The sequence below is a fragment of the Cydia strobilella genome, chromosome 5 (assembly GCF_947568885.1).
Source record: "Cydia strobilella chromosome 5, ilCydStro3.1, whole genome shotgun sequence".
Taxonomy (NCBI): Eukaryota; Metazoa; Arthropoda; class Insecta; order Lepidoptera; family Tortricidae; genus Cydia; species Cydia strobilella.
In genome coordinates, this window is record NC_086045.1 from 15669413 (window position 1) to 15957770 (window position 288358).

Sequence of the window (288358 nt, forward strand, 5' to 3'; positions counted from 1 at the left end):
ATGACAAATGCACTGAAGCTACTACCTTGGTAGAAAGAAAGAAACGACTAGGAAAACGATGCTTCCTATGTTTTAAGTTAAATCACTTTATGAAAGATTGCAAGATCGGTCGTAAGTGTACCGTTTGCCACGGTGAAGTACTGCATAACCGAGCTTTATGTCCTTTAAATTTTCAGAAGGAAGACCCGGTGAAGAAACAGTTGTGACTGTCCTAGAAGAGGGTATTACAACGCTCCAAACAGCAATAGTTTATGCAAACCCCTTAGATGATAAAAATAAACAATATAAATATAGACTTCTTTTAGATCCCGGTTCTCAACGCTCCTATGTCACGTTTCAAACGGCCAAAGAATTAAAGCTTCCCGTCGAAGAAGAAAGTCATTTAGTAGTGTTCACCTTTGGTGATGATCCTCCTAAAGAAATACACAGCCCTATAGTTACTCTACAGTTGCTGTCAAGAACAAATAAGAAGATAGTTATACGGGTTAACTGCGTAGAACGTATTTCAAGAGGGTACATACCTAATGTCAAGATGAAGGACTTACCGGAGACATATGTACTAGCGGATGACGGTTCGTTAAGCGGACCAGTACAGATTCTGGTCGGAAACGAGTACTATTGTAACATAACCTATGAGAAGAAAGTACAATTGGACAGTAACCTGTTTCTGATCGACTCTGCCCTTGGTTGGATAATAAGTGGTAGAACAGAATCACAACTTAGTGACGAACCGTACGTAGTGACTTACACTCAGACTTGCATTGAAACGAAGCTTCATCAACCAGACCCACCTCTTTGTGATGCTGACATAAAGAGCCTTTGGGAACTAGAATGTATAGGTATCAGTGATTCCCCAAGAGCAACTAGAGAAGAAGAAGCGATCAAGTATTTCAACGATACTACAGTTAACCTAAATAATCGTTACACGGTAAGCTGGCCTTGGATAACTTATCCACCTGACTTACCTAACAATTTTGGAATGGCCTTTGGTCGCTTATCAAGCTTATTGAAGCGTATGGATCAAGACACGTTACTAGCGTATAGCGATACTTTTAAACAACAATTAGATAAAGGTATAATAGAAATAGTACCTACTTCAAGAATGTCAATGGGTAACCTCGTGCATTACTTACCTTTCCACGGAGTACATCATCGAGGGAAACCTATGAGGATAGTTTATGATGCTAGCTCTAAGAGTAGCAAGGATACGAAAAGTCTGAACGAATGTTTGTACAGAGGACCACTCATGTTAGAAGACCTCACTGGCTTACTTATAAAATTTAGAACCCATCAAATAGGTTTAACCTCAGATATTGAGAAAGCTTTTTTACAGATGGCGTTGCATGAAAAGGATCGTGATGTTACCAGATTCTTGTGGCTCAAAGATACCTCTAAACCGGTATCTCAGGACAACCTACTATACCTTAGATTTTGTAGAGTACCATTCGGCGTCATTTCTTCACCGTTTTTACTTAATGCAACTATCAAACACCACCTGTCCAAAGCGGAAGACCAACAAGTCAAACAGAAAGCGAATGACATATATGTAGATAACTTTGTATCGGGTTCCAACACTACGGATGAAGCGATGGAGCTCTACAGAAACCTAAAAGGGTCTTTTCAAGATATTTCAATGTCACTCAGGGATTGGAGTTCGAATTCTAAGGAATTCATGAAGAAGGTTTCTGATACATATAAAAAAGATAAAGTAAAGGTACTTGGGTTAGAATGGGACATCAAAAGGGATACTCTTCAGTTGAAGCCTAACTTGCAAGAGGAAGCGGTAACAAAAAGAGGAGTACTGAAGACTATCGCATCAATCTACGATCCATGTGGTTATGCTGCACCCTATACCCTAGCGTCTAAACTTTTTCTACAAAGACTTTGGAAGGCTGGAGTATTATGGGACTCACCGTTATCAAGCGAACTAACGGAAGAATGGAACATAATCCGACAGAATTTGAAAGCCATTGGAGAAGTGTCGGTGGACAGATGCTACATAAAGACACCAATGGAAAGGAACTACCAACTACACTGTTTCACAGATGCCTCTCTACAGGCTTATGCAGCATCAGTTTTTTTAGTTTGCGGTTCAAAGAGAAGTTTCATTATGGGAAAATCCCGTCTGATACCGGTAAAAGACCAGGAGAGTCTCAAGATACCCCGTCTGGAACTTTTAGGAGTACTGATTGGCAGTAGGCTAATAAAGTTCGTTCTTAAGTTTCTTCAGCAGAAGATAGTAAGGCAAGTCTTGTGGACCGACAGCCAGATTGTTGTAGAATGGTGCAAATCTGATAAACTGTTGCCACCCTTCGTTGCCAGGCGGGTAGAAGAGATCAGAAAGAATAAAGATCTGGAGATCAGATACCTTTCAACAGACCTGAATCCAGCAGACGTAGGCACCAGACCCACCTGTTCGAGAGAGGACAGAGAGAAATGGCTGACTGGTCCACAATTTATAGTAGAAGATCCTAAGACGTGGCCAACTACAACTAGCAGTGGACCAACCAGTTCTCTCTTGATTGGGGAGGGTCTTGGAATCCAAGAAGAAGAACCGATGGAAACAGTTGATCCAGACATACCCGATGTTAGTCTGATGGAAACGAGACATAGTGCAACCGCAAAAGAAGTAACCGCACAAGAAAATGATCAGACGCCAGATGATAAGTTTCTAAGGTTGAAAGAAATTCAAGCTGAATACTTTCCTCTAGAGGTAGAAGGAAAAGTAACTAGTTTAAGTTTGAATTTAGGCGTATTTAAAGACATAGATGACTTACTAAGATGTAAAGGTCGTATGAAACATGCAGACTGGTCATTTGATAAACGCTACCCTATACTTATACCGAAAAATTCAGACTTCACCAACGAAACTATAATGAAGATTCATCGAGAAAATATGCATGTTGGCGTGAGTCACACGTTAAGCAAGATAAGGGAAACTTACTGGATACCACAAGGAAGAAGCAAAGTTCAAAATATTTTGAGGAAATGTCCTGAATGTAAGAAACATGACGGAGGGCCATATAAACTACCGGAAACTCCTGCTTTACCGAAAGAGAGGGTTAATTATAGTTCTCCATTTACATACGTTGGCACAGACTACCTGGGACCACTTCTAGTTAACAATGGGAATGGCAGTTGCAAAAGGTGGATTAGCCTCTACACATGTTTAGCTGTAAGAGCCATTCATCTAGAAGTTGTAAAGGACCTAACGGCGGAAGAAGGTTTAATGGCCTTACGTAGAATGATCTCAACAAGAGGAGTACCTTCCTTGATAACGTCTGATAACGCGGCTCACTATAAGTTACTCTCAGAGATTCTTCAGATCCCATACTGCTTAGATAAGGAGATAAGATGGAAATTTATACCACAGTTAGCACCATGGCATGGAGGTTTCTACGAAAGATTGGTCGGTTTAGTTAAGAACTGTATGAAGAAAACTTTACAGAAACATCTATTGAACGACAGCCAGCTCGTTACAGCGGTAAAAGAAATTGAAGCAGTTCTGAACACAAGACCATTAACATACGTGGATTCAGAGCCTGATCATGTACTAAAACCATCAGACTTCCTTACCATGGGAAAGTGTATTACTATGGAAACGTCGAATAAGGATCCTACGTCACAAGGGACGGTGACTAAAGATAACCTAATTAAAGGTTGGAAGAAAGCACAGATAATTCTACGAGAGTTTAAAGAGATGTTTGAGAACAGGTACCTCCTAAATTTGAGAGAAAGATATTCCCACCACCCTAAAGAACCTAGGGTGACTTCAAAGTTAGAACCGAAGATAGGTCAAATCGTGCAGATTAAAGGTGACACGAGGAATAGGATCAACTGGAAAGTCGGGAAAATAGTATTTTTAAGGGAAAGCGCCGATGGATTATGTAGGGTTGCCACGGTACGAGTAGGAGATACCGAATACACAAGATCTATCACGCATCTCTACCCTTTAGAGATCGAAGAGGGAGAAGAACACTGTAAACAAACATCACCTTATAACGAAAACGCAGAAGAACCTCTGCAGCTTCCTGACCTTCCACCTCCATCTTGCGGGAACGTTGACGTCCAAGACGTTACTGAGTCTCCTTCTGAACAAAGATTCACTCCAGTAACAGCTAGAGATGATCCAGAAGAAGAAGTTCTACCCTATGCCTCGCCAGTAGAGGAAAGGAGTTCCTTCAAACAAGTAGTAGAGTCTACATCTAGTAAGTTAAACGAGCCTAAGCCTAAGTCTATGTCCGAACCAGAACCACTCGCAGTCGTCGACCCCGAGTATTACGACCACACTGATCCCGAGCTACACCACTTAAAGGAAATTGCGCCAGAAGGACAAGAAGACGAATCAAGACCTAAAAGAGCCGCAGCTCTTCGGGCCCTTGAAAAGATTAAAGAATGGACCAGCAATCTAGTCGCTGTGCTTCTGCCTGAGGCGGGGAGTGTCGCGACAGACGCGAATTTATAACACCCAAGACGAATTTCCTTGCGGCAACACCTAACAGCGCCCTCTAGGTGGAATTGTGGTAAGTTAATCCGATGTGAAGGTTAAAGCAGTAAAAGACAATATGGCGCGTGTGAATGAGCAAGGCGCGCGAGTTCTCGAAAGTGATATAAAGTGAGGAAGTCTACAGCTGTCCAGAATCATCTAAAGCTAAGTATTTTATCTGCTTAGTGGCTCGCAGTGGTGGTATGGTTTCTCTATACGATTATCTCCTTATTTGTTTCGGCTTGCCACGGTCTCCGCCGTGGAAGCAATAAGTTTGTGTGAGTACAACTTGCTACGGTCTCCGCCGTGGAAGTTGTGTGGAGCCCATCTTAGGTAAGGCGGACTAGGTAATTTATAGATTATGTAGGAGAGGGGTGGCTTCGGCTGCTGACGTCTCCTTTATCAATATGTAAGAGTGACCACAACGGTGGCCGACTCTAGGAGTTCTGTGGCCTTGGCTGCTAGGTTCTCCTTTATCCTGTGCAGGAGTGCAGAGATAACTACGGTCGCTTGGTATTCCATTATCAGCACGTATTATGCATGTACTGAGCACACACTTTGCGAAGGGCGGCTACATTGGTAGCTGATATATCCTACATCCGGCCGGGTAAGATGTGGCTCGCTAGTAAAGATGTTATATTTATGTGTGGGGTTAATTGTTAGGAGAATACCATGTTCATAGAGCAATTTCACCCACAGATCTCGGTGCGATAATACAGCCGCCATAAATTAAGCGAAGCAGAGACTGAGGCTCCTCTGGCCCTGGAGTAGAGCAGAGGTCCAGAGAGAGCGAGGATGAAGAATCCTTCATAGTATATGAAGGTATGTATGCTAAGCATTCTATAACTTTTACACCCATAGTAACATTATATTTGTTGCCGCCTTTCCCCTTTTTACGGTCTCATTTATATACCGTAGGCGGCTAGGGGAGAGGCGGCCACAACTCGATCGTCATCTAAAACAGAATGTCACAAATGTTGACAGGAAGAGTGATAGAATCATAGCGATGAAAGTGATGCTGGAAAACGTCACACTCAATTTAATAAGTGTGTATGCACCCCAGAGTGGATGTGACGATGTAGCGAAAGAGAAGTTTTGGGAGGATTTTGACGCAGTGACCATGACTATACCGCCAAATGAGGAGATATATGTGGGTGGGGATTTTAATGGACATGTTGGAAGAATGAATGTGGGGTATGAAAGAGTGCATGGGGGTTTCGGTTTCGGAACACGTAACACACAGGGTGAAGCATTGCTGCAAGCAGCTACTGCCTTGGACATGGCAATCGCCAATACCTGGTTCCAAAAAAGGGATGAACACCTGATAACCTACAAAAGTGGCAATCACGCCAAGCAGATTGATTATTTCCTTGTGAAGCGAAATAAGATCAACTGTATCAAAGACAGTAAAATAATACCAGGAGAACACCTTACTTCACAGCATAGGTTGCTTGTAATCGATGTAAACATTAAAATCCAGTTTTGTATCAGAACCGAACGGCCCCCTGCAAAGTTAAGATGGCATATGCTAGACAAGAATGAATGTGCTATAAAGTTTAAAGAACGTGTGATAGATAAAATGATAGAAATGAATGGAATGGAAGGATTGAATGCAAACGAATGTTGGAACGAGATGGCAAATTATATACGAAGAGTAGCAAAAGATGTCTTGGGAGTGTCGAAAGGGAAAGGTGTGATAGATAAGGAAACGTGGTGGTGGAATGAGGAGGTACAGGGAGTATTAAAGAAAAAGAAGCAGGCATTTAAAGAATGGCAAAGTGTTGAAACTGGGCAGGAAGTTGAGAAGGAAATAAAGAGGACAGAGTATATAGAATGTAAGAAGAACGCAAAGCGTGCAGTTGCTATAGCCAGAACCGCAGCACAGGACAATTTGTACGAGTCTTTAAATAGCCCTAAAGGCGAAAAGCAGCTGTACCGCCTAGCGAAAGCGAGAGAAAGAAGTTCTCAGGATATGGCTCATATAAAATGTGTGAAAGATGATGCAGGTATGGTGATTACGAAAGATGAAGCGATAAAAGAACGTTGGAAAGTCTACTTCGAAAGGTTGATGAATGAAGAAAATGAATGGGGCAGGGTGCTAGAGCACAGGCTGATAAATATGGGTGCAGTGAAAGAAATATGTATGGATGAAGTAAGAACGGCTGTGAGAAGTATGAAAAATGGAAAATCTGTAGGACCAGATGATATACCAGGAGAGGTATGGAAGTTATTGCGTGAGGATGGATGTATGTGGCTGACTTTATTCTTCAATAAGTTGTTGCATGAAGAAACAATCCCCGACGAATGGTGTGACAGTTTGCTGGTGCCCATTTTTAAAAACAAAGGGGATGTACAGGAATGCAACAACTATAGAGGAATAAAGCTCATGTCACATAGCATGAAAATATGGGAAAAAGTGAGAGAGAGACGCCTGAGAGATGAGAGTGATATAACACAAAACCAGTTCGGGTTTATGCCGGGGAGAGGTACAACAGACGCCATTTTTGCACTTCGCCAAATGTGCGAAAAATACAGACATGCCAAAAAGAACCTGCATATGGTGTTTGTTGACCTCGAAAAAGCATACGATCGAGTACCCCGAGAGGTTTTGTGGTGGGCTCTGAAAGAGAAATGCGTGCCTGGGAAGTATGTGGAGCTAATCCGGTCAATGTACAACCGATGTTGTACACGCGTCCGGTCAGCCGCTGGCACCACCGACAGGTTCAGTGTCACAGTAGGCTTGCACCAGGGATCGGCTTTAAGCCCTTACCTCTTCCTGCTAGTTATGGACGCTCTGTCGTCGGACATACAGGAGGAGGCACCTTGGTGTATGCTGTTTGCTGATGACATTGTGCTTGTAGGTGAAAACGAACTAGAGGTGCAGAGCAGACTTGAGAAATGGCGGCAAAAATTGGAGAATGTTGGCCTAAAGATCAGCAGATCTAAAACAGAACACATGTTCTGCGATTTTGGCGGTCTCTCCAGTTTTGCTGCCATAGAACTCGATAGCGTTACATTGCCGGTCTGCTCCGACTTCAAGTACCTCGGTTCGCTCGTACAGTGCGATGGCGATATTGACCGTGACGTGAAAAACCGGATTAGCACAGGATGGATGAAATGGCGGCAGGTTACGGGAACCATTTGTGACGCCCGTATGCCCCTTCGGTTGAAGGGTAAAATTTATAAAACGATCATAAGACCTGTCGTCATGTATGGATCAGAGTGTTGGGCCCTAAAGATGACGGATGAAAAGAGATTGCATGTAGCGGAGATGAGAATGTTAAGGTGGATGTGTGGCGTGACGAGAATGGATAGGATAAGGAATGAGTATATAAGAGGAAGCCTGAAAGTTGCACCCATAACAGAAAAAGTAAGGGCAAATCGCCTAGCATGGTACGGGCATGTGATGCGGAGGGATGAAAGTCATGTGACGAGAAAGGTATTAAGAATGAATGTGGAGGGAAGTACGAGGAGAGGAAAACCGAGGAAAAGGTGGATGGACTGTGTGAAAGATGATATGAAACTAACGCAAGTGAATGATGAGATGACGGGTGACAGAGATGTATGGAAGAAAAAGACATGCTGCGCCGACCCCAAGTGAATGGGACAAGGGCAAGCGAATGATGGTGCAATTAACTACGATGACGCTTAAAGAATAGCTGAAGTGTGCAAAAGAGAAGCCATTACGTATATGAACATAACATGAGTGCGAAAGAGGCAGACTACAAATGAAAAAAAAGTGACCATTTTTAGGGTTCCGTACCCAAAGGGTAAAAACGGGACCCTATCACTAAGACTCCGCTGTCCGTCTGTCAGTCTGTCTGTCATCAGTAACAGCTTTTATAACGACTAAATTAAGTAAGGTTTTGAGAAGCGTTTTACAGAGGAGAAAAAAACTATATCCATTCTCTCTGACTTCCTATGCATGAATGAAAAAAGATCTTGGCCAAACTATACATTCCAACTTATCCTAATATCCCACATACATATGACTTATGGTCACCCTAATTAGAAAGAGATGCAACCGCCCACTTTGACTTCTCATGTGGACACACTTTTTGGCCCGTGTACTCCATCCGGTTTATTAAAATCTAAATCCGTGGTGCTGTCACCAACAGTGTTGCCAGATCATACCTTTTAGTACGATTTTACGTACTTTTTGAACAGCATGCGTACTTAAAACGTACCCCGCCCAAAATCGTACTTTTTCTAAACCGTAAATTTTAGTAAGATTTTACGTACTTTTCGTATGAGCGGTTAAAAAATATGCCAAAATGGCGTAGAAATAATAGTGACAGACCAAAAAAGTACGATTTATTTGCGTAAAAATTTGTGACTTTTTTGTTTTGATATTTTTGTACCTTACTATCTGTTTATAAAACGCTTTTGCTGTTTATATTGTTTTTTGGAACAAAAAATGAAATTGTACTTTTTTTGGTAAAATCATACCTTTTTTTAGATCGGTGTCGTATTTTATTTTTCAGTGCTCTGGCATCACTGGTCACCAAAGTGTCAGTGCAGTGTCACTGAGTCACTGACGTCACTGTCAATCTGCATAGCGTTGCTTGCTGTCAGTTGCTGTGTTCGCTTATAAAAATTTTTTTACTTACTATTAAAGATAACATCGTATTGCTTATGAATACACCTAAGCGAGTTTAGTCTTAAGCCAAAATGGATTTCCAAAATAGACCTGGCGGAAAAACCGGCGGTGGTGGCGTAGCGTCATGGTCCGAAAGCAACAGGGACCGACGCGAGAGACTCCGGCAGCTTGCCTTGGAGACTATCGATTTAAATAAAGATCCCTATTTTATGAAAAATCACTTGGGTAAGAAATTACAATAATTTGCTATCAAATGTTAAGATTATGTTTCTAGTACAATTAAATGAGCAACAAAAGTGTCTCATAACAATAATATTATTTATTAATAACATGAAGTACCGGTTGTAGATATGCTCAAAAGATTTATCCTATGCCCACTGAAATTAAACTGCACAAAAGATCCCTATGGGTCGAAGTGTATCCGTAAGGGCCCCCGAAACTATAAGATAAGATAACTTAGTTAATCAATGTATTGCACTTGAAACAATAGGGAATATTACGCGAAACTGCGCAGGGGGCGCCACTACCACAATCTGAGGGTCTATCGCGAAGCGAGAAAATCTAAATTTCGTTATTTAACACCTCCGTCACTCTTGCATATTCGAGCAATAAAGAGGCAGATAGTGAAATTTCGGATTCGCGTTTCCCGGTAGGTCCTCTGTAAACAAACCGCCTTGATGCATCAATGTCATATTTTATTAACTCTGAAAACTTGTCAAAAACCTGTTAAAGCTAAAACCTGTTAAAACTAAAGAGGCTAGTGCTGCACTCTGGTGGCAGAACATTGCAGTAAATACCCCCTATTAATGTAATTTATTTACTTTTGTTCACAGGATCATACGAGTGCAAACTTTGTCTGACCCTGCACAACAATGAGGGGAGTTACTTAGCCCATACTCAAGGCAAAAAGCATCAGGCAAATTTAGCCCGAAGAGCGGCCAAAGAGGCTAAAGAAGCTCCTCAGCAGCTGGCACCAGAGAAGCCCAGGATTGAACCAAAGAAGTTTGTGAAGATTGGGCGGCCAGGTTACAGGGTGACCAAGCAGAAGGATCCAGAAAATGGCCAGCAGAGCTTATTGTTCCAAGTGGATTACCCTGGTATGTGAATCAAATGTTTGGCACATATTTTTGACAAATAAATAGATAAAAAATTGCATTGAAATTATACAGAAAGTTTATATGAATGTAAAATTTGAACTGAGATATAACCTAGTTTTGGATAGAGGTTAAGCAAAAGTCTAAATAATTAACTCCCTGCAAATTGAACGTTATTTTATATTTGGCCTTATATTTTGTATTTCAGAAATTGCGGAAGGTGTTCAACCTAGACATCGCTTCATGTCAGCCTATGAACAAAAAATTGAACCTCCAGACCGCAGGTGGCAATACTTACTGTTTGCAGCAGAGCCCTATGAGACCATTGCTTTCAAGGTTCCTAGTCGTGAAGTGGAAAAGCATGATTCCAAGTTCTGGACCCACTGGAACAAAGATACCAAGCAATTCTTTTTGCAGTTTGCATTCAAGATGGAAGCTTTACGCATGCCACCACCTCCTCCTAAAATGTGGGAGAATCATGGGATGCGTCTACCCCCTCCACCAGGAGCACCAATGATGGGAGTGCCTCCACCTCCACCGCTACTACCAGTACCACCACCACCACCTTCCATGTAAAATATGTATGCCTGTTGTGCTTGCAATAAATATTTTGAATATCATTTTAAGAACTTATTTATTTCACATTAATATTTAATAAAAATGGAAATATAACAAAAAACTATTGTGATTAAGCGCGCTCCAGACTACACGGCGCGGAGCCACGAACGCGAGTGTGGAGTCGATTTCGCTGATTAGCGAACTAGGCTCCACACTCGCGTTCGCGGCTTCGCGAAGTGGAGGGCCCTTTACACTAGTACTAGCACCCAAAAGAAAAGGATGAGTATAGTTTTTTTTGTTCTTATTGACTGACAATTTAGTTTGACCAACTAAATTTTAAAAAAAACCGGCCAAGTGCGAGTCGGACTGGCGTTCCAAGGGTTCCGTATATTACACAATATAAACAATGTATTTTTATGTGAAACGTGAGTGTGAAATGTCTTTAAAAAACCCGTAGGGGTCGGATCAAAAACTAAGTAATTAAGTCCGACTCACGCTTGACTGCAATTTCTAATAGGTTTTCCTGTAATCTATAGGTAAAGATCTATAAAAATCTATTTTGTTTATTTTTTTTCTAAATTTTATACCTAGTAGTTTCGGAGATAAAGGGGGAATGGTCATTTTTGCCTATTTTCTTGAATAACTTCTATTGTTTGTTCTAAAATTGTAAAAAATATATATTTGAGATTCTGACAATGAGCTCTTTCATTTGATATATAACACGATATAGTTTGAAAAACTTTATTTTTTAATTTTCTCATTTACCCCCCAAAAGTTGTTTAAAATTCTTTTGTTTGCGTTACATGTCCGTCTTTGGGTCACAAACTTACATATGTATACCAAATTTCAACTTAATTGGTCCAGTAGTTTCGGAGAAAATAGGCTGTGACAGACAGACAGACGCACGAGTGATCCTATAAGGGTTCCGTTTTTTCCTTTTGAGGTACGGAACCCTAAAAACCGGACAAGTGCGAGTCGGACTCGCCCATTGAGAGTTCTGTACAAATTTAACTTTGTTTTTCACAAATTTTGAGATTTTTAGCTGTACTTACTTGTAGTAACGATAGTATGACGATATTACTTGCCAAATTTCATAGTTCAACTGGAAGTATCCTTTAAATTTTCTTTCCCTTGAGCTTGTGTGTCGAAATTATACGGAACCCTAAAAACGAAACGCAATATGGAACGTAGCAATCTTGTAACGGAACGTAATTTAACGGTTTTTGCCAGAATACAGAGGGCCTACCCCGAACCTCGTTCAACGTGTTGCCTCCCTATCACACTTACATACGAATTTACAAGTGCGACATAGAGGCAACACATCGAACGTGGTTCGCGGTAGGCCCTCGAATAATAATAACCGGTTTTTTTCAATGTCATGTCCTCGTCATGTCCATGTCTGTAATTTGGCGCGCGTTTTCTCAACGGACGGATGGAGCGTTGAATTGAGAGCCGTTGAGTGTTGTATTGTGTGCAATTGAGACCGTTGTTATTGTATTTCACTGTTTTGTTTTATTTATTTAATTGATTTTATATTTAAAATAATGTTCTCCAAAGCCAAAAGATTTGAACCATCATGTAAGTAATAATTTATTATAAAATACTTCTTGAAAGATAAATATATCGATTTTTTCTGTAAGTATTGTGTAATTTCATCAAATAATGCATGTTTAAGCATTTCATAAATTAAATAACCTGTTCAATAAATCTATCGAAATTGAGTCAAAATTAAATGGTATAGGTACATTACCTATGAAAATGGTTTTATCTGACAATTAATCATTTGCTCTTACAATAGGTAATTTTCATGAGTGTTACGAATTTATAATCGTTAGAAATTTATGTGAAAAGCTTCACTTGTTTCTAGTTGTAAAGATTTCGGATAGGTAAAGTCCATATTTGAAATAGAAATTAAATGCGTATTATTTAACTTAGCTAAGAAGTTTGATTAAGCATAAAATTTCAAGTTTTTCATTGTAAACTTTACACACAAACAAGCAAGGTGGGCCCTCCAAATAAATAATATTCCTCAATTAGCTAATAATGATATATTTTTTTTGTCTGCTGGAATAAAGTGGAAGCAGACTCATTCCCACTTGTCTCAGTGAGAACAACTGGAAATTTATTTATTTCCAACTGGGTTTTTCATCGAAGTCTAATTAATATTTTCTAGGGCTTAGCAAGAACAAATAAGAATACTTTTCCTATTTGTTCTTGGCTCGGCCTCATGGGATGGGAACAAATGAGAGTACAGTCAAGGTATTAAATATTGACACATACAAAGTGCTAATACCTTAATGTTTGGGCAATAAGGTTGTGTTTACATACATATTTTTGGCACTCCTTTGTCCGTGTAGATATTTAATACCTTGACTGTACATGTATGGTAGGTATTTTTTTATTTCTTTAATAAGGTGTATGGAACTAGAGGTATATTCTGTGCTTGATACTTCCCATTCTATTCCAGCTTTCAAAAACCAGCCAAAAGAAACAAAGCAGCCAGAACTGGAGAAAGTACAGCCAACAACACAGCCAGAGTCCAGTAAAGTGAAGCTAACAAATCAGCCAGAGGCGGACAAAGTAAAACCAACAAAGCAGCCAGAGCCAGAGAAAGTGAAGCCAAAAAAGCAGCTAGACCTTGAGAAATTAAAGCTAACAAAACAGCCAGAGCCTGAGAAAGTAAAGCCAACCAAACTGCCAGAGTCTGAGAAACATAAGCCAACTATGAAGACACTAGCAGTTGTGAGCAAATTTAAGTCTACTGTGACACCAGCAAAGGCAAAAACTAGCAGCGATGTGCAGTCCCAGTGCAGCTCCGTTCTCAGCGTCAAATCTTTTCTTACTGTATGATATTTTATTTTATTTTGAAGTTGATAATAATATATTATTTTTCTAGTTGGTATTGGTAACAACTGGGATTTCATTTCTGGGTTATCATCATCATTATTTATTCAATAATACATTTTCTTTGAAATCTTAAATATAGGCATGTGCATACAAAAAATATTACAAAATCATAGCCACCAATTAAAAATAATTAATAATAGATACTTAATGTTTAAAATATGTCAACAAGTAAAAAGTAGAATAAACAAAAAAAAAACTAATAATATTATTTAGGGTACCCAGCCGCGAATAAGTTTCCAAAATTGTATAAACATGAATTAAACAAAAAATAATAATAAGGAAAAATGTCAACAAGTAAAAAGTAAAATTCATAAAATAATATCAGTTAAGTACATGTCATAATAAGAAAAATAAATTAAGAAAAGAATGTCAACAAGTTAAAAGTAATCAACTTTGGGAACAAATCAAATTATTTTATTAAATATTACATACACAAACCAAAACACAAATCAAAATATTTACTAAAATAATTTGATTTGTTCCCAAAGTTGAGTATAGATGGCAGCACCAGTCTCTCTCGCTATATCGTAATTCCGTAAGGACTTCGTATAGGAGGTGCAAGCGTTACTGCTTGCCCTTAGAGTTGGTCAAAGACGCCTAGTCTTACTAAGATGGCATATAGTCAAGAGATTTGGACGGGCACCGCCGTAGCGGGGTGGCCTAGGGGTTCATGGCGTTAGCCGCGATAGCTAAAGACGCCGGTTCGAATCCCGCCCTCACCACTGGAGGGCTTCGTCACTTTTTCTTTAATAAATTACATCTATTACAGTTTATAAGTTAAAAGTAAATTAAAAAAGAAATAGTTTCCTAAGTTATTTTTTTTTTAATTGAAAATATTTCTTAAGATATTAATACAAAAAGAGTTACCACTGGTGATGGTGAAAGGTGAAAAAAAACCCAGTTGTTACCAGGGACCGGACAACCCTTTCCGCGATAAAACCCTTTCAATGGGCGACACTTAAACACGGCTAACACATTGAAAGACTTTCCCTTTTGAACTGCAAGCCCATTCTTACCCTTACCTTTGACTAACCCTTACCGAAAAGCTAACCAAAAATAAGGCTAGCTCTTAATAAGGGTTACCCTTATCTTTAAGCGCTTTTTCTTTTTATAAAGGTTTCCCTTTGCGAGAAAGAGACAGGATTAGTATATATCTACGGTAGTGTATGAAAAGGAAAGAAAATACGTGCCTAGTCAAAGAACGCCGCCGTCGCCGCCGACGATCGCTCAGATTCGAAGTAATGTGTGCTTTATGAACAAGGTAGACGACATAAATTAGCACGCTTATATGCTAAAAGGGAAGCCCTTTATAAGGCTAACCCTTATAAGCAATATGCAAGGTGTTGGTGAGCGGATGATAAGGGTTTTGTAAGGGTATTTGGGCTACCGATTACTCAAATGTGGTATCTTTATATAAGGGGTTTTAAAAGCAAAACAAAGGGTTTTGTCTGGCAAAGGGTATGGTGAGTTAGGCCTTATGCAATACCCTTATAAAACCCCGATAAGGGATAGCGGGCCGGTCCCTGGTTGTAACCACCAACATTTTTTTAGTGTAACAGTATATAGAGCATGTACTCAGAAGTTGCAAAACAACTAAGTATTCTGCACAGGAATCAAAATTAATTATTATTTTGATTCCTGTGCAGAATAGTTGTGGGATGAGAACATAAACACAGAAGGTAGTTGATTTGTAATTAAATAATATTTCTAACTAATTACCTACTGCCACATTCAATAATTTTCTTACAGCCCAAACCAGTTACAAATAAGAAAATTATCAAGCCCCCGTCTAGCCTCAAAAAGCCGGTGCACTCAGGCCAAAAACTAAGTGGCAACAAAATTCAAAGCTGTAAGGTAGCCACTGAAGATATTATCAAAGCCCAAGAAGCTGAAATAAGGTACTTACTGTTTTATTAATTAGGTATATCTAATGCATTCGCTTATTGGCAATGATCAATGATATAATAATCCACCATCTAGTTTGACTTTATTAATTGTTTGTGTAATTTCAGGAACAAGGACTATACTATTAATGAATATAACAAGCAAATAGAAGAACTCAAAATTGAAATTGCTAATTTACAAAAACAAATGAAGGAAACTACCAAAAATGTTAACACTACTGACAGTTTAAATCAACAGCTATCAGAAATATCTCTGAAAGATGATGAAGAAGAATCTGAAACCAAAGATAATGCTAGTAAAAATATTGCTCAAGATAACTTGGAAATAATTGCTAAATATGAACTTAAAATTGCTGAAATTGAACTTCTCTGTGAAAAATTGGAACAAGAAGTGAGCAGTAAACAAGTAGAATTAACTTCTCTTGAAGAGGTTATTACAATTAGAGATAGTTTGTGTCAGGATCTTCAAGAGAAACTGACCAATATGGAATCTGTATTGGAAGAAACTAGGTCTAGACTTGAAATGGTTAAGGGACATCATGCCTTAGCACTAGAAGCCAATGAAAGCATTCGGCGAGAGTACAAGGCTGAGCTTGAGAGTCTAAAGTCAAAATTTGAAGAAGAAAAACAGGCTATTATAAGTAGATCAACATCCGAACAGGATAGCATTAAAGAACATTACAACATTATCATTGAGTCCATTAAGAATCAGTTGACTAAAGAAAAAGATGAGTTGTTAAATGATTTACAACAACAACTGGCAAATAAGGACAATGAGATGAAAGCAAAACTTGAACAGATTGATGAGGCTACTCATGAAAAGCTGAGGCTTTGCGAGATTCAGTTTGAAGAGCGTAGTCGCTCAATCCAAGAACACTGGACTCAACAACAAGAAAAAATATTCTCTCTAGAAAAAGAAACCAAGGATCTCAAATATAGCATTGGCATTGCGGAACAGAAAAATCAGTATTTACAAAGAGACTTTGATGCCCTAAAAAAAGAATGTGAAATTTTAAATTCTGAAAAAGAAAGTATCTTTGAAGAGACCAATGAACTGAAAGATGAAACAAAGAAGAAATTCATAGATTTCGAAAATGATATCAATAAACTCACAGTAGAGGTGGATAAGACAAGTAAGGAGAAACGTCAGTTTGAAATGTCTCTATCTGTAACTAGAGATATTGTCCAAGTTCTCACAATGCGGCTGCGAGAATCTGATAATGAATTGGAACATTTGGAAGAGAAAGTTAAATCCTTAACTGATACCAAAGAGGCCCTCGAAAATGAACTTAGTACGTACAAAAGCTCTTTAAATAACGCTCTCCTAGAATGCAACGAATATAAGGAAGCTTTGGTCAATATTCTCAAGTCGAAAGCGGCGCTAGCAAAGGAACACACGCGTATAATGGAGCACAACGTTACGCTCATCGAGAGTCTGCAAAACGTTGAAAAGGAGGCATATCGTGAACTCGGCACTATACAGAGTGAACTTATTGAAGACGTGGAAATGATAAAGAAGGAATCTAAATCTCAAATTAAAGTTTTGCAAGATGAGGTGAGTAATATAGACAAGCTATGTTCAAGAAGTACAAGTATATATACAACTAGAGTTAGACCAATCTAAGTCGGCAGCGATCTTGATAGCCCAGACTTTAAACGTCAAAATTTTATAGAGAAGTTATATTTTTTATGATATGTAATGGTAAAATTACTTATTATTATATAGTATCAGGTATCAGTCTAGCTCCTTTCAAAAATATATTAGCATGATTTTTTTTGCGTTTATTTCATGTTTAAATCTAATATCCCATCAAAAACATAAATCTCATCGCACGGTAAAAGCTAGAGCGGGGTCGGTCTGGACTGGTCAAGTATCTCGATCGATAACAGGGAGTGTTGTGTGTCGGTAGGTGGAGAAGAAGCGCGTGCTGTGCGCGCTGGCCACGGAGCAGGCGGCGGCGTGCGCGGCGGGCGCGGAGGCTGCGCGCGCGCTGCTGGCGCACGCGGCCGCCGAGCTCGAGCGCCGCGACGCAGACAACCAGCGCCTGCATGCACAGGTGCGAATGTGAACATTCGTTTTTTTTCATCATTACCTTATACCGACCTCGTACGTAACTATAATCTGCGCGTGAGAACACAAAAATCGTAACACGCCCTCGCCGCCACAACCCTTGTCGGCCTCCTAATCCTCGCCGACGCAAACTTTTTTTATTTATTCGAACGTGACAACGTTCATAGTCGCGAGCCGACTCGGTCTTCTTAAATAGGAGCTCCGGAGCTAGTGACACTGAGCTGTAGACCTCCCAAATTTTCACGAGAATTAGTTGTAAAATCCGACCTGTAGAGAACAGCCGAACATACGAAAGCATTTTTCCCTAAGCTAAAACTGAGACGCTTGTCGCTCGCTCGAACAATAACACGAGTCAAACTTGTAGCCATTATACATTTTCAAAATGTCCACTAACGATATCTATTTACACAGATACAAGACCAACAGTCGCTCGTAGTGGAACTCTCCCTGCTGCGCCAGGAGAACGAGGAGCTGACCATGACAGTGGCGAAGCAGTCCTCGCTCATCGACAAGCTGAAGAAAGACGCCGAAACCCACGTCGCGCCTAAATCCCCCTCGCTCATGCGCAAAACACATAAGATTGGCAAAGAAAACTTGCCCGCTGTTGTCAGCCCCCTTAGGGAACGGAACCACTGAGGCACTGACTTCGTACCGGATAGATATCATGTAGGTACCATTATATTTTTTCATCAAGCGGTAAAAAACCGTTAATTACATGACTAAATTAAATTGATCTGATGACACTGTATGAATATCTAGTAAATATGTAGATCTTCATGATGGATATATTTTTTTCTATAAACTATAAAACTTAAAAGGGACTAATTATTTAATAAGCCTGTTGACTGTGACTAGACATGGTAAAAACGCGTACTTTTTGCCTGACTGACGTCCCTTATACTAAGATTATTTTCTTAACTTATAATTGCGGCAGCTTTCAGTATAAGTTCCACGTTCCACCTGTGTTATTTCCGTTTGTTTGTTTTGAATTTTGCGAAGACTGTTAAAATAAATCGTGTGTTGTTATAATATTTAGAAACATTAAGTTTGCCTGATAGTAATATAAATACCAAAAATCTGTATTTAACTGTTTGTTAACAAATCTGAAAATCTAATCCATTATTATCATATTCCTAACTCATGAGTTAGGATTCGTTTGTATGTTAATTTATTACAAAATTTAAATACTCTTACGTAAGATATTGTCTCGTACTCATAAAATTTGCGTGTGCAAAATAAATTTGTGAGAAATTGTAATGGTTGTTGATTTTTAAGGCTCCATCTCTTGTTGATTCTCAAGGTCTCAATGACCTATAAGAAAACCTTATCGTTTATTTGCAGGGACCGGACAACCCTTTCCGCGATAAAACCCTTTCAATCGGCGTCCCTTAAACACGGCTATCACATTGAAAGACTAACCCTTACCGAAAAGCTAGTCAAAAATAAGGCTAGCCTTAGGATTACCCTTATCATTAAGCGCTTTTTATAATCACTGGAGTGTCGAACGGTCGACTCCCGACCGATTTCAAAAATCCGCGAGTGCCAAGCTGTCGACTCCCGACCGATTTAAAAAGTTCGCAAGTGCTATGGCGTCGGGAGTCGACGGATTGGTCGCAATTGGTCATTGCATATTTTGGCGGAAAATTCAACGTTTGCGCGCGCAGCTAAGCTGCGTAAACTTTATCAATAGCTTATGGAAAACACAAGAAACATTTCTAGCAATAAAAACAAGTGTCTCTAATATAAATATTCGTAGAAACACATTGATTTATAAAGCGTCTGGACACAGGGCAATCATCAAATATTTGGTGCTCAATAAAACATGATTTTAAGTGTGTATCTATTTAAAGAAGTGTATGCGGATTTAATATAATATGCCTGGGTAAGTAATAAACAGTTTACAGTAGTTTTACCGTCCATTTGTTATGTTTTTACTGGTTTTTACATATTACTTTGGTATTTTAATTCTAAGAATCGGGCCATGAACGAGTTTGGTTCTGAGGATTTGGGCGTTTATTTAGGTATATATAATACTAATAACCTAAAGTAAAACTAAAATCGCTGGGTTAACTATTTGGCAACGATAGTCTAAAATATTTTAATTGAAAACTCAATAATATTTCATTTAAAAGTGCCATACTCCACATACCGACACTCAAGATTCAAGGTCGCGAGTGTGGCCATTTTGTTCAGTTTTAAAAGAAGATAGAAAAGTATGGATAATACTTCTGTTTAGTGTTTATTTTTTTATCTCGTTTGATTTGGTTAAAGTTTTTTTTTACGCTAAAGGGATTTGGCTTGTACTAACATGCATTTATGTTTATTTGCTTTGCTTTGATTCTAATGAAGTGCACGCACGCGAGGAGGAAGAAGCAGAAGTAGAGGTGTGCGTACTCGTGGTGGTAGAGGGGGCAGCACATGCTGCATATTGCTGCATATTGTTCAAAGCCAATAACCAAATACCTCATAGAGAATTCCGATGCCACTTGATCAGAGAACTAATAGATTGCCACACCCCACGTCTTCCGATCCATGCACCACCTGCCAGCTCTGCCAGTACAAAGGTGTACAGCGTGCGACAACACCACCTGGCTGAATACCCGTTCATACCGCATAGTAAAGGACGCCACCGACTAGTGTGTGTTGTATGCAAAAAAAGCGCACAACTATGTACTGTGTGGGCTGCAACAAACCTGTTTGTTTCTCCCCTTGCTTTGTAAATATGCACTTATATTTTGTAAGTATCTACTTACACACACTAAAATAAAGTATTTAGCTTATATACATTATTTTAGTGTAAGTATCATTTATGCATATATTACTAGATTTGGCCCGTGACTTCGTCTGCGTGGACTTAGTAACCACAGCTAGAGTAAGAATAGCGCCTGGATATAGTCTAATGGCAATCATTCAATTTGAGCGTATGCTTAATTGTTTAAACGAATTATCAGGCAATTCATTAATTATCTCAATTACACCCCGCTTTTCACCCTCTTCCTCTTATGGGACGATTTTCGGAATAAAAACTATCCTGTGTCCTTCTCCTGGACTCTATGCCAAATTTCAACTAAATCGGTTCAGCGGTTTAAGCGTGAAGAGGTAACACACAGACAGACAGATATACACACTTTCGCATTTATAATATTAGTATGGAATGGAAGTATGGATGGTCGTGTACCATATCTTTGTACGTTTCTTTGTATAATTTGAATCCCTATTAGATACACACATGTAAAAGTTTTGCATGCGTTTGGTTACTTTGATTTAAAGCACTAGCAGATACAAACGTAAAAGCAGAAAGAAGCGGCTGCCACAGCTCTTCGTTTGAAAAATCTAAACCTATGGACATCTTTCAGCTCATCGCACAAGAAGATCTATGAAAATACGATCTCAAAACTGCCCATGCTGTAAGCGCCTATCGACAAAATACCAAAAACTATGATCTCCTGGAGAGATTACGCCATATCGTTAACAGAAGATCCGAAAGAAGGACTAAACCAAATAAACCTAAGAATATTTACAGATGGCTCAAAAACAAATGAAGGGACAGGATGTGGTGTCTTCTCAGAGGACCTGAACATACACATCATAAAATCCCTTGGTGAACACAATACGGTATTCCAAGCTGAATGTGTAGGAATAATAGAAGCTTGCAATGCTATTACAAGACGACAAGTGAAACACGAACCCATACTAATACTGTCAGACAGTAAATCGGTACTACAAGCGCTATGCAGCGACAAACTTACTTCAGAGCTTATACTTGAATGTCATCGGAGTCTCACTGAAGTGAGCAAAGAAGGCAACAAAGTAACAGTACAATGGATAAAGGGGCATAGTGGATCAAGAGGAAACGATGCAGCGGATGAACTGGCCAGGAAAGGTTCAGAAACACATATGGACCCGAGCCAATCATGCCCCTACCAATATCCTACATACACAACCAGCTAGAACAACATCACAGACAACTGCACAACAAGTACTGGAATGAAATGAAGACATGCAGGCAAACCAAAGAAATTCTACCGAAACTGAACCACAAGCTTACCAAAATATTACTGAAAACACCAAGAATTCAACTACGTAAAAAAGTACGATTAATAACAGGACATAACACACTAAACAAACACCTACATAATATGGGTAAAACTGACAGCCCCATGTGCAGAGCGTGCATGGCAGAAGAAGAAACAACAAAACATATTCTCCTAGACTGTAAACAGGTAGAAGTATATAGGAGCAAATACCTAGGGAATCCATGCACACTAAAGGAGGCAACTAGCAACCTGAAGACTTTGCTCGGCTTCGTGGAGGAGCTGGGGTGGTTAGAGTAGCGCTACCTCGTTTCACGCAAAATAGACACATTGGATGTCGAGTTGCGGAAAATGCCCAGCAATACTAACTAACTAATTAACTAAAACGTAAAAGTTTCAGTTTGGCTATATTTGTTTTTAATCTAGCTAACCACTGGTTTTTTTATTAAGCTGGGCTAAAATTTGTACAATTTACCTCTTATTAGTAGTTCACATTCAACATAAAAAAAATATCAGAAGTCGTATCCATACTAATGTAGCCCTGGTAAAAAAGGGTTAGTAATAATTTTTTCGATTTTTGTCACAGTGTTATGCAGTTTTCTAATAAAAAAAGGCATTGTATTTATAAATTTTTGTAATGTTATTTAATGTAGTTGTAAAACCTACAAATTGTAATTTGAACAACTTTAGGAACTTGGTATTATGAAACAATGTACGAAGGTCATCTTTCTACTTTAGCTTTCAAGTGCCATATTAATCGACTCTTTTTTTTTTGAAATCGGAAGTTTTGTTACTAAAGTCGGTGAAAATACATATTTTATGAGGCATTCTGCAAAATAAATATATAATTTGAAACGCTTGATTAATAAATGATAACAAAACAAGATTTGAAAGATTACTCAGTTTTTGACTGATGTTTTACGTGACAGATTTCAGATCCAACTTTGACATGCTTGTAATGTATAAAAGATTTATGCAAAGGTATAATTTTATTACCTTTCCTTGTATATACATGTGTAATACTGTCAATAAAATTATTTTTCTTTGAAATAGTGCTTTTATTTTGTATTTCTAGACTCTTCTATATAAAAATCCGGAAAACTTTTGCTCGGCCTAGGTTAAATGAGGACTAGCGAATTGCACATATATCGAAAATATATGTTTGTCAACGTAATTAATAGCCTATCTCATTCTTATTATAGCGCCATGCGTTTTATGTGTAACCTTCATACAAAAATAAACAATAATCGTCAAATTTGTAACACCCGACAATTTCTTATTGACCACCCGTCAGACTACGTCAGACCCTCTGACACTTAAGCATTTTCGCGCAAAATGGCGCCGCCACTTGACAGCTTTTTGATGTAACAGTGCTGCCACCCGAAGGGATAAAGCTTTCCCTTTAGTAATGTCGTAGTGCGTGAAAGAGACAGCATTAGTATATATATATTAAAGAACGCCGCCGACGATCGCTATACTACAGGCACACTAATAAATCGCTTTCATACCTCTGTGTGGTAATCTCAACTGGACGACCCTGCTGACACGCGAAGGCCACCTTGAGCGCGAACATTGTTGGTGTGAGTATGAAATAGGTATTAACATATTTGTTTTGCCACCAGTCGGACGACATTAACAACCAACCTAAATAGTTTCTTGCAAAGTTATAATAAATAATGGATGAAACAGTTGATTTAATTGTGTTTGGTGCCACAGGTTTCACAGTACGTTTTGCCTCCTCCTTTTTGGTACGGACGGCTAAGGAATGGAATGCGCTCCCGCCATCTGTATTCCCTGATCAATATGACCTCGGTCTCTTTAAAACAAGAGTAAATAGGCTGTTACTGAACCGGTGAGCTCCATCTTAGGCCCTGTCTTCACTTTCCATCAGGTGTGACTAGGGCCAATCGCCGATCAGTTTATAATAAAAAAAAAAAAAAGGACGATACGTTGTTAAACATTTAGCTTCAATTAACAACGAAACTGATTACTCTTATTTGACTTGGGGACGTTCGAAAGAAAAGCTAAATTATTTGTTGGTGGAGCTGGTCGATTAAGGTAGGTTCGTTTTACTACTTAAGTACTTAATCGTGACGTGAAAGCTAAAATAAATTTACCTACATAAATTGTTACACCGGTAGTAACGGTATTAATATTTGACATTTGTGACGTTTTCAACCAAAAGGTACCACATTGTCGGTTGTCGAAGGTTGATTTCTAATTGAAGCTATATGGAAGTAGCGCCTTACTGACAAGCGATCATAAGTACCCTTTTGGTTGAAAATGGCACATTTTATTTTTTTAATTACATAAGTAGGTGACTTTTTCAAATAGAACGACTTGTGAAGGAAGACACCTGTGAGGAGGACTGTTTGGCCCTATGGTTGACTGGTAGAGAATGCCATTTTTGTACATTTGTTGTATATATTTTGTGTAATAAAGTTTAAAACATCAAAACTGTACTTCCCAATAAGGCCTAGCTTATTCCTCTCTGTCAGGTCAGATGGCAGTCGCGTTCGTAAAAACATAGTACCTACGCCAATTCTTGGGATTAGTTTCCAAGCGGAGCCCAGAGTCCCATGAGCCGCCAGGAAGATGAGAACTACTTATCCATCGCACGGCAATAATCACAATAATATTCTACTATTTTAAGTAGTCCTCATTCAAGCCAACGCACTTTCAACCCCTCTGGTGTTGCGGTGTCCATGGGCAACGGTAATCGCTTACCGTCAGGCGACCCGTCTGCTCGCTTGCCTCCTATATATAATTAAAAAAAAAAAACATTAATAACAAGTTCATCGCTAATACTAGGTAGATTTTGTTGCATGTACCTACGAGTATTACACATTTAGCCTGATAATTGATGTCCAGCAATTAAGCTTATGCTCAAATCGAATGATTGTTTATATTGCAATTTATCCAGGCGCTAAACTTACTCTAGCTGCTGTTACTGATTCCACGCAGAAGAAGTCGCGAGCAAAAGCTAGTTATAATAATAAAGTAGAGAGCATTTATAACATTGTGCATTGTAGTATTTATAGTCACGCGCTTGGTTTTAAATTATTTGATCCGTTACTATTTAAGTATTATTTAGGCACTTACCATCATAGACCTGTACCAATAACTTCTGAGGTTATAAGAATATTAATGTTGCTTATTTTTTATATATAGTTTCCTGACCATATACTAAACCTAAAAATAATATTTTGTGTCATCCTAGGTATTTGCTTAGGTAGAAATTTAGGTATTTCTTTTTTCAATCAGCATTCTGTAAAAAAAATATTCGAGACGAAATTCTTTGTTTCCCTGTAAAGGCAAAGTGGCTTCCGACGTACACACGCATTTTGTGTCATTTTCATCCACGGGTATAATGGCATTTAATAAATACCTAATATTGATCCTAAAACGCCTAAAAAAATATTAGAGTCGGTAAGTGAAGTGTTGTACTTTACAGAACATTGTTATATGTTATTCAAACAAATCTGTGTCAAATTCATCCACCGCTTTTATTTAAAAACAATTTTTTTCTAATTAACACCCTGTATCTGCCACAAAAAAAAATTCATGTTATTAAGTTTACGTCTACAATATTATAATACCACATTGAGACATCATTCATAATTTGGGTCATTTTGATCCACGGTTTTTTTTACTATCTGGCAAAATAAAACTCAATTGAGCAAGAAGGGCGTGCGCGGGGAAGGGTACCTACGCGGGTGGGGTGCTTATTATACTTGCCGCAATATCAGCTGGCGACTAAGATCTTAATACTATCTCCTTTACCCTTGTTAAGACCAACCAAGAGATGGCATTATGAGCTGTCTCGCCACTTAGTTTTGCGATACAGTGTATTTATTTCATTCGGAGGCATAATTACATTGTCTTATCAATCTTACCGTAGTAGGTATATAAATATAATTAAAAATAAACTGTAGGCTGCACTCCTCATACTGACCAACATTTGTGACGTTCCTAATCAAAAGGTACCACTTTCTCTGACAGGTTATTTGTATAAAGATATAATCAAATTTCGTCTTTATGGTAAACGACAAAGTGGTACCTACCTTTTGATTGAGAATGTCACAACAGCGACTTAAAAATTACTTTTGTTTCGATTTTTAGTAGACTTTTTAAGTTTATTTTAAGACGCAATTTATTGTGATTTTTGTTATGTTTAAGCGTGGCAAGCAACATTAATTACATTGATGATGATGTTCATTAAATACAATATTTTTTCATACTATACTGAACTGTCACCCTATACATGAGAATGAACAGCGCCCTCTTGACAATGATCATATATTACTGGTCAGGCTTTAATATGTGTCATAATTTAGTAAAGTCCCCTTTGTGGATTCTAAGTTTCCGAGTTACAGCAGTTTAGTGAAAGCGGTTTTTTTTTAAATATAAATTGGACGTAGTTACGCGAAAACGTTCCAACCCACAGCGACCCCATTTTGAGATAAACGCAATTTTGTGTTTTAGCGGTACACTTTTTGCCTGTAATTATTTCAGGCAAATACTATTGGTTTTACTGTGGAATGCCAAACTGGTTATTGAATGATATGCATATTTTTTGTAAATACATAATACAAGGGGCATATAAATAGGTAAAACGAGTTTGAAACATTTTCGCTAAATTTAATTTTGTATGAACCTTGTTAAATAGCAATTATGCATAAACGTTCCAAAACGAATTTAATTGTATTATTTTATAAATATATATCTAAAATAAATTTAATATGTAAAATAATAAATAACAATGAGGAACATACAAAAACAACAAAAAAATATTGAAAATGTATTACAAAAAAAATAGGATGTGATCTTTTGAGCTTAGAACCTATGCCAAAAATTAGCTGAAATGGTTACAAAAGTTATCAAAAACTTATATTAAACATTCAATCATCATCGTATTCTATGATCTCGAAGTCCGGAACTCCACCAAACCCATCAACATCATCAGTAGCTTCTTCAGAACTTTGAAGCGTTCTATAAAATTGAAGGCAATCCTCAGGTATGTTGTGGTACATGGATTGTAAGTCCACTAATTTCGCTGGAGCAATCGGTTTGCCATTATATAATAATAATAAAAAGCCTTTTTATTTTCTTATCAACTACTTACAAACTTGGTAACACTTAATATTGTTAATTTATTTTAATTAATATATATATGTTTGCTTTTTAAAACTTATTTTACTCGGTTAGTATAAATAGTATAATTATTTTACTTATTTTTATGTTTATGTATTTAAAACTAAAAGTTGATAAAAACCCCACTTTATTGGGTAAAGGCCTCCTCCAATTTGTTCCACTCGTCTCTGTTTTTTGCCTTATTTAGCCATCTTAGACCGGCCGTGGCTACTATGTCGTCGCTCCATCGCTTTCGTGGTCGTCCTGCCTTTCTTTTTACGTCGGGACCTTTCCATAGAGTCGCTTCTTTTGTCCACCGTTCATCTGTGTATCTTGCTACATGGCCGGCCCATCGCCATTTTATTTTAAGTGCATATTTTAGTGCATCTGTGATTTTCGTTTTGTTTCTTATGTATTCACTTCTGACTTTATGTATTTTCCTTAGCTTTAGCATGCTCCTTTCCATCGCTCGTTTTGCTATTAGGCCACAATAAACAAAAATCAGATTATTTTATGTATTGCAGTTCTCGCTTTATTCTTTTATCAATTTTCAACTCATTGGTCGACAACGAAGGTGTCGCAAAAGGCACGGTTGGCTGTGCATAGAGGGGTGCTGGTGCCTACACTTATGTATGGTAGCGAAAGTTGGGTATGGCAGAAGAGGCATCAGAGTCAAGTGAATGCAGTGGAAATGAGAGCGTTGAGAAGTGTGTGTGGTGTGAGATTACAAGATAGAATTAGGAACAGTGTGATAAGGGAAAAGTGTGGACTGAGCGAAGATGTAGTGACAAAAATTGAGAAAGGTATGTTGAGATGGTTTGGACACGTGGAAAGAATGAGTGAAAGAAGGCTAACAAAGAGAGTGTACAAGGGAGAGGTAGAAACGGGAGTTGGAAGGGGCAGACCTCGGCGGACTTTCTCTGATCAGATCGGGGAAATCCTGAAGAAAGGCCAGGTCAAGAGCACCCTAAACCGGCGAGCGTGCATGAGGAATATTATGAAAGTGAAGGAAGCGAAAGAGGTATGTCAGGATCGTAGCAAGTGGAAATCCGTGGTCTCTGCCTACCCCTCCGGGAAATAGGCGTGATTATATGTATGTATGTATTTATGTATGAAATCCATCGTAGACCGCATAAAAATAGAAAACATTTTATCTTTATCCAACTTAATTTCTTTTGTATGTAGCCAACTAACTTTAGATGAGTCTGTAAACTTCTTCCTATTGGTAATCTTCTTTTCCAGTTTAGTTGAACTAAAAAAATCAGTCTTTGTCATTTTGTAAACTTGAAGAGGTTTAACTTTTTTACAGGTTTTAATAATATTGATGTTATGAAGAAGCTTCTGATGATGTTGATGGGTTTGGTGGAGTTCCGGACTTCGAGATCATAGAATACGACGATGATTGAATGTTTAATATAAGTTTTTGATAACTTTTGGAACCATATCAGCTAATTTTTGGCATAGGTTCTAAGCTCAAAAGATCACGTCCTATTTTTTTTGTAATACATATTCATTTTTTTTTGTTTTTGTGTGTTCCTCGTTGTTATTTATTATTTTACATATTAAATTTATTTTAGATATATTTATAAAATAATACACTTAAATTCGTTTTGGAACGTTTATGCATAATTGCTATTTAACAAGGTTCATACAAAATTAAATTTAGCAAAAACGTTTCAAACTCGTTTTACCTATTTATATGCCCCTTGTATTATGTATTTACAAAAAATATGCATATCATTCAATAACCAGTTTGGCATTCCACAGTAAAACCAATAGTATTTGCCTGAAATAATTACAGAAAAAAAGTGTACCACTAAAACACAAAATTGCGTTTATCTCAAAATGGGGTCGCTGTGGGTGGGAACGTTTTCGCGTAACGTCCAATTTAACAAAAGAAGACAACACGGCAGCACGTCTTACTTTGTCGGCATTTGTTTTCACACTACGATGACAAGTAGGTCCGCGGCGGCGTTTCGTTTCACATGTGCGTTTCGTTGGTGCTGTCATTTTACGGGAGCAAAGAGTAATAATGTTGCCACCTTTATTGTAAATAGTCCATTGATTCTTTTGACTAAATACATAAACTTAAATATACCATAGTTATTTATTTTGGTAAAAAATATTTTTTTCTCTCGAACATATTTAATAGCAAAAATGGATCAAGTATATGTGGATCGTTTATAGCAAAAAATTAGAAAATAATATATTATAATAAAACGTTCCAATTTATTTAGAACAGTCTTCGCAGCTTAAAAAAACAGTATGGATTAATCTAAAAGGTTTCAAATTACATGGAACATTTTTGCAGGAATAAAAAATGTATAAAGATTTTGCAAAAACGTTCCAACCCACATGGATCATTTAAGAAACAAATTAATGTGCGTTTTATGAATTTAGTATAATGTTCCAAGACAAGTGGAACATTATAACGATATGTTATTCTATTAAGAGTTTTTAACAATATGTTTCAGTATGCATGTAATGTTTTTACTTTATTTTGAGTACACGTCCTTGGCAAAATGGTGGGTTGGAACATTTGGGTCAAACTTTATTGATGAAACTAACCTAAAAATACTTGCATCTTTGTGTGCACATGATGTAATATGTCAAAAATAGTACCCTGGTAATGGTAACTCATTTTCGAGTGACTTGTGGGTTGGAACGTTTTCGCGTAACTACGTCCAATTAAGGGTTGAATAAAGAGGAAAGAAAATTTGATTATTTTTGCGCTACGACGCACGGTTTAGGAGATACAGCCCTATAAAGTTTATTTTATTGTTTTTTTCTTTTTTACATTGTGTTTTTTGTATATTACTTTGGGGTTTCATAAAGGGGAACGAAAATTTTAGTCATACTTGTTATGAACAAAATGCTGCACTTCATGATAAAAGCAAGCCGCTCTGCACAGTGATAGTAGGAACCAAACTGAGCGATTTGACCCGCAGCAGCGGCAGTTTCACCCTTTAGGAACAGAGATGGCGCCACTTCTTTAAAAAATATTTGAAAAAATTCTACAAGCTAAACCAATGAACCGATTTAAATGTTTAATATCTCAAATGAAAGCGCATTAGATACATTACTTTTAAAAAAATACTCAGAAAATATATACTCAATACTTTTGATAAAAACGGGAATTTTAAGTTTGTTTTTTTACTCGAGTGATAGTTTTTACTTGATTTCTCAAAAAAATTGTATGGAATATGAATAGTTTATTACATGTATATATTACTGAATAAATAACAAGTATTATAAAAAAAACCCGACACCGATATCTCTCATACTTCTCGAAATATGAAAGTTTGAATGTGTGTAAATTTCTTCAAGATATATTCCAAATAATTCTACAAGCTAAACTATTCGACCGATTTTAATGTTTAATATCTCAAATAAAAGCTCATTATATGTACTACTTATAAAAAAATATTCAAAAAACATATACTGAATACTTTTGGCAAAAAACGGCATCTTAAGTTTTTTTTCTTACTCGATTGATAGTTTTTACTTGATTTCATAAAAAAAATATTATGGAACATGAATAGTTTAATAAATATATATATAGTACTGAGTATATAAAAGTAATACAAAAAAACTCGACACCGATACCTTTCATTCTTCGCGAAATATTTAAGTTCAATATGCACGTTCTTACAAATAAATTCTTTAAAAGAAATCTTCAACCGCAGTAAGTGCACTAATTTTAATATGAAATGTGTCATATGAAAAGAAATCACCCAATTTATTTTAATAAATAAAAAAATTTAATAAATAAAAACTGAATAAAGCTTTTTCCTGGTGCTGAATTACAAAAAAATATAACAAATCTAAAATTAGGAATTATTTTTATTTAAAGTGACTACATTTGTAAACAAAAAACTTAAATGTCCTCTTCGGGTTCACCGGTAGATGTAGAACTGAAAAAAAAAGTCGTTTTGAGAAGTACTCGTACCATTTCAATACTACAAAATCACCGATCATACATGAACTGGTTGCTGTAGATTACTGTTGGATAATTTTTGTGCCTGTAGATTTACTGTTGAATTATTTTTGTGCCTAGTTGATAACCATTAAACCTATAATTTTGTGCCAGACCTATAATCAGTGGTCAGCATGCAAAATAACTCTGGATTGAAAATTACATTAACTTAGTTTTGATTTGTACAGCCACCTTTGCATGATTTACACTGGGCTGTGCATGGTAAGCTGACGCGACGACACTCACAACGCATAGTTTCGCAGCCAGATTTGCAGCCACAATGGTCCAAGAGGCTTAATAGCGACCAAATCGCTGTAACTGCCGACCATTCCGGAGTCCAACTCTCTTTTTCCTCAGTCCATCCCCAAGAAGATGGTAATGGTATGGAAACTTCTGGTTTCATAGCGTTTCCCCATATATGGCCCGCTTGGTAAGCCGCTCGAAGTGCATGTTTATAGAGAGCAGCTGATGTAGGTGGCAGGCTTGTCACAAGCTTGTTTTTTGAAGCAAACAAATATTTGTGAACTTCATTTACGTTTATGTGTTCCGTTTGGCTAAACAATAACACAAATATAGGGTAACTTTATACTAAAATTAAAATATGTAGTTACACACCTGACAACTGACAAAATCAAAAACTTAAAAGTTGACATACTCCTATTTTCCCGTCTTTTTATAGTGGCCAGAGAAAGGCAGCTTGATCTGAACGATTTCTTTCAGTACGAAAACCAAATTTGTCCACCTTCGTTGTCAGTCAATGGAGGGCGTCGTTCAGGGAACAAATCTGATTTGGCCGAGAAATTAGAACCTGCCAACCCTGCCACCTACATCAGCTGCTCTCGATAAACATGCACTTCGAGCAGCTTACCAAGAGGGCCATATATGGGGAAACGCTCTGAAACTAGAAGTTTCCATACCATGTACATCTTTTCGGGGATGGACTGAGGAAAAAGAGAGTTGAACTCCGGAATGGTCGGCAATTAAAGCGATTTGGTCTCAATTAAGCCTCTTGGACCATTGTGGCTGCAAATCTGGCTGCGAAACTATGCATTGTGGGTGTCGTCGCGTCAGCTGGCCATGCACAGCCCAGTGTAAATCATGCAAATGTGGCTGTATAAATCAAAAGTAAGTTAATGTAATTTTCAATCCAGGGTTATTTTGCATGCTGACCACTAATTATAGGTCTGGCACAAAATTATAGGTTTAATGGTTATCAACTAGGCACAAAAATAATTCAACAGTAATCTACAGCAACCAGTTTATGTATGATCAGTGATTTTGTAGTATTGGAATGGTACGAGTACTTCAAAACGACTTTTCTTTTTCAGTTTTACATCTACCGGTGAACCATATAATTTGACATCACCTAATAATAATTAGTTGGCCGTTTATTTTTGTATTTAATACACTGACAATTATCTGATTCAATTCGGCTTATATGTATAAAACTACTAAATTGACCTACTTTTATATTATACACATAGATTTAAGATTAGATCCTAAGTATGCATGTAATATTGCTATGCCCCCACGGGGTCCATGTGGAACTACCAAGAATTTGTAATACCTATAAAACCATGGTTGCAATAAATAAATATGAAATATGAACCCGAAGAGGACATTTAAGTTTTTTGTTTACAAATGTAGTCACTTTAAATAAAAATAATTCCTAATTTTAGATTTGTTATATATTTTTTGTAATTCACCACCAGGAAAAAACTTTATTCAGTTTTTATTTAAAAAAAAATATTTATTAAAATAAATTGGGTGATCTCTTTTCATATGACACATTTCATATTAAAATCAGTGCACTTACTGCGGTTGAAGATTTCTTTTAAAGGATTTATTTGTAAGAACGTGCATAATTGAACTTAAATATTTCGTGAAGAATGAAAGGTATCGGTGTCGGGTTTTTTTGTAATACTTTTATATACTCAGTACTATATATATATTTATTAAACTATTCATGTTCCATAATAATTTTTTTAAGAAATCAAGTAAAAACTATCAATCGAGTAAGAAAAAAAACTTAAGATGCCGTTTTTTGCCAAAAGGGTTCAGTATATGTTTTATGAGTATTTTTTTATAAGTAATGTATATAATGAGCTTTCATTTGAGATATTAAACATTGAAATCGGTCAAATAGTTAAGCTTGTAGAATTTTTTGAAATATATTTTGTAGAAATTTACACTCACATTCAAACTTTTATATTTCGTGAAGTATGAGAGGTATCGGTGTCGGGTTTTTTTATAATACTTGTTATTTATTCAGTAATATATACATGCATTAAGCTATTCATGTTTCATACATTTTTTTTGAGAAACCAAGTAAAAACTATCAATCAAGTAAAAAAAAAAACTTAAGATGCCGTTTTTTGTCGAAAGTAATCAGTATATATTTTTTGAGTATTTTTTTAAAAGTAATGTATATAATGAGCTTTCATTTGAGATATTAAACATTTAAATTGGTTCATTGGTTTAGCTTGTAGAATTTTTTGAAATATTTTTTAAAAAAAGTGGCGCCATCTCTGTTCCTAAGGGGTGAAACTTGCGCTGCTGCGGGTCAAATCACTCAGTTTGGTCCCTACTAGCACTGTGCAAAGCGGCTTGCTTTTATCATGAAGTGCAGCATCCGGGCAAAAAATGGCCATAACAAGTATGACTATTTAATTATTTTTGCGCTACGACGCATGGTTTAGGAGATCAAGCCCTATAAAAAAAAACTCTTTTTTTTTTGCGTTTTTTTTTTGTATAAATTAATGGTTACATAAAGGGGACCGAAAAGTTGATTATTTTTGCGCTACGACGCACGGTTTAGGAGATACAGCCCTATATAGATTTTTTTCTTTTTCTTTTTTACGTTTCTAAATCTTAATTAAGGGCTTCTTAAGGGGAACGAAAATTTGATTATTTTTCGCTACCATGCACGGTTTAGGAGATACATCCCTAAAGTTTTTTTTGTTGTTTTTTTTTCTTTTTTTTGTCATTGCGTTTTTTGTTATTACTTTGGGGTTTCATAAAAGGGAACGAAAATTTTATTATTTTTGCGCTACGACGCACGGTTTAGGAGATACAGCCCTAAAATGATTTTTTTCTCTTTCTTTTTTGCGTTTTTAAATCTTAATTAGGGGCTTCTTAAAGGGGAACGGATATTGATTATTTTTGCGCTACGATGCACGGTTTAGGAGATACAGCCCTATAAAGTTTTTTTGTTATTATTTTTTTCTTTCTTTTTCTTGTGTTTTTGTATATTATTTAGGGGCTTCATAAAGGGGAACGAAAATTTTATTATTTTTGCGCTACAACGCATGGTTTAGGAGATACAGCCCTATAAAGATTTTTTTTTAAATTTTGCGTTTTTTTTAAATATAAATTATGGGTTGCATAAAGGGGAACGAAAATTTTATTGTTTTTGCGGTACCACGCACGGTTTAGGAGATACAGCTCTATAAAGTTTTTTTTCCTGGTTTTTTTTTGTTTTTATTTAAAGTATTAATTACGGGTTTCTGAAAGGGGTTTTTTAAATTATTTTTGCGCTACGACGCATGGTTTAAGAGATACAGCCCTATAAAGATTTTTTTATTGTTTTTTTTCTTTTTTTCTTTTTTACATTGTGTTTTTTGTATATTACTTTCGGGTTTCATAAAGGGGAACGAAAATTTTATTATTTTTGCGGTACCACGCACGGTTTAGGAGATACAGCTCTATAAAGTTTTTTTTCCTGGTTTTTTTTTGTTTTTTTTTTTTAAAGTATTAATTACGGGTTTCTTAAAGGGGTTTTTTAAATTATTTTTGTGCTACGACGCATGGTTTAAGAGATACAGCCCTATAATGTTTTTTTTTTCAATTTTGCGTTTTTTTTTTTTTAATATAAATTATGGGTTGCATAAAGGGGAAAGAAAATTTTATTATTTTTGCGCTACGACGCATGGTTTAGGAGATACAGCCCTATAAAGATTTTTTTTTTAAATTTTGCGTTTTTTTTTTAAATATAAATTATGGGTTGCATAAAGGGGAACGAAAATTTTATTGTTTTTGCGGTACCACGCACGGTTTAGGAGATACAGCTCTATAAAGTTTTTTTTCCTGGTTTTTTTGTTTTTTTTTTAAGTATTAATTACGGGTTTCTTAAAGGGGTTTTTTAAAATTATTTTTGCGCTACGACGCATGGTTTAAGAGATACAGCCCTATAATGATTTTTTTTTTAAATTTTGCGTTTTTTTTTTAAATATAAATTATGGGTTGCATAAAGGGGAACGAAAATTTTATTATTTTTGCGCCACCACGTACGGTTTAGGAGATATTATATTCGTTCAAAATTTCGCGCCGACCTCGAAATTCGAATAAATATGATGAACAAACCGACCAAAACAAACAATGCGCTGTCGCCATTCCGTGCGCTAGCGACTGGTCGCTGCATGCATCACTCCCGCCCGCTCCACTGACCCCCATCCCCACCGCATCATCTATCCATCACGCCGCGTGAGTGAAGTGAAAGAACGAACGCTGGATCACTCACTTCATTGCAGTGCTTGGCTTGACTAGTTTTTTTATGTGATAGTCAGCAAACGAGCAGACGAGCCGGCTGATGGGAAGCAGTCATCGTCGCCCATGGACATAAGCAACAACACAGGAGCCATTAAGCATTGCCGACCCTTGAGAACCCTAAATACCCGCTTCTTGAAGAATCCCATGTCGAAGCGCAAAGGAAATACCTCAGGAGGCAACTCATTCCACATTTTGCACGTTCTGGGAAGAAACGAGCGAGATGCCCGCTTATTCTTGGTGTGCCATGTGTCTAAGAAGTGAGGATGAGTTTTGCTCCTTTGGCGGGAGGTGCGTGCGGTGATAGAAACGAGACGATGACACCAGATCAAAAAGTTCTTCGGAACATTCCCCATTGTACAGTAAGTTCGGGATCGCCGACAATACGAACTGCCCGCCGTTGGATGGAGTCAAGGGGAAGGAGCTGGTATTGTGGAGCGCCAGACCAGTGATGAGATGAGAACAGTACTCCATATGAGGTCGAACCTGCACTTTATATAACAAAAGTCGGTGACCCGGTGTGAAGTACTGTTTGGCTCTGTTTTTTGGAGGCCAGTTTGGCTTTTTGTTCCAGATGACTACGAAACTGGACTTCGTTCGTAATGTCGACACCAAGTATCGCGATACTTTTAGCGGTGGTAAGGGGAATGCCCTGAAACTTTGGCGCCGTGACAAATGGGGTTTTTTTTGGCGGAAAACGCGCAGACTTGTGTCTTACTAGGGTTGAACTGGACGAGGTTACGTCTACCCCATTCGGAGACCTTTTGAAGGGACGTCTCGATCTCAGACACAAGTCGCATCCTGCACTCCGACACCTGCTCAGGGGGGGGGGGGGGGGCGTTTGCACGACCTGTATAACAGCTATCACCAGTGCTGTCATCCGCATAGCAATGAATATTGTTAGTAAATAACATATCATTGATATGCAGAACGAACAGGGTAGGCGATATTGTATTGGGAACAAAAAAAAATGTTTCCTTAGCTTGCAGGGTTGGCGCGGTCACTTTTAAGCATTCCAGCTACAAGTACACCCAGTGAAAGGGTGTTTTCTGTAGCTGGGATGGTTTTGACTGCTAAGCGATCGCGCTTAAATCCGGCAAAGGTGAACAAAATATTTTTTATTCACGATAATTACAACCACTGTAGCTGTACTGTAAACAATTTTTAGTCAGTGATTGATGGAGATAAGAAATAAATGTTTATTCCTAGCATAGTTATGTTTTTTTTAATTATTCCTCCTAAAAAATGTCCTCACGCCGGCGACGCCGCGCCGCGCCGGGTTCAAAACCCAGCGCGCCGCCGCCGGGTTTTTTGGCTGCGGCGTGGATCTCTAATATATAGCTATAATAGCTCTATAAAGTTTTTTTTCCTGGTTTTTTTTTTAAGTTTTAATTAAGGGTTTCTTAAAGGGGAACGAAAATTTGATTATTTTTGTGCTACGATGCACGGTTTAGGAGCTGCAGCCCTATAAAGATTTTTTTTGTTGTTTTTTTTTTCATTGTGTTTATTGTATATTATTTTGGGGTTCAGTAAAGGGAAACGAAAATTTTGTTCTTTTTGCGCTACCACGCACGGTTTAGGAGATATACTCTATAAAGATTTTTTCCTGTTTTTTTTGTTTTTTTTAAAGTATTAATTAAGGGATCCTTAAAGGGGAACGAAAAATTGATTATTTTTGCGCTACGATGCACGATTTAGGAGATACAGCTCTATAAAGTTTTTTTCCTGGTTTTTTTTTGTTTTTTTTTTAAGTATTAATTACGGGTTTCTTAAAGGGGTTTTTTAAATTATTTTTGCGCTACGACGCATAGTTTAAGAGATACAGCCCTATAATGTTTTTTTTTTAATTTTGCGTTTTTTTTTAAATATAAATTATGGGTTGCATAAAGGGGAAAGAAAATTTTATTATTTTTGCGCTACGACGCATGGTTTAGGAGATACAGCCCTATAAAGATTTTTTTTTTTAATTTTGCGTTTTTTTTTAAATATAAATTATGGGTTGCATAAAGGGGAACGAAAATTTGATTATTTTTGTGCTACGATGCACGGTTTAGGAGATGCAGCCCTATAAAGATTTTTTTTGTTGTTTTTTTTTTCATTGTGTTTTTTGTATATTATTTTGGGGTTCAGTAAAGGGAAACGAAAATTTTGTTCTTTTTGCGCTACCACGCACGGTTTAGGAGATATACTCTATAAAGATTTTTTCCTGTTTTTTTTGTTTTTTTTAAAGTATTAATTAAGGGATCCTTAAAGGGGAACGAAAAATTGATTATTTTTGCGCTACGATGCACGATTTAGGATATGCAGCCCTATAAAGATTTTTTTTTTGTTTTTTTTTTTATTGGGTTTTTTTGTGTATTACTTTGGGGTTCCGTAAAGGGGAACGAAAATTTTATTATTTTTGCGCTACGACGCACGGTTTAGGAGATACAGCCCTAAAATGATTTTTTTTCCACTTTCTTTTTTGCGTTTTTCAATCTTAATTAGGGGTTTCTTAAAGGGATTTTTTTTAATTATTTTTGCGCTACGATGCACGGTGTAGGAGATACAGCCCTATAAAGTTTTTTTGTTATTTTTTTCTTTTTTTTCATTGTGTTTTTAGTATATTACTTTGGGGCTTCATAAAGGGGAACGAAATTTTTATTATTTTTGCGCCACCACGCACGGTTTAGGAGATATTATATCTATATATATAGCTATAATAGCTCTATAAAGTTTTTTTCCTGGTTTTTTTAAAAGTTTTAATTAAGGATTTCTTAAGGGGAACGAAAATTTGATTATTTTTGTGCTACGATGCACGGTTTAGGAGATGCAGCCCTATAAAGATTTTTTCCTCTTTTTTTTTCTTTTTTGCGTTTTTAAATCTTAATTAGGGGCTTCTTAAAGGGGAGCGAAAATTTGATTATTTTTGCGTTACGATGCACGATATAGGAGATACAGCTAATACAGCCCTATAAAGATTTTGTTTCTTTTTTTTTCATTGTATTTTTCATGTATTACTTTTGGGTTACATAAAGGGGAACGAAAATTTTATTATTTTTGCGCTACGACGCATGGTTTAGGAGATACAGTCCTATATATTTTTTTACAATGCATGTGCTCGAAAAGTGCGTTTCCTACGGAGCTATATCGTGCGGAAAGTACTGCTTTTCCGCACTAGTGCTTTTTGTTTTCAGTTTTTTTTTACAGTACATATGGTGCTACTTTCTCGCACTAGTGCGGAAAAGAGCACTTACCGTGCATATGTCGAAAGTTTAAAGGGCCATATGTACTGTAAAACGTACGATACACGTGCGAATAGGTAATTCGCAACTCGTGTCGATTTAAAACACTCCTTTTAATAATTAAACTTATTTGCCATGACATGTTTTTTTATTTACTCGCACAATGCATAGTAAAACATTGTATGATACACGTGCGTAAAGATGATTTCCGCACTTGTTGCATAAATAGCAATTTTTTTTATCAAAGAATGAAAGAAAGTCACGGTATTAATAACCAAATTTTACTTTAGTGGTACCTTTTCCCTATCACTGTCACAAATGTATGTGGCGTTCACGTAAACGCGATATTTTTAAGATTTCCCTGCGCAATGTTGCCAGCTCGCTCGCAAATCAAACATGTACTTACAGTTCTTTTGCATAATGGTGACATTGTACAATATCTATGAGTTTTAAATAGGTAAAAGATAATTCGACGCATTCTTGCTTGTTGCTTGTTGTTGTGTTGTTTGCGTAACTTCTTTGAATAAGTTGCGTTAATTTGGCGCACAGGCGAAGTAAACATGCGTTGCGTACGGCAAGGTCACGCCGCGGCCCCACCCTGCACGGCCTCCGTTGCCCATTCAGACCGCCCGCTAGCTTCGTTTGAACGCAAATAATATTTTTGTAATATTTGTTTATGCAGTGGATGCAAGTGACACAAATTCATACATCTTATTTATCCCGCATTTCAAATTAATAAGATGTAAACTCTAATATCTTTAATATTCTTTTGTAACGGTGACAGCCTGTTACAACAAAATCATCAAATATCTTATAAAGCTATGCCTTAATAAGACACAAAATCATTTAATGGACCTATTTAAACGATTAAATTCGACCTAAGTAATTTTTTTTAACTCTAATTTTTTTTTGTGTCATTTAGAATATTATGACATAGTATCAGATTGCAGTGGACGTAATTGACACAAACTATGTTTTCACACTAAAAACACTATCCTAAATGCAACACAGTTACATGTTTTCTCTCGAATATTTTTTTCTCCAAGATAATTCAAAATAAAAAATAATTACCACAAAATAACAAATTACTAGAAAAGCAAATTATATATATGACACAAAACAAAATGTAAGATTTACATCTTAACAAAGTATTCATAAGCGAAAACAGAATTGACTTTAATATTTTTATACCCTAGGGGTCAAAATATAGCCAGCGGTACAGGTCTATCAGGTGACTGCAGGTGATTGCAGTCAAATGCTTCCCTTTTTGTATTGTAGGTATCAACGTAAAGAATATGCCAGTAATAGAATGCGATATAAAAAACGAAGCCATGTTGTACGAAGTGTGTCGTCGAGCAAAAGTAGTAGTGAACTCAACTGGCCCATACACTACCCTAAGCGAGCTGGTGATCAAGACCTGCATACAAACTAAAACGCATTACGTTGATATTTCTGCCGAGTTACACGTAAAGTAACAATGATTTTTAATTATACATAGATAGGTTATACGCGCTCGTTAAAATGGTCTAAAAAGATAATATTATATTCAATCTTTTGTGAAATTTTGAGTGTCGAGTCGACGGTTGTAAAATGAAAAAAAAAGTTATGTTAGCCATTATTTAGTTAGTGTATTTTGTAGTCTATTGTTAATAAAATAGAGTCGTTAATTTATTGAACTAGGCTCTCTGGAACAGCACAAGTAACTATGAAGTCCCCGATTGGTCCCCGTCTCCCGGAGCCCATAATGGGGGATATTACTGCAATGTTCTGCCACCAGAGTGCAGGACTAGCCTTTTTAGTAAACCATAGACACAGAATAACTAATTCATAGAGTAACTTATACATACTGTACCTTTAACAGGTTTTTGACAGTGACAAGTTTTCAGAAATAATATAATTTTTAAGAAAAAAAAACGACTTTAATGGGGGATGCCGCTGAAAGTTCACTTATTGTTGATGGTGCACTCTTAGATTCCAGATAATGAAATGAAAAAGACAGCATCTTTTGCCTAATTATGTAGAAAAGGAGGTAAAACCACCCACTTTTCTAGTAGCTTCGTACTTCGTACTTAGTGGAATCGCTTTCGAAAAGGAAATGGTGAACCGTTTTTTAATGGCTAACAGTAAAAAACATGTCAGTCTTAAGATTTCATTTATTAATTAATTTACAAAATTACGAAAGCTGTCAACAAGCTGCCTAGTGCAACCAAATTATTTGGCAAGACAATGAGAGTAACAGACATCTTGTCGTTGTGCTAGCAAAGTAGATACGAAACATTCCTGAATGTCGGGCCATCGGTGCATTCCTTCTACCTTCCAAAAACCTGCTCATTGCAGTATTTGCGAGCACAACGACGCATTTCAATCATCATGACTCTTTACACGAATACAAATTCTTACAAATAGTCTATCTATTAAGCATGAACCAAAACATAAATTACCTATAGTGTACAAAAAATCACTCTTTGGAATTATCAGACTTAAAATCAAATCACATTCATTATGTGTAGATACTGTAGCACACCCTTCAATACCAGTTCCAATGTTCGATTTGTATGATCTTTGTTGGTAAGGATGGTATCCCTCACCTGTACAATTTCTTTGTCCAATGTGCATTGCGTTTTAATCTTTCATTAAGTAAAATGTGAGATGCAAACACACATTGGACCAAGATATCAGACAGACGGAATAGCATCTTATGGCTCCTCTACACGATGACCCAACGTAGGCCAATCTAAGGGGCGCATTTATGCGTTAGAGGGAGCAAGTGATATTGCTATCTCATTCCACCGCATAGCTGCGTCCCTTAGATTGGCCTACGTTGGGCCATCGTGTAGAGGACTGAGGAGCCATTAACTAATGATGTAGTCTACCAAAATTTACCGTATACATAAACTATAAACACACAATTTAGTGCATAGTTTATTATGGTGACAAGTTGCCCATAAAATTGACTAGTTATTTGCATTAAGATTGTGTAGTTAAATCAAACTAATTTCTGGAGAACTATGACAACACGTGACTAGGTGCTATTGTACTTTTTGGTCATATTCATATAACAACCACAAAACAAAAGCTAAAATGACTATAATAAATACGTCTTACACTTATACAAAATACTTTGGTTTCATGCAGAATTAGATGGGCGTCCTCGGACCTTACAAAGTAATCTTAGAGCTAATTACATTACATGTAGATTCGTTAAGATCTTTTAATAATTAAGCGAAAGTCATACTTAATACTGTTGAAAAATTACAAATCTCATAATAAATGGTAAATTGTGGAGATCAATATTTTATTTTGAGTATTTTAATGAAAATCATATCAGTCTCATTGGGGTTTGGAATTTCACCATTTTGTATTGTTTTTTTTTAAAAATCCTAATACGGGTAATAGCACAATCGGATTAGGCCTGACCTCGAAATCTCTAGAAGAGTCCTGAAATTTGGTATGTATGTTAATTAAAGGTCTCATTTTCATGTCCACACTATTTGACATTTGGGGACCTCGAAGAACAGCCGCCATCTTGGAAAATGTGTACCATCTTGGACTTCTAGAGAGTTCGAGGTTAGTCCTAATCCGATTGTGCTAAAACTGTTAGCTTCACACATATTAAGCTAGGGGCTTATTTTCATGCGTGCATTAAATTAAAAAATGATTCTTAAAACCAACGCCTGGCTGTGATTTCTAGCTGAGACAACGCAACAAACATAAGGATAATAATTGAGCAGGGTCTCGCAACCCTGTTTACGAGAACCTACGAAGTTTTTTTTTAAATCAAAGGATTGTGAATCCCGATCCACGCGAGGCTAATCGACGTGAGCATACCTCGGCACTATATCCTCCCGGATGAGCAGGTCGCAGAGGGGCAGCCCGTGCAGTGGCAGCACGTCCTGGCCAACCTCCATGAGGCCGGTCTCGGGCGCGGGCAGGCGCCCGTTCCACACGAAGTAGTAGAACAGCTGCTGCATGGCGGCCATGAAGCGCCGCTGCTCCACCACCTCCGAGTCGAAGGTCCCCAGGATGGCCTCCAGGTCGGCGTCCACGCCCGCCAGCCCCGAGCCCGCCCTGCCCGCGCCCGCGCCTACCACCACGTACAGCGCCGCGCCCAGCCGCAGCCGCGCCAGGCTCACCAGCGGGCACAGCGTGCGCACCGCCGACACCAGCTCCACCAGCCCCGTGTACGTCCTGTTCACGTGCGCGTACACCGCGCCGGTCAGGTTCTTGTCGCCGATCACGCTGTCGTTGACGACGCTCTCCACGTGCTCGGCGGTCCAGTTCAGGTGTTTCATACGGAGGAGGTCCGAGTGGCCCGAGTGCGCGGTCGTTCCGAACACCATCGGCTTGAACGCTCGCTCCTTGCCGGTCTCTTTCGACTCCTTCTGGACGTCCCAGGCCTCGAACGCGTGGCGCGTCACGAACACGCCGTCCAGGACCAGCCACGAGTGTTTCATCTCGTTCGTCTTCGGAAGGATGCCGACGTCGGACCCGAGCCACGTGGCCGGCACGGCCGTCATCACCGCCTCCGGCTTCATGCGGCGTAAACAGGCGGCGTCGTTGCATTTGCTGTTCTGTTTGAATTCCTCATTTAGTGGGTATGAATCTTTCAGGTGTTTGCCGGGGAATATGACGGAGCCGGACGAGAGGAAAGCTCTAGAGTACAACTTCTGAGCTTTGGGCACGGTGGTGAGCGCGGCGGCGAGCGTGGCGCCGGCGCGGTGCCCGAGCAGCGTGACGGAGTCGGGGTCGCCGCCGAAGTGATGAATATTCGACTTCACCCAACGTAACGCGACTAGCAGATCGCTCAGGCCGTAATTGCCAGAGGTCTCCGGATATTTGGTTTTGGAGAGAATGTCGAGAGCCAAAAACCCGAAGGGCCCGAGTCTGAAATTGGGTCGCACGAAAACCACCTCCTTGGTGCGGGCGTACAGAGCGGACGGTTGAGCGGGACTGATGCCGCCGGCCAGAGTGTCGGCTCCTATCAGAACGACCACCGGCAGGGGAGAATCGTACCTGACGTGAGGAGTGACCACATCCAGCGTTAAGCAGTCTTCTTCGCCTATGATAGTTCGTTCGTTTTCTTTGAACTGCATGCAGAGCGGCCCAGGCTTGTGGGTTTGAAGAGTGCCGTTCCAGCACAGCGATATATTGTTAAGTGGCTGAGCATACGTGAACCTCAAGTCACCGATGGGCGGCACGGCGTAAGGAATGCTGTAGAACTTGTATACGCCTTCATCCAAGATACTGAAAATACAAAAATATCTTATTCTTACTTATGTACCTAAGTTTTAAATGGTATTTTAATCCTATCCTTTGGCTTAAAATATCAACTAAGACTTCTGCAGACATCTTTACAGGTTAACACTGTAAGAAAAAGTCTCGGACATTTACGAGTATTATTCCCTGCGTTAGTGGCCTAGTAGCGGTAAAGGTAAGTTGTGCGACTTTCAATTCGGAGATCTCGGCAGCCGCGGATTCGTACCTCAGCTTCAGGTTCGTTTCTCTGAACTTATGTATGAATTACCAATTATTTGACGTTTACCAATAGCATTTCGGTGTAGGAAAATGCCGTGAGGAAACCTGCATACATCTGCGAAGAAATTTAAAAGTGTATGCGCAGGTTCCAACCCGCTTTGGGCCAGCGCGGGCAGTTGGACGTATGTAGGCTGAATTATCCCTTCGTCTAGCAAACTACCGCAGCGGGAATGCGAAACTGAATGAATCGACATAAAGTTAAAACTCCGACAAGTTAGTATGTCAGCTGAAGGGTAATGTAATGTAATGAATGGAACTGACCCCTCTAGGGGCCCGCAGGAGGAGAGCGTGGTCATGTAGCGGCCGAGCCGCAGCGGGCGCTGCGCGGGCGGGCCGGCGCTGGCGCCCACGATGACGCCCACCACCACGGCCAGCAGCACCAGCACCACTACCGCACCCACGATCAGGTCGTCTGAACAACAATACCAATGTTACCGTTAGCTCAGACTGACCAAATATATCCTAACACACGTTCGTTACATAGGAATAAAGATCTGTTCCGTGTTCTGTTATATTTGGCCACTTTGGCGGTTGGCGGTCACTATCTATCTACTTTAAATTGACTGTACTCGAAACAATAAATAGTCAATCAGTACCCGGTATAGCCAGCATCAATAGTAGCGAATGAAACAACACACCAAAAGTATCTGCCGGCCTGGAATACTTTTTCAATTGGAGTTAAATAGGCACAGTTCACTTTCAAAAGAATGTGTTACGACTGTTACGAGTACAGTCTAATGTTCGGCATGTAGAGACATATCTCGTTTTGTTAAGCTGTTAGTCGTGTTAAGCTACTGAATTAAACTACGTATCGCTATGTAAATGAATGTGATGGTTAATTTAATGTTTTTTGGGCGCACTGCGCTCAAAGCTGTATCCAATGTCTAACATACAAATTTTGAATCAAATACTTGCCAATTATTAACTTCTTCTGTCGAATTCTTTCTTTGAAAGGCAGTTTCGTGGCCACTTTGCCATCAACAGCTTCCTAAAATGGAAAATGTTTTTTTAATAACCAGTTATTGATAGCAAAATTTAAACAAAAGTAGTTATTTGTTTCACAAGGGGGTTATTGTAACTTCTCGTGCTAATATCTCGTGCCAGCAAGTGAAAGATGCCAAAAGAATAAAGAGAGCCTTTAACAGCTGGCGTGGTGGAAAAGCATTTATAGGAATATTTACTTACTTCTGGATCTAATTTAACATTTTCCATTCCATCATTAGGTGTGTCTAGCTTGTCTTCCAATGTCTCCATGGAAGCAAGGGTTGCCTCAGGGTCTTTGTTGGACCTCTTTTGGAAGTATTTTTGGTAATCCACATTAATTTTTGGTAAGCGAATACCTTTTTTTTCTTCTACAATGGTACCATCTGAAATCCGATTTTAAATATAAGGTTTATTTAGTTGTTCCCCTGAGCGTAGTGCGCCTTTGTGGGGATAACGACATGACCATCCGAAATACTTTTATTTCACTAAAGTATTTAAATATGAAAAAGAATAGCTGATGAGATGCATATTATAAAATAATGCATTTTTACAATACTGTTAGTTTCTCAAAACTTTTTGGTTTTAGTAGATGAGTTAACTTGTATCTAGTATTAAATATTATTATTATTGTTGTACAGCTCAACAACTCAATCGGTTCAATCAATCAATATAGCTATTTATGCCAAAACGCTGAATACTTATTTATTTTTTATTTTTGAATGACAACCAAATCTGTGATAGCCTATTATAGTTTTAAAGAAACTAATAGTACTGCATGTGTAAATGTTACTTATCATTTAACAATTAACACATTCACTGACAGCGACCCGCTAGGCGGGTTGTCTGTTCGTAGGCGCTTTTCGCTACATACGGTTTTTACCGTGTTATCTGCTACGCTCGTAGTGCGTAGCTCGCGCTGGCACTGAATGTGTTTAAGGGTGGTATTACACCTAATTATCCAATTTCTTTCTCCAATGTGTATTGCGTCTCACATTTTGCGCTTAATGCGAGAGTGAGGCGCAATTACATTGGACAAAGAGGTTATGTCAGCAGGCCACGATGGTCGCGATTTTGACTGTTTCAAATCAAATTTAACGCTTATAGTGGAGTCCAGACGGGACTATTTTTCGCCAATCTGATTTAATTGCCCGATCAAATCAGGCCGTTAAATAACAAACGAAACCGCTAACGCCATCTAAAAGAGAATCGGCCAAAGGTTGGTATTGTCGGTAGCGCCATCTGTGCGAGAATCAAATTTTCTTGATTTCCGAAGCACGTTTTTTCCTTAGACTATTCATCTTATACGAAGGTCTTTGGTAGGTATGGAGAAACGATCGTCCCCTTTCCTTTTAAGGTTCAGCCATCGGAGTTTATGAGAAATGAGTAGCGCTTTTTTAGATCACATGCTTGCCAAAGAAATTATTAGTAATCTTGAGTGAGGCCTTTCTCTAGTAACTTCATCGATTCTAAACCTGATTTCTTGCTTTTCGCTCGATAGAAAAAAACTACGAACATAGGTCGCACTTAATTTTTTTTAAATTTTTGTACAAAAACTAAAAATATAAAAATTTATTCTATCTACCCGTAGCACCAAAAAAAGGAGAGGAGTTATGACGTCATCTTTTTTTGTATAAAAAATAAAATGTGTCGTTCAGAAATGTATTGTGTGTGGTATCAAATGAAAGGGCTTTTTAAGCCGATTCTAAAAGTATATCACATTATTACATTTCAGTCACTTTTTTTTAATTAGAATAATAATCGGCAGGATTGATTTTTAGTCTACTTTATTTTTATTCATTGTGGAAAATGCCCAATGTATGGTGAGTGGGGGGATCCAATAACGTTTTTACTCACCTCAGCAACAATGGAAATCCAAAAAAGACACATATATACAGTGATGGGAATTGTATTCTTTTACACCAAATGGATTGTCTTTTGTGTCCTTGATTTTGAACTACTTTGACTAATGACCTCAGTTTAAACAAGTTAAGTAGAATGTATTATTATTCAAGGTGTTCTTATCTGTCACTTACACAGTATATATCTGGTACTTTTACGGTTTACATTTACAAAATTTACATATTTCAACACACATTCATGATATATTTCTGATATAATTATTGACTGTGCTTATACTTTGACAGGCATCTACTTCATGGAATGTCTAACAAATCTTAGTTTGTCTCATTATTTAGTTCCTATGGCCAAATAAAAATTTGTGGGCAAGCTGGGACTAATTTGCGCAACAAGCGCTCTGGTGGCCTAGCAGTAAGAGCGTGCGACTTTCAATCAGGAGGTCGCGGGTTCAAACCCCGGCTCGTACCAATGAGTTTTTCGGAACTTATGTACAAAATATCATTTGATATTTACCAGTTGCTTTTTGATGAAGGAAAACATTGTGAGTAAAACCGGCCTAATCCCAATAAGGCCTAGTTTCCCCTCCAGGTTGGAAGGTCAGATGGTCGCTTCTGTAAAAACTAGTGCCTATGTCAATTCTTGGGATTAGTTGTCAAGCTGACCCCGGCTCCCATGAGCCGTAGCGAAATGCCGGGATAACGCACGGAAGAAGAGAAGCTGGGACTATCTTGTTTGTCCCTTTCCTAGAGCTTTTTTTTATGCCAAATAGCATTGACAGGGCATCGCTAGATGCCCACCACTGCGTTTATGCATGTTTACCAACCTTTATCATTCTGAGTGGGGTGGTGCAGGAACTTGGTGAAGGGGCATGTGTGCAGAAACTGGAAGTGGTTGCGTTTGGGCTTGCTCTCCTCCGTCTTTTCATTTTCTGCATCCTTCTCAATGACTTCATCATCCTGATACAAACAATTGAATGTTTAAAGATTAGGATTTGGTCCAAATTTCTCAATAAAACCGGCCAAGTGCGAGTCGGACTCGCGTTCCAAGGGTTGAGAAACGTAAGTGAAATACGTAATATAATTTACGTAGGTAAGTGAAATGTTTTTAAAAACCCGTAGGGGTCGGATCAAAACTAAGTAATTAAGTCCGACTCACGCTTGACTGCAGATTTCTAATAGGTTTTCCTGTGATCTATAAGTATAGAGGGGGGAATGGTTTTTTCTTCCTATTTTCTTAAATAACTTCTAAACTACAGTGTATATAACTCCTCCCACTCCTCCTCCTCACTCGATATAACGTCGACATGTGTTGCCTATAGTTGCTTTACTTTCATATTAATTTCCCTCTATATAACGAAAACTCTCTATAGCGTCAAAAAACGTCCGGTCCCTTGAGTATCACTATAAAGAGTTTACACTGTATTTAAAATAAAATAAAAAATTGTGATTTTCAACATGAGCTCTTTCATTTGATATGTAACACAATATAGTTTGAAAAACTATTTTAATTTTCTCATTTACCCCCCAAAAGGGGGCCTGTTTAAATGTTCGGGTCACAAACTTACATATGTGTACCAAATTTCAACATAATTGGTCCAGTAGTTTTGGAGAAAATAGGCTGTGACAGACGGACAGACAGACAGACAGACAGACGAACGAGTGATCCTATAAGGGTTCCGTTTTTTTTCCTTTTGTGGTACGGAACCCTAAAAAGTAAGTCTTTTACTCATCTTTCAGATTTGAAAAATGTAAGGTATAATAGTAAATTTAGATGTGTCAGTTAAAACTTATTTAGAATGAATCTAGACAAAAATATCATCCTATTCCTAGTCTTTAAGTCCTAGAATAAGTCTTTATGTATATTATAAAATCGTAAATACTTTAAAATCTTGTAAAACCCAGAAAAGCAATAAATAAATTATGAAATTATTATTAATCATGATGAATAAATATCAATATATTTAAACTTTATTCCTTCTAAAGAAAGAAAAAAATTAATATTGTTGATTAAATTATGCTTATTAAAAACCCTTAAGTATACAAATAAAATAAAATGTACAAACCTTTGCTTTGTCAGAGTTTCTGGTGAAAAACCCGGGCATTTTAATGGCACCAATAGGAATAAACTTGGGTTTCACCTCCCTCCCCTGCTCAATCACCTCCTGTGACAATGCCGCCTTCACCAGCCCTTCGCCCTCTGCCTTTATTTCAGCATTAATTTCATTGTTCTCGCTCTCAGTCTTCAACATCACCTCCTTTTCTTCCACCTCGATTTGTTTCTTATCGGGCGTCTTATTTTCTTCCTCACCCTCCATTTTATTTATATCCAATGTACTCATGACTGAAAATAGGTTCAATAAATACCTTTAAACACGGCTCCCGCACTTCATGATTAATACAAATAATATTCGCGAGAATACAGTGCACGATTTAAAAGTCAACAAGGCTTGCAATAGCAATTAAATTTAATTGTATATAACTCAATAAGGTAAATATTACTGAATGAAACCATACACACAGACTCCTTTAACATATCTCTTCTAGATAAAGCCCTTCGTAATCCGCAATAAAAGTAAATTTTAACCAAATACCTATCACACAAACATCGTTACGGTACAAAGCTTTGCTATTTAAACCCGCTGAACTATGAAACGGCGCTTAACGACAGATTCAAAACAAGAAACCGAAATTTCATAATTATTAATACTTACTACGTTCATATAATGGCTATGGTTGATACAATAACAGCGTACTTTTTTGTGATTTATACAAAATAATTCTGAATTAAATTGCGCTAAAGTAACGCCATGTCACTTAGGCCGGTCGATTTCGCGTTTCGCGTTGCACCACTCACTTGCGCCGTTTGCGCGGCGACCGGCGAGGGCGGCGAGTGAAAAAAAAAGGGTGCGTGTCTCAGAATAATGACTAAAGCAAAGAAGCCGGGCAAAAATAAAAGCTTGGTAAAAGATATCGTATTCACAACACGTTATTACTTTTTGTCTATGAGTGAGTGAGACAACAATCCGCAAGTTCTTTCGTTTTTTTCAGTATTGTCATAAGGATGAACTGAGGGAAATGTCAAATGGTCTTATGTGGTTCTATAATATAATCCAGCCAAATAAAATATATGTTCGTTATTTCACAGGTAGGTGTCAACTGTAACAACTTGACATAGTCGTATTATTTTAGTTGAAATATTTCGGGATGTTTCAGCGGTCATCTTGGTTTATTTTAATTATATTGTTGCTATTCCTGACAGATTGTTGGAAAACGTGCTGAGTTTTTATTTGTAATGGTTTGAAGTTCCCTTTGTGATAATGTCTTGTGTGATCGAGGGCTGTAAATCGCATACAGGAAGAAAAGAAAATACGCACGAACCGATAACCTTTAATCGGTGAGTTTTGTTCAATTTTGAACAAATTAATTTATAGGACCTGACCCTAAACATAGAAATCGATATGTTGTTTATGTAATTATTACTTGCATTCAAGTCTATATAGATTTTTGCATATATTTTCGAACTTTTCTGCTAAGTATGATAGGTTATATTTTTGGCATAGTGATGTATCGACCTCATCAATAACCTATCGACATTTGCAGCTTTCTTATAGTTTGGCCCAGGACTGTCTCATTTTAATTGATGAGTACAGTCAAGGGCATAAATATATATACATTCCCAAAGTCTCAAAAATATGTGTACGCTTAGACAATAAAATCGTGTTCACATATTTTTAAGCCATTTGTCTGGATTGATATTTTTGCCTTCGACTGTACCTATAGCTTTCTTTGTTCTTACTTACTGACAGATTGTGTTTGCCAGACTATAGTTTAATACTAAAAACCGGTCAAGTGCGGGTCGGACGCGCGCACCAAGGGGACCGTACTTTTTAGTATTTGTTGTTATAGCGGCAACAGAAATACATCATCTCATCATCACGGTTCATGAAATACAGCCTGGTGACAGACAGACGGACAGCGAAGTATTAGTAATAGGGTCCCGTTTTTACCCTTTGGGTACGGAACCCTAATAAAAAAGACATTAATGATCATTGATGAATGTTCCTTTTATTAATATTGTTGGTCACAAAACTCAACTTTTTATTTCAGATTTCCAAAGGACGAGGAATAGGGGATATTACTGCAATGTTCTGCCACCAGAGTGCAGCACTAGCTTTTTTAGTGCACAGGTTTTTGACAAGTTTTCAGGGGACCTACCGGAAAACTCGAATCCGAAATTTCGTTATCTAGCTGCCTCTTTATCGCTCGAATTCGCAAGAGTGACAGAGATGTTAGATAACGAAAGTTCGATTTTCTTGTTTCACGATAGACCCTCAGATTGTGATAGTGGCGCCACCTACGCCGAGTTTCGCGTAATATTCCCTATTATTAAATAAAAAAATATATTACACGAACGTTTTTTTTTTCATTTCCTATTTGGTACAGTCAGCTGCAGAGAAAAGGTACCCCACGTCCATACTAATTTACAGAACTTTGTATGCAGGGGGGGTGCCTTTTCTCTGCAGCTGACTGTACATGACTAGAAACTATACTTAGTCTTTTAGCATTAGAAAAAACGGTAAACCATTTCCACGTGTCTTTTTATTGACAAGTTTTTTTATAAATATAGCAATATTTTACTTATGAAAGCAAAAGTATGTAAATTATCGTATATTATATTTGTTGTGACTTATTTTCAAAGTGTTTTTCGATAAAACGACACGTTAAGATCGCTCGCCTTCTTTCTAATGATAAAAAAACGAGAGGTATAGTTAGACGGTTCTGAGTGGTAGACTGCAAATGAGATAAAAGCTATATCCTCATATCAGGCGGCTCTTTGATTCCAAGGATTGCATAATTTTTATACTTTTTAATGATTTTTAGAATATGAAAATTATAAAAAGTATAAAAGTTATGCAATCCTTGTATTCCACGCATTTTATTTCATTTCAACGAGCCGCCTGCTACAGATTTCTTAAAATTGCCGCGTTTTTTCAGGTTCAACTTTCATTAGCCAGACTATTATCAATTTGCCAATTTCGTGATTATTCTTTTACACGGCACATAAACTTATGCATAATTTATCGATATAAAAAGTCGACACAGTTACATCCCTAACAAATTATCAAACTTATGACACCGTACGTAAATGAGAAATAACAAGCATATATGCATCTCTTTTCGGCACATTATCTAATTCGTAAGGAAGTAAAGTACGGGTATACATATTTGCGAAGCATTTTTGCCCTACTTCTATGCTTTAGTCATTATTCTGAGGTGCGTGTGACTGAATGAATGAACGAAACGAACTGGAAAGATAGACCATAGACTAGCTTCCATAGTTTATCTTGACGACTAGGATATGAAAAACCGGTTTTTATAGTGGGTCAAGGGATTATACTACTCTTTGGTCAAGGGTCAAGCAAATCTTGTCAGTAGAAAAAGGCGGCAAATTTGAAAAATCGCGGGTTAGCAACAGTGTTCGAATAATTCCAAAATCGCGTGTCATCTGTGTCTTATCTGTGGAATGTGGATCGCCATCTTGCTTGTTTACATCATGACCATACCATGGAGACTATATAAAGGAGCCAAATCTCTATGATGAAAAGTGTCCATCAAAAAACAGTAATTAGGCGGCGCTACCATACACCGAAATACTACCAAAAATAACCTACGTAATTTGGTCGGGTTATTTGTTTTTCATGTTATACTCATGTCCCAGAGTCTAACTAGCGCCACCGGAGAGATTAGGAACTATTATTTAAAGCTGAAAGCGGTCACTTTTGCAACAATTCTGCCATAAGAGATTGGCATCCTTTCTAGGAGCCAAATCTCTATGTATGAAAAGTGTCCATCAAAAAACAGTAATTAGGCGGCGCCACCATACTACAAAAAACAACCTACGTAATTTTGTCGGGTTATTTGTTGCCTTATATGGTTCATGTTATACTCATGTCCCAGAGCCTAACTAGCGCTACCGGAGAGATTAGTAACTATTATTTAAAGCTGAAAGCGGTCACTTTTGCATCAATTCTGCCATAAGAGATTGGCATCCTTTCTATACCATCCATACCGCGAGCGGCAATTTAAGTTGACGTATTTATATCTTTCTCCCTTGTATCTTTCCAAAGCCCGCTCCAGACCACAGACTACGCGGCGCGAAGCCGCGAACGCGAGTGTGGAGTCGATTTCGCTGATTAGCGAACTAGACTCCACACTCGCGTTCGTATGGAGTGGAGTCCACATGAGTATGGAGGGCCCTCAAGGAAGTGAATAGACCATGGTGCGGACAGATTCAAGCTCTTTTTAAACGCGCGTTGATAAAGGGCTTGTGCTGCTAATGGGGCCTTACATAGAATCGAAAAGTGACAAACCTTCAAATTCCGTACACTGTACTGTACTAGCAAACCCTCTTTATCAGTAGAAAAGGCGCAAAATCAAATTTTCTATGGGAGAACAACCCGTTCGCGACTGTTTTTTAAATTTGCCGTCTTTTTCTACTGACGGAAATGGCTTGACAGACTATATATAAAAGCCAAGCGGCTACGATGGCAGCTGACTTTGGCTTTATCGCAATATACAAAATTTGGGTGTTTGTAAGATAGGAATAATGAAACATGATTAGCGAATATAAATATAATTTTAACATCTAGACTAGAACAACGTAATTAATGTTTCTCTAAAGCTTTAACCAGGAGCTCGTTGATGTGCGTGATCAAATTTCTTGGGTCTATAATGAGGCCAGCAGTGACCATGGCATTAGAGAATAGCTGATTTGCTACCATCTCAGCTAGCTCCTTATCAGTTGAAAGAAGTTTGTGCAACTTCTCGATTATAGGATGCCTGTAAAACAAATATATTATTGTAAAATATTTTACTTTAAAATAAAGTAACATATTGTAGTACATATAATTTTTAATGTGTATAGTCTGTCCGTTTTTCCAAAGAGGATATAATAGGTCAGAGCGGTACTGTCAGCAAATTTTTTAGCCACCATAGACATAGTATATACAAGTAGTTATAGACATGAAACCGAGCGACCAGGGGTAAGAGAAATACATATTCATATATTGACAGTTTCATGTATGGCAGCATAATCCTTTTTCTCTTTCACTCTTATAAATTTCGGTATTTCGCCATCGCCTCCTGGCTATGATGCCATAACCGAACCATGAAAAAATGCCCGGTCGGTGATAAAGACAAAGCATGACACTATTTTTTCTTTCCTCTTATAGGAATCGCAATAAGACTATCTTTCTCTATCAAAGAGTGTCAGGCCCTTGGTAGCCACAGTAAATTTACTGCCATCTATCGACACACGATTAAAACTTAAAATGAAGATGTATAAAAATACGATAAAATGTATTTATATATGGATAAATGATTTTATTATTTGCATTAATTATTTTAATATGATTTTGACCCATGTTCTTTCACTGATATGCGTTAAAATTGTTAAATAACAAACGAAACCGTCAACGCCATCTATCCGAGAGTAGGCCCAAGATAGTGGCGCCATCTGATCGAGAATCAGATTTTCTTGATTTTCGAGGCACGTTTTTTCTTTAGATTAGACTATCCATCTGTCGCTAACGAATGATTATAGTACGGTCCTTGGCGTTTGTTAAGTCGTCCAGACAGGGCCAACGAAAGCCGCGCGGCAGACCCATTAGTTGGCGTTCGTTGGCTTGGTGTGTACGCACCATAAGATTTGAATTTAAATTAATGTCGCTTTTTTAGAGGTAGATGAAAGGCCTGAGAGAATATAATCCACTTTTTTGCATGAAAATCTTTGTAAATCTGCGTCTTTAAAGCACTGCTCCCGCATTTTTGTTATTTCATCAACAGGCTACATTGACATATTCCACTGTCATAATTTGAAAATAACAGCTGTTAAACGGTGTGATGCAGTTTACACACTAGGGAAATTGGTGCGATGTGTACCACTAATAATAATAACTAGAGACCCGTTGCGGCGTCAACACGCCGCTAGAGTATGGTTCTAAAAGTTAGGTTGCCTGTTCACTGGAGCGGAGCGGTAATCGAGGAAAAAATTCAGCAATAGAATTTCATTAAAATTTCAGAGCGGAGATTTTTCCTCGCTCATCGCTCCGCCACCTAGCTCCGCTCCTGTGGACAGGCAGCCTAAGACTGAACGCTTAATGAAATCAGGAAATATGACGTCTTCAGATGAATCACTGGCTGTCACTATCTATTTGATGCTGACTATACCCACAGAATATGAAATCTTATACATAATTATCCATACTATATACTATATTACTATATTATTACTATATATTTTACTATATCCATACTAATATTATAAATGCGAAAGTCTGTCTGTCTGTCTGAGTGTTCCCTCTTCACGCTTAAACCGCTGAATCGATTTAGATGAAATTTGGTATACATAGTTTGAGTCCCGGGAATAGGATACTTTTATCCCAGAATTCACCCCTCAAGGGGGTGAAAAGGGGGGTGGAAATTTGTATGGGGAATCAATAACCGCTGAACCGATTTAGATGAAACTTAATATAGGGATAGTTTGAGCTGTGGGAAAGGATATAGAATAACTTTTATCCACGAAATCATCCCTTAAGGGTGTAAAAAATGGGATGGAAATGTATAGTGTGGACCAATTTGGGGGTAAAAAAAGGATGGATTAAAAAGCAGATAAGAATTAAGGTACCCAAATTACTAATTCCACGCAGACGAAGTCGCGGGCAAAAGCTATAATATTATAAATGCGCAAGTCTGTCTGTCTGTGTGTTACCTCTTCACGCTTAAACCGCTAAACCGATTTAGTTGAAATTTGGTATACAGATAGTTTGAGTCCCGGGGAAGGCCATAGGATACATTTTATCCCAGAAGTCACCCCTCAAGGGGGTGAAAAGGGGGGTGGAAATTTGTATGGGGAATCAATAACCGCTCAACCGATTTAGATGAAACTTGGTATGGGGATGGTTTGAGCTGTGGGAAATGATATAAAATAACTTTTATCCCCGAAATCATCCCTTAAGGGTGTAAAAAATGGGGTGGAAATGTATAGTGTGGACCAATTTGGGGGTGAAAAAAGGACGGATTAAAAAGCAGATTTGTTTAAGAATTAAGATACCCAAATTACTAATTCCACGCAGACGAAGTCGCGGGCAAAAGCTAGTTTCTTATAAAATGGCGACACGTTTGTATAATTTTAGCGTATTATATTTCGGTCGCGTAGCACCTACCAGCATGTTTTGTGATCGTTAGTTTTGATGCAAAAAAGACATAATTAATGTCTATCTTTTCGCATCTTTCTAACCTAAAAATCATGATACGCGACCGCGATATGATACGGTAAATTAAGATTTCGTGGATAGGATGCCTTATTGTCATTTGGCTCTCATGCCTAAAATTTCATAGGGCTAGAGTATAATTTATATTTAATTCTCTTTTTCCTATTATTCATGAGACTGAAGTTTACAAACATTCCGTGACATTCCGTGTCTGGACTATACCGCGAAAATCGAAGTTCAAATTGCGGGCATCTTTCTCTGTCACTCTAATTACGCCTTCATTGGAGTAAAAGAGAAAGATCCCCGCAATTTGCGAATTTCGGTTTTCGCGGTAGACCCTCTGACCTAATAATAGACATAGTATATACACGTAGTTATAGACATGAAACCGAGCGACCAGGGGTAAGAGAAAGACATATTCATGAGAAAGACAGTTTCATGTATGGCAGCATAATATCCTTTTTAGGGTTCCGTACCTAAAGGGTAATAACGGGACGCTATTACTAAGACTCCGCTGTCCGTCTGTCTGTCACCAGACTGTATCTCACGAACCGTGATAGCTAGACAGTTGAATTTTCACAGATGATGTATTTATGTTGCCGCTATAACAACAAATACTAAAAAGTACGGAACCCTCGGTGGGCGAGTCCGACTCGCATTTGGCCGGTTTTTTCAGTTCAGTTCAGTTCAGTTCTTTATTTGCTTTCTTAAGATACAAGTATCATGCAAAATTGTATACAATAAAATAACTTAGGCTAAATCATGCATAACATTCAAAATTAAATTCTGAATAACATAAATGTACAAAAGGCTGATCAATGTCCTAACTAACGTAAAGATGTCACATTTAATAATATTGATTTTCTCTTTCACTCTTATAAATTTCGGTATTTCGCCATCGCCTCCTTCGGCATTTTTTCATGGTCGGGTTATGCCATCATAGCAAACCTGACCATGAAAAAATGCCCGGTCGGTGATAAAGATAAAGCATGGCACTATTTTCTCTTTCCTCTTATAGGAATCGCAATAAGACTATCTTTCTCTATCAAAGAGTGTCAGGCCCTTGAACCTAATTTACTTTTTTTTTAATTTACTTTTTTGAAAGTATGTACAACGACTGGACCGCGACCTTGGTGCGATGCGGCGCACGTATCGATAGTGCGCAAGGTGGTCACCGTACGTACGTTAAGGACGCAGCTATAAGTTAGAGCGAGAAAGAAATATTATAGCCGTATTTAACAGACTATCGTAAAAGCCGTTAGAGACTACCACAACTCACCGCAGCCTTGGTGCGGTGCGGCGCACGTATCGATAGTGTGCAAGGTTGTCACTGTACATACGTTAAGGACGCTGCTATAAGTTAGAGCGAGAAAGAGATATTTTGACCGCACCAGTACGGCTTTTCGAGATATTCTCTTTCTCGCTCTCACTTATGGGTGTGGCGCACCAAGATCGCGGTGCGGTGCGGTAGTCTGTTACGGCTTTTACATACGATCGCACATACGCCGCACCGCACCAAGGGCGCGGACCGATGCGGAAAATGGGGTTGGCCGGTAGACATAATTAGCAGAGGGCGCCAGCATAGCTTGCCCTGTCAATCCCTACAATTGATACAAACTTTGTTTTTTTAATTCCCTGGATGCCAGCCCTTTAAGCCAAATCTCATAGAAAAAGGGGCAAGCTATGATGGCGCCATCTCTGCAAACCTTTGACAGTTGCCAACCCCATTGGCTGACCGTTTACCTTAAAGATCCGGCATCATTTAACATCCTCATAAGAACAAACCTCGCCGTACGTGCTTTTTGAAGTAAATATAGATGCTTTTCCCCACCGATTTGTATGGTTTATGGTGGGCTGGTGGGCTATAAATGTTGTCCCTGACGGGCGCACGCGGTACGCCACTTCTATAGGATCCTACCTTCTATGGGCCAAAGCAACAATAAAATAAACATGTGTCATTTTGATGAGTACTATGTGGATGACACATGGTCTGACATGTTGTCAAACACAATAATTAAATTTTTTAGGGTGTTTTAATATAATTTTTAGTGTGGTGTATGCATACTACAGTCTCAAAACAAATATTTGAATGGATTGGATACCTTACATACACTGGATATAGGTTTGAGTTCAATTCAATCTCAAGTCAGAAAAAAGGTCACGTGGTACATTTTTTCAAATTAACTTTTTAGTACTTTTTCGGGAAAAAATCAAAAAACTAAGAGCTTATTGCAAATCTGTAGCATGAGACGAATCTAATGACATATCATTTATCAAAATCGGACCATAACTGTAGATCTGATGGGATAAACAAAAATCGGCCTCGCGTAATATATATATAGATAGATTATGTGCGGTGGAAGCTTACACACTATCGATTAGAGATGCAACGGATAGTTGTTTGGCTGGATACCGGATGTTCGGCCTGTCCATCAGCTGAATATTCGGTATCCGGCTGCCGAATATTCGGCCAGCCGAACTATAGCTAAATTTCGGTTTTTCATGAGCGCATTGTGCGCTGGTAGCCTAGCGGTATGAACGTGCGACTTTCAATCCGGAGGTCGCGGGTTCAAAACCTGGCTCGTACCAATGAGTTTTTCGGAACTTATGTACGTACCAGTCGCTTTTTGGTGAAGGAAGACATCGTGAGGACACCGGACTAATCCTAACAAGGCCTAGTTCCCCTTCTGGGTTGGAAGGTCAAAGGTCAGATCAGATGGCAGTCGCTTTCGTAAAAACTAGTGCCTACGTCAATTCTTAGGATTAGTTGTCGAGCGGACCCCATGCAGGCTCCCATGAGCCGTGGCAAAATGCCGGGATAACGCGAGGAAGAAGAAGATTGTGCAAGTTTGACCTGTTTCGTAGTGAATGTTCGCGCGGACTCATTTCTAGGTTCGAAATTAGTGCGCGTGCAAGTGAGTGGAATGTTTAAATTGTTTTAAAATAATAAACGAGTACGCTTATGACCGTGACTGTTTCTTAAATCCAATTTAATTACTCCGAAATCAAGCAGTTACTATCCGGGATCCGGCCGGATATTAAAATAAGGGCCGGATACCGGATAGTAACCGAATATCCGGTGCATCTCTACTATCGATACGTGCGCCGCGCGGTGCGGTAGTGTGTTATGACTTTAAATATCAGCTATTAATGTGGAACTTACTTAGCATTAATTTCAAGTTGGGGCCTCAGCAAAGCGTATCTGTTTTCTTCACTTAGGCTCTGCGCTTGGGTCCTGATGAAATGCCTAGCCGCCGCCATTTCTTGTACGATGATCACGCAGGGATGCGAATCCAGTTTTTGTGTAGTTCCCACGTCGAACACTTTCCCATCTAATTTGGACTTTAGGAATTTGATAAGCTCATCGACTTGTGGTTGCTGGAGCCCTTGTGATCCTAGGGACGAAATAGTAGATTGTACAACAAGGGCATAAAGCGATCTATTTTCATCAGATTTATTGGTTCGAGCGCAGCGAGGACCGATATAGTCGAGGATAAAAATGGACATTTATGCCTGAGTTATACGAGTATACTCGGCTTTTCACTTCGATTGTGAGTAAAATATACAAAAATATCCAATATTTTAGGTTATTTTACCGTATTTATTCAAGACTAAAGAAAATTGTACTCGGGCCGGTCTGGGGCGCGAGGCGCGGGGCACGCCGGTCGGGAGCGCGCCGGCAGGGCTGGCAGTTTGTATGGCAGATTTTGGACTTTATTGCTAAGTTAATAAGGGTCGTAATAGATGATTTTACTTTATGCTCTAGAACATAATAAGCAACTTTATGTCGTCTACGCACCAAAATAAATTAGGTATCTGTTTCAGGAATTAAAGCAGTCAGTGTGAAACACAGTGGTATTTTTCTTTCAATTAAAAGGTACAAATGGGACAGTTTCATATGAAAAATATTCAATAATATAAAACTTAGGGTAACCCTGTAGATTACCTACAATTTAAAATATGTCATACGTTTAAAGTATTAGGGTAAACTGTTCTGACTTAAACTATCGGCCACTACAATTACATACTCTGAAATAAAAATAGAAGGGAGGGAAGGTTGCCGTGAATATAGTTCTTATTCCAGCAATGTTTTACCATCAGAATAGATATTATATCCGGGATCCGGGCCAACAAGTCTGTATTGTTTATAGTGTTAGCGGTACGCCAAAAAATTCTGCAAATTGTGTTAAAAGCACGAAAATCGGTACGATTGACCTTTAGGCCATTTGAATCAATTTGACCCGTAGCATAAAAAAACCGGCCAAGTGCGAGTCGGACTCGCGCATGAGGGGTTCCGTACCATTACCACCACGAAAAAAACGGCAAAAAAATCACGTTTGTTGTATGGGAGCCCCACTTAAAACTGTTATAAAGTCGTCGTCAATAGCACTTGCAAATAATGTAAACAAACCATTTTACCTTCATTACTTCGTAATTTCGCTCTTTAAAAGGACAACCATGACCTTATAAACAGTCTATATACTTGAATACTTTATTTATAATATTTTTAGTTAAATTAAATGTTAATTATTTATATTTCAGGGAAAATAACCTTCATAAAAATGTTAGGTTATGTGTCAAACGCTAACAAAATCTGTCATATTTGATTCGACTTTAGTGGCAACAGAAATACATCATCTGTAAAAATGTCATGACGGTTCATGAGATACAGCCTGGTGACAGACAGATAGACAGACAAACAGACGGACGGACAGCGGAGTCTTAGTAATAGGATCCCGTTTTTATCCCTTCGGATCGGAACCCTAAAAAGGAGTTTTGTATGGGAATTTTTTTTTGTCCAGAAACCTATCGTCTGTTTTATTAAATGAAAGGGCTTTTTGAGACGATTCTAAAAATATATCACATCATTACATTTCAGTATTTTTTTTTAATAAGAATAAAAATAATTTTCAAATTTTTATTGTTTCTATATTATTGTAATTGTTTTTTGTAATTTTTGGTTAATTTGATTGCTTGTAAAAATTGACATGTAAGAGTGCCCCTGTTGCCCTGAATAAATGTTTGATGTTGATGTCAAAACATACCAAGTTTGGGCTTCTCCACATACGATACCGTTCATTTGTAAAATATACTTCAAATAATACCTTATATATAGGTATTAAATGTCCCATGAGCCGTGGCAAAATGCCGGGATAACGCGAGGAAGATGATGGTATTGTATCTGGAGGAGCCCAAACTTGGTGTTTTCAAAATTATTTTTATTGTAATTTTAAAAGAACTGACTGTTACCACAAAGCCACACACGATAGGTCTCTAAACATTTTTTTTCTCATAAAAAAAAGATGTTCGGATATTACCCATTTTTATACCCAACAATTTTTTTGCAGGGTACATTAGGTTTTAACTCACTTGAGGCGAAATTATAGACTGTGTAGTTTAGCCAGTAGTAGCCAGCCAGTAGATTCTGACTGCCCCGAACTAGTAGCTCAGTTGCTGCGTCTATATGTTCCCTCACCGACTAGATTTCTGTTTCGACCGAGTTGTCGCCATTTGTTAGCGCTGCCACCAGTACGAACTGTGTCCCGCCGTAAATCACTGCTTGTCAAGCCTTGCTCCTGCTAAACTCGGTCCTCGAATCAGCACCAAACTGTGATGTGTTTGCGAGTGGATGGTTGGACGTGTGTTATGAATGCTTGAGGTTCTGCGAGACGATGAATGAACGGCCTTCTTCTGTGATGTTAATTTTGATTTGTGTACTGTGTGTATAAAATGTCTATTGGTTTCACAGTGCTTTGGATTACTGTTATGCTGTGAAATGTAATAAATAAAAAATAAATAAAATAAAATGTCAACTCCTCTCCATTTTTTTTGTGCTACGGATCAAATTTATTCTAATGTCCTAAAGATCAATCGTACCGATTTTCATACTTTTAACACCATTTGCAGCATTTTACTAACTTTCGGGGTGTCCCTACCGCTAGGACTATTATTAGAACTGCGGAAGAGTGCTTCAGTGTTCCTGTGGCCTCGCCTTATAGCCCTGAGGCGGTCAAGAGGGGTTTTTAGTGGGTAAACCGTGGGTCCCATGAGCCTATACGGGAGTCCCACATAACCATCCCAGGCCCGTCCCCGCGCCTGGGTGGTATGCAAAAAGCATTTTCCCCTCTATTAAAAAAAAAAAGGACTATTATTAGATGTTAGGCTTAGGGTTGTACAATAAGGTATGGATATTTTGAGCAGCATCTTATACTTAGAACTGGTATTAATTCAATAGTGAGCGTAAATACCTATGACCGAGTCTTGCTTGGTGTCCGTGTCTGGCTCCTTCTGCATGTCGCTCTCGACGGACACGAGCTGCCGGCCGCCGAACTCCTTGAGCTCCAGCAACACCAACTCATCGTATGTGTCGTAGCAGAAAAGCACTTCGATGTCACGTTTCTTCAGAGATTCGAAGTACGGCGATGATTCTGCCAACTCACGACTGTAACGTTATGTACACGCCTAGGTATTTAGTTCTCCAGAAATCTTATTGATTTCCATCAAAATTAAAAATGTTGCTTGCGGACTGCAGAGCGCGCATTATGAATTTAGCATTTTTTTTAGGAAACACGCGAAATGTACATGCCCGGTACTGTCGACGTCAAAAATATGTTTAATTTTGTTTTGCCTTATTATAAGGAGCAAAAGTGTAAACATATCTTTCGTCGACTATACTAGGAACGTACTTATAGTATAGCACACGTCCCAAGACTAGGTAGTGATGATCAATATATACAAAGAAGCTGGCAAGAGCACGCTAAAAATGACCTTTGTGAGCCAATTGACTAGAATAATTATAATATCCAATACTGTATAATGTATTTTCTGAAAATGTTTTTCAAAATGTTGTGTATTTACCTAGGAGCGGCTAAATAGTAGATAGTTCTAGATTCATTCTTCTGACGTGCGTTATATTCTGTCATTGATGTTCTGATTCCCTTCTCTAGCTTGGACGATTCAAATCGAAGCAGCTTTGCTACTTCTTCCTATAAAATAGAAAATTTAAGCATTATAATAAAATTATGTAATCACAAGGTGGTTATCATTCTTGCTCATGCTCCATTTCCATAATAGCTTAGCAATGTTTTGTTGGATAAAAGGATGATTCAGCCTAAACATAGACAGAGTCTTACAAGGTTGTAGTATCTAAGTTAAGCATATTATGAACCTACCTTCTCCATCGAACTCTGACTAGTAACAATTCCTTCCTTTAGGAATATAGCATAATCTTTGTAAAACGCATCATACCCCACCGGATCCTTTTGGGCACTATCACACATGAATTTAAGGAACCTGTTTGTCAGGACTGTTCGAAGTTTGCTGAAAAATAAAAAAAAATTCATAATTGTATACAATTTTGCATATTAAACCTTATACCTATAGATATTTGAATTATTTATTAATAACAAAAGTTCAAAACGAATTCTTCTTCTTTTTGAAGGGTTCTTTTATTTATAATTACCTTCTGGTTTTCGAATGAACCATTCTTCTTAGTCTATACTAGATAACTATTTGTGACGTTTTCAACCAAAAGGTACCACATGTCGCTTGTTGATAAGGTTGATTTCTAATTGAAGCTATATGGAAATAGCGCCTTACTGACAAGCGACAATAAGTACCCTTTTGGTTGAAAATGGCACATTTTGAGGCACTTACACAATCAAACTGCTGTTTTGAAGTAGTTCTCTACTTAAATTTAAAGGAATGTCTTCTGAATCCACCACACCTAAAACAATAATCATTAATATTTCTCCTAAAATAGACCGGCCAAGTGCAAGTCGGACTCACCCACCGAGGGTACCGTACTTTTTAGTATTCGTTGTTATAGCGGCACCAGAAATACATGAAATACATCACCGTGAAAATTTCAACTCTCTAGCTATCACGGTTCATGAGATACAGCCTGGTGACAGACAGACAGACGAACAGAGAAGTCTCAGTAATAGGGTCCCGTTTTTATCCTTTGGGTACGGAACCCTAAAAACAAGCATACATAAATCTTAGAATGATGCCTTAAGATTTACACTACCTTTAACAAATCTCATCCACTTGGGTAATATATTTTCTGCTTTGTTATTAATCAAAATTTTTCTGCAATACAAAGCCACACCAACATCCGAGTCTCGGGACAGTTCAAAGAGACCCGGTTTGCCTTCGGGAACATAGAGAATGGACCGTATGCTGACAGGTACATCAGTCTTGTAATGGAGGGTGAAACGTGGTTTATCATATGTGTTGCCAGTAAATCTGTAGAACTCTATGTGTTGCTCCTGTGTCACTTCCTTAGGTTCCATTAACCAAAGAGGCTGCAAAATTACAAAGTCAAATATATTAACAAAAACAAATGAAACTAGGTTGCCTGAGCTCTAGCTAGGTGACTCAACTAATAGCATGTACTTCCTATTAATATTAATATTTGTAAAAAATACAAACCTTAATAGAATTGACTTGCTCATTGTTCAATAAAATGGGGCTGCTGATAAAATTACTGTATTTTTTGATGATGCCTGCGAAAAGAAAATTTGGTCATGATAAGGCCCAAGTCTTGAACCATTGAAATTAAAATCAAAGACTGTGGTGACACAAAAAAGGATATGCACTGTAAGCAGTTTTATTGTATTATAATACACATTTAACTTATTTCACTCGCCGGCGGGTGACACTTACCCTTAACTGTATCATTATCCGAAAATTCTCTGCAATCTGTCTTTAGATAGACTACAATCTTAGTTCCAATTGGAACTCCATCAGCTTCTTGAATCTCATACATCCCAGAGCTGAAATTATGTAAGAACATCCTGGTGATTGTCATGACAGTTAAACTGTGGAATGAACGTTCGCCTGCGGTATTTCCGGGTTCCGGACCGATACGACCCTCAAACCTTCAAGAAAAGAGCGTACTCCCATATTTAAGGCCGGCAACGCACTTACAACCCCTCTGGTGTTGCAGGTGTCCATGGGCGGCGGTAATTGCTTACGATCCGTCTGCTCGTTTGCCTCCTATATCATAAAAAAAAACAAGGCATTTTGTGTCTTGGATCTTTGAATCCATTTACCATGTATGGAACATGTGCATATAGATGGTCTACCAGTAGAGGTAGAAGGCCATTGCCAAAAATGTGACGTTTTCAACCAAAAGGTACCACATTGTCGCTTGTTGATAAGGTTGATTTCTAATTGAAGGTATATGGAAATAGCGCCTTACTGACAAGCGACAATAAGTACTCTTTTGATTGAAAATGGCACAATTATAGCGATCAATAATATAATATTAACACCAATTATTATATAATATTAATGGCCTGTTACAGACGTTACAGTCATTTACAGTGATACATAACATAATTGTGTGAATCAACTTTTAGAACAGTGATTTCGTGTTTTAGACTCCCTAGCAAAGAAAATCTAAAACACGAAATCAAGTGTTCGAAAAGTTGATTGACCCAATTATTAAGACTTGGTTGGTTAAACCAAAAAATATATTTGATTAAACCATAGAGTAACTTATACTAGATCGGTACTGTCATAGTAAATTTTGGAACCCCAGTAAATTCACTGCCATCTGTCGACACACTTTAAAACTAAAAATAAATATTTATAAAAATACGATAAAATGTATTTAAATATGGATAAATGTTTTTTTTTTATTTCCATTAATTATTTTTATGATTTTGACCCATGTTCTTTCACTGATATGCGTTAAAATTGTTAAATAACAAACAAAACCGTCAACGCCATCTATACGACAGTAGGCCAAAGCTAGTAGCGCCCTCTGAACGAGAATCAAATTTTCTTGATTTTCGAGGCACGTTTTTTCCTTAGACTGTATCCATCTATTACGGAGTTATATCTATATTTGATTAAACATAACATTCTGATTACAGACGAAACTTACCCATCAGAACTCCATTTGAATCCTGGTGAGCCTGCAATGCTGCTTCTAGTGAACACTTCAATTTTGTCAGCAACCATGAATGCCGAGTAAAAGCCGACTCCAAACTGGCCAATTATTGAGCTTGCTTGTTCAGCCCCTTGCTTCTTGATTTCCTCAATGAAGGATTTGGAGCCAGAGCGGGCTATAGTACCCAAATTCTGTGTAAGCTCTTCTTTGGTCATTCCAATACCTGAATCCTAATAATAGAAGAGTAAGGAGTTTTGTAATACTAGGTAAATCTCACATCAGTTTCGTAAGATTTTATTTTAAAGGACATATTGCAGTTTGTCAATTAATTATAAATTTTTAATTTATTTTGTTTCAGACAATAATTGAGGTTTTAGCCCAGTATGTAAACCTGTGTTGTGTACAATAAAGTGATTACTTTACTACTACAATTTTAATTAAATTCTTTTTGTAAGTTTATACTAAGGCTAGAGGCTATTTTAGATTTAATTGTATAGTTTTAGGTTAAGTTTGATCTCACTGTGATGCTTTTAGTCAATGTTGTGTACTCCATAATTGTCATATATATCAGTATTTATTACCTTTTAAAATGTTGTTAGTGTAAGTTATAATATGTATGATGTGGATGTTCTTTAATAAAAAAAATAAAAATAAAAAAAAAGGCTAAGATCAATGGGGTTGGCAACTGCCAAAGGTTTGCAGAGATGGCGCCATCATAGCTTGCCCCTTTTTCTATATTTGGCTTAAAGGGCTGGCATCAAGGGCATTAAAAAAACAAAAAAATTACACAATTCTAGGGATTGACAGGGCAAGCTATAAATAAATAATAATAAATAAAAATCATTTATTTCAGACTATATTCCATACATGGTTAGCAAATATTACAATCTTATTACTAGTGTTAGTACCGCATAAAAACTAAAACTAAAAACTAGACGGCGAGTGCATGCAGCACCTGCCAACGGTTGAGCATGGGGCCATTTTCGCGCTCCATGAACACGCCCAGAATGCTGTTGGGGCTGCCGCGCAGGCGACGCATCAGTGAAGCGCACCTCTTGCGCATTATCGCCGCAAAGCTGTCAACTTGTGCCTCCGCAAACATACCAGAGGCACTACAAAATCGCGGCAACCCCATCAACACCCGGAACGCGTTATTATATTGGACGCGTAGGCCGTTGTATGCCCTCTGCGTATAGTTGGTCCACAGGCTGCATGTGTAGAATGACTGACAGTACGCTTTGAAAAGTGTAGTCTTTACTTGTAGTCGGGTAACTTTTTCTACCAGCTTTAAAAATCATCACCTCGCTCTTTTTAACATTATACCTGAGTCCATGGGTCACAGCATAGGACTCACATATTTTTATCAACCTTCTCATTGCGTCGATTGAAAGGCCGAGCAGCACCATGTCATCAGCGTAACTGTAATTGTTGGCGGCGACTCCGTCAATGCGGCATCCGGCATATGTACTGCTCAGCTCCTCGATGAGTTGGTTGACGTACAAATTAAACAGTTTGAGAGAAGACAGCCCACTCTGTCTTACCCCACACATCAGATTATAGTGACTCGAGATTGTGTTACCCCATCTCACAGGATTATTTTGATGTAAATACTAGTGATGTACCGACTACTGATTTGGCCGACTAGCTGACTAATCGGCGCTCCGATGGCCGATTAGTCGGCCAAATTCATAAACCATTATTTCTCTTTAAAGTTATATTCAGATGGTCACTGCGGCAGCTATGTCTAAGTTAGGATGCATATGTAAAACAATTTTCTTGTTCCTTTCGTCGTTTTAGCTTTTTGCGCGTAATTTTAATGCATTTTATTTCACATTTTAAGCAATTAAATGACAATTTAACCAAGGAAATGCATATGCTACAAGATATTACGGCATCAAATATTCGAATAAAAAATATTTCCTTCAAATACAAGCTTTATGCATAAATAAGGCAATTGCCATTTGAGCATTTTGAGCAAAATAGACTTTCCTTAAGAGACCCGCGCGCCTCAAATAATAAAAATTACATAGGCACTGTAATAAAACGTTTGTAATTGCAACCAACTACATAATATTGAATGGACTGCGACGACATATATACTTTTTTCATATTTCGGCAATACCTCTTTTTGTGAGTCACATCATCATGTGCTGTTTCAATTTTAAGTTGAAGATCTTTTCGTGAAAGCATTTTGTTTTATCTCTTTGTATAAAGTACTGTGTCTTTTTCTTTAACCTTTTGACCGCCAAAGACGGTAAGTAAATCACGTCGTCGACATTTTGTGCCACTCACGCCGCCGACGTCATTTGCCGTCCAAACCTAATTTATCAAAGACTCTTTAATAAATAACTATATTTCTTTGTTTGTATTTGCATTATTTTATTTTGCCCTTCTACTTTATTGTATAACTTTATTACAATTCAACTATGAATAGAAGGTTAAAAAAAAACAACATTATGTTATAATACGACTTACCCAGTAAATAGCATAGCTAGCCGCGCCAAAAACGGCACTTGACGTCGCCTAGTGATGTGACCGAGTCATGGAGGAATAATATTATTATATGAAAGTAACAATCTCCTAATAGAAATCGTTTCGCGCAGTTCCGACAAACACGCTAGCGCCATCAATAATAGATATGGCTTAATCCCATACATTTTGTAATAGGAGTTGTTTTTGCTAAAATAACTGCTATTTGTGCTGTTACGGTACTTGTTTTCGTGCTTAATTTAAACAACTTGGTTTGAAAGACGGTACTGACCTTTTGTGATAATGTAACCCCTTATGCATTTATTTTATTGTAACGATACTGCAGTTTGCTAATTAGTAGGTAATAATAATCGACAACGGGTTTGCACATCTCTGAGTAACGCGCGCTTATCAGTGTTCCGTGCGCCCATGACGGCACTTCACGTCCGATGCCTGACGTCACCACCAAGTAGTGATGTGGCATTATTGAGAGATTTGAGTGGAAGTTACAAGTACATTTTGATATTTAAATATGTTATTTAAAGGTTTTTAGTAGAGCTAAAAGCCAGAATTATCTAATATTATATTGTAAAACACCTGTGTAGTGGTTCTTCTAATCTAAGTATGTCAAAAACGAAATCAGTGAAAATATCGATATCCTGTTTTGTAATCACTATTGTTCTCTAAGGTTTTATTTTGCTTCATTGCGGTGTCACGTCGAGTTACGTCAATGCTTGGCGTTCAAAAGGTTAAGAAACAAACAAATCTATCTATTTACTCCCTACACATGAATTTAATATAATAATATGAATAACAATATTCGTATGCACCCTTAACAGGTATAAAGTATAATAAATTTCATTGAATAAAATGGAAATTTTATCAAATGTATTTGCTGTTTATTTTAGTTCGTCCTGTTTTTCTGTAACTAATAAATGGCCGACTAGTCGCCGACTAATCGCCGACTACAAATGTGGCCGGATAGTCGGCTTACCCGACTAGTCGGTACATCCCTAGTAAATACCAATATTTAAACAGAGCTATGCTGGCGCCATCTTCTAATTATTTCGACCGGCCAACCCCATTGAATAATTCATAGTTGACTATTGTTAGTTATAAGATAAATATTATTAAGTTTGTTGTTATTATGTCGAATGACGTCACTTGCTGTTAGTGTTGTCAGAATTAAATAATTCAGATGACGTTAATTATCATTTTCAATTTATAAAACTCGTAATTTAAATAATTAGTAATGTGATTGATGTTTCAAGTGACATCATTCCATCATTCATTCAAACCAGTTATTCATTCTGTAAAGTTATATAAGCAGCGGTCACTTGGGATCACTTCACTGGCTTTTGGCTGTTGACTTGTCAAGGAATAAAGAACTAGTCGTACTCGGAGTGTCATTTTAAATTATACCCAACTAATAAGTCAGAAGTGGTCGTTATTTAAATTTATCTCACGCGTTATTACCGCTTCGTGTGTATTGACGTAGTTAGTGCTAATGAGTAGGCAGTAGATCTGAGCGATCACGGTCCAGACGGCGAAGAAGTTTCGATAGTGAAGGAGAGGCGGAAGGAGTCACAGTTCCACCTACTAAAAAGCCTCGAAAACCACGGGCACCTAACAACAAAGAACGATTGGATCGGTTGGAGCATAGTATGCCAGAGCAATTACTTGAACAAGGGAGCGCGGTGTATTTCAGTGTGGTGCAACCCGAGCCGAGACAACTTACAGAAGCCATTTCGTTCCAATTGTTTATTAGTGAATTTTATTTTTGAGTGTAATGGCTAAGCATAACAACAGTTGACCATAACTCAGAATTAACAGTCAGCTATAATAAACCACATCGTGCATCTCGCCATCAATTTCTGCTGCAGCAACAGCAACTGCAGTTCGCCGCCTTCGTGCTTGAGTTGGTGAACACCTTTGGATTGAACATGTTAAGCTGGTGAGCAGTTCCTATTTCATTGGGATTATTTTGAGATGTTTTACGTCTGTTTTGTAACTCTTGAGCAAGTCAATCTTTTGTTAAAGCTAAAATTAGGAAACGATTTTATGTGATTTTGTTCATTAATGTTCAGTTTCAGTCGGTCAGTAGATAAATAATAAACTGACACAAAATTAACTTTAAAATACAAACTTCCAACCAAATGGAGAACCTCCTACTTCTTTTTTTTGGAGATCGATGGAATGTGGACTGTGAAATTATCGATAAAGTCTGGCAACATAGGTTTAGTTAGATTTTCTTTTATTCTGTCAAAATGCAGTTTATTTAAATTTTATTATGGTTTGTTTGTTTTGGTTGTTTGATAATAATAGCATACCTAGCAATCTTTTTAGGTACTGATGGCACTTGGAAGTATAATAAGAGTACGAGATAAATGCGACTTCATACTTACAAATAGTGTTTCATGTTTATTATTTAAAAATACTTTCAACGTTACACATTCAAATAAGGGTTAAAGCATTAGTATAATATTTTTAAAAAAGTTGTTTTTAATTTTAACATAAAATGAAACTGATAAAAATGATTTTTCATTAAGTTACGTACATTCATTTTATAGGAAATTCGTAGTGAATCTAGGATATTATTTTCTTTCAATTTTGTAGATGACAAAATTGATAATGCCAGAGATCCGAATTGTTTCACTGCTATTTATCATGGGCAGTACGACTACTTATTAAGTTTTTCTTATTTTACTTTTTGTTGGAGCTTTCGACGGACTGAAAGCATGTACGTTAAACCTGTGTTTAGTTTCTAACCTCTTCGGGAGGTATGAAGCAGGTTGACTGTATTTAATTGCCGAATGACTGGCAAGGACAATGATTCCATGAACGAATTTGTAAATTTGATTTTGGTGTTTTACTGAAGGTACTGTGTCGTGGCACTATCAAATTTGTAATAAATTATCTGAAAGATGAGTTGCTATTGGACGCACAAGCGCCTATTTTTATTGCATCTATGCCAGATGAAGTTGATAGTCGAAAATAAAATTGTCAGTTGATCCGACGCACGTTACGTGTTGGTGATGGTCGAAACTGCGATCACTTATCGTGTAGGTCGTTTAGAGCGCGGTGCGTAAGTTTTGCGGTACAATCTAAGTATTTCGAGGGTAATTGATTTAGAAGTTTGAATCGACCAAAGAGTCCGTAAGCTTTTTTTTTTTATTATAATTTTGCAAGATTCATGAAGCGCCTTGTAAACAATTAATGGCAATATTTTTATTGAGAGTAATTAGTACTCTTAAAATAATAACAAACAACAAGACGTGTATTTGGACTATTTGGGTTTTAATTACATCTCGTTATTTCTTGATCAGTGAAAGTTTTATTGGATGCTATTAAAGGTAAAGATAAACAAAGCCTGATCGTAGTAGCATTCAGTTACATTTTTTATGAAGGTAGATTATTGCAAATTGAGAAACGTTACCCTCATTGCGTCATATTTTATGACAGTAGATCAAGGTGGCATAGTGGCAATAGTGTTGTTGTCTTCTTTCTCATCAATTACCCTGCCTGCCTGTGTTAAAACCTGTAATGTACATGTGAAATGCAATAAATAAATACAATACAATACAATTCTTATAATAAATTTATTTTGAACAAGATTAGTTTTAACGGAACATTAAAAAAAATGTGTGGTGTCATTTTAGTAGACCAGTTAATTATTTCGTGGCTCTCATAGGTAGCTTTTGTTGTACTTTGACACGTTTGTTTATTAGTGTATGTCAAGGTTTATCTTGAAATAATGTTTTTTTTTTACATAAATAAAATAAAAATATATCTGTGCGGTGCAGAAACAAAACAATTTATTGTTTTAAATTGCTTGAGTAAGTGGATTAAAGAAAAAAAAATAGGTCCTTGAACATTCAAATGTTTAATTTTTTTATTCCTCTTTTGACACTAATTTGGTACTTACTTAATAGTTGATGATCGAAAATTCAGTTTTTTTTTATGAAAATTATTAGTAGAGCAAGGAAAGTCGGACGTCTTGTCCAATTGTCCAAGTAATGTAAACGTCACTTAAGCAAAGAGTTTGAGAGAAAAAACACGTGTAATTGTGTATCATGTTTTAGTTTAATGAACTATCTGTTGTCAGTTATGTTCATACGAATACTTTTGACTAGAGAAATGAGCATTGTTTAAATACTTATACTTTTTTTAGATTGATGATAAAAAGTTTGATTATAGAAGTAATTGGAGTGAGACCCAAATTGTGGGTCAGTAATGACTGAACGATGAGATACTCTTCTGTGTGTTTTGTTTCAGAGTCAAATGCATACACACTGGGACCGCCGTGTCTACCACAGGACGGTCGTGTGGGAGAATGATAGGAGAAGGACGTATTGCAGCGGTACAGTTCATAGTTTTAGACGCCTGTATACAATATACAATCAATATACCATCTGTATACAATCGATTAGCAATGTTTGGCTACATACTACTTAGTTGTAATTAAATTAATCAAGTTGTATAGAGAGCAACGCCATCTATTGGCGTATTGTTAAACTAAAATGCCAGTTACAAGGCTTTGGAACGTCAAGTGGTTTGACTTAGGTGAAATTCGGTACGAGGTGACAGTTTTGTCGTTATGTTGGTAGACTGGTCAAACAGGTTAGCCAACATTGACTTGGAGGCGCGACAGGATAAGGCGCGGGCATTCTTGATCGGACCGTTCTAGAGATCGGATCATACTAATTAGCTGTGAAGACAATACATCGAGTTACTGCGCCTACCGCCATAGGCCGTCCCTCCGACATATAAATAAGTATTTGTTCATGTGCATGCAGTATTAGGATTATAGAATAAAGGTGTTTATAAAGTAATTATAATTTAATAAAACATAGTAGAATAATAGTAGTATCGTATTTTACAGTTCATTCATTAATTAAATCAACAGTGTATATGTTACCATCCTGGTGTGTCCGTTGGTAAAAAAAACAAAAAAACAAATAATAATAAAAATATAGCATAGGTCGAGCCAGATTCTCGATTATCTATTGGTTATATCATAGTCGGGTGTGTCCCATTACGTAAACATTAACTGTGTGTGTCCTGTAATGGTTACGTAAAAATCAATAATACATATATCTAATGGCATAGGTCGAGCCAGATTCTCGATTATCTATTGGATATATCACATTCGGGTGTGTCCCATTACGTAAACATTAACTGTGTGTGTCCTGTAATGGTTACGTAAAAATCAATAATACATATATCTAATGGCATAGGTCGAGCCAGATTCTCGATTATCTATTGGTTATATCATAGTCGGATGTGTCCCATTACGTAAACATTAACTGTGTGTGTCCTGTAATGGTTACGTAAAAATCAATAATACATATATCTAATGGCATAGGTCGAGCCAGATTCTCGATTATCTATTGGTTATATCATAGTCGGGTGTGTCCCATTACGTAAACATTAACTGTGTGTGTCCTGTAATGGTTACGTAAAAATCAATAATACATATATCTAATGGCATAGGTCGAGCCAGATTCTCGATTATCTATTGGATATATCACATTCGGGTGTGTCCCATTACGTAAACATTAACTGTGTGTGTCCTGTAATGATTACGTAAAAATCAAACCATAATAACATTACGAGGTCGTAAAGTCAGGTCAGGAAAGGCCGGGCAGGATACGTTATGTAACAATCTGTGTAAACATTTCTTAGTCACTTACAGTTTCAACCAGTCATACGTAAACTATTTCCGCATTAATTATGGGCATCATCACTTCATCACGTTGTAAACTAGTTCCTTTTAGTGATGATGACGAAAATATCTTTCAGAAACATTTTTGATAATAAGATCACTTAACGATAAGTTCAAATTGTTATTTTTTTTATAATTACGAGGGCGTAATTTGTATGTCAGGAAAAGCCGAGTGTTAGTTATAAGATAAATATTATTAAGTTTGTTGTTATTATGTCGAATGACGTCACTTGCTGTTAGTGTTGTCAGAATTAAATAATTCAGATGACGTTAATTATCATTTTCAATTTAAAAAACTCGTAATTTAAATAATTAGTAATGTGATTGATGTTTCAAGTGACATCATTCCATCATTCATTCAAACCAGTTATTCATTCTGTAAAGTTATATAAGCAGCGGTCACTTGGGATCACTGGCTTTTGGCTGTTGACTTGTCAAGGAATAAAGAACTAGTCGTACTCGGAGTGTCATTTTAAATTATACCCAACTAATACTATGAAAATCAAATTTTTTATATTTTTGTCACTTAAATATTGGTAGAGTGATAAAAAGAGAATTTTTTTAAATTTAATTGAACTTTAAATATATCTCCTGCATTAGGTAATTTGTCTTGACCTGGAGGAATCTTTGTACTTTCTTGATGCGCAAGAGTGATACACAAAACTGTATGTAATGTGGGACAAGAGAAGATGCTACTCACATTATGATGGAATGTTTCCGAAACGAAGCAGAAAGGCAAGCCTTTGTAATTAAACATAAAATTAACATATCGAATGTGGGTACATGTAAAGATAGTTTAGCACACCCTTTGTCTAAAACAGCTAAAGATTTATATAAATTAGTTAATTTAGGAATTAAGCGATGGTAAATTTGTGATTTTGATTTGTAACAATGGGGGTCCTATCATATGATATGATAAAACCCTTTGATCAAATAGAATTAAAAAATATATATACATATATATATTTATATCCTGCATTAGGTAATTTGTCCTGACCTGGAAAGTGATGGTCCTATTCTGTTTGTCTGTGGTAAGTTTGATTTCGAGTGGCCTGTCGACATGTTCCAATTGCTTGCCCTCTGGCGCAGCACTGACAGTCAGGTATCTAAATTTTTCCAATGCATCACTTGCATTTGAAATAAGTTCTCTAATAAATACCTATAAAAAAGCATACAAAAGTACATTATTAAACTTAGCAGTGCAGGCAGCATGTCAGCCTGTCATCTTGCTAATTGCATGTCATAGCATGTTATTAGATAGATAGTTATCTAGTGGAGAATATTGCAGGTAACAGTGATAGATTTAGTATCAATAAATAAGAGTAACTAAAACTATGTAACACTGTACTTACTTCCTTATCAGAATAAAGTGATCTGGCGACAATATCCAAAAGCATTCGTGTTTCCGCTTGGAATTCTTTCTTTTCTGAAGGTCCTTTCAATACTTCTTTTTCAGCTATGCTTTCTGCTGCTGTGCTGTATGGTCTTTGCGAATATGGCCGAAGGAAATAAGAATCTGAGAATAAGTATAGTTTATTGTACTTACTGTTACTGACAAAACTTGTTTACAGACTATATTTATATTACTAAATTATATATACCTTATCGTCATAAAACATACCGTTTTGTGTTTTAGCAGATATGACCCTTGCCGCGAAATGTTTTGTGTTGTTTGCAGACTGTAGAAGAAATTTTCGTGCACATAATGTTGAGGATCCGAGTCTGGCCCGCAAAGCTGACATATTTATTTGATTAGTTTATTCGCCAAATTAATTAACTAACCTAAATTATCACAACTCCGCAATTGTTTTAAAAACGAGCGAATCAATCAAGCGAATGAACCATGAACTGAACGAAAGAATGAATTTACTCTCTGTCATGTAAAGCACTCCAGACTACGCGGCGCGAAGCCGCGAACGCGAGTGTGGAGGGAACTTTTATATCCTACCGACATGAATCTATTATAACTGGATCGGGCTTGAGGGGTGGGGGGAAATGACCGAACGGGATAGTCTTATGTATGTTTCAGTAAGAGTAGCAGAGAAAGCGCTGTTATTGTTTGTCCTTATCGGTCACATTTTTTTAATTCCCTACCGTAAATTTAGTATGGTTTATGGTGGCCTACAAATCTACTCGAGCAATCATAATCATATTGTCGCATTGCGTATGTTCTGTCCCTCACGGGCGCACGCGTTTAGCTCATCTATGTAATGCTAGGTCTATGATTCTCATAAATATTATAACGACGCAGAGTCCTTGGGTTAAAATGTGGACAATATAAATTAGACAATATAAATCCGCTATTTTTGCACGAATTAGAAATTTAGATTGCTTGTGGACTGTGTATTATTTTGTGTCGAATTATACGGAGTTTAAACATGAAACTCAAACAAATTGAATGAACTATGAATGTATATGGAATGTAATTTCAAAAATGGCTTAATGGTTATATACTCTTTGGCTTCTCCAAGCGTCAGTTCATTGCAGTTCCAGTTCAATTAGTTCAGTCATTTCAGTTCAGTTCAGTTGATGTTTGGCAAAAGGGTCGTTGAAGCAGACGCAAACACTATTGAATCTATAAATTGTGAAATTGTGATGTTTTCAATATTATTTTGGACTAAATATAAAATATAGACATATTTAAAGTTAGCTAATGAATTCATGATCATTGTTGGCGCTTATAAACTCCATTTAAGCATAAAACTCATTACGATGGCTTCGTAAATTGTTTCAAAACATTTTATCATTTTGACATGTTTCTCTGTTGTATTATGTGCAATAACGTTAAAAACGAGTGCAAAAAGTGAACCTCTCGATTTTATATCGTTGGAATTGTGAAAATCAAGGAAGGTGGAAGTGCTTTCGGATTGTTTGTGTCACCATGAAAGACGTGTTCAGGGATTTAAGGACGAACTATAGTTACTTTTTGATAGTGTTAGCGTATTTGCGTTGTAGTACTTGAGCGTTGAGTATCGTAAGAAGGAGGAAGGCGCGGGCGGTGAGAATGGAGCAGAGGTGAAGCGAGAGCCGCCATCACCGTGGAGCACCTGGTGGGCGGCGGCGGCGCCGGCGGGCTGCTGCCCGGCGCCTCGCCCCAGCACCCGCCCAACATGCTCCAGCCCATGGAGGACATGATCCTGCCACCCAAGCGCCAAGCAGTAGTGGATAGGTTGAGGTATGTATGATGAATTGGTTACTTGCTAAAGCATGTGTAATAATTACAAATTCCAGCAGTACCTTTTAAGATTTGTTATGTTTTTAAATTCATAGGTGCAATGTTCTAGGTCTAGGTAGTCTTTGCAACATTCTCTATATAAAATTTTCCATACAGATTCTCCCCATAAATTCGGCACTGGGCAGAATTTACTTATAGCCAAACATCATATCAATTTATGGAAATACACTGATAAACTATTGTTTATCAGTGTATTTCCTAACTGTAGGTATATTTATTTACCTACAGTCAGCAGTAGAAGATGCTAAGCGGGTGAGGTGTTTAAAATTACCTTCTTATTCTCTTAACAATAAAATCGCTTCAAGATCATTTTGAACACCGCACCCTCTTAGCAACTTCTGCTGCTGACTGTACAATATCATCGATGTTTTTCTTCCACTTTCACACAACACTACATATTTCAAGTTAGTACACATACTTGTTTTATTCTCAATCATTTTGATGCTACATGAAGAGTAGATGATTTGACTGGTCAGTACACTACCCCATGCTGTTACCTACAGACGTAGTACATAATTGTTTTCCTTCGTATTTTCTCAGAAACATTCGTATTTGTCATGCTACTTCAGTCAACCTCAGTACTTTTTGTACCGAGACTGAAATAGCAAGACACATTCATACGTTTCTAAGAAAATACGAAGGAAAAGAATTATGCACTACATCTGTACTTTTACCTAATAAGCGCCACTTGCACCATCCCACTAACACGGGGTTAATGGTTTAACCACTTCCTAGGTTTTGTGATTTTAAGGGAAATAATATTTGATAAAACATTTAAAACTTATTACCAGTGATCGGAATAGGCAGAGTATAAATACCTAAACTTATTAGAACAAAGTCATGAAGTGGAGACTTCCTTGCATTAACATTTTTTTCGGGACTTCCCAAATTAAAACAATTCCGGGACTTTCCAGATTAAAATGATAGTAATGTCTGTAGATGTCGAAAGAGTGTTTTCAACTTACAAGTGGATTTAAGCATCAAAAGAAACCAGCATATCATTGAAAATATGGAAAAAAATAGTAATATATCTACAAGAAAATAACAATAGTTTTGAATATGATTATGATTCTCACGATATTGATGATATATAATTTTGTATTTAGATTAAAGAAATATATTTATAGAAAGTTGTTTACAAAAATAGTACATTATTGTCGAGGCTCGGAAGTAGCTGCTTGCTGGCTGAGGATTCGTTTTAAACGGACGACCTTGGGAGTCCGTTAATTGAATCCGAAGCCAGCAAGTAGCCTTCCAGCCGAGTCATATATAGTGCTTTTCTCAAAAATGGCGCAATAAATACAAATATAATAGAAATATTTTACAGAAGCAACGTTCTTACGTATATATTTTCACAGAAAAAAGTAAAAACAATTGATAAGATTTGCTTTGCCGCCTTTTTTTTATTATTGAAAAACGAAGTGTATTTTTCTGCCGAAAATACGCCAACCTATTTGAGACAGCTAATTAGTCGCAGTACCAAGATTATAATAATAAGTACTGATCATCTGTTTGGCTGTTTAATGGACCTATGCCTTCATTTGATATGGCCACTTAAACTTTTAAAAAGTTTGGAACTCGACAAATAATGGAATTTGTATGCAACATTGCAGTCCCGAAATCGAGACTGCAATGTTTTTAACTTTTTAATTTTTGACTGACCATAAACTACGCACTTCGCGACCTAATTTTTAACCGGCAACGTCGACTTTGCCGTCCATTTTTGAGAAAAAATATTTTACGCCTATTCATTGTATTGGACAAAAAAGAGGAATGCATTGTTTTTTACCCTATTTATACGATATTATTTACTTAGTATGTTTCCGGGATTATAGTCAGGCAAAAAATTGTAGTTGTAAGGAAGTTCCAGTTTCCAATTTTTTACTATTATATATTCTACTAAGTTTAATAATAATAAAATTCTTTATTTAAGACCATCGGGGATCATTGGGTTAGTAATTATTCTAAATTTAAATAATTTTATCTAAGTGTTAGAACTATATACATAAGTTTAGGTAAATATACCCTGCCTCACTGCTTATTACACATAAATTCCATAGAAATTTTGAAATGGTCCTCTTATAACAGTAGTAGTAGTCGCTGTAGATAAAGTTTTCAAAATATTTTCAGTAATGTTAATATCCAGATAGGAAAATGAGAACTATGTATGGAAAGGCGATTTCGCGTGGTCATCCATTTTTGTCTTATGCCCGTCACTGACGAAGCGATAATATACCGTATGATACCGAAATATATCATAAGAGCCCTTATTCCCTGGAGCGTTCATCGATTTCACAAAATAACACAATAGATGGCGTTGACGCGCGGTACGCGAGCGCCGGCAACTATAACGCGTTTTGAACGCAGAGAAGAATAATCTTGATCGTTGTCGATTTCAATAGCAAGTAACATTATTTTTATTGTTATAGCCACTCTTTTATTTTATTTTATGTGCATGGTAGTAGTAATTTCAGTTTATTATGTTAAGAAAATATACATACTTGTACCCAGAGATGACCAGGGTGCCTAGCCAAGATGCTAACCGTTTAGGTACTTATAGTTTACATTAAAACCAAATCTGCAGCTGGCCTCTGAAATGGGTAATAGAAACGCGATCCGTATGTCTTTCGCTTTCCAAATGACCAGGGTGCCTAGCCAAGATTCCAACCGTTTACGCTCCGTAGCAAACGAAACGTAACTGTCTCTGTCGCACTAATATTGAAGAGTGATAGAGAGAGATTACGCTATTGTTCGCTTCGGAACGAACGACTGGAATCTTGGCTAGGCTTGGTTTAGTACCTACAGTTTACGTTAAAACCACTTAAATCCAAATCTGTAGCTGGCCACTGAAATGGGTAATAGAAACGCGTTCCGTGTGGGTTTTGCTTTCCAGATAATCAGAGTACCTAGCCGAGATGCCAGTCGTTCGTTCCGTAGCGAACGATAGGGTAATCTCTCTCTATCACTCTTCCATATTAGTGCGACAGAGACGGTTGCGATTCGTTCGCTACAGAGCGTAAACGGTATTCATCTTGGCTAGGCACCCTGGTCATCTGCAAAACGAAACACATACGGAACGCGTTTCTATTACCCATTACAGTGGCCAGCTATAGATTTGGTTTTAATGTAAACTATAATAGGTACCTAAACCTGGGTGCCTAGCCAAGATGCCAGTCGTTCGTTCCGCAGCGAACGATAGGGTAATCTCTCTCTATCAATCTTCCATATTAGTGCGACAGAGACGGTTGCGTTTCGTTCGCTACGGAGCGTAAACGGTTTGCATCTTGGCTAGGCACCCTGGTCATCTGCAAAGCGAAACACATACGGAACGCGTTTCTATTACCCATTACAGTGGCCAGCTATAGATTTGGTTTTAATGTAAACTATAGGTACCTAAACCTGGGTGCCTAGCCAAGATGCCAGTCGTTCGTTCCGCAGCGAACGATAGGGTAATCTCTCTCTATCACTCTTCCATATTAGTGCGACAGAGACGGTTGCGTTTCGTTCGCTACGGAGCGTAAACGGTTGGCATCTTGGCTAGGCACCCTGGTCATCTGCAAAACGAAACACATACGGAACGCGTTTCTATTACCCATTACAGTGGCCAGCTATAGATTTGGTTTTAATGTAAACTATAGGTACCTAAACCTTGGGTGCCTAGCCAAGATGCCAGGCGTTCGTTCCGTAGCGAATGATAGGGTAATCTCTCTCTATCACTCTTACATATTAATGCGACAGAGACAGTTGCGTTTCGTTCGCTACGGAGCGTAAACGGTTGGCATCTTGGCTGGACACTGGCCATCTGGAAAGGGAAAGACATACGGAACGCGTTTCTACTACCCATTCAGAGGCCAGCCACAGATTTGGAATTAATGTAGGCTATAGGTACCTAAACGGTTGGCATTTCGGCTAGGCACCCTGGTCATCTGGAAAGCAAAAGACATAAGGAACGCGTTTCTACTACCCATTTTAGAGGCCAGGTACAGATTTGGTTTTAATGTAAATTATATTATAGATACCTAAACGGTTGGCATTTTGGCTAGGCACCTTGGTCATATGGAAAGGGAAAGACATACGGAACCCGTTTCTACTACCCATCCAGAGGCCAGCTACAGATTTGGTTTCAATGTAAACTGTAATTGGCTTTTTGTATCATATTTATAAAACCTATAGACATGTTAACAGCTGTTGGATCTCCGAATAATAATAAATAATAATAACTATAGTTACCTAAACGGTTGGCACCTTGGCTAGGCACCCTGAACAGACCCGATCACCTAGGCGAAAAAATGTAATATTTGTGCTATAAAATGTACCTATGATCACATTGATCACCTAAGGATCAAGATTTTCTAATCGCAGTATACACCACTTCTCGGAACTAGCTAGCTGGTTACGAACGAAACAAACGCCTGACGATCGAACACAGGTCCGTCCCCTAAGCGCGCTCGGCGGAGACTGAGCGCGCAGCGTCGGTGCAGCGTGATTTATACATCTTTTAAAAATATTTAAATTTACGGGAAAATAGGTCCTATAGTTATGATTTTTTTATGGGTTCACATAAAGTTAGAGTTTGCTATAATATTAATTTGAGGGCAAAATATAAGTACAATTTGCGATAAAAAAAATATAATGCGACCCTGTTTTCACCGAAAAAATGAAGAAAACTCGGAAGGTATTTTATAAAAAAAAATTAATGAATCTTTGATTTTCAATCATTTCAGCCCCTCGTACAAGATATGGTGAATTGAATTGTAATCATTCATGTACCAAATGCTTCTTGTTTACTGCAAAATTGGCAACCGAAACGACACTTCTCACTGCAAATTTTGAAAAATACTCCCAGGAAAACTCATCTATTTTAGGTTTAAAAAGAGAAAATGAAAACTTTAACTATTTCAGCCGCTAGTTTAGGAAATGATTATTTAAGAACGTTAACAGTTTTTGAATAAATACTAATAGTTACGTCGTAATGTTGAATGAAAAAGGAAGCATTATGCAAAATACGCTCGTTTGTAGGAATAAGGCCTCTTCGACAATGATACCAAAATATATATCGCGCTCTGTCTAGTTACATTGCGAGAGAGACGAAATATACCAAAATATATCGTAATATACCGAGCTATAATATCTTAAGGTATGTTAAGATGCCTTGCTATAAGATATCGTAATATACCAAAATATATATTATAGCTTCGTGTGTGGTGTGGACTCTCTCAAATAGTACGTAAAATATATCGTGAGATGCCTTGCCATAAGATATCTTTTGGTATATTACCACCCAGTCTGTGGTGAGCAACTTTGTCTTTAAAACATAATTTTATCAGGTCTATCATGTTTTTTTTTAAATTTAATTTTATATATTTATTTAACTATAAACATACAGTGTAACACCAACATGTTTACATGTGACTGTTACATATATGATACCTATATCTAAGGCATTAATATATTAAGAAACAAAAAAATAAATAAACAATGTTTATTTTGTTATCTTTATTTCTGACATTTCAACACAGGTTACATATTAATCATTGTTAATAGTTTGCCATGCCAACTACATCCAAAGATAATCCCTTTGCTTGAACTATGGATGGTATAGAAAGGATCGCAATCTCTTATGGCAGAATTGTTGTAAAAGTGACCGCGTTAAGCTTTAAATAATAGTTCCTAATCTCTCCGGTGGCGCTAGTTAGGCTCTGGGACATGAGTATAACATGAACCATATAAGGCAACAAATAACCCTACCAAATTACGTAGGCTGTTTTTGGTAGTATTTCGGTGCATGGTGGCGCCGCCTAATTACTGTTTTTTGATGGACACTTTTCATACATAGAGATTTGGCTCCTTTATACAGTCTCCATGGCTTGAACTTCTGGGTCAGGTCCCCAAGTTGCCCTGATAAAATAATGTCTTAATATAATATTTGATAAATCAAAATCCTAAAATAAAATAAAGGACCGGGTTTGTGTTATATGTAAATATATTGCTCTATTCTCACGATCAAGTGCCAGTGCAATGCAACTGTGTAGTAAATCAATCAAACAATATTATTTGATTTAATAATTATTGACTATACTATACAGGCCGTGATTCTTGCTTAGCTTAGCTCTTCATACCTAGAGTTATTTTCTGCCTAGAGTTATGACAATACTTACAACAATTTGCATTTATTTGGCTCAGAATACTGTCGTATGATGTCATCATAATTATTTCAGATCATTACTTGTGGGTGGAGTAATCACAATGCCTATTATGATCATGGTATTCATTCCATCAATGGATTCTTCTGTCAGGTTTTATTACATTATGCCCTATTTTGAGGCGAAGAGGGAAATGCTAAAATAAATTCATAGCTGCCCAACGTACAAGGCGACAGACAAGACGACATAGTGTAAACGAATTGTAATTTAAACATATGGAATTTATGGAGTAGGCACAGGCACGCCTAGGAGGCTACCTCGTTCCTACATTGAAATTCGTTTATCATTTGATTATTATAGCTCTTGCTGTATTGTACTTGTAGAGACAGAGATGGTAGGTAAACTAGCTGAGAAAACTGCCGACCACCTTGTTTAAAGAGAGTAAACCTCTAAACCCGATTGATGCGACTTTCGCACAAAAATAGTTCTAATGCAAATTCGGTTTATCAATTTGTTCAAGCACTACTGACTACGATGCAACAGAACCTCACACTGCTACTCAACGTTGAAACACACAACTCTGTTTGAGTCAGTCTCAGTACTTGAGGTTGACTGAAGTAGCATGACTAATACGAACGTTTCCAAGAAAATACGATGGTAAAGGATTATCCACTATATCTGTACATAGTTACCACATTTTACTTTTGATTAACATAACAAGATACGAGTTGTTTTCAAAGTAGTGATTCTTCAACGATATACAAATATGTAGATTAGGAATTATTCTATTTAGAAAAGGGTTCCTATGGCGGAACGAGTCGCTGAGACCTAACTTAACGGGTTACGTTTCATATCCAGTCGAAGTAAATATGTAGCTCCGTTAGACCAAGTAGTCTGTTCATTCAGATAAACCAAGAATGAGCTACCAACTAGGTCATAAAGGATCATTAACTAGGCTTAATAGATCGGCGCCAAACATCTCAGAATAACAATAAGTACCTAATAATAATAAATACATGACAAACTCGCACTTAAAACTAAGCTCGAGTTTTCTGAAGTTTCGAATAAGTATTGAGATTTTGAGGATTCCAAGTACCTAATATTATTTTCAAGAAATAATCAAAAGTCTAATTTGTCATTCAGTATAAAAAGAGACCTCGGGCGGGGCAGTTGCTGTGCTTACGGCATATTAACAATTACAATAGCTACTCCAATACAAAACTGACTTTATGCATGCCGCGAGTCACTTATGTGCCAAGGCTCGAGGTAGTGTAGCCAGTAGGCACTCTACATATATCCCTTTTTATATGGGACAATATTTTTTTTGGAACAATTTAGATTTGCATATATTACATTGGACTCTTGACATTGTAGGTAGAGGTACGATTCGGAAAATGATGACAGAGTAGCCGGGCGCACCGCACCTGCCAAACGTACCGTAAGCGGGCACACTTGTCACGACATTGACCGTTGGTCTGGCGCTATTGCTTTTACCCGTTTCGTACTGTACGCCACTGTAACGGCGGTTTATGTAACTTACCTATTGAAATGAGAACCATTGTTGTATGGTCGTTGCGCAACCTTTAGTAACAACCTCCATTTAAATCATTAACTGCTTGGATACGAGTATAACTTCGTTTCTAATATTTGCACACCTCTTTTTATTTACAATTATGGCCTGACCAGAGTCCTTTAAGCAAATTTGCAAACCGATCAGAGGCGTACCTATACCTATTAAATCTATTAATATTTGGCGGCCTGGCACAGAAAACCGTCCATTGTTGTTCATTTTAAGCCCGTCACAGACGGAGCAATAATATACCAAAAGATATTTTACAGCAAGGCATCTTACGATATATTTTACGTACTACTTGACAGAGTCCACACACGAAGCTATTTATATACATATTTTGGTATCTTACGGTATGTTAATATATATATTATCTCTCCGTCTGTGACGAGCTTTATTCACGACGCAAAACTGACTGCAAAATTCGACCTGCGCCGACTTTGCATCCCGCCGCCCCGGGCCTTTTGGCCTTAGGCTTAGGGTATTTACGCTCCTAAATCCGATACTGCTATAATGGCGATAGAATTTTATATTTTTTGTATTTATTAAAACTCGACTTTCTCAATTTGCTGAAGTAGTTTTTGCCCCTCGTATCTCGAGAAAACCATTTTAACTTAGCGTTAGTTCTCATCATAGTTTTAGCCTTTGAACTCAAAATATGTCTTGGATTGATTATTAAGTGGTGTGGAATCAGAAAGCTAGATAGACGGAACGGGTTCTTCTAGATTTCATTGTGAATAATTAAGTAAAATACAAAAACATGCCTATCTCTGCACGGAACGATACTTGATCTGACCATCTGTAGTATAATTTGAACTATATAGTGTAATACCCCTCGTTAAACTCGTCACAGACGAAGCGATAATATATATTAACTAGCGACCCGCCCCGGCTTCGCACAGGTGCAATGATGATGATACATATAAACCTTCCTCTTGAATCACTATTTAAAAAGAAAACCGGCCAAGTGCGAGTCGGACTCGCGCACCGAGGGTTCCGTACATTACATAATTTTAACAATGTATTTTTATGTGAAACGTGAGTGAAAGGTAAATTGCGGTTTACGATTTATGACGTATTAAAAAAAACTACTTACTAAATCTCGTTTAAACCAATTTTCGGTGGAAGTGCATGGTAATGTACATTATTATTATTTTTTAGTTTTATCATTCTCTTATTTTAGAAGTTAGCGTGTGTGCATGTTCTTTCACTGATATGCCTTAAAATTGTTAAATAACAAACGAAACTGTCAACGCCATCTATTCGAGAGTAGGCCAAAGGTGGTAAAAGGTGGAACAAGCGAATACCTAATTTTCAGCAACATCAACATAACATAAGCTAAAGATAGCTATTAGAACCCATAGGAATATTCTAGTTACATAAGTTCCGTGAGTTACGTTACCGATACGGTACGGTGCAGTCGACATCATATGTTTATACTTTTGTATTCTACAGTTCCTACACCATTGGTGGCGAAATTATAATACAATACAGGGTGATTATATAAGGTCGTACAGCAATTTTTACTATGCAACCATCCCCGAAATTCCGTATAGAACATTTTTTACAAAGCAATGGATCAATGTGAGTAAGGGCAGGGTTAGTGGTTTTCGCACCGAGTGAAATTATGTTGAGTCTCGGTTGCAGCTAACGGTACTCTAAACGGCCATAGGCGGTGCATTAACGTTCGCCTGGCTCTACATTTCCTATTTGCATTGCGATGCAGTCTTTGAATTTCTTTATATAACACATACGATACCTTTTATGTATATATGTAATTTATGAACTATGTTCGGGTGATAGTTACTATTGACACATATAATCGTGTACTGATTAGTATACATATCACTAGAGTTTTATAGTAAATACAGGTATTTAGGTATAAAGTAGAAATAAATAGTATAAATGTTTCATTATTTAATCCACACGATACTTATGTGTGTGATTGTGACAGTTGCAATCTGTATTTCGTAACTACTTACTGCATTTATGCAAATTCTTGGAATCTACGTTTTTTACTATTGGAAAGCGCATTTTTTACAAACAGTATAAACTCTTAACACGAACTGTTCGAAGTTTACCTTCAGATTCGTGTTTTCGAGTTTCCACGATGACAATTGACTGCTTACTAAACAATATATTAAAAAATAATAATTAAAAAATTAAAATTATTTTCGTATTTATTATATTATTATATAGTATAAAGCGATATTTTGTAAACTAGGGCTATAATTCCCGACAGCCGCAGGTTTTTCATCACACTTGCGAGTTGCGAAGAAAAAACTAAATTTTAAGCGAAATAATTATTAAATACGGTGAGATTTCAAACATACGTCCGCCATATTGTCATTTCTTGACAGGTAACAGGCGTCGAAGGCACAGACCTTCGGCATTCAGCCACGATTGAACATTTTGTGTAAAAATATTTAAAACGGCTATCAAATTAATCTAATTAGATTAATATATAAATATTTTTAAACATAAACAAAAATATTAAATTATGATTGTCAGTATTTTAAAAGTCAAACTCCCTTAAATTAAGTATTTTACTTATAAGTCTTATAACCTTCTTGGTTCGTAAGAATTAGTGACATAATTTAAAAAAAAAAAGATTTTTTTTACAATCCATAAGTCCCGCGGGAACAATATAGGCCTTTTCCGTACTGAAGGGAATGAAACCTGCATGAAATAAGATCTTTTTCGAGCAAGTGTGATGAAAACAAAATAATACAGCCATTTTAGCGCAAACATAACATTACAGCCTACAGCAAAGCGGAGTGGCTGGTATTACAAAATGTGTACGTGTAATACTTATTTAAAATACTGACTCCAGCAACCTCCTAATATATGTAACACGATGTTTGTTTATACCGTTTTTTTTGATAAGGCATTTTATGGCGGAGTCGACGACCATAATATTGCGTAACTGCTACGTTGGATATCTACCTATATAGTTGCACTTACTTGTCGCGTCACCTCATCGAAACATGATAACGATCTTGATAGTCTACCTAGTTCCATAATCCAGTTTGTTCATAACAAAAATTTGAATATTTTTGAATATGTTTTTATTATTTATTAGTTTGTTTTATTATTAATATACTGGAAAATATTCTTATATGTTAAACTATAATAATATCCGTCCCGTCCGTGTGTATGTTGCGCTGCGACATGCTGTGTTATTTATTGCTATTGCTGTTATTGTTGGGCATATGGACATGTTGTTCAAATAATTTTCACTCGTATTCAAAATAGAGTAAACGGACAGTTGCCGGCGTTTTGCTATTTCATGATATTATCGCGTTATCGTATAAATCTTATACGTTTTAAGACGTATACAGGCTGATTCGAGTAAGTTATTCGATCTGTGTCCAATATGATATACTGACCTGTCAATAATAGTACATTATTGTCGAGGCTCGGAAGTAGCTACTTGCTGGCTGAGTTTAATTGAATCCGAAGCCAGCAAGTAGCTCTCCAGCCGAGTCATATATAGTTTTTTTCAAAAATGGCGCAATAAATACAAATATAATAGAAATATTTTACAGAAGCAACGTTCTTATATTTTCACAGAAAAAGTAATAAGATTTGCTTTGCCGCCGTTTTTTTTAATTATTAAAAATAGAAGTGTATTTTTCTGCTGAAAATACGCCAACCTATTTGAGACACCTACATAGTCGCGGTACCAACATTATAATAATAAGTCCTGATTATCTGTTTGGCTGTTTAATGGACCTATGCCTACATTTGATATGGCCACTTCAACTTTTAAAAAGTTTGGAACTCGACAAACAATGGAATTTGAATGCAACATTGCAGTCCCGAAATCGAGACTGCAATGTTTTTAACTTTTAAATTTTTTGACTGACCATAAACAACGCACTTCGCAACTTACTTTTTAACCGGCAACGTCGACTTTGCCGTCCATTTTTGAGAATAATAAATAAATATTTCCTATAGGGACATTCTTCCACAAATTGACTAAGTCAATAATTGAATGAAGTTGAAATTGAATCAATATAATATATACTTGCCCAATATTGATTCAATATAATATATACTTGCCCAATATTGATTCACAGTATTTCAGAGTTAAAATAGTAGATTGTGTCACAAGGGAGCAAAATTTGATCCCTCTTAGCAGGGAAGAAAAGTGCCACTTTGATCCCTCCTAGCAGGGAAGAAAAAGCCGATTTTCGAATTGGTGATGTGAAAAATATATTTAGGTACCTGAATCTACTTAAAATAACGTGTGGCACTGTTTTTGTGCAGGTTTACCTTTATTTAGCGACAGTGACATAGTGTAACGGGCGAGTGTTATCGAATGCGTTGTTTGCTAAGCGCGCCAAGCGCGGCTGACTGGTCAATGAACCAAACAAAACACAGACGACAAGTTTTAGTGTTCCAAAGGCCCCGCGCGTGCCCTACGCCAGGCCTCCTTCACTTGCTCAAAGCCACGCGCTATATGCCTACCGCTCGGCGTATCGTCGACGATATAATCGACAGAGGGCCGCCGAACGCCCGCCTGAGCGCTCGCACCGCACGTTTCCCGCGCTTACGCTTCGAAATACCGAAACCACGTAATTATTGTGCAGTAGATGGGTGTAAAAGTCAAAAAACAAAAGAAAATTTGTCGTTTTTTTAGGGTTCCTTACCCAAAGGGTAAAAACGGCACCCTATTACCAAAGATAGATATAACTCCGTAATAGATGGATACAGTCTAAGGAAAAAACGTGCCTCGAAAATCAAGAAAATTTGATTCTCGTTCAGAGGGCGCTACTAGTTTTGGCCTACAGTCGTATAGATGGCGTTGACGGTTTCGTTTGTTATTTAACAATTTTAACGCATATCAGTGAAAGAACATGGGTCAAAATCATAAAAATAATTAATGCAAATAAAAAAAATCATTTATCTATATTTAAATACATTCTATCGTATTTTTATAAATCTTCATTTTTAGTTTTAAAGTGTGTCGACAGATGGCAGTGAATTTACTGGGGTTACAAAATTTACTATGACAGTACCGCTCTAGTATAAGTTACTCTATGCTATTACTAAGACTCCGCTGCCGATGTCCGTCTGTCACCAGGCTGTATCTCATGAACCGTGATAGCTAGACAGTTGAAATTTACACAGATGATGTATTTCTGTTGCCGCTATAACAACAAATACTAAAAAGTACGGAACCCTCGGTGGGCAAGTCCGACTCGCACTTGGCCGGTTTTTTCATTTCCGAGAGACGAAGAAAGGTGAGTAGTATTTTAAATCTATCTTTATGAATTTTGTCACTATTTATTTATTTGAACATAAGTAGATAAATCGTAAATTAAGGAGTTTTTTGAGTCAGGTATTATAAGTGTTGTTTTTAAATATTTGATTGACTAATATAAAATATAGTTGATTCGCAACATTCGTTTTATTACAATAATAACATAAGTAACAGTACAACCCTAGCGCATTCTTACGATGACGCGTTGGCACGTGGCTCGCACGGCGAGTAAGGCAGTCTCGGCTCTTTGTGCGCATACTTATGGTACATTTCTTCTCGTCCTGAGCAGCAGGTATTATTATTAAGATTTTGTAGGCTATTATAGAGTAGGTATTTTCGCTTTTGTATGGGAATGATGTATCTGTTACGTAGTAACTATTTATTAATCTGTGCCTACGCTAGCCCGCCTAGAGTGTGAGAGTGACGGATGTTTTATCTCTACATAAACTCCACAAAACAAAATCATACGTGCCCGCCACTGGCGCGTCCCCGCGTAGATAAAACAGTTCACGGACGAAATCTTTATTTTTAATACAAATAAAACCCGTCAACAATGATTCACTTCGTAATCTTCGTATCATTTCATATGGACCTATAAAGTTTTGTTTATCATATTAGCACGCCCTATCAGACTATCAGTCTTCCATAATTTGAATTAACTGATGAACTATGTACCTAAGCATGCAGGTACAATTTAAGTAAATTATCGTATTTTTATAAACCTTCATTTTTAGTTTTAAAGTGTGTCGACAGATGGCAGTGAATTTACTGGGGTTACAAAATTTACTATGACAGTACCGCTCTAGTATAAGTTACTCTATGGTTACACCGTACTCAACAAGTGAACTAGTACAATTTTGTGAATTTAAAATTGTATTTTTATTTGGTTGACCGTCTTTTTCTTCTATTACACAACTATCTATATCGATAAAAAAATGTTTCTAACTCTAGCAAGATTGCGACAGTCTTTTGTATTTGCCGCGAAAATTCCGGGCTCTGATAAGGGTTCTTAAAGGCTGGCGTCCACTAGACTCGCCGAGGCGAATCGAATCGAATCGCAATAATTCGCCTTCTATACATTTACCAGAATGGTAAATTGGATTCGACGCGCCGCGGCTCTTCATCAATAGACGCAGTTTCATAGTAAATGTATAGAAGGCGAATTATTGCGATTCGCCTCGGCGAGCCTAGTGGCCGCCAGCCTTAAAATTCAAGAGCCGAAGTTACAAAACGGGACGAAATCGAGTCTATTTTAGTAACCTTTACTCAATCACTTTTACTTAATTGTTTGTTGTTATGGGTCGGTCGGTACGCAATACGCATTTTTTTGTGAAAGCCACTGAAAGCGATTTACTAACCCCAAAATTTCGGCGTTGCAAGGATTTCGGATGGAGTAACAATTGTTTACCAGCTTGAGGTAGCTACCTACCTACCTAAGTATTTAAACTTATAATATATAAACGATTAAATCGTTATTTGAAATACAATGAGCGATTAGTTAGTAATGATTTTTATGAAGCAGGCCTAGTTCGCATTAACATTTGCTCAAGGTGACCGCTCGGCCGTCGTGGCTGAATGAGCATCGGTTAGAAATTACATGCATTTATGTACTAGCGACATACTGGCGTTTTGGATGTACCTAGCTTCATCATCATCATAACTTAAGAGTTTTGCTCTTGTCGGTAGAGTAATTGCCAATTAGTCTAAGATACGTTATATATGGTCGACCTTCACCGATACGTCTGACGGATGAAACTTATATTTTATGAAAGAAAATATGTTCCTGAACATAAATAAATAGGGTTAAAGAAATATGGTCAAGGCTATTTTTAATAAATTTTTGAAAATAATTTTTCTTCTTCAAATTTCACCGATTTGTCTGACGAACGAAATAAATTCCAATGGAAAGTATACAACTTGTACAACATGAATAAATTAGGTTCCCTATGTTTTTCCGGTCACTATTATGAGGTTGCCGTGTTTAAACAGGTGAGTTTAAATCGATAATTGCACCCATCTGTCTGACGCTTGAATTATATATCAAAATAATGGTAATTTTATTGCAAATACAATGGTATAGGGTTGCCTGCAAAAATCCGGTCACAAATAACGGTTGCCAGGCTTTTAAAGAAAATAACAAGGAAAGACTTTTAGCGATAACGCAACTGTATTAAAAAAGTATTTTTTGGTGGTCATTATAATTGTAACCTTTTGTTTCCATCACAGAGCATTGGATTATACTTATATTTTCTGCACGTATAGCCAGCATCAAAAGTAACGTTTCAGACTATGCGTCGCTAGTCGCTACCAACTTAGCTTGGTATAACTCTAATAACCATACGTCGTACTACAGCGGGCATTTTGCGGGCATGTCACTTCGTAAGGTTCACAAATCAATTTTCGAGTTGTCACAATAAAGTATTTGTACTTAGTATTTCGTACCTAGTATTTGTAATGTGCAAATACAAATATCTTAGCAACTAAGGCTGTGCTGTCAATTTTGAATAAAAATAAGACTGAATAATATGTAGTATATTTGTTTTAAGAGGCCGGTGTCGATTTTGGAGCAAAAATTTAAAATTGATAGATTTAGTCGTTGAAATTATACACGTTTTGTTACGTAATATCTAAATAACATGTATTGTTTTCTATTAGCACGTCTGCTCATTTTGCCTTTTAATAATGAGGTCGCGAGCGTACGTCGCCGGTAATATATGAAGAGAAGGGGCAGTTTTTAAAAATTCATCAAAAAATTATGGTGGTAAATTATACAAATTGATGTATAAGAATAGTTTCAGTAATTATTGTAGATTGTTTAAGTATCAAAATTACGTCGAAAATAAGTAGAATTTCGGAGAAATTGTCACATGTTTTGAGGTCCTTTCTGGAGAAAATTGAATTCGTTTCTTTCATTTCATCGATCTCTTAGTCATAAAACAAAAATGTAATCTGATAAAGGTCAAGTACAGAATATGTGTAATACAAATTTACTATATTTAGCAGTGCAAACTTTACGAAATTTACAAATAAGAGCGACAAAATCTCTGCTTTACGCGCGTTTACCTAAACGTCCATCAGAAAAAAAATCATTACTAATTTTGTGTCTGTTTTCAAAAAATTGATCTGATAAAAGGCAAGATAAGAAGACGTGCTAATAGAAACCAGTACTTGTTATTTCAATTAGGTAACAAAAGATGTACAATTTCACAGACTAAATCTATCAATTTTACATTTTTGCGACTAAAATCGACACCGGCCTCTTAACAACTTACTTATTATGCGAATATACTTATTATTAATATTTTTTCCAATATATGTGACCTTTCCGTGACTTAAGTTCGGACTGCTGTCGTAGTATCCTATCCATTTCAATACGTATTTAAGTGTGGAAATTAACAAATAAAGCAAATCTTTCTATTAAATAGACGCCACTGCACCAACAAATACAAGTAAGAACGGCAGTCATAATGACGCATGTCAGCTATTTATTTGTTTTTTAGATGGCCACTTAAATAGGCTTATCAATTTTCACTTCAAACGTGATAACAGGTAACTATGTTACAAATACTAAGTACATGTAATTTTAATAACAAAACTTCAGTGAGACACAGACATATTAAACATATTAATAACGGGTCACTCACGTATTTTAAGTCGAAAACGCTCGACATGTTTCACTCCGTACCGAGGAGCGTCATCAGGAGCTTGCGTCGACGGTGACGGACCGGCGCAGACTTCGGGCCGCAGCCCTCCGCGCCCGATGACGGCGCGGGCGCCGGTGGCGGCAGGGGGGCGAGAAACTACCCTCGTTTACGGCATTATTGTCAAATGATGGGTTGCACACAACACTCACTACGTCATTCGCTATTATTAATATGTTTAATACTAAGTACATGGACTCGTAAGTTAAGATGTTTTTTTGTAAACCTTACCAAATGACTTGCCCGCAAAATGCCCGCTGTAGTGCGACGTATGCTAATAACTTAACCAAAAAGATATGGCTCTATATTATGTATTACCTACAATTAGACAGTGACAGATACTTTACACGCACTGTGGAGATATATCTCTAATTAAAACACTTGTTTCTTCTATTTAGTGTGCATCGCACATTATAAAAAAATTACCATTGTGGTTAATTTTTTACAGACGAAGAATCGACGCATATCGTCGGCGACAGAACGAGTGCGTCCCTCGCTTTGACCAATCATTCACGGGCGCCTGCGAGCAGCAGAACCTCGAGACGAGCGCGCTGCAGAAGCGTTTCCTCGAGGGCAAGGCCAAGAGGCAGGCCAAGAAGAGCGACCGCAAGCCCGACCTGCCCGCTATCAGCGGGAACCTGCACAGTAGCGTGCATGTGGTAAGTGGATTGTAATGTAGTTACAAATATTACTAAGTCCTTCCTGGCTTGACCTCGAGATTCTCGAACCCATAAAAGTTATAGTCTGCATCATTTCAAATGACTTTTTCGTCTAAGACAATATCTGTTAAACAAAAGCCATTGTCTCTTTTATGCGAGCTGTCGGGCTTTGTGTGCCATTGTGTGTTGGCGCGTGCCACGACGCGTGCGGCGCTCACACACAATGGCACACAATGGCCGACCGCTCGCACAAAAGAGACAATGGCTTTTGTTTAACAGATTACCGTCTTAGACGAAAAAGTCATTTGAGAAGATGAATCCTATAACTATTTGTCATTGACGTACCCATATTCAGTTCAACGATAGTGTGTGGGCAGGCCTATGGAACTCTCCGCGCGAGCTCGGATTTATACCTACGAATCGCCTCCCGTTCACGGTAGACAAGCAAGCTAGTTGGTTGCCACACGCGCTCACGAACGCACGTCACCGCGCGCCGCACTGGCAATTTTTACGATAGTTATAAGCTACGTAGGTATTATTTCTTAAATTAAACATGTAGTATTTATTACGAACAATTTATAGTTAGATATCTACCTATTCTTAACTACACCGAAAATTACCTACTCATTTATACTCTGGTTATAATTAATTACCTGTATTCATGGGTTCTTTATTTTATTGTGTAACATTAATCTCTATCTGGTTTAGTTTAGTAGGTTTAGTTATAAAACGCCGTAAACACTGCGGTTACTGCAGGGACATATGACCTTTTAAAATGACTATTTCGCAAACACTAACATATAAACGAAATATTATAATTATTGGAAATTAACTTGCTTATTATGTAGGTATTATAATCACTCAGAAAAGAAAAAAATCATACATTACATTAAAAAAACCAGTTTTAAATAAATGATTAAAATACATAATTTAAGATTCAGATTTTATTTTACTCTGCTGTAAGTAGGTGTATCATTTCTAAGCGTCGGCAACCCTAGCGTTGTGCCGGTGCGCGCGGTGCGGGGAGCGGCGCGCTGAAGGTCACTTCATTGTATTTTTGTGTAGGTATCAAAACGGTAGGTATTTCCGTTTTCTTTGAGAGATAAGTATCTGTTCGTAAGAACTATTATAAAATCTGTGGTGTGGGGCAGTGCAGCCTACTGTTATATAGATGCGTGTAAGTACGCCTTTCTTTCGCCCGTCTCGTACGACCCTAATTTAATTCGACTATAGACTGTACAGTACACGATAAAACCCGGCCATGCATGAACTGGTATATTCAAGCAATTATTTTATTTTAATAGTATGTATATAAAATGTAGTACTAAATAATAAAAATACAATACAATCATATTACAATGTATGGGCGTGTGCGAGTTTTCGCCGAATATATTCTATCATATCTTAAATTTTTTGTCCATGAGTTTTTTGATAATCTTCACTTGCGAAGAAAAAACTAAATTTCATTCGTCCGCCAATTTGAATTTTTTTCGCAATTTAGGCATCGAAGGCACAGACCCATCGGCATTCAGCGACAATTGAAAATTGCGTAAAAATACTTGAAACGGCTATTAAATTAATCAAATTAAATATTTTAAAGCATAAACAAAAAGATAATAATTTATAAACCTACTTGGTTTGTATGAATTAGTGGCATAATTAAAAAAAACTAACTCACGAGTCAGTTATAGCTTTTTTTTCAGAATCCATAACGCCCGCGGGAACAACATAGGCCTTTGTCCTTCAGTACACAGCAGTATTTTTCGAGCAAGTGTGATGAAAAAAGCATTATGCATTGATTTGCGTTACAAGCAAAAAAAATTGTTGCTTTGCAAGCAAAATACCCCGGGTATTTCTACCATATATGACACTGACCGCACGTTGTGTATTGGTCCAGGTTTGACCTCACGTGTTGGTAGGCCATCAATATGAAGATACAAGGCAGAGTGAGGATATTATGCTGCTTCAATAATGCTTGGACTGGATGATCGTAGGGCATACCAGATATAATAGGGATGTTGACATGAATCGCGAATATATAAAATGTTATGTTTTTACCATAGCAGGGAATATTAGAATGCTGAAAATCATATTTTGTAAGTGTAAATTAAATAATTTAATTAAAAATAATTAAATGTATTTGTCATCACACTCGCTCAGTAAATGTGGAATTGCACGCAGGCTTATCGGGAACTATAGAAAAAACGTTTTCCCTAGGGAGTTATGAAGTTTCTAGTATTATAATTAACAGTTTTTTGTCTTTATACCTCATTTTTGTATCGTAGTCGCAAATTGCGTCTATATGGGGTGTGTCCAAATTGCGTCTACTTGTCGCAAAATGCCTTTCATTATGTATTAGCAGTCACATATTGTATGTCTCAATTACGCGAATTATTTGAATGGGTGACGTTCGCCGCCGCATTACTGCCGCGATTATGAAATTTAATCCGTCATTTATTTTATCAAGGAAATTGACACATACAGCGTCCGCTTCAAGGCCGCAGCAGTTATAGTTCTCGAACTTTGTTCCCGGACATAATTTCCTAGAATGTATTTTTGTCTGACGTGATTCTTGTTTTGCATTGTACAAATAATTGCCAGCTTAACCCTACTCTACCTGGCTATGTCATTATCTCTGACGTTCCAAGAATCTTTCCTCGTAAACAACTTCGCGTAGCGTAACTGAAAAGGCTTATGGCATGGCCCTTATGGGCAGTGGGCAGTGGACGGAGAACATACACTGGTTCTTTTGGTTGAGCAGTTGATCCACCGTTGACACATTTAACTGACCCTTCGTGAACCTTACGACAACGAGATTAGGTCTACCAATGGCAAGTTAAGTGTTTTGTTGTTTGTATTGTTTGAGTTCTCGTGCGACACGTGCACGGGCTACCTTAGTAATTAACAATGGCGCAGCACGTGCCGCGTGCCGCGCAGCAGCGGGCGCGACCGCGGTCCCGCCCGGATGCGACAACGTCAATTGACTTGACCCCATGAGGCCAGCCGTCCTGTTCACATCCAATACGTAGTGCTAATGTAATTACATTTGCGTTAAGTCGATAAGAGTTCATTGTAATTTAAGTTATTTGTTTAATTCATTAAAATAAAAATAAAAACTATGAAAAACGCTGGGGTGTCCATCAAATCTGGAGAACGTCGGACGCTTTCTTTTCAAAAAACATTTCCTTTACAACTTAAGGGCATCCCATGCCCCAATGACCTTCGATCTGAATCCCTTAGTTTTCTAATGTTTTTTGTAGCTTATCATATTAACAGCAACGGCTTTAAGCAGCATAGTAGGTATCTCATATTTGCTTCAGTTATGTCTTCGAGATATTTGGCATCAAAGTCTTTTGTGTTAATTGGTTTAAAATTAAAACCTTAGACCAGGTTTTAGAGACGTCAAAGACGAACCCAAATACGTAGATTTCGTATATGTATGATCTTTCACAGCAATCGAGATACGAAAAAAGTGTTTTTTAGACAATGTTTAAAAAAATAATAAAAAAAAGTATTCATTTCTTTCAAAATTCGGTAGACAAAAATGGAGATAAAAGATTGAAGAATCGATTGCCGCTCGTCTTATAATATCTGTAGTGCAAAAGTAGGAGATACGATTCAAAACTTGTAAAAAAGCGATGAAAACCGCTCGGGCAGCCCCTTAACTGGGCTCCTATTTCTGGGCGGTTTGCCCATCGGGCATTTGAAGCTACCTAACGAACCTAACCTACCTACCTATTGATTTACGTGACGTCCGTGAAAACATCTAACCTACTTACCTACCTACGCTTTTTTCCCCAAAGTGTAATGTTTTCACGGACGTCACACTAAATAAATAGGTAGGTAGGTTAGGTTTGTAACGTAGCGTCTTACGCAGGCGAACGACGCGCGAACGCGAAGCGAAGCGGCGCGACGCGGCTAGCGATCTCGTTGCAAACGATGCGATTTGCACGCGAACGTCCAGCGGCTCGGCGCGGAAGAAACAAATTGTTCTTACCTATGTAAGTGTCCTAGGTGACCGATGTTGACGCGATGGCGAAGCGGCGCAGCGCGAAGCGGGCGCGATCAATCCATCTGATTTTTAGACGCGAATACGGCGTGGCGCATGTAAAATACTGGATTTGATTTGATTAGTCGACTCACATTTGTGACGTTTTCAACTAAAAGGTACCACATTGTCGGTTGTCGATAAGGTTGATTTCAAATTGAAGCTTTATGGAAATAGCGTCTTATTGACAACCGACAATAAGTACCCTTTTGGTTAAAACGGCACATGATTTTTTATTGGTTTTTAGAAATAAAAAAACCGGCCAAGTGCGAGTCGGACTCGCGTTCCAAGGGTTCCGTACATTACACAATTTAAACAATGTATTTTTTATGTGAAATCTCTTTAAAAAACCCGTAGGGGTCGGATCAAAAACTGAGTAATTAAGTCCGACTCACGCTTGACTGCACATTTCTAATAGGTTTTCCGGTGATCTATAGGTAAAGATCTATTTTGTGTATTTTTTTCAAAATTTTTGACCTAGTAGTTTCGGAGATAAAGGGGGGGGGAATGGTAATTTTTGCCTATTTTTAACCGACTTCAAGATTTCAAAAGGAGGAGGTTATCAATTCGGTTGTTTTTTTTTTCTTTTTTTTTAATGTTTGTTACTCCATAACTCCGTCATTTCTGGACCGATTTTGAAAATTCTTTTTTTGATTGTAAGTATATACATACAGATTGGTCCCGTTTTTGTCAAAACGCAGTTCTGATGATGGGATCCATGAGGAATCGAGGGAACTCCTCAAATGTTAAGGCATACATATAGTGATTTTAGTATTTTCATCAACAAATCAAGCATTTACATTTAAAAAAGTGACATTTGATGAAGTGGAACTGCTGATGATGATCAGAACGGAACTCTTCAATGAGGCATAGTTCACGTTTGGCGATTTGTCCTCTTCAATCAATCAATCAATCATTTATTTGCATTTCGTTATGATTGTTAAGCAAGTTAGGTTTCAAGATACATTTTTGTAAAGCTCGAGTTCTGATGATGGGATCCATGAGGAATCGAGGGAACTCCTCAAATATGAAAGGCATACATATAGTAATTTTTGTATTTTCATCAACAAATCCAGCATTTCCATTTAAATAAGTGACATTTGATGAAGTGCAGTTGCTGATGATTATCAGAAATATCAGAATAGAACTATTTAACGACGCATAGTTCACGTTTGGCGATTTGTCTTCTTTTTTATGTTTGTTAAGCAATAAGTTACGTTTTTAAGACACATTTTTGTCAAGCTCGAGGTCTGATGATGGGATCCATAAGGAACCGAGGGAACTCCTCAAACGTGAAAGGCACATATAGTGATTTTTAGGGTTCCGTACCCAAAGGGTAAAAACGGGACCCTATTACTAAGACACCGCTGTCCGTCTGCGATCCTCACAGAACCGAACTGCTATCACAAAAGTGGGTTAGGTTAGGTTAGAACTGTGACCCTTACAGAAACGAAATGCTATCAGAACATTAGGTTAGGTTAGGTTAGAACTATGACCCTTACAGAAACGAAATGCTACTAGAAACGTGGGTGGTTTACCTCCTTTTAGTTAGGCAAAAGATGCTGTCTTTTTAATATCATTGTCTGGAGTGCACCATCAACAACAAAGTAACCTTTCAACGGCATCCCCCATTAAAGTCGGTTTTTTTTCTTAAAAAATATTCTCGAAGCGCTTCGTCGTTTTTTCGAACCCCCATAACTTGGGTTTGGATTATACCAATATTAAAATGTTGCCAAGACGAAAGTAACCTTTCAACGGCATCCCCCATTGAAGTCGTTCTTTTTTTCTTAAAAATTATCTTGGATAACTTCTAATCTATTTATCTTAAAATTATAAAAAAAAATATACTTGAGATTCTCAGCTCATAGCTCTTTTATTTGATATGTAACACAATATAGTTTGACAAACTTTATTTTTTAATTTTCTCATTTACCCCCCAAAAGTGGCCCCCGTGTTTAAAATTAATTTGTTTACGGAACATGTCCATCTTTGGGTCACAAACTTACATATGTGTACCAAATCTCAACCTAATTGGTCCAGTAGTTTCGGAGAAAATAGGCTGTGACAGACGGACAGACAGACGCACGAGTGATCCTATAAGGGTTCCGTTTTTTCCTTTTGAGGTACGGAACCCTAAAAATATTCAAATGGACGGAAATTGGCATAAAGGACTTAATCGCCAATAACGTATATGGCACTTACTTACGACTATTGCGTGTTCGCTGTAATAATGACTCGAAAAGTAATTATTTATTATTATTACATTTTTTAGGCTAATTGCGAGGTCTACAGCGCACAGAGCCCCTAGTTTATTTTTATTTTTTATTTCTTAAAATTCTCGACAATAACACACAATACAAAAATCTGTATTAAATAAGAAAAAGATCGATATCTTTCTAGCATCAAACCCGTGCACGTGTATTATAGACGCGCACTTCGGACAAGGCCGTCGCATCGCGCCGCGCCGCGTCGCGCCGCGCCGCTTCGAAGCTCGTGAAGAACGCTCATCTAGGACACTTTCATACGTATCAACGGTTTGTTTCTTCCTCGCCGCGTCGCGCCGCTTTTCGTTCGCGGTTAATTCCCTTGGCCGCCGCGTGGGACGCCGCGTCGCGCCGCTTCGCTTCGCGTTCGTGAGTTGTTCGCCTACGTAAGACGCAGCCTTAGGTAGCTTCAGATGCCCGAAGGGCAAACCGCCCAGAAATAAAAGCCCCGCTTTACGGAGCTCCGTTAAGTTAAGTTGTGGAGTTTAAGTTTTTAACAAGCTTTTATTGGGTCGACCTGTATGTAACTAACTATGTAATGGAATCTAAGGTAACTAATTTAACCATCTTCCCGGTTTCCGGTGAAGCTGAAATTTGCATACGCATGTAAGTCGGGTGACAATGCAATGTTATGGTACCATCGAGCTGATCTGATGATGACGACAGGAGGTGGTCATAGGAACTCTGTGATAAAACAACGCACCCTAATTGTGTTTGGGGTTTTTAGAATTGTCTCGATGACATGATAACGAAAAGTACAGTCAGCGATAAAAGCTTGTACCAAAAATTAAATTTTTGCCAAAAACTTATTTTTAAGCCATGGTCACCCTAACGAAACCCACAACATTTGACGTTGACGCTATTAAGCGCACTAACAAATTGCCGTGCATATTAGGTAATTAGGTACTCGTACTGTACGGGTAGTCGAGCCTAATACCTCTGTTATTAAAAATAAAATAAAAACTGTAACTTTGCAATAAGGTGCGTTGAGGTAAGATGGGATGGATTTTTGATGAGATGAACAGTGTTGCATTTAGGGATTGCAATCCGGTCTGGCGGATCGGGCACTTCTAAGGAGGTACCGGATCCGGTTAAAATCACGCACTTTTCATCACTACAATTACTGTTTATACTTCTACGTTTTATTTTGTTAAATCTACTGTTCAATTACCTTGATAGACTATCGCTAATATTACGAAATATTACCGAAACCGGAACCAGCAATTGGCGCAAATCTAATTAAGAGACCCAGCTAAATCTTCAATACTTAGTCGTTATTCAGTGATACTCCCAAAAGCGACATGGAGTCACTCATGGACAAATTTAGAGGAACGCAAAAAAAAAGTTTAATTACTAATTTTGAATTAATTTAGTAGTAGTAGTAGTAGTAAATCACTTTATTGTACAAAACAAAAATTGTTAACATGAAATTCATATAAATTTAGGTACAAAGGCGAGCTTATCCCTATAAGGGATTTCTTCCAGCTAACCTTAGAGTAAGTGAGTGGAAAATTCGAATTAGATAGATAGACAAACTAAATTAATTTATTAATTTAGGTGCTGTAATCCAGTAATTATAAACCTTTTTTTTTAGCGTTCCTCTAAATTTGTCAATCAGTAACGTAGAGGCTCCAGTGCGCGACACAGCTCCAATAATCGACATTTTCAATCATAATGTCATAGGGATAAAGTTGACAGCAAGGTGTCATATACTGAGTCTTATTAACATGTCGATTATTGGGGTGTTAACGCTATATAACGTCGCCTAATGAAATACGCACTCCCAGCCAGTGCGCAATTTGTCCAGAGTAATGGGCGATTAAGCGCGTCTAGTATTTTATTTATACGGGTAGGGTACAGGGATCTAGTAAACGCAACGTATCGATTACACTCACTAGGTAGGGCCAAGAACTTGCGCGCATCACTTTCAGACGAGTAACATGTTAAAAGTCGTTCTACTGTGTACAGTCAAAGGCATAAATATATATACATTCCAAAATATTCAAAAATATGTGTACGCTCTTACACCTTAGCCTTAGACTATAAAGTCGTGTTCACATATGATAGCACAGTCGGATTAAGTCTCACCTCGAAATCCTTCCAAAGATATGAAATTTGGTATGTATGTTAATTAAAGGTCTCTTTTTCATGTCCACACTATTTGACATTTGGGGACCTCGAGGAATCGCAGCCATCTTGGAAAATGTGTACCATCCTGGAAAAAATTGCGTTTTACTCTAAATATACGTTCTCTATGAAAATATGGTGTAAGGCAACATTAAAGCTTATTAAATTCTACACAAAAAAGTCCTAGATAACTTTGCGGAAAAAATACATCTTGTTATAAAAAATAATACCTGAATCCAGATTTAGCGCTTATACCCTTTCAGGGGATATTCTCTTAATATGAAACTTGGAGGAATATGAATTCCACTTTTGTCTATACATTTGTACACGTTCTAATCCAATATCAACATTTTACTCGACTGCGACTTAAACAGAAAGTAGGGTTATGGGTTTAAATACTGAAAATCAGTACACCCTGTAGCTCAGGATACTGGACGGATTTTTTTAAATGACATATCGGTAGATTCCTCTTGCCCTTCACAACCTGTTTACACCTGTTTTGTTAAAGAAGAATTAATACAGCCGCCTTGAGAGGACGCCGAATAGTAAATCATATTTTTACTTCTAGCGCCTAAACTATTGAGTGGATTTCAATAAAATAGACATCAGTAGATCCATAATTGGTACACGAGTGCTATGCAATACAAATTTACTCAAATAAATGGAGGAAAAATGTGTAAAACTTAAAAATGTGACTACAAAAACAGATTTTAGGTCTTAAATGGGGTTTAAACAATAGTGACAGTAATGAAATTTGACACCTACAATTTCAGGGATCCCTGTTTGCGTGTCATAATATTGGAGCTTCGGGGACCACGGGGATCAAACGCCATATTGAAAAGTATGTCTTTTTTGGTTTTTCTTTTTTTCTCGGAATATCTGGGTTTAATGTGAATACTGTCTATGGCGAAAAGAAAGCTTATTAAATTCCACACTAAAAATTATTAGGCTGTATTATTTTTTCTTTAATGAAACAGGTGTAAACAGGTTGTGAAGGGCAAGAGGAATCTACCGATATGTCATTTAAAAAAATCCGTCCAGTATCCTGAGCTACAAGGGTGTACTGTATTTCAGTATTTAAACCCATAACCCTACTTTCTGTTTAAGTAGCAATCGAGTAAAATGTTGATATTGGAGTAGAACGTGTACAAATATATAGACAAAAGTGGAATTCATATTCCTCCAAGTTTCATATTAAGAGAATATCCCCTAAAAGGGTATAAGCGCTAAATCTGGATTCAGCTATTATTTTCTATAACAAGATGTATTTTTTCCGCAAAGTTATCTAGAACTTTTTTGTGTAAAATTTAATAAGCTTTAATGTTGCCTTACACCATATTTTCATAGAGAACGTATATTTAGAGTAAAACGCAAATTTCTCCAGGATGGTACACATTTTCCAAGATGGCTGCGATCCCTCGAGGTCCCCAAATGTCAAATAGTGTGGACATGAAAAAGAGACCTTTAATTAACATACATACCAAATTTCATATCTTTGGATTTCGAGGTGAGACTTAATCCGATTGTGCTATGAGCCGTCTGGATCGATATTTTTGCCTTCGACTGTACATGTACAATCCACCTGTATCCAAAACGCAACAGAAAGTACTGCTCGCCTTTACGCCCTAGATATTCAGTATCCGTTTAAGAAATGTCAACAAGTTACTTTGTTTAAGGTAGGAACATGTTGCCGACCGCGACTTTTTGTATGCATCTCGTGGCGACTGCAACTTTACCTGGCGAAGGTCGGAATGCTTTTTTCTGCCGCATGACTCGTCAAGTCCGTCTTATCACCGCGTTATCGATCTCTGCTGTCGGCGCTACACATTAGTTAGCAGGGCTTTATTTATTTTATTTATTATTTTTTTATTTTATTATTAGCAGGGTAGCTTATTCTTATACCTTGCTATATAGCTCGGCATATAACGATATATTTTGGTATATTTCATTTCGTCTCTCACAAAGTAGGTGCTACACAGACAGCGATGTATATTTTGGTATCGTTGTTGTGTGTGGTGCTTAGCTATACTATAAGATATATTTCGGCATATTACGGTATCTTGCGGTATATTAATATATATTATCGCTCCGTTTGTGAAGGGCTTAATAGACGTAATTATTGAGTTGCCTGTGCGTCATAAAACTTATAAATAATATCCTAGTTTTATGAAATACATATAACGGAATTTATTAAACGCGGACATAATAGGTACGTTTATGCAACCGCCAGCCTATTTTGTTCCTGTAGGCAAGGGTTAGAATTTAATATTATCAATTTATCACGTATTAGACCGGGTTAGCTAGGATTCAAGTACAGTACTTCTTTATTTATATTTTCGCTCTGGACTATCGAACCGTCGTGCGGTTGTTCAGCTTCTTCCCGTTTCTGCAACACACAATAATAGTTTTAAATCTAGTTGATTATATCTGGATTCGAGTGGAGACTAATTATGGTGGTTACCACTCTGGCTCCGCATCCGTTTGCTGAGTGGAAAGAACGCCTTAATGCAGTAACATATCAGCTGCAGTTAGCCAAGGTATAAAGTGGCTTTGTACCCTAACCACGATTTTTCCATGATCGTTGTCGCTATCATAAGTGCATCCCTCTCTTAAATATATCAGTATCTACGTGTGACTTGCAATTCGTGAGTTTTGCAGTCGGTACGGTCTACGGTAGCTACTACGTCCGCTAAAGTAAAACTAATGGAAGAGTACTAAAGTGTAATCCACTAAGAATCCATACTAATATTATAAATGCGAAACTGTGTCTGTCTGTCTGTCTGTTACCTCTTCACGCTTAAACCGCTGAACCGATTTAGTTGAAATTTGGTATACAGATAGTTTGAGTTCCGGGGAAGGACATAGAATACTTTTTATCCCAGAACTCACCCCTCAAGGGGGTGAAAAGGGAGTGGAAATTTGTATGGGGAATCAATAACCGCTGAACTGATTTAGATGAAACTTAGTATGGGGATAGTTTGAGCTATGGGGAAGGATATAGAATATTTTTACCCCCGAAATCATCCCTGAAGGGTGTAAAAATGGGGTGGAAATTTATAGAGTGGGCCAATTTGGGGATGAAAAAAAAAAGGATGGATTTAAAAGCAGATTTGTTTAAAAATTAAGGTACCCAAATTACTAATTCCACGCAGCCAAAGTCGCGGGCTAAAGCTAGACAGGTATAAATATGACCTCCGACCGTCATTAGTTACGTTACCAATCTGTAATTATACTAGGAACGAGTTTACATTTTAGTTTAGACTGATTGTACGAGACGGTACATGAGAAAATGTATGACATCTGTCAAAAGGTCACAATTCAATGTCAGTACAGAACTTACCTCGTATCTAAGCACAAGCGTTAACGGTATATGAACAAATATTTAAGATGTAGTAGTTAGAAGAGTGGAAATACAGTTTCTTATTTTATATTTAAAATATGTTTCATTAGTGCCTAGCACTGATGGTTTTGCCAATAGACAGTTGTTTTAGACTGGTAGTTGTCTGCGTATGTATACTGAGTTACTGAGGGCCGGTCCGCGGTCCGCGGGTTATGCAAACTTGAGCTGCGCGAGTTTCACAACCGACCGCCTCGTATTGTCTCGCGCCGCTCACCGCGACGACCTCCGCGCCGTTTTCTGAATCTGCTCTCTGACACCATTTTATAAATCTTATTTCAGTGTTTGCTCCAGGTACTTTGATTTTGTTACTCGAACTTTAATTTTAAGATGCTTGTCCTTAAAGCATTTGTAGAACTATTAGCCGTAGTAGCCCCATGCCATTTTTTCATCTTACACACATATGCCACAGGGAAAAAAATGCCAAATTATAAACTAAACTATGTATCGTTCGTACGTTCATTTTTGGTACAAGCTTTTATCGCTGACTGTACTTTTCTTTCCACAGGCAACTAATACTCATTGAGACAATTCTAAAAACCCCACACAATTATTAGGTTTCGTTGTTTTATCACAGAGTTCGTATGGCCACCTCCTGTCTCCATCATGAGATCAGTTCGATGGTACCATAATAGTGCATTGTCACCCGGCTTACATATGTATGAAAATATTCAGCTTCATTGGAAGTCGTGAAGTGGGTCAAATTTGACTTGCAAGATTTGAAACGTACCTACATACATAATTACATACATTGGTAAGTACATTGCAAGTTAATAAAAACAAAACTCTAATAAATTAATAAAAAGCTTATAATTAGTACATAGGTACTTGATAACAATGTCCGGCAACGTAACGTAAACATAATTGTTATCGGAGCGGTACCTCCGTAACGTCCATAACCCAATTGCGTGATGTGATCTAAGTTAGACTATAAAACTGTAAGTTTGAACAGTCGCAGGCAAAAACATCAATCCAGACAAATGGCTCAAAAATATGTGAACACGACTTTATTGTCTAAGGTGTAAGAGCGTACACATATTTTTGAAACTTTGGGAATGTATATATATTGCGCCAGTAGCGCAAACCGGAGGTGGTGAGTTCGACTTCCGGCTCTTTCTTGACACTTCGGAATTTCTCCCCAGGGATGTGGGTCATGGGTGAGATGGGTCGCTTAACGTAAAACCACTGCCTGCGCCAATTCTTGCCAAGAGCTGACATTCGACACTTAGGATGCAAGCGGTAAAACGGTGAGATGACGAATAACGTGCTCAAACTTGACACTGTCAAAAAAATTTAGAAAATCACGTTTGTTCTGTGAGGACTTTAGGAGCCACCATTCATTTATTTCTCACACTACGTAAATTTCTAGCTACATCGATTCCAGACGGCACGGGAAAGTCAGTATCAAATTGCGTCTATCTGTCGGTAGGGTCATAGGGTTCCTGTATCGGATTAAGCTGTACATTTGGTATGTAGGAACATTATTCATCATCACATCATCATCATTAGAACAGCTCCATGCTGTTTTAATGACGCAGTCGTAGGTGGCCATAGGAGGAACTAGACAGCGACAAAATGCAACCACACCACACCTATATGTTTTGGTTCATTAGAAACGTCTGTAGGAGTACAAATGACGAGTACTTGTCACAACAATGTAGTTACGTTCTATATGTTATGTTGTTGACGTAGTGTTTGCAGTTCCAGAAGCATTGCGAATATCAATCACGTGGTGCCGCGTTCCAGTGAAAAAGACACCAACGCGCGACTATTTCAAGAGTAAGACCTATTTTCTATTCATATATTATGCACGCGTTGATGTCTTTTGTACTACTGACATACTTACCTAATTTTCTTTTATTATTTAGGTTTTACAGTAGAAAAAGTATTATTTTAGATGACTCGTAGAAAAAGCTGGAAAAGTATTGTATACAATCATCATCATCTCCTAGCTGATTTCGGCCACAGCGACTGCGTTTTACCGCTGAGAGCGTCGCTGGTTGTATTGTATACATCAATAGTGATATAATCAAGCTTTTCAATCGTACCTTTATTAGGCCCCTCAGCAAGCTACTCAGCTGAAAAGCTCTCTATTATACCACGATTGTATAAAATACTATTTATGTTGTGTATGTAGGTGTAGGTATAGAATACACTTAATACCTACAATGTGTGCGCACGTGATTAATCCGCCAAGGTCCCGCTGCACAGTATTGTTTGCGGTTACTAAGGCCCACATGTAGCGCAGAGGTTGAAAGTACATTCCAGCACAACGACTCTCTAGTGAGACACGTATTTTCGTTATGTTCTTCAGTAGTTACATGTGTTAAACTAAATAACGTGAAATGCGAATTATTAATATTGATTTTGATGTGTATTCCGAATTACGTTTTTAACAGATACGCCTAGTGATGTAATGAGAAATGAGAATTATTTTTCGTTCGGGATAATTCTGTTAACAATCGGGAAATATAGCCAGCGCCATATCTTGGTATTGCACAGACAGACAGACACCGTATTAGGAAGCATTTACGAAGAGCACGAGGTCACAACACGATGTATGTTTACTTACTTGTAAAATGCTACGCCTCGAACAAGTACTACTCTGCTCCATCCTATATCCACCATTATACACTATTCTAGTTCATCCCTGGAACTCAATTGTTAATTTATGTGTCTTATTATGGCATCCACGGCTTCTTTCTTGCGTCTAATGGCAGTAATGACTATTATACTTAGGACCATTTGCACTAACCACAATAAGCAGACTGATCAACGTCACTCAGCAGTGAACTATGTAACTTCCGATACAATAAAATTTAGCGAACGCCTTAACGATGACAATGGTTTGGTGCATGCAACCGACGCTTAGTGTTTGCGTTTGCTTACAGTCAGGATCAGGATCGTGCGCTTGTTTGCTATTGCCATCATCTTAAAAAAACCGGCCAAGTGCGAGTCGGACTCGCGCACGAAGGGTTCTGTACCATTAAGCAATAAAAGGGAACACCCAAATATTCCGAAATATGTTTTTCCGAATTTTATAAGCACGATTTTCATAATCCCGATTTTTTATAAGTCCGAAATATCAAAATTACGATTTTTAAAAACACGATGGAAGAAAATCACGAATGTACTATTTCCGAAAACTTTAAATCCGATTGTCATTTGACCGAAAGCTTAAAGTTCCGATTTAACACTTTTCCGAAAAAATGTTTTTCCGAATTCTTAAATTCCGAAAAACCATTGTCCGATCGGAAATAAAATAATTCGGAATTCAGAAATTTGGTCTTTTGTAAGGAAAAATAAAATTCGTTATATTCAAATGAAGACACGTTTTAGTAATTCGGTATTCAGAAATTCGGTCTTTTGTAAGGTCGGAAAAATGCAATTCGTGATATTCAAATGAAGACTCACGTTTTAGTAATTATTACGGGTGCCTGTCGTGCCACATCGCGTTAAATTCGGCATAAAATATTTTTGGCATAAAAATTCGGCATTAATGAATTCGGCAGAACTGCGACCCTCAAGATAACGAACTGTTGCCAGAAAAATGGGTTAGGTTAGAACTGCTATTCTCAAAAAAACGAACTGTTGCCAGAAAAGTGGGTTAGGTTAGGTTATAACTGTGACCCCCAAGTAAATGAACTGTTGCCAGAAGTGGGTTAGGTTAGGTTAGAACTACGACTGGTAAAATCGGAATAATAAAATTCGGCATTCTGAAATTCGGCATAACATTTTTCGGAATTATGTAGTGTACCCGACAGCTATCACGGTTAATGAGATACAGCCTAGTGACAGATGGACGAACACCGTTTTTACCCTTTGGGTACGGAACCCTAAAAATGCGAAAGAAAAGCTAATTGAAATTATCTAGTTTTCACTGGTGGAAATCGTTACTCACGCATCAATGTATTCCAACGACACTGACTTGTGAAATCCAACATTCGTAGTCTGAAAGCGTTAAGTTTGATAGTGACGAGTTGACGACACAAATCATTAAATCATGCAATTATGTTCACTGGATAAAATTCTAGCATTTGCTTAGTTATCTTTATACAGAACCCATTACAAACTTAACAAAACAACAATATGGCACACTTTATTATTTTCCAGTGGTTAGGATAATTCCGAAAACATCTGTTCTTCATACAGCCGACTCGCAACGACTGCTGGTCTGGTGATTTATTGTTAAATGTTGTGATATAAATATTAAATTCTTATACCTGTTTATCCTGTACCTATGTGTATTTTTTAAATTATTTTTAAAAAATCGGCGGTAAATGTGGTGATAGAGGGTACGTAGAGGGTAATTAGTGCCTATACTGCCAATGATTTATTAACACCTGTCTTTTGTTACAGCAACAAAAATTCGGTTGCGGTGATTACGAACCGCCGGCGAAACTGCAATGCAGCGGTATCGGCGGGGCCGGCGAGGCGCTCACCAAGTTCTCGGTGGAGATCGTGCAGCAGCTCGAGTTCACCACCTCCGCCGCCGACTCGCAGCCGCAGCAGATTTCCACCAACGTGACGGTCAAGGCCCTCGCCAACGCCGTCAAGACGTCCAACTCGCCGCCCCCACCACGCGTGCCCACGCCGCTCGACTGCGACCGCGAGTGCAAAGCCGAGTGCAAATCAGAAGTCGCCGAGGACGAATTCGTCGGCCTGGACGAATGCGCTGCAGCCTTAGAGCGAGATGCCGCCTCCGCGTTCCCGGGGCTGGCCGAGCTGATCGGGGAAGACGACGGCGACGATACTTTCGAAGATCTCATTACTGAAATAGCCGAGTATCCAGAGTTTATGAAAGATTTCGATCTGGACGGAAGCAGATTCAACGGGCTAGGCAGCATGGAGCCTCCGGAAGGCGAGCCCGCGCCGCGGTACGGCGGCACGAGCGGAGAGATGTCGCCCGCCGCGCAGACGCTAAAGCACATGGCGGAGCAGCACCAGCAGGCGGCGGGCGGCGACTGGCGCTACCGCGCGTACAGCGCGGGCGGCGGCCCGAGTGCCGGCCCCGGCGCCGGCGGCTACCGCCCACGCCCTTCGCTCGACCACCTACACATGTCGCAGCATCAGCAGCTGCATCTCTCGCAACCTCATCATAATCTTCAGGTACGTAACAGATATTACCTCGTCATATTCAAAGCGCATATATATAATTCGGGAAATTAAAACTATTACCTATTTCTTGTAATTTATTCAATGTGCGAAAGTTTAGCGACTATCTTGCGAGACTTCAGACATTCCGATTGTGACCTCCCAGTAGCTTGGCTACGCAACCGTGTCAATAATACAATTCATCACCTACTATTAAAAAATGATGGGACGGGATATACTGCTAATTTCTACTCAGACGGTTGCTTTTCAAGGCTATACATACTGACACAACCAAGCAAATATATATATATATTTTCTACAACAATGGCTTTCGTTTCAATTTGAAATGCAGATTAGCAATATGCACAATGACCGAGGAGTAACCGGCGAGAGCGGCCAATTGAAGCCAAATCACTCGGTTCTATAATATTATCGAACTGAATAGCATTCCAGTTTTATGAGCTCATTATGTTGTGTGCGAGACAAGAGAATTATGCCAATTGTTTAAAATACACCGGAAAACGTTTCAAAAGCGTGCCGCTTACGCGCCAAAATTTTTATCCCTTTTTGCGGTAGTAATTTGGCTGGACGTTGTTAATTTAATATTAAACGGCTAATACGAGTAATTTTCCACATGAACCCTGGTCCCTAGGTGGTTAAAGTAATTGGAAGTCTTCTTTATTGGGTATTTCGTGACGTGAAAGGACATAAAAAACATGGGAGTCTGGTGTGGTATCGACCGGGCAGGCGGTGCGCGCGCCACGGCGCGAGGCGCGAGGCAGGCTCCCGCCGTGCCGCCGCCCTAAGCAAGTTTGTAAGCAACGTTTCTCTCTAATGCGATGAACCTAAGGATGATATATTTTTAATTAGTATTTACTATTATATTACATTATATAGTAGAGTTTTTTTTTTACAAATACAGAAGTTAATTCGCACCTTTGCATTAATAACACCTGTAACATTCCAATTGGCGCATTCTATTTGGATTTAATCTAAATTGAATGTTAACTGTAACGTAATAAGAACCAAATTTTATTACTTTTAGCAGGTAAACTAAGCTAAGCAGGCCGCATTCAACAACATGCATACAACCTAATAAATTATAAATCAATTTGTTTGCCAGTGCATCGCGCTCTTTTTAGGCATCGTCCTAATTGTCTCACAATACTACGCGATCTTCCATCACAATGTATAGTCATAGTCGTCATAGTATACTAATACATATGCATGTTCTCGCGATGATTCGCGTGCACTAATTAGGGCACTACGGAGATTAGTGTATTTAATCTTGTCGTCGTCAACTCGCCATGAGACGAAATCGCGTCGTTTGATCGTACGGTCGTAGACGATTGACAACCGCTATATAACATTCGGGTTAACGCAAGTGGGTGTCATACCATTCTATTCTATTATTCTATAAGTAATCATATTATTTAAGTAGGTATAAACATCCTCATGTACTTAAGTATTTTATTTTCGTATTTTGGTTGCTTTCGGATAAGACGGATATATAACAATTGGAAATAACACAATGTGAAAATATTTGTCTGAGGAAATGCCATTTTTTTTAGATTTCAGTTGCAAAACTCTTGATTTAATTGGCAACATTGTCGTTGAATTGCGATTCGCGCACAATAAAACACCAGCAGGTGTAATTGTTATTGTACAGTTGCGTGCGATGTTCTGTTTGTGGGCGCGCAGATGTGTGGCGCCCACATGTTTGTCTTTCGAGCCCCTTCCGACCTAAGTTCAAGTTCCATTACCATTGTCCTATTTACGACCAAAGATAATTCTCGTTTTTACGACTAATACGACTTCAAAAAATAGTTAATAGTAACAAGCATTTTACCAGAGTGCATCATATGAAAATGAAAAATGATTTATTTGTGTATCAAAAATGCAGCTTATTACATAGTAGAATTACATTTTTAGGAGTATTCTATTGTTAGACAGCCTAGGAATAGTGTCCTGAGCCCTAAACTAGGTAAACCTGTCTTATAAGAATCAGGGAATAAACCACCGTCAGTTCTAGCAATGCAGCAAAGGTTGGTTGTGTACACAAGTTAAAAACAGATACAGATGGTCAGATCGCTGTTACGTATACAATTTTTTACGTTTAGCAAGGATGATAGAAATATAACAATTAACATTCATATAAAACAATATGTTTTAGGGTTCCGTACCCAAAGGGTAAAAACGGGTGTTAAGGTCAGTTCAATGAAACAATCCGATGATCCAGCAAGCGTGTATTCACGTACACTCCGACATAATCAAGTAACTTAACCTCAAATCATAACGTTTGGCTATTACAATATGACAACTCGATCTGCACTCGTTCGTAGCCTCCCTCGTTCTGCCTCCCAATCGTAGTGCCAGTTGCCGCCATCTTGCCTCACGGGAAGCGTTACGACTTAAAATGGTGCGACCAATCGGGAGCCAGCTCGAAATGTCAAATACTCACTTCCGTTATTTATAAAATGAATATATTTTGATAAACAGTCTTTTAACACTGTTTATCAAAATATACAGAAATTTCAAATACATATTTTAATAATTAATTGTGACTATGAAATGCTAACACGGGACCATATTACTAAGACTCCGCTGTCCGTCTGTCACCAGGCTGTATCTCATGAACCGTGATAGCTAGACAGTTGAAAATTTCACAGATGATGTATTTCTGTTGCCGCTATAACAGTACTAAAACGTACGGAACCCTTGGCGCGCGAGTCCGACTCGCACTTGGCCGGTTTTTCAAACCGGTTTAGAATTATAATTTTACGGTTTACATAATAATTTTAAATACGTTTTTTTGTTATTGTACCACTAAAGACAATGAGCCTAATAAAGAAGGTTAGATTACAGTGTTTTATTTCGTAGTTCTGTTGATTAATTTACGGTCTACAACTCTACATCAAAGTCGATTTTCGAGAGCAAATGCTGAGATAAACCCAAATTACTGTCGCTGTGCCTATAATATTTAAGAGGGCGCGTACATCCAGGAAATTAGAAAGGAATAAAAAATATGGGTTTTATTTAAGGTTTTTCTTCAATAATTCTAAAAGTATACATAGTTCTGATTTAAATTTCGCTAGTCATGTCCCTCGGCTATATTACTAGCTATTTCATACTAAAATAATACTGCTATGGTATGCAGGGTAACGGTATTCAATCACTACATAGTATAAAACAAAGTCACTTTCCGCTGTCTGTCTGTCCCTATGTATGCTTAGATCTTTAAAACTACGCAACGGATTTTGATGGGATTTTTTTATAGATAGAGTGATTAAAAAGGACGGTTTATATGTATAATTTGTAAAGGTTTTGTGTAAATTAGTTGAACTACCCTTGCGAAGCCGGGGCGGGGCGCTAGTTGAAAATAAATGCAATATAGACATGTTTTCGTGATTTATTTCTATCAAGCCAACTTTAACCTTTTAAGGTTTTACTTAGTCTACCATCGAAAAAATAGTCTAGTTTCCTTGTGATTTTTTTCAATGCATTTATGTCCTTCATTAAAATGTGTATAAATTCATTAGTGTTATACATATATGTATATAATTAATTAATTCGAAGGTAATTGTTTGCATTTATATAAGATTTTTTTCTGTATTTAAAAGTGCATTACACATGTAGTGGCATAATATTTTTTTTTTTTTTTTTTTTTTTTTTTTTTTTTTTTTTTTTTTTTTTTTTTTTTAATTGTTTTTCATCATATTTTCTCGGAAACGTTCGTATTTGACATGCTACTTCAGTCAACCTCAGTACTTTTTGTACCGAGACTTGACTGAAATAGGAAGACACGTTCGTATGTTTCCGTGAAAATACGATGGAAAATAATTATGCACTAGCCACCTATTTTTGATATGTAAATTGAGGAATCTATTTTCTGCTGTTTAATCTACTGTTTAATGTTAATGTAGTATGACTGTTTGTTTCTCTATGAGTTAAAAAGAAACTGCAACTTTGCGGGAGCTACCTCTTAAAGATACTTTAGGATCTCAACATCAAATCCTGATATTATGCGGGTTCAACTGAAAGGTACACGGAAAGAACATGTCTGGTTTCTAGTAACCTTTTGAGTAATCGCGTTTTTAGAGTTTGGAACGATGTAAAAATGTACGTTAATCCCGTGACCGGGTTTTTTAAAAAGTAAATCGTAGTATCGAATCGGAATAATGTTTCGGTGTGTTCCTCTCGACTCGGAATGTGCGTAGAGAACACGTGTTCAATGCAGGAAGCAATGGGGCCGGGAGTACGCACTTTTTGTTCCAGCTCGACTCTCGAGCTAGTGTCTGTCTCCCCGCCGGAGCTCGGCTATATCTCGTCTCCGTACAGTTTTACAGGGTTATTAACATTATACATACAATGTTTCGACAATCTAATTTGAAATCATATCTTAAAAATGTTTTTCTGTCCAACAAATATTTTGGGTATTGCCGTAAAATTGACTTTAATTTACCTTATTTTATATTAAAACAAATTTACCTCTTGCCGAATTTTTATTTCCTACACTTGTCTACGAAATAAGAGGACAAGACTGTTTTATAGTGCGACATAAAATAGTAGAACTTAAATAAAATGGAACAAAAAAAATCCATACTAAATTGTTGCCATAAGCATTTTTATTTTATTATTATTTTAATTTTTATTGTTTGTATATTAACTTTTGTTTTTTCTTTGTACTTAGTTAGTTTAATTATTTGTATGTAACATTTCTATGGGTGTCATTTGCCTGTTAATAATTGAATTTATTTATTATTTATTTACGCCAAAAATGAGACAATTACGTAGGAAGTGGCGCCCTCAATAATTTTCTACAATTTCTTGTCGGACTATACCGTCAAACCGTCATGCATGCTGATTGCTGACATGTCTTAAGCGGCCCACTGATTATCAGTGCGCCGGACGATATCAGCCTGTCAGTTAGAACAAAAAATTGACAGTTCCGAACGACCGTGAATCTTTCTCTAAACATTGGTACAATAAAAAGTACCATAGTGTAGGTACACACACTTCTTTTTTACGATAATATTATTAACCCACACAAACCACACAACCATTGCCTACATTAACTCATGTTATGGACTGCCTCTGCGTACTAACTATACTAGTAAATAATATACATAATTTGGTTTAATCCTTAATTACACGTGACTGAAAAACATCGGCAAAAATTGAATTTGTGGCTCAGTAATAAATTAATATATCATCATTTATTTTAAATGTGTAAGCCGTTTCGTGAAAAGGATAAAAAACTTAATAATTATTTTCGCACGCGTTCAAAATAGGCTGTGGCAGGGATATCTTACCTACGTACATATAGTATAATAACAGAACAGACCAAGACATTATTCAGCCAGAATTAAGAATTTACCAAGGCATAGGTATGTGCAGACATAGAGATTTTTCTAGCACGAACGTCATGTTGTTAGTGCTTGACAAAATAAAAACATCGACAATCCTGTTATCGATAAGCACCCCTTCAACGTAATTCATTTTCCATATTTCTGGTATGCACCCATTACATCAGTGGAAGTTGAAAATCTTTTATTTAAATTATGCGAGTTTTTTTTATTTATTCAAAAAGACGAAGAAGTTTGACAGCCGAAAATATGGGAAAATTATTGGTAGTGTACTTCGAGAATCATGTAAGAAAACCTGTGTGATGGTTTTATTGGCGATGGCAATTTGAAAACCAATCTTGGTGAATGTGTGTCATGGAGTTTTTTTTATTTATTATGTAGGTACTATATAGGTAAAGTATTAATAATATTCTTGTTCATTTATTACCAAACATGCCACATTTGTTTATATTTATAACATTATTATGGCAGTTATAAGATATCGATAATATAAGATAACGATGAACTAAATTTCGGAAGGAAGTCACTAGCGTTGCCTCGTTCGTGCTAGTAAAATTTCTATGTCTACATGTGTAGGACTGAGGTTATACCTAGAAAATAATGCATGAAATCCTTGTAAAAGTCTGTAAATATGGTTTCCAAATAGCGCATTTTACTATACACCGCGCCTTAACGCTTATAAGGAAAATTTATTATTAGTAAAAAATGGAGTGTTAATCTTTGCCTATTACAGTTACAATTAGTATTCTAAGTACAGTAATATAGGCTGAAGTGCAAAATTCAATCTGTTCGATATCCAGGGTTGGCCACGTCACACGTGTAGGGTTCTAAGTAGTGGTGGGGCGTTGGCGTGGTCGAGTCGGTCCTCGCCTGGACTGGGCGTAGCTCGATACACGTGGGCACGTCGCCGCGCCGGTCTAAAGGTTCAAACAATATCAAAATACACTTAACAATTCATTTTACAATTTCCACCGACCTCAAAAGAGGTTCTAATTTCTAATATCTTATAATTTTTAGGGTTCCGTACCCGAACGGTGACAGTCGGGATCGGGACCCTACTACTAAGCGTAAGCTTACTCTGTCCGTCCGTCGATGGTGCATGTCAGTCAGCGGGGCTTACCTCAAGAACCATTACAAGTGGATAGTTGGATCAGAGTCTTCAGTTGCCGCTATAACTACAGGCGGTCTAGCATAAGTTGCGTTCTCGCGCGCGAGTCCATACTTGAAGTCGCGCTAGATGTATGGAGTCGCGCGCGAGAACGCAACTTATGCTAGACCGCCTGATTTGTCATTCAGCGGGCTCGCTCGTGACTAACCATAATGAACCCATAATAGGTAGACTATTGAAACATAAAATTTTTGTTACATAATACATAAACTCTGTGACATATAACAAAGAAAAATATAATAATAACAATTGTTACAAACCAGCTAAGCGTGAACTTGTCTTAAGGAAAAAATTAAAACATTGTAAAACATAGTTTGTGTACGAAACCCCTGGGAGCGTATAGATGACGATAGGGTCCTATAAGTCACATAAATAGCAATAGTTTTGTCGCATAAATAGTGTTTAGTTTTAAGTCTATATAATATATATATGTATGTTAGTCTGTAAGGTATTTGTAATATGGGCCTTGTTGCCTGATTTAATTTTTAAATAAATAAATAAGTGTTCCGTAGCCAAAATGCCAAAAACGTCATGTCCATCTGTCTGGCTGTCCGTATGTCACAGCCATTTTACTCGAAAACTATAAAGTATATTTTAATGAAATTTGGAACATGTGTATTTTGTGCGCTGCTACAAAGTTAAGAAGTCAAAGTTAAAAAAATATATTTATGGAACGCACCCCATACATGTAACTAAATGTGAATAAAAAAAAAACCAGTAAATATCAACGTTTTGCACGTCCTTTGATAGGTCTTTAAAACCGGACAAGTGCGAGTCGGACTCGCCCACCGAGGGTTCCGTACTTTGTAGTATTTGTTGTTATAGCGGCAACAGAATACATCATCTGTGAAAATTTCAACTGTCTGGCTAATCACGGTTTATGAGATACAGCCTGGTGACAGACAGACGGACAGACTGACTGTGGAGTCTTAGTAATAGGGTCCCGTTTTTACCCTTCGGGTACGGAACCTTAATAATGAGGTTAAAGTATATAACAGTTTTTTAATTTGCCAGGTTTTTTAAAAAGTTTAAAATAATGTGCATACGTTTGCTTGTATGGCTTTATATTATATCATATGAAGGTACAGAACTATCCATAATGCCTGGCCCGACACGCACTTGGCCGGTTTTTAAGAGGAAAGGGGTGGACCGCTTCCAAACGTAGTCCCCATTTTCCTCCCTGGATATTAACACTAGAGAAAGTATGTTTACACAATTTGATGTATAACCCCCTCCCCCCCTGACCCTGCTCCTTCGTTTAACTTTATTTTTATTTTTTGATTATTATAAAAGTTAGGAGCGAAAAACAAATTCCATTTCATACGCTTTTTTAAATGCTCCTAATTCTTATGTATGGCTGTGGTTGATTGTATATATCAAATTGTGTCAAAATATTGTCAATAATGTCATCGGAGAGGCAAATGGGGACTACGTTTGTATGGAAAGGCGGTTTCGGGGCGGTTGTCAACTTTCCTTTGAACTGTACATTTCCGTAATTGAATTTATGTGCAGGTAGCAGTGCTCAATGCCAGTAACCATGCGATACGTCCTAAACCGTGGTCTGGTCGATACAGCCGTGGTCTTGCCACACGATTCCATTTAGTTTTGCTACGTTAAATACACATTTAAGTATAGATAAAATAGCACGCTATAAATAGGTTCATTATATGAACGGGTAATGAAATTGTTCCAAGCAATCACGATCAAATGTCATAGGTGGGCGAGAGACGCCTTGAGGGCGATCGATTTCTCACATTGGAAATTGCGATCGTCTTAATTTTTTCTCCAAAAAACCTGTCCCTCAATAATCACCCATATGACCTAAAGCTGCTTGAATAGCCAGTTATAAATAGGCTCAGTAAATGAACACGGTACGGTACGTTAGTCAGTTAACGAGGTCTGAATCAGTTCGCGTTCAAATGTCATGGGCGGGCGGCATCCGAGGGCGGTCGATTTCCTGCGACACCCCATCCTACCGCGTCGACCTTATCTGCTCTAGGTACTCGTATCTGTTTTTTATTTAAAACGATATCAGTACCAAAAGGTTACCTATTAGTTAATTAAATTGAAATGGATACTACATTAGAAAAATGAGAAAAGTACAACGTTAAAGTTATTCCTCAAGTTACTGCACACAATCCTGTTAATGACAAAAATCTGATGGGGCGTCAGAGCACACCGCCGTGCGTGTTTACGTCAGCGATATCAATGAGGATATAATAAGATAGAGCGGTACTGTCATAGTAAATTTTGTAACCACTGTAAATTCACTGCCATCTATCGACATACTTTTAAACTAAAAATGAAGATTTAAAAAAATATGTTAAAATGTATTTAAATATGGATAAATTATTTTTTTATTTGCATTAATTATTTTTATATGGTTTTGACCCATGTTCTTTCACTGGTATGCGTTAAAATTATAAATAACAAACGAAACAGTCAACGCCCTCTATACGAGTGTAGGCCAAAACTAGTGGCGCCATCTGATCGAGAGTCAAATTTTCGTGATTTTCGAGGCACGTTTTTTCCTTAGACTGTATCCATCTATTACGGAGTTATATCTATCTTTGGCGATATTAATATGTCTCCAGGCAAAGGCATCCATCCCGGCATTTTCAATCCTTATACATACATATATCGATTGCTTTGTCCTACGGGTTCGTGAAGGACATTATGTGGCGTAGATACATATATGTATATAGGATAGGATGTATATTAGTAGACTTTTTGCAAAACATACATTCAAACATGAAACATGCAAAAACCAAATTAATACGAAATGTCCTTACATAATTCATTTTTACTTAGTTTTCAAATGGCAACTAAACATAATATAAATTCGACGGCACTGTGGCTAATCGTCTGTACTGTATGTACGTAAGCACATTTGGAAGCGGACCGGTCTCTATCGTTTCACACGGGAGCGATCCTTACCTGCCGAGTGATTGCGATCCTCGGGTCATTTGAAGCGATGTGTGATCAGATAAGGTGCCGTTAGGTTGTCTGGCTTCACAATGCTTCGCTTCTACCTCTCGCCTCAACTTAGAGCGCGCGTCACAAAAATCGCGGGTGCCGCGGGAGCGGGGCGGAGCGCCGGAACAGGTTTCTCGTGTCGCTGGGCGCATCACCGCCACCGCCTGTCGACGGCGAGACAATCTGTCACACCTGTGATCTACAATCCATAATCCATTTATATTTTAACGCATAATTACAGTACTCCACTCATTGTACAATAAGATTTTCTGTATAATGTAAGAAGCCGAACATGTGTCCATTGTTCCAATGTAATTATTACTACGTATTTATTATGCGTCACTGGCGGAATTTATTTGCCGATTCATCGCTATCTCCTACGTCTGTTATCAATAAAAATAGCTGTGTACAGTCTGAACTAAAACATTTTCTAGCTCCGATGCGTCTCATTGCGACCATATATATCTTAATCAATGTAATATTTATAATAATAAAGGAACATTTATCACCACCCCTAAATTTGTACTTGCATTTTAACATAAACTTCAAACAGTTTGTTTATCTTAGTTATACAACTCAATAAAATTACAAAATATCGACCTATCAATTGATAAAAACTGGGGGATCTATTTGTCTCATCGAATAACCGGTCGTAAAACGCTTAAATACTCCAATTCTCCAATACTTACCTACACAATTGGTAATTTGGTACTTAAAGGTTGCACAGTTGCAAAGGTTGTCTTAATTTAAATGAGGACTGATTGTTAATTTTGTTTTGAGAGTATTTCGCGTGCTGTAAGTGTTGTCTGAATTTAATGTTTTTAAATACCTACGCGCAACATCCTTTAACCGAATGGATCAGTCTTTATCTACATTATGTGAAAGAGACATTTTTTCATTAGTGTAACTACTGTAACTAAATCACCACTTTCAGGAACTTTTGGAGCCAACTCGGTGTAAAAAACATTTTTTGATTGAAATGTGGTTAGTGGTAGTGGTGTGTCAGTGTCGTTTGCCGATTTTTTCTCAGAGCAGATGAGGGCATAAGTGACTGATTGCCCATTTAATAATGTTTTTTTTTGTGTCAGGTGTGCCCATTTAATAATGTTTTTTTTTGTGTCAGGTGTCCGCGGCTCAGCACATGCAGGTGAGCGGCGCGGGCAGCGGGCACGTGTCCGTGGCAGCGCAGCAGGGCATGTACGCCAACTTCCAACACCAACATCCCACCTCGCAGCATCACCAAGGTAAGCAGTGTAAGCACATACCTGCTTTATAACAAGATCAATAGAGATATGGGTCAAGATCAAAGCGTTATTGTCCCCCTTATTTCTTTCGTTATTTTTGATTGTCTTGTAGAGATCCCTTGCTACTACTAAACAACCAGATACCTATATCATCAAAATTGACAGTGCCAGTGCCAGTCGACAACTCAAAAAATGCGTATTGTGCCAACAGGATCCTCGTCAGACTCTTCGTGTGGTTTTCACTAACGTAAAGTTTTATTCTCAACGATGGATTTAGTATTCACTTTACGTCGGTAGCCGATTTAAATCCATGCAATAAATTATGTTATTTGTATTACAAACAATATTGATGCAGCTCGTATATTATGCGGCTGTCGTGAATTAACACCCTCGTTTCCAATATTTCACTTTGCACAATACAATGTGGGACCGTGCACGACGATAGCGCCACACAACGGACGGAACTATATGCCCGTATTTTGTCACAACTATTAAGCGAGAAGTAAGTAAATCGTAATAATTTCAGTGAAAATTACTGAACGGATTTTTATGCGGTTTTCACCTATGAATAGAGTGATTCTTGGGGAAGGTTAAGGCGTATAATTTGTTAAGGTTTTGTGTAAATTGATTGAAATATGACGATATTTGCTAATGAAGTCAGGAGAATTTCACGCTGGCTAATTTGCAAAGCTACATTTACACGGATACAGTATTAATAATTATCAAATTAAATACGTTAGTTATATTAAGCATTTCATACAGATAACAATGGTCCCTTACACCATACAATTTAAATGAATATCTCAGGAATAATCGTAAATTCTAACTTCCGTTAGTGCCTATTTTTGCCATCTTATGCGCTGCGATCGCTTTACTTACCCCCACCATGCACTTCGCACGGTGCCAATACAATTCTCATTTTCTCCTGCACTTCGAAACGTGGTGTTTGAATCAAGAGCTGATTTACCTTCCGAGCGCACATTAGGTCATTACTTGGGATAATTAATATAATTAATTATGTATGACACACAAAATGCCTTTGAAAGTAATCGCCGGTATTGGCACGCAGCGCAGCTCAGCCATCTCGCTCTCACTGCGGCGTTGTTAGGTTAATAATAAAAGTAATATTCATTTCAATGAAATGCTAAACTGATGACTCAATTCCGGACCGAGGTAGGGAATGTACGCTTACAGACCTACCTAGAAATAGTTGGTCGCGAGTTAACTCATCTACCTACTTTGTAACCGTCTCATCTTTCTTGTAAAAATTTAAACAAAAATACCTATGCAATAATAAAAACATTGTGTCGGTTTGTTTTTTATAACAAACACTTTGTCAGTGCAGCGCGGATATTGTGCAGCTATATGCGTCTGTCGCTAGGGTGTTCCAAGTACGGTACCATCGGTGGAGTGTGCCATGCCCCTTACGGTCACTTGCTCCATTCCACTAACCCCTGGTAACCATGGTAACTCCAAGCTTAACCGGTTAACCCAGGGTTAGTGGAATGGTGCAAGTGGCGCTTAGAGACGAGGAGTTAAGAGCGAGCGCGTGTAACCAGGGTAGCAGGGTATATATATACACATATCGTTAATCGAACACTTCATAGGCAAACCAGTGTGAGGAGACAGGCTTAGGACTAGGACTCTAGCTCTTTAACAACGACGTGTAATTTTTTTATTATTAAGTATAATGGTTCGCATGCGGCTGGCGCACGCTTAGTAATGGATGTAACAGGCCAGGAGTCGTTTAGCGCAGCGCAGCTTATACATAAGTGTACAGTGCAGAGTGTGCAGCGCCCGAGGTTGACGATCTGCGAGAATGCGCCAACCGCCGCATCGCACCACCAAGCGAGCAGTCATATAGATTGACGCATCTGCTGCATTCGATAAAACCATGCACTTCAGATTGAGAACGACTAAATCGTTGCTCGAGTTTTATATTAATGTGACAGAACGTTTTGGTTGAGATGAACGAACAATCGGCTAATTTGTTTGACTATTAACTGCGACTAACACACTGCGATTTTCATTTAAGTAACTATTATGTTTTTTATTGTTATTCATGAACGCGCTACAAGCCTTAATTAGCTATTAATTTTTTGTCTTATATTATCTCATTGTTGTAAGTATGTATTTTGTAAGCAAGGGACAGGACGTTCGAATTGGCCTGTAAGGGGGTAACTTGTCAAGCCGTGCCGTCATGTCGTGCGTCACCTTGCGATCGCGAACTGAATGATGGAATGGAATGTACAATAGGTATTTCAAATAATCATTGTATACAAAAAGTCTCGAACAGTAACAAACAAACAAAATCGTAAATAGTTTAACCGCATTCGGAGCAATAACGACGTAGCGGCCGATTAGAGTTACTAAACGTTAACATTGGGCCAGGTAATCTTCTGTAATTTAGTTCTGAATTAGTTAGTTATTAGAGAATAACTAAGCCTAACTAAGCTAAGCAGAGACCTATTATAGTACTACTACCTACATTATTACCTGATATGTGGATATTTTGGGATTTTGAAACTATGTATATTAAGTGTTATTACATATTACACATGTAGTTTTATGTAGTACTTGGAAAGAACGGCGATGTATTTCGCCTCAAATCCAATTCACATTCGTTACTAATTGCGAATGACATTGAATTATATGGTTACTTTGAAACACATGATCTCTTTACTCTATTACGTGTATGTGGAAGGCGTGCTCTAATTTCTTGTGACCTAAATTAAACGTAGAACACCGGAATACTCCTCGCGATATAGAGAGGCATAGGTCGAAAGTGTCGAAACTTACGTATAGTGGTTAGTGTTGTGGATTTAAGCTTTGAGGCGTAAACTAGAAGACTTGAGTCGCGACTGCTGAGCCTTGATGCTTCGAACCTTAAAGCCTCGGAACCTTAACGACTCGAACTAAGAGTTCGTGTTGCTGCTTACGAGCAAAGAAACCTCGAGTCTTTTGGCCTCAAGCTTTAAAGCCTCCTAAGCTTTGAAGGTTTAAGTCTGTAACGTTTTTAGCAGTAAAGGTTTGGAGCAAAAAGTAAAAGCTTTTAACAAATAAGATCAACCTATGCTATAGGGTAGGGTGAAATTTAATACGTTTTTGTGAAATAGGGAAAAACAGAAAAAGATAATTATGACTTATCGCGTTTTTAGAGTTCCGTATAGTCAACTAGGAAACCATTATTATTGGTTATAAATGTATGCCGCGGCATTTTTACAGTTCTGCAGAAACCGTTTTGTTTTTTTGTCTCTTAGTAGTTTAGTTTGCGTTCGTGAATTAGTCAATAGCGGAGGCGGTTAAAAGTTAAAACGTTCAAGCGGTTCAAGTAATCACCCAGTCTTAATTAAGTAATAAATATTTTTTTAAATACTTTTATTTTTATTTCTTATGTCTCACTCATATAGGACGGAACGGAACGGGAAAATTTTAAAATATAGTTTCATAGAAAATGTATCTGGATGTACATACGCAACGGAATCACGGTTCTAAATGGCCCACCCTGTATACGATGCAGGCAGTAAATGCGTTAACTGATGTTAAGTTACTCTTCCGATATAGATAGGTATATTATAATATTCGTAAATTCTCTACACAAAAATAATTTCTGCAAAGAGAGCTCAACGTATGAGCTCTAAGCTTGACACAAGCTTTTAAGGTTCGGGGGCTTGAGCTTAAGTTAAAAAGCTAGAGTTCCCTATGAGGCCCGAGTCTTAAAGACTTCATTTTGACAAGTCATAAAAAGTTTGAGTCGTTAAGGTTCTAAACCGCTTTGTGAGCACACCTTTAACGCTCTAGCTTTTAAAGCTTGAGCCTTAAAGGTTCGCGAGTCGTTAAGGTTCAAAAGTCTTAAAGACTAGTGTTTTAACAACACTAATAGTGGTATGTACTACATGGAATTCCCTGGGGAAATGTCCGACGCATTTCGGATTTTCCTTATTGCTTTGCTTGGATTAGGGGTCATCCATTAATTACATCACACGTATAGTGGTTAATGGCTATGTATGATGAACCCTCGTGAACGTCAGCTGCCGCTCCGTTGGTGGGTTAAGGAATGGCAGCCACCGAAACGAAAATTTTTCGCCCGGGAGGTGATGACTGACGAAATTTGCGCCTGGCTCGCGGTCTATAACTTTCAGTTAAACTAAAAATTTAAAATTAACAAGTCTATATCGGCGTCACTGGCCAAAAGACCTTATTTATTGGGTAACCGCGTCAATGTTGCCTGTTAAGATTTGTAAAATGGTTACTTTGTAGTGTTGTGCAGTGAAGGTATGACAAACATATCCGTAACGCAAGCCGGCTCTAACTTGGCCTGCATTTCCTTGGTATCTGTAGGCAGGGGCGTAGCTAGAGGATATGGCGCCCGGGGCAGTCACCAAATTTGCGCCCCCTGACGACTGACAAAAGTTTCCCTGCTGCTGCCTCTTGCCCATTTTGGCGCCCCCCCCTTGGCTGGCGCCCGGGGCTCTTGCCCCCTCTGCGCCCCCCCCCCTAGTCACGCCACTGTCTGTAGGATAAGTTGCTAGTTCGCTAAAATAAAACGAGCCTGTTGGAATCGTGTTCCATGGTGACTACCACTGGATAAATTCTTGTTAGATTTTTAATCAATATAGATGGCAACCCTATTGATCAAGTAAATCCAGTGGTTTGTCTTCGACTTTGTTATTAACATCGTGTACCCAAACGGTCCATTAGAGCAACATTTCTACTCTGTGGTTAATATTTCAAGTGTGATACCTATCGTTGTTTTAATTGCAGGCGGTGGAAACGATTCATACTCGATGTCGCAGTCGCAGAGCATGAACTTCTCGCAGGCGATGCGGCCGCGGCCCGCGCACCCCGCGCAGTCCGCCGCGCAGCCGCAGCAAGGGCAGCAGGCGCCTATGGGTCAGTAGTCAGTACGCGACTACTACAACTATGTACAGTGAGGTTCGAAATTGCATGGATAAATTATGAATGGAATTCATTTATAATTTGTCCATGCAATTTCGAACCTCACTGTAAAGTCGTCGTCAATAGAACTTAAACTTATTTATTTCATTGCTTGTTTGGGAAATCACTATACATACCTCGGCGTGAAACGGGTTGCCGGCCTCATAACTATTCGGCCGGCAACCCCTTAATTCACGGCCTCTGTAGTAATGTACTATTCTTTGACAAACAAAATAACGTAACATTGTCATAACGGTTTGATTGCAGGCGTAGCCGCGGCGGGTATCTCTCGCGAGCAGCAAGCGAAGATGCTGCAGCAACAGCAGCAGCACATGCTGCGCGCGCAGCAGCAGCAGCAGCAGCAGATGCGGCCGCCGCCGCCCGAGTACAAGGCGCGCTTCCCGGGCGGGGGCGGGGGCGGGGGCGCCGGGCCCCTGGCGCCGGGCGGGGGCGGGGGCGGGGGCGCCGCGCGCCGGGTCGCGCCGCCGCCGCGCGCCTACCCGCCGCACCTGCCGCGCCAGTACTCGCCCGAGTGGCGCCACGCCATGCTGCAGCAGCACCAGCGCCAGCAGCTCCACCACCAAGGTCAGTTTCATGTACCGACTCGTCAAATATTACCGGACCAAATATGGCTTTCTCAGCATTTTCCGATTAGTGCTCCGAGGAATTGTTCGGATTGATCCCGGCCCCTTCTTTTCGCCTCGCTCTACGCGACAACATTTCCATCTTCACCATTTACCTAGATGTTTGGCAGACCTCAACTGTGCGTTTCACCAGAATCTTTCTGCCTGGCCCGGCTAAACTGTGGAATGAACTGTCACCTGCGGTATTTCCGGACCGATACGACGTTCAAACTTCTAAGGAAAGAGTGTATTCCCATCTTAAAGGTCGGCAACGCTCTTACAACCCCTCTGGTGTTGCGGGTTTCCATGGGCGACGGTAATCGCTTACCATCACGCGATTTCGCTGCTCGTTTGCCGCCTATGTCATAAAAAAACAGAAGCATTATAAGAATGGCATTTCGTAAACGAAGTTCTCGTCGAATGTCTCCTTAACAAAGCATGCCACTCGATCCTTCCGGATGATGAAATATTAAGTAGGTACTACATTTTAAAAACTGACAACATTTAGACGACAATCCCCTTTGTCTCGCGTGATAATATGTCGCACGTTTAGTTGAAGCTCTGGTGGTTGTAGATCCACGTTCAAAGAAAGTATACAGGGACACAGGGAAGATTTTTAAATGGGGTACTGATTTCAGCTACCAAATCCCGTGCTGCTACGCCAATACGGGCTAAAGAGAGCTTCCCTATCTTTATTAAAATTAAAATGATTGGCATTTAGATGTTGGTAAAAATGTACAATCAGTATTTTTTTTTATGTCAATGTATTTCATTCCCATCCGATATCAAAATAAAAAAAAAAAATTTTTTTTCTTGATATAGGTAATATCGATATTTATTTAATAATGAATGTGAATGATGCCGTAAAGTAATTATTGGTTTCGTTATAACGATATCTAATACATACTCAATGAGTTAGCTCTATCTCGCCCTTGATCGCATATCGTTTTCCTTGTTGCGGATATTGTAATCTGGGGGCACGGCCGTGCCCCCGCCAAGACGAGACAATGGGCAAAAGGCAGTGCATATCTTTTCTCGGCACGTTTCGCCGTATTTTCGAACCCTCGTAGCTTCGTCTTGGACAATGCTAGAGAGCTGTAATTTTTTGTATACCATGTACTCAGTAGACTTATCAAAAACACCAAGTTTTATTAAGCTACCTATTATACTTAAAATTTTATAGTACCTTGAATTTCACTGTCCGAAACACATGAAATTCGCGTCATAGAAAATACAGACTACTTCCTGAAGTCTTAGAAGTCTGAAATTTGGCATGTAGGGATGGGTCTGTATGCAGACACATATGGTGACCAGAAATCTGTAACTTTCGCCCTGCAACCCCTTAAAATGGAGGTACCTAAAAATACCTCTAAACCTGAAAACATTGGTTCCTGAAGTCCTAGAATCGTGAAATTTTGTGTGGTAGTAGTGATCGGAATGCTAATACAAAAACAACAATAAAAAAAGAACAAAAAGTTTTCGAAGTACAGATTTGAACCAGGTTCACGTAAACCAGCCAAATAGCGCCCTCTATATTGGCACTGTTTCTTGTCGTAAACTTTTCAAAACCATACTTCAAACACAAGCGCTGGTGGCCTAGCGGTAAGACGTGCGACTTTCAATCCGGAGGTCGCGGGTTCAAACCCCGGCCCGGCTTAATGTTAACAGAAGGCTGGTTGGAAAAAGTCATTGTATCTACATACATGTAGAAGCTTATATAGCTAAGTGCAGTGCCACACTATGACACTACGGATTGGTTATGAACTATTACATATAATGACATAGCTAAACTAAGCTTAGAGTACTTCTGCAAGTACAGAAGAGTTTCGGTAGATGTCACCTTAATTAGTTTAATTATTATATCATAGAATTAAATAACTCTTTATTTACATACAAGATATAGTACTACGTAAACGAAATTAATAACTAGCTATCTAAAATAGGCCCTTGAGGCATTGTACCAAGGATGCTGGCGGCATTTCCTCGCTGTATCGCAATGCTGATACGTTGTACGAGGAAGCCGCCAGCTCATCTATCTAGATTAGGTAAGTAGGTATTTGCAAAGATAGATAATATAATATAACTCCGTAATAGATGGATACAGTCCAAGGAAAAAACGGTGCCTCGAAAATCACGAAAATTTGATTCTCGATCAGATGACGCCACTACCTTTGGCCTACTCTCGTATAGAGGGCGTTAACAATTTCGTTTGTTATTTAACTATTTTAACGCATATCAGTGAAAGAAATGGGTCAAAATCATACAAAAATAATTAATGCAAGTAAAAAAAAATCATTTATCTATATTTAAATACATTTTATCGTACTTTCATAAATCTACATTTTTAGTCTTAAAGTGTGTCGATAGATGGCAGTGAATTTACTGTGGTTAAAAAATTTAACTTCTTACTTCGGCCAAACCGTCCGCCATGAAGATACTTGGAGACTTTGCGGGTAGCGTGTACCTGTCATACGCTCCGGGCATTCGGCCTTCAGTAGCCAAAATGGCAAAAACGGAATCCTTACAGTTTTGTTTAGTCCGTCTATCCGTCCGGTCTTCCGTCTGTCTGTCCATATGTGACAACCATTTTGGAACATATGTGTATTTTGTGAGCAGGCTTTGATCAGTTGTTTTATAAACTACATTACATACTCGACTGACGACGTTCATGTGACTCGTATTCTCACGTAACAAAATATTGTTAATTAAATTAGATTTGCCGTATTGTGCTGCACAATTTATTTATGCAGTATTCAGCGAAAGGTCATATCATAATAGGAAATTTGCAGGCACATACGACTTTTTTATTTATTTTATTTATTTAGAAACTCGCATGCGTGTAGAGATCTCGAAACACCAGAGTAACGCGACCGTAAGATTCGTAACAATATGTATGCATATTCGGAGAGCTCATTTATATACCGGGTTCTTTACCTCTTGACTCGCGTGTGATAAGTGAGCTATTTTAATATTTTTTAAATAAATTCTGCTCACAAAATTTACCGAAAATAAGTTGAGTAATACGTACGACTTATACAAAAGAACAGCCGGAGACTAGAAAATATTTTTGCCCAACTGTAACGAATACCTACGCTTAGCTCGCACTTCGCACTCGCTAAATTCAAATTTTATTTAAAAAAATACATATCTGGGGATCAAACTCGAATCGTCGCACTACAAAGCCGCGGTTTTCCAACAGCACTGCGATAGCACGTAGGTATGTACCCACACCAAGGTATCTAGATCTCTAGGTGAAATTTAGCTACTTATTCTCCATTAAGAATTAAGTATCTAAATAGATGTAATTTCTGAATTAAGTACATGATTGTCTCTAAAAGAAAAAAATGCCTAATGATATCGAAACCGCTACTTTTTTAGGCGCTGATCTACAATGACTCCGTGATGTTGTATATTCTCCAAATATATGTACTTAGTCGAAAAAAATATGAACACAAAATTCACAAAAATCGGTTGAGTGAGCTGAATCGGAGACCTTAACTAACGCTTAGGTCATTAAAACAATTCCGATTATGATAATAATGCTTTAAAATTTCTAGAAACTTACAATTTATAATACATAAAATTCCTGACTTATAATTTATATAGGCTCTACATAGATGGCGCTAGCAATACGTAATTTTTATAAAATCTAATGTTAAAATATTTTAGAATTATGCCTGCTTATATATGATCCTGTATTATCGTAGATTCTATAAACGAATAAGTCATTTCTAGCTGGTATATCAACTTTTACAAAAATGAATGAGATCCCACCAAAAACATTTCATGTAAAGTGTTGCCAAGACTAGGCGCATAAAGCTTTTACACTCAAAAGCTATCAGATCCCGTAGTAGGTACCAAGACTTTTACTCTGTAAGTCCTAACTTTATTAGCTCTAACTGTATAAAGCCAACATCTTGGTCAAACGTACAGTACGGCTTGGCCGTTTCGTTGCAGTCACATAAACACTCAATCGGTGGACTTGTTGTACCAAGTAGTTACACAAGTCTTTCAAATTCTGAGTGTCATTAAGGGATTGTCCAATTTGTCCATTTGACAGCAACGAAACGGCCAAGCCGTACTGTACGTTTGACCAAGATGTTGGCTTTATACAGTTAGAGCTAATAAAGTTAGGACTTACAGAGTAAAAGTCTTGGTACCTACTACGGGATCTGATAGCTTTTGAGTGTAAAAGCTTTATGCGCCTAGTCTTGGCAACACTTTACATGAAATGTTTTTGGTGGGATTAATATTATGGGTGAAACGATGACGTATGAGTTATACGTCTTCCGGTTTGGACACATCAAATAACTATTTGCTAATTTATTTTGGTGTTGATAGTATACTTATAACGTGCTAGTGATAAGGTAGAGCGCATCTAGGTAATGCAGTGGGTAGAAAACTTCCTATTGCTCTATTTTAGAGTGGCATTTAGTTATTCATGTGTACTGGAATCACTTGGCTCTTAACTGGTTACATGGAGAAGTCGCTTTTGAATTACAAATTGTAATTACAATTTGTAATAGTAAGGAATTGTTTACAGAAGACACATATAATTATATGTGTCTTCTTTAAACGATTCCTTTAAACGGGTGATCCACTTTTCATCTCATTACCATGCCGAATGCTCTAGACGTATTTATACACCAATAATTTATAGGTATATTTATTACATTTACTTAGTTTGCTCGCGGCTCCGTTCGCATGGAAATGTTTCTAAGGCTTGGATTTCAAAAAATAAAGTAGCTTTCAGATTTCTATCTTCATGATAAATGTTATCAAAATCGGTTCAGTGGTTTAGCCGTGACAAAAAGGTTATGGATGGATTGGACCATATACCTATGGTAGTTATATTTCCAGGGTCAATAAAGAGCGTTTTTTGGCGTTGTTTATAAACACACGCTACAAGCCTCAATCAGATAATTATCGTTTATCTTAATCTGTCATTTTAACTTTTAATGTATTTGCAAGAAAGGGAAAAAACATAAATTAACTAATTGAGGCTTGTTAAGTTTTATGAGTAGAGAGTTTATCTTTAGACACATTTTGACGAAGTCTTTAGGCATTAGTTTGACTTTTTTTAGCTGTTTGGTAGAGATCCCTGACTACTACCAACTCATCAATATTTAGAAACACTGTCCAAATAAATTAGGTGTTCGAAACGCCCGTAATAATGATCCTGCATCGCTTGGGTTACATGATTTTGACGTTTATTGTATCATGTTATTGTTGTCATGTTCAGGCGCAGGATTCGGCATGGGCGGCATGGGCGGTGTGGCCGGCATGGGCGGCGTGGCCGGCATGGGCGGCATGGGCGGCGCCGCGGGCGCGGTCCCGGGTAGCGCCGCGCAGCAGCAGCAACTGCAACTGCAGCACTCGCGCATGCAACACCAACTCCTGCAGCAACAGCAGCAGCAGAGGTACGACACGCACACTTCACTGACCATCGGTGAACCTTGTGTCTTTACAGTCATGTTTACGAATTGTAAACACTACTTATATACTAGTATAGATGGTACCGGTACATGGAAGATAGAACTACAGTTGTATGCAATATAATAGCAGTCAATAAGAAAATTAAAATTAGGGGAAAACTATAGCTATAGATCAATTATATTGGATCTTTGTTTATAATTCTTCTACATTACTTGACATTGTTTCAAAATTAACTGTAACCTTTCGTTTCGGTTTTTACTCAGTTTCGGCCAAAACAGAAACTTTTATTCGGAAAAAAACGTTTTACTTTTTTTAGAAAAGTAACAACTTTTGGGTTATTTCGACTCCCGAAGACGACTCCCTTATCACTTTTTATCAATAATAAAGTGTCGCAAGTTTTTCATGCAAAATTTTGTGACGGTCTGTGGTGTAGGCCACAGCCGAATATCACCCTGTACAACTAATACCTATCTCCCATCTTTCCTTTGTTCGTACTCATATGTTACGAACAAAGGAAATGGGAGATAGGTATTAGTCGTACAGGGTGATATTCGGCTGTGGCCTACACCACAGGTCCATATAAAATTTACGGACACGTTTTTTTCTTTTTACATCGATAGTCCTCGTGATTGAGTAGAAATAACCCAAAAGTTGTTAGTATTTCAAATAAAAGTAAATGGTACACTTTTTTTTGAAAATGCACATAGTCGTGTAAAATCGTTGTAAAAATGTCGGTAGCATTTCTTTCTAGATATTATATAAACATTGAACAACGAAACACCTATAATTCGTGCAAGGTATAAAAAATCGGCCCCTTGCGTGTCGGACCACGCCTATTCTAATTAAGAAAGTCTAATTAGAATTCACTTATCAACGCGGACGCGAACGCGATCCAAAAGTACAATGTTATAAGTTTCGATGCGGCATAAAGATTCGGCAGTTTTTGGCCCAATCCGAGCCTTCGGCCGAAACCCGCTGAAACCGAAACTTCGGTCGAACACTACTTATATTTCAAGTTGTTTGATTATTTTTTTATTTACAGAGCGTCGAATCAGCAGGCCCCTATGTCACATCTCATCATGCAGCAGAATCAGATGATGAACGTGCAAGGCCAGGCAAGTTTCACTATCAACCACGTTAAAAACTACTTATTTATCAACACATATTCATAAGACTTGATGCTTATTATATTAAAACAATTGCAAGTTGCAATTCTAGTCGACGTCACCAGTGTCACCACGAAGTTGTATAAAGAAAATGAACTAAAGTTTTACATTAATTTCAGATGTCGAATATACACATGAACCAGAGTCAGAGCATGTCGATGCAGAGCGGCGGCATGGCCGGCATGGGGTCGCACGGTGCGCACAGCTCGCACGGCACGCACGGCTCGCACGGCGCGCACGGCTCGCACGGCGCGCACGCCGGCATGCTGGCGGGCGCGCTGCAGCAGTTCCCGGCGCTGCACGGCTCCGGCTCGTTCTCGGGCGCCACGGCCGACTTCAACCTGGACTTCCTCGACAACATGCCCGCCAGCGAGGCCGGCGGCCTCACCGCGCAGGAGCTGCTCAACTCGCTCGACAACTCCCTCTTCAACGACATCCTATAGGCAGAGTGCCACCGATCGACCGAGCCCGACACCGCTCCGGAGGATCGGACTCAAATTAGTGACGTACGATCAAATACTGTATCTGTATTGTGCCAAGGAACGAAATGGAGAAGTCGAACGCGGAGGCAATAGTGCTATAGTAGAATTTGGAGCGTAGCGGAGGATTCTAAATGCGTGGCGTGCGAATGGAAAGATGACGTAGAGACGAACTCTCGTTACAGAGTGACGCAAAAGGAATATAAGAATCGTAACCCTGCCGGCGCGGCCCGAAGCGATGATGACCAAAGTTTTTAAACGGGAATTTTAAAACAATTTCAGCGGCTAAAGTGATATTTAGAATATTCTTTGCCGCAAAAAAACGGTGTGTTCGAATATTCTCCCGACCTTTTATACGAACTTTGAGCGTTGTTTAAATAGTCTACTATTTATATTCAAAGATATCGATTTCATAGTATTTTATAGTGTTTACGGTTGTTAATACTTCTTTTGTAAATATTTAATCATACTTCCAGGATGCGTAGTAGGTAAATATTCCGATCCGCGTTAAAACCGCGCCACGACGTTACCGCCGGTGGCGCGGTTCCAGTTCCCTTGTAAAATAATAGGTTCCCTCCTACACTCGGAGTAGATAAATGAAAAGGTATTATATTTATTTGGAATGTGTTGTAGATATGAAATGAAGCACAAAAGACATTATATCAGTAATAGAATGAGTTTACCTTCCTTAGTGATTGTATAGTCCCCGAACCCGCAGTCCGCCTGGGGGAAAGCAACCCCACCTACTTTATATCATAGTGCAAATGTAAATTTATGTAATTACGGCTAAAGTAAGATCATTCCTGTACCTAAGATAATTATTTAGTAGATTATACTGTGATGACGGTCTCAATGGTCAATAGGTAACATTATAGTATCAATTATTATAGATAGATAGATACTGTTGACTTAAGTATTGTCAGGTCTAGAATCGTTATTGACTTATTGTTAAGGATCTCATGTATTATTTAGGATGGTTTTGTGGAAATCTGGAATTTACAAAATGTTGGTTTTTATAATAATTTAATGAACTCATGACATTCTTATTATTCCATATATTTTTATTTATATAATTTTGTCACTCGTGAAACTATCATAATATGTTAATATTATGCGGCATCAAAGTATCGATATAAGTTGTATAATAGTAACAATTCCACTTTCATAGGGAGTGGGACGTCTGCTCTCTGCAACTCGACACACGAAATACAGCTATAGAACCAATTTTGAATGATAACAACATTCCAGAGCCATTGTTAACAATGTTTTAACTTTAGGACCAATTTTTGAATGTTCTTTTGAAAATAATATTGCATATTGATACAAGACTTTTATTTTTCTCCGAGAACAGAGGAACCTACTTACTTAAATGGCCAAGGCTCTTATAAAAAGTAATACTTAAATTAACATAAATTATGAGCACGGAGAAAATGCTTTAAGAAGGTAGACAATACAAATATAATCTATGGCACATTGTGTTTGTCGGTTAATAATATTAAAATACAAAATGGCATAAAACTAAATCAAATTTACGAGGATAAAAACAGTCTTCATTTCATTACTATACAGATTAATTTACAAATCCTATTACTTGGTGGACGATGTGACTGTTAGAGTTTTGTTATAAGTCTAGTGATGTGACTGTTGATCGAGACGGCGTACTATTTAGCGACGCCACATCGGTTTAAAATTGCTAGTAATGTAAAAATTTATAAATTTTTCAGAATTCGAAGCGTGTAAGTATGTATTCTCCTTTCTTGTAAAGAAAAATAAAACGGTACTTGAAGGGCACGTCCCAAGTCACCACATAATTGAATCTGCTTCGTGCTTGCACAAGTAGTCTGAGAACTTGTCCAGTTTCCTCTCTAAAGCATTTATCTCCGCGGCTAATTCTCATACCATCTCGTTGGGCTTGCTGTGGAATATCCTCGGGTTTCGCACGCGGGGGCTGTAGAAGTTATTGGGTTGGATGTACTTCGCCATTATTGGCTCGACGCGCATCGAGCCCATCTTCGTGTCGTAGATGTTCTCATTAGTCTTGTTGTCGATGGACTTCATTATAAACGAGTGCATCTCCTGCCTGTGCTTCCGAAGTCTGATGCAGGAGAATATGGTGATGAGCAGGATGGCGAGCTTGAGGAGAGCGACGACGAACAGGCTCAGCATAAATATGATGAACTGCTGCTGATACCAGTCTTCTATTTTTCCCAAGCATCCCTGCAATTAAAAGTGCTACCATGTAAAGTCGATAGTGGCGAGGTATTTCGTATGTCTGCATCGCGATTTATTGGGTCGAGTGATTCCTTGGCGTTATCGGTAATAATTAACTACATTGGTTACGGGACGATAAACAAAGTAGTAACGTAAACCTATCTGTTGCCATTACACCTTAGGCCAGGATTACACTTGTAAGTTTTACTTACGTAAGTAGGGACACAGCTATACTACAGAATGAGATATGAATATCGTTATCTCATTATAGCAAATAGCTTTGTCCCTACTTACGTAAGTAAAACTTACAAGTGTAATCCTGGCCTTAGATGAGGTAGTGAGCATAAACTGGATGCCGACATGGCCACGAGCAATGGTACGTTGGGTTGGGTTACGGTTTATACTCGTACTTTCGTACCACCGAGTGCCTGAACTTTGCGAAACTGCGTTGGGTTGCGACGTGGTCGTGCGACGGAGGCCGCACTTGCACATAGCAGCCCGGCTATGGCCATGCATAGTATTCAGCTATTCACGTACCACCACGTGCAAGCACTTTTTTATGATATAGGAGGCAAACGAGTAGACGAATCGCCAGATTGTAAGCGATAACCGCCGCCCATGGACACCGGCAACACCAGAGGGGTTGTACGCTCTTTTTTGAAGGCGTGATTGTCGTATGAGTCCGGAAATACCACAGGCTACACAGACAGACTGCGGATGTCTGCGCTGGGTTGAGGTGGGACGCGGGCACGTACACGCTACGCGCTCGCTCTACAGATAGGTACAGTACCACCACGTGTCTGAACTGTGCTATGGGCGCGGCCTCCTGGCAGCGCTCGGCGTCGCGTGGCGCGGGGTTGAGGTGGGACGCGGGCACGTACACGCTACGCGCTCGCTCTACAGATAGGTACAGTACCACCACGTGTCTGAACTGTGCTATGGGCGCGGCCTCCTGGCAGCGCTCGGCGTCGCGTGGCGCGGGGTTGAGGTGGGACGCGGGCACGTACACGCTACGCGCTCGCTCTACAGATAGGTACAGTACCACCACGTGTCTGAACTGTGCTATGGGCGCGGCCTCCTGGCAGCGCTCGGCGTCGCGTGGCGCGGGGTTGAGGTGGGACGCGGGCACGTACACGCTACGCGCTCGCTCTACAGATAGGTACAGTACCACCACGTGTCTGAACTGTGCTATGGGCGCGGCCTCCTGGCAGCGCTCGGCGTCGCGTGGCGCGGGGTTGAGGTGGGACGCGGGCACGTACACGCTACGCGCTCGCTCTACAGATAGGTACAGTACCACCACGTGTCTGAACTCTGCTATGGGCGCGGCCTCCTGGCAGCGCTCGGCGTCGCGTGGCGCGGGGTTGAGGTGGGACGCGGGCACGTACACGCTACGCGCTCGCTCTACAGATAGGTACAGTACCACCACGTGTCTGAACTCTGCTATGGGCGCGGCCTCCTGGCAGCGCTCGGCGTCGCGTGGCGCGGGGTTGAGGTGGGACGCGGGCACGTACACGCTACGCGCTCGCTCTACAGATAGGTACAGTACCACCACGTGTCTGAACTGTGCTATGGGCGCGGCCTCCTGGCAGCGCTCGGCGTCGCGTGGCGCGGGGTTGAGGTGGGACGCGGGCACGTACACGCTACGCGCTCGCTCTACAGATAGGTACAGTACCACCACGTGTCTGAACTGTGCTATGGGCGCGGCCTCCTGGCAGCGCTCGGCGTCGCGTGGCGCGGGGTTGAGGTGGGACGCGGGCACGTACACGCTACGCGCGCGCTCTACAGATAGGTACAGTACCACCACGTGTCTGAACTGTGCTATGGGCGCGGCCTCCTGGCAGCGCTCGGCGTCGCGTGGCGCGGGGTTGAGGTGGGACGCGGGCACGTACACGCTACGCGCTCGCTCTACAGATAGGTACAGTACCACCACGTGTCTGAACTGTGCTATGGGCGCGGCCTCCTGGCAGCGCTCGGCGTCGCGTGGCGCGGGGTTGAGGTGGGACGCGGGCACGTACACGCTACGCGCTCGCTCTACAGATAGGTACAGTACCACCACGTGTCTGAACTGTGCTATGGGCGCGGCCTCCTGGCAGCGCTCGGCGTCGCGTGGCGCGGGGTTGAGGTGGGACGCGGGCACGTACACGCTACGCGCTCGCTCTACAGATAGGTACAGTACCACCACGTGTCTGAACTGTGCTATGGGCGCGGCCTCCTGGCAGCGCTCGGCGTCGCGTGGCGCGGGGTTGAGGTGGGACGCGGGCACGTATACGCTACGCGCTCGCTCTACAGATAGGTACAGTACCACCACGTGTCTGAACTGTGCTATGGGCGCGGCCTCCTGGCAGCGCTCGGCGTCGCGTGGCGCGGGGTTGAGGTGGGACGCGGGCACGTACACGCTACGCGCTCGCTCTACAGATAGGTACAGTACCACCACGTGTCTGAACTGTGCTATGGGCGCGGCCTCCTGGCAGCGCTCGGCGTCGCGTGGCGCGGGGTTGAGGTGGGACGCGGGCACGTACACGCTACGCGCTCGCTCTACAGATAGGTACAGTACCACCACGTGTCTGAACTGTGCTATGGGCGCGGCCTCCTGGCAGCGCTCGGCGTCGCGTGGCGCGGGGTTGAGGTGGGACGCGGGCACGTACACGCTACGCGCTCGCTCTACAGATAGGTACAGTACCACCACGTGTCTGAACTGTGCTATGGGCGCGGCCTCCTGGCAGCGCTCGGCGTCGCGTGGCGCGGGGTTGAGGTGGGACGCGGGCACGTACACGCTACGCGCTCGCTCTACAGATAGGTACAGTACCACCACGTGTCTGAACTGTGCTATGGGCGCGGCCTCCTGGCAGCGCTCGGCGTCGCGTGGCGCGGGGTTGAGGTGGGACGCGGGCACGTACACGCTACGCGCTCGCTCTACAGATAGGTACAGTACCACCACGTGTCTGAACTGTGCTATGGGCGCGGCCTCCTGGCAGCGCTCGGCGTCGCGTGGCGCGGGGTTGAGGTGGGACGCGGGCACGTACACGCTACGCGCTCGCTCTACAGATAGGTACAGTACCACCACGTGTCTGAACTGTGCTATAGGCGCGGCCTCCTGGCAGCGCTCGGCGTCGCGTGGCGCGGGGTTGAGGTGGGACGCGGGCACGTACACGCTACGCGCTCGCTCTACAGATAGGTACAGTACCACCACGTGTCTGAACTGTGCTATAGGCGCGGCCTCCTGGCAGCGCTCGGCGTCGCGTGGCGCGGGGTTGAGGTGGGACGCGGGCACGTACACGCTACGCGCTCGCTCTACAGATAGGTACAGTACCACCACGTGTCTGAACTGTGCTATAGGCGCGGCCTCCTGGCAGCGCTCGGCGTCGCGTGGCGCGGGGTTGAGGTGGGACGCGGGCACGTACAAGCTACGCGCTCGCTCTACAGATAGGTACAGTACCACCACGTGTCTGAACTGTGCTATAGGCGCGGCCTCCTGGCAGCGCTCGGCGTCGCGTGGCGCGGGGTTGAGGTGGGACGCGGGCACGTACACGCTACGCGCTCGCTCTACAGATAGGTACAGTACCACCACGTGTCTGAACTGTGCTATAGGCGCGGCCTCCTGGCAGCGCTCGGCGTCGCGTGGCGCGGGGTTGAGGTGGGACGCGGGCACGTACACGCTACGCGCTCGCTCTACAGATAGGTACAGTACCACCACGTGTCTGAACTGTGCTATAGGCGCGGCCTCCTGGCAGCGCTCGGCGTCGCGTGGCGCGGGGTTGAGGTGGGACGCGGGCACGTACACGCTACGCGCTCGCTCTACAGATAGGTACAGTACCACCACGTGTCTGAACTGTGCTATAGGCGCGGCCTCCTGGCAGCGCTCGGCGTCGCGTGGCGCGGGGTTGAGGTGGGACGCGGGCGGTGCCTGCACGCAGCAGCTCGGCGGGACGGCCATGCCGCGCGGGCCCAGCCGCCGCAGCTGCCACACCGACAGGTCGTAGTTCCGCGCGTCCGTCATGCCGCAACACTGCAGCTGGGGATTCAGACAAACTTGCGTGTTACACTAATATCTATGTCCATGCCTATTAAACATGCACTTATCCGATATACAGATTATCGCATTCAGTAGGTATCATATGGATCAAACGAAAGCCAATGATAGAGCTACCAATTTGATCCCCATGTAATTAATTTACTTTCGCTGAACACCATTGATTGTCAATTTGTCACGCTAGTTAACGTTTAGATTACACTATTTCTCGTATACCTTGCCTCTCCCTGTACCTACTCCCTTTGTACCCTAGCTCTTATTAAATCAGCCTATTTGTGAAATGGGGCCCGGAAAATGTAGTCTAAAACGTGTATTACATATAATTTTTTGGACTTCATCGTTTATTTACTGAAAACATATTATTTATTTACATAAATTATTTTATTAAACTTATACGCTAAGCAAGATGCATGAAGATCCCTTCTTCCGGAGGGGATGGGATGGGGGTATATTCTCTTACAACCTCGATTGTACCACACTCTTTGGTAGGTAAAGGAATGCCCACAATTTCATCAAAATCAGTAGGTGCGAGTACCTACAGCCGTTTTTGCGTGATGGGGGGGGGGTTACAAAATTGTACAAGTTAGTACCTATCTTGGTTGCCATACCTACTACCTTTAACGCGTTAATAAAAGACTACCTCGGTCTGAGCGAGGTCGAGCGCCGCAGTGAAGTGCTCGTAGTCGGGCACGGCGTAGTACGTCTGCAGCGCGCCGACGGCGCCGCCGCGCGCGCTCTGCAGCCCGGCGCAGCGCGGCCACGCCGCCGCCGTCACCCCGCCCAGGCACGAGCACACCAGCAGTGCTAGCACCATCAGGAAATACTGCAATAGGGACAAAAAAAATTTGTGTGATTTAGGTTATGCGTCTTTCCTGTGGACATCATAAAATAAACCGACTTTAACCTTCTCGGCGCCGTGTCAAACACCAAAGCTGTCACTCGGACGCCACGCGACCGATGTGTTAAAACTGAAATTGAACTTTATGCGAATGCACGTAGGTTGCTCTGTGGTCTGTGACGGATTAATCGGTCTTTGGCGTTGGACCTACGTTGCCGATATATCCATCATTGGCGTCCAAAAGGTTAAAGCCAAATTTTCTTATAGTCATGTTAAAACCTAGAATATGTGCCTCCTTCTTAAAAGTTGATTGACAAAAGTCTTAGATAGATTTAATATATGTTTCAAATAGTTAACTTCTGCATAGAGTAACTTATCCTAGAGCGGTACTGTCATAGTAAATTTTGTAACCACAGTAAATTCACTGCCATCTGTCGACACACTTTAAAACTAAAAATAAATATTTATAAAAATACGATAAAATGTATTTAAATATGGATAAATGATTTTTTTTATATGCAGTAATTATTTTTATGATTTTGACCTATGTTCTTGCGTTATGCGTTAAAATTGTTAAATAACAAACGAAACCGTCAACGCCATCTATACGACAGTAGGCCAAAGCTAGTAGCGCCCTCTGAACGAGAATCAAATTTTCTTGATTTTCGAGGCACATTTTTTCCTTAGACTGTATCCATCTATTACGGAGTTATATCTATCTTTGACTTCTGTAATGAGCACAGAAATGACGCCAGTTTCCCCGAACGTGTATGCCCCAATAAACAAATATATTTTTTTACGAGCCCATATCTAATACTGCCCCACTGCTGGGCAAAGCTTCCCTTTTCAGTCTTCAAAGTCTCAAAACCATCAAAGTCTCCGATGAGGTCTACCGTAACGCCTCACATTTTGCGGGTAAATAAGTGTAGGTACCTACTGTACTGTGTGTGCCTACTGCACAAACCATAAAATCTAAATCCTGAGGTTGTCTTTCGGGTATGATCACTAAATGTAATGTAATGTATCATTTATTTCAGACAAGTAGTCCATATTAAAGAGATAATTATTGAGCCTGTCTGTTGTTCAATTTATTTTTTGAAGTGTGCAATTATGCAATGAAGAGTAAGAGTATATATCTGAACCTACAGTAGCGGCAAACAATCTATCATATTTTTTAGATACATTTGCATAATTTTTTGGTAATTTCTCAAAAACGGCTTTAGCGATTTGGATGAAATTTACAACGTAGGGGCGTATGAAAACGACAATTCGAACAAACTAGAGTACATTTTTAATAATACATTTCGAAGCTAGTGCGGAAAGTATGTCATTACTTCACGAGTACCGAGATATAGACTCGGGACGTGTGAATAATGACATATCCGCACGTGTATCGAACGACATTTTTTAATACAGTTGCGAAAAAATAAGAAAAGCAACAAGTATTAAGGAATGGAATTCGAAACTTTTTATATTATTAATTCTGTGACATCATTGACATTGACATTATGAAGAGGTGTTTTTCTAGCTTTTATTCGACTAGAATAGATTTTGTTACTATTATTAAACCCACTTCAATGAGTTTTTTTTTTCAAATGCATGTTCTATAAGACAGAAACAATTGTAAATATTAAAACATTGTACTATTATTACCTAAATATCATTATTTACGATTATTTGTGTATCGTATATTTATAAAAACAATATCGAATGTTGCCTTTGGAAACTTAAAACATTCTTGCAGTAAGAAAATACGCCTCTTCTTTGACAGGCGTTCCGTTCCATTCAGACAACTTATTAAGAACGGTTTTTCAACATTAAAAAATAATCGTGTTATAATACTTATAATGATGAAGAGGTAAGTAATAAAATATGAAATATGCATATTTTTCGTATGCTTACATTAACAGTAGGTTTTAATGTTGATTACGACGTTTAAAGGAAACTAATATAAACACTCATCAATAAGTAGTCATGAATTGGAACAAGTGTAAATTTAAAAAAATTGGAAAATTAAAAAGCACTAGTCGCGAAAACCAACTTTCCGCACGCTAAACAGCCACGAAAAGTAGCACTTTTTGAGCAACTGTATTAAAAAATAATTAGTTTGCTTGAGTTTTCGCGGCAGCCCGGTGGCTATTAAATTGTAAAGTAATGATTTGATTTAATTTTCAAATCAGAGGTTAACGATGGCGAAAAATTAGTCTAGGTTTAGTTTAGTTACAAAAGTCTAGGTAATCTAGGTTTTATTGTTGGTAAGATTCGCTTTTGAGTGTTTTCAAATAAGAAATTTAATATTTACAACATACATCAACTGGTGTAACCATATGGTCGTGATGATGATACAATCAATTTTCATATGATAAAGTCTAATTTCCCGAACGAATGCCTGCATAAAAATAGCAATATGATAGATTTTTTGCCGCTACTTTATAAGTGTATCTTTGGTAGGTAAGCCACGGTTAAGTATTTTTCTAATGATACCTATATGGCTATATGTAGAGAGAAGAAAAAGGTTGTATAATTGATAAGTAGTTAAAGCCTGACTAGTAATATATGATCATTGTCAAGAGGGCGCTGTTATTCTCATGTAATAGGGTGACAGTTCAGTATATAGGTAGTATGAAAAAATTTGTTCTAGTGAAATTCTGCATTTCCGCAACATGGCGCGTGATCATATTTTCCTAGTCAGGCTTTAATAGGTAGATACCAACATATAGCAATAGAGTCACTTACAAATGTGAGTATGACATATGACGGCATGTAGGTGGCCCAGCAGCCGAGCGCGGCGGCGGCGCACACGGCCAGGCCGGCGGCGAGCAGTGCCAGCGCGGCGTAGTGCAGCGGCGCCTCCGCCAGCGGCCCGTCCGGTGCCGCCAGCAGCCGCGACAGCAGCACGCGCCGCGAGTCCACTAGCAGCAGGAACCCGCATACTACTTCCACGAATCCGCACGCCTGAACATTTAGTTATGGTTATACTATAAACTCAAACTTTATAATTAATTTCCCAGATACGAAAAAAAACATCACTCCGTATTTAACATTCTGATACCAGATAACGTTATAGACACTTGTCGCTTTTCGCGAACCCCTTTTACGACCGCTAACGAACCCCTGGAGGTTCGCGTACCTACTCAGCAGCAGCCTTGTAAATTATAAAAGAGGTACATCGTGATTACTATTGATTTAATTAAACGTACTATGTATACCAATAACAATCATACATTTTAAATATCATATATTTATAGCTTGTTAAACAACAACAACTAATAAACTGTCCTTACATTAAACGTACTTAATTAATTATACCAAATCATATTTTGGTAGTAAGAATAGATAGATGATTATCTGATAGTGATGGGCGCTATCACCATTCGCCCACCAGGTAAACAATGAGTGTCGTAATAACGGCCAAACAATCACTGCATTCCAACAATGAATAGATACAATTGTTTATTCGCTCGCACATGGGTCTTTTGAGCGTCATTGTATATATAGGTACCTGCATAACTCTGTTTATAGGAAAACAAACATTTTGTTCAATAACTTTTGGCCTGCGATATTTCATAAGAACGGCTTAATAAGAGTAATATAGTTCAAACAGGTCAGTACAAACTATATTTTATAATTCTCGCAAAGATAAAATTTGGGATAGCTTAGCTTCTTAATTGGTGATGTAAGGATGTAACGCTTCGCTTAATTAATGAAATAACTGCTTTAGTCACATGACGATTTTTGGAGATCATACTTACGAAGAATATGGTGTTGAAGCAACCGAAGAGAACTTTAGCACTCGCCACTTTTTTGCACTTCATTTTCGGTTTAATATGTAAAATGTAAGATCCATTCAAAATACGTGAGTAAGAACGCGGTAAAAGCGGACGGGCCGGCGAACATGCGAGCAAACAATAATACAGTGAATAGATTCGCCGGTTTTAGGGAGATACGCTCTGCTGGGCAGGTGGGGTGACTAATAATTAAGGCAGTTTTGTTTAAAGTTAATGCATGAGTTCCTCTCCAATGTGTGAATGTGGCGGCTCAATTCTATTCTATTTCGTATTACAATACCAACGCATATTGCGGTTAGGTACTTGTAGCTATTTAGTCAACACTTTAAATTTAAAACGCAATATGAACTTTTTAGCGTATTTATTAAGGTTTATTAAACTATACACTGTCTAATTAAGTTTAACATGATCCCTTGTAAATAAATGTATAATATATTATTAAAAATATATTATAACTATTATAAGCATTTTAATAATTCTTATATGTAAGTATTTAAAACTCTATATCTTTTTTCTTAAATCCTCCACATGCAATTTGAGGATTAGCAGTGATGTCATCCTGTTCTCTTTCACTGGTTTCTTCCAATTCTGTAAACAAAAATATAACTTAACATTGAATTCTTTCATACTAGATATAACTTATTCAAGAACTTATTTGTGCTCTATAAAGTGCTATACAATTGAAATGACATACCTGGCGGCAAATGCAGTTTCTCAATGTTAAACTTTTTCCTTCTTAATTTGAATGCTAAGTCAAGGCTCGGAGGCACAAATGGTGTAATTGAATGGACTGTACTCAGTTTCGTCAAGTGGAACAAGCCTTGGTAATCTTTATAAACAGGATTGGTCTCTTTGGACGAACCAGCAAATGATTCAATTCTTACTGCATTATCCAATGAATAGAGCAGCCTTTTTGATAGAGATTCATTCTGGAAAAAACATAGTTTTTTTTTAAATTGCTAACTAAATCTTGACACAATTTTGCTAGCTTTAAATTAAATAATATATGTATACAGTAGCGGCACAAAATCTATCATGCTATTTTTTGCATGCATTTTCGAAAATTCGTGAAATTAGACTTTTTTTTATTGATGCAAAAAATTACACAGCATTACAGCGAACTAATACACTGTGAAATTTAAAACAGACAGTATCATACAGACTAGGTACATTATACGGTCTTAAGTAGAGGACAAACAGTAGGTACAAATGCAAAAATGAAAAACTAATACAAAACAGAAGATTCACGTTTATCCGTCCTCTCACAGAACTTCATGCAGTCTTTACACAGATCCATCCAACTACTTTATATCATGTAAACAATTATTGTATCATCATCATGTCCATACATACTTAAGTCCCAATATGTGGCAACATAGGCAGCCACGTTAGCATTGGGGACTTCACACATAACAATTAATGTATGTTATAAATACTGAAATTTCTTATTTGAAAACACTCAAAAGCAAATCTTACCAACATTAAAACCTAGATGGATCGATTTTTTGCCCTCGTTAGCGGTTTGAAAATTAAATCGAATCATTACTTTACAATTTAATACACATCAAGCTCACGCGAAAACTCGGAAAAACGAATTATTTTAAAAATGTACCCTAGTTTGATCGAATTGTCGTTTTCATACGCCCCCATATTGTAAATATCATCAAAATCGCTAGAGCCGTTTTTGAGAAACTACCAAAAAAATTATGTACCTGAAAAAATATGATAAGATTATTTGCGGCTACTGTATAATACATAAGAACTTCCTGTTCTAAGGTATTTACTGACAACAAACTTACATCAAACAGATGTGCTGGAATAGTGATGAAGGCAACAGCAGTAGTACCTCTAAGCAGCACTCTGAGGCAGTAGACAAACTTTAGGAGATCCTGCCCAAACATATGTGAATCTTCCTCCTCTTCACAATCCAGACACGTCCATGGAGGCGAACCCAGAGACTGAATGTTGATTCTTAAAATATTGCTGTTCTCTTTGCTTGATACTTTGTATGTGTCTCTTGATAAAACCTCTCTTATATTGGTTAGTAGTTTGAAGTAAATATCATTCTTGAACCCTGAAATAAATTTCAGAAATGGTTTTATTATCTAATACTTTTGGCATAAGGTCAACCTGGATAAATGCACAATTATTAAATCACATTTACAATTGGGTTTATCTCGAATTTATTTTGTTACCTTTATTTACTTGATTTAATATGTGTTCAGAATGCGAATGTTTTAAATGTAAGACACAATTATCCCAATAATAGCATCTATTCATTATTTCTCAAGTATTTTAATGGTCAGAACCGAACCCTCTATGTTACATTTAGGGAGCTCTTATAATTCGCTTTTTTAAATAAAGAACTCAAAAAATTGCAATAAATGATATACTACATGATACTCATACCTCTTACGCCAGCACCACTGTTCTTGATATTCCAATAAGTTATATTACTATTCTTAATAGTTTCAGCATCCAGGTGTCGACTCAGATCAAAGTGATGCCCAAAGTTAGTTTTGTCACCAAAAGATGATTCAACCTCTTTGAGGCCCTCATACCTCCAGGCTATCTTCATTTTATTGACATCACTTGCTGCTATACTTACTTCATCCACAGGAGGAGCTGCACATGGCTGTGGCAATTCCTTTACCTGAGTCAATGGAAAATATATATTAGTTTTGTTTTACCTGGAATGGTAAATAGGCAAAAGTTATCTAATATTAAAAAAATGGTTCATTAAACAAAAATATTAAATAATATATATGGTTGACTGGTAGAGAATGCTGAGAATGCCTTTAGACATTTCGTCCTACAATGCATCACATAGGTGAAAAATAAAATGTTTGGGATCTGATGTCACAAGATGGCTTCTCTCGCAGTGTTTGATTTCAATTGTACAATAACTCAGATGCAGTTGTCATACCTAAAATAAAATTTGTACTTACAAATTCTCGGGGGTCTTCATCTGCAGATGCAATAAATAGATCATGTTTGCATACAACACCTTCAGATAAGAAATACTTGCTCAGGACTCTACTGTAATTACCTAGGACATCTTCCTCTGAAAGTAAATTTTCAAATTATAATAATGCGCATATATAAAATCAACCATCATAACTTCGATGTCAATCTTATACATACCAACAACAAAAATTGCTCCGGTTGGTAAACCACCACCTAAAAATAAATAAAGAGTATGAAAACAAAAACTTAAAGGTTTGGGTCAGAATGAAATCTATTACAATAAATAAAAAAATACCTATAACATGGTCCAGAGATGGAATTCCGGAAGATACATATGGTACATTATTTTTTAACTTTGTTCCATTTATACTGGTTCGGGATTCGACTGCTTTGTAAAAACTAGCCATTGCTATCAGTTATCGCAAGCAAATAGCTTTTGATTATGACTTAAAGATATGATAATATCATTTCTAATGCGGCCAAAACAAACAAGGTTCAAAAGGTTGAGTATTTTTTGTTTAGTCCCAAATTTGAGGTTATAAGCAACTAGCAAGTGGTTGAAATGGTTATATTATAACGTCATGAATGTTTTGACAGTAGACAGATGTATTTTCCTTTCAAAAGTGCATCATTAAAGACGGGTGTACCGGACCGCGCCCGTGGTCCGGTTCGAGTCCTGTTCGACCGTTTACAAGGTCGTCCGGCGTACGCAGCTACAAGTGAGAGCGAGAAAGATATATTATATAAGGTCGCGGTTCGCCGTGAGTATTATATTCTTTGGGTTCGCCGGTCTGTAATCATAGTATAGTAGTTATAGACATGAAACCGAGCGACCAGGGGTAAGAGAAAGACATATTCATGTATTGACAGGTTAATGTATGGCAGCATAATCCTTTCTCTCTTTCACTTATAAATTTCGGTATTTCGCCATCGATCGCCTCCTACCTATGCTGCCATAACCCGACCATGAAAAAAAACCCGGGCGGTGATAAGGACAAAGCATGGCACTATTTTCTCTTTCCTCTTATAGGAATCGCAATAAGACTATCTTTCTCTATCAAAGTTAAACTGTCTTCTTGTCTCAAACAAACAAGAAGGTTTACCGCCGTAAAACAAATGACGACCACTTCCCCTTAAGTTTTGAGATGACGTTTCCATCTCTTTACGGTAGTCAATTTTTGACGTATCGTATCGTTCTATCGTTTGTATCTCCCTGATGCACATGTATTTCCACATAATTTGTGTAAATAATCAAGATTTTTGTTTTAGAAGTGATTAACGCTGAATCTAAATTAATTCAAGATGCAGGGGCCCGCAGTGTTTATGGAAATATCATTGGAAGATCAGGTTCGTTGTAACATAACCTAAGCCAACACAGCTTATTAGTGAAACTGAATATTGCAGTTTTAACATTATTTGTTTTATTTGTAGGCTCAAGAACTACGTAAATACTTCAAGAGCCTCGGTGCTGAGATCTCCGAAGAGAAGTCCCCTAAGGGCATAGAAGATGATTTACACAAAATTGTTGGAGTATGTGATGTTTGTTTCAAGGAACCCAATGAAGCTGATATTGAAGCTATTCTGAACAGTATTGTCTCTATTATGGTGTCGGTTAGTATTTGATTTTTCTTCTAAATGAAATAACTTCTCCTGCTTAAAATCATAAATTGAAATGTAAGATAAAAGGTTTGTTTTTAGGGTTTCAAAATGGCAAAATAAATCCCTTATATTTTTGTTATGTCTGCCTGTCTGTAAGTCACGTACGTTTTTGTTATATTTTTCCACTGCTTAGTGTTCTAATATAGCTTTCAATTCATGTAGGTGGATAAATAAATATATAACAATAGTGTGAAAACATTGTTGTGAACATCATCAATGATGCACCAAGGCACTTTGCGGTTTGCTATTTTGTAGTTTGGGATTAGCCTAAACCTTTGTGTTGCATCTCTTGCCTTAAGCCCGGTTCACATTTGTCTGTTGTGTCATGTTGTGTCGTGACGCATATTGGTTTCATACATTTAATATGATTGCATACTAAATGAATGAAACCGATATGCGTCACAACATGACACATCAGACAAATGTGAACCGGGCTTTAATAAACAATAATGATCTAACTACTGATGTGCTGCTGGAAAGCTTAAGAAATTTAAACAAAGGAAAACTTCGGAAACTTTCTTATTTTTGTATGGAGTTTAAACTTCCCATTCCAAAATAGAACTTTTGGTAAAATTTCACAGAAATTTCTGAAAAAATTTCAAACTTTTTCGATATTTCCTGCAACCAATGAGGATATAATAAGATAGAGTGGTACTGTCATAGTAAATTTTGTAACCACTAAATTCATTGCCATCTATCGACATACTTTAAAACTAAAAATGAAGATTTATAAAAATACGTTAAAATGTATTTAAATATGGATAAATGTTTTTTTTATTTGCATTAATTATTTTTATATGATTTTGACCCATGGTCTTTCACTGGTATGCGTTAAAATTATAAATAACAAACGAAACAGTCAACCCCCTCTATACGAGAGTAGGCCAAAACTAGTGGCGCCATCTGATCGAGAATCAAATTTTCGTGATTTTCGAGGCACGTTTTTTCCTTAGACTGTATCCATCTATTACGTAGTTATATCTATCTTTGCTGCAACTTTCATTTCATATCTGTAGATGTAACCACACTATGCAAAACCAGACCACAAAATGAATTCCTGTTTACAGATCCCATTGGAGAGGGGTGAAAACCTCATTCTGGCATTCAGTCAAAGACTCACAAAGGCACCAGGTCCAAAACTGGGGATGGTTGCTCTACAATCGTAAGTTGATTTGTTGAGTGAGCTCACATTGATTTATTCACATTAACTTTGAGTGGTTAAATATTGTTGTTACACTCTTACTCACTGCATTAACTTTGTACTCAAATCTTGCACTAAGTAGTTTTTACCTCATGGTTGCTATATTTATAAGCACACTTTCTGAAATTTAAGTAAAAAAGAAAGTTATCCTGCTTATAACCATGTAATTGTAATTTTCAGCCTCTGGCGTTTATACAACAACCTGGAAGCGAACTCCCCCCTACGCTACCATGTGTACTACCATGTGATCGAGCTTGCGGCGCGCGTGGGCTCGGTGCAGGAGGTGTTCACAGGCGTGGAGCAGCTTCGCAAGGAGTTTGCAACCTGCCCACCCTCCAATGAGCAGATGCAGAAGCTGTATCGGTTGCTGCACTCTGTGCTTAAGGACAGTAACAGGTATGTGGAGATACAAGTATGAATTATGCTGCTAAAACTTTGGTTTCCAGCCCTCTATCCCTAATTCATAAGGGAGGGAAGGGACTGTACGGGTTTTGATAAGGCGTATAAATAATCTGTGCTCCTACTAGCTTGACCTGAGGGATACAAAATCAGGGTTAACATATTTATTTAAAGAACTCAATATGAAGGAAGAACAAAATATCTAGTTAAGTAACGTAACGGAGCGAGTGAAAAAGAAGTACCTACATAAATATAATAATTTCAGTGAGCTGGCTTCAAAAGTGATGATTGAGCTGCTTGGCACGTACACGGATGAGAACGCGTCGTCGGCGCGCGACGACGCCATCAAGTGCATCGTGACGGCGCTGGCCGACCCCAACACCTTCCTGCTGGACCCGCTGCTCGCGCTCAAGCCCGTGCGCTTCCTCGAGAACGACCCCATCCACGACCTTCTCACCATCTTCGTCTCCGAGAAGCTCGCCAAATACCAGGAGTTTTACAACAACCATAAGGAATTTGTGCACTCACAGGGTTAGTTAACATTTGATAATTTCTTGAGTTTAGATGCAACTTACAAATTAACTTTGTAAATCGAGTACTTTAGATTTGTCCCTAATATTCAATTGTACAGTTTGACAAAAGAGATTAGAATCTATTAACATATAACACCTATTTTCAAGTAACCTCAAAGCGTTACAGCAGGGGCATTTCACGTCAAGCGGGCAGCAAAAAAATTGTCAGGTTCTGGATTTTGTTCATAGTTGGATTAATTGGACCTATATGTAAGCTAAAAAATTTGGCATCATTACTTTTTTAATATATTGCTTCGTTAAAAAATTATACGCATTTAAAAAAACTACAAAATTTGAGGAACAGATTTTTTTATAATTATTATTGCAATTCTTTCAATGGATTTAATAATAACTAAATAGTGATTATTTGAGAATATTAGTTGATTTCCTTGAAAATTTATAAAAAAAGTTTTTTTTATCTTTTTTTTCATATAACAAACCGGAAGTTAGTATTACATATCTTTTTTTTCCAACTTCGCATTTTTTTAATTTTTTTATTTTTACACAATAATGTAGCTTATGGTGTACTAATGTTCTATAATTTTTTTTATAGTGGCATCTCGATTGGTTTTGAAGATTCATGAAGTAATTCGAAAGTACTGCGCGACGCTCCGTACTGAGCGGTAGTTCTATGTGGCAGTCTTTAATGGCCAAATTACGGGTTTTTTTACTTTTGCGTAACGGAATTAAAGCAATAAACAATATTTAATCGGTTAAGATGTATAAAAGCAAATCATGTATTATTCAATCGTGCCTTGTAGCGCTATCTCTGATCAACCATATCTTGGAACGATTCCGTTACGCAAAAGTAAAAAAACCCGTAATTGGCCATTAAAAACTGCCACATAGAACTACCTACATAGTACGGAGCGTCGCGCAGTACTTTCGAATTACTTCATGAATCTTCAAAACCAATCGAGATGCCATTATAAAAAAAATTACAGGACATTAGTACACCATAAGCTACATTATTGTGTAAAAATAAAAAAATGCGAAGTTGGAAAAAAAAAGATATTTAATACTAACTTCCGGTTTGTTATATGAAAAAAAGATAAAAAAACTTTTTTTTATAAATTTTCTAGGAAATCAACTAATATTCTCAAATTAATCACTATTTAGTTATTATTAAATCCATTGAAGGAATTGCAATAATAATTTTTAAAAAATCCGTTCCGTAATTTTTAAAAATTTTGTAGTTTTTTTAAATTCGTATAAATTTTTAACGAAGCAATATATTAAAAAAGTAATGATGCCAAATTTTTTTTGTTCACATATAGGTCCAATTAATCCAACTAAGAACAAAATCCAGAACCTGACAATTTTTTTGCTGCCCGCTTGACGTGAAATGCCCCAGCAGTTAAATGACACAAAACTACTAACCCCCAAGGATTCATAAAACTTTACGAGCCTGATTTAGTTAAATTATGTTTTATCCCTTTCTTACAAATACAAAAGTCAAAATCAAAATGACAGATAAAGACAAACGATTCATAGCTAATTCAGGCCAGTAACGCGTTTATGAATAACGCCATAAAGTGCCGCCGTAATTTATACATAATTTGACTATTATCTTTCAGGTCTGAACCATGAGCAAAACATCAAGAAGATGCGGATATTGTCCTTCATGCAGATGGCAGAGACCAACCCCGTGATAACGTTTGATGAGATCATCTCTGAGCTTCAGATTGAAGAGAAGGATGTCGAGGCTTTCATTATTCAGGGTAGGTTTTCTTATTTGGAGATCTGTGGCTGAGCGTTCCTGCGAATATTGTAATTATTGACAATTTTGTTATCTCTATCTATATCTTATAGTCAAGAAAGTATATTATATATCTATATAATATACTTTCTTGATATGTAGCATTTACACTCTTAATTTCACGCTTGCAAATAAGAGACACAGAGTAGTAAAATTATTAAATATAATAAAAAAATAAAAAAAGCGGTCAAGTGCGAATTCGTTTAACTCGCGCACCGAGGGTTCCGTACAAACTTTCAATTATCTCATGTAACTTTAAACAAAAGACTTTTGACCACAAGTATACGAAGCATAATTGTGTACAGCGCCATCTATCGGCTAACTAGTTTGCGAGATCGGTAGTATGTATGTTGGTTTTTCAGGGATAATTCTTTATCCCTGAAAAACCAACCGTGTGATGTGAACCGATTTTAATAATTTTTATTTTATTTATAAGGTGTTTTAATTTAAAAATTCAAAATTTGTTTATTTTTTAACATTTTACTTTTTTCACTATTGAAAACAAAAAACAAATTGTTTTGAAATGCACAATTTGAGCTCTTTCAAGCGATACCCCACTTGATCTAGTAACTAGACTGAAATTTTGCCCCCTCTTCATATGGGGCATTTTTTATATTTAATTAAAAAAAAAAACTGTGTCTATATTTACTTTAAAAAAAAATCAAATCGATTGCTTTACTAGTTCTCGAGTTAGCGATGTGACAAACAGACGGACGGACAAAGTCACACCATAAGGGTTCCTTTTGTACCTTTTTGGTATGTAACCCTAACTATACTTATTGGGCTCAGTCAGCAACGCTATTAATATCAATTTTTTAACATGCAGATACGTCTGCGAGCGATACTCCAAATTTTATATTAAAGGAAAAAAATGGAAAAAATGGAAATCCTGCCGGAAGTGTAACTTTTTCCTTTAATATAAAATTTGGAGCAACGCTATTAGTTTGGCACCTTTTGCCAATATTTTATAAACTACAAATTGTATTTTAAATATTTAGGCCATCCTTAACTATGATATCTCATACGTGTCGAATTACTTGCCTCTTGCTGTAAATTTGTAATGTAAAAAATGAGTCGGTATAGTGAGGTCCGAGACTTAAGAGGTACGACATTATTGGTTCATCTAACTACTCGGGTTCCAAAACTACCAGATAAAATACCGTTTGGCAATGGACGAATAAAATAAGACGACTGGCAGTGTACATACCAAACAGTTCCTCCAATATTCAGCGCCAAATATTGAAAGGAAGTCGTGTTATCTTGCCGGGATCAAAGAAAATTTTAAAAAGAGGCGTATTGACAAAATCAATTTTGTAGTCACAGTAAATTATTTAGGTATGGTATCTTCTTCTGTAATCTTTTCGAGCGATGGCGCCATAACTTTGGCCTATTCGCGAGTAGATGGCGATACTATTTGATATTTAACAAATTTATTTAACACATATCAGTGAAACAGTAAGGATCAAAGTCAAATAGCGTTCTAAAAGCTTTAATTATGTGTCGAAAGATGGCAGTAAATTTACTGTGGCTAAAAAAATACTTTGAAAATCCGCCTCTATACTATCTATTTCTCTTTGCCCAGATGATTTAGCGCCGAACAAAAAAAAAGGGGGATGGACCCCGTTTCAAAATAATTCAAATTCCGTTCAATAGATGGCGCTACGTGACGCGAAACCGAAACCACAGGGCCTACCACGAACCACGTTCGACGTGTTGCCTCTCTGTCGCACTTGTAAATTTGTACGTAAGTGTGACAGGGAGGCAACACGCCGAACGTGGTTTGCGGTAGGCCTTCTGAGGTCTAAGCGCCGAACAAAACGGATGAAACAGAGGGCTTACTGTCACACTTAAGTACGAATTTAAAAGTGCGACAGAGGGGCAACACGTCGAACGTGGTTCGTGGTAGGCCCTCTGAGACATGCCGCGTTAGTGACGCTATCTGGCAATAGCCTGGACTGGATGTTGGAGGAACGCGATTTTGTATACACGTTGTCAGTCTCCTTCTTTTATTCGTCCACTAGGCTTGTGCCTGCTCAATCAATCGGTCAAATGAACTAGTTCCATTAGTTCAGTTCGGTTGTTGAGAGCCGGGAATGAATAGGAGTCGGTTTTTCATTTGATTTTTTCCAATCTTTGGTAACTGAATACAATAAACATTTAAACACCTTAACACACGAAAACAATCAAGTATGTAGAAAAATATTTGATTTTCCTTCATATTTTACGGGCTTAGGAGTGTCACGTCGTTCTTTCATCTCGTTCACACTCGTGCCAGCGACATTGTCAACCCTTTCGTTCTATCCATTTACCGTTTCACCCAGTCATGCGCTCTCCAATCCCACTGAACTAAAGGACCTAAAGACCGATTAAGAGCGTGCAAAAAGATTTAGTTCCTTTCGGTCCTTCACGGGGTTATTAATTCATGACCGACTCAAGTCTATCGTCCACAGTTTGGCCATCCATATCAGTAAGTAGCGATGGGTTGTGTCATCCGTGAAAATTATGAATTTCGGCTTGGTCCACAGTGTTGAAGACGAAGTTGGTGCGCGCGCGCATGGACCAGGCGGCGCGCACGGTGCGCGTGTCGTCCACCATGCACCGCACGTTCGGGCCGGCGCAGTGGCAGCAGCTGCGCGCCGTGCTGGCCGCCTGGCGCACCAACGTGCACGCCGCGCACGACTCCATGAAGAGCGTCGCCACCGCGCAGCTCGAGCTCGCGCAGCAGCACCAGAAGGCTTAGATACCTTTAGATAGCCGAACGATCACTGATTGAGCCCACTAACTAAACATTTAATCGCCAACTTTTGTTTTTTTTTACCCTTTTCTACTGGCGAGATTGCGACGTTTTGAAGTGTTACCTTCTCCAAGATTAACACATTCGTTGCCAGCGCGAGGAAAAACGGCATGTAGCGAAAAGGGCCTACGAACAAAAACCTCTGGCAGTGAATGTGTTAAATCGCGCATTGGGCCCTATACATGTTCGTCTAATCGTAGTCCCTGAATAAACGAATAAACCGACTTAAGCGACGTTAGTTTCAAATCTTAATCCTACAAGATGTGTTTATCTTCAACGCATTTACTGCCGGAATCACTTGGCTGAATGAATCAGTCATTTTCAAAGGGCTGACTGTCAATACGCCAAGTTGTTAAACTTTGAATGCTTCTAGTTCAATTAACTATCGGCCTAGGCATTAAATTAGATGCCGCCACCAACGAACGGTCTAGGCGTCCAATTAGCTGGCTAATTTACCCAAATGGCTGCGATATATATAATTTCTACCAATCAGCAAGTTGGAAAGAAGGCGGCAACTCCGTCTAAAGGCTAGTTAAAATAATTTTATAAGAACTTATCTTATTAGGTCTTAGGTCTACCTACAACTTTCTCTAGACGAGGAAGCAAAGACGAGGGATTGACAAAATAAATTATCGACATAACTGTTATCGATACGTAGGTATTAAATACTAACAGATTGTAGCTACTGCGAAATAGATATTATGCACGTAGCCTATCGTATTTATTATATTAGCCTTTATTAAGATTTCTCGGGGTGTTATTTCTTAATTAATTTTTAACAAGCAGAAACGTCTGCGATTGATGCTATTATCCAGAGGCCGTGAGTTCAAGTCTCACCCAAGGCAGTAATTTTTCCACTTTTAAATTTGTTATTTCTTAGCCAAATTTTGCGAAGACAATATGTAGGTTAAGTTGGTATTACACCCATATTGCACCTGTCCAATTTGCATTGCGTCTCACTCTCTCGCTAAGCAAAATGTGAGCGGAAGTACATATGGGACAGGTGACAGGTGTAATACTACCCATACAGCGCGACTTTAAGTATGGGACTAACACCAAAATCAAGAAAGTTAAATTAACTAATAGAAAACATCGACATCTGATCAGCCATCAAAATGTATAAAAGAGCCCTTTTTTTTCTTTATTTAACCTGGGAGTTTTAGCAGTGCGCTAAGCCACCCCCGGAGCCCTTTTTATTTTCGCGATTTCGAGTTTGATCCAGAGTTTGAGTAAAGATTTTTTCCCCTCACTAGCTCGGACAGCCGTCTTTTATCCTTTAAAACAAGCGGGGAAAAACGCATTTTATCCACTAGTGGGGAAAGTAATTTGACCTTGTATGGAGCGTGTTTAAGTAGCTTGACAGATAACAAAACGTAAAACGCTCATAATAATGGTTCGTTCGATATTAATTATCATTAAATAAATGGTTTGAGAATTTAATAAAAAATACCTGATTTAGCTTTATTTAATGATTTTAAGTCATAAACCTGAAAATTCCATAATAAACGTTTGTTTTTTAATAATTATAATAAATATAATTCTGAACGCACAAGTTAAGTCGATGCAATTTCAAAACGCATCATTGACATTTCATACGTCAGAAATGTCAACATTGTCAACAAAAATTTTACTTAAAAACTTCTCACGGAGGACTTCCGGTTCGAGCGCCATCTTGATAGTTAGCATCGTGATTAATTACTTTGTTTTTTGCTTATTAATATTGTTTAAAGTGTAATATCGATAGCTTATTATACAGTAAACTAATGTGGTAGTGTGCAGTGAATGGAGAATTAATTTTGAAGCGCGTTTAACCACCATCTTGGAGTCAACGGCCGGTAGTCCACGTGCTTCTTGTAAAGACTAGCTATCGATTTACAAGAGCTAACAAATCACCGTACACTGTCTTGTACAACCGTACAATTTTTGTCGTTTGTAAACCTCTCAATACCTTGATACTGGCGAAATAGTCCCACTGGGCTGAAGCCATAATTTTAAAAGAAGAAGAAGAAGAAGAACTTCTCACGTAAAAGTACAGAATTTCCGAGTTTTTTGTTATAATATCGTAAAAAAATGAGTGATTCCAGTTGATGAAGATGATCTAACGCCTGTGGATGTTGCACTTTCCTCGCTATAGTGAGGGGAAAAGTTTTGTGTTACACACGGGTGCAAATGTATTTTACTTCTCGTGTGTTAAAACACTCGCTACGCTCAGGATTCTATTTTAGAACCACTCGCTTCCCTCGTGGTTCAACTATAGAATCCTTTCGCTTGCTCGTGTTTCAATTCCACACTCGCGGGTAAAATACAACTGCACCCTTGTATAACAAATAACTATAGTTGAGTTTTTTTAAATATGGCGAAGGGTTGATTATATAAAAACACCTAAGTACAATAGTTTTCATTTTTATATTCTGTAATTTCTGTACTTTTCTATAATTTTAGGTACTTTAAATACTTGTTGATTTAGAATTGATTTGTTTTCTTTTTACCTTTTGGTGAGTTAGCGCATTAACACATAATAATTTTCTTTTAATGATTTATCTTTGACTTGCTTTGCTTACCTAATATCGATAATAGGTTTGTTGATGTTCCATTTTGTCAAGCACTCGTTTTTGCCTAAGAGTTCGAGGTGTACTTATTAGACTTAGTTGGATATTTTCTTATTGGATTTTAAAATAAACTTATTTTCACTTAGGGTCACTTGCACCATCCCACGCCCACTAACCCGGGGTTAAACCGTTAACCCAGTGTCATATTGTACCGGTAACAATGGTAACTCCAGGTCTAACCGCTTAACCCCGGGTTAGTGGGATGGTGCAAGTGGGCCTTACCTATTAGTTTAATGCAATACTGTTTAGGTATATGTATAAGTCAATATCATCGCATGTGTAGGTACATAACATAGATAAACATAGCTGGGCTCCGAAATAATCCCAGGTGCCATAATCAAAGGGTCCGACCTCCCAAGACGGCACTGGTGCAACCTTAACAGACTTCGCACTGGCCACGGTCGCTGTGCTTACTACAGACACCGCTGTGGATGGGTGGAATCCCCGGCTTGCAGTTGTGGCGAGGCTGCACAAACAATCAAACACATAATAGAGGATTGCCCCATAACGCGCTATGCCAATGGACCTCCTGAAGACCTGATCGTCCTTAGCGACGAGGCCACCGAGTGGCTGATTGGACTCAATTTGTATTTATAACTGTTTCTGTTTATCATACTATGCCATACGATTAAATAAATAGATAAAAAAATGTGCCTATTATTATGAGATATTTTTAATGTTGATAGAGATCCGTATACAGTAAGTACCAATCAACAATGTAAGCCGCTATGAGTTTTAGTTGTTCTTATAGGGGTGGCGGTGGGTATACTGGGTATAGATGACGCTCAAACAACTTTTTGAAACTTCACAGTTCGGTTGTCATGAAATATTCGGTAAATAAATAGGTATTATCGAGGAACTCCAGAGGTCTCCTATACCTATATATTTACTACTCTTTGTCCAGAGGTCTCTTTTTACAAACCTGACATAAAGGAAAGTTGTTATTTATAAAAAAAAAACCAGCTACTTTCAAGAGAAGAATTTGTTCGCTTCATGTTCGCTTATTCTTTACTATAGTTGGTCAAAACAAAATGTCAGTAGATAAGAACAAAAAAACTATACTCAATCCTTTTCTTTTGGGTGCTATATGCTAACTATAGCTTATAGCTTCTGCTTGCGACTTCGTCTGCGTAGAATGATGATTAATATACACATACGAAGTAAGTTACTACGCATACATATTTCATTAGAAGTTATTTGGTTGGGGGTTGGGGATACCTTTGTGTACATGTAGGCACCACACCAAGGGCTATTGACTTCCTTGGAAATATATGACCCTTTACCCTCCCAACTGGCTTTGTCTATACAACTTCGGGAACAAATCAAATTATTTTATCAAATATTTTGATTTTACATATTTATAAAGTATTATTTAATTTTTGATATTAATTATTGTCTATTTCAGTTTGTCTTTTTCTATATCGCGGCGCGAAGCCGCGAACACGAGTGTGGAGCGAGCTTAATTTGCACTTGGGTCTGGCCGGTAAGAACATAGAATCATTGAACGCAAAAATATCAAGGTTTTCATATAAAACTTACGATTTATTTGCTTAAATATATTTATTTATTAGTTTTAAAAATTAAAACTAATCATATGCACGAGCAACGTATGCTAAATTATGCGTCTTCGCACAGACTCGGTTAAGTCATCGTCTATCATCGCCTGCAACCCGTGAATTGTTGGTTTTTTGGGCACGCATCAAAGGGAAATTAAAAGTGCTTGTTGCTAGGCCTATTTGAATAAAGAATATTTTGACTCTTGACTCTTGGGAATCGCCGCCGGGTGGTTGCGTTGTACAGGCGATCACGTGGATGCTTGCACGATTATGATCTTGCCGATGATAGACGATAGTACTATCAACGATCATCGCCGATAATATAGAGGAGGCATAAGGGTGGTATTGGACAAAGATATTGGACAGATGGAATAGTCATAGTCATAGTCATATCATTTATTGCATAGATGTGTTTACATTAGGCCTTATTTATATCTTAGGTACCACTACCCTACGTAACAGTAAAATTCATAAGATGTACTCTAAACACTAGGCCATAGAGAAAAAAGTATAAGCTTCATGCATGGCAAAGTGTGCCATTCATGTCAAAGAGAATATAATACTACATTCATGTGGCATTCTCATTAGACATTAGAGTGAGGTTAAGTATAACGAAAATAATTATTATTTCTTAATAGACGCCTACTATCAACTTGCCCTTTTCCGCCATCTGCATATTATTCTATCATGAATGGTAGGATGGTCCTTATATGGCAAAAAAAAATTTTTTTTCGATTTTTTAACGGGGCACCATTTCTTTTGATTATTTAACATTAAAATAGGTAAGAGTATTTTTTTCATAATTTTTGGACAATAATTAGAGGTCGCTACCGCAGCTTGAACTTTGTGAAATAAAATTAAACAAACGTATTACATGCAAAATCAGATTTATTGTAAAAAAAACTCTGAAGTGTTAAAGATTGCAGTTATAATCTCTAAAATGGACATCTGAATCAACTACACAATCAGGTATCCATAACACAACAACAACATAAATAACAAATTACGATAAAAGGGTGGATTTCTGGGCGTTGGGGTACTTTTTTCGGAATTGTTTTACTACTAAAAGCAAATACTGTTTTTGGTCTTCATTAGTTGTTAATAGCTTATTGTATTCCTCCATCAATGCCACTCCGCGTTCTGCGATGTCATTTACCACCCGCATGGATTGTACTATTTTTTTTGCCGCTTTAAAGTCTTCGTCACCTTCCCAATTTTCAACATCTTTGTTAAAAAACCGTGATGAAATGCCAAGTATTTGGAAGAACCTTAAAGAGTTACTTGTCACAAAGTCTTCAATATCTTTTTCCATGATATGTTTGGCGTCTAGGCTTATTCTTTTGGGACAATACTCCAGCCCTTCATTTTTTAGTGCCATCACCATTTTTTTCTTTACTTCAATCGGAAGCTTGTCGTCGAAAAATGCAAATGAAACAAGTTCTTCACTTAGGTACCATAAATGACCTAAAACCTTTTTCAAAGCAACGTTGGCCATCGCCAGATTAATATTTTTAAATGTTATGAGGTCTTTCAGCAGGTTCAAATCATTTCGTGGTGCACATTGCCCAGCAGGTGCTTCGAACCAATACTTCACGTATATGACGGCAGTAAAAGTACAAATATCTTTTACTGCTTTTTCTTCTCTTTTGGTCATTTTAAATTGATGCCGAAACATAAATAATTTGAAGCAGTACATCGCTTTTGCCATCCAACGAGCACGGTGAAGGCCTGCAGGCATTCTGAATGCGACTCCACTGTCGGGAATACCTCCCAAATAAATGATTGTGAGATTTAATAGCTCTCTGTAATCATCACGCGGTTGGTATTCACGCAATTGATCCTGTGCGAAAGAAATCATTCCTGAAGAGATATTTTCAACATATTTGGCAGACTCGGGATCAGAAATAACATTCTTGTAATCCTTAGGATTAATATGGGTCCAATTCTTTTTGAACCTTTTAAATAACAAAACTTCTGGGCCACTAGATGGACCAAGGGCTTGATTTGCGATGGCTTCTAACATAATTTCCATTATGTGATGGCGACAGGCGAGCCAAAGCATATCTTTCTCCATTTTTTGTTCTAAAATAACGCAGCATCCGTTTCGCAGTCCAGTGTTAACTGCCGTTGTGTCAAAGCATAAGCATTTAACTTTGTCACTTAATCCCCATGTCTGTACTGTTTCATGAACAGCAGAGGCACATGCTTCACCGGTTCCGCGTTCAAGTTTAGGAACTGCCAACAGCTGATCTACTCCATGCCCAGACACTAATATTGGTAAGCGATCCACCGTTTCATGTCCTGTTATATCTTCAATAAGTTTACCATCCCAGTGTATTGTTAAGGGCAAATCGGGCTTAAATTCTTTTTTTAGACACTCTGCTATGACTTTACGATGCTTTATCCGCTGCCGGCGAATCGAAGAACGATTAATGTTGAACTTTTGAGGTTCTGTACAAGTTTTTTTTAAAACAGATGCTAAGACGATAGTGGCTTTCCTGTCAGTTAATTTAGCGGCATCAAGACTCGCCGCTACGTGGGGATCAATCAAAAGCTTTCTTCCTCGCTTTTGTGGTGGCGGTGTTGGAAGTGTTGAGGGCCCTGCTTCGTCGTTCATGTCAGGTGTTGGCGTGGGATTTTCACTGCTAGATGTAGATGAAAAGTTATGTATTCCTCGCAGAGCATGAATTTTTTGTTCTTCGCGTTTGCGGCGTTTTTGTAGGTTTGCTTCTTTCTTTAAATTTTGAGCCTCTTTCTGTAAACTTTTTTTGTCCACTGTAGTCATAATGCCTGCCCGATTAACGCGTTGTTGCAGTAAGAATTGTTTATCTTCTTCGATAGTCATCATATCTAAGGCTTTCGCGTGCGCAATGTCGAATAATTGTTCTATTTGGTTTAGCCATTCTTGTTCTTTTTTTTCTGCTACAGCGGAGCGTTTTGAAGCATTTTCTTTATTTTTTTTAAGTTTCTGCCACTCTTTAAAGTGGTATTCAATTTTGGCTATTACATGTTTCTTTAATCTTGTTGGTATTGCAGCTTTTTCCCATATGGTCAAGACGGAATGGGCGGTCGCCGTCGCAGACTCTCTTATAGTTTTTTTTTCATCGGTTTTAAAGTGAAAAAACAAACTTAGCACTTCACGTATTGACGGCAATTTTGTTTGCTTCAAACTTGGTGTTAACTGGCCTATAAGCCAGATGTTAGTTGTATTTCGCGTTGAGACGCGTATTCCACTGCTTGTAGACGCCATTACAATACTTCACAACGATACGCTTGAGGATTACGTGCAGACTCTCACAATAACGAAAATGGACTGAAGATCGTCCCACGCGGTCGCATCGCGGGGGTGTGAGAGGGGGGTGGAGGACGCGTCAGTGCATCGCTAGTAGGCAACGGCACTTGATTTCATTTAACAAGTCAAAATTTTATAACAAAAACGCACGAATAAATAGTTGGCTCGATTCATAAAATTGTTATATTTTTTTACATTTTTTAAAACTTTGACCTTCGGTAGCGACCTCTAAAACTAAATAAAAAAAATTAAAAAAAATTGTGTGGAAATAACTCATGCTAAATAACAATTTAAAGAGGTGCCCCATTCACTTTTCAGAAATCGAGAAATAAGGACCACCCTAATGAATGGCCATGACGATGACGATCGTCCATATCCCGCTAGAAATGGACGAGCCCGGCTTGCCAACCCTATCACGCCGTTCAGGGTGTTCGTATGTGTGAGTCTGTCGCTGTTGGTAGGGCTGCACGTGTACGCGTATCTGTGGGGCCCGCAAGAGATCGCGACCAGCATCTCGGACGTCAAGTACTTTGTGATGCAACTCTCTAGAGAAATATCACAGGTTGGTTGCATACCTTGATTAGGTATCATTTACAGCTGGATAGAGTGGTAAGAGCATGGTAACGATATGTTGATGATAAGCTTTTGAAAAAAAGAGGACTGATTCTTTAATTTTGAGTAGGTACCTACTTATCTTATTAATAAATAGGGTACATCCTCGTATACCTATACCTATACACATGTTATTTTTTTGTATGTTTGTTACTAATTTACGTACCTAAAATGGATTATAAAAATGTCCTTTGTTGACTACGGTACCCTAAAAATGTGATGCTATTATTATGAGATATTTTATGAGTTTCAGTGTTGTTTGTTGATAAATCTTGTGGGTGGGTGTGGAGGTACCTATCTAGTGATTGTGTAAATTTTAGGTTTCCCAATCCTCGGAAGCTGATATAGTAGGATAGGGATAACTATTATTTACTTAGGAGCTCAAAGCAAATCACGTATACGTAATAATTATAACGACACCAATCATGAAACATTAAAGAAAAATTTTTTTTATATGAACCGTAGGCTGTGACAGACGGAGAGACAGACAGGCGCACGAGTGATCCTATAAGGGTTCCATTTTTTCTTTTGAGGTACGGAACCCTAAAAAACTGGAGTAGGTATTATTGATACTTAACTGATACGATACCTACCATCTATAAAATGTCTACCGCTGCGTGCTGCGTGTAAAAAAATTTGAATGTCTTATTATTCTTTTATGTTACTAGCGACCCGCCCCGGCTTCGCACGCGTGCAATGCTGATGTATAATACATATAAGCCTTCCTCTTAAACCACTCTATCTATTAACCTTCTGGACGCCAATGACTTATATATGGGAACCGCAGGTCCAACGCCAAAGACGGATTAATCGGTCACAGACCACAGAGCAACATAGACCTATGTGCATGTGCATAAAGTTTAATTTCAGTTTTGACACTTCGGTGACGTGGCGTCCGAGTGACAGCTTTTGTGTTTGACACGGCGTCGAACAGGTTAAAAAAAACCGTAACAAGATCCGTTGTGTTGTTTTAAAGATCTAAGCACACATAGGGACAGACAGAGCAGGAAGCGACTTTGTTTTGTACTATGTAGTGACAACAAGTTTGTTTTCATATCTCATGCTCTGAAAGTGGGTTGTTGTTGTTCTAAAAAGTGCGCAGAAAGTGATACGTTTCAGCTCTAGTGCAAAAAAGTGGTCTACTCCTCTGCGTCCCCGTCCCACGAGCAACTGGGTGGAAACAAAATTTTAAAATAGTGTCTATTTCCCCGCCTGGAACAATCTGTACTTGTTCTAATTTTACTAATCCCGCATTGAATCGGTCTAAATAAAAAACCGGCCAAGTGCGAGTCGGACTCGCCCACCGAGGGTTCCGTACTTTTTAGTATTTGTTATAGCGGCAACAGAAATACATCATCTGTGAAAATTTCAACTGTCTAGCTATCACGGTTCATGAGATACAGCCTGGTGACAGACGGACAGCGGAGTCTTAGTAATAGGGTCCCGATTTTACCCTTTGGGTACGGAACCCTAAAAAATGGTGTAAGTAAATTGTTACAATAAATTATTCTTGATTTCTTTTGTTGAATTGTATTTACTCGATTTCATAAGGCGGGAACCAAAAGGAATACACCAAAATATTTTTTAAACCTTACACTTGCGTAAATGAGCAAAGGCAGAATCTTATACAGCCAAAGTTAGTTTGTACGATATTAAATGGGGTTTAAAAGTTATTTAGCACTATATTAATGAAAATAAAATAAAATATAAGATAAAATTGCCTATTTTATTCATTAAATTGTTATTTAAAAAAAATTATACTCGTAGTTGGTCAAGAAAATCTTGTAAGTACAAAGAGGCGCGAAATTCAAATTTTCTATGGGACGATATCCCCTTCGCGCCTACAGTTTTTAGCCGTCTTTTTCCACTGACAAGATTTGCTTGACCAACTATAAACATTTTTTCACCTCACTCGCTCGGAAAACCTCAGTTTATAGCGCGAAATCTGCGTGCAAAAGTCGAATTTTATCCGCTTGCGTGCAAAAGTTATTTTAATTTCGAACACGATGAATATGTGTGCTTTTATCTAGTTTATTTTGTTTGGATTTGCTTGTGTCATGTCTTGATTAATTAAATATGATTATTTTTATATGTATATAATTTTTTTCTTGCATCGCATTTTCCTCGCTGTAGTGAGGTAAAAAGATGTGTGTTCCGCACGGTTACAAAATTATTTGGCGTCTCGTGTCTTGAATGCCTCGCTACGCTCAGGAATCTTATCTTTGAACCATTCGCTTTGCTTATGGTTCAATCTTAGATTCCTTCGCTCGCTCAGCTTTCAATTTCAACACTCACGCCAAATAACCACTTTGCAGCCTTGCATAACTAATAACTACTATTATGTTGGCTAAATGACTGGGATGCCATTGACTATTGGGAGTTTTAGAACGAAAAAGTAAAAAAAAATTAAAGTAAGAGGCAATCCCGCTAATTTTGATACTATCATTCATCATTTTAAAATTACTGCAGTTTGTTAAAATATGTGTGTTTTCATAAATATTGCAATCTAAATTTAGCTAGAGGTTATTTATCTTCACACATGAAAAGTCACCGAATACAAGTAAGTCCTTAGGAAAAAAATCATGGCCGTAGGTATATTAGGTACTTTAATTACTGATATTGCAAAATTGCCTTGTCTTGTTTGGTTTCCTCGCATTCGATATGAAAAGTAGTGTTTAACTCGGGTGAAAGGCACCATTTCCGTCTCGGACTATTGGCGCTCTAACGTATTTTAATTTAATAATTATTCAGGTTGGCTAAAAAATAAGTGCATTCCCGTTGCCAGGGAGGTTTTGGGATTATACTGAACCACTTTTACTACATTATATTTCGGGGTTGGTCCCATAGTAAAAGTTGCTCAGTATAATCCCAAAACCTCCCTGGCAACGGGAATGCACTTATTTTTAAGCCACGGTGTATAAAAACCGCATAAAAATCCGTTCAGTAGTTTTCATTGAAAATATTACGATTTACTTTCTTGTTTAATAGTTGTGACAAAATACGGGCCTATATTTGCAACCACTGTGTGGCGCTGTCGTCGCGCACGGTCCCAATAGCATATCGTTTAAAAAAGTCTATCAGACCAGTTTCTCTTCATACTACCTAAATGCTTTGAGCTCAATTGAATTTACACTCCTACTGCCCTGTCTGATGAAGGTACATCGGAAACATGAGCGCCTGCAATCAGAGGTAGAGCGCGTGTCATCAGCGCTGCCGGCCGTGGCGGCGGCGGCGGGGCGCGCCAAGGAGGCACTGAGACCGTCGCACGCCAACAACCAGCACAGCCTGGTCGACTACGACCGACAGGTGAGCGTTGAGCACCTTCAGAAATCGCAGTGGTGGCGGCGGGGCGCGATAAGGAGGGCTGTAAACCGTCGTCGCGTGCCGAGAGTCGCGCAGCGTAATTTTTTTCAGTGTCAGTTTACTTTTTAAGAGGGTAGATCGTAGATCGCTGCGGCGTGTGAGTAGGTCACAATTAGAACTCGTCCGTTAGGTACCTACCTTTTTTGTGAAGAAATTGAAGATGATACATTACATAACATACTTGCTATAGTGCCGAAATTTCTGGAACATGGTAAGTAAATATGAGTAGGTACCTTTTCCGTTTTTAAACGTAGATATTGTTACATAGTTTGAAATCTATCTATAAAGTTACGTGTGTCTAATTGTCTATAATAACTAATGGCTCTGTGAGCTGTAGACCTCGCGATAAGTTTCTTAGAAATCGTGAAAGTGAAAAATACTTAGTTCAATTGAGTCATTATGACATTGAACTCACAGTCTTAAGAGCCATAGACCCTACTAATGCTTCAGTCATTTATGCTTATTTCAGCATGTTGATAAATTTCCAAATGGATCGACAAAAAAATAATATTATTATATCATAAAATCTGGTCACAAAATTTCAAGAGAATTAATTGGTTGAGAATTGCGACCTGTAGACAAGAACAACAGACCATACGAACGCATTTTGCCCCAAGTTAAAACGGAGACCTTCGCTGACACTTCGGTCAATTAGGCACATTTGTTTTGATACTTTCTGTACTTCATAATCATAATATTCATAATCATACTTTATTGCGACCATGGTTTTAAAGATGTTACACAATATTATAAACAGTTTCACATGGGCCCTGTTAGGACAAAGCAAGGATGTATGTACATATTTACACTAGAATATTATATTATTACACAAAAATCTTAAAAATGTCATAATTAAAAATCGTAAAAATAATATACATTAAAAAAAATATATAATAAAAATCCGTAAAATTCATCAGTTAAATATTACTTACCTTATAGATGGGTGATTACGCGCTGGAATCGGCGGGTGCTCGCGTTCTGGACACCGGAGATACCGTAGGCCACTTCCACTATGACGGGCCCGTTAGCTGGGCGCTGCACGAGCTCACGGCCTGGGCGTGCCACGAGTGCCAGGTTACTTACATTTCTTACAACCCCGTCAGTTGGAGCTGCACGTCGTAGGATAGTTATAATTATAACAGCAAACTTTATAATAGTGTAGGTACACTAGGTACCTGCTTTGGCTTTGTGTTCAGTTGTAAGACGAAGCTATGGACAAGCTCCCCGAAACCGCCTTTCCACACAAACGTAGTCCCTGTTTTCCTCTCTGGATATCAACATTATTGAAATTATTTTGACATACTTTGATGTATATTAACCACATCTATGTCCGCTCGTTTTTTTTCGATTTTTAGTGTTCCGTGCAAAACTTTGTTTTGACAAACGGAACACTTATGGGATCACTTCGGTCTTGCAAATCAGTTAAATGCGTTTTTCTCAGAGACCGTTTGACATAGATACCTAAAATTTGAAACAGTTATAGCAATTACCACCACTAATATTGTAAATAAGTCAAAACCGCTTATTTCTTATTTTAGGGGGTAATTTAGGGGGTTTAGAGGGGTAACCTGTTTTTTTTTGTAAGAATCGAGTGGGGTACCATTAGAAAGCTTGCAAAAAATGGAGTCGATAGACTGATTTTGACTTCATTTTAGACTGCAGTAGTTTCGATAAAAAATGCATTTAAAGTTGCAAGTTTTCATACAAAAAGATTTGTCTCTGTCCTGGGAATTTTCGGAAAAACTATAGCTAACAGGCAGCTAACCAGCCAGTACCCACTAAATCGAGTATGGAGACGGCGGGAAAATTATCAGGTTAACCTTATCTTTATTAGTTTTTTAACTGCAGCCTGATCTAAGGTTACTTAGGTTCAGTTACTAGCTTGGATCAGCTTCTTAGACTGGTAATATCATATTAGGAAGTCGTTTTAGCGAGAAAGATCTTTACTTAAAACTTTGGCATTGAAATTAATGACTTATGTGTGTGATACAAAGTTTAATTCAACTTGCTTATTTTTGTGGGTTATTTCATTTTTTTGTAATAGTCTACCAAACGCATGAGAGAAAAAAAAACTACAAAATACAACCTTGTTATAATGCAAATAAGCTTAAATTTCGAACGGGCTTTCCAAGTAATGTCGTCGCTATACTTACTCAACCTCATATCTGCAACAATCATTTGATGGAAATGTCGCTTTTCTTTTATTCGGAATACGGGTGTTTTTGTCATCAAATGAGTGTTGCAGATACGAGGTTGAGTAAGTATAGCGGCGATGTGTTCAGTAAGAATTATATTTATTGTTCGAGTAAACTTTAAATTTTTAAATTAAGAATTCCGTTTTTCATTGTCGTTTTGTTTTTTACACAATAAAGCACATAGAGAGACGTATAGGGATAACAAAGTCAAATAATATTTATTAGAGAGTATCTAATTCGTCGAAACAATATACACAATATCCCTTTGCATTAAGTACGATGACATTTATGTATAATTGTATACAGTATGTATATTTTTGATAGGATCGGTGAGAGCAGCAACCAGATCCCGTTCTGTTTCGAGAAAATAATCTTGGAAGACCTATAGTATGTGACAATTAAAAAAAATATTCTAGTTTTTGGAAACAGGTAAAGTTGACGAAATTGAGCGGATGTTGTTCAAACTTGTTTAAGAGATCGGCTCACTTTATCGGCCCGATAAGATACGTCAAATATTACGATTATATTACGATACGTTTTTGTTTGAACAAACGTCACTTTTGACACTGATATATCTAATACATATCGTATCTAGTCGTAATATTTGACGTATCTTAAAGTTCGAATCGGGCAGTTCATTTCGTCAACCTTAGAGCCAGCGACAAAAATATCAGTTAAGATTTGGTAAGCACTCATGAATCCAAGTTCTACTAAAATATTTTTTTCTTTTAAAAACAATAACGGAAAAGATTTTTTTTTTAATTCTTTAAAAACACGATAATATTATATATTTTTCCTCGTCCTAAATTCAAGACGTGCAGAAAATATAAATAACTTACTCATAACTTATACTTTTTTGACAGCTTAAGTAGAGTAATAACATTAATGCGGTTTATATTGTTATAAAAACATTATAAAAACTTAATTATAAAAACTCGGCCTGAAGTCAGTATCAAGTGAACGTAGTTTAGCGAAAAGGATTCATCCATAAAATATTATGACTTAAATTAATAGATTTTCTGTTTGAAAGAAAGATATTTTTTTTTAACAAATTGTGGATTAGATCCTTTTCCCTAAACTACGTCCAATTATTGATAGAGTCCGACTGTCACTATGTCATCATTAATGTCAAATTTCTATGAAAATATGACGTTTATCTCATTCTTACACTACTTACTTACACTCTCTCACTTTGTTAGCTTAGACAAACTCTACATTTTTAGCTGTTCTAAATAATATTAAAGTCTATATATATATATGGCATGGAACTAGAAACAGAATCAAATCAAAATAATAAGTTCTAAATTTAATTTAAATTGAAGCAATATAGAATACCGAGCTATAATGGTGAACCATAAAATTGACCTATTCGAGTCTGAGGGCTGAGTGCAACGTTACGCACTTGCCGTTTTGACTGCACAACTCCTATAAATTATCTCTTAGGTTTTTGTCGAATACAAGGGTCGCTTTTCGTATATACTTGCGAATGACTACATTGAGGATGAATGTGTCACTGAGTTTAATAGGATACTTTCCCAAAACACAAATTACCGTCTCCGCGACGTACTTTTGATGCAGGCATCTAATCGAGCCCGTTTCCGCCGAAGAAGATCACTTACTTTGACTACTTAGTACTTCCTTAGCACTTCCGTATCCAATCTGTTCCTTCTTAATCTTCATTAAGTATCTACAAAATGGTTCATTGAAATTTTTATTTTCTGTGATCTCTAAACGTGTCGTAACGACACGGTAGCTTGAACGTTTAATTAAACGTGGAATTACGAAACGAAAACGTAGAACTAACATTAGTAAGTAGCATTTGCACATAACAAGCAAAATGGAATACCTTCACAGCGCTTTGTACGTCGTTTTCCTATGAAAGGAAGACGTTTTGCGATAAGCGATAACTCAAAAACGGCTTGACTGATCATGTTGCCTATAGTTTTGGTTTAATGTCTTTATTAAACTCTACAGTCACGTTTTTTTTTCATACTTTTCGACCCATGGTTCAAACAAGGTTAGACATGGCGAAACTACGTCTGGTTTTAAGGTTCCTAGTTGACTACGGAACCCTAACTAAAAACAGGCAAACAACCTCTGTAAAGTATAACGATGCGCACGGAACACTAAATGCCTCGAGCTTTGACTCGGGCTTGGATAATTATTTAATTATTATGACTATTATAAGTTAGGAGCTTTTAAAAATTTGTATAGAATTCTTTTTTCTCTCCTAACTTTTATAATAAATCAAAATCGAAAAAATGTAACGAGAGGGCATAGCTGTGTTTAAGATACATCAAATTGTGTAAACATATTTTTCGTAATGTCAACTACGTTTGTACCTATGGACTATGGAGAAGTGATCGCCCCTATTCCTCTTAAACATGTGTGAATCAACTGTTTGTCCCTCGTTGCATGGTTGCGGTTAGTTGGCCAGAAGAAAAACCAGTTTTAAAATTGTCGCAACTAAGGTATTAGTAAAACGTGATACAACATTTATTATGACAGATAAGAACACAAAAAAAGTGGTTCTAGCTATGATTATTGCTAATTAATGGTCACATTTCCTTTTAAATGTCTCCATTGGTGCAGGCGGCGCGTGCGGTCATTCAGCCAGGGACGTTGCCGGGCCAATGCTGGGCTTTCAAGGGAGAGCGAGGCGAGGTCGTCATCAGACTGCTCGCCACCGTCCACGTCACGGGCCTCAGCCTCGAGCACATACCTCCACATATTGACCCTACCAGGTAAGTTCCTTGTTCCGGATATGTTTTCCGTTCCATCATATACCTATTAGGAAACCTATTTGATCCGAGGAAATGAATTACGGATCTAACACACATGGTCTGGTTCTGAAATGACCTGTACTTCTTGTACCACAGGGAAATACTATCAGCACCTCGTCAGTTTCAACTAGAAGGGCTAAAGTCCCGTGCGGACGCGTCGCCTCACGACTTCGGTATTTTCGAATACAACAAGAACGGAAATCCCATCCAGTACTTTGACGTAACTTGGCAAGCACCACAAGGGTTCAACATAGTACGGTTTAAGGTGCTATCCAACTGGGGGCACCCGGTGTACACATGCGTGTACCGCGTCAGGGTGCACGGGGACCTCCTGCCCGGACAGGCGCCGCGGAGCCTTGTGACTATCCAGGAGGAGGCAAGGATCGATAATGGATGACCAGACCTGTACCAGCTTAAATGTTAAATTTGAATTTACGTTATCTATCTACGAGGGCGGGTTGATAAGTTTCCGAAATGAAGACGAAAAAAACGATATTCAAATCTGACTAATAATTTTTTCTACATACCTACCTATGCTCCTTCTAGCTCGATATAACTACACCGAGGCTTTTCCGGGGCCATTATACCGTTTTCATATAATTTTCTGTAAAGGCCCTCACAGCTTAGAAGCCATTTTTGGCGTCAATTATTTTGGTGTTGGTGGATTTTTGGTCGTATTAGCCACTTAATGAAATTTGGACACATACGTAAGTCGCTGGGGTCCAAATCCTGCAAATTGGTCTCGAACTCCGGAACACGTCTTTGACGCTATGTCGTCTTCATATGAAATCATCTACCCAAGTGCGGACGGTACTAAAAGAAGGTTAAGAGCTAGTCTAGGGGACTAGCTCTTACACTCAGCGCAATGCAAGATGCAACAGTTTTAATCTGGGTTTGGTGTTTTTCCTTTTAAAACATAAAACTCTATAACAACTCGATCCTGGGTTTTCTCCATTTACAACGAAAATGGAAAACTGACTCAATTCAAAGCTCAATTTTTTTTTTAAAAACAAATAAACACTACCTGCTTTTTTTTATACTTAATTGAAAAATACTGCAAAGGACGATACTATCAGAAGAAATTTTTATGATTATTATTTTGATACTTAATTGTGGTTTCGGTTCTTTATCGACCCACCCTCGTATCGTGCGACATGTGCTTCCCGCCGCGTCTGTCTCATTGTCTTTATAAGCTAAGAGTCGATTAATTGTGCTAGCTCTATAGACTTATACTATATGTTCTGTTCGTTAATCATAACCAGTAGGTATTGCCATTATCGATTTCGTCTAGGTACCTATCTAAAATTTAGAAAAAAAGACCGTCACCGTAAAAGTTGTATAGGGGAAGTCGTTGATTTGTATTTTAGAATTAGACGAAGACACGTACGTAGTATGTCTGATGTAGGTACCAAGTATTTTATGATTAAGATATTTTCTTATCACTACCAGTAGGCTGAATAAATCATCTTTTCGATATTTTATGGTCTTCATTCACATGTCCAAGACGTTTTGTCATGCTTTTTATTGTCAAAGTTTTTTGGCTATAGGTACCTACAAGTTATTTTAATGTTTTTACCTAACTCTTTTATTACGAAGCTAAACCAGCTCCTTTCAGCTTGACTTTAACTTATTGGTTTTTCTGCAAAATCCATTACTTTTGCGCCATTAATGCCAGGTGCCCGGTCAGGGCTATTGTGTCCTTGCACAAAACGGGAGAAAGCCAAAACCAAACAGTAGATGTTAATCTGGGTGTCCGGCAGCCGAGGGTTATAAAAATACGTGTATTGTGTCCGGACAATGCGACAAAGGACATAAATTAACATGAGCAAAGTGATCATGAGCCCCCGCGGCGCGCGCGCACTAATGGGTTGACCAGCCCCGCCGCCCGCTGCTCGCCTCGCCGGCCGCCGGCCGCAGCCGCTCACAGCTCTACCTACTCAGCACGGCTTGACGTAGGTTAGGTTTTTACTTCTTAAAACTGACGGGAAGACAAAAAAAATACACAACACTAAGCAGAATACGCTAGTAGCTCGCGCTTCATCTGACTCTAAACACGTTGATTTCGTGTTTAAGGTGACATAGAAAAAGCTAATATAATAAATAATCCTTTATGTAACTTTTAACGAGCTTAGTTTACTTTTACTCAGTTTTCATAGAGCTTTCATGCTATCAATTATAAAAATTGCCCTATTCGCTTGTATAAAGGCCGAGTAAATGTTTATTACTCGACTTTCCTTACTTATCTAGCATAAAGTGTCGAAAAATCCATTACCCAACCCTTTATCAGCCACTGTACCAAGTTGCAAAATTGCTCTCACTAATAACTGTGCACTACTTAGCAAAACCAAATACTATGTTATGAGGCCTACAATTTTAAACCTATACAGATGTAGTGCATAATTGTTTTCCATCGTATTTCCACGGAAACGTACGACCGTGTCTTGCTATTTCAGTCAGTGTCGGTATAAAAAGTACTGAGGTTGACTGAAGTAGCATGACAAATACGAACGTTTCCGAGAAAATACGATTGAAAACAATTATGCACTACATCTGTACTTATTTGTGCAGCATCAAGCTATAAATTAAAAGTCTTATTAGTCTTATTACCGATAGTCTTATTAAGTAAATATTTATAGCTCATGTAGAGCACTACCTAAATGTCGAATAATATCGTCCGGCGACAGAGTTATTTGTGGCATGGCATTGGAATTCCAATAGTACCTACGCAATAAATCTTAGAATGTCTAATGGGAAAATAAGGAGTAGGCTTGCCTTACTTACAACATCTGTATTTAGATACTGTTACGTTATGTGTTTTTACATAGACATGTATGTAGAAGTTCAGGTAAATATTTACTGAGTTAACGCTAAAATAATGATGAATCACTAAAGTTTACATCTAGACTGCGAAGTTCATAAATTTCATGAGTAACCTAAATAATATTTCGTCTAGACTCTAGAATATTCTGTAGGTAGGTAGGTATTATTATGGTATTTATGGTGAATATGTTTTGTGCGTTACTTTTTTACCACGACAGTGGCAAATAAGAATCAAAATGTAAAAGGATCATTAAGCATGGTCGTCCACGACTTTGCCGGCTAGTGACAGAAAGTTTCAAACATGCAGCGTAAAGCTTTAACGGCTGTCAGAAACAGGTCGCTTCCCTTAGCAACATCACCAGAACATAGTCTAGTTGGTTAGTGCCGACAATATATGCTGCCTCGGGAGCACGATGCAGAGGACGTACCTAAATGCGAGTGGGTGGATAGTTACGTTATATTAGTATTACCAATTATTTTGGCCGTGGTCTTTCGACTCTTGAGGTTGTGTTATTATATACAACAAAAATATATGCCCGGTTTTCTCTTAAACTTAAAAATACTTACGCAGTAATTAGATACTATAACTATGAATACTTACAAAAAAGTGAGTATTAGTTTCTTGTTTCTTGTGGAATTGACAAATGACAATTGGCAACTGAAAAAAAAAAGATGTTAAGATATTGAGAATAATAGCTGGTCATGCGCAAAATCGGCGTACTTAACATCATCGATAGCATTATTATTACAAGAAAAATAGAGCAACTATTAATGTCCAGGCGGCTGGTCTATTCATCAAGAACCTTCGACAATAGATAGAAGTCATAAAGGGTGAAAGCACTCCTTGAAATTTATCCTTTCGGGTGAGCGCCGCCTACGTGCACCTACTCTCGATATTAATGATGTGATCTTAGTTCAAATGTCTTTCGCAGTCTCTCCTTGACGTGAATTGATGATAGCCAAATGGTCCAAGTTTGTTTGTTTGGCCACCTAAATATTTTGTGAATTGCGGTGCTGTAATTTATTTATTTAAACTTCATTGCACGATATAAAATTGTACAAATGGCGGACCTAATGCCTTAAGGCATTCTCTACCAGTCAACCATCGGGTCAAACAAAAACTTGTAGTTAGTGCAGGATTGTAGACAACGAAAGGGAATATGAAACACAAATCAAGTTATTCTAAACAATATTCTATTTATACACTTACACATATAAAAATAATAGCAATACATACCTACATATATACAAACATGTATACATACATATATAAATAAATATATTATGTACCCACTGTATACTTATACAGGGTGTTTCTAACCATGGGGCTTTAAATTCAGGGCTCGATTCTACTCCCCAAACTGAGCTACTTTTATTATGGGACCAACCAAATCGCCAAAAAAAAAATTGGTTTTTCATACATTTTGGCTGATCAGATGTCGACGTTTTCCATGGAAAAGCCAATTTTTTTTTCGCGATTTTGGGGTCAGTCCCATAATAAAAGTAACTCAGTTTTGGGAGTAGAATCGAACCCTGAATTTAAATCCCCAAGGTCAGAGACATACTGTATAGTAACATGCGGGTCATTTATCTTTAAGCGAGTTAGAGAGGTGCTAATCCAGCTAAATATAAATAAATAGTAATGTACTTACAGCGAGCTGCAAAATTGCATTGACTTATTATGAAAGGAATTCATTCATAAAGTGGATATGCACTTTTGCAGCTCGGTGTAGGTACATACAACATGTATCGTTTGTTCTGATAACATACTAGTCGTAAAATAAGATATTGTTTTTGTACCTTTGTGTCTGTACTTTTAATATACAGTAAAACCTGGTTAATTGACACCTGGATAAATGGGAAACCTGTATAATTGGAACCAAATAGCTGGCCCCGGTCCCTTGACGACATAAGGCCTCAATTGCAATTTCGGAACCTGGTTAAATGAAATTCTGATTTTAAAATTTTAGTTGACTTGACCTCTGTAATTAAAATGTTTAGCATCAGAGCCTCTATAATTGAAACGATGTTGTGATATCGCTGCTTAACAGTGGCACAACTCAAAATGAAATGCTAATGCATTTAATATTCTATCTTTTACTGGTAAGATTTAAAATTAAAAGACATTTCATTTTGTTTTGTGCCACTGTTCACGATAAGCAACGATATGAAGGGTCAGTTGTCCTAGGTTGAGACAAGCGGATACAGTGAAACTGCGATATCTTGGAAACTATGTGTTACCAGCTTGTGCCGTCTGTCAAGCAAGAGCAGGCTCAGGGACCCCCAGCACCTCCCCAATACGCGAGCGCGCCTCGGAGAAGGAGCATGTTGCTACGAGCGTTATTGTGAATGCGTGCGGCAAAAGTATATTTTGCGCAATTTTTAACCAAGATATAGAATCGAGTTTGACGTTATTTAATTTTTTGTTGTGTTCTATGTGTATTAAAGTTTGTTTGGAGCTAAATATTTTTAAATTTCGATCACTCTTTGGTACAGTTTTTTTATTGTTTAAAAAACACCCCTAGTGTCACAATTAAATATTTGTATTTTTAAATTAAAGGAAAAATGGAAAAATTTACACCCCCGACAGGACTCGAACCTGCGACCATTGGAACACCGGTCCAATCGTTTCTGCCAACTGAGCCACGGAGGCCTACCACCCTACCAGATGTGCGCGAATTTTTCCATCCCTTCCCTCAACGCATTAAGGGTGGCGTCTTAAACATTTGAATGTAGTACCTATACAATGAAACAGGTCTCATGTTTAATGAAACATGATGTTCACTGAACACCATTTACCAGTACACAATGAAACTAACTCATAATTTTTTTTAAATAATTAAAGAATATGTGCGAAATTTGTGATAGTAAAATACCATGAAAATGTATAATAATTTGTCTATTATTTGGCAAAATATAAGATACCTAACTTTAGAAACGGCTGAGATAGGATGGTTTATATATGTTGAATGTTTCATTGATGACTTGTCTAACATTGAAACGGTCGTTTATAAAACATTATGTTGTCAGAAAGTGTATGATATCAAGCATGGAGATGCTCAAACCCTCCCACGTCCACCTAGATAGCAATCATGCTCCGTGGATATCAAAAGACGTACCTTTCTCACAGGATGCCGTACTATACGTGCCGACCAGATTCTCGATTCACAATGAAACTCAAGTTGTATACAATGAAACAAGACTTTAGCTTTTATATATTTCAGCAATCTTATAATCATTTCATATGTCGGAAACCTTTTAAATAATCAATTTCAGCCTACCACTATTTTCTCCTTTCCTTTCTCATTAATTGATTGAAAGCATATATTATTGTATTAATGTCACTTATTTATTTCAATGTTTATTAATAACGATGTTTCATGGTAGACTATAATTATTATAACTTTTTCACTGTAAAAATTAGTGTTTCATTGAAAACATATACAAATACACAATGATACAAAACTAATAAAAAAAAGGTTTATAATACAGAAACTATTAAATATAAGTAGAAACAATTAAATATAAGAATGCCATAAGATAGCCAACTAAATTGTTTATCTTCATACGAAATATCACACTCATAACTTAAAAAAAACACCAGAGACAGGAAGGTTTGAACTTTTAATTTTTCATTGATCAACTACAAGTACTACCCTACCTAATTTAGTTTTTGTTATGTGATATGATTTTCCCATGGAGGGTAGTTTAATGTGTTTATCGACATTACGCACTGATTGATTAGTTATTGATAGTTTAGTTAGTTTTTGTTACTCGTTCGAGCTACTTTACGTAAAATATGCCGAAACGGAAACAACACTTGGTCCGTTCGTGATAAATTAAAAATTATAACTGGCTATAACAGTGGAAAGTCGCGTAAAGGACCTGTGCGACCAGTTTTTATAGTACAATAGACTGTTTGAGAAACATAGTTACATAAATAAATAATAAATATTATAGGACTTTCTTACACAGATTGACTAAGTCCCACGGTAAGCCTTAGATGACGATATATATAATATATAAATACTTAAATACATAGAAATCACCCATGACTCAGGAACAAATATCTGTGCTCAGCACACAAATAAATGCCCTTACCGGGATTCCAGCCCAGGACCATCGGCTTCACGGGTCACTACCCACTATAACTTATAGGCCAGACCGGTCGTCGCCGGTCGCATGGTTATTTTTACAAAAAAAGAAATAATAATATATTTTTTAATACAGTTGCTCAAAAAGTGCTACTTTTCGTGGCTGTTTAGCGTGCGGAAAGTTGGTTTTCGCGAACTAGTGCTTTTTACTTTTCCAATTTTTTAAAATGTTTACTTGTTCCAATTCATGACTACTTATTGATGAGTGTTAATATTAGTTTCCTTTAAACGTCGTAATCAACATAAAAACCTACTGTTAATGTAAGAATACGAAAAATATGCATATTTAATATGTTATTACTTACCTCTTCATCATTATAAGTATTATAACACGTTTATTTTTTAATGTTGAAAAACCGTTCTTAATAAGTTGTCTGAATGGAACGGAACGCCTGTCAAAGAAGAGGCGTATTTTCATACTGCAAGAATGTTTTAAGTTTTCAAAGGCAACATTCGATATTGTTTTTATAAATATATGATACACAAATAATCGTAAATAACGATATTTAGGTAATAATAGTACACTGTTTTAATATTTTCAATTGTTTCTGTCTTATAGAACATGCATTTGAAAAAAACTTTCATTGAAGTGGGTTCAACAATAATAACAATATCTATTCTAGTCGAATAAAAGCTAGAAAAACACCTCTTCATAATGTCAATGTCAATGATGACAGTGTCACAGAATTAATAATATAAAAGTTTCGAATTCCATTCCTTACTTATTGCTTTTCTCATTTTTTCGCAACTGTATTAAAAAACGTCGTTCGATACACGTGCGGATATGTCATATACTTTCCGCACTAGCCGAAATGTACTATTCTAATGCAAAACAGTTTTACTCTTTTAAAACATAAAAACATAAAAAAAAAACATATTTATTCCTCTTTACAAATTCAAGTTGATGCTTACACATAATAAAGAACTATAAGTACAGTACAGAATTCGAAAGAACAGGGTTTGTGCCTTCAAGTTGACCTGGTTCCTACACTAAGCGGGGCCTGTCCCATACATATTTTTATATCCAGATAAAAGCTGACATCTGTTACTTTCAATAAGGAAATAACTATTAAATTTGATAATCAATCAATCAATCAATATATATATATTTATTTCAGACCACAGTCCATGTTTGTTATAATATTAGTGACTTATTGATTAAAATAATATTTTGTACTGCAAAGATACATATTTTTATTTCTACGATTTATGAAATTCACCTATTCATTAACTTTCCTCAAATTCGCACCAATTTGTTGATTTTGTTCCGTAAACGAGGACCTATAATTGACACTACATATTTCAAACGTGGAAAACTTTCTACTCCGCACTGAAAGTTGTTTTTATATAGGACTTATGGGAGGCATTTTTTTGTCAAAAAGTCAAATTCGACAAAGTTAAAACACCTCAGAACTATCTCAATCTGAACACAATCAGAAAAATGTTATGTATAACTTGCATAAGAAAATCCCGCATAAACTGGAAGCTGATTTCTACTTAAGTACAATAATAGTACAATCGGATTAAGTCTAACCTCGAAATCCTTCCAAAGTTATGAAATTTGGTATGTATGTTAATTAAAGGTCTCGTTTTCATGTCCACACTATTTCACATTTGGGGACCTCGAGGAATCGCAGCCATCTTGGAAAATGTGTACCATCCTGGAGAAATTTGCGTTTTACTCTAAATCTACGTTCTCTGTGAAAATATATTGTAAGGCAACATTAAAGCTTATTAAATTCTACACAAAAAAGTCCTAGATATCTTTGCGGAAAAAATAAATACATCTTGTTATGGAAAATAATAGCTGAATCCAGATTTAGCGCTTATACCCTTTGAGGGGATATTCTCTTAATAGGAAATTTGTAGGAATATGAATTCCACTTTTGTCTATACATTTGTACACGTTATACCCCAATATCAACATTTTACTCGACTGCGACTTAAACAGAAAGTAGGGTTATGGGTTTAAATACTGATAATCAGTACACCCTGTAGCTTAGAATAGTCTGAATACTGGACGGATTTTTAAAATGCCACATCGGTAGATTCCTCTTGCCCTTCACAACCTGTTTACACTTGTTTTATTAAAGAAAAATCAATACAGCCGCCATGAGAGGATGCCGAATATTAAATCATATTTTTACATCTAGCGCCTAAACTGTTGAGTGGATTTCAATGAAATAGACATCAGTAGATCCATAATTAGTACACGAGTGCTATGCAATACAAATTTACTAAAATAAATGTAGGAAAAATATTTAGGACTTAAAAATGTGACTGCAAAAACAGATTTTAGGTCTTAAATGGGGTTTAAACAATAGTGACGAAATTTGACACCTACAATTTCAGGGATCCCTGTTTGCGTGTCATAACATTAGAGCTTCGGGGACAACGGGGATGAAACGCCATCTTGAAAAGTATAAGTCTTTTTTGGTTTTTCTTTTAACGTGTGGACATGAAAAAGAGACTTTCAATTAACATACATACCAAATTTCATATTTTGGAAGGATTTCGAGGTTAGACCTAATCCGATTGTACTATAAATTGATTTCAATTTTATCTTAATTTGATATTATATCATTCGCTTGTTCAACTCGCTTGTACAAGCTAATATTGCAGGTGCGGACGAGTTCCTCTGCGAGTTAAATAATATAACAAATTAAGTTGGTATTATTTTCAATCGAAATGTACCATTTGAGTGGGTAGATATTAAGAAATTGTCACAAAAATCTTATTTTAAGTTCTGTCCCTATTCACCCCAGCCATCCCTATTCACCCCGGTTGACGGTATTTGTTCGATCTGAAATCCGTATTACGACTTCAGCCATATCAAATCCTTTTAACCCGGAGGATTTTTGGCAGTATTAAAGTTTATCAAGCCTTTGTAACAGTTGGCAATATTTAGTAGGTAGGTAGTTACGGGCGAGTGGTCACGAAAGGCTTGGTGGCGAAGGATTACGGACGCAGTTTCACGGTTGGCAGCGTTGCTGTGTCGGCGGGTGGCGAGACGGCAGCGTAATGAAACTAATGAATGCCGGGGTACGTGAGGAAAAAAATACGACCTTCTTAAAGAACTCTGAAAATCTTATCTTGATCGATATTACATTCTTTTGTCATTAGTTATTTCTCCATTACTCGCAGTGCATCTTGGTTACGCCAATATGCGGACGAGATTCAATAAAAGTAATATCAAATCAATATGAGAGTAATGTCAGCAGCAGTACTGCAGCAACTTTCGGTTTTTGCGTTTTCTCCAAGACTCAAATGCATGTTACAAATTGTTAGACATTTCCGTTTAATGTATTGCAGCGTTTATGGCGTAGGTATGTAATGTTTATACGTTACACAAGGATAGAGGTAGAAACTGGATTGATAGAAACTGGATTGTGTGAAAATATGTTACTTGTTTATTTCATGCAAAAATAATGTCTCAAGTCTCGTGAATATGAGTTGTAATATTCACTGAGCTCTACATTCACGCCATGCGTATTCAGTTTTCAGGGCCGAGGTGCGTATAGTAAAACTTATTCGAAACTAACTTCTTTAAAAAATTAACCGCTCCTATGTCAACCTTACGCCATAGGCAAAGAGATCCCTTTTGTATTGTTAGTTAAGAAGTTCATCTGAAATTATTTCTACTTTACGCGTAGGTGTATCCGTTGGCAACCTCTTTAAATATCCTGCTACTGTTGGCAGTCATTGTTTGTCGGGTTTTGTCCCGTTCCGTCCGCTCGGCTGGCTCCGCTAAATGTCGCCTTCAGGAAATGCGATTTTAACAGCGAAAACATCCGAATTACGAGTCATCACTATTCACTCCGTTGCCTCCGGGCAATAGCGTGTTGTTGTCAAACCCCTTACCCTTTACTTATACTGAGCTACGATAAAAAATATACCTACACAAAGCCCATTTCATAGGAATTTTATTGTGCTTGTATCTAAGTACCCAAAGTTTTTTGGCCTCGATAGATTTTTAAAGGATCAATGACATTTTTTGTAGAACGAGTTGGATCTTAGTAAACAGCGCAAGATGATTAGACGGGCTTCTAAACAGTATCAAATGGCTAGGTGTTTGTTGAAAATTGGATCGTAATTACTATAATGGAATTTCAATTAAGTATAATGGACATTTGGAAAGGCCGCAAACAAGAGTTATCTCGCAGTGACAGCGAAGGGTTCGCAGCAGGTATGGCCGTATGGCGCGATCGGCCCTTCATAATTTACAAAAAGAGCCATTTATTAAAATAGAGCCCTTAGTAATTACTGGGCCTTCATTCCGACATATTCGCTACCTGCCGACAATTTGCCATTCGGCCCTTTGTCTGGCGGCGTGGCGCCCTAAAGGGTTCTAATTTTAAATGCGGCGTGTAACTATTCGCCCTTTATTCGTAAATTTCTCTTTCGCGGTGGTTAGCCGGCTCGCTACTTGCTGGACGCAATATGGCGCGGTTTTTTGTCGCGGGCAAGGGTACACATTAATTGGGTACAACATTGGCTTTGTTTAGTTTTTTTTGCAGTTGCCGTTCAATACTACGAGTATTTTTCTGTATTCAAAGATTACAATGGTCTCGGTGGTCAAGATCACGCGCGACAAATTCAAGTCGCGTGCAAACATTGATACCGGTGTTTTATACTGTTCCAAATTAGGAAGACATATCTAATAGTTTGCTTGAGAATTAAATAGAAGAACGTTATGAATTAGGCCAGCGGTTCTCAAACTTTTTTGGAGACGGAACCCTTTCGGAAAGCGAAATATTTGACGGAGCCCCAAATAAAAAATCTTTCGTCACTATTGAACTGTGAAGAGCTGGTTTTTGATTTATTTTTTCTCACGGAGCCCCTATAGAGGCCTTGCGGAGCCCTATGGATCCACGGAGCTCACTTTGAGAATGTCTGAATTAGGCAATCAGACCAGTGTAGCGTCGTATAATATTACACGGACGAGCATCCAGACCGGGCAAGGCAAACAGTGGCAGCGGCCATCGGCGCAGTTTGTCCGCAAACACGGATCGAATGAATATAGACAAACGTGTGTACGCTTGCAGATCGCGTTACAACAACAAATATTCTTGTTTATTTATAGAGCCGCGAACAGCGCCGTTCGGGCGGCTGCCCCGCGCCTAATGCAATGCAGTCGCCATGGTAACGCTGCAACACCCCATACACATGGGAGACCATAAAAAATAACAAAAAGGGAAAACAGAAAACTCACCCGACTTCACCCCGGTTCCTGTCGACGCGAATGTCCGAGAGTTCCCTTCTTTCAAACATAATTTATGGTCTAGAGGAAATAAAACATAAAAAATAGAAAAGGAAAAACGACGGCACACACGATAAAAAAGCTCGTCGTAAAAGTGCGAGCGGGGCGCCGGGAGCGGGCGCCGCCGCCCCGCGGGCGTAACCCTTCCGCCGCCCGCCTCGCCCACTGCCAAAGGGTTAGGGCGACTTACCCTCGCCTCCGATCTATGTACCCAAACTACAGCTACACTTATGTAGAGACTACTGAGAAATGGCTGAAAGTATTTGTTAAATCTACTGCATTGCTGCAATGTTAGCATGCGTGGTCATTTGGTGGGTGGATTGGATTCATTCGTCTAATGCGACGTTGCGGACTAATGCTATAACAAAAAACCGGCCAAGTGCGATTCGGACTCGCGTTCCAAGGGTTCCGTAGATTACACAATTTAAACAATGTATTTTTTATGTGAAATGTCGGATCGGATCAAAAACTAAGTAATTAAGCCCGACTCACGCTTGACTGCACATTTCTAATACATTTTCCTGTAATCTATAGGGAAAGATCTATTTTGTGTATTTTTTTCAAAATTTTTGACCCAGAAGTTTCGGAGATAAAGGGGGAATGGTCATTTTTTGCCTATTTTCTTGAATAACTTCTAAACTGTTTATCTTAAAATTATAAAAAAATATATTTGAGATTCTTACAATGAGCTCTTTCATTTGATTGTAACATGATATAGTTTGAAAAACTTTTTTTTTTAATTTTCTCATTTACCCCCCAAAAGTGGCTCCCGTGTTTAATATTCGTTTGTTTACGTTACATGTCCGTCTTTGGGTCACAAACTTACATATGTATACCAAATTTCAACTTAATTGGTCCAGTAGTTTCGGAGAAAATAGGCTGTGACAGACGGACAGACAGACAGACAGACGCACGAGTGATCCTATAAGGGTTCCGTTTTTTCCTTTTAAGGTACGGAACCCTAAAAGTAGTAATTTTGTCAGAACTTAATTCAGAAGTAATTATTAAAACCTTAAAATAACCTACACAAAAAACGATATGTGTTTTAAGGGAAACGTTTATGATGAATTGGGCATAGCATATCAAATTTAAGTCAAGTAGGTACGCACATTCACTTACGTATGTACCTACTCGTAATTTTACTAACAGTGCAAAAACCACATAGTATACCTATAAAAAACAGTGCGTAATCCCAAGAGAGACATCGCATCGGTCCGGACCGATAGCCGAGATGATGGCGCGAGTCCGAGGTAATGAGAGTTTGATGTAAATGCGTCCCGGGGCCGCGGCGGGCGAGGCAGCGCGAGGTGACGAGGCGCCCTGCGGTCACTCGCGCGGCGTCCATCCGTCTCGCCTCAACTCTCTCCGTGCAGGGTTGACACCACATCACTTCAACGGTTTGGTTATTGATATGCCGAAAAAAAAATCGCCGATTTTTGTTTCGCCGACGGGTTCTTTGGCCGAGTAACGATTGGCAGAATCTCATTACGAATAATAGTCGTTTACAAGAGTAGTCAATAAGCAGAGCAATTGATACGCATATTTACTATTCTTAGAATAATCATTTGGAAACTGTCATAATTACCCGAGAAACCATTGGTCGAATGTTCATTTGGCATTAATATTGATTCTCTTATTTATGGCTAGAGGACATGACTAACCTACACAATAACTTTTAGTTTGAGTCTGATGATAAAGATGGTTTTGATACATTTAATTGTCTACTTATGTTCACTAACAGAAGTTACCATAAAATTAAAACCTATATTGTATAGGTTTTAATTTAACCTATACCTATACTATGCTTTTGTTCATAGTTAGGTTAAAAATTGGTTTAGGTTAAAAATTCGGTTGTGGCTATGTTATTTTTTAGGGTTCCGTACCCAAAGGATAAAAACGGGACCCTATTACTAAGACTCCTCTGTCCGTCTGTCTGTCTGTCTGTCACCAGGCTGTATCTCATCAACCGTGATAGCTAGACAGTTGAATTTTCACAGATGATGTATTTCTGTTGCCGCTATAACAAAAAATACTAAAAAGTACGGAACCTTCGGTGGTCCGGTTTTTAAGTAAAGCCTGACCAGGAATATACAATCATGCGCCATGTTGCGGAATTTCACTGGAACTATTTTTTTCATACTATACTGAGCTGTCACCCTATACATGAGAATGAACAGCGCACTCTTGACAATGATCATATATTAATTGGTCAGGCTTTATGTTCACCGATTACTCCGAGACCCGTGGTTCGATTTGTTTTTTTTTGTTTCTGTTTGAAAGGAGGTACCTTCAAGGTGGGCACATAATAATCTGCTTCTGATCTGATGATGGGAACCTTGAGGAATTGAGGGAACTTTCAAATATTGAAGGCACGTGTATAGTGATTTCGTTGTTTTCTAAAGTAACTAAAGCATTTCCTCCCGGTAACCACCAATTTGATGTAGTGCAACTGTAGCCTTACCACGAGTTTGGCACTACATATTCGCTAACGTCTTCGTAACTTACTTTTGATACATATACTTAACGCATATACTTAAAAAAGGATTATATTTTATTTCATCCTGTTTGAAGACGGTTTTTTTGTAAGAAGTTTTTATTTCGAAAATAACGATGTATAAAACGTGAAACGTTATTCGACTAAACATTGCTTAAACGAAAAGATTACTCTGCCAAATGAAAATCGTCCAATAATAGTTCTGCTAATTTACACAGAAGCGAACTGAACAGTATGCGAACCAAGAGTCTGCGTAACGTTAATAGTCGACCAAAAGTTACATCTGCAAATAAATCACTCTGCGAACCGATGTTCGGCGAATCGTTGTCTGCGAATCGATAATCTGCTAAAAATTATTCGGAGAATCATTAGGTACCCCTTAATTTTACACAATATAACATGCATTTTAGGAATCAGGCCGTTTGTGCAAATTTTACAAGTACCTACATTATTGAACAGTATGGCCTCATGAAAGTTATGAATGAACATTTATAATACCTGTAATGTACCGTATTTACCTCAGTATATCATACGATGTAATGTATTTCCAACGAATCGCCAACACAAACATCACGTGGTACGTCCGGCTCTGCTCGCGGTATAATATCGACTGACCCTAACTGTCAGTGACGTCACCATGACGTAAGCGCTCGAAGCGTCAATACACTACATCCCCTCCTTTGTTTATTTTTCGAGAACTAAGTTAATCATAACAATACATACCCAACGTTCTATGAATGCGCTGGTTCGATTGCCTTGGGTGGACATCACTTGGTCACATGGTACCCCACTTGGGACTTTTGTAATCTTCAACTTCTCCACTGTATTGTCGATAGCTCCTGTAAGTCTGATACCTGAATCCCTTTTCCTTTCCCCCTTTTTCCGTATAGTCCAAGTGCTTATACTTAATCCCCTTGCTTTTATAATCGTCAAAACCGTTCCCTAAAATGCTCGTGACATGGATAGTGGACTACATCATCGGGTAATGCCTAACAAAACAATCCGTAGCCAACTCAGTCTGTGATAATTAACTTATTTAGGTACTGAGTTTATTATCTGTATTAATTATGAAATAATTTCATGAAGCTCCAACTGCTCCAAGAGTTAGTAGTTTTCCTCTAGAAACCTCTCATCTAAGTCACTGCATGAGCTAATGAGCCTATCATTTGGGAGTGGTCTGTGTGGAAACACTATGATGCAAGGCCTTTAATTTGTCTTCGCCTAGTTGTCCAAAACAGTTCTACCAAATAAAACTGTGGCCCCAATTCTTTATATTTGATTAGCTAGACAATAAGAGCTGAACAATCATTACAGTATTAATGACATTCTTAAATTTTGGTGACAATGACGGTTCATTTTTTTTCTTCTATAACCCATAACGATTGAATGCTGACATGATGATCACGTTTTGGTTTATCTCTGGTCCGTTTGTTATTTATTTACATTTTCTATTGTTAAATTTAATTTTTTCTATATCTTGTGCAGCTTTCTACGACCCGAAAGTGATTTAACGAATCCTATTTGAATACTCGATAATGGCTCACTATCTTATCTCATTCTTTTGCTTATTTTCAACTTTCAATACCGTACAAGTGTACTTACAGGTTCCAATGCCACTTAAGCTATAAGCTACACTGTCAACCTAAACCAAGTTGTGCTTATATACAATGCATCACTATTAATACAATATACAGAACTCCAACCAACTTTGACAAGGTAGGGTTGTGGACCAAACAGTACAATTACAAAATTAAAAAGTTCATTTTCTCAAGTGGGCCTCAAGACTTGGAATTTTTTTATAAGAAAGGCAAGCAGGCAAGGTCACTCTTATACTTCTGTGTGAGCAAAAGAGGGCTTCCAGGACTCCATTTACGCTAGCCATTTCTATTCCTTATATGCATTTAATTACGTTGAAATTCTCCTTTTTCTAACTGCATGTTTGAACTTCTGACACAATTAACAGTCTTACAGAAGCGAACGACAAATCATCCGAATAAAAAGATCCAACCATGCTTACACCAATAATATGAGATATTATAACCACATTACAAGATACACAGTACCCACAGTGCAGTGCAACCACCTTGCCACTTTCATCCCCATAGTGAATACAGAACGGAGCCACGGAGCTGCATCTTTTCTTTCAGTGCTACGGACTAGCCATTCAAATTCCAAATTCCTTGTCTCTCAGAAAACCTAGAACCCATACGTGACTGTTTGTAGCACATCTCTTTCTTTTTTTTATACATAGAATTAATAATTAATTGACAACCATCAGCATCACTCACATCAATCCCACATTGATTCTGGTGAAACTCATGTTTACCCCTTTCATTCCGAAACGTGACTGTTTACGTGCAACATTCCATTCACTCCTTTACGTGCAACATTTATACAAATTCATGAAGACAAGCTTCCCATGCAATTCGTGTTGAGTCAGTGATACAGCATGTCATACATCAAACATTGAACCAACATTAGTTTTATTTTTATTATCACTTTCAGAAGGTCAATGATAATTGCTAGCTTGTGCTATTTTCTGTGTATGTTCAAATAACATGTATACCTACATTTTAGACCAATAAAAACTTATTTTATAATATTTATTTATTGTAATCTTATATTTTATACACAAGATGCTTTATAAATCGGTTTTCAAATGTATGTTTCCCGTCCATTAACTACGAGTTATATACATAGTATCTATAGACCTGCAAATGTGTTTATGTGGATATATATACATATCTACAATACAACGCAACGTCCATCAATCGAGAGCAAATTCGTTAGATACTTGTGGTAAAGTGAAACCAGGCAGTTGCCCATATTACATACCTATATATGATAATGACTGCACTGTTCGCTATGTTCTTTGTACATACATATAAATATATTGTACATGGTATCTTGTGGTATCGTTCCCCACTAAAATGGACTTCATGTTTTGTCTAGAATTCTTTATTTTCCCGCATGTAGTCTAGTATGCGCGTGCAGACGGTTAAAACTACCAACTACATACATAAGCTAGCCTGCATAGCTTAGTTATTTAGTTTTTATTTTATTTATTCGTTGGATTTATTTTTATGGCTATCTTCTTAAATTTAAACATATATTCACATTTTCAACCTTTGACATACCAACTCGTAGGTAGCTGACAATATGCCTATGGAAGATATCGGACGTAGATTTACTAATAAAACATTCAATGATTATTATTTCATAATTTCTTTTTTTTTATAGTAGCCGTGTGACATGTGACGTTTGGTCTGAAGTAACAATGTTATTTTAATATCACTGGTACTTATTTACAAGTCCATTTATGTACCGTAGTTGTGTAATAAAACGTGCACAATTTAGTTTTTTTTTGCTATACACTGTATTCAAAAGTTGTCCGAAGCATTAGCGAAGGTCTCCGTTTTAACTTGAGCCAAATGCTTTCGTTTCTCCTCTACAGGTCACAATTTTCGACCGATTATCATGAAATTTTGTGACCAGATTAAATATATTTTTTCCGATCTAGGTTTTGGTAATTTTCCAAACTGCGTAAATTGGCATTAAATAACTAGTGCCAATAGCGTCTATAGCGCTTAAGACCCTTGTGAGTTCACTATGATAATGACAATGACTCAACGAATTAAGTGTTTCACACAGAGCCACTAGTAACTAATTATAGTAATTATTATGAATTTGCTAAATAATCACGACTTCAAGCAGACACCTTCATCCCTTCCTTTTCAATTGAATGCAGTGTCCATGTAAAGTTGTGCGAATTTCATTTAAATCTTCGAAACTTATTAGCTATGTAATATAAACGTCACGAATGACCAGTAAGTGTTTTCCTGCAACCGTTTTTTTTTATATAATTATTGTATGTCGCTGACTAGCAGCCAACTTAAAGTATTTGCAATTGATATCCACTAGATTATGGAATACGCTTACTTAACTCATTGTTTAAGTAATTTATATCTTTATATCGGCAATACTCCTTTTTTTATTACATATTACTGTATTAGGTAGCTGTTTGATTAGCTAACCTCATTTAACACTAAACTCTCGCGTTTTGTACACATAATTAATGTTATTACCGGGTCTAACGCGATTAAATTTCATTATTTTACCTTTTTTCCGACGTTTCAACTAGGTTTCACTAGCTGTGGTCACGGAAGACTTGACGTCCCAGCAAATGTCAATTGAGATATTGGTAAACAACACTAAACTTCCCGACATTAGTTTATATAAATGTTCGGGGTAGACAAATAAATTTTACCTCACCTCATTTATTTAAAAATTTAATCAAAAGTATACTGACTAGATTGTAGACTATCCAGTTCCAGTGTTTTTTTAATCAGTATAACTGGATGGATGGTCATGCCAGTACCTCAAAATCAAATCTATAAATAAGCCAGATACTTTTTACTTTATTTGCGTTCGCTGATAATTTATTATGTTTGCACAGTTCACTTATTATTGTTTTGATATATATAATTTTATATAATTTCGTTTGGATTATAACTTTACCCCGCTCTTGAGGTCTTCAAGCGATTTCTCGCGTCATCTTAGAAACACTTTATTGGATGACCTATTACAGGGTATACCCATTTATATTTTAATACAACGTGTGACCTTGCTGTCAATTGTATGACCATATCATACAACATCTATGTATTAAACAATAGGCCGTACTACGTACGATGCCGATTTAATGAACCTGTCGATTGACATCAATTTTGCTATACACAGCATGACTATTTAGTCCTGGCTTTAAAACCTGGTGTTTTCAAAGTCTATATTTATATTATTTAATGAGCAGACAAAAGATATGCCTATTTGCATTGACCGATTTAGTAATCAGATTTTAATATACACGTGACAATTTAATGTCTAGGTTCGGGAACCTGCTAAAGTACTAAGCACCTATGTCAATTTAATGAACAAATCAATTCATCTGTATTAATCGATTTTGTAATCAGATTTGTTATTTCCGTGACAATTTAATGCCCAGTTACGGGAACATGCTATCTCAATTTAATGGCCAGATCAGTTTATCAGTTTTAACTGATTTTGTTGTCAGATTTGTTATTTACGTGACAACATAATGTCCAGGTACGGTAACCCACTATCTTAATTTAATGGCCAGACCAATCTATCAGTCTTAACTGATTTTGTTATCAGATTTGTTATTTACGTGACAATTTAATGTCAGGTCTGGTAACCCGCTATGTCAATTTTATAACCAGATCAAATTATCTGTCGTAACTGATTTCATAATCAGATTTGTTATTTACGTGACAATTGAATGTCCAGGTTCGTTAACCCGCTATGTCAATTCCATGACCAGATCAAATTATCTGTCGTGACTGATTTTGTAATCAGATTGGTTATTAACGTGACAATTTAATGTCCAGGTTCGGTAACCCGCCATGTCAATTTCATGACCAGATCAAATTATCTGTCGTAACTGATTTTATCGTAACTGTTATTTGCGTGACAATTTAATGTCCAGATTCGGTAATCTGCTAGCTGCAGCTGTTTTATGTCTATCTAATTACCAGATAAATTTATCTGCTATGATTTCATAAATCCATGACAATTTAATATCCAGATTCGGTAATCTGCTATGATTTCATAAATCATGACAATTCAATGTCCAGATTCGGTAATCTGCTAGCTGCAGCTGTTACATGTCAATCTAATGACAGGATAAATCTATCTGCTATGTTTTCATAAATCGGTTTCATTATGCCATCCATTATGTTACGTGTGACAATTTAATGTCCAGATTCGGTAAACTGCTGTTTCAAAATAATCAAGTCAATTGGGCTCCTGATTGGGACTCACCTTACATATTTACATTACTAGTAGCAAAGTAAATATTTTCTTCCTCTCACTACAATAATGTTTAAATAAACCAACTATGTATTACATTTGCATCACACAATTGCGTTCTGATGGAACTAAGTTGCAATAATAAAGCTCCGGTGTGAACATGTCAACAATGAATGTAGTGTCATTGTACCTACCTACCTACTTTTAAAAGTGGAAGTCAACATGCAATTATTTGCAGTGTTGATGCCTGGCAGGCTTTAAGCTTTAAATAGTGCTGTTAACACTTGCTGCCTCCGAGATGATTTTTTTTATTTGTAGGTAGATCTAATTGTTGTTAGTCGCACATTCAACTTTAAAGCCTACAATTATAATTGTAATGTTCAACGCTTCAAAGATTGCTAGATGGCGTTACCGAATGGAAATATTGTTTTCTTTGTTTTTTAGAAGTGAGTGTGAAAGGTGTACCACCAGTGCATACTCTCACTTATCACTTGTTTGAAACAGTGGATTCGATTTTAAACCAATTTTTTGCACACTGACAAAACTTGCTAATTAATCGAGATCGACTGTCTTCCCTTTCCTCTTTTCTTGTTTTCCTCGTCGCCACATGTAATGTACCGTATTTACCTCAGTATATCATACGATGTAATGTATTTCCAACGAATCGCCAACACAAACATCACGTGGTACGTCCGGCTCTGCTCGCGGTATAATATCGACTGACCCTAACTGTCAGTGACGTCACCATGACGTAAGCGCTCGAAGCGTCAATACACTACAATACCTATGCATACCTAAATGCCTGATTGACGCTGATTTGGATTACGAATATTTACGAATTACGATGACTACAACGACAGTTTTGTTTTCAGTGAAAAAAATATAGTGAGAAAATCAGCTTACATTTTGGAAGAAATTAAAAGGTGAAGTTAAAGTCCGCTAATATAAGTAGTTAGAGTATAAATTGGGTTCCAGTGTTGAGGGTTTCAAGGCACGTGGGTTAAACAAATTTTGCTACCAAGTGCAACACAAAATTTTTCACCACACCAACACAAGGAAAATACTAAGTAACTGTAAAATATCAAACAAAATCAAAGTAAATCGATTGAAAATAAATGTTATAAAATATTTATCATATAACATCATCATTTTAAAGTCAATTCTACCAGCCAACATATAGAAAGAACTCAAAATTTTCATTTGATTACTTTGCCCCACATGTGGATAAAATGCAACTTTCTTATCAGTTTTTGAACAATCAAGTGAGCCTTTACTAGCTGATGTGGTGAAAATTATGTTCTTCGATAGATAGTCTTCTTAACCAGCTAGCTAAAAGCTAATCTTCAAAAAAATCATATTCCTTAAAAGAAAGATGATTTAATTAAATCGCCACCGCAGTGGTCAAGCTCGCAACCCTGGGCGGACACCGCACCCTCCTCAGGCACCACATACCTACAAATATGTAGTTAAGTTTGGACTTTCTCTCGAGACTTATCGATAAGTTTTAGAGTAAGATCTCCATTTATAAAGCCACCGTGGGTAACTAAAACGTTTCAAATGACAAAGTTTATTAGGCACTGTCACACTTTCTTTTTTTTCGCGTTTGTTCGAAAGTATTTATCTACTTACATGTAATATCCATATATACTAGTTTAACGTTATTACATATGTTGAAGTTAAAAAAGGGGTTATTATAACGAGTGATATGGAATACATCGTAATAAGCAAGCGGTAGCAATTCGCAAGATGATTTTTTACTCGGTTCCCGCCCACCGGCCGCCCGCCGCTGTTTTTTTGGCAATCTTATTTATTGGCGATATATTCCCCTGGGAGGAAAACTCGCATCATGTTAATTTCCTGTGCCAGCTCGATCGCCACGTTTTTTGCGATCGCCGGTAAATAAGCCTTGCCGGTTAATATAATCAAAACGCTTAGTTTAGTTTGTCACAATTTCTTTTATAGTGAAATAATTTATATATTTGTTATATAGATAGACGCAATTTATTATAATTAATAATATATATCTCATTAAATATTGACCCTAGCGAAAAACCTAGATGACTTATGTATAAGAACATTTTTTGCTCTGGGCCACTGTTTACGAGTTATTTATGAATACTGTAAGGTTGGGGTACTTTAGCCCTCCAAGGTTACTTTGCACACCCATGAAAACCTATTTTATTGAATTGATACATTCTTAAAAACGAAATTATGTGATTAATCTGTTTTTGTGTAAGCATTTAGTGTCGTTTTTAAGAATTCAATAAATGGATTTTCATGGGTGGACAGAGTAACCTTGTAAGGGCTAAAGTACCCCGACCTTACAGTAACTAAAAAAAGGAATTTGATACCCCCCGTCCCCGTACCCGTTAGCTTGATCCCCATCCATCAGTTATTTTAGTATGTTGTTTAAGGCACCTTTACCTACAACTATGCCAAAACACACACACGAGTTAGTTCTATTTGACAGTTTTTGGTATGATTTGATTATCTGATTATCAGTCCGCCCGACGATATCAGCCTGTCATTTAGAACAAAAATTTGACAGTTTCGAACAACTGACAGATATCGTTCGGTGGACTGGTAATCAGTGGCCCCTTTAGACTTAGTTTTTTTTGTTCTCATGATAAATTAAATTACAATATAAATAATCCTCAATTAATTTTATAGGAATTTATTTCTTTATACTAATATAAAGAGATACACTTTATATTATTTTTATGTAAAACTTGCTTATGTTATTATTATAGGTACTTAAATATATACTTAGTTATTAAAAATATCAAAGCGCGCGCGTTTAATGGGAAATCAATAGATTAGGTAAGTAATATATTCTTCAGGCAAGGTAGTCCGTTACGTCACAATGGACTCGCGATTTGCTCCTGACATGAGGGCCAGCACATATAAATAACGACTGCCTTTATGCGAAGGGGCCCTCGAGGAGCTTCTTCGACTCCACTTATTTAAATTCCCATTTTTTGTTACAAATTTACATTAGATTCCATACAAGCTAAGATGTCAAGGAACGGAGACGTGTCCCTTCGTGTAGTAAATTGGGGGTCACACAAAAACCGTTGAGCTCGAAGTCATAACGTCCAACCGAGCCGCTTGCCCGTGACGGTGAAAAACTACTGCTCAACTTTTTTTATCTTTTGATGTCCGTTCGATGCGAATAACAATTCGCAATGTATTTTTTCGACAACGCATCGATCGCTCGGCGTGTAACCGGTGCACTGGATGGTTTAAATTTTTGTAAAAAAAGTGAAATTACGAGGGGACGATTATAAACACATGCGCGAGCGCGTCAAATCTTCAGCCGGCGCGCGCGTCTCTCGCTCGCATTATGGGTTTTTTGAAACGACAGTAGCACGGGGGAAGAGTACTTTTTTAAAAATAAATTTGCTTTTTTAGGTTAAAAACATGTCCCCACAGTCGAGTCCAATTGTTGCGTGTCGGATGAGCACGAGTTCAATTTTATGTTCGGAAGGGATTTTTTAGTGCGCATTACGTGGCACGCGGCGCCGCATATGGAGCGGGAGCGGGAGGGATCACGCACGGTGGCGTACGCCGAAGAACCCTTGCTTTAGCGGCCACCGGCCACAGTCGTCACAAGATTCGCGACTCAAGTTGCCGCTGCTGCCGCGGGCGACACTGCTTAAGTACGACAACGACGACGGATTTACCTATTCGTTAGTAAGGGTTGCGTTGTTTTTTTTGGAGCCATTCTTTCGATATTTACAGGCTTTGAAAATCACTAAGACGATTTTTTTATTTCTTTAGGGTGCAGATGGTGCATAGCAAAATCAGCTAGGTGTAGGTACAGTCCAGGGCATAAATATATATACATTCCCAAAGTTTCAAAAATATGTGTACGCTCTTACACCTTTAACAATAAAGTCGTGTTCACATATTTTTGAGCCAATCTGGATCAATATTTTTGCCTTCGACTGTACTCAAGTATTTAACTAAATAGATATCTAGATGATAATAATTTGTCATGGGAGCTTATTGGTTCGGTAGGTGAACGGTTATACATCTAACATCGAATATGTTGATGTTTTAGGTGTAAGTATGTACCAATAATATACCCTAGCAATATTAATGATGCACAAGACAATAAACTCTTAAATCATCAACGATAGAAACCATTAGCTTGTCAAAAATATATTTAATTTTGTGATTTTAATAATGATGGACAACTTCACAAGTTCAGTAACATCATAAGATTCATAAGTAGTACCTTTCACCGGTCACTTTACTCGAGCATTGAGGAAAACATTTGATAGCATAATATTTAAGCTTAAGAGCGTATAAAAGTAGGTAACTACGCAATGGAGGCTGGTGGAGGCAACACCGAAAGAGGTGAACAAGTCACAACTACTTTTTACTCCCCGCGTCCCGAGGCGGGAGGGTGCCTCCCTCGCACACACTCGTAGGGAGGGTCTCCAGAGATGAAAGTTCCGTGGGGTTAACGAAACTAATACATAGACACATGTGATGTGAGACAAACAAACGCGCGTAGTTAGATACCTAATTCTAACTTTAATTGTGTCTTTTCAATCAATACTTTCTTGGAAACTGAAACCTTATCCGTAACCGTACTTCACAGGACTTCTGTATAGAAAAATACACCATGAGGATGGGCGGTAAGAACCAAGTTTATTTTGTTGCCTAATTACATAATACATAGTTGCATGAGCACTAGAATCTTTCATAGGAACATTGGAGACTAGGACGGCGGTACAAAATACACCATGAGGGTGGGTGGTAAGAACCAAGCTTGTTTTGTTGCCTAATTAATACATAGACTTGCATGAGCATTAGAATCATTGGAGACTAGGACGACGGTAAAAAATACACCATGAGGGTGCAGAACCAAGTTTGTTTTGTTGCCTACTTAATACATAGTTGCATGAGCACTAGAATCATTAATACATAGTTGCATAAGCACCAAAATTATTAATACATAGTTGAATGAGCACTAGAATCATTAAAAGGAACATTGGAGATTAGGACAGCGGTACAAGTCATAGGATTTATAAAAAAAATATAATTGATTTTTAGTTTACTTTCTTGCGTTTATATATAAATACATACATACTTACGGATATTTTATGGATGGTACAGATGGACCAAACAGGTCTTCTTTCAGTGCTTTATCACGCTTTATGGCTTGGTGCCCTACTTTATATGTTACTCTTGGGAATCGGGCTCTCTGTATGTGTAAAAGTAAGGCAATTCTCATGCTAAAGTTATTCTATCGTTACAATGTGCAGTAGGTACTGCATCGAATCGCTGCGGACCAGCATGCGTGTGATGCGTGCGAGCGTATCCCTTGAGCCACCCTTCGACCCTTCGCAAAAAGCGGACTACTGCATGAGCTTTGCTTTGCATAATCAATAGCGGCCACCATTGTAAAGGGCTGTTATTCTTGGGGTGAAATAAATAAGGAGGCGCATGATATAGTCGCCACATAACCGTTTGTCCGGCTTAGCCGCCTCGGTAACCGCTTGGAATTATTATTTGAGATGGGCTTTCTAGGTATTATTATTGCCAGTCCACGTTTAAGATCGACATTAATTTTAGGGTAGACCACATTACTAGGTAATATTTAATTAAAATTAGCGAAAACGCGTTTTCACTAGTTTAAACTAGTTGTCCGTAAGACCATAGATTAGTATATGTGCGTAAGACCTCACTGAAAACTAGTTTTGACTGGGATAATTGGTCACTCAAAAGTAGTTTTAACAAAGTTGGTGAGTCGACTTTAAGTATTTTACGTTAACTTAGAAAAAAGCTTTTTTGTCTTATTCACATCCGGTGCATCATCCAGTTTTCATTTAAATATTTTTTACTGAAATTTCCCAATCAAAACTATTTTCACCGATTATTTCACCGATGCCTTACGGAAAAGTAGTATCAACTTGAGAAAAAGCTTTTTTACTATTTTTTACAGTCATCCTATAAATTTAATTTTATGCATCCTATAAAAACCAAAATTTTCAAAAATGGTGATGTGAAACCAAGGCCTACGTACCAAATTACAACCATATTACAACTTTATCCGTAGAAAAATAATAGTGATAAACGACGACCTCATTGCATCTCGTTTGTCATCACTTGGTCTAATCAAGCTTCAGATAATGCGTCAGCTCCTATAGTGGTTGTTGCTAAACAAGGCACAATCTTGAAAATGAAGACGTGTGAATTAGTGATATCTAAGTATGTACTTCCTTATTAAAACAATGAAGTTGTCATCAATCCTACAAACCTGTAAATGGACTGCGTAAAACTTTGGTTCAGAAGTTTTTTTTTACTTTCCTAGTTTTCGGAATTATCCTATGACAGAATTAACATGTCGTTTACATTTCTCAGAAATACTTCTGATCGGGGGCTGCGATATCAATATCACACATTTTTCAAACATAAAATTGCATAAGGTTCCTTTAGCTTAGCCCATTGATTTATCGTTCATAAGGATGGTCATTTTTCTGGTGTTCAATCAGATACCTCACGCGTTAACTACACTACATAATTTTAATCCAAGACAATGCCCTATTAAGACTTGTTAATGTTAACATGTTTTTATTTGATTTGATTGATGCGAGACAGTTAGAGTGTTATTTACTGATGACAGCTACATTAATTTATTTGTATACAGGTGTGTAGTTGGGGTTATAAATCTCATTCATAAATGAGGGACGATAGGTGTGTATCTTTTGCTTTTTAATCAACGACAATCTAAAATAAAACAAACGGCGATGATTTATCTTTTATTATAACCGTCCCGGAGTCTCCAAAATACGGAAATCATCGGGCGGAATATTTAGTTTTGTCATCGATTACGCAAACTGTTTCAAGGGTGCGCTCCGTCGATTCATTGTGAAAAAATGTGAGAGCGTATATAAAAACGAATGCAGCTGGCGCGGAGCACACATGCGAATTGTAGCGGACGTCGCCGCGGGCCGAAACAGTTTATGCGCCCAGGGAAGAGACGCGAGTTAGGGCGTTAGGCAGCAACGAGCTCCGGCCACATATCGTCGCAGGCTTGTAGGGCGCAAACCCTCGGCCGCACCGCACATAGCCGCGCGGGAAGGGTTCGCAACCCGCCAGAAGGGTTCCGCCGGCAAGGGTTCCGTGGACCGCCGACGCGCTTGCGCACGCGAATTCGCAAAAAACTAACACATGAGCACAACAACGCTGTTTTTGTTGTTAATACAGCAGATTGTTCGTGAATTTTATTTTCTTGACAAAAAATGTAATATCATCAACTCGTTCACGCCCGGCCTTTCAAAGGGAGCTTTTTGAAGAGGTAAACGGGGAAAAATTGTAAAACTGGTAAAAAGTGGGTCAGAAAGGGGTGCTTTTGAAACTAGTAATCACTACTTCGCGTCGATCGATTGCCGTTACTATTGAAAAAAAAAACCCTTTTGTATTATCGACAGTTGCGTATTAGATCTTTTATATTACGGAACAGTTTTATACCAGGAAATAATAAGAGGATCTAATTGCATCGAATGATTACACACGATGGCCCATTTTAAAGAACAATGGGGATTTGGTGGCCGTTTTTTGCGTGATTATGAAATGTTTAAAAAAAATTATGCACTGTAGTAGATTTTTGATTTCATTATTGTTATTTCTTGCAATAATTAAAATGCAGGTTATTAACAGTTTCAGTCATGATAACCTATTGAATAGGCACACTTTCTCTCTTCAAGTTGCAAGTCTGCCTTGCCTTCTCGAAGGTAGCCAGATAATTAAGTTATACCCATATAGGTAAATCATCTGGCTTTAACGCAACAAATAACGTGCAATACCTATTAAAATAAAAACGATAACCATTTTTTTACTCAAAATACAAAAAAATTAAATATCAATAATTTATAAATTAGTTTCGCGGACAGCGGCGCTGTTCATCCCTTTATCGGTATCATCAGCCACAAAAGGGTGTATTCTATCGACTGTTCATAGGAACATGATTTTTTTTATTTTTATTTATTGCAGTTGACGATTTATTTTCTATGAAAGCGGGACGTGTGTGAAATGAATTGTTCTGTAGACGACCGCAAACAATAAAAATATACATCGTAATAAGTGCACGCGTGTCCAATATCTAGGATTATGAGCCTAAAAGCGGTTCAATAACTTGCATGTTACGAGCAAGTGTGTTGAAATAGTTATTTACGATACAAGTACGGAAAAGAGGAAATTCGAAACGAGTGGCGATAAATTAAAACACGACCGCAGGGAGTGTTTTAAATCGACACGAGTTGCGAATTACCTATTCGCACGTGTATCGTACAACGTTTTACAGTACATATGGCCCTTTAAACTTTCGACATATGCACGAAAAGTGCTCTTTACGTACTAGTGCGAGAAAGTAGCACCATATGTACTGTAAAATATATTTTTGCGCCTGGCATAATTATCAAAACGCAACAACAATAAATGATTTGTATTTGTATTATAACTATTATTGATTAGCGGCTTACTAAATACGAGAGACAAGTTTAATAAATTAGATACAGTAACAGCGAACCCTTTTACCTGTAATGCGCTATTACTCGATAATTACACGGCCATTATGCCTTTACAACTTTTCCCCAACCCTTCTATTGTAGGTTTTTTATGCGTTGCACTTGCACACCGGACGCGACAGTAATTGAGTACGCCGATGCGCGATGCGCGATGCGTCGACACACATGCCGCGCAGGTAAGAGTTAAGTTTCACTTTTTACGCAACTATTTCTTTAACCAACCCTTTTTTGCTCAATGTGAGGAGAAAGGATTATACGAGAATAGATATTAATAACTTTTATGAATATCAAAGAATGGTTTTTAGACGGTGTAAAAAATATCAGATAGCTGTGACAGTTGAGGTAAACAACTTTCCGTGGACACGGCATGGGTCGTTTTTTGAACATCACCTGTTGTTATAAGGGATTACTGGGATATAAAAATAGTAATATTATATGGTTGACTCTATTATAATTTAATAATTTTTGTTAACTTAAATATTCTTTGTATTAGGCACCAACTAACTAATAACTGTTATTAGGTTAAAATTTAAAATACCCTTCAGTACCCGTAGAATGCTATACATGTCACTAGAATCTATAAATTAGTTACAGCTTAAGTAGTACCTGGATAATATATAAACTACAACTAAGCCTGATATAGTTATTTGTGCAACAAGTGAGGAAAGTTGGTTTTTCTTGCGAGTGTTTATTTTGAGTCCCGAGAAAGCGAAAGAAGTTAGAATCTTGAGCGTAGCGAGGGACTCAAAAACACGAGATGTAAAATAACTTTGCTCTCGTGTTGCACATATAATTTTTCACCTCAGTAGTGAGAACATATTAAAGGTTAAAATATATTTCGAATTACACAGAAAATACAGAAACAAAAAAAAAATACGAATTTGTAATAGAAGTATGAAGTGGTAGTTCACGGCCTTTACTAAATTAAAAAGCTACTTTGTTTCACTCCCTGGAGTGAGGAAAGTCGCACTTTCCTCACTCCAGGGAGTGACGAAAGTAGGCTTGTTCGAGCTGCTGAGGTGAAAAAAACATTTGTACCTAACTCGATAAGGAAAATGTGTAGAAATGACGAAACAAAGCTATTTGACTACTGTAAAATAATAATTAATGCCTATGATAAGTTTCGAGGATCGGTCGGAGTGGCGAGCCTTGGGGGAGGCCTATGTCCAGCAGTGGACGTCTATCGGCTGACATGATGATGATGATGATGATAAGTTTAAAATGATGCAATTATGTGATGAAATCGCTAACTTACCTAACCTTAAAAATAGGTCTAGGTCACAAATATTAAGAAATATCAATATACCGAAGTATGCATTACCACTTTACAAGAATACCTATGGATAAAGAACCTGGCAATTTATGTTACCCGGTACACTAAATTCATGGCCTACCTAATGATGTAAACCAAAATATTATAATAACACACATAAGACCAAAACAATTATAAAATAGTTATTTGTTATACAAGGGTGCAAAGTTGTGTTTTACCCGCGAGTGTTTCAACACACGAGAAGTAGAATACATTTGCACCCGTGTGCAACACAAAACTTTTCCCCTCACTATAGCGAGGAAAGTGCAACATCCACAGGCGTTAGATCATATTCATCACTGGAATCACTTATTTTTTACGATATTATAACAGAAAACACTGGAAATTCTGATTTTTACGTGAGTCGGTGAGAAGTATTCATATAAGTAAAAATTTTGTTGACAATGTTGACATTTCTGTTCTGACGTATGAAATGTCAACGATGCGTTTTGAAATTGCATCGACTCAACTTGTGCGTTCAGAATTATATCATTATAAAAAAATCTAACGTTACTTATGGAATTTTAAGGTTTATGACTTAAAATGATTAAATAAAGCTAAATTTGGTATTTTTTATTAGATTCTCAAACCATTTATTTAATGATAATTAATATCGAACGAACCATTTTTATGAGCGTTTAACGTTTTGTTATCTGTCAAGCTACTTAAACACGCTCCATCCAAGGTCAAATTACTTTCCCCACTAGTGGATAAAATGCGTTTTTCCCCGCTTGTTTTAAAGGATAAAAGACGGCTTTCCGAGCTAGTGAGGGGAAAAATATGTTGTTATCAAGTACAGGTGCGCCGCTCGAGTTGTTTATCAACAACTCAGGTAAACTAAATGCTTATATTTAACTTACCATTCTTTCCTTAATCTTATTTAGATACTTAGCTACCAAACGGAATGTAAATGAGCGACAATGGCGACAGAAAAACCGTACGCGGTTTTCGGTCGCTGTTTTCAATGTAAATAGGTAAATAGTATCTATTTTAAGAGAGTTTTGGATAAAAAAAGGTTTTTGCAATAGGTAGGTACTACCGCAAAATATGTGGCGCAGTATTTTGCCAGTCTAACTAGATGCGCAGCATACCGCCATCTATTTCTGCTGTCAAACACGATATAACGAGTTTTTCTTAGACTACAACTTTTTAAAAAAATACTTTTTTTGAATAAAATCAAAATTTTATTTTGCGTCAGTTAAAATAAGCGCTTCGGGTTTATCTTCATTTAAGTAATTTTATTAATTCCGACACACCTACACCGTAGAAAAAAGGGCAGATGTAAAAGTTTATCGATTACCGTACGAGCCAATTAATCGATATCGAAACAATCGGGCCGAGCACTCAAATAGCTCTATCAGCCGTCGGAATGGCGTTATACATGCGTTATACGATAGGTTTTTTTTTCGACTTTTTCTCCCGGCACGCGACTTCACCCCTTCTTTAATCGGATCTTAAGGCGCGTGTATACTTTTTTACTATAAAAAACCGAATCCACCTTATTGCAGCCGTTAGGGCCAGTATTTTTTTACAAATTTCCGTTCTGCCGCGGTAGGTAAATGTTTTAATTAAACAATTCACTCGCCGCTTGGGAGCCACAATTGTGAGTGTTCGTTTATAACTTGGTTAGCATAATTTAATGCTAGTCGGGGCCTCACTGGTGTAGATACTATCGCATTGTGTATTATAATTATTTATGTATTCATATACGACACTATGCTATAATATCATCTGTCATGAGAATTGCGTTAGTGTATTCATCATTCGCGGTAGTCGCGGTTGATATTACTTGAACGAGCATCGCTTTAATCTCGTAAAAACGTAATCTGTTTAGGTATAGGTATTAAATTTTGATTCTTGAGGAATCAACGCAACATGACAGATTTTATAAACATTAAAACTATTGTATCTGTTTATATATATTACCTTTCAGTAAGTATATTGTGTTGGATTTCCGGTTTAACTTCAAAATGGCGAAATCGTCTCAAGAACATTTTTTTTTTTGTTCCTATGCAGTGAACAAACGTGGAAGTTTGCAGCTAACGAAGAATTATCTTGAAACTCGTTTAACCATTCCTTAGGCAAAACCCAGCAATCCATCGTGCGTGACTATTTGTTATGTCCAGCTATCACTTTACTAAAAGCAACAGCTTACAATCTGGATTATCCTACGTGTACTGTAGCGGGCAGAGGTTAGTACTGTTAGTAGGTATAGGTACAATATGTCGCAAGACTTGGTAGATCAAAATATGATGTAGGTATTTATCCGGCAAGTATATTTTATTCAGGAAGTATGTGTCAACCGACGAAGGAAAATTGCTTTAGACGACGGATCGGATGGAAAAGCCGTGGAATGTCATTAATATTCAAAACGTAACTAGGAGGGATTATAAAATAATAGGAGTAATTTAGGACGGCCTCCGCCCGCCCGCATTCCTCCTGAGGAATGCATAGAAATATGTCGCTCTTATTACATTTTTATGTGACTCCGTTAAGGTTTTTTTTTCGTATTATAAGGTATCCGAGAATTTATTGACAATACGTTTCTTAATTGGTTATTTATGTTTGTTTAATTTACTTCCATAATACAGTAAACCATATAAAAAATTGCCATAATTTAAATGATTCGATGTTATAAATTCTGACATATTAAGTACGTAGCCTAGGTAGGTACCTCGATATGTTAAATTACTTTTCTCAAAAATGGACGGCAAAGTCGACGTTGCCGGTTAAAAAGTAGGTCGCGAAGTGCGTAGTTTATGGTGAGTCAAAAAATTAAAAAGTTAAAAACAGGCATGGGTCCATTAAACAGCCAAACAGATGATCAGTACTTATTATTATAATGTTGGTACCGCGACTATTTAGGTGTCTCAAATAGGTTGGCGTTCAGCAGAAAAATACACTTCTATTTTTAATTTAAAAAATAAAAAGGCGGCAAAGCAAATCTTTTTACTTTTTTCTGTGAAAATATATACATAAGAACGTTGCTTCTGTAAAATATTTATATTATATTTGTATTTATTGCGCCATTTTTGAGAAAAGCACTATATATGACTCGGCTGGAAGGCTACTTGTTGGCTTCGGATTCAATTAAACGGACTCCCAAGGTCGTCCGTTTAAAACGAATCCTCAGCCAGCAAGTAGCTACTTCCGAGCCTCGACAATAATGTACTATTGTTGGAAGTAGCTTTTCTTATAGCTTTGGCACAATTATTTTTTGAGACCTTAATTTCCCCAGCTGCTAGCTAGTGGAAGGTGATTTTTAACAGTCACATACAGTTTTTCTTACGCGCACCGAGTTTAAGCCCCATTTTTTTTCTTTCTACATTATAACATTATTAAATTATAAAACGGGACTTAATCGCGTATTTAAGTCCCGCTTTATAATTTAATAATGTGTAAAAATCGTGAAAGTTTAAACCAGTGTTTCTTCTGTCTGTTTCGCAATATGTATACGAGTATACCTAAATATTATAAGGACAATCTTACACAAACACACCTACAGGCAATTCGAACGTATACTGACATCGGATGATATTTGAATCATGTTATTTGGTTTTCGTGCATTTCGCTCGTACTTATCCGTACTTACATGTATTGGCGCAGGCGAGACGCATCACGATAACTAAGTAAATAAGATGATTCAAATATAATTCTTATGTCAGTGTACGTTTGAATTGGCCTGTATGGCCCACAGTAAGCTCAATAGCCTTGTGTTAAACAAATGTCCTCTCTCTATAATTTTCTCGTCTCTTAGGCGTTTAGGCCAGTTGCATGCTCAGCTGATGCTTCGGAGCTCTGGGTCGGGTCAAGACTTTTTCTCGTCCACTTTAGGCCGGCATCTTATTTTGTAAGAACATTGACACGCTGGTGACGTCGCTGGTGGCTTAGCGGTAAAAGCGTGCGACTTTCAATCTGGAGGTCGCGGGTTTAAACCCTGGCTTGTATCAATGAGTTTTCCGGAACTTATGTACGAAATATCATTTGATATTTACCAGTTGCTTTTCGGTGAAGGAAAACATCGTGAGGAAACCGGACTTAATAATAGTAATAATAAGGCCTTGTTTCCCTCCGGGTTGGAAGGTCAGATGGGCAGTCGTTTTCGTAAAAACTAGTGCTTACGACAATTCTTGGAATTACTTGTCAAGCGGACCCCAGGCTCCCATGAGCCGTGGCAAAATGCCGGGATAACGCGACGAAGAAGAAGATTGACACGCATGCCATTTCTAGCAAAATCTAGCCGGCACATCCAGTTTAAAATTTTCCTTTTAAAAATTTGTTATCCACCTAACAAATTTAAAGGTATGATAATAAGAGTAAGTACGTTCTAAGTTTGTTGTATAATAAGTAATAATGAATAAAACTACGTTTAAAGCATATTAAATATTTGAGTTAAGAAAACTTGCTTTTGAATAAAACAATAAGCGTTCTGCTTTTTTTTTTTAATAGCCTGTAGTGTCCCACTGCTGGGCAAAGGCCTCCCTTTGATTTCCATGACTCTCGTTGTTGAGCTGTTTCTGGCCAGTTATTAGTGAAGGTGTCTAAGGTGTCTGCTTTATTTAATTTGATAAAAAAATACATTAAAATTGACTATTAAACTGAATAAAATTAAAACTAAACAAACAAAGTCACAAATACCTACAAAGCCTTCACAAACAACCCGTCCCAAGCCTTTTCAGCAAAAGTGCCCATCACGCTCGCCTTTTGAATTGAAATATCGACAAAAATATCCATGCGAATGATTTTTCCAGAGTTTTAAAACTAAACTTTTATAGAAATTCAGAACACAATCAAATCTTCTTTCTTTCTTTTCTTCTAAAAAACATGGTATATTCAAATATACAACCTTTTTTAGGGTTCCGTACCCAAAGGGTAAAAACGGGACCCTATTACTAAGACTCCGCTGTCCGTCTGTCTGTCACCAGGCTGTATCTCATGAACTGTGAGTGAGTTGAAATTTTCACATATGATGTATTTCTGTTGCCGCTATAACAAATACTAAAAACTACGGAACCCTCGGTGCGCGAGTCCGACTCGCACTTGGCCGGCTTTTTTAAATAAATACATACAGGACAGTTGCATAATTGTAGGTGCATGCACATACCTAACTATTTATGTTACCGGCCGAACCTGGATTCAGGACAGATTAGTATGTCCTAGTCCAAACCGGCTGCTAGTTAAATAAATAAATTAATAAAAAAAGCCTTTATTCATTCTAGTCGTCAAAGAAAGTAGGTCGGTATAATATAGGGTGGGACAGTGATAAATTCTCTTTTCGTATTGACGTCTTTCGTTAAAATGCAATTATCATTGGCCCACCCTATATACATCAGCTATATAATCTTAGTAAGGTCAGTACGGGTAAGTAGTAAGTACCCGTACTGACCTTACTATAAGATTATATAGCTACACTTGTAGCTACGAGGCAAGTGTAACTGACCTTCATATTACGTAAAATAATTGAGATTTTGATACTGCTATAATCTGTTGTCATGAGTTAATAAACTATCAATTGTAATTTATTACTAAAGGTGACGTTGACAAGCAATTTTGAGATTATCGTCATTTTGAAATCTCTCAATTTTTTAAATACGAGTTGGAGCCTACACGTGGCATACAATGAGTGACTGGGAAAGTGTGTCTATCTCACTTGAGGCAAATGTGACTGTATGTTACACTTGCCCCGTATCAGAGATCGTAAACAATCATTTTTTGTATCATCAATGAATAATAGCTTTTGCCCGCGACTTCGTCTGCGTGGAATTATTAATTAAGGTACCTACCTTATTTTTTATCTCACCGGTATGTATTATTTTTCATATTCATCTAATAAGTCTAATAACCGTAATTCACCGGCTGGGACAACAAGCGCCACAGCGTTATGAAGTGCGTTTATTCCTATATAGAAGGTCATTTTTGTTTTTTTCACATATTTTTTTAGTCGTAAATATTTTTTTCTTAAAAGTGCATTTTTCATTAAAAAGTGTTTTCCACCCCAGGTTGGAACATATATATGTCACAGTTACCCCTGATTACCTATATATTATCATAAATGATGATAACTAACTAATAAGTATATAGTATAGATTAAAATAAATTATCATCGTTTAGTATCATGGTTATTGCCTTTTAATATGAAAAATTGTTGTCTAGCGTGCACTAACAAAGTAGTCACACTTACCTCATTTTGCTGGTGCAGTGTGACCCTGACTCTACTTTCATTATAGACCTTAAATACCATCTTTAAATCATCAAACGAATATAAAACACATTGATTTCAGCTAAAGTTGAACCATACCATATTGTACCTTAGGGCACAGTTCGAAATCCAACTTTATGATATTGATTTATGTGTTCAAACTAATCTTTTACAAAAGTGTCACACTTACCCATATTGACCTTATGTAATTATTTAATATTATATTACATTGTATTTACAACTATATAATTAGTCTATTTTTTTTTCATGACGGACCAGAACCTCTTATCGGGTGAAGGCCTCCTCCAAGATCTTCCAAGTTTCCCTATTTAATGCAGTATATTTCTAGTTTATACCGGCTATTTTTTTAATGTCATACCCAGCGGCTATTTGGTTTGCCTTTACGACGTTTTCTTGTGGGCCCCCTCCAGGTAGTAGCTCGTAAGGTCCAGCGAGAGTCGGACAGCCTGGCAACGTGTCCAGCCCATCTCCATTTTTGGGTTTTGGCATGCTTTAAGCGTCTATTAGTTTTGTTACTGCTCTTATATTTATGTGAGGTATTTTTTGCACTCTTCTAATGTTTGTTAAGCTTCTTTCCATTGCTCTTTGACATGTGGTTATTTTTGATTTTATTTTTGTAGTAAGCACCCAGGTTGGACTAGCATATGTCAATGAAGGCAACTTGTTTTTTTTTAATTTAATGTCCATATTACTTTTTAAATTTCTTTTAGGCTCCAGAATTTATTCCAAGCTATTATTTACTCTTCGGTCAACTTCCTGCTCATGCCGTTTATTGTTGAAAGATATCTTTTGGCCTAGATATAGCTGTCGACGTACTCCAGAGGCGTGTTGTCGACTGTTATAGCCTTTTGAACGCTGTTAGTCATAAGCTTGGTTTTTAGGAAGTTCATTTTTAAACCTACTTTGGCACTAGCTTCGTGTAAAGTCTGTATCATGTGTTCTAGCTGGACGCCCTTTGCTGAAAATAATATTATATCGTCCGCGAATCTCAGATGGTTTAGATAATTACCATTTATATTTATCCCTAAGTTTTTCCAATTAATGCTGCTTATTACTGTCTCAAGTACGGCTAGAAATAACTTTGGGCAAAACATACCAATAAACAGAGGTGTCAGGCAAGGCGACCCGCTGGCTGCTAGTTAAGCCCAGGATAATCTAATTTTAATAATAATTAAATTAATTTAATGTAATTTTAATTTTTTTTTTTAATTTTAATTTTTTTTAGGTTGACTGGAAGAGATCCCTTATAGGGAGAAGTCCGCCTTTGTACATTGTATATATTTATGTTCTTTTATTGTGTTTGTAATCTGTCTTATGTACAATAAAGTGTTTACATACATACATACATACATTTTACTTTTATATAACTTATATAAGTATTTAAGGATAAATAAGATCGGGGTCGGCATAAGGTGAGTTGATTAAAAATAAATATGTAGTAGAAATACCTCCATGCTCCTATAATTTTTCTTAACGTAAAAAACCGCCTAAACCCTATCATTATATTTTAAAACGTAAGGTTTCGGTGAAAGGATATCAACTACTGCAATTAGACGGTTAGTAATTATAGCTTGTTAGGTTTCCCTTCTTTTTGTCCATTTAAAAACGAGTCAAACGAGTAATGTAAATTAATTTAGTCCCTATTTTCTAATTTGACTTACACAGTTAATTACACGTTGTGTTATTCTTTCTAACTCACTGGTTTAATTTTTAATACATTGGATTTCCCGTCTACTTATAATTGAATATTCGTTTTGTGTCATCTTTATACATTTAAAACATAGATTTTTTTTTTAATGTAGGGAACAAAGAAAAATATTGGTTCGTAAAACTAGTTATGCAAGATCTGCATTACATTGCTTCTACGAATTTGCATATTGTTCTAATTTGTACAGCCAAGCCGTGCATAACAAAAACCGAACAGAAGGCACAAATGGTACAATGCTGGCCGGTTGTAAACTCGCGTGGTATCAACCTTATTGCTACACTTTCCTAAAATGGACACGCTTGCCAATTTGTTCAAAGATACAAAGAGCCCAATTTTTTTCCGTATTCTTTTGTGCAAGCAAAATTAGTAAATTATGACAAAGAAGCATTTTTGAAAATGACGGGTATGGAAACGACCGTCCATTAAAAAACGGCAGCTAATGTTTTATTACTGCTATGTAAATAAACTTATTAGTGCAACAGAGTTAAACTGTAAGGAAGTAAGTAGGTAATAAGTTCATAAATTTTTACTTGACTACGAATTTTTTTCGTATAGAATACCTAGAACTCCTTCCTCTTTGAAGTCGGTTAAAAATCTGCTTTAGGTATGTCCCACGGGCTATAAATACGAATCGTTTGGAAGGCAGAAGTTTGGACGCTACGATAGAAGTAGAACACATCCTACAAATATTAAAATAAAAAAACCGGACAAGTGCGAGTCGGACTCGCCCACCGAGGGTTCCGTACTTTTTAGTATTTATTGTTGTAGCGGCAACAGAAATACATCATCTGTAATAATATCAACTGTCTAGCCGCAGCTATCACGGTTCATGAGATACAGCCTGGTGACAGACAGACGGACAGACGGACAGCGGAGTCTTAGTAATAGGGTCTTAGTAGGGTTAGTAGTAGGGTTTACCCTTTGGGTACGGAACCCTAAAAAGAAATAGATTTTATGCTTCTCACACGTTTGTGAGACTTGAATGGATAGGTATAAAATACCTATGCAATATAAAGCCTATAATATGAAGTTTTTAGAAGGATTGTGATCAAAATGTATCTTGTTTAATTTAAAAAGTTACTGGTTTTTAAAAAGAAATCATCTAATAATCATCTAATCATCTAATCATCTAATCATCTTTTTACGACGTCTGGCATCAAAAATTGCGGTTAGACACGTTAGATCAAAATTGCAGTCCCTTTTTGAACCAATACAGCTAGGTTTCGGCACGAAAGGTGGGTGCGAGGCAGCCGTCCATGCCCTAAGGACCTACCTTTCACTCAATGATTGCGAAATTGTAGTCAAAATTGACGTTAAAAATGCTTTTAATTCGGTTAGTAGGGACACTTTGCTGACAGAAGTAAAGGACAAAATTCCAGAGCTATACAATTACCTTTTCTTTTGCTATTCAAACTCATCTAAATTAATGTACAAGTCACATGAATTATCTTCTGAGGTTGGCTGTCAGCAGGGTGACCCTCTCGGGCCAGCAATTTTTAGTTTGGCTATAAATCCAATTATTAAAAATTTAAAATCAAAATTCAATGTCTGGTATTTAGATGACGGAACTCTAGGAGGCGACGTGAATACTGTGCTCTCTGATTTGTCTTTTATTAAGAGTAGTTTCGAAAATATTGGTTTAGAACTGAATTTCAGCAAATGTGAACTCTTTATTCAAAAACCTTCTTGTTCTTTGGCAGATTTACAACCCAAATTTGACGATCTGGCTCCTGATATCAAATCAGTAGACAAGTATTCTCTTTGCCTCCTGGGATCTCCTATATTCGAAGAATCTTTTCCCGGTTATATTTCTAACTCTATAACTAAATTCAAAAGTCACACGAATCGCTTACTCGAAATTAGCCCTCATTATGCTCTTGTGATTCTTAAATTTTGTCTTTTTGTCCCTAAATTTACATATGTGCTCCGCTGCTGTCCTTTTTGGAAACATCAAAATTTATTGTCGCCTTTAGATGATTTGATCAAAATTAGTTTAGAGACTATTCTAAACATTCAGCTAAGTGAGCCTTCCTGGTCTCAAGCGTCCCTCCCTATTCGGTTTGGAGGTTTAGGAATTCGCAAAATTTCCAGTGTGGCTTCCCCAGCCTTTTTGGCGTCCACTCATAGCACGTCTGGTCTCATAGGAAATATTTTAAGGGCTTTGCCCACAAACTGTGAGATTGCGGGCTTTGAGGACGCCAAAAATGCTTTTAAAATTGCTTGCCCGGGAAAACAATTTCCAGACAACCCAAATTCACAAAGGAGTTGGGATAATGTTTACTGTGATTTAACTTACAATATTCTCCTAAACAACTGTACAGGTCCAGACCGCGCGAGGCTTTTGGCGGTCGGAGCCCGGGAAGCGGGTTACTGGCTACATGCCCATCCTTCGCCTAATACTGGTACTTTCTTGGATCCGGCCTCCCTTAGACTGGCGACTGGTTTGCGACTCGGGGTTTCGGTGTGTACGCCACACATATGCTCTTGTGGCACGGACGTGGACCGACTGGGACACCATGGATTATCTTGTCAAAAAAGTGCCGGCCGTTTTTCAAGACATGCGTCGCTTAATGACATAATCCGTCGGTCTCTTGCCACCATCAATGTACCCGCTCTTCTTGAGCCGACTGGCATTATCAGAGATGATGGCAAGAGGCCCGATGGGATGTCCTTGGTTCCTTGGAGCTTGGGACGGATGTTGGTGTGGGATGCTACCTGCGTAGACACACTGGCACCGTCCCACCTCCAACGGACTAATGTAAAAGCGGGCGGAGCGGCGGAAAGCGCCGAAATTTTAAAACGTAATAAATATAAGAGCCTCGGTAGAGAGTATCATTTCGTTCCATTTGGAGTTGAAACTCTAGGTCCATGGGGTCCCAGCGCGCATAAGTTGTTTGCAGAAATCGCGAAGCGTCTGGTTGACGTAACTGGTGACCGAAGAGCTGGCGGCTTTCTCGCACAACGTATCAGCATTGCGATACAGCGGGGAAATGCCGCCAGCATCCTTGGTACAATGCCTCAAGGGCCTATTTTAGATTTAAGCTAGTTATTAATTTCGTTTACGTAGTACCACTGTATATATCTTATCAATTTGTTAATAGAATAACAGTTATATCAAACTAGATCACGTCGCTCCATGGGGGAACCAACAATGGCCGTTGTGGCCGAGACAATTATTTCACAGAGCAAAAACCGTAGCCAAATTTACCCAAAGTAATTGGCACATAAAATACTGGGAAACCAGCTATTGGTATAGCCAGCATAATAAATTGCAGCAATATAGAGCAGTGATGGTTTATGCAAAGTTTTTGTACAAGTATAAAAAATGCGTGCTACAGTAAAAACGAATTCAAGGGCACAAATAATGTTTTAAAACTATTTGACTATTATTAATTGAGTAGGTAATAGATTTGATGAAGTTGCCGTCTAAACAATGCAATATTCTTAAGTAAAATAAATAATAATCTATACTAGGATTACCTGAGGACCAGACAGTAGCTAGCAGATTGAACATGGGCTTGGGTGGAGTCGTTGTTATGTATGTAGCATGTACTTCCTTTTTAGGGTTCCGTACCGTAGTCAAGTATGATCCATGATCGTTAGTGCTAGAAAGCTGCAATTTGGCATGAATAATATGAACACTAAAAACAAATTAAAAAAAACTTTTAGGGTACACACAGTGGGGATAAAATTTATTTTTCGCTGTAAATATCTTCGGAAATATGGGCAAAATAAACTTGACCGTTTTTTTAAGATTGGGTGAACAATTGAACATGTTGTTTATTTGTCCAAGGATCAGCCATGTGAAATTTCGCGTTAAATGCAAGTTAGTTTAAGTCTATTAATAAATTGTACTAATTATGTATTTGTAATATGTACTCTCAAAAGCAAATGTCTATAATTCAAATGTATCTAAGCAAATATGTTTTTAGCAAAAAAAAATGTTATCTAACAATCGGTGTTTCTATCTCTAACAAATTGGAAAAATATAACCCAAAATCAAATCAGCCATTTTGGCTTTCACTACTTATTTCATGCTGACTGTACTGGCTAGACAAGTTTTTAAAGTTTCACATATAATATGCAATAAATTAAAATTAATTTAATCATAAAAAACTAGCTAGGCGACTTCATTGCCCTCTCTATTCGAACTGCCACAGCTCATGGATGATTTTAGTCATAATTGGCCTAGTTATACATATATTGGTTTTAAATCTTGCTAATTATATTTGACTAGCTAACTACGACCTAATTAGCGATGGCTACTCATTAATTAAGCCCGGGAATCCTTCCTAATCACTCCCATTATTAGGCGCACCTATTACAGGTACAGTCGTTAATAAAACCCAAGCTTTTAAAGAGATTAAATGGATTAACGTCGCAACGTTATTCTTTCGCAGTAAGGATGAACGGACAGTAGTGCGCGGTAGGTATTCGGCTGCGGGATAGGTTGATCAATCATGGAGCCTACCCCTTCTATCCCGCCCCGAGCCGCGAAAACAAACGGTTGCTCGGCAACGGGGCGCGGGCGGGGGCGGCGCGGGCACCCACGCGCTCCCCACATCACATATGACACACTACTTTACACTTGTTTTGATATACGGACGAGCCTAAACATAATAATAGACTTTCCTTCGTAAACAACTACCTAAGAATATTTTGATGGTAATTTATGAGCGTGAAATGATGTAGGTTATGTAAGAGATATCGGGATAACAAGTATCTTCTCGGTACTGGATAGGTATCAAAACCTAAATAAGCGGTAACTAAGTGATATGACGGGCATGTCCCTGAAGAAGCTGTGCTTGTCGGAAATTTTGTAGTTTTTTTTACTATCTGATGTTTTAGATATTACATTTAAGCAATTTGGGCACTTTCTAGTTATCATCTGGTACTCGTAGCTGATGGTAGCTACCTAATGTACGTATACCTACGTAGGTATCTATCTATAGATACCATACAGTCATCTGCAATATTATCTTGCACAACTAAACGAGCATTAATATCTGACAATCTATCAAACTATATTATATATCATTAATATCAATCTATATAAATATCTGGCAAACAAGTATGTTTGGCGCATAGAAAACACATTTTCAGGAACTTTCATTTAATTTTTTTAAGAAAATTAGAAAAAGTTATACCTTGTGGTGTCCAGATAAACATACTAAAAGTCCTTGAGGGTGGGGGGTTGAAGCCTATTTTCGTATTTTTGCTCATATCTCGAATATCTGTACGAATAGCATTATTTATAATTACTTCGAACAAAAGTTTCAAAGTCCTTCACATTCACGATCTTTTTAATTTTTTTTGGACCCATGGTTCAAAAGTTAGGAGAACTAGAGGGGAAAACAAAACTTTTTTTCTTATAGATTATTTCATATAATATTAAGTTGACCAAAAAATGGTTTTTGAAGACCCTTATTCGTTTTAAAAGACCTATCTAACGAGACCCCACACTATAGGGGCTAAAAACAGCAATTAACAACATCAAGTAGAAAATAGTATAATTTGGGTAAATGGATCGATCGATCTTTCTTGTCGATTAAAAAACTAATATTTAAAAAATAAGACGATTTATTTTAGTGCTGGCAAAAGTGTTTCTGGTAAAAAATAACTGGAAAATGTATTCCTTATATTGCAAAGCTTGGCAAGGACGAAGAAAGTTCCGTTCCGTAAAAAACCTACATTAGAAAATTTTGTATGGTCGAAGGGCTAAAATTTTAACTTCGCGAGCTTTTGTACTGACGAAACTTTTTTGAATAGCTGCTAAAACTACGTATCAAATATACTGGTAAAACTAAGTATCTAGTAAAAAGGTTGTTGACCACTGACATTGGGCGAAATGCGTTACGTAGACGCAATTACCTCAACATTACTGACGCATTTTACCAAGTTAAAAAAAACCGGCCAAGTGCGAGTCGGACTCGCGCACCGGGGGTTCCGTACTTTTTAGTATTTGTTGTTATAGCGGCAACAGAAATACATCATCTGTGAAAATTTCAACTGTCTAGCTATCACGGTTCATGAGATACAGCCTGGTGACAGACAGACAGACGGACAGACGGACAGCGGAGTCTTCGTAATAGGGTCCCGTTTTTACCCTTTGGCTACGGAACCCTACAAATATCCTCTAAGAATTTGACATGTTTTTTCCAAAACAGAAGTATTATTAATACAAATTGTGGTTCGCATGTCTGAATTAATAAATATTGAGCACATTTATCGGTAAAACGCCCTCTATGTTATGTGTTGTCCTCCAAGTAGTTCCGAGGTTCTGACCTTTTTCTCTAGATGGAGGGAACTGTAGTAACTAATTTTGTTTAAAAAATAACTCGAATAAACGCAATAACCCCATAGTGGCAATTAACCCGGTTGACCTTATTAGCACTACAAATAGCATCAGACAATGAGCACTTCTATAAATTGAAACTACATTCTGTAAACTGTATTCGTACGACCTTCAGCCAAAATTGCGTGTTCCTTGAAATATAATTAATCCAGATTTTACTGTAGGTATTTATTTTTATAATCCGAGTAACTAAGTTTAATTTAACATTTAATACTTTCATTTCAAAATGGTATGTACTGACTAAATATATCATAAGCTAAAACCAGTTGGAAAGATGTAATCCTTGCAAAACTGCAAAATTAAGTAGGTACTTACTCATACCCAAATAACGCTTTCTTTTTCAAAATGAGTTGTTATGTTTGTAGATATAATTGGGGAAAGGAGGGAGAGGTCCTGGCGCGCGGCGGTGATCCATCATTCCTCCACTGACCGCTGCCCCCACCCTCCCCTTCTTACTTTTCACTTTCTCTACATATTTTAAGGAGAATCAAAGTTTTGTTCGCCCACTCAGTGTATTTTCCCGCCGGAGTTGTAATAGAGTCTCGCGGCTGGTGCGCCGCAGCCCGCAGCCTTCACCGACGTGTCGCCGAGGCCGACCGCCGCCGCCGAGCTCACAGATTTAACAAATCTTATCTATCTCGTTAGGTACTATACACTTCACGTCTATCTTGATGTAAAATTCTTTTATGTTAAAGACTTCTAATTCCTTTGGGAACACACTTACTTTTGCGTTACTCGTACAACCTTTTGTATTGCCCTTATGGAAAAAGTTTAAAGTTCTGTATTTGTATTGATTTTGATACAATTATACTGCTATGTGAGGTAACTTGCTCGGAAAAGTAAGTGCGGGTTAAATAATTATTAATGTATAGAGCACGCTGTCGCACAGCGGGTTACGTCAAATATGGGTAAATTTATCGACCAAAAAATCAGTTTTTATAATAGGTACTCTTGTCCTGTATGAAATCAAGTAATTACAGTAAGCAGCAGAAGTTGCTAAGCGGTCGAGGTGTTCAAAATTACCTTGACACGCTCTTACTCTCTTAACAATAATGTCGCGTCAAGATCATTTTGAACACCTCGCCCGCTTCTGTCCTGTACCGCTTTGAACACTTCTGCTGCTGACTGTACTGTCTTAAACTATATTATCCGAGTAGGTAAGTATAGTAGGTATAATTTAGATTGAAGTAAGAAGGTACTAGGTATCTACTTGTAGATTGTTCCAGTATCTGTCAATAGTGGGATATCAGAAGCTGGAATCACTTACGTGTAACAGGTAATTCTCATGCAGGGTAGCTAACAGATAAGAGGTCCGGATCAGGTCAAGAAATCGGGAGGCCTATTCAGATAGTAACTTATTATTATCGGTTTCTTACGGATATGACCTGTCAGCTATCAACAGTGACATTTCTGGCAAATGGCAGTGACAAATCATATCCGTAAAAAGTTTATAAAAAGAAATTACTATCTGAATAGGCTTTACTGTTAAAAATAAGAATTGGCTAAAATGATTGCCACAGTAAATGCAACGCGAGTTAACTAATGAAGAGTGCACTTACACGCATAGAGATCTGGATCTTGATTTCATTTGTCTATATAGGTATTTTTCAGAGGGTCCTAATTGTTATAATTATTAAATTTGGTCAATTTGAGGCATTGATATTAAACCCAACATTTGACCAAATAAAATACTTAGTTTAAATAAATAAAGTAGTTAGTAGTAGATTAGTAAGGTACCTATAAGTAGTAAACCGTTACCTACATTAAAGATTGTGTTAGGTTGCAATGCATTCGCATGAGTCAGCGAAAGCTCAGAGATGAGGGTATTGTACAGCATCGCAGTGTCTATAATAAATGAACGTAAGCGGGGGACGCTGACCAATGGCAGCCCCTCCCTCAATCAATATGATGGACTCGCCCGCGAGGGGACGATCGCTCACTGATTTTTTCCCTCGCTGACAGGGCTCGGGAGGACGCGTTTTTGCGCCCTCCGTGCAGTCCACACGAGAAGGGAGCTAGCAATTAATAAGTGCGCGCGGTGGCCGGTCGCGCGATGTGTCGCGGCCCCGGAGCCCGCCGAGCCGCCCGCCGCCGCCGCCGCCGCTGCCGTCGATATCTCCCGCCGAACACTCCTTTTTCTTGTTTACTTGATAAGCTTTTTTATTGCTTGTGTTTGCCCACGTTGTAAATATCGGGCGCTTTGTACCGGCGCATTCGTAATTTTAGCTTTTATTACCTACTTCTCTCGAATTGATAAACATACATTAAGATTTCGCTTCGTTTTCTATATTACCTATTCATAAGAAATTTCTCTTTCATCAAAAGTAATTAAAAAGCAATTAGACTAGATTGCTCAAAATTTATACGCAGTCAAAGAGAATATCTTGACTCGAATACATCTCGCAGTTTCAAACATCGAAATCTTAATCTAAGTTTAAAAATTTCTGCGAAAATCGGCGAATTTTGCACTAAGTCATTAAAGTATAAAACTTCGGTCATTTCGCTGGCGTTGCTTAAAAGCCTTTTTAGGCGCAGAAAAGTAATCTTTCATTAGGGCGGGGTGGAGCTAAAACGGAAGTTCTCTTTGAAAGGAAAATTACACTTCGGATGTGCCAGCGTGCCGTTCAGGGGAGATGGATTTTAATTACGTCAAACAAAGTTGGTAAAGTGAAAGTTTGTCGGATAGGTATCAGCGAGGGCGCGGGTCGGCGCGCGGAGCTAGTATCAAACAAGCAGGCTGGTTACAACTCGCTAATGACCCGCACTCCGCACTCCGCGGCTTCATTGGGACAAGGACGCGGCTCGTGCTCGTTACCGACACCCACAAACTTCTCACTTCGCCGAATAAAGAATCGTAGGTGAGCGAATCATAAATGAAGATTGCAGAAGTAAATAATTTGTGCTTGGAGTCAGTCAGCCGTAATAATTTATCTTAATTAAGTAGCGTTTTGTAAAAGGTTTGTGGCTCGTTATCGTATCTAGTGCTGCGTGGCGTCGAATGGGGCCGCGCGCGATAAATTAGACGCGCCCGGTGTCGTTGGCGCGCTATAGAAATGGAATGGTATTGCTTTGCAGGCGTTAATCAGAGTCCAGTCGCCATTAATTTGATTAGGGTTACTGCTGGGCGTGGGCCTATCAATCCCGCATTACCATGTCGCTACAAGGGCCGTGTAGCGCGATAACAATTATTTTATGGCGGTTTAGTTGTTAATACGCAGTGTTAATAAATGTTAACAGGAATGGCCGAAGATAAAGATGGAATGAGTCTGTAGTGTATAGGTAAATAAAAAAAGTACTTAGAAAGCGGCTAGTGAGGAAAACGTTACACTACATATTATAATAAACGTTAAGATTAATTAAGTTAAGACATAATTGTCTGACGCCATAGCGTTTGTAAGGAAGGTGATGGGACATAGGATTAGGGAGAAGACCTCTGATGCTCGTGCGGGTTCATACCTGGTGCAAAGGTTGACCATCGCTGCGCAACGTGTGATGGGCACCTTTGCACCCGGTACAATTCGTGGAGGTCTTATAGAGTAAGATATTTTATTTAGCATTGTAATTTGTTTAATAATTTAGATATATAAATAAATATTATAGGACATTATTACACAAATTGACTAAGTCCCACAGTAAGCTCACGCTCGCTTGAGCGTCCCACACACAATAAGACCTGTGTTGTGGGTATTGAAACAACGATATATATAAATTATATAATATACATATAAAAACATAAAGACGTAGAAAACACACATGATCCACAGAAACAAATATCCGTGCTCATCACACAAACAAATGCCCTTACCAGGATTAGGAATAAATAATTTGTATTGTATTGTATTGTATTGTATTGTATTGTTAGAACCCGGGACCATTGGCTTCATAGGCAGGGTCTACCTACCCACTAGGCCAGACGGGTCGTTATCTATTTAAATTATTTTTATGATTGTACATACCTACCACTAGTTGTACTTTAATAAAGTTTGATTGTCAATAGTTTTTTCTAACCACCAAAAACATGTTCATGTAAAATGTTGCCAAGACGAAACCATAAGGCTTGCACTGTCGCACTGTCAAAAAGTTATCAGATCTCTTGTAGAGCCAAACTTCTAACTCTACAAGTCCTAACTTCACAAACTCTACACCTTAGTCAAAATAGTGGCTTGGCCGTTTACCTGAAAATGAAAAACATTCTAATGAAGAACTGTAAAATGTTAGTCATTTGTGAGTACAGTACGAGTATTATTAGAAAAGCATTGGTAGCATAGGGCATGGCGTGCGGCATGAAAACCTGAGTATGCGGGTTCCAACCGCGCAGTTCATACGGCAAGACAACCACCTAAATATGTCGTTATAAAAATCGCTTCTTAGCGATAAGACCGCCTGTTGTTACCCAGCTTTTAACTGTATTTCATTTTCTGTGTATTTTTAACAGTATGGTGCACTTACTTTAGCAATAATTATCTATTTCATCTTTTTTTTTATACTTCGTCGGTGGCAAACAAGCATACGGCCCGCCTGATGTTAAGCAGTCGCCGTAGCCTATGTACGCCTGCAACTCCAGAGGAGTTACATATGCGCGTTGCCGACCCTAACACTCCGCACCCTCGTTGCATGAGCTCTGGCAACCTTACTCACCGTCAGGAACACAACACTATGAGTAGGGTCTAGTGTTATTTTGCTGCGGTTTTCTGTAAGGTGGAGGTACTTCCCCAGTTGGGCTCTGCTCTAGATCTGGAATGACATCCGCTGTCCTGTGCCCTACCACACAAAGCGAGATGTCATTTACAGTCTCTCTTTTGGACGTAGTTTAAGGACATACACCGGTCCGGACGTACTACGTAGTTTAAGGACATACCCGGGTCCAAAATTGTTCTACCGTCTACGGGTCGGGTCTACGGGTCTACCCCATCTTAGTTGAATAGATACTCGTATCTATATAATAGTAGCTTGACCTACCATTTCTAACTGCAATTAGATTTATATTACTCAGCTTCAGCTCACTTAATACCCCTCTTCGATCATCATGAGACTAAATCCCTGTTAACTTTGACCATCCTAGGACAAAGACATCCTATATGTGTAGCTAGGTATATAATTTTTGTTTCAGTCACATGCTGCCCTCATCCAACGGTTCCTTTCGACTGCCGCTTTGACCGGTTTTTTTTATGTAATAGGAAGCAAACGAACAGACGAGCAGCCTGATAGGAAGCAATCATCGAACATCGATAAAAACATCAGAGGAGCCTCTTATGCGTTGCTTTGAGAACCCTAAATACCTGCTTTTTGAAGAACCCCATGTCATAGCGCAAGAGTAACACCTCAGAAGGTAGCTCAAACCACAACTTGCACGTTCTGGGCAAAAACGAGCGAGATGCCCGCTTGTTTTTGGTTTGCCTCCTGTCAAGAAAGTGAGGATGAGCTTTGTTTCTTTGATGGGCGTGGCGGTGGTAAAAACGCGACGGTGGTATCAAATCAAAAAGTTCTTCAGAACATTCCCCATTGCACAGACGGTAGAACAGGCAGAGAGTGTTGACTCTCTGCCCTCCGAAGGCTAATAGGTTCCAAACCGACTGCGAGATCGGGATCACCAACAATACTTTGTTTGGTACTTGGTCGCCACTCAGGAACTTTGTCCATTACTAGACGTTCTAATTAATATTAAATTGAGTCGCCTAACTTCAAACTGTGGCTGGACGTATGCCTATAGCCTAGTGTTAAGCTCATTTTTCATTACAAAAACATAGAAGATGGGAAAATATACCTTTATAAAACTGAAATCCTCTTCAGTCGCATATTTTGTTTATAATTCCACTAAATATTCTGACAGGTGAAACTTGAAGCACTTAATTCCATGTTTTATTATTTAATACTAGTGTTCTCGTTAATTTAATCCTTATTTTAACTTAGAAATAAATAAAAAGGTTCAATAACAAATTGCAGCGCGCTGACAATGACACGGAGATTTGACAGCTTGACAGGATGTCGAACTGACGTTTTGTTGCTCCTGGTATAATATGACATGCAGTAACGTTTTGATACTGCATTCTGATCGTAAAATTTACGTGTAAAAGATAGTTAAATCTTAATTTCCGGAATATGTTTTAAATATATTTGTTATTAATAAACGTAAAACACGTCGAAATGAGGTAAGAATTCAGCAAATAAATTAAAAATGTCATAAAGTAAAATAAGACGTCAGATTCATACGTAATGGATGTCAGAACGCTCCTTCTTTTATTATTTGTTCGGGCTCTTCAAACTGAACTGCTATCTATGTGTGCGTGAAATGTGGATGCGTTGTAAATGTCTCTGTCCTTCTCAAACATCGCATGCGTAAAAGGGATAGATATCGGGGGAATCGACATTTAGTGATTGTAAGGATTAGTAAACACAATTGGACATATGACCTTCTCCTTGAGTCGAGCGCCGTTACGTGCCATGGGGCGAACGACCTCCTTCTCAATTCTGGTATCCTGGTACTTTCTGGATAATGTTTGTCTTAATAAGTCGCCGGTCGCTGGTCGCTGGTCGTTTGTCGCCGGCAACTGGTCGCTTGTCGCCGGTCGTCTGTCGCCTGTCGCTTGTCGTCGGTGGCTTGTCGCCGATCGCCTGTCGTTTGTTGCCGGTCGCATGTCGCTTGTCGTTAGTCGCCGGGCGCTTGTCGCCGGTCGCCTGTAGCTTGTCGCTTGTCGCCGGTCGCTGGTCGCTTGTCGTCAGTATCCTATTATGTCGCCGGTCGCTTGTCGCCGGTCGCTGGTCGCTTGTCGTCAGTATCCTATTATGTCGCCGGTCGCTTGTCGCTGGTCGCCGGTCGCTTGTCGTCGATTGCTGGTCGCTTGTTGTCAGAATCCTATTATGTCGCCGGTCGCTTGTCGCTGGTCGCCGGTCGCTTGTCGTCGATTGCTGGTCGCTTGTTGTCAGTATTCTATTGTTATGTCGCCGGTCGCCGGTCGCTGGTCGTTGGTCGCTGGTCGCAAGTCGCCTGTCGCTACTAAAAGGTATAAAAGGCCGGAGCGGGCACGGGGGGATTCATTCATTCTTCAACCATCGGACTAGTCGTGACTCTGGCTTTTGGGTGTAATTTTCGTACTGGTAAGCGAAGTTTCTCTGCTACTTTTTCTGTGTTTGTTTTACTTGGAATTATCTTGGTAAATTTAAACTTAGAATTTGTGTCTGCGTTTGGTTTTACGGGGACAATATCGTCGTAACGCTGAACCTAGACTATTGTGGAGATTCTTTGCTGCTATGTATGGGTTTTATTTTATTGTAAAGTTTTCGATACTGAGTTATTCCGAGTGCCGCCACGTTATGCAGGGACAATATCGTTGCATAGCAGGGACTTGGAATTGGTCTGTGTTTGATTTTACGGGGACAATATCGTCGTAACGCTAAGCTTAGACTATAGTAGAGATTCTTTACTAATGTGTTGTGTGTAGTGTTGTATGCCGTGAAGTGAAGTTTTCTACACTATATTGTTCTAAGTACCGTCATGTTATGCAGGGACAATATCGTTGCATAGCAGGTACTTGGAATTGTGTCTTGGTTTAATTTTGCGGGAAGCAGTTTTCGTATTGTTAAGCTTAGATAATGGTGCCTAAGGGAATTTCACTTCTTTATTTAGTTTGTTTGTTTTGTGAGAAACTTATACTAGTAAAATTACTCTTAGTTATTTTAGTGTTTTTCTATGGGGTCTTTTGCTATTTGTGAAGCCAGATCATTGCTTGGACTGACAGTTTGTCCAACTAAACATCCATTACGCCTGGCGGTGTTAAAGGTAATGGGTGGTTAGGAGTCTTTTAGTTCCAGGCTTGAGAGGGCCTGGTATCTCTTCTTTACCAACATAAGAGATGAACTATCTCCCTGGTCTCAAAGCCCAGCTGTTAGATGGAAGTGAGGGCATCACATGCGTGCCATTCGGAGTAATCTGAGCTCACTAAAGTCGGCAGTAATTGAGATCTGGTCCCCTATTAAATATATTTATATATTTCGGTGCTCTGGCGCATGCTAGTGCTGATTGGTTGGTGCTGGTGTGTGCAAAGGGTGCCGATCCACTGATAGACACGGAATAGGGCGACTTAATTCCTACTTCTTTGGCTTCCGAGCGTAGGAGGGGGAGTCAAATACACTGACCAGGTTTGCTAATCTCGGTTTGGTCTACCGAACTTTCCAGCTTCTAGTAGGGATACACTCGTGTATATTCCAAGGCACTAGGTCAAAGTGTGTAGGGTCTCTTTTAGGCTTGGTTTAAGAATCTGATATGGTTGATATAAATTCTTCTTTTAAAGACTTAAAAATATGGCTTCATTAACCTAAAATATGTGTATTTAAAAGGTAAAGGATTCTTTTGCTTAAATCTTTCACTTTTAATCTATCTGGGGAAAATAAATAAAATTCCTATGAAATCTTTATTTTTTTATCTATTGAATTTCTGGTTTTTGGAGTAGAGACGAGGTACTGAGTTTTGCAATCTGGTTTCTAAGGTATTTACAAAATAAATTCTTAAAATATCAAGCTGGGTTTAGGCATACAGATCGTTCTGGGATAGAAGAATGGTTTGTTTTAGGGACCCCTTGGCAGGCAAGAGCAGTCCAATGGGAATTTGAGTGGAATAATGCTCAACTTGATATTTCAGTCTCATAAAATATAGCAAATAACATTAGCGCTTCGTTTATACATCTAAAAGACTAGAAATTTAGTCTATACTTTCAGTTCTGGGAATTGGGAAAAGGGATTAGTATCCCTAGCTTTTGAACATAAAAAAGAAGTAATTTTGATTGACTGATGATACTTGGCGCTTCTTTCATTAGATCATCTAGGAATGCTTAGGTTGCGAAGCGTTGGTCTTATAGCCCGTCTGGCTACAATGTTAGGATAGGTGACCCGAATGATGTTTTGGATCGGGATAAGGCTTTCAGACCCGCATCGAGCATGCGAAGCAGTACGTGTGAACTCACACATCGTTTAGAAGGTGATAGTATAATTATAACTTTTCCTAAAATATTAGGGAGTAAATGGGCTTATCCCGGAAGTGCAGCTTCGTATGTTAACCCGAAGGCTTAATAGGTGTGCCGGGACTTCACCAAAAACATTTTTAAACTCATTTTACTAACAACAATTTTAACCTCATACTAACCATATATGCTGCAATTACCTAAATAACGTCATTTGTAGTAAGCCTTTAAAAGCGTTTACATTACACGAATAGATTTAACAAAATTGTAATATTAATTTCATCACTACGCTCGGAATACTATTTTAGAATGCTTCGCTACGCTCAGCATTCAATTATGGAATCATTCGCTCCGTTCAGGATTCGATGTGCGCTCTCACCGTAAATATGTTATTTTTCTCCCTTGCGGCACAATCTATAATTTTTACTACTGTAACTATTAAAATAGTCCTTGAATTATTCCTTAGTATCATAATAAAATATATCTTCAGTACCATAAATATTTATTTCTTACAATATAGGTAATAATAGAATAATACCGGAGTCCAAAATTTAGTTGATACTCATTAAAGAATCTAGGGTTCCGCGGTACACTTCGAGGGGTTCTAACTACTATCTAGACGATCACATGGCCAAATTTTAGGGGTACATTCTTAAGAGGTGTTTAGCATAAGATTAGCATAAGAGTAGTTTAATAGTAATAGTTGGGGTGGTGACAAAACTCGGGTAAATCCAACTGTCAGATTTTGCGACACAATTATGGCTGATATGCTGATGATGTTTGGCGTTTGTTTATAATTTGTTTAATAGTGTGTGTTGCCTAAACCAGTCGTAAAAAATAACAGTAGCAGTGGCAACCCTGGTTTGCAGCACAGCGCCGACCGATTCGTGCTGAGCACTTTTAGGTCAATTAGGCAGCGTGGCGGGCTCGTCCACGTCCGCGGGCTAATCAGGGCCGCGCCAACGTTATGCCGTGTTAATTTGACTAATGTGCGCGGACCGCGCGGATTACACCCGCGAGTAACCTCTACTAATTGCAACACTCTTAAGAGGGGGCTAACGTAAAGTATATTAATTTTCTCATATTTTCCAGTTGTATATCGTTACCGAGTGATACAGAAGAGAGATCTAATGAGCAATTTTTTTTAACAGAAGTATATTTTCTGAGTATGTAATTGAGATAAAAAGTAAAAATCCGCGCGATTATAAATCTTCTTAAGTAATGAGCCTTTTAAAGTATCATAAAGTAGAAAAAGCGCGAGTTGTTCCGTGATAGGGGCGTATTCACACAGCGGGCGCGACCAGGTTGTACCATCTCAAGACGTTTTTAGTAATTTTTAGTAGCGGCAGTTGTTCAACTTTCTATCTTCAGATCTTCACATTCTATCTACACATTGTTTTAAAACTAATCTTCGAATGCACAATTTAAGCGGGTTGCGTGTTTTTCAGAGATACTGCTGTGTAAAGTGATTACGGTGTAAAACGAATGCGGACGCGCGGGCATTAATCCGCGCCAGACTCGTGTCGTGCCCTTAGACAATTAGGTCGCGCTACTTAACCAATTAGAGGTGAAACAATCGCCCCCATCGCGCCCGCTGTGTGAATACGCCCCTATCACGGAACAACTCGCGCTTTTTCTACCTACTCTATGATACTTTAAAAGGCTCATTACACAATATTTACAAAAAAGAAAACTTCCTCCTAATTCATACGCTCATAGGGGACAATTTTATTTCCATAGTGCGATTGTTGTTGAAGTCGTAACCCGCCGCGTGAAACACAATTTAGGGCAGTTGACGTTAGCAGGCGTTCGATAATAAATAATTTTACTTAGACCAATTTAGTCCATTTTGGGACAAATTAAAGTAGTTTTTGGATATAATACTCCGTTTATTACAGGGTTGTCACGTCGATTACATTTTCATAGTTACATAAAACTTTGTATAACTGCTGTAATAGTAAGTAGGCAAGTAGGTACGAGGTTTATTGGTTGACGACTTTGATAATTGCGTTTTCTCTATTAGAATTTCTTTAAAGAGCTTTACTATGAACAAACTCAAATCTTTCATTCAAATTATCACAAGGTTTGTATTAATCTTCTATCTAGGTACTATTAAAAGTGTGTAGTAATAGTATTGTTCGGTATTGTCACCTTTCACCACCGCCTTCCATAGGCAATATTGAAAGCAAAAACTTACACTTGGTTAAATTTCAAACCGACACGAGAGTATGTAAGTAAGTACCTAATCATAATAAAATACATCTCTCCGACTGCAACTGAGTGATAATTTGTAAATGTATGGTCACAAATTATTTGTACAGTCGCATACAGGGTATTTAACAAACATTATTGGTACAATCGCATGCAGGATATTTAACAAACAGTTTTGTTTATATTAAAGAGTATGAGGAAATCCAGTACCTAGTATTAGGCGCTAGACAACATTATTTCTAGCAAAATAATATGACAGGGTGATTTTTTTTATTGATTTAGTATAGACATCTTCGGGTCCCAATAACTTGTTAGGTTAGGAATGTTATTAGTATCCTAACATTGTACTAAAATAAAAGAAGTCGAGGAGTTGCCTATTGTCATAAATTTAAAGTTAAGTAAGATCATCTCCGTGTAGTGGAAGGAAATCTAGTAGCTACATAGCTGCCTTTACCGACCCATTTACAATTCCGCCCTGGATGCCTAACCAAGATGCCAATCGTTCGCTCCGTTGCGAACGATGTCTCTCTGTCGCACTAATATGGAAGAGTGATACGCTACGGAGCGAACGACTGGCATCTTGGCAAGGCAGCCTGTTCAGGACCTTTAGGTTTTATTTAAAATATAATGTTGTAAAATATATTAAGGCCCCGCGGGTTCAGGTTTTTCTCTCACTCCCACTTAGCGTAAGCGTGAGCGAGATGGTTGTGCGTGCCCGGAATCGCGGATGGCTTAGATTTTTTTTAAAGATTTAAAAAAAAGTAATCGATGAGTTCGACCAAAAACAAAATAACGTATGAAGCTATTTTCATATTTTTAGCCTTTGTGCAAAAATTGTTACGAATTTTTAAGGTGCGTTTTAGACCATGTTCGTTATTTTTTTCTCTATAGAGCGAAAATCAAGATACTTAATATCAGAATTCGAATAAATGAAGAGAAAGGCCTCAAGATTGCTTTGCTTATTAAATTATTGGCAACTGTATTGTGCCCTTAAAGCGCTAGGATTTTTCAAGAACTGCTGGGTCAATCTACTGCACCACTACTGCACCTTAACCAGTAAGTATAACGTTTTATTCTCACATAGTTGAGCTAAAGGCAACTGTAATAGTGCTTTCAGCTGTGATTGAATGATTCATTAGTTAGTGTAACGTTTGTTATTTCTTGCGAATATTCCTTTAACTCAACTACGCTGCCCTGACAATTAAATTAAATTTGTACAAATCATTTCTACTATAATGCAAGTAGGTACTACATAAGTACATAATTTTAATAAGTTGTTTAGTATATTTTCATAAATTACATTAAATTAAATTGTGTCATTAAATTAAGTTGTTTAGTTGATTATATTTATCAGATATTGTAAACTTTTTTCCGATTATTTGTTTAGAGTTTTATGTACAACTGTACTAATGAAACATAGTAGTCTTCAATTGGGCGAGAGGGCATTAATTCGTTTGTGGGCGACGCGATGCGGGAGCATTTTGTGATACCGGCTCGTTTGCATTCTCTATCGTTATATTATTTATATCATTCGTGCCTTACATGTGTGGGCATACACTAAATGACTTCAGTTGTAGGTACCTATTATTAACAAGAGACCTTCTCTTCGTATGTCAATCGGTGCTATTGTCGCATGAATGATGGGTGAGAAAAACGAACTTATTACTAATGTCGTTCCTAATTTAGATTCACGCTCAAAGTTGCATCAAGTTTTAATGAAGCTCTAAGCCCCGCCTCTTCGTTTGATTGGCTGGTTAACCCTTCCACCGCGAAAGGGTTATTATTAGATCCATGCTACGCGCGCTCGCGCCGCCTCGCTGCCGCCGTCTTTTACGTTTTTTACCAGCACCGGTTATGTATTTTTTACTCGGTCGCTCTCGCGTTTTGATTGGGTGAAAGGGTTATAAATGAATTTGACATGGAGAGAGGCAGGGCCAAATGTCAATGTGAAAGGGTTGAATCTGTTTTATTGTTGTGCTTATATGAACATAAGGGACCTTTAGTTGGGGTTAAGAGTACTACATATTGCGGCTCATTCTCTGTGGATACATATACACAGCACACAGCACAGTGACGACCGTATTAAATATAAGAACCTTTCATGCCTCACTCCTATCGCAATATTCACGCGCGTAGCAAATTGGCGCAGATCTGCTGAGCTCATGTTTTTGGAGGGTTAGCGTTAAGCTGCTAACATTTAAAATTAACTTTTGTTGCTTTAGGTTTATGCGAGCTTCGGCAATAAAGCAGGCCGCGCGAGGAGCGCTGACGTGCCGCTCGCAACTACACGGGGATTACCGCGACACCTTGCTCGTTAAATTTACGCGTCCGAACGCTTGTCAACGCGGTTTAATAACGTTCATCTGCACTGCACATCTCTATTTAAACGGATTAAGCTTGCGTTACAAACGCAATATTATGTTTGATTAATAATCGTTGACATTTTCTTGTTAATATTGGCAACGGGCATGTGTACTTCAGTAGCATTTTGTGAGTTAGGGAATTCATCAGTATTATGTTTCACATTTTCTAAAAAGGACTTGCCGCACGGCGCAAACGCCTGGTCGTCATTATCTGTCCCAACCCAATCTTTTAAAAAGATGTAATCTTCTCTTCGCTACCTATACCAACACATTATTGAATACCCAAACAACCCTAATATTTTAGTTTCCATCTTGGAGTCTGACATATTTTGCGGCGGCTCCATAAATTATCTATTAGCCGAACATCACTTGACATGGCCACAATGGGCGAATAACTTTTGTGCAAGCGGTGCAAGTCGTCACAAAGAGTGCGAGCGTAGGTAGAACTGTAGAACCCTTCCCCACCTGCATTCCCACGATGCAGGCGAGTGGCGAGTAGAAAGTTCAACTAGTCTGCCGATAGAAAAAGTTTGCGCAAATAAAATTGCTGTCAAACACGGAATTTTGTTCAGTGGTCCAATTTGAGTAGCATGTTAATATTGTTAATACGTGCGTGGGAAAGTGCCTGTGTGAGAGCATTTCGCCGGTGTTTGGGGTTTATATGACAACCATTGTTAGCTTTAACACAGGTTGATATTAATTTATGAATATGCTAAGTTAAATACTCATTAAATGTTTAGTATTTACATTATTTATATTCTACGAATTTAAAAAGTCTTTACGTTTTTTATCATAATTGGTTCAGCTTCAGCGTACTACTACGTGCTTATACTTAAATAAATAAATAAATATTATAGGACATTCTTACACAGAATGACTAAGTCCCACGGTAAGCCCAAGGAGGCTTGTGTTATGGGTACTCAGACAACGATATATATAATATATAGATTTAAATACATAGAAAACACCCATGACTCAGGAACAAATATCTGTGCTCATCACACAAAGAAATGCCCTTACCGGGATTCGAACCCAGGACCATATCGGCTTCACATGCAGAGTCACTACCCACTAGGCCTGACCGGTCGTCGATACTTAATCAAAGTAAACGGTATTCAAATAACTATAATTGCTGAAAGCAATATCTGGAATACTAAAAAACATCTTTGATACCTAATGAAAGTTTAAAAAAGTTTATCAGACAATTTTAATAATTGTTTATAGTTAGTACTTGTGGGGCGGGGTTATGGGGTAATAAGTTTAATCGGGACTAGGGTTTCTGCTCGAGATTTCTCGAACTCGAGACAACTCGAGAATTTTGTCTTTATTCGAGACGAGAAAATAATGACCGGAACTCGAGAATTCTCGAATTCTGAACTTGAAATACGAACTGAGACAAGGCGCGCATTTTCGCCTAATAACTCCGCCCGCCAGGTAACCACGTCGGGTGTCAGGGCATCCAGGTCCTCAGCTGGGCCAGGATAGGAGTGAAGCGGGCAGCGCCGAAATATGTGCTCAGTGGTTTGGTCTTCTTCGCCGCACTCGCAGAGGCGAGGCACCTTCCAACCCCTCTTATGTCACTTATGCCACTGGCTTAACAACCTCAAAGCTGTAGTCTGATTGTCTAAACATGCATGCCATACGATTAAATAAATAACTGCGCCCGCGATTTAGTATTTAACGTACCTGTATGAATCTACCAGGAAACGAGCAATCAATCTTATGGGGTCTGTTAAAAGCACTTCTGACAGTAAAGCCCACTGCATCCGCAAATAAACGTGTTTTCAGGCTTTAGAATGAGTAATGCTTTGATAATCTTAAAGGCCTATCTTTTATATACAAAAATAACTTTTCAAAATGTCTTACTTCTGATAACTACCTTTAATTTGTTTCGATTTATATAAAAAATATCTCAATCAATGTTAGTAAATACCTCTTTATGTACGATTAAATATGGGGAAATTAAATTATTGATACTATATACTATACATTGTCATGAAAACGTTTTTGAATCCTAGTTCCTAGTCATGTTAAAATTGTTTTAAGACATTAAGTCAAGGCTAGGGATACCTATAACTGATTAGAAATTAGGAACTTGTTAGCAATGATCTAAATGAAAAATACAAATCATTACTGGACTGTTATTGTCTGAAAATAAATTATTTTTATTTTTATTTATTTATTTTTTATTACTGATTAAAATACCAGAAATATACATGATTTTAGTATAGTAAGGTTTTAACGTTTTGACGAATCAATGTAACATTTTAAAAATGGATTGTTTTAATACTTCAAAAATAATTAAGGCCCTAAAAATTTGGATTGGAATTGAATACGTCCCAGTGTAAGTTTTTCGCCTGTGGACCCCGTCATCCTCTTTTTGTTTACTTGGAGCCCCAATTTGTCCTTCTTATTATAATTGTTGTTTGCTTGTAAAATATTAAGTTTTGTTTGTTTGAAAGAAGAAATTCATTTATGTTACGTATTTCTAATCATATGCACCATTATGATTAAAATATTATTAATCTTTATTTTACCAACATTTTACTACCAACTCGAGAATTTGGGCTCAAGAATTCTCGAAGCTCGAAAAATAAAATGGGTCGAGAAATCAGAAACTTTTTTTTTTAGTTTGCTAGGCAAGTAAGCTACCACATGTAAATTAGGTACAAACAATCAAGTCATCCAGTGCCCTGGAGGGCGATTCGAACTTTGTAATGTGGTTATGAAACGGTTATGTATATGATCCGTCAGCTGTCAACAGTAACAACAATTTCTAGTTGAAGAAATGTCAGTGTTGACAGCTGACAGATCAGATCATATCCACAACAGTTTCATAATAAGATTGGACTTCCGGTTCGAACGCCATCTTGATAGTAGCCTCGTGATTAATTCCTTTGTTTTTTGCTCATTAATATTGTTTAATGTGTAATATTGATAGCTTTATTATACAGTAATCTAATGTGGTAGTGTGCAGTGAATGGAGAATTAATCTCAAAGCGTGTTTAACCACCATTTTGGAGTCAACGGCCGGTAGTCCACGTGCTTCTCGTAAAATCCAGCTATCGGTTTTACGAGACAACTACAACAACCACCGAACAACGTCGTGCTCTAAGAGCATTTGGTATTTCTACCTCTAACCGTGTCTGGCTAGAGCCCTAGAGGCCCATAATTTTATTGTTTACCGTACACTGGCGATGGCCGATATGTTTTAATCAAGAAATATTAATTCGATCCCACGTGGATCCCACTTTGACGTTGGCGAAATCATCGACAGTATCGATGGAGCCATATTACCTGAAAAATTGACTTGATAATAAGATTAAAAAGTTCGAATCGCCCTCCCGGGCAGGAATTGAACCCGCACCCGCGTCTTTACATTCTAAAGCACGCGGTTGTTTTATGCGATAAACGCAGCGTTGAACGACTTGAACGCATGAGTAAACGAAGTGTAGGAAAAATGACAATGCGCTTATACCGCTGCGTTTACCGCGTAAAACAATGTAGTTCCATTAGATTATCCGATGCAAAATGGGTGTGCGGCGAACGTATTGCGTTTAGGTTGGCAGCATATGAGCGTGCACTGAATTGATTAAATGTTAGATTTATTAGTACTTAAATGCACGGATGGTTAGTATTAATTAAGACGTGGAGTTCTGCATAGCATCTCATACCTATCTATGACTCGCAAATCTAACAATGTTGGCTAACTTAGGAAACTGGGATAGCTTTTTAAATAATCATTAATATGGTAAGTATAATATACGTATATTAGACTTCGATAGCATTTTTTATACTTATCCTTTTCTGATATTTTTGCAAAATAGACCACTATAAAAAACGCGTTCCAGATTAATCCTTACCCATTGCGCATCTATTCATTGCATTTACATAGAAATGTCTAAAGACTGTAATTCGAGCACAATGAGATATCACATGATCTAGAGAAAAAAAAGAAAGGGCCAAGTTCTCACGTGTTCCTACTTAAAATTCGCTGCAGTATCGGTGCGTTGGCAATCAGGCGCATCGGATGCACAAAAACGGAGGTCAGTGGGAGAGAAACTGGGGCTCGGATTGCATCGCGACCCTTTCACTCTCGACGTGTACCTGCGCTTTTTGCACTCTTCCCGGAATCGCCGGCGAGCTGCGCCCGCGCACCATGTTTCTCAAACTTCTGAAGTTCTTAGGAATCTGCCATTTGGGGTGCGGTTGCGCTACCGTATACAGCTAGCTACTAGACTAGTAGCAGGAAGTTGTCATTTGAGCGTTCGGGCACTTTCGACTATTATCGGTAGTTCGGAGTATTCCAAGTGTTGTACCTAATTCTATGAGCGTGGCACAGAATTTTGCGAATGGCGGAGAGTCCAAAGTACATATTTAAGAAGGGCAAGTCTAACAACCTTAAACAAATTTATAAAAGGGTGACAGTTTTTTATATATTCATTGAATATATTTTCGCATATAATCATGTACCAAAGTGTAGTTTTAGGTAATCGAGGTGTTTCTGAAAGAACTTTTTTGCAGCTTATCAGCTACCTTTTAAATAGCCTATAGCTTTTGAAAGGTGACAGTGATTCCCTTGGATCGAACATCGACTATGAATGTTCAAAATAGAGAGCAGTTTGACAACCGCAGGTGGTTGCGCCAAAGCGCTCAATATTTTGCAATTTTTTCTTTTACGAAAGGTCCTTAAAATAAATCAAATGTGTATGGGATAGTCTCAAAAAAGAGGGTTAATTACTCGGCCTTGGACTGCTTCCATGAAAGGATGATGTTTTTTATACTTTTTATAGAGCTAGGCTTCGCATTATAAGATAGGGTATGCAATACGATATGCAACTACGTATGTTCTAAATAAATCTTAACTTCTATTTATGCACGATCCATTGTACATATGTATATACCAAAGCTTAAGCAATATAAAGCTTATTTTAACACTATATACTTACACACACAGCACAATGAACCTACCTACTTCTAACTTGTACCATATTATTATTATATAAGGTAGGTGAGGCATATAAGGCCCGGTGGGTAACAAGGCCCAGCATTCAATAATAGCAGTTGAACTAGTATTATTTGGTCAACACATCACGCACACATAGAAGTAGCAGATATAACGAGCTGGCAATAACGCTTGTCTTCGCACGCGCCGTTATTTTCTGCGCTTGATGTTATATTTTACTAAATCAGTAGCAGTGTGTGTTGTGTGTTGTACGAGTTTCTTGATTTATTCGATATCTTAATGTATATGGGTGCGGACAGAAACCTAACTTTGTGAGGGAGGGAAAATTTATAATTTTATGTATATTTTTATATTAAATATTCCCTATTATTCTTGAACTTTTACTACGGCTAAGAAGGCCTACTATTAGTGCGGGTAACAAGGCCCGGTTCCAAGCCTTATTGAACGTATGCGATGAAATCGTAAATTAAATATTTTAAGATAATTTTAAATTTTTTTGGTCTCTTGTTTTGATTTTAAAGTTATAAGTAGGTAAGTACTTACTGACTTACAAAAGTATAAGTGTAGTGCCTCAATGTTATTAGACTTTTTTAATCTTTAAAAAGCCTTAAGTTTAATTTTAAAGCCCAGAATATTTACGTTAACTGAAAAATAATTAGCGTTTTTTTTTAATTTATCGTTTAAAGTTTTTGTTAAAAGAGCTGTACCTAATAAAGGTTTAATTTTATTTTTAGCTTACTGTTTTAGAGAGACGATTTTTTATCCCTTTAGTATAATAAGACCCACAGCCGAATATTTCCGCTAATTAAAAATATCCTCCTGTTGTAAAGATACCAAATATTGTTTTATGTATAATTTTTATTTATTTATTTATTTTGTCAAGGGGGTCACGGACAGGATCAGCCACATCTTGAAGCGTGCTTCTATAAAAACATATTTCAAGCCAATGAAGAAGATGTCACAATTCCTGAGGCCTGTAAAATGCAATACCCCTCTACGGATTGCAGGTGTACAGGCTAGAATGTGAATGTGGCCTATCATATGTCGGGCAGACGAAACGGAGCATTTCCACTCGGGTGAAGGAACACATAGCTGATGTCAAGCACCGTCGACCTAGGTCTGCAGTCTGTGAGCATGTCATGGATAAAGCCAATCACTCAATCAAGTTTGATAAGCCTCTGGTTCTTGCCAAGGAGAAGCGTTACATACCCAGAATGCTGCGCGAGGCCATTGAGATTAAGAAATATCCAAACTTTAATAAGGAAGATGGCTTTTCTCTACCACCAGCTTGGGATCCTGTAGTCCATCTGATAAAGGAGCAAGCGAGACATAGACTGTGAGACCTTAGTGTTGGATGATGTTGGACATTCTGAGTATAATATGTTTTGAAAAGATGGGTCCCGCCGAGTTTGTTGCCGGTCCCATATTGGGATACCCTCCTACAATTTAGGAGGGAATTAAATCTTCTCGGGTCCGTGGTGTAGGGTTGGGGCCGGCGTAGTTTTTATCGCGTATATATATATATATATATATCTTTACTTGAAAATAATTGTAGTGTATAACTAGCCTTATGAACCGATTTTGCATGTACAACCAGCCTTAAAGTTTATAGTCTATGATTGTTCATTATTTTTAGTATGTGGGTATTTTTGCACTTTGTAATTTTTCCTCAGTCACCCGTTGACCACGAACGCTGTAAAGGGTTCGAAACGTCGAGATGTATTATAAATTCAATATACGCGGTATAATCCGTTTTCATAGTTTTATTTTATAATTTTAAAGTTAACAACTTTTAAAACCCGTTTATATTGTCAAAATGTTTTTTTTGCGGGCTTTATTGCCCTGCTAGTTTTATAAGGCCCAAAATAGTACTTTAAAAAACTTGAGTACTTTTAAATAGTACTGATATGTTTTTATAAAAAAAAAATTATACCACGTCGGTGGCAATCAAGCATACGGCCCGCCTGATGGTAAGCAGTTACCGTAGCCTATGGACGCCTGCAACACCGGAGATATTACACGCGCGTTGCCGACTCTTTAAAAACCTGTACACTCCATTTTTGAAGAACCCCATACTGTAGCCCCTCGGGAAAACCTCGGCAGGGAGCTCATTCCACAGCCGAAGCGTACGCGGAAGGAAATTCCTCTTAAACCGCACAGTACGCGACCATTTAGGTGCTAGGGTGTGAGGATGAACACCCTGTCGATGGCGAGCGGTGCGGTGATAGAAAGCGGCCGTTGGCATCATGTCAAACAGTTCTTCAGAGCACAGCCCATTGTACAAGCGGTAGAACACGCATAAGGAGGCGAAGTCTCTCCTTAGACTTAAAGGTTCAATACCGCTTGTGAGTTTGGGATCGTCGACGATTCGTAATTATTGTGATGTAAAGAAACTTAAACAATATCCTCATTATTTCTGAAAATATTTCAGTTTGAATTAAGGTTATATGTCTCACCTGCCTTATGTACGTTTATGTTGTAGTAACAAAAGTTGATTTAGGTTTCAATATTCGGTGCTAGGGTAAGTTGCGCTCTGGTAGCATCTTTTGATAGCTCTTGGGATCGCGTCATGTGCCAATGCCAACTAGCTGCCTACAATTACTGCTCTGACCTTGTTAACTACGACTATTGTTACAAAAGTCGGCTTTTACTTTTTCGTACAAATTCAGTCCGACTACAATCTTTTTGTGAAAACAATCTAAAAGTAATTTAAAAACAATTGAACCAATTGTAATAATAATTAAGGAGCCCATTCAAATTGCCGTGCCATTAAGCGTATTGTATAAATCGTTAATATTTTTGTTAAAACGAAATAGTTTTTGCGACTAAATCTCACTTTTATTCAGGTAGATTTATTTTTTTGCCTCGATTCTGCAACCCGAATCCTGACCTGTTTAGTAATTTCGACTCTATGTAGAAGGCGTAGCGTTTAAGTATTATAATTTCTTTTGAGTTTCTTACGGCATCATATATGTTATTGAAAATCGATATCGCAGCTTCGATCATTTATAATCAACGTTTGACGGGTAAACAAAATGCTCAAGGGTAAAAAAAATGTGGAATGCGACGCGGGAAGAGTGGAAATGAAGTATTATTGCAACACTTGCACTTTTGGTCGCTCTTTGTGAGATCCAATTGCGTCGACTCCGATTGCAGGGCCTACGGCTTTATCTAACTTCTTGGTATTACAGTGGTTTCTTATCTACACGTATCTATCTATACTATACATCTTATTCACGTACCTATAATACTTACATTAATTTTCTATTTAATTATAACGAAGCTCAGAAAGATTTTTAAGATCAAACCCGATATCAAGACATACCTATAGTAGTAGTAGTAGTAGTAAAACACTTTATTGTACAGAAAAATGATGCTAAGGGGTCATCCATTCATTACGTCACACGAATTTGACCATTTTTTGACCCCTCCCCCTTCCTAGTCACACCGTCACATTTGGCAACCCCTCCCCCTGGTGTGACGTCACATATTTAGCATTTTTGTCTTCAACGAACTTAGCAATTTGAATAACATATCATTATTTTTATTAAAAACATATTTTTAATAAAATCAATATTAGTAATTTTATGACATGAAATCGATTATTAATAAAAAAAAACACGAATAAGAACGATTTATCATAGCAAAACCCTATTATTTAACTGTACAGAGAATACAAAAAAATCCAAACAATGTGTGAAGTTAAAGTGACGTCATTAAGTTTGTGACCCCCCCCCCCCCCCCCTCCCCCTTGTCACAACTTGTCACATTTTCTTGACCCCCTCCCTCCCACTAAACGTGTGATGTAATTAATGGATGACCCTTATACACAATTAGATCTAAGTAGATGCTTTACTAATCAAATCAAATTTTTAACGACTTACATATGTTGCCTTGCAAGTTAACCTGTAACTTGGCGCTATGGGTTGTATTGACTTGACATTAACATTGATTACATTTGTAGCTACGCAACGCAACGCAATTAAAAATGCGTGCACGACTGTGGCGGCACTTAGCGGCTATAAGCACTAGTAGTTATTGATAAATAAAATATAGGTAGTATATGGTAAATGAGTTTACAATTTTAACAGGGTGTCATCGCTTTTAGTTCCGCACCTCGTCACAAACTAACTCGTTGTATGTAATTAAGTAATTAATTATTGGCTTATTTTCAACAAACTCACACCATACAATTTATGGTAAATACATACGAGTATATGGACTGAATCATGCACAATTGTAGTTTGTTTCCTGTTGTCCAACGGCGGTTTTTGTAAAAGCTTGATAACAGTGGTTTTATTGAATCTCTCAAAGAATTGAGCAATTATCTCGACAATATTCTTGTTTGTTCGCTGTTTAGAAGTTTGCGTTAGAGTGGGTAAATACACTATTATAGAGTATTTACAGTTGATGTTGCGAGCCGTGTGGGCCATTTGTGTTATGCGTTTGTCGGTGCCGTACAAAGGCGAAGGGGTGATTTCATGGCCGACTGCATCCCGAGGAACCAGCATGCGTCGATGCATCGCGAGACCGCACAAAATTACACCTACAATGCATTTCTACGATGTGTAAGTATTAAATCACATTTACAAACGGGTCTATCGTGAATTTATTTTGTTACCTTTATTTACCGACGTTTCGACACAGGTTTCACCGGTCGTGGTCGCGGCTAACTGACGTCCCAACAAAAGTGTAAGTACTTACTTACATAAATACGTAGTGTTCACGTCTTCATTCGTACTAAGTGAATTAACTTATTTGGTACCTACCTAGTTGTTATTATAATTTGCTTCTTACCATACTTCCAAAGCCGTTTACTTCGATCCCTGTGATAAATATTTTTTAAAATTATAGTTGAATATAATCAATCAATACTTTAGATATAATTATATTTCACCAAAATACATTTTACTATTGGTATTCAATTATTATTCTTTTATATATCATCATTCTCAGGCTAGGGTTTTTACAAGATGCATATAAAAGTGAAATATAAAAACACAAAACAATACAAAAAATATATAAACACATAATAAATAAAAAAACCTAACCTAGGGTGCCGCTGCCGCCAGCAGCGGGGCAAGGCCCATGCTGCCAGTGGTCAGGGCCGCAGAGAGTAGGAACCGCCGGACTATCCGCGCCGTGTCCAGTCTATCCTGGGGTAGTGGGGTGCTAGGATATGCGCCTAGGGAATAGTTACTTCGAAACTAAAAGTTCTACGAAAGTGTATTCTGATTGAGTATTAGAGATTAAGTACATACTTATTGATATTATTTTGATGTTCTAAAGACAAAGTCAAGTAGCGTGCCATTCGCAAAGACGGCGCGAGCGGCGCGGCGCGATGTCGCGCTCGCGTGCACTCGAAAGAAGCACACGTGCAACCCTCAAAGGATTTTTTCAATAAAACATATGCCGCTTTTTGCTTAACCCACTTTAGCTCGATTATAACCTTCTTACCTACATTTTCCTCGCTCTTTTGTGCAAATGAAGCCGCCGGAACGTTACATGTGTTTGATACACCATCGATGAGCACTTTTTTTAGACCAGATACTTATGAATGGTTTTGAATTATATGTTCATGTGGCGTATTACTCTGTGTATTGTATGTAGATGGATCTGCACTAACCAAGTATATGAATACCTATCTAAAAGCAAGGACTTATTTTAGGCCTTCTTTACTTATAAAACTTACGTAATTAATAATATTAAAAAAAAACATAATTAGCCACTATGGAATTTATATGAAAACTGTACAAGTGATGTCGCGGTCAAGTCACCTACTTTTTAGGGTTCCGTACCCAAAGGGTAAAAACGGGGCCCTATTACTAAGACTCCGCTGTCCGTCTGTCTGTCTGTCACCAGGCTGTATCTCATGCACCGTGAATACCGTGATAGCTAGACAGTTGAAATTTTCACAGATGAGATGATGTGTTTCTGTTGCCGCTATAACAACAAATACTAAAAACAATACACTCCTTTTTTTGGGCAGTCGTGTAAAAAGTACGGAACCCTCGGTGCGCGAGTCCGACTCGCACTTGGCCAGTTTTTTTTAGTTCTATCCGATTTAATAAATATAAATTGTGTCTTTAAATAAATAATAATAATAACCTACGCTATACATTTTTCTTATATAAATAACATAAAATAGTAATAAATAAAATAAAATAAAATGAAACTAAAACATTTCCATACTAATTTGTTGCCATGTTTAAACATTTTACGTCAAAATGTGACAGTTACGTAGGAAGTGGCGCTCTCAATAATTTTCTACAATTTCTTGTCGGACTATATCTCGTGCTTTATTTCGTCCATGGTGTGAAATAATTTATTTTTCAATACACTTGCTCAAAACGACGTTTTTATTCCATGGATTTTTGGCTCATAATCCTAGATATTAAACACGCGTGCTTTTTCAGTATATTATAACACATCGTGCTTTTTCATTATATTATTCGACTGAGTTAAAAAGGTAACTGATTGCTAATAATATGCATGGAAACGGAGCCTTCTTTAATTGGTCAGGTAATTTTACCACACGGACTGGCGGGCGCCGGCGCCCCCCGACCGCCTGCCGCGGCCCGGCCGGCCCGCCCGCGACCGGGGCGAGGGGCGGCCGGCAGTATGACAGATGCAGGCCTGCATGCTAACTGTTTTACCAATTAAAATTTGATTAATATGAAAGTTTCTTTTTTTCCTTGCAAGTAGTTCTTAGTGTTTAAGTTCTTAATGTTTAAAATAAATAATAAAATAATAATAAGTGTGTTGAAAAACGTCGTATGAAACGCGTGTGCATTGGTCATTACACACGTCGGCTTTCTTATTGCGCGCTCGCTTACAGCTCGCGCGCACAATATTGCCTCGTGTGTAATGACCAACTTAGCACACTTGTATCACAATGTAAGTACTATTAAACACAGGAAACATCCTTATTAGTTGTGCAAAATGTACTACAATTTCATTGATTATAGAATCATCAACATCATCCTGCTAGGCCTTGGCCTTGTTCCCATTTACTTGGGGTCGGCCTTCCCTGTTGTTTTCCTCCATTCTGCACGGATTGAGTGCAAGGTCGGCGTCTATATTAAGGTCTTTCAGGTCTCGCTGAACCGTCGTCAGCCAGGTGGCAGGTGGTCTTCTACGTCCTCGCTTCGTCGTTGGAATATCGAGCGCTACCTTAACTATGTAGTCTACTGGAGGAACACCCAAATATTCCGAAATATGTTTTCCAGATTTTGATAACCACGATTTTCATAATCCCGATTTTTTATACGTCCAAAATATCAAAATTATGAAAAAAATATCAAAAAATGAAAATATCAGAAGTGGCTTAGGTTAGAACTGCGAACCCCAAGAAAACTGAACTGTTTGTAGCTTACACCTGCTGGGCAAATCACCTGTGTAGAGACGTCTGTGTACATGTCCATAATAAACTATATCATGGGATATCATTGATGATAGAATATATGTATATGTCGGGGTATCGGGAGGCCGAACAGGCGTGGTTGACATATTGGTGTCGTGTGGGCGTGCACGTGCAGGATTTTACGAAATAATAATCTCACGATACAATCAAATCACTGTATTCCTTGTTTTAATGAACTTACACCAAAAATATTCGATGATTACAAAAATAAATCACGATTAAGAGCCAATGGGTTTGTAAGCGACCATCTCGTGCGGGGCGCTGTCAACGAATGACGTCCCGCGCCGCCATGACACTTACAACTCCATTCGGGACTACCCGCTCTTAAAATAGATCAACTTGTCAATGTCAGTAACAAACGCAACTACCCGATCAATTTAACAATTCAAAAATAATTGAATTAAATAAAGCACGCGCCGTTATATACATATTTGTATTTCATGGATGAAGTTATTTAGTTATACGCATTAGTATAGAAGGTACTTAATATAGAGTAGACAGAATGGCAGCACTAGAGTGCCAAAAAAGATGGGTGTTAAGTATGTTGGTATTTGGTGGTTTTTGTTTATGATTGGAAACCCGAGACGCGACGGCTCGCATATGGAGCGGCCACAGGAAGAGCCCAGACTTTTTGTCTTACACTTTGTGCAATAATAACAGGGCTGTCTCCATCTACAATATCATGTAGAAATCAAAAAATCACATTATTTGTACAAGTGTTGATGGCACAAAAAATCAATGTGTAATTAATTATCCAGGTATACTTAATTCGCGACGCATTAGATCATTTATTTTACTTAAGTATAACTTATGAGCCCACAGTAAAACAGGAACGTAGGTATTGTGATACTGTGCCTACTTACTTAGATTTTAATAAGCATACCTTAACAGTAGGTAAGAGATATATTTCTTAATTTTTGATTAACAGTATAAGGCAAGAAATAAAACTATGAAAACGGATTATATCACGTATATTGAATTTATAATACTAGTCATACGTATTATGGAGCTTTTTTGTCCAAAAGCCGCATTTTGGATAAAAAAGATGGAAGCAAGCGACTTTGCACGATGATAGTGGAGACCCAATGAAACGATTTTTTTCGAAGCACCCGTAATTTCATCCCTTAGGAGCCGAGGTAAAGCGAGGTCGATTAAAACAAATGTTGTTCAGTTAAAACAGAAAAAAAATGTATAAGTTTAACGGATAGTCCGATGAAGATAAATTGTATATCAGTCGAAAAAATATAACTGTATTTAATGTAAAAAAAAATATAGACAAAATATTTTAAAAGAAATACAATGTAGTGTTAAATTATAAAAAAAATAATCTATAGTGCTTTATTTTTTAAATAGAGTCTTCCAGGTTAGAAAATAACTGCAAATAAGTACTTTATGTTAAAGTCAAACATATTTCTTATCGGAAACTGAATCCGCATCGAAAACGGTTAAGTAGTTTTTAAGATTTACGTTCCAGAAGTTAGCACAGTTTTATTGACATGACGATATTTAGAGACCGACTACTTCCAAGTATTTTTATTACCCCCAATGAGATGGACATGGTACTTGGGCGTCCCATTCTAATGAATTTCCCCATATATGGCCTGCTTGGTACGCTGCACGCAACGTATGTTTGTGAAGGCCAGCTGACGTTGGGGAAAGGTTGGTCACAAGTCTGTTCTTTGATGCAAAACTGCTTTCACCGTTTCGTGCTCTGTAAAGCTCCTGCCTTTACTTCAGGGTGCGACATCCATGTTTTCCAGCATGATTGTTTTGCCTTAAGAGTTAAAATACGGAGTCGTGTCACACCCTGTAAATGCATGAAAGCCAAGCAGTGTAGCGCATATGTTATCACCACGTATGACTAAATGTAAAGTAGCAAATTATATCGGGTGCGGCCAGTAACAGAAGCAAACATTAAACTGTAGGTTGTACCTACTGCTCAAACTGAACAACATTTGTTCAGCGACTTTTTTAATTACGACTTCGTGTTAAGGATGACTCACGTTAGACCGGGCCGTGTCCGGGCCGGAGCATCCGGCGCTTGCCTTTTTATGACATGACAGGTGATCACGTGATGCTTTCCATAGAAAACGAAGCGCCGGAAGGTCCGGCCCGGACACGGCCCGGTCTAACGTGAGTCATCCTTTAAGTTGAAGAAAATTAGTCGCATTAATTATTTATCATATATAAATATCATAATTAATTAATATTTCCTTGTGACAAGTGTGCGAGCCCTAAGCTAGTTTGCACAAGATCCCACGCTCGGCGTAACCGGAGTCCGCGGCTTCCGTCCGGCTTTTAGCGGCGTCCCATCGGTCACTGCGCCCCTCCCACTCGCAAACATGCCGAACTTACCATATCATATTATGTCCATTCAGAGCCTGTGTATTACCATCGATCTTAGTAGGTAGCTAGTTTTCCGAAACTACATACATATGTACCTAAGTACCTTCGATTACCAAAATCATGTTCTTTAGCCATATTTATAGAAAGCCAGGCCAGGAAGGCATATAAGGACAGTTTTAGTAGTTACACAGTTATAATGCAGGTAACTTTAGCCGAAATATTTTTTCCCAAACTGCAAATCATGACATCTAAGTTACATGGCGTCTAACAATGAAAGGAAATTAGCACAGGAGTGTAAGGTGTTAGATAAAAGAAGCATCGGCGGCGGCTAGTGGCGTCTCGCGGTCATTAATATTAATTAGCCCCGGTGCGCGCCTCAATGCGCCTCTTGCTTCTGACTCGCTGCGAAATTAATTACTCGCAATCTTTATGTTCCAATTATAAAGGCCTTCGCAACAAATTAAATCTGTCCGGAGCAGCCCTCCTTTAAGAGAGGTTTCACTCTCTTTGTAGACTTGATAAATGCTCCCTGCGAATTTTCGTCGAATTCAGCATAATGTAGATTTCTAACTTAATACGTTAAATTATCTGGGAATATTAAAAAGTCCATCGCGCAGAAATTACGCGACGCCGAACGTTAATAAAGCAATAATTACGACCGCTTTCAATTGAAATGTAATTGTACGTTATTCGCGGTTATTCTGTACAAAAGCGAAATCGATTCCGAAACCAGCTTTTGCATAGCAGCATGCCACTTCCGCGTTCGAGAAGCAAAAACTAAATCTCGGCGTAAAAACTTGAAGTTTCTCTTTCATCGAAGGCAAAATATTTTAACGGCGGTAACCGGATATCTCGGCTGTTCGTGGAAACAAAGCAAAAACCACCAACGTGTTATTACGCGAAACCAACATTTAATAAGCTTGTTTTTTATTTTGCATTGGTTTTGGTTATCCATTAATTCGTTTTGTGCAAAAAAGCACTCGGATTCGCCAACGCCCGTGGGTACCGCCGTATTTGAATAGTTAGATGACGGTCATTGTTGTGGGAAGATGCGGAAATAGGATATTTTCTTTCGAGAAATATAATATTCCACGCATTATGCTGGGCCGGTGCAAAAAGGTTCGATAGAGTAATACTTAGTTGAACAATTGTCGATACCATATGAATAATATTGCACAAAGCTTTACATGTTTCATTTTTAAGCGAGTTTACTTACTACATAGCCTCCGTTCTACTTTTAAAGTTCAGTTCTCTTTATAGCAAGGATATTATAATTATGATCGTGCTTATCGCGTAATAATGTTTTAGGTACTCGATAAAGCATAGATACTTAGGTATGTAACATCTGACACCGCATGTGCGCGATAATCGCGATCATAAAATGCTTGCTTCTTAGATAATTTCTTAAATTAGATAAGTATAATGAAATTATATGTAATTATTTTCAAACAGGCCTATACCAAGTACATAATCTATTTACTACGAAACGTTACCGTATTTACATTTTTCCTATTAACTTGAGATATAGGTAGTGGCACCCTTTGTGACTGCAAAGTCGGTGCAGAGTTAGCTTAGTCGGACTCTACATAGTAGAGCAATAAAAAGGGCATTCAATCAGCTTTGCCAGATACATACGCGCCAACCGATATTTTTTCATTTTTGCAGTCAATGCCAACTTTTCAATTGTTGCTTATTTTTTTATTTATCACCCGAATGTCCTTTTTGTATCAATATAATTCTGAATGACATACGCCCACACAATAGCAAATCGGTATTAAATGCTCTTTTTTGGTATTTTCTATATCTGATTTAAAACCTTAAGTTTGGACAGGATACGCTGTTATTAAATATTTGACAGGTTCTAGAGCCCAAAGGGAAGGGCCAGAGACATGACAAGTCGTATAATAGAGTGCAGCGTGAAATCCAGATTCAAAGCTTTATGGGTTGTAATTCTGCACAGCAATTTATTTTTCACCTCAGCAGCTCGAACAAGGGTACTTTGCTACTTACAACTAGTGAGCAAAATCGTATTTGGCTCACTGAGTGAGACAAAATGACATTTAAGTGACCTTTATATTCGAATGTCACTTCAATACAAGTTCGAAATACTTGGATTCTGTTCCCTCTGTCCCTTTCACGTTGTTAGTAAAAAGAAAGAGACAAAGTTCAAACGACATTCAACGGTATATTAACGGTTTATTTTATAATAGACTCCCCAAAACGGTCAGACCGCATCTTTCCAATATACCTACCTACAAGTATGAATTCGTAATAATTAATCAATGAAAAAAATAGTTTAAAACTTGATAAAAACACTACATTTTACGTATTTTATTATACAATTAAAATAATAAATTAAAAAAAATACAAAGATTATCACTTAAATTAAAATAGGGGGCACTATCATTTAGATTTCATCAAGCAAACAAACAAAACCAAGTATTTGGTCAAAAATCAACAAAAAACTCCGAATGATGAACTACTATACTAGTACACTGCTACGAAGATCGTCTTAAAGAAAAGTTTATTTTTTCTGGATGACATGGGTTTAGATGTAGTATTGATTGGAAATAATAGGCAAGATACTAAATTACAATTATTGTACACAATTGTATTTTGTTCGTACGTTGTTACGTTGTTATACGAATTTCCGCGAGGTAGTAAAAAAGTTATTAATTTTCATGAAATATTTTTATACTTCCAATATTATTTAAGTAAATAATAATAATAATCGCCTATCAAATGACTGGGATGTATATACCCGTGAGTTTATATGAGATACAAATAATAATATTGTTTATTTCAAGTTTTAAAACCATACAATAAAATAAAATAAGGTAACATAAAATTTAAAAATACAATACAATACAATGATGCGGAAGCTATAAATAGATCCTTTGTTAAATTATACCTTAAATAAATACATACTTATTACTTATGGTGCACGGCCGTCCAGTGTTTTAGGATGGTATTGCTCGGGTTGACAGTAAACAGCGCCAGAATATCATTTACCCAGACCGAAGCTATGCGGGACCGCATGATTGCATAAAAATCAGGTACTCCCGCATTAGCAAACATGGTCTTAGCACTGCAGTAACGAGGTTGTTTCATGAGTATTCTGAACGCATCGTTATACTGAACCCGAAGCGCGTTATATGAGCATTTGGTGTAGTTACACCAAAGTAAGCATGTATAAAAGCACTGACAGAATGCCCTAAACAAAGTAATTTTTACGTCAGTGGTGCACTTGGAGAATCTTCGCGACAGCATGTTACAGCGGACCGCGAGCGCGCGGCGCTCTCGCTCCATGTCCATGTCGTCGCGAAGGTTCTCCGTTAGAAAATGGCCTAAGTACTTGAAAGATGCTACGACCCGAACCGGCGAACCATTCAAATAAACTGGCGGAACTACCTCCGGACCCTTGCCGTATCTGAAAACGAGCAGTTCTGTTTTTAAAATATTATATTTTAGATAATGCTGTTTTGAGAATGTTTCGCAGATAGTAAGCAATTTTTGGATACCCTGGCTTGAGGGGCTGAGAAGCACCATATCATCGGCATAGCTCAGGTTGTTAACGCATATGTTAGCAACATGCCAACCCGTCCTGGTACCTCTCTCAGCTCCTCAATCAGACCATTAACGTAGAGGCAAAATAGGTCCGGAGAAGTTATGCCCCCTTGACGTACACCACACTCTAGCCTATAATCGTTAGAGGGTATCGGTTACAGGTATCGGTAAAGGTTACAGTTAATTTTGAAACAATGTCAAGTAATGCAGAAGAATTATAAAAACAGATCCAATGTCATTGATCTAAAGTTATAGTTTTCCCCTATTTTCATTTTCCTATTGACTGCTATTATATTGCAAACAACTGTACATACTTATTGTTTACTTACGCTACTAAAATGGTGTTGCTGAGCCCGTCGATCGACGCCCTTAGGACGCTAGTAAGTGTTTGTGAGCGGTATGCGGAGGCCCAGGGTCTCAAGTACAATGTCTCTAAAAGTGAGCTGCTAGTCTTCAGAGGAAGAATCGTCCAATTAAACGACCTAATGTTACCTCCAGTGAAACTGAATGGCACTCAACTTAAAGTCGTAATAGAATTTAAGTACTTGGGACACTGGGTAACCTCATCGCTAAAATATGACGTAGATGTGGAAAGGGAGCGTAGGGCGCTGGCAGTAAGAAGTAATATGTTGATTCGTAGGTTCGCAAGATGTACTAGCAACGTTAAAATCACCCTTTTTAAGGCGTACTGTCAGTCATTTTACACTTACACCCTATGGATCAACTTTACTCAAAAAACTTACAGCGCCCTACGCGTTCAATATAATAATGCTTTTAGGATGCTGTTGGGGCTGCCGCGCTATTGCGGAGGCGCGCACCGACGGCTTCCACGCCATCATGCGCAAGCGGGTGGCGTCGCTGTTGCGGCGCGTGCGCGGCAGCACTAACAACATCCTAGCCACAGTCGCAGACAGGATAGATGGCGCTTTCTTGAAATACTGGAGTAGCCTACATGCTTATAATAGTTAAAGTATACATAGATTACATACATATATATTGTCACTAACATAGGTTAAGAGTTAATAGAATAAGTTACTAATATATTATGGAAATTGAATTTCTGAAATAAATAATTATTTAATTTAATTAATTTAAAAATCGAAAGCGATTCATGAGGCTATAGAAAAACATCCAAATTCAGCGCGTGCTCATAAATATGAAGGATTTCTGAAGATCCTATCTTTAGAACAGTATCAGGCACCTTTAGTCTTCATCATTAACTAACATTGTCATCGGACTTACGTATATCTACGGGGGGGTTACCTCCCCAAAGCTCTTCATTTTTGTATGTTTGTTATGTTCAACAGTCTGATCGAGGAGCTCATCAACATGCATGCGGATTGTCATGGTGATGGCGTTAGCGTCAATAATATTAGCTACGCGGACGACATGGTGTTGCTGAGCCTCGGTATGTGCTCTCAGGCAAATTCTGAAAACGTGTGAGTCGTATGCGGAAAAACATGGACTTATTTACAATGCCGGTAACCTGATATAATACAGCTGAAAGCCGGTAAAATACAGCTGAACGGTAAACCACTGATAAGAGTGGACATCCTGTCTGATAATAGATGACCTCGACATCGAAAGGGAAAGGAAGACTTTGACGGTGCGGAGACTGCGGAGTAACATGTTGGCCCGTAGATTTGCTCGTTGTTCAAAACAAGTCAAAATTACCCGTTTCTAGGTGTGCTGTCAAGTGTTTTACGAGCAGTCTATGGGTCAACTATACTCAAAAGGCATACAACGCCCTTCGAGTCCAATATAATGACGCCTTCAGGATGCTGTTGGGGCTGCCCCGTTACTGTAGCGCTTCAGGGATGTTCGCCGCGGAATGAACTGATGACTTCTATGCCATCCGGCGTAAGCGAATAGCTCTCTGTTGTGCCAGGTGCGGGGCAATCACAACAGTATACTCAAGGTCATAGCTGACAGGGTGGATTGTAGCTTCCTGAAATTGTGGGTCGAGTTAAATATAAATAAGTAATGTAGTAGTTAAGTAACTAACCTAGCCATAGGCCAAACTAACAATTTATGGTTTATCTGAAATAAAGAATTAATATTAATAATAATATACCCTAAGACAGAAAATGAATAAAGAATAATAATATACATATAATAATAATATAATATAATATACAAAGAATAATAATAATAATTAGATAGTAAGTAGGTATGTCAAATTTTGAAAATTTGCAACTTAGGTAACTACATTTTCTACGTGTACTTACATGGATGTTTTGTTTCGTAAGTAGGTACATTAAAAAGTTTATAATAAACAAAAGATATAAAATTATGGAGGAGTGTCATATTCGCTTAGGTAGGTATGTATTCCAATTGGTCTCAGCAGGTATAAAAGGCATACATTTCAGATACTTACCAAACTAAATACGTAAAAGTACGTAAAAGAAAATAATACGATTCTAATATATTTTTTATAAACTTCATACATATGTAGGCATACTTAAGAAGAGATGAGCAGGTATGAGCCCCCATGAATTATTGCAAAACCATTAAAAACCATCGAAGATCCAAATCAATTTCCTGTCAACAACTGACCATGCACAAGTAGCCACGATCATCGCTTTGTGTGCGCAAGATTAATGAATCTGAATTAGATACGTTTGAATTTAATTGAAATTGGACTTCGGAAGTATGGAGTGCGTGTTCAATGGCGTAAATTGAACAAAAAACCGTCCGCGAAGTGTCCCGCAGCTGTGCCTGGCTGGCCGCCATGCACTACCCGCTGTTCGGTAATCGGCTCAATATTTTTTACTTCCGATATAACTTTGCAAATGGAAAGGTTTTATATACCTCTATATTTTTCGCGAGGGTTTTTTTGACTGCAGCAGAGCCCGCGTGACATAAGTACCGTTTTAGGGTTCCGTACGTACGTGTAAAGTACGATTTCCATTACTGGCCATAATTACAATATTTACTACTACCACTACTACTTGTGTGGCACATGTCAAGCAATATACATAGGTCTACAAACATAATAAATAAGGAATCCCTAGCTTATGTTGAATTGGTGGTAATTTGTTTTATTTTTATAGCTATTCAATCTTCATCAGAAAGATAAGAAAGACCAGTAACACCATTATGAATTCCTGATTTAAAATACGTCGACACAGGTATTTTAAGTTTGTTTCAGTAGATTTAACTGCAATAATAAGAATTTGCAAAAATAGGAGGATTATTTTGTGTAATTACTCTAGGAAGGTCTTATACAATTAAGTATGTCAATGAGAATTAGGGGTCCTGTCTCCGTGATCTAATAAACACTGATGTAATAACAGGCTATTACTTACCCTTGATTAGGCTAGGATAAGATTATTATTATTAAGTATAATAGCGCATATTCGTTGTTCAATCTCGATATTTCGTGAAGGTTTTCTGCCATGCTAACCGAGCATGTCCGTCGTCCAATATAGAATATGTTTGATAATAGTCTATTTTGTGCGAAAAATTCGACTTCAAAGAGGGTTTTAGTTGGCGTAAGAGGTTACGCAAGGGCTGCTTCGTAGTTTGCGTCAAAGGTGTTGTCAAAGGCAGAAAGCTTAGTACGTAACTACGTATAAAGGTCGACGGTCCACTCCGCTGCCCGCGTCTCGCGCCGCCACACCCCTTGGAAAGGATTTTTGATACCTACCTACTCAAAAATGAGCCAGCGGTCATACAAAAACTCGTCATTTTGTAACTTTTTTTAAATTGAAACCATTGAAGTTATTGATATGAGGCACCGGCAGCTAGCAACAATGTAATATTAAGACATCTCCTAATTCTCCTTATCCAAATTAGCGTAAAACCGTTCAACGTATATGCTGGCTGCTTGTGGTTTCTTGAATTTGCTTTTACATACTTTTTATCGGATTAGGTATTTGTAAAGTAGCGCCAGGTTAATATTAGGAACTAGCTTAACTTATTCATGAAATAAAATAACTTAAGTGATTTTTCTGGACCAAAGAGGAGGTTCCAAATAGTGTTGAAGAAAAACCGTCGAAAGCAGAAGAAGGAACATGGTGGACACAGTAGCTTCATCAAGACTGTCATAAAAGGGAAAGTCGAAGGAAAAAGGAAAAGAGGGTAGCAAAGAAGGGCGTACAAGGATCAAGTAAATATCATGAAAAGTATAACGAGCATTATCTGCAACAAGATTCAACCCGTAAAATTTTGTATTTCACTCGGTGGCAAAATTAGTTTGACCCCCATGCCTTAAAACCCTTGCAACGCTCATGATTCTTTCTCTTTTCTCTTCATTCTTTCGACTCGCTACGCTCGTGGTTAAATTTCTGCTCTTTCGCTTGCTCGGATATCAATATTAGCACGAGCGGTTTAACAACAACTTTGCCCCCCTTGTAAAACTAATACTTTCCTCTACACGTAAAGTGGGGATGAATGTTTTTTCACTTCAGGTAGTTTTTTTAAAACGAATAATAGTTTTAAAATTTCAAGTTGGTGGATTGTAATACGATTTAAAGATGTTTATTAATAATCTGCTGATATGATACGAGTAGGTAACTATCTCTTAGTACATCTATTTATTTATTTTTATTTAAGTATTTCAACTTTATTGCACAAAGATATACAATTATGTACAAATCTGGCATTTTCTACCAGTCAACCATAGGGCCAGACAGAAACACTACAAAATGGTGCAAGGAGAAACAATCCAGTAAAGACAATTGACAAATACATTACAAAGGCCAACATTGTATAATATATATACTTACATAAATTATATAAATAAATATACTAATACATATAAGGGATGCGGATCTATCTATCTATATATATAAATGCGTGTGTCCTGAGTCACTGACTGACTGATTCATCAACGCAGAGCCAAAATTACAAATGATAGAAAGTTGAAATTTGCACACCAGGTTGCATTTATAAAGAGTACAAGAGATAAGAAGCGATTTTGAGAAATTCAGCTACTAAGGGGGTTACAAAGGGGATAAAAGTTGGTATGGGGTTCAAGTTTTATTTTAAGCTAGGATTTTAAACTTCGTAAAAAAGTATTTTATTAAAAAGCAAGAAGACTGATTTCAGCGTTTTTGAAAATTCATCTAAGGTGCTGAAAAAAGGGTTAAAAGTTTGTATGCAGATCAAACATTTATTTGAGCGCGGGACTTGAATCTGTGTATAAAGGTATTATTAGAATACAAGAAAAGTTAATTCAGCGTTTTCAAAAATTCATCCCCAAAAGGTTTAAAAAGGGGTTGAAAGTTTGAATCCATTACAAATACTTTTAAACTTCTTAGGAAGGCATAATTATAAGATTACAAAAAAAGTTAATTCAACGTTATTGAAAATTCAACCCCTAAGGGGAGCCAAAAGGGGATGAAAGTTCGTTAGGGTTCAAATTTTACAAATTAATAATTATTATCTTATCTTACTATTTAAATATTTATTACCCATAAAGTATTTAGGTACGTACTTAATAAAAATGTAGATATTTACTAATTTGATACAAATAGATAATAGACATTTTACCTCTTTTTTGTCCATTTATGATTGACTGTGACCGGGCCCTTATCGCTGTGGGGCGCAAATTGCTTCCACGGCTGAATCTGCAGGGTAGACAATCATTCTCAGCTTGTGACAGTTTCAACAATATCAAAAACCTAATCATTTAAAAAAAATACCTTATGCCTTACTTACGGCTCGAATTAATAATGCAGTGTTTCTGTTTTCAAATTTTTCAGAAATGTATCCTTATGTAAATCTAAATAAAAACAGTTTAGTATCTGTACAGTTACCTACTGTAGTAGCTCTTTATATATATATATATATATATATATATATTATGTAGATAAATGGTACTATTCAAATAACGCTATTATTAGTGTTAATACGCTGAGTTATCCTTTATTATCCTTTTTTCGTCCGTTCCTTTTATACCCTCTACTATGTAACCAACCATCATGTGACGTTAATAAATGTATTATATTCTATTACATTCTAAATATATATAAAAAAAAAACAAATAAAAAAAACAACAGATTTTATAAGCTTCAAAATGAGAATTTATTATTTATGTATTATTATTACAATATATTTACACAGCAGTACAGTTCGCACCTAAGCGCTGGCAAATTTATACATGCAAATAGCAAAAACAGTAGGTACATAATTATTGAAATACAATTAAGTCATGCAAATAATATTAATTAAAAATACCTATCAAGTGATTTTACAACTACATATTACATATACAATTTCATGTCAAACAATAAACAATAGAAGACAAGATAAATAAAAAACTATCATTCATCCATCATCTCACAGTATTTCAGACATTCAGGACACACATTTACACATCTGCTAGCAAACACATCTCAGTCCGGAGCTGACGACAAGAACGCGTTAATCGTCCTGAGTGCTCGAAGAATTGGAGGGTTTCTACAGACGCAAATGTACGCGCAAAAGGAACAGCCAAAAGACTAGGACACCGCGGCATGAGCTGGGTCTTAGGCACGAACGGTACCGATAGTCTTACAAGTCTTGACACCAAGTCGGGACAGTCGCTGAAACCCTCAATATGCTACACATATAAAAAAAAATTATTTACGCCTTATTTCCAGTAGGCCTAGCACATGATTGGGGGACAGTATCTCGCGGCGAGATAGACTACCCGTCTTTTTTTGACTATATTAATTAAAGAGGGACGGGCAGTCTATCTCGCCGCGAGATACTGTCGCGCCAATCATGTGCTAGCCCGGCTGAGAGTTGAAGTCAAGTGATCCAAGCAAGAACTTAGTAGGGTATAGATAGGGATAATACCCATGATTTTTTTTATACAGGAACCTTAAAAATGCTTTTTGTATACTCTCTCCAGTGCATAAGTACTCTCATGAGGGTTGCGACTGCCGCAGATTCAAGTTTGCTACGAACCAGTGTTGTGCACAGGAGTCTAATTATTACGCGTGGATTTCGAAAGTCACGTGCAGTTCTGACAACAAATCCGAGCCTTTTAAAGCAATGAGTAGTTAACTTTTTAATATAGTCATGAAATGAAAAGACAGGTGATCATCAAAGATAACTCCTAAGTCTTTGACATACTTTCGGACCCAAGTTTGTAGTCGGCATGTATATGGCTCGACTAAACGTCATGACAGAACACTTGGACACATTGAAGTGCAGCTCATTATTAGTACTCCACTGAAAAACAGAATCGATGTCGTCCTGTAACTTTTTACAGTCAGCCATATTTTTTATTCCAAGTATTAGTTTCAGGTCGTCCGCGTAAAGTAGACATTTGGCATGTTCAACCGTTTCCTCAAGATCGTTGATCATAATGCCAAACAGCAGTGGACCTAAGATCGACCCTTGACTAACACCCGAACGCGTTGAATGCTCCCTAGACACAAAACTTCCGTGTTTGACAAATTGTTTTCTATTACATAAATAACTGGCAAGGAACTTCAGGAGCTTAGGCGAGAAACCAATACGGCATAGTTTCTGTAGCAGAGCGTTGTTGTCAACGCGATCGAACGCCTTTTTAAAGTCTAGATAGAGGACATAAACCTGCTGACCCTCATCCAAATGCCTCGATATTATGTCAACTAAAGGAGGTTGGATTCAATTGACCTATTTGCTATGCTCTGAAGCCATGTTGAGAAGTGCATAAAAAGGGTGACTATCAATGTATGCAAGACGGATTCAAATAGTTTAGCTAGAACTGATAGGATAGCAATAGGCCTGTAGTTCTCAACATTAGATACATCGCTGGATTTCGGTATTGGAGTGACACGAGTGATTTTCCAACAGTCAGGATACCGTCCAATGGACAATGCCAGATAAAGAATGTGACAAATAGGAGGAATTAAACAGTTTTTACAACCTTTGATCACATATACAGGGATGCTATTAGGACCCACCGAACTTCGCGGTTTTAGTTTTTTGATGGCTGAATCTACATCGCGCGGCTCGATTGCAGTACAATATGAACATAATTTGGCTGTTCGACTTTGGTCTTGGTTGTTGACAGCTTTATAGTCAAGTTGCGGCATATAAATTGCGGAATACTGAGATAAAAAACCGGCTAAGTGCGAGTCGGGCTCGCGCACGACGGGTTCCGTACCATTACGCAAAAAAACGGCAAAAATCACGTTTGTTGAGGGGGGCCCCACTTAAATATTTATTTTATTCTGTTTTTGGGATTTGTTGTTATAGCGGCAACAGAAATACATCATCTGTGAAAATTTCAACTGTCTAGCTATCACGGACGACAGACAGATAGACAGATAGACAGCGGAGTCTTAGTAATAGGGTCGCGTTTTTACCCCTTGGGTACGGAACCCTAAAAAGCTGTTAACATCTAAAAAAAACCGGCCAAGTGCGAGTCGGACTCGCGCACCGAGGGTTCCGTACATTACCTACATAATTTTAACAATGTATTCTTTATGTGAAACGTGAGTGAAAGGTAAATTGCGGTTTACGATTTATGACGTATAATAAAAAAAAAAACACTTACTAGATCTCGTTCAAACCAATTTTCGGTGGATGTTTGTATTTTTGTACATCATATATTTTTTTCAGTTTTATCATTCTCTTATTTTAGAAGTTGCAGGGGGGGGCACACACACACAGTTTAGAAAAAAATGATATTAGAAACCTCAATATGATTTTTGAAGACCTATCCATAGATACCCCACACGTATAGGTTTGATAAAAAAAAATTTTGAGTTTCAGTTCCAAGTATGGGGAACCCCCAAAATTTATTGTTTTTTTTTTGTGTGTGAAAATCTTAATGCGGTTCACAGAATACATCTACTTACCAAGTTTCAACAGTATAGTTCTTATAGTTTCAGAGAAAAGTGGCTGTGACATACGGACGGACAGACAGACAGATAGACATGACGAATCTATAAGGGTTCCGTTTTTTGCCATTTGGCTACGGAACCCTAATAGCCCCAAATTGTGATTACATTGACAAAGTTAATTTTTCTAATATGTGATGATGATAATAACATTGAGCTATTATTACTATAGAGACGACATACCAAACGATGAAATTGTCGCAATCACAACCTGTATCACGCGACCAAAACGTCGTAAGCGCCGTAAGGTTTCTGGTGCTTACGCGTTTAGGTCGCGAGATTCACGCGCCGCTTCTATGGTTTGATGCCAAAACGGCAGCAACTCATGGCGCAAAATACTGGTTCTCTGTGCTGGTTCTATACCTAAGTAATAATAGTTCAATGGATGATAATGAATTATTTTAAAGTGCCTAATACTGGGTATTAACAAAGTTGGTAAGTAACTGAATAAGTATTAATAAAATTGGGAAGCTATTTACTGTTGCTTTAACAATCACCTAAGCACAAATTTATTTAGTACTTTTTTTAGAAATGCTCTTTTGTGCTATATAAACGGTCACTTTTTAATTTTTTCAACCTATTTAGAACCCCTACTTATCGCGTAAAAACTAACAAAAAGCATTTTGATAGTGAAAACTGTATTTTTAATGTCTATTATATTAAATCGCACCTGGACATCTCGCCTGTTGCCAAAGGTCCGCGGGTCAAAAAACATTCAATAGGCGGTGTCGTCCAACGGATTCCCGTTACCTACATAATCGTTCTCTAGGTCACTTTTTTAAATATCTTTTATTTTTTCTGTAAAAAACAGACGTGTGCTCGCGGAATTATGCATCTCGGTGCACAACAATGGCGCGCGCAGCGGCGGCACGGGGACTGTTTTTTTTTTAAATTGCAAATTGACGTCAAGTCTATCTATACTATTGTGTTGCGAGATGGTTGCGAGACATCTTCTCGCCACACGTACGAGTATCGTAATTGTATTTTTAGTAAAAACTGCCTACATATATTGGTCACACTTGGATCGTAATTTATTTTTTAAAGTTAGTACTTTACGTGGCGGTTTGCTTTTACTTTTCTATATTTTTTAATTTATTTCTGACCGTAATACGTCCACACCAAAAAGATTGGATGTTCAAAAATTTACTTATAGTTTGTCAAAGGACTGTCTCATTTCAAACAAAGACAGAGAATCATACTATATTTGTCTTATTTGTATATTTGTCTTATTTGTGTACTAGCACCCAAAAGAAAAGGAGTATAATTTTTTTTTGTTCTTATTTACTGACAATTTGGTTTGACCAACTATATCTAATTTTTATTTGATGATGATGATTTCGCCATTTGATATTTATTACGTATTAAAAACATTATTATATTTGTATTATATATATTCAGCTAATCTTATAATTAATTGTCCTTTCGTTAATACTATGTTAGAATATTTACCTTTCACAGAAATAATGCAAATGCAGTCCGATATTTAATTTTTATTTATACCGGTAATACATTTATGCTTGAACAAATTATATTGTGTTGAATCCTCAAAATTACACGTGATGACTATATTATGCAATGATATTATGTGAAAAATTTACTTGTAATAAGAATAATAATATCCTATTCCATGTGGTGTGCTCATTATCGGAAACGAAATGTCTAAGTAAGTACTAACTTTCGACTATTTCATTATTTTCCACTGTTTTTTGTTGACGTGATCAGGTCCCGGCAGAAAATCAGTGCTTTCCCTAATGGGTGAAGCGTAATACTGAGCCAGAACCTTTTTGTTTTGCTGCGACGCACACAGGATTTTTATTTGTATAAAACAGTATTTTTATGTATTTTTTCCTTTTTCTCTATTATGTAAAAATCTGTGTGACTTATTTGTTGTTGTAATTTTTATTTTTTTCTGGATTGTTCTGTGTACCTATGTCATTTCTGTATTTGAATATTTTGTGTGTATTGTGGCAAACAAATAAACAGTTTATCTATCTATCTATCTATCTGTCTATAATAATACCTACCTACGATTTTAAAATAACTTTATTTAAAAAAATTGTTGACAATGTTGACATTTCTGACGATGCGTTTTGAAATTGCATCGACTCAACTTGTGCGTTCAGAATTATATTTAACATTATTATAGAAAAAAAAAACAAATGTTTCTTATGGAATTTTAAGGTTTATGACTTAAAATCATTAAATAAAGCTAAATTTGGTATTTTTTATTAAATTATCAAACCATTTATTTAATGATAATTTATATCGAACGAACCAATATTATGTTTTACGTTTTGTTTTCTGTCAAAAGCTACTTAAACACGATCCAAGGTCAAATTACTTTCCCCACTAGTGGATAAAATGCGTTTTTTCCCGTTGATTTAAAGGATAAAATTAAAAGACGGCTTTCCGAGCTGGATAGGGGAAAATATTATTACTATACTTTGTAGGTTCTTATTTACGCCTCTCTCTACCTTCCCATATGATTTCATTCATGATCTGACCGGACAGATAAGCAACAGAAATCCCTTGTTTGCATCAAACAAAGGGTCCAACGCTAAACTTATCTAACGTTTGTACAGGACAGTTGTAAAAAAATGTAAATCTGTCGATGTTATTTTTGAATTTGTGCAAGGCGTTTGACAGCGGATAAGACGCGTATAACGCAAGTCACAAAGGATGACAGTTTGGCGAGTGAGCAAGGAGTGACACAAAAGCGCGACGCGACGTTTGAAAGACGTTCGGGACGGCATGAATGGGGCAAGAAGGAGTGATCGAGCGGCGTCCGAGTGCAGGCCTCCTGCTAGTCCAGCCACCCGCTCTCACACCCTGCTATTACTCCTTTGACGTGGACAGAAAATAGTCGACTTACGCGTGCCTAATACGCAACGTCGCAATCATAGCTGCGAATGATGTATATCATTCGCAGCGTACCGAATCCGTATCGTATTCTTTAGTCTAACCATAAATTTTATGTTATAAAACTTATAAACGTAATAAAGCACAAAGCTGTCAACATAATAAAAAAGAATAGCCGCATACATCGTGTATAATCGAGTAAATATTTAATACGTAGATAAAAGTTTTAAACCTGGATCATGGTAAGTACTTATGGTATTTATTTATTTAATCTTTATTGCACAAAAGAAAATACAAAAGGCGGACTTAATGCTACATGGCATTCTCTACCAGTCAACCTTCGGCAAAGCAGATAACTTGTAGGCGGTGCAACATCATGTAATGTTATCATATTTAATAATTTATTCGTTGCAAACATGGTTAACTGGTGCCCCGGGGTGGTCTAGTGGTCCGGACGTTAGCCGCGTACTACGACGCAGAAGAAGACGCAGGTTCAATTCCAGCCTCGGCCACTGGAGGAATTCGTCACTTTTTTTAGTATATGTCATATATTTCAGTTTATAACTTATGAAGACGTAGTTCACAACATACCTGGTATACATAACTTATTTTAATCTAAAGAGTCTAAAGATAGAAAAAATAAATAATAAATTTCAATACACATACAAAACATTAATGTATTTTTACTTGTACCTTATTAAAAGTTTTAACCTGAATACCTATTTACTGACATGTTTGCCAAATAAGCGATGTAAAAAGACATGATTTACTTCTATGTAACCCTACGAATCGAGTATGCGGCCTAACTGGCCGTAATGTCCGCTCGGGAGAAAACATAAATCCAGTTTTACCGTTGAAATAAAAAGAGGACTTCTGTAAGTGGGATAGTGCAGGATATAATTCACATTTATGCGGAGCGGCCGACGGTGCGTATCGAGTCGCCGGGATAGTTGGCAAGGACAATACTCTCCCGGAGAAAAAGGGAATTATTCATCACACCCGGAAGGGGAGAGCCCGTGACGCAAGCATAGAAATAGCCAACAGTGTAGGGGCCGGACGGAACCACCCTCGCGGCACACAAGCCAACTTCACTTTTAACACATTCAGAGAAGGATTACTGCTGCTTGTACGAGAAAGTGAATACAATCTTTTAGAAAATTACGAGGGTCCAGTTGATTGTTGCCAGTTGCAGAATCAAAAGTTTAAACGGCCGCCGAGAACAAAGGGAGCTCGGACAGGGCTACGCAGCTAGGGATAAATATTCAATGCGAATCCTTTGGAGGCGATATTTTATACTTTATTCCCGCACGATTGTCACCGTCGTGTCGGCTCTCACCTGCGCGGCCTAGCGGAACGTTATGTGCCAAAGAAATCTGCTCGGGGCAAGAATAAGAAATGTAAGGATCAAATCACATCAACCATGTCAATATCTCACTGGAAGCTATTTACTATAACAGAAACGTATACGAATAACCGGCTGGATTTATTTATTAGTCGATCAATTGACAATTATGTGTATTGTGGGTTAAGATAATTTTCAGAATGGTATTAATTAAAAATTATCAAGGCTATAGTACAAAAGTGTATAATTATTGCAACTGACTTTTATCAAAATCTTAACAAAGAAACGTCAATCTAAGCAAACAAGTTTGTAATCAATCACAAGATTGTTACAGTAAAACGGTATTGATTCTTGATCAACCGCCCTTCCTCAATAATAATAGAGAACCAGGTTTTGTGCAAAGCTTACCAAAATTTACATTAAAATCCCATACAAACACAAAAAAACTGGCTGAAACTCGAGTCCATTGTGTGCGATTGATTCGTAACGGCCGAGCGCGCAATCATGTGAATGAAATATTCACAATTTTAGTAATTTTAGCGCCGTGCGTGCGCGCACATCTGTCGCCGCACCGGCGCAGTGGGCCCGCTCTCAGCCAGACTAATTACTTCAACGTCGGAATAACTAGTTTCCTAATAGTTACGTAATTAAATTTGCATAAATGCCAATTTTTACCCAATTTCGAAGTAAACATTTGTTTTCACAGCACTTTAGGGAATGCAAACAATATAAGTAATAGAGTCAATGCTAGCTCCCATTGTCCGATAGGATTATAAGTTATCTCGACGCTATTGTCACTGTTGTAGCAAAAAGTTTCGCCAGGATATCTTTCTTTTGTCGAAGCATGTCTTGTGTTTAGCAAAAAATGGTTGGGTTGTGCTCCAATTTGCGAAACTGGGTTGCAATTAGCTTTGTCTTAGATAACAAAACGATTACAGCTTCCCATATTTTTTCGTTTAGTGTCGGAATGCTTTCATGTTGGACCCTTTCGAAAACTTTCGCTTAAAATTTTTAGGATCGGAGTTATCGTTTTGCAGTTTATTTTTATCCATAATAAGTTAAGGAAGCTGCGAGTGTAGCGTCGTCGGTAGTCTTTAAAGATTGTCATGATCGATATTCCTAAATTTATCAGTTTCTTTACTTTCTTTTTGTAAATATTTCACCACGTGTTCAAAAAACCGCTCTCACAGGATAATTTGCTATTTAACACACAGATTGTATATGTATGTGTTTGCCTTATTATATATAAAGGCTAAAAGTATATTGTCAAGGTAAAAAAATTCTTGAATCGGCATTGGTAATTGATATACACCTACATAAAACTGGTACGGATAAAATACTCTTAAATATATTCCATCGATAGACTATGTTGGTAAAATTATACTAATTAAGTAGTAAATTTTAGTGATTCTACTTCCATCAAGTTATTACTTTTTGTAATTAAATCCTATTTATTATGTTATTTTATTATGTCGTGTTAGGTTATTTTACTTTTATTAAATTTCCGCTCGTTATTATTGTGACGTTTGACCGAAATATGTAGTTGCATATTGTTACATTTGTTACAAAGTACCTATCTTTTGTGACGTAAAATAAAACAAAGCCAAGAAAGTGAAAGGGTACCGACGGGCAACAATAATGCGTGGTCCATTTAAAAGGGTTCCTTTAGTTAGACAAAGAGTTTTGCAAATAACACTCGCAATAAAAGGAAGTAAAAGTGTTAGACGAAATTCACAAATCCCTTTCATTTGGAAGCGGAGTGATGCGTCCTTGAATTCTCTTCGGCAAGGCTTAATTGTGGTTTCACGTCTTCAAAGAGTTGGCTCCTTTTGATGAGCGCGCGGCAGGGGAGGGGGCGGGGGGGGGGGGGGGGCTGCTCCACGAAACAAACAATCACTCGTAGCCGGCTTTCGCTTTTACTCGGTGGTCATCAAGCTCCATCTTGTATTGTGTAACTTACCTACGACTATTTACAAACGATAGACTAAAACACAATGGATATCGTGAAACTGGCAATTTATGCCCTGAAAGGTAAATTAAAGTAAATTTGCCCATTGGGACAGTTCTGAAATTAATAATCGTGATTTTATCAATAATTACTTAGCTGACATAGTCCTGTGTGTATCTAGAAACAATTTCCATAGTAGGTTTCATCCATTATAAGTTAAATGCTTAGATGTGAATACTTATTAGATACTCAATTATAAATGTATACTTTCATATTTCATCATCTAATGTGTATAGGTACTTAGGTAGGTTGTGTTGATTATAGCATAGAGAAATAAGTAAGCTTAGAGTGCCCACTACTCACTACATACTGTTAAACAAGCTTACCGATAACTTACGTATTTGTAATAAGATTTAAGCTTAATAAGTTTTTAGTTTTAAGCGAGTTTTAAACTTATTAATAATCCTTTTATCACCTCCCATACAACTTAATATTTATTAAGTAAGGAAACTGATGTTTGGATTTAGCACTAAGCTCACATCTTTCTCTATGATTATTGAACGCAATCATTTTTGGATACTTTTGATTTTATAAATACCCCTGGTACCCTGAAGTGTTTCTTATTAAAATCGCAAAGGTTAAGTCGATCGGCGACGCCTGCATTATCCTTTTTTTGCATCAAAAGTTGATCTAAAGTTGTATATTTGACGTAATTAACAAGCCAATGATCGTGTTGATTTAAGATTAGATCAAAAACACCTGCTGGCTGGCAAACTTAATTGTTTATCTGCAAATATTTCGGGACAAAGCGCTGTTGTCGCCTAATTTATAGATATCTGCGCAACAGCGGCGCCCGCTCCCGAACGCAAGGTGCGGCGTGTGCGAGATAACAAACTTATACATCCTCCGACAGGGACAAAGCACTACAATAGAATGAGATATAACAAACTTTTTATCTTAAAAAACTGCCTTGCATTCTATGAGTATAAACTAAAATTGACTTTAACTAATATACTATAAAGTCGACGATGCGGCGGCGGCATTGAGCACGCGACTTCAGCAGGTGGGAGCACTGTTTAAAAAACTAAGGAGCTTTTTCATTGTGCATTGTGCAAAGTCTGTTATTTTTTACTTTACAAAATTTCATTTGATTTGTTTTAGAAGATAACAAACGCAGTAGCTCATTAGCTCATTGGCTACAATAAGCAGTTTTACTGCTCTCAGAAATACTGTAGCTATATTTAAATGCTGTTTAGGAACGAATTATATTTAGAAGCTTAAAAAGTAAAAACGGTAATCATATAAAATAAGTCTAATTCTGGAAGCTGCCTGTTTTATGAGGAGCACCTTGGCTGGAACTTGGTTGGTGGTTTTTCGTTTTAAGGAAACGGACACTATGCTCTTGAGCATAATGTCCGTTTCCTTAAAACAAAAAACCATATCTCACATCTCACTTCTAATAATAGTGCGATAGACAGGAGCGCGGGATAAAAAGAGAGCTGGGGCGGCGCGTGCCCACAAATGGTAAAAATAGTAGAAATTGTAGAAATAGCCGTGGCCCGGGCAGGACTCAATAAAAACGCTTAATTTACGCGATCCGCCACCGTGCTCCGACACTCACGCTCTTTATGTGTGTTGTCTTTGGGCTAATAATTGCCGGCTGCTGTTTGAAGGCCGGAGAACACGCTTAAACCGATGTAACGTATTGCCGGCCGCTAAAGCTAATAATTTCTTTTGAAACTTATTAATTGCACCGCAGAAAACATTTGATTGCAACACACAGACGCGACTTAAAGCTTTTACAGCGGCGACCTGTCTAGACTAATTGCAGGCCTCGGGTTTAACTTAACCCACCACCGATGCCTTGATTATGCATGCAAGTTCGGAAAGGCTTATCTAACTACTGAATGTTATATAATTTTAATTATGTTTAACTATAATTTAAAATTCTTGTTGAATTGGGAAATGAAGCATACTAAGCATAATAATGTTACAAATCAGTGTCCAGTTTAACGGTGTCGAAATCTAAAAATCAAACACTGTAAATTAGACTGAAGGTGATATTAACATCGTAGTAACGTAAACATGCATTAAAGATAGATACCGCAGGTGGCTTTACTGCTCTTTTTTAACAACTCTTCTTCTATTTTAAGTTCTTGCTCTTATTTAAGACTTTCATCAATTATGAATTTGCGAGTTGTTTAAGCACAGTTCCTGAAACAAACAATAAACGAAAACGTTAAGAGAATAGTGGACGACCAGTTCTCCATACAAAGGTAGTTCCCATTGTCCATGTCACATGACTTCACCCGCTTTCCTCTTAAGTCGAAACTTGTTAGGGTTCCGTACCCAAAGGGTAAAAACGGGACCCTATTACTAAGACTCCGCGCTGTCCGTCTGTCTGTCACCAGGCTGTATCTCAAGAACTATAATAGTTAGACAGTTGAAATTTTCATAGATGTTGTGTTTCTGTTGCCGCTATAACAACAAATACTGAAAAGTACGGAACCCTCGGTGGGCGAGTCCGACTCGCACTTGGCCGGTTTTTTATATACCAACCCAATACCAAGATTATTAAAGATGTCTGAATGTTGAACAGGTCTTCAGTATCAAACGAACATTTAATCAAAATATCCAACCTAATAAGGACGACAACCCAAACGTAGACTCCGTTACGTGGGCTGTAAACAAACAATAATATTCAAAATTAAACTATCGTGAGACATATTTCAAAATATTTAGATCACTGCGGTTACACTCACTAGTAAAGCGACTAAAAATACTAGTGAGTGTAACCGTAGTGATCTAAATATTTTAACAATAAAATTGAAGAAAATCTACTTATTACGTTCTTAAGTTCTTATTATACAATTTCATACGAATGAGATTCTTGGAAGTTATTTACGAAATATCATTTGACAATTTACCAGTTGCTCTTCGATAAAAAGGAAATATTGTTTTCGTAAAAACCAGTGCCGCCAATTTTTGGGTTTAGGATCCAAAAGCGGATTGTGGACTCCTTTAGGATTCAGCCCGAAAAGCACAAAATTGAGGAGGAGAAGATTACGATTACGAGTATATATATAAAAAAATAAAGAACATTAAAATAAAAGTACAGTAAGTAGGTTTCATTAAAACTAATTGGTAATTCCAACCGATAAATTTTTAATGCGTTATTAATTGAACCTGAGTAACCCTAGATATTCGTTATGTGCTAGTAATTATTGACCCGTTTTGAAACGAGATTTGCAGCAAATGTGACAATGATGATTTTTAGAACAACTATTTTTAATTACTGCACTAATTTAATCAATCAAAGTTTTTCCAGGTTCAGCCTAGTAGCGTCAAGTGGAGAGCGATAAATCGTTAGAAGCAATTATGACTAATAATAACTGCAACAGATAACCCTAAGTGCGTTTTCAATTTGCTTTAGCCGAAGAAAGCACCGCCCGCACAGCAGCGGCAGCGGCCGTAATCATAAAAAAGTGCTTATGTGCCGCGGGTAAAAAAACAACTCCAGGAAGGAACATAATGTAGTAGCGCCCATAAAAAGTGAATGCAATGCGTGCACGTGGAGTGCATCGGAGCGCGGGGCGCGGGGCGCGGGGGCGGATGGGGCGCGGGGCGCGGGGCGGGCAGGGCGTGGGGTGTGTTCAGAGCGAGGGGCGGCCGGCCGCGGCCGCGGCGCGCCGCTCGCCAGTGTTGTGGTAGGTCACACCGAGCGCGCCCGCACGCACCGACCTCATCATTCGCGATCGCGACTCCGCGCCGTGCGAACATGTCATCGCGCCTTCGACGTGCTCGCCTGATACTTCGAACGTGAACTGTTCACATACGTGTACCTATCCGGACTTACGAACTTTATCGAGGTGCAAATAAATGCATTCTAGCTGAACTGATGTGAGATGGCCTTATCGCTGCAGTCGACACAGAATTCGAGAGGTTCGTGAATAAATGTTGTGCTGCCGGTTCGCTGAATCTGAAGGAAGTGCATGTGCGGGAAAAGTTTTGAAAGTTAGCGGCGCGCGACGTGCGTGGGTGCTGCGCCGCGATTGGCCGCGCCGCCTCACACACATACATGTATTTTGCATTCATGTCGAGCTTTGCAGATTCAGTGAACCGTAGGCGCCTCGCCGCCGAGCGCGTAGCGGGTGCTACGAGCGGCTACGAAACTCTAGCGCGTAGCACGAACTATGATTCATTTGTTTTAATTAATAGCATGATGTACCTGCACCGTTTATTCAGTTAAATAATTGTGACATTTCTGTTGCCTATGTCATATGTGCTTTAATAATGACATCTGTTTAATAATGAAGCAAGAAACAAAAGTTCACGTCTGTTTTACCGTAGTAAGTATAAGTATTTTTTGCCCAGGATTATCTTTATATATTTTCTTTTACATATTTACTATTTTAATAATAAGAAGTGTTATTGTTTATTGTTTCTTCGTTATATATATAAAGATCAATACTAGGCCGTTTTGTCCCCCCTAATTTATTTACATTTTTGACTAAATATTTGGACATTTTATTGACATGTTTGGTTGTCTGATGGACCTCTATACCAAATATCATCAAATTATAAAGACACTTCAAAAATTAGATATTCGAATCGCCCGTGATACCTATTAATCCATAACTGATTACATTTAAAATACAGTACTTATTGATAAATGTCACGATAATTATTTATACGGTTGCGTACCTGTTAATAATTCTATACAAGCACTGTTAATAATCCTATACAAGTATAATGGAACTGGTCTAAATCGGCTACGTCTGGTCTGGTGTCGTGCTCGTACGATGATCAATATATGCTTATTCGGTCGAGCACACCGTCTAGCCCTAGCTAGACCACCTATAGTCATATCTTCATTCCTTACCGTATCCGGCAATGGCGACCCCATCAACTATTCTTATCCGGATTATGAAATGCCCTAATGTGGCTCGCAAAACCAAACCTTGTCTTGAAGTTGCGGAAGGTACCTAGTCTATACAGAGCCGTCAATGATGTACGAGTAAGTACCCACGTCGAAGACAACATAATTCACTAACTTTTCTACTATTATCCCCTCAGCTGTGGGAAAGCCCGACAGGCTCGATCAACTTTCATATATATTTATTTTATATTCAAAATTGCCGGGCCCCCTGGACCCGTTCATGGCTGAGGGGTTAAGTAACTCTGATAAGGAGGTGTAGGATTAATTTACAATTAATATAAATTCAGGAGGGTCACAGTTCATTAAATACAGGAAATGGTGCTATAGAATTTATATACATAACAAATACGAATACAGGTCTGGGTTCGAAAATATCCAGATAATTATAGTCTTTAATAACTATCCCAGGTATGGATGGTGCTATATTTATTTTCTTTGAATTCTTTAGTAAATTTTAAAATCTCGTCTTAGAATCTTCGTAAATTTTAGGTTATTATTAAATCGATAATTATCACGCATAAAAATCACGATAATTATCGCGAAAATTATATCAAGATAACTATCATTGATAATTATCCTTTCGAACCCTGATACGGGTTAATTGGTAACATATGATAAAAATATTTAAATATGTTTAAATATCTCGGCCTGTAATGGCCAACGATATTACCTAATGAGGTAATTTAGGGTTATCGTAAATGGATAGAAAATTGGCAACAACCCAATAACTATATTAACTATCCAACTAATTGCCGATCTTGAATCGCGTCGTGTGATTCACCTCCAGATAACGGTCTCATAACATTTAATAGTTTAACATAATCGTTGCCGCCATAAGTATATTCAAAAGTTTGCTGGTTATTATTTCCTCGAAGTAGTTCAATGAGTAAAAATATGTCTCTATCTCTACCTATACGATGTTCTGATGGCACTTAACGGCATTATATAATTTTGTTTTAACTTAATGTTAACACTAGGTACATTAGGATGGTCCTTATATGGCAAAAAAAAATTTTTTTTCGATTTTTTAACGGGGCACCATTTCTTTTGATTATTTAACATTAAAATAGGTAAGAGTATTTTTTTCATAATTTTTGGACAATAATTAGAGGTCGCTACCGCAGCTTGAACTTTGTGAAATAAAATTAAACAAACGTATTACATGCAAAATCAGATTTATTGTAAAAAAAACTCTGAAGTGTTAAAGATTGCAGTTATAATCTCTAAAATGGACATCTGAATCAACTACACAATCAGGTATCCATAACACAACAACAACATAAATAACAAATTACGATAAAAGGGTGGATTTCTGGGCGTTGGGGTACTTTTTTCGGAATTGTTTTACTACTAAAAGCAAATACTGTTTTTGGTCTTCATTAGTTGTTAATAGCTTATTGTATTCCTCCATCAATGCCACTCCGCGTTCTGCGATGTCATTTACCACCCGCATGGATTGTACTATTTTTTTTGCCGCTTTAAAGTCTTCGTCACCTTCCCAATTTTCAACATCTTTGTTAAAAAACCGTGATGAAATGCCAAGTATTTGGAAGAACCTTAAAGAGTTACTTGTCACAAAGTCTTCAATATCTTTTTCCATGATATGTTTGGCGTCTAGGCTTATTCTTTTGGGACAATACTCCAGCCCTTCATTTTTTAGTGCCATCACCATTTTTTTCTTTACTTCAATCGGAAGCTTGTCGTCGAAAAATGCAAATGAAACAAGTTCTTCACTTAGGTACCATAAATGACCTAAAACCTTTTTCAAAGCAACGTTGGCCATCGCCAGATTAATATTTTTAAATGTTATGAGGTCTTTCAGCAGGTTCAAATCATTTCGTGGTGCACATTGCCCAGCAGGTGCTTCGAACCAATACTTCACGTATATGACGGCAGTAAAAGTACAAATATCTTTTACTGCTTTTTCTTCTCTTTTGGTCATTTTAAATTGATGCCGAAACATAAATAATTTGAAGCAGTACATCGCTTTTGCCATCCAACGAGCACGGTGAAGGCCTGCAGGCATTCTGAATGCGACTCCACTGTCGGGAATACCTCCCAAATAAATGATTGTGAGATTTAATAGCTCTCTGTAATCATCACGCGGTTGGTATTCACGCAATTGATCCTGTGCGAAAGAAATCATTCCTGAAGAGATATTTTCAACATATTTGGCAGACTCGGGATCAGAAATAACATTCTTGTAATCCTTAGGATTAATATGGGTCCAATTCTTTTTGAACCTTTTAAATAACAAAACTTCTGGGCCACTAGATGGACCAAGGGCTTGATTTGCGATGGCTTCTAACATAATTTCCATTATGTGATGGCGACAGGCGAGCCAAAGCATATCTTTCTCCATTTTTTGTTCTAAAATAACGCAGCATCCGTTTCGCAGTCCAGTGTTAACTGCCGTTGTGTCAAAGCATAAGCATTTAACTTTGTCACTTAATCCCCATGTCTGTACTGTTTCATGAACAGCAGAGGCACATGCTTCACCGGTTCCGCGTTCAAGTTTAGGAACTGCCAACAGCTGATCTACTCCATGCCCAGACACTAATATTGGTAAGCGATCCACCGTTTCATGTCCTGTTATATCTTCAATAAGTTTACCATCCCAGTGTATTGTTAAGGGCAAATCGGGCTTAAATTCTTTTTTTAGACACTCTGCTATGACTTTACGATGCTTTATCCGCTGCCGGCGAATCGAAGAACGATTAATGTTGAACTTTTGAGGTTCTGTACAAGTTTTTTTTAAAACAGATGCTAAGACGATAGTGGCTTTCCTGTCAGTTAATTTAGCGGCATCAAGACTCGCCGCTACGTGGGGATCAATCAAAAGCTTTCTTCCTCGCTTTTGTGGTGGCGGTGTTGGAAGTGTTGAGGGCCCTGCTTCGTCGTTCATGTCAGGTGTTGGCGTGGGATTTTCACTGCTAGATGTAGATGAAAAGTTATGTATTCCTCGCAGAGCATGAATTTTTTGTTCTTCGCGTTTGCGGCGTTTTTGTAGGTTTGCTTCTTTCTTTAAATTTTGAGCCTCTTTCTGTAAACTTTTTTTGTCCACTGTAGTCATAATGCCTGCCCGATTAACGCGTTGTTGCAGTAAGAATTGTTTATCTTCTTCGATAGTCATCATATCTAAGGCTTTCGCGTGCGCAATGTCGAATAATTGTTCTATTTGGTTTAGCCATTCTTGTTCTTTTTTTTCTGCTACAGCGGAGCGTTTTGAAGCATTTTCTTTATTTTTTTTAAGTTTCTGCCACTCTTTAAAGTGGTATTCAATTTTGGCTATTACATGTTTCTTTAATCTTGTTGGTATTGCAGCTTTTTCCCATATGGTCAAGACGGAATGGGCGGTCGCCGTCGCAGACTCTCTTATAGTTTTTTTTTCATCGGTTTTAAAGTGAAAAAACAAACTTAGCACTTCACGTATTGACGGCAATTTTGTTTGCTTCAAACTTGGTGTTAACTGGCCTATAAGCCAGATGTTAGTTGTATTTCGCGTTGAGACGCGTATTCCACTGCTTGTAGACGCCATTACAATACTTCACAACGATACGCTTGAGGATTACGTGCAGACTCTCACAATAACGAAAATGGACTGAAGATCGTCCCACGCGGTCGCATCGCGGGGGTGTGAGAGGGGGGTGGAGGACGCGTCAGTGCATCGCTAGTAGGCAACGGCACTTGATTTCATTTAACAAGTCAAAATTTTATAACAAAAACGCACGAATAAATAGTTGGCTCGATTCATAAAATTGTTATATTTTTTTACATTTTTTAAAACTTTGACCTTCGGTAGCGACCTCTAAAACTAAATAAAAAAAATTAAAAAAAATTGTGTGGAAATAACTCATGCTAAATAACAATTTAAAGAGGTGCCCCATTCACTTTTCAGAAATCGAGAAATAAGGACCACCCTAAGGTACATATTTTAAACCACTTCAGTAGCAAAAAAAACAGCTACCGTAGCTTATGGATGCTTGCAACTCCAAGCGTGCACAACTGGGGGCCAGAGAAACGAAACGAAACGCTATCTGTCATCTTGGCTAGGCCCCCAGCACATGGTCGTTGCACCCATTTGTATTACTGCTACAATTTGTCAATTCCAACTCATATGTAGTTGTCAAATATACATAAAACGATCATTACTTATTTCATACTAGCCTCGGCCCGCGATTCCGTCCGCATAAATTTCGTTACACTGTTTTTTTGCTGTTTTCCGTAGCTTAACAATTTTTTCACCAATAAGGTAATAAATAAATTCATGTTAATAATCTCTAGATGTTGTACATACACATTTCTGTGCAGTATCTTAACTGAAAATCTTATTACCCTTTTCCATCATATGGATAGTTTCTTTTATTAAATAATTTTATAATTTTTTTGATCTGTGTTAAACGGTCTGATTAAATAAACAAACATTTTCAAATGCAAAACATCCACATCAAATAATAATACCTAATCACTAAATGTAGGTAAAATAAACAACCAAAATGTCCCAACAAGCGACGTTGAACTAGGTACAATAAGGTGTAAAATCCGGTGACAAGTAACTTGGAGTCACGATAAACGATAAGTATTTGTATAAGTAAAATAGGTACCGAAAACATTAAGTACATAAAGACGAAGCCGAAGAAATTCGGCTCGCGGCGCTTAACCCTAAAGTACGAAACCGTAGAAGCGTAATCTGTGCGAGTGCGTGCCTTGCGGGTAATCCCATTACGTGGCCGCCGAATTGGGACACGGCTAATCCACTACTAGTACTAGTACCACTCACTATTAGTAATATTACACAATCAAATTTGTATCAAATATTAAAACATGGTCCTACATAACATAAGGTATACCTACAAGTAAACTAACGGCACAATAAATAACACAATAACTGAATATAAAACAAAACTCCGCCACAGAAAAATTAAAAATAAAGTATGACAATCGCATGACTTCTGAGCCCTATTTCTAGAAAAAGGCTTCGTTTTTGGGACATGGTGTTGTACAACTTTTTAGTGTAGAATTTAATAAGCTTTCGTTTCGCCATATACAGTATTCACATTAAACCCAGATATTCCGAGAAAAAAAGAAAAACCAAAAAAGACTTATACTTTTCAAGGTGGCGTTTGATCCCCGTGGTCCCCAAAGCTCCAATTTTATGACACGCAAACATGGATCCCTGAAATTGTAGGTGTCAAATTTCATTACTGTCACTATTGTTTAAACCCCATTTATGACCTAAAATCTGTTTTTGCAGTCACATTTTTAAGTCCTAAACATTTCTCCTCCATTTATTTTAGTAAATTTGTATTGCATAGCACTCGTGTACCAATTATGGATCTACTGATGTCTATTTTATTGAAATCCACTCAATAATTTAGGCGCTAGAAGTAAAAATATGACTTACTATTCGGCGTCCTCTCAAGGCGGCTGTATTAATTTCTCTTTAATAAAACAGATGTAAACAGGTTGTGAAGGGCAAGGGGAATCTACCGATATGTCATTTTAAAAAATCCGTCCAGTATCCTGAGCTACAGGGTGTACTGATTTTCAGTATTTAAACCCATAACCCTACTTTCTGTTTAAGTCGCAGTCGAGTAAAATGTTGATATTGGAGTAGAACGTGTACAAATGTATAGACAAAAGTGGAATTCATATTCCTCCAAGTTTCATATTAAGAGAATATCCCCTGAAAGGGTATAAGCGCTAAATCTGGATTCAGCTATTATTTTCTATAACAAGATGTATTTTTTCCGCAAAGTAATCTAGGACTTTTTTGTGTAGAATTTAATAAGCTTTAATGTTGCCTTACACCATATTTTCATAGAGAACGTATATTTAGAGTAAAACGCAAATTTCTCCAGGATGGTACACATTTTCTAAGATGGCAGCGATTCCTCGAGGTCCCCAAATGTCAAATAGTGTGGACATGAAAAAGAGACCTTTAATTAACATACATACCAAATTTCATCTCTTTGGAAGAATTTCGAGGTGAAACTTAATCCGATTGTGCTAATGAGCTTCAAACATCGTGGCTTTAAAATCGGCCAGGGATCAAATTGGTAGGTAATACTCATAATGCTTAAGTTACTTTGTAAGGAAATTTTTATAGAATGTCTCCTGTTTTCATTGATCTTGCGGATACAATGCGTCAAATATATGTACATAAAATGAAATGTACTTATAAACATGCTTTTGATTGTGCTCGTTGTTTAGAGTAACTAAACTAAAAGTAGGTCCTATAGCTGCTAATACACAGTAATGATAGATTTTATAAACCCAGCATATAAACAAGATCAAACATGTGACAGTAGTCATAAGACTAATTAAGAGAGGGTTTTGAAAACATTTTTTTTTTTCATTCAGTGATTTTTAGGGTTCCGTAGCCAAATGGCAACCGTTATAGATTCGTCATATCTGTCTGTCTGTCTGTCCGTCCGTCCGTCCGTATGTCACAGCCACTTTTTTCCGAGACTATAAGAACTATACTGTTGAAACTTGGTAAGTAGATGTATTCTGCGAACCGCATTAGGATTTTCACACATCAATAGAAAAAAAAAACAATAAATATTGGGGGTTCTTCATACTTAGAACTAAAACTCAAAATTTTTTTTTCTTCAAATCCATTCGTGTGGTGTATATATAGGTCTTCAAAAATGATATTGAGGTTTCTAATATCATTTTTCTCTAAACTGAATAGTTTGCTGCGCGAGAGACACTTCCAAAGCGGTAAAATGTGTGTCCCCCCCCTGTAACTTCTAAAATAAGAGAATGATAAAACTAAAAAAAAAATTATGATGTACATTACCATGCAAACTTCCACCGAAAATTGGTTTGAACGAGATCTAGTAAGTAGTTTTTTTTAATACGTCATAAATCGTAAACCGCAATTTACCTTTCATTCAATCAACTCGAATATAAAAAAAAGTACGGAATCCTCGGTGCGCGAGTCCGACTCGCACTTGGCCGGTTTTTTAAATATAAGTACATATTATAAACATCATTCAATCAATATTAGGTACAATAAGTAAAAATAAGCGGACGTTCTAATACTAAATATATTATCTATTAAGAGTAACGCGATTAAGTAACTGTCCACTCTTAGTTATTTTCTTCCTTCGTGTTTAATATAAAAAAAACTATTTGTATTCCGAAACCAGAAGCTTATGCAATAATAATGTCACTCACACGATGTCTAATAATAAGTTATGGTGAGACGGCAATAGTCTTCATCATAAAAATATTAAGTACGGGTTATTGACAAATATTTATGGCACATAAATAGGGGATAATTACAACTCTTTGCTTCATAAAAAGCGTCGGGAAGGGTGCGGTACTGTTAAAATTTATCACTAGTATTGTCACCCGACCACCAATAAGTGGCCATAATGTGCTGATCTATCTATCATCTGCCCCGGGACAATAAAGATTACATACTGTAAAAAAGCCTGTCTCATATTTGAAGTATTTAATACCGTACAAGTAATCAACTAGGACGGCAGAGTATTATCGGATCTATAAGTTAGGCAGGCTGCCTCAACCGTTGTTTCCATCTGTATTTACTTGGCGAGTCAACTTTTACATTTTGTCCGTATTACAATTCAGGACACATCACGAGTTCGGTTTGCTGCCCGGCCTCGAAACAGCGAGTAATGTTATTAAAAAGTTATGGGATAAGCCGGCGGTACGTGCCGCGCACCGCCGCCGCCTAATCACAAACTTTAAAATTATCTCATTACTTTTTACACCATCCGATGGTAGAATACGTAATTAGCTTCACTGAAAAAAAATTCCGAGCCTATTTCACGAAGAAATGCTGTGTTTTGTCACTTATAGATAATAAGAAACAAAAGCGCGGCGTAAAGAGCCTCCGCGGCATTCGGCGGCGTCCAGTAATTCTATTTTGCCTCCTTCAATTAAGCGCGACGGCTAAGTCCACAGTCCGGCCCGGAATTAATTCCACAGCTAAGTAGATAATGTAAGGAGCTTCCCTCCTCGCCGCCTCTTCACGCCTCGAGGAGAACTTTCAATTATGATTTTGTCTAATTTTAATTAAGTGCTCTCAAAAAGGCTTTTCTCCGTCGAAATTATTATTTGAATATAATTTGGGCGGAGCGGGCGGGCGGAGTTTGGCGCTCAAGGAATAATTAATTCCATTATAAGTGGTCCGCTCGAGCGCGGGCGCGAGGCCGGGGCTGCTGGAGGACACCCCTTCCATGACAAGGGAATAATAAAATTAGAAAGAACATCAAGTAATCAAGTCCAATCTAATTCAGATGACTTTAGCGGGAGCGAGGCAAGGCTTGTTCGCGGCAATTTGCGCAACAGGTCGGGGCGGAAGCGACCTGCATCGGCATGATTGCGACCAAATGTTTCCTCCGCAGCGTCTGGCAGCGGTTTTTGCCGTGTTTTTTGTCGTCTACTGCTGATAAGTGCGCCATCGATAGGTTCCACGGCGTGTTTGTTTAGGTCGAAACTAACGAGTGACGGAAGTGATGCCGACTATATGATAATTTTTGTCTTGACTTTACACCTAAGGACATGATAGAGTTATGATACCTGTATACCTATATGTATATGCATTTTGTTGTCTCTTACCTATCATTATTGACAACAGAAAAATATGATGTGTCGTTTGTTTGTTGTTAGTAAGACATCAACATAACTAATATTTGTTTTTTTTGTCGCAGGTGTGTCAGTGAGACCGCTATCAACAATGCGTCAAGAATCATTACCGATGTTAGCTGAGCGCCTGCTGGCGACGCGCGCTGCGGCGCTAGTGGCCGGGTTGCCGGCCGAGCTGTACTCGGGCGCGCTTCTGGCCGCCTGGCCGCCGTCTCCGCCCGCGCCGTTGCTGCCTCCGCCGGAGCTGGATCGCGGCCGCAAGCGACGCCGCGCGTCCAAACTCGACGACACCGTCACCACCTCGCACACGACCGCGCCCCTCTCCCCACCCTCCTCGGGGTCTTCACCCGGTGCAGCCGACCCGCCCAGAGATAAACTTTTCACCTGCAAGATCTGCTCGCGTTCTTTCGGTTACAAACACGTGCTACAGAACCACGAGCGCACTCACACTGGTGAGAAGCCGTTTGAGTGCGGTGAGTGCCACAAGCGGTTCACGCGCGACCACCACCTGAAGACACACCTCCGCCTGCACACGGGCGAGAAGCCATACAGCTGCCCGCACTGTCCACGCCACTTCGTGCAGGTGGCCAACCTGCGGCGGCACTTGCGCGTGCACACCGGCGAGCGGCCATACGCTTGCCCGAGCTGCCCGGCGCGCTTCTCCGACTCCAACCAGTTGAAAGCCCATGCGCTGGTGCACGAGGGTGATGCCCCGTTCGCTTGCCGCTGCGGGGCGCGCTTTCGGCGGCGACAGGCGGCCGCTCTGCACCGCTGCGCTGGCACCGGCTGTGAGCCCGACTCGCCGAGCCCGCCCGCGGCCACGGCCGCCGACTGGCGCTGGGACGAGTGGCCCGAGCAGACGGAGCCCGAGGACCTGTCGCTCCCCCGGCGGCCGGCCACGCCGGACTCGCCCACCGACTTGCGCGTGCACTCCGCGTAGTCTTCGCGCTCCACGCGCCGCTGAGCCGGTATACGAGTTCCTCCCGCGTAGACCCCGCGCCATATCTCGGTCGCATGCGCGCCGCCCCAGCCCGAGCCTATTATGTAGATCTCATAATGTTTAGTTGGAAATGGAGATACTTCTCAGAACAAACATTTAAAAAATCCTAGCCGTTAATTTTTTGCGCTTTTTCGCGTTAATCACTACTGAGTCAGTCTAGTTAGGTAGTCGTTCAGTTTTTATGATTTTGCAATTGCAAAGTCTACCATAAAGACACTTTTTATCCGTGTTACAGTTTAGAAACTTTATTGTTATACCATTTGCATAATCGCAAGGTGAGGGAAGGAAAAAAATGCGAAGGTTTTGTTCCTTTGTTTCGAAATTTGCAAACCTAAGAAAGGTCGAACCCGTTGCACCAAAGTAACTGTGATTTATTGTTGTTTGCTATTGTTTCCATTTGCAGGCAAAAAAATGTGCACGTTACGGCCCATGAGGCCTGCAGCGCGGCGCGTCCGAGGCGCGCTCGCCGAGCGGCAACCGGAATACGCCCGGAGAAGGCCGCGACATTGACTTATTATTTTCCGCGACAAAGGCTAGTTCACAATCGTTGATTATTAAGTATTGATTTGAAGGGAATTCCTCAAAGCGAACAAAGCGGTCGTCATTGTGTTCGCCCAGATCCTCGCCTTGCTACAACCGGTTCAGTATCACCCTCTTTTGTGCGCGACTGCCAGTTTTTAATCAATAGCCTCGAGCTCGTTTTGTGCTTTTACAAGCATTAATTTGTTTTCTGACCGATAATACGTAACCGATACTGGTGCTTTGCTTCAATAAAATTATAGGGGCTGTTTGTTTGTTTCTTTGGTGAAGCTGTAGCTTAGTAGGTATACCTATGTATAGAGCCGGCGGGCGGCGCGCGGCCGGAGCGCAACGCTTTTGTACATAATGCTGTCCCTAAATAAAATTATTTATTATTTATCAATTAGTTTGTAGGTATTTTGAAATATTTTCAGCGCCATTTCCGATGTAACGAAATTGGTACTGGAAATTAAATGTGGTTTGTAAATATACATATTTCTATGTTAGTATACCAAATAGCCAAAATCTGTTGTACCTACCCACGCGATTAGGTAAGACACTTGAAGACCGTAAAACTCAATTATCGTGTCAACGGATGTAAGAAATCGCGAAAATGGATGAAAATGTTAAATAAACTTTATAAATTTTTGAATGTATTTTGATAGCGAAAATTAAGGGCCATGAACGGGTTGCATTGATATCTGTTGAATAGAAGATGTTTTCGTATAGTTTTTAAGATACAATCTAAATATTTGATGTGAAAATTGTATATATTTGAATGAAATAGGGTGGATGCAATGCACGACGCACATGGTCCGAGTAGGTAAGGTAGCGGCGCCGGCGGCGGCGGCGGCGCACCGCTGCACGCTGTCGGCGCGCGGATGGAGCATAATTCGCAATTTGTTCTACGGGTATTAGTTTCCTATTAGGGTTAGTGTGTTTATTGTATTCGTTTTTGTCTAATTTACCATCGCAGAGTAATTGTTCTCAATGTTTTAGCGCACACGATAAATGTATGTAAGTATTTAACAGTGCTACTTGTTGATTATTATTATTTTATTTTCATTAGTGTTAAAGTGTCACGGAGCGTAGGGTCTTAGAGTAGATCGAGACGGTGTAAAATATAAAGTTTTTCCCAAAGAAATTATTGGTACAAAAAGTAATGTGTACAAATTAAATGATACTTTCAATTAGAAGTTGTAATTCCATGTTGCAATGTTGTATTGTAAAATAATTATGGTAATTAGTGTTATTGCTACGGTGCCATTATCTACCTCATACGATAGAGATACTGCTCCAGGGTATAGAGCCAAAGTTCTTGGAATATTTTCTATTGTCTACGATTAAAATAAATATCATGTTAAGCGAGAGCGAGGTATCGCACACCGTCACTTGATGCCGCGAGCTGCGAAACCATTTGAGACTGATTTTAATTTAATTATGTAACAGCTATTTTACCGTGTCTACTAGAGTTGTCATATGTCGAAGTCCGCGCGGGTTGCGTGCGGGCCGGCGCGGTCGTTGGTCGTAGTCCAAACCTTGATTTGCAATTTACTTGAGTTCCTATTTTATAAAAAAGTATTTAACTTTATTGTTTTGCTTAAATTTGTTTATATGTATTTGTTAGTCGACGCACTAGGTTTCAGTGCCATGATAACACGTCGCAAACTATTCCACAAGTAATTTAAGAAGTTAAATAATAAGATATATATAAATGAATTAAGATATTGTCTTAGTTTCTGTAATTCGGTGATACTGCCATAAATCTAACTACCTCATGCTCGGACAAAGGTTACTTTAACTAATTATCAAACTGACAAGCTAATAATTGTAATATTAATATGTACCTCATAAAGTAACATTAATGACCTCATAATGATTACACACACGGTGTGGTACAATGAATATAGTTACATTTAATTATTTACCTATGTCCGGTACCAACATAATTATTATAATAAAGAGATGTTTGTTATTTAATCACTTTTTTTAATTTCTATATCTAATTACCATTCACCATACTTCATAATTTGCAATTTGAATGCCGAACGGGATACTTTAAGAAAATCAGATAAACTCCGTGTAAGCTAACTCAGCACAGACTTATACAGAACAAAGTGAGGGAGTAACATTATAAACGTCACATTTTCATAGAAATTGGACATTAATTATGACATTTCCACACAAATGGCTTGCAGAGTTAGCTTACTCCAACTCTACCTAAACTAGAGCACTAGAGTACCCACAAAAACACAATTGAAAACACCCAAAACTAGGAGATTACTGTATCAAAAAAAGTAAATGGGACATTGTTTAAACTGGGCTCGAAAACATCAGAAGGCCATCCGAACTTACAACTTGATATCAAAATAATGTCATTTTGTTATCATTCGCGCGTGTGTTAACTTTTGTTCTAATAGCTAGTGAGTACGAGTATAAACGCGAAAAACTATACCAGATGGTGCAGCAGTCTGTTCAGTTTATTCTTTCAGTGTAATCGAATTCCAGATATGCAGTAAAAAAATACAAAATATCTCATTAATGGAGTATGCATTACTCGAAGTTCATGGCGCAGCGACGCCAAAATGAAACAAAACCGCAACTTTTACTCGTAGGTATAATATAAAAAACAATTTTCCAACTTTGGTTACTAAAATAAGTAATAGGTAAATATGTAGTGATTGAAATACCCTTACACTTACAAGAGCCATCTTAGCCCTGTAAGTACTATCTTATGTAAACATACAATTTATAGACCGCGAGCCAGGCACAAATTTTGTCAGTCATCGCCTCCCGGGCGAAAACTCGTATAGCGGTTAACGGCTATGTATGATGAACCCACGTGAACGTCAGCTGCCGCTCCGTTGGTGGGTTGAGGAATGGCAGCCACCGTCTTTCCACCGCGATACAACCGGCTGACGATTTGAATGATAACAATAGTATCTAAACTATCATCTGACAAAGTATCAAACGGGAGGCGATGACGCTGATAACTGAAAAGAATTTTCTTTTTTACATGAGGATAGACGCATTCGAATTGTGGTGCTGGAGGCGAATGCTTAGGACGGCCCGGCGCGAAAATGCGTCAATTCTCTCACAGCTCGGCGAGTTTTGATGCCAAGCTGTGTGTCCCTATATACCAACATCGGTTGCTTTCTTACTTTAGCCATGTTATGCGTAGAAGTGATGAAAGTTTAGTTTAAGTGATCGTGCTCGGAAAAGTGGAAGGCGAAAGACCTCAGAAACCCCTACCAAGGCCATCTCAGGTAAACTCCATCAAGCAGTGAGGGCTACGGGACATCGAGACCAATGAAGACAAATCACAGGAGCTGCATGATAACCAAGTGGTCACCCTCAGTAATGACGGACCTACTCGTACAGAGAAAAAGTGATTTAAATAAGTAATATGTGTATCACTTGGAGTGTAATTCAAATAATTAAATAAAAACCGGCCAAGTGTGTGTCGGGCCACGAATAATGGAGGGTTCCGTACCTTCATACGATATGGAAAAAACCATACAAGAAAATGGGTGTGCTAATGTGCTATCGCGGATATTTGGAAATAAAATATTAATGGCTCAACCTATCATATTTTCAATTTTTTTGTTCGCCCGGTTAAAAAGTTAGAACGGGGGGGGGGGGCACTTTTTTGGGCATTCGAAGCGATTATTTTCAAAAAATTCACTTCATCAAATGTTTTTAAAGACCTATTGAATGATGTGCCACACGTTTATTTTCGCAGGTTTTTACCACATTTTGTTACATGTACAGTCAGCAGCAGAAGTTGCTAAGCGAGCCAGGTGTTGAAAATGATCTTGACGCGACTTTATTGTTAAGAGAATAAGAGCGTGTCAAGGTAATTTCTAACACGTCGCCCGCTTAGCAACTTCTGCTGCTGACTGTAATTATGGAGTGCTTTCCCTACATTTCTTTTTTAATTTTAACTTCTAAACTAAGTACCGGCTCACAAAATTAACCTATATTCCAAACTTTATTAAAATACAGCTTAGGTGAAGGCAGGGTAATTGAGAACACCTAAGGGAGTTTTGAAATAAATCAAAGGATAGTATTTGTAGGTTAACTGTAATAGCTTGTTCTGAAAGAAAAATTATCGTAATTTAAACTATATACTGCAATCAACAGCAACTTTCATGACAAAAACAAGACCTTAGTGTTCGTGTTTACCCCACACTGGTCGGGCAATCACGAACACCTAATGGGACAGTTAAAATCGTTCACAATTGACCCAGACTAGCTTAAAAAACCGGCCAAGTGCAAGCCGGACTCGCGCACTAAGGGTTCCGTACCATAAAAACGGCATAAAATCACGTTTGTTGTATGGGAGCCCAACTTAAATATGTTTATGAAATTTAATGTTTTTTTTTTGTTTTTGTATATTTGAGTTGATTGAATGAAAGGTAAATTGCGGTTTACGATTTATGACGTATTAAAAAAACTACTTACTTTAAATCTTCAATCTTTGTTCAAATCTTGTCATTAAATAAGAACAAAAAAAACTATACTCATCCTTTTCTTTTGGGTGCTAGTAATAGTTTAAGACAAAGATAGTATGATTCTCACTGTCTATGTTTGAAATGAGACAGTCCTTTGACAAACTATAGATCCCGTTCTAACCAATTTTCGGTGGAAGTATGCATGTACATCATATATTTATTTTTAGTTTTATCATTCTCTTATTTTAGATGATACAGGGGGGGGGGCGGGGGGGCGCACACATTTTACCACTTTGGAAGTGTCTCTCGCGCAAACTATTCAGTTTAGAAAAAAATTATATTAGAAACCTCAATATCATTTTTGAAGACCACAGATCCATATCCATATCCATAGCCAACACATATGGGTTGTAAATGTAAATATTTATAATTTTAGTTTATGTTTAACCCAGCCGTATGTAATTCTCGTAATTGAATCCTCAACTACTAATTATTTAAGCAAATAAATGTGGTGTGAGAACTATTATTACTCTGTTAGTTACAATGATTTTAAGTTATGGGAAGATTGTAACGAATGTAAGCAAATATAGTCCGACAAGAAATTGTTGAAAATTATTAAGGCGCCCTCCGTAACTGTCACATTTTTGATGTAAAATGCTTAAACATGGCAACAATTTAGTATGGAAATCTGTTAGTTCAATTTTATTTTATTTCTACTATTTTTTGTCGCAATATACTTGAATTAGTTTTAGCTTGAATCCTGTGTGCGCTTGGCAGTAGTGATGGCGTGATTTCTAAGATAGCGATGAGTGAAATCATGTTATCTCTCTCTGACATAGTAAAACAGCTGCGTTCGCGATTACCCAGCGTTCGTGTTTACCCGGCCTTCCCCTACAGTTTTCGAGGAAAATGGCTGTGACATGCGGACAGACAGACGGACCCTATAAACTAAACTCAAAAACAGATTTTTTTTTTACAGTTGGGCAAAAAGCTACTCTGATTGAAAAGTACCTAAGTATATACTTAGGTACCTACTGTAAAACAGAAAGAACAAAAGATATGTTATAGGCTAACCCTTTACTAAAGTTCCAGTTGGAACCATTATAATGTTTGGAACATTGCACTTTCATTAAGCCTTTATAAGATAGAGGATATTTCCTACATAATTTTGAACTTCGTTTGAAAGTGATAGGGTTCAATTATGCATAATTTCTGACATCCTTATGCCTTATAAAGGGTTGATGTTCTTTGGTTGGTCAAAATATCACATAAACAGCATTATTTTGAGTTTACTTGTAATTGTAACTGATAGTGAAAGTTTTTATTCTTCCATATTGCCGTTGCGATATTAAACACGTATAATGCACTTATGAAAATAAATAACTTTCACGGGTTTAGGGGAACAGAATCATATATAAACTAGTGGCTTGTGAGCTGCAGACTTCGCGATTAAATTCATAAGCTTAAAATGTAAAAACAAATAAATACTTAGTTCGTTGAGTCATTATCACAGCTGGCAGTCGTAGGTGTCTGAGCGGGACAGTGCTATGCACTTATATAGCGATGTCCCACTTTCACACCGGACCGGCATGCGGAGCCGCAGCCAGTGAAGATCGCCTAGCCTATGAAGGCGGAGGCGGGCAGGTGAGTACATCACATACTACATACCTAGTGTGCGCAACTGGGCGACGTAACTCAACAAGCGCGGCACGCCGCATATCTTCGGAGACAAACGCACTGGAATCCGGTTGGTATTTATTAAATTAATCGTCTCCCCACACTTCGCTACGCCACCTCGAAAGAATTGGACCGCGAGCCAGGCGCAAATTTCGTCAGTCATCGCCTCCCGGGCGAAAACTCATATAGCGGTTAACGGCTATGTATGATGAACCCTCGTGGACGTCAGCTGCCGCTCCGTTGGTGGGTTGAGGAATGGCAGCCACCGAATCGCGTAACACGATCTTTCCACCGTGATACAACCGGCTGACGATTTGTTTATTCACAATAGCATCTAAACTATCATCTGACAAAGTATCAAGCGGGAGGCGATAACATTTTTTTTATAGACTATTTGCTGCCATTCCTCAACCCACTAACGGAGCGGCAGCTGACGTTCACGAGGATTCATCATACATAGCCGTTAACCACTGTACGAGTTTTCGCTCGGGAGGCGATTGGTCATGGAAATCTGTTCCTGGCCCGCAAGTGATGAATGCGGAAGTTCTCTCTCTCTCTCTCTCTCTCTTAAAATAGGGTTTTGACAGATAGACGGACAACGAAGTGACGTTCTTTACGGGTAGGTTACAAATTAGTATGTACCAATACAGATAAGAGTATCACGCTTTCCTGAAGGCAAGATAAATAAAAATAAATACGGCATGAACAGCTGGCTTCTAATTGCGTTAACTTCAAAGATGGATTTCTTCACAGCTCCAAAGAACTAGAACTGTGCAGAAATCAATCTGCTGGTGTTTCTACTTCCATTTTTGTTTCTTTTTGACGTGATAACGTCTCATAAATCGATGAACACCGATTAGCATGTACGAAAAAGTGTCACGTTGTGGACAGATCTCCATGGTAACGTGACGTCATCCCTAACAGCATGTATACGTCATTATGACGTCAGCGACGTCATAATTACTTCATTATTACGTCATTATGACGTCGCTGTCGTCACATTGTTACCTGGGATAAAATAATGTTTCCTTTAAGTAAAATGAGCTAATTTAAGGTTTAAAGGCACTTTCTCTCCAGGGCCCATTAATTTTTTCCACTGTATGTTGTGATATATCCACCAGTAATATATGATCATTGTCAAGAGGGCGCTAATATTCTCATTTATATGGCAACAGTTCAGTATAGTCTGAACAATGTGGATTGGCAACTCGTGTGACTTACATCTACTTTTATTTATTTATTTTCTAACGTATCACACATAGGTCAAAATCGTCTAATTGCATCTTCTTTTTTATTTTTGGTTTGAATAAAACCTCAGGAGGTACAACCTTCTCTCGTAATCCGCGTAATAGATGCCACCGATTTACCTAGAAATTTATATAAATTTACATATATGTATTAAATTTAGTCGTAACATACCAGATGGTGTGACTACTATTAGCCACACCATCAGCTCAGCTCAGCTCTATAGTTGAAAAAATATGTCGTCTATCATGTTACTCCATTCTGGGAAGAGGCCTACATCCAAGATTGGATCACCAAAAGGCCACCATGATGATGATGATGGTCCTGTTACTGGGTAGGTATATATTCCGTAACCTTACATAGGTTCTGCTACATTGTCAATTAACAAGATTGATCATCTCCAAAGCCCATAGTAAATATTTTTCAAACTCAAACTTATTTCCTCGCTTGTATAACATAACATAACACTACAATAACTAAGTCGTAATAACCAGACTATAATGACATTTTGACTTGTTTACCTGTCAGCTCTGATGTTAATTTGGAAATGTTTCGTAGCGAAATAGTTTCATTTCCCGAACTGTTCTTTTCCAGCAGTTTATTA

At 38.1% G+C, this 288358-nt stretch overlaps 11 protein-coding genes across 12 annotated transcripts; 7 read left to right on the forward strand and 4 right to left on the reverse strand.

The window, feature by feature from the left end:
• Nucleotides 1-9052: 9052 nt before the first annotated feature.
• LOC134741462 (splicing factor 3A subunit 2) lies at nucleotides 9053-10801 on the forward strand. Its single transcript, XM_063674245.1, has 3 exons — nucleotides 9053-9311; nucleotides 9920-10183; nucleotides 10389-10801. The coding sequence occupies exons 1-3, from the start codon at nucleotides 9158-9160 to the stop codon at nucleotides 10754-10756; spliced, it is 786 nt and encodes a 261-aa protein (XP_063530315.1). The 5' UTR covers nucleotides 9053-9157; the 3' UTR covers nucleotides 10757-10801.
• A 1344-nt stretch (nucleotides 10802-12145) lies between these two features.
• LOC134741461 (golgin subfamily A member 4-like) lies at nucleotides 12146-18877 on the forward strand. The gene is made up of 6 exons (XM_063674243.1): nucleotides 12146-12316; nucleotides 13206-13582; nucleotides 15395-15543; nucleotides 15658-17104; nucleotides 17460-17606; nucleotides 18032-18877. Exons 1-6 carry the CDS (start codon nucleotides 12283-12285, stop codon nucleotides 18254-18256), a joined length of 2379 nt encoding a protein of 792 aa, XP_063530313.1. The 5' UTR covers nucleotides 12146-12282; the 3' UTR covers nucleotides 18257-18877.
• Nucleotides 18878-40667: 21790 nt separating this feature from the next.
• Nucleotides 40668-49790, reverse strand: LOC134741499 (neurotactin). 2 transcript variants are annotated; one of them, XM_063674296.1, is made up of 7 exons: nucleotides 49619-49789; nucleotides 48971-49248; nucleotides 47732-47864; nucleotides 45253-45434; nucleotides 44983-45055; nucleotides 44329-44479; nucleotides 40668-43776 (listed from the first exon to the last, which is right to left on the reverse strand). In XM_063674296.1, the coding sequence occupies exons 2-7, from the start codon at nucleotides 49244-49246 to the stop codon at nucleotides 42342-42344; spliced, it is 2250 nt and encodes a 749-aa protein (XP_063530366.1). In that variant the 5' UTR covers nucleotides 49247-49248; nucleotides 49619-49789; the 3' UTR covers nucleotides 40668-42341. The 2 variants fall into 2 exon arrangements, with proteins under 2 accessions (XP_063530366.1, XP_063530367.1); XM_063674297.1 differs by lacking the exons at nucleotides 44983-45055; nucleotides 45253-45434 and having other exon boundaries at nucleotides 49619-49790.
• Nucleotides 49791-53525: 3735 nt separating this feature from the next.
• Nucleotides 53526-76100, reverse strand: LOC134741506 (heat shock protein 75 kDa, mitochondrial). Its single transcript, XM_063674308.1, has 13 exons — nucleotides 75896-76100; nucleotides 75627-75790; nucleotides 75272-75433; nucleotides 66075-66310; nucleotides 64847-64956; nucleotides 64613-64686; nucleotides 64209-64485; nucleotides 63836-63905; nucleotides 63352-63499; nucleotides 63038-63165; nucleotides 62428-62621; nucleotides 59343-59574; nucleotides 53526-53747 (listed from the first exon to the last, which is right to left on the reverse strand). Exons 1-13 carry the CDS (start codon nucleotides 76014-76016, stop codon nucleotides 53573-53575), a joined length of 2091 nt encoding a protein of 696 aa, XP_063530378.1. The 5' UTR covers nucleotides 76017-76100; the 3' UTR covers nucleotides 53526-53572.
• Nucleotides 76101-76790: 690 nt separating this feature from the next.
• Nucleotides 76791-136503, forward strand: LOC134741502 (neurogenic protein mastermind-like). Its single transcript, XM_063674304.1, has 9 exons — nucleotides 76791-77449; nucleotides 94641-94851; nucleotides 111047-111796; nucleotides 122415-122535; nucleotides 127300-127428; nucleotides 127741-128058; nucleotides 133339-133516; nucleotides 134575-134647; nucleotides 134818-136503. The coding sequence occupies exons 1-9, from the start codon at nucleotides 77385-77387 to the stop codon at nucleotides 135139-135141; spliced, it is 2169 nt and encodes a 722-aa protein (XP_063530374.1). The 5' UTR covers nucleotides 76791-77384; the 3' UTR covers nucleotides 135142-136503.
• Nucleotides 136184-146316, reverse strand: LOC134741565 (CD151 antigen). Its single transcript, XM_063674392.1, has 5 exons — nucleotides 146009-146316; nucleotides 144993-145211; nucleotides 142059-142241; nucleotides 141203-141400; nucleotides 136184-137394 (listed from the first exon to the last, which is right to left on the reverse strand). The coding sequence occupies exons 1-5, from the start codon at nucleotides 146069-146071 to the stop codon at nucleotides 137071-137073; spliced, it is 987 nt and encodes a 328-aa protein (XP_063530462.1). The 5' UTR covers nucleotides 146072-146316; the 3' UTR covers nucleotides 136184-137070.
• A 74-nt stretch (nucleotides 146317-146390) lies between these two features.
• LOC134741535 (elongator complex protein 4) lies at nucleotides 146391-149567 on the reverse strand. The gene is made up of 7 exons (XM_063674355.1): nucleotides 149307-149567; nucleotides 149189-149224; nucleotides 148993-149108; nucleotides 148454-148697; nucleotides 147844-148118; nucleotides 146739-146973; nucleotides 146391-146632 (listed from the first exon to the last, which is right to left on the reverse strand). The coding sequence occupies exons 1-7, from the start codon at nucleotides 149416-149418 to the stop codon at nucleotides 146538-146540; spliced, it is 1113 nt and encodes a 370-aa protein (XP_063530425.1). The 5' UTR covers nucleotides 149419-149567; the 3' UTR covers nucleotides 146391-146537.
• Nucleotides 149568-150193: 626 nt separating this feature from the next.
• LOC134741531 (eukaryotic translation initiation factor 3 subunit M) lies at nucleotides 150194-157404 on the forward strand. The gene is made up of 7 exons (XM_063674346.1): nucleotides 150194-150358; nucleotides 150443-150622; nucleotides 151738-151832; nucleotides 152052-152267; nucleotides 152536-152801; nucleotides 154420-154563; nucleotides 157127-157404. The coding sequence occupies exons 1-7, from the start codon at nucleotides 150314-150316 to the stop codon at nucleotides 157339-157341; spliced, it is 1161 nt and encodes a 386-aa protein (XP_063530416.1). The 5' UTR covers nucleotides 150194-150313; the 3' UTR covers nucleotides 157342-157404.
• Nucleotides 157405-165195: 7791 nt separating this feature from the next.
• Nucleotides 165196-174329, forward strand: LOC134741780 (SUN domain-containing protein 3-like). The gene is made up of 5 exons (XM_063674675.1): nucleotides 165196-165414; nucleotides 168621-168770; nucleotides 169767-169901; nucleotides 173615-173766; nucleotides 173902-174329. Exons 1-5 carry the CDS (start codon nucleotides 165196-165198, stop codon nucleotides 174200-174202), a joined length of 957 nt encoding a protein of 318 aa, XP_063530745.1. The 3' UTR covers nucleotides 174203-174329.
• Nucleotides 174330-250662: 76333 nt separating this feature from the next.
• Nucleotides 250663-252159, forward strand: LOC134741781 (uncharacterized). Its single transcript, XM_063674676.1, has 4 exons — nucleotides 250663-250762; nucleotides 251103-251190; nucleotides 251632-251763; nucleotides 252009-252159. The coding sequence occupies exons 1-4, from the start codon at nucleotides 250663-250665 to the stop codon at nucleotides 252157-252159; spliced, it is 471 nt and encodes a 156-aa protein (XP_063530746.1).
• A 16759-nt stretch (nucleotides 252160-268918) lies between these two features.
• LOC134741541 (protein krueppel-like) lies at nucleotides 268919-280876 on the forward strand. The gene is made up of 2 exons (XM_063674365.1): nucleotides 268919-269240; nucleotides 278925-280876. The coding sequence occupies exons 1-2, from the start codon at nucleotides 269204-269206 to the stop codon at nucleotides 279797-279799; spliced, it is 912 nt and encodes a 303-aa protein (XP_063530435.1). The 5' UTR covers nucleotides 268919-269203; the 3' UTR covers nucleotides 279800-280876.
• The last annotated feature ends 7482 nt before the right edge of the window (nucleotides 280877-288358 follow it).

Coding starts and splice junctions, on each gene's coding strand:
- LOC134741462 (XM_063674245.1), top strand. CDS start 9,158: ATGGATTTCCAAAATAGACCTGGCGGAAAAACCGGCGGTGGTGGCGTA. Junction 9,312..9,919: donor TTTTATGAAAAATCACTTGG/GTAAGAAATTAC, acceptor TTTTGTTCACAG/GATCATACGAGTGCAAACTT. Junction 10,184..10,388: donor GTTCCAAGTGGATTACCCTG/GTATGTGAATCA, acceptor TTTGTATTTCAG/AAATTGCGGAAGGTGTTCAA.
- LOC134741461 (XM_063674243.1), top strand. CDS start 12,283: ATGTTCTCCAAAGCCAAAAGATTTGAACCATCAT. Junction 15,544..15,657: donor GCCCAAGAAGCTGAAATAAG/GTACTTACTGTT, acceptor GTGTAATTTCAG/GAACAAGGACTATACTATTA. Junction 17,105..17,459: donor TTAAAGTTTTGCAAGATGAG/GTGAGTAATATA, acceptor GTGTGTCGGTAG/GTGGAGAAGAAGCGCGTGCT.
- LOC134741499 (XM_063674296.1), bottom strand. CDS start 49,246: ATGAGTACATTGGATATAAATAAAATGGAGGGTGAGGAAGAAAATAAG. Junction 45,056..45,252: donor ATGTTAAATTAGATCCAGAA/GTAAGTAAATAT, acceptor TTTCCATTTTAG/GAAGCTGTTGATGGCAAAGT. Junction 43,777..44,328: donor TCCTGCGGGCCCCTAGAGGG/GTCAGTTCCATT, acceptor TTGTATTTTCAG/TATCTTGGATGAAGGCGTAT.
- LOC134741506 (XM_063674308.1), bottom strand. CDS start 76,016: ATGTCAGCTTTGCGGGCCAGACTCGGATCCTCAACATTATGTGCACGA. Junction 75,434..75,626: donor CACTTTATTCTGATAAGGAA/GTAAGTACAGTG, acceptor GCTTTTTTATAG/GTATTTATTAGAGAACTTAT. Junction 63,906..64,208: donor GTGGATGAGATTTGTTAAAG/GTAGTGTAAATC, acceptor TTATTGTTTTAG/GTGTGGTGGATTCAGAAGAC.
- LOC134741502 (XM_063674304.1), top strand. CDS start 77,385: ATGCTCCAGCCCATGGAGGACATGATCCTGCCACCCAAGCGCCAAGCA. Junction 94,852..111,046: donor TGCACAGTAGCGTGCATGTG/GTAAGTGGATTG, acceptor CTTTTGTTACAG/CAACAAAAATTCGGTTGCGG. Junction 134,648..134,817: donor TGATGAACGTGCAAGGCCAG/GCAAGTTTCACT, acceptor CATTAATTTCAG/ATGTCGAATATACACATGAA.
- LOC134741565 (XM_063674392.1), bottom strand. CDS start 146,071: ATGAAGTGCAAAAAAGTGGCGAGTGCTAAAGTTCTCTTCGGTTGCTTC. Junction 145,212..146,008: donor GCTTCAACACCATATTCTTC/GTAAGTATGATC, acceptor CTAAATGTTCAG/GCGTGCGGATTCGTGGAAGT. Junction 142,242..144,992: donor CATATGTCATACTCACATTT/GTAAGTGACTCT, acceptor TCCCTATTGCAG/TATTTCCTGATGGTGCTAGC.
- LOC134741535 (XM_063674355.1), bottom strand. CDS start 149,418: ATGGCTAGTTTTTACAAAGCAGTCGAATCCCGAACCAGTATAAATGGA. Junction 149,225..149,306: donor ATCTCTGGACCATGTTATAG/GTATTTTTTTAT, acceptor ATTTATTTTTAG/GTGGTGGTTTACCAACCGGA. Junction 149,109..149,188: donor CGGAGCAATTTTTGTTGTTG/GTATGTATAAGA, acceptor ATTTACTTTCAG/AGGAAGATGTCCTAGGTAAT.
- LOC134741531 (XM_063674346.1), top strand. CDS start 150,314: ATGCAGGGGCCCGCAGTGTTTATGGAAATATCATTGGAAGATCAG. Junction 152,268..152,535: donor GTGCTTAAGGACAGTAACAG/GTATGTGGAGAT, acceptor TAATAATTTCAG/TGAGCTGGCTTCAAAAGTGA. Junction 152,802..154,419: donor GGAATTTGTGCACTCACAGG/GTTAGTTAACAT, acceptor ATTATCTTTCAG/GTCTGAACCATGAGCAAAAC.
- LOC134741780 (XM_063674675.1), top strand. CDS start 165,196: ATGAATGGCCATGACGATGACGATCGTCCATATCCCGCTAGAAATGGA. Junction 165,415..168,620: donor TCTCTAGAGAAATATCACAG/GTTGGTTGCATA, acceptor TGTCTGATGAAG/GTACATCGGAAACATGAGCG. Junction 173,767..173,901: donor CCACATATTGACCCTACCAG/GTAAGTTCCTTG, acceptor CTTGTACCACAG/GGAAATACTATCAGCACCTC.
- LOC134741781 (XM_063674676.1), top strand. CDS start 250,663: ATGGTGTTGCTGAGCCCGTCGATCGACGCCCTTAGGACGCTAGTAAGT. Junction 250,763..251,102: donor CAAGTACAATGTCTCTAAAA/GTGAGCTGCTAG, acceptor TAATGCTTTTAG/GATGCTGTTGGGGCTGCCGC. Junction 251,191..251,631: donor CGGGTGGCGTCGCTGTTGCG/GCGCGTGCGCGG, acceptor TATGTTCAACAG/TCTGATCGAGGAGCTCATCA.
- LOC134741541 (XM_063674365.1), top strand. CDS start 269,204: ATGGCCTTATCGCTGCAGTCGACACAGAATTCGAGAG. Junction 269,241..278,924: donor GTCGACACAGAATTCGAGAG/GTTCGTGAATAA, acceptor TTTTTGTCGCAG/GTGTGTCAGTGAGACCGCTA.